This window comes from Melanerpes formicivorus, unplaced genomic scaffold, assembly GCF_026170545.1.
Source record: "Melanerpes formicivorus ecotype bairdi unplaced genomic scaffold, bMelFor1.0.p_v2 SCAF_13, whole genome shotgun sequence".
Taxonomy (NCBI): Eukaryota; Metazoa; Chordata; class Aves; order Piciformes; family Picidae; genus Melanerpes; species Melanerpes formicivorus.
In genome coordinates, this window is record NW_027142365.1 from 307,481 (window position 1) to 555,309 (window position 247,829).

At 45.7% G+C, this 247,829-nt stretch overlaps 1 protein-coding gene across 5 annotated transcripts; it reads right to left on the minus strand.

Moving 5' to 3' along the window:
- Positions 1 to 3,995: 3,995 nt before the first annotated feature.
- On the minus strand, positions 3,996 to 227,141 carry DIP2C (disco interacting protein 2 homolog C). Of its 5 annotated transcripts, none has more exons than XM_068145741.1 (39): positions 226,640 to 227,141; positions 105,175 to 105,246; positions 102,572 to 102,739; positions 93,704 to 93,814; positions 80,743 to 80,868; positions 79,709 to 79,918; positions 75,025 to 75,135; positions 73,127 to 73,246; positions 72,041 to 72,238; positions 64,136 to 64,227; positions 62,262 to 62,372; positions 55,061 to 55,184; positions 54,395 to 54,504; positions 52,988 to 53,090; positions 52,572 to 52,636; positions 50,734 to 50,827; positions 50,503 to 50,622; positions 49,650 to 49,764; positions 47,543 to 47,682; positions 45,866 to 46,002; positions 45,098 to 45,306; positions 44,155 to 44,269; positions 41,459 to 41,660; positions 40,604 to 40,713; positions 38,608 to 38,688; positions 36,203 to 36,326; positions 34,510 to 34,631; positions 33,364 to 33,475; positions 33,138 to 33,247; positions 29,470 to 29,600; positions 21,163 to 21,331; positions 20,175 to 20,345; positions 16,581 to 16,610; positions 14,891 to 14,952; positions 12,430 to 12,487; positions 11,845 to 11,919; positions 10,636 to 10,810; positions 8,686 to 8,809; positions 3,996 to 7,452 (listed from the first exon to the last, which is right to left on the minus strand). In XM_068145741.1, the coding sequence occupies exons 1-39, from the start codon at positions 226,722 to 226,724 to the stop codon at positions 7,200 to 7,202; spliced, it is 4,845 nt and encodes a 1,614-aa protein (XP_068001842.1). In that variant the 5' UTR covers positions 226,725 to 227,141; the 3' UTR covers positions 3,996 to 7,199. The 5 variants fall into 5 exon arrangements, with proteins under 5 accessions (XP_068001842.1, XP_068001841.1, XP_068001843.1 ...); XM_068145740.1 differs by having other exon boundaries at positions 75,025 to 75,156; positions 226,640 to 227,139; XM_068145742.1 differs by lacking the exon at positions 16,581 to 16,610 and having other exon boundaries at positions 75,025 to 75,156; positions 226,640 to 227,139.
- Positions 227,142 to 247,829: the final 20,688 nt, after the last annotated feature.

The window sequence follows — 247,829 nt, forward strand, 5'->3', positions numbered from 1 at the left end:
ACTTAATAAAATCATTTAATCTGGAGGGCCTGAGAAGACTCTGGCTCCAGTCTGGATGGTGGCAGCATTTTTCTTACAAACACAGCCCCTAGCAACAGTCTTCCTCACCTAGCCACAAAGTCAGGACTTGCTGCCAGCAAGGTGCTTGAGGGACCTTAAGGCCCATGCCAGTGCTGCAACCCACAGGACATGTCCCACAGCCACCTGCAAGAGAAAGGGCCATGTGGGGACTAACCATATCTGAGGTGGGTTGTCCTGGAGCCCCATTGTGACTTCAGGAGGAACACTGCAGAGATTCATTTCTCTGTGGCAATTAGCAAAGTTTCCCTGTGGGAATTCAGACATAGCAAGATCTGCTAGTCTTGGGGGGGAAATTGTAAAAATTCTACTTTAAATATTTAAAGATGCCTCAAAAGTATCTTCTGTCATCACACAAGCCAAACCCTTCTGTTCTTACATGAGTCAGAGCATTTTATCCAAGAGTGTAAATGCAATTCATCCATCTTGGTGGATTGAATACAAGTCAGGAGCACAGCTACTGCAAGTGACTCATTTCTGCTGAGACAAGCCAGCACAGCAGGATCAGGCAGAAGCAGCATCTCCCTAGACCGCCTTCTCCTTCCATGGCTGTGGGCAGCTCCCCCACACCCCAGGTGGCAGTAGGGGCGCTGGTATCAGAACCAAATGGGTTAAATGCTTTGGAAGTGCTATGACAGCTTTGGGCCCCCACTGCTTGGGTCCTCTGTGACATGCTGTGTCCCACCACACACATGACCCAGGCTGGGCTCTGTCACCACCACTCCTGCAGAGCACATCAGGATATTTGTTCTTGCACTGCCCCAGATCTGCAAATTTCCTTCCACCAGAAATCCTTGGCAGAGCAGGTGTCTCTCTGAGCTGCTGTGTCTTCACCACTGCTCACAGGACTCTAGCCTAGTGCTTTCAGAGCATCAGGAATTATTTGGCTTTCTATTGTTGGCTTTTCCTATTTTTTTTCATTATTATTGTTGTTGTTATTTAATAATTTTATCTCTATTATTTTAATAAGGAGGAACAGTGTTTTCTGCTTCCTGCTTCCTTTATGTGGAGTGAGCTGCCCAGCTCAGGGCTTGTTTGCCTTTCCAGATCATACATGACCCAAGTATGTGAACTATGTTTGGGATTTGTTACCAGTAGTTAGGGGCTACCCAGCCAATTTTAGCCTCCCGAAGTGAGTGCACATTTCTGAGCTGTGCATTTGCTTTCCAAAGACTTTCACAACTCAGAATGGGGCAGCTATCAAACCAGAAGGGCCGTGCTTGCACTGTGTCATGGTAGGGAATTTCAGTTGCAAGTGGATCAATTCGTCTGCTTGTGAGAACACAACATTTCTGCCCTTAAGCAGTGGGAGATATTTACAGCTAAGGTAAAAGGAGAAAAACAAACCACAAAACAAAACAACTACCAAAACCAAGCCAAACCAAACCACCACCACCACCAAAACCAAACGAAAACCCCCAACCAACCAACACCCCACACCTCACCACCACCAATGACTGTGGACCTTCCAAAACCCTGAGTGAGCTGCCTCATATTTTAATCTTAACAAAATTTACTTCCAGTTGTCAAAAGGCTCAGAAGTATGTTAGACTCTGTGATGCTCTTTCAAAAAAAAAAAAAGATACGCTGGGATGCTAAAAATTCAAAATTAGAGAATGAAGGGGGAAAAAGGCTGAAATTGAACACAGTCTGCTTTGGAGGTAATTTTATGCACAGAAGGGGACTAACGATTGAAGACAGAAGAAAGGCTGTGCTAGGAACCAGGCTTGTGTTTGTTGACAAAGCCACCAGCCAGTTTCTGTTAACTGCCTGGAAGTGAAAACTAAGCTGGTATAAAGCTTCAGTTGAAACAGGATTTGCCCCAGAGAGGTGCTTAAAAATAGACTTGAGTTCCACATAGAAGAGACACTGTGAAGCTGATGATCGGAAACACTTTGCTGCTGTGTGGAAAAGGACTTCAGCAGCAGAGACCAATTTTACCTACACCCTTAACGGGGAAAAGCAGCTCCTGCAGCCAGCCACTGCAGGAGGCTCAGGACCCTGCTTGCTGCCATGTGAGGTCCCTGCCTCTGCTCTGCTTGTGCACCCATGGGAAGAATGTCCATGTTGGGCTGGTGCTGAGCCACAGTTACCCTGAGCTTGGCCACAGATGAAAAATAGCTTCATTAAAAGAAAGGAGGAAATCAGTGCCCTGCACACAGCAGCTCTGAATGCCCCTGCCAGTAGAACACGGAGCCCTCCTGCTGCGGGCCACCCATACACCTCAGCTGACCAGGGCACACCCTTTACTGTCTGTGTTAGAGCCCTTTCCATGCAGGAGAGCTGCGTGGGTCTGGTGTGCTTTCAGGAGGGACCAAAATGAGGCATGGGCAGTGCAGGCAGGAAGAGCCTCTGCTGCCTGTACTGCAGCTCAGCCCTGGCCAAGGAACACTGGCTGGCACCTTCCTGAAGAAAAAGCACAGCCAGAGGCTCTGCCATGAGTGGCTTGTGCACCAGAGAGAGAATTTCCATGGCTGACACAAAACATGATGACCAAGAGGCAGTACCATTTGCTATCTTCACAACTCTGTAAAGACCACCAGTGCCAGGAAGCCTTTTCTTTTCCCCTGAAGGAACAGAAGCTGTGCAACTCAGCAGTGCTAGTTGCTCGCTGCCTTTTCTGGTGAGGCTGCAGCCAGCAGCATTTAAACTCTGGGCTCCCCAGTGCCACCACCTGCATCAGCAGCTGACCGAGCCACTGGGACCCGGCCCTGAATGCTTGGCAGGAGCTCAGGATCCTTCTCTTCCAATCAGCAGCATGGCCACTGTGCATTGAATGGGTGCAAGGCTGTGCTTGAAAAATGACAACAGACTCCAGGCTTTGGAGTTTGTATTTCACCTCTCCCCACACTGCCAATCCAGCTGTGTGCCATAGCAGCATCTGGTCCAGGGCATGCCCCACACAGAAGCTGCAGCAGGGTCTGACTGCCTGGGTTGACTGCAAAGAGCTGTGGTGGGGAAAGTCAGAAGTTGCCCCATACTGGCTCTCCTGTGGCTTTGTTCAGAAAGTGAATGATGAGAACTGATCTCTGTGCACATCCACTGCTCCCCTCCTTAGATGATAACGGCACATAAACAAATTTTTGTGTTGAAAACCACACTACGCAAGCTGCAAGGTCTTTTTTCCCAGTTCTTGGTGTCAACCAGACAATAAACAAACTCTACCATCCTCACTGTGCATTATATTCTTCCAACCCCACTTACAATCTCTTTTGGTTGAGATTCTTCAGCATTATTGCCATCATTTGCCAATATTATTTAAAATGTGCATACTTGAAATATTTTCACCTTTTAGAAGTTGTCATCATCATTAGCATAGCACATAAAAATCCTTCCTTTTCTAAAAGGCAATGATTTGCAGAACCGAGTCTGGAACTAATGCTCTTCTGCCACGCCTAACTTGCCCTCTCCCTCCCACCATTTTCAGCTTGCAGTTTTCTCTAGCTCGGAGAAGTCTGGGTCCCCTACTTGGACCCACCTCTTGTAATGAGCAACCTGGAACTTGAGCCATTGGAGATTTTACACCTTGAACTTCTCAAATGGGCTGCCAAGGACACAAGGACTCAGAATCTCACCCTCTGAAAAGACATTTGGAAAATCAGAACTAGGGCCAAAGCCCTTCTCTGTGTATGCAGGCACTCAGTGGCTGGCAGCCAGCTCTGGAATCAGGGTGCTCTTGGAACAGTGCAGTGCAAAGAGGCAAATCACATTTGCCAGGGACTTTACCTGGTCATCCAAGGCCTCTGAACTGATACAGAGCTTCTAGCCCCAGCCCTGCGACCAAGCGGCTGCCCAGGACCTTCTGCTGGCCGGGAGCTCCGGCAGAGGTGCAGCAAGTGGATCGGTGACCTCAGCGCTGATCAGCAAGATGCTGGTAGGGAGACCTTGTGACAAAAGTGATCAGTGACAAAGTGGAGGAGTTTTATAGTACTAATGCTTGTTATTGCTTCTCACAAAATGTTACCAAGCTTACAATAATCTTTACACTTTCAGCAAAAATGTGAACAGTATATTTGAATATATTAAAAAGAATTAAAAAAACATTTCACAAAAACATTTGTTGCCATAGGAAAGTCTTTCAGCAATAAATGCCCACACCGGTACCCAAACATCGTTAATAACGGTTTGTACTAATCAATTACGCAACAGGAGAGGTAAACAAAACAAAAAGACAGCCAAGTGCTCCTGCGGCTGGGCGGCCGTGGCCCACAGCAGCTCCGTTTGGGATGACCAATTAAGAAACTTCTATTTCCAGAGCAACAAAAATAAAAGCTTTTATTTGTTCATTTGAATATAAAACAGGCGTTATCACAGATGTACAAAGCGTACTGGTGGTTTAACATACAAGAAGGTCGCTGTCCTTTGCACATAAAAATTTCTGTTTGAAACTGTGATTGGCTGAGTCACATGAACTTCTCTAACCAGTCACCACACTCTATGAAATAACGCTGCTAACATTCAACTGATAAAAGGGACAGTCTCCCCTTGGGTAAAGTGTCAAGCAGGATTAAATATATATAATAAACAAGCACCATGAGGAATCTGCTCCTGTTGGATTAGTTTTGTGTTTAAATGTTCATTGTGTACCCTCTCTTTTTGTGCATGTGCATCGAGTTGATTACATGGTTTTTGTCTGACTCCAAAAGCACAAGGTCACAAGACAAACATTGTATACATTCTCATGAATGGTTTATCTACAGTACAGTTTCTAGTACAGAACAATCCTTCGTTATTGCTCAGTCTGGTGGTGCTTAAATGTTTCCTTCCTTTTGCTTGCACAACAAAACCAGAAACTCAGTTTATCCTTTCCCTTAACTGGGGATTTAACAACCACAGATGACAGGTTGCAGAAGAGAGCTGTTATTAGCTGTGCTTCACAACTGCATTGCAGTTCTTTTATTATCTACAAATACAAGGTTGACTCTGTGAAGGTTAGAGTAATGCTCTGAGCGACAGCAAGACTTGCTCTGCAGTGCTGCAAGCAGCCGTAGCAGGACTTCACAAGTTAGTTCACACACTGCAGTTATGTTTGTAATTGGTCAACATCCTGTCTGAAACCTTACAACAACTTGCCATTAAGAACCAATTTTGTTCTTTCTGGGGAGCAGAAAATGAATTTGACAGAACCTAGGACTGGTCTGCAGTCATGGGTAGGGCTATTCACAGGGCTGTGAGGGCAGGAAGGATGGTCTGAAGGAAAACGCGTCCGACACGGCGAGATGCTCTGTACTGTACATGCAGACTAGAACGTCCCTACCTCAGAGAGGGTTTAAACACCCAGCATCCAGACTCTCTGGGACATCATACAAACATGAGTACATCTGTCCTGCCACAATCTTAGTCATGCAAATCTGGTAATGAGAGCCAGCATGGGAACCTCACTGGGACAATAAGAAAAGCTTTCTTGGATTGCTGCTGGTAATCCCACTCTGGATCACAAACAGGTCAGTTCAGTTCTAACCACATGAAGGAGGGGGAGCTTTTTAAAAAAAGAAAGGGGGCACAGGGTGCAGGGAAGACAGAACTGGGGAATCAAACCTCTCTTTTATCCAAAGGTAGTAAAATGAAGGCAGCTGTGATGCATGTTCTCCTACTTTTCTCTTGTGATGGCCTCAGATCAGAGACTGTGGGACTCTGCTCCTTAAACTGGCAGCTGGGCTCCCGTGATGCTTTAATGCCTTCAGGGACTGGTGAGCCCGGCTGTGGTGACTGCACGCTCCTCTCTGGTAAGGAATAAATTAAAGACCATTGAAACAATCGTTTCCTGTAAATGTAAACTGGATGCATTGGCCACTGAGCTACGTGTGCTAGCCGAGAGGCAAACTGATAACTGTGCAAATAACCCCAAAACTTTTCCTTATAGCCATAAAAACACCAACTAAAACAATGAAAAGAATTGTGCAACAAAGTTCTGCAGCTAGACAACAGTGCTATTCCTCAACCTGCCTTCTCTAAGTCTAACGAGTGTATGCACATGCCAGCACGAATAGGTATTGTTGCCTCCACGGCAAAGAAAAGAGAATTACTGTAGTGCATTTTTAGTCTTAAATTCATTCACTGCCTTAAAGGCAGCAATAATTCCACTTGCTGGTATCTGGAGGATTCTTTTCAACAGGGATACTTAGTAATCCAGGATTGCTTTTGGTTGGTTGGTTGGTTTTGTTTTTTCCCCAAAAATTTGTGAGTAACATTTGATTATCTACAGTGGGAGACACCATGCAAGTGACAAGTACTGCATTTTAAACTTTAAAATCTTTTGTCATTAGTGAATTTATATTTCATATATATATATTTGATGTGATACTATCCACTCAAGATAATACAACACTTTGTTTTTATATTAGCAAACATTTCAAGAGTTTAATATTCTTGAATGTTTTTTCTCTTTTATACTTCTAAAGAGATCAAAATAAATTAAAGGTTTTGTACATAATTACAGAAGTAGTTAACTTATTTCCTCTTTTTAGTTCAGTACAAAGATATTTGCAAGTTCATCGCCGAAATACACCTTATTTATAAACTCCTTCCGCTCCGCGGCTAGCGGCGGAGGCGCTCGGCCTCCGGCCTCCCCGGCGGAAAGCTGCAAGGTCTCTAATCGAAAGGTGCTACTTTGGGAATTCTCCTCGTACCACTACAGAGGTTCCTAAGAGCTGGGAGCTAAAATGGCTTCAGTTAGCAACAGGCCTGTATTCATCGGCTTTCTAGGACACACTCAAAGAAAGAAAGAGAACAGTTACTTGCGTCAGTATGCAAACTGCTTTAAAAGAATCCATTGGGAGGGCAGAGTAAAAAAAAAATCTACTTCAGCTTACTTAATGTAAAATACAAAGCCACATTTACTCAAAAAGCAGAATTGTCCAATAAGCAACAAAAAAAAGGAAGTTTAAAATGGGCTTTTCCAACACACTGAAGGGCCTCACCCATAGTCCTTCTCTTCTAAAGTTTAGTGGTAAAAGAAAACATTTCACATTTGTTTCCTGCCAATCGTGACTGCTTTGAAGTCTCAATAGAAACAGTTCCATTCTGATGAGTGTCAGCATCTTATCTGCACACTTTTTTAGTGGACACCAAAAAATTTTATACATCTATAGTAAAGTCCATGGAAGCTTTAAGGTACAAGACTACATGTTGTAGGCCACATAGATGGGATCTAGCTGGTCTGCCAAAAATCCATCTCGTAGGTGCATACGCTGTTTCTCTCCACGGGAGTTGATAGGAATTACACCAATGTCCACAACCACCACCACCCCTACAATCAGGTAGTGTTCCTCCAGGACCACATTCGTGACCAAAGGAACCAGGTCCAAAGCTTCTTGCTCTGATCCATCCAGCTCAACAACAACGACCAATAAATTTGTCCAGGTAAACACCGCACTGGAACGAAAGGGGAAACAGTATTAGCGGTGGAGGTTTTTTACCCATTTTCATTCCACCTTGGTTACCTTCTGTCCCAGGGCTCTGTGGGGGTTTTAGGCTATGCATTTAAAATTTAGTTACATCTTCATTTGCTTCTAACTGGGTTGGTTTAGCAAAGTCAACGCTGGGGGGAAACTTCAAACTTCAACCCACCACAGGCTCCTTCCTTCTGTATGGCATCCACAGCAAGAGGGAACAGGTCATTAGGCAGGGACAGAACGGCCCCTTGGGCTCACACTTCACTGCTGCTGCAGTACCAAGTGTCAGGCTGAAACTCACAGAAATGTGAGTCCAGCCCTTGTCTGCCATGGACAGAGGCAGTGCCCATGCCCACACAATGGGAGGAAGCAGGAAGTCAAAACCTGCCAAGCAATTACCTGCCTTAACTTTAACAGGAATGTAAGCAAAAAGCCAGGTGTTTTGACTACGGAAACCAGGCCAGTCACTCTACTTTGTTCAGTTTACTGCTCCAGGCCACACCTTTGCAGCCAGGATTGCTCTGGCTGCTGTGACAGGCTGGTTTTGGTTGAAAGGAGAAAACTTGTATCAAAAACCAAACAACTGCCTGACGCAGTTTTCTGATGCAAGAGCAATGAAAAGCAATTTGCTTTCCTGTCAGCCCCAATAAATGATTACCTGCTGTGTGCATCTCATAATGTGATACATTGATTATAGACATCATTATTAACTCATTGATTCACTGCTTCAGTTGCCACTGTGGCCTTGATTTGATCACTGCTTGATTTATTAATAACCAATTCAAAAGTAACAGTGTGTTCACTAACAAAGTTTATCAGTGTGTTCATTTGTTTGAAAGGTTTACTTGCTTGCTGCTCCTAATAGCAACACTCCTGAAGCCTGCTGGTTTTTCCTGGGAGGAATATAAATCTCAAACTCCAAGAAAGAGCAACTGACCTACCTGAGAGCTGCTTGGTTCTCTCAAATTAAGGGTTTAATCCTTCACTTGTACTTAAATCCATACATAAGAAGAAACATATTGCATGATCTCAGCGGAAAAGTGTCCCTTCTGGTTAAAGGCTCATGAAAAGCTTCATCCTTTTCAGGTACTTACAGCCCAGTTGTAAATCCTGTGGCCATCTTGGACCAATTTCCTGGACCAATTGCAATATCCAAGAACCCCCCTCCCCCCAAAAGATGTTACAGATGTTTCAGCTTCTGGAGACTCCTTACCACTCTGTGATGCTCTTGTGTGCTCTAATGACAGAGGTCTCAATATCGATGGGATGGTAGCGCATCCCTCGTAGCTCCATGGCTTCATCCAACGCACCCACTACATAAAGAGCATCGTGGCGTTCTGATGATAAGGAAAACAAACACCAATGACTCCTCTACACTACATGAAATCACAGAAAAGTTCACATTAATAAGTTAAATAAATAGCATTTATACATTATCCTTGAATTTCTGAACCCCCAAAGTGATTCTCAAGCTCATGAGAATTTTCCATTGCTGAAGTGCCGTGCAGAGCAGAAAGCAGAAGGCAGGCAGAAACACTACTCCGTTTGAAGAGAAGGTGGAAATCTTTATCCACAGTGACACAAATTCCTGTTTTTCTCCCATGTGGATGCAGAACATTCTTTCATAGGCCCCCCTAATACACAACAGTCTCCTTGTTTCTCTCCCCTGTTTTTGAAAGAATGGATTTGAACCCGAGTGGCTTTTTGGCCAGCACTGGTGCTTAAGGTGCATCACAAAGGTGTTCATCAATAAACTAGAAATATGGATCAGATAGTCAATTGCTCATTCAGACAAATGGCAAGCTCTGGAGTGTAATGCTCTTGTAGTGCACATTTTTCCTGACTAAAGAAATAAATGAGGCTGAAATGACACTTTAAAAAAGTATTAGGCTGATAATAAACGATTGTGTACCACCCACAAAGAAATAATATTCACTAATAGACCTGAAAGCAGATAACTGGCTCTGCTCTTCTGACAGTAATTTAGATGGCTGCAGGGTGGTAATGCAACGGCAATATAACCTCTTCCAGTAATAGAGGGGAGAGCACCTTTTGAACGGGGAGCTACAACTGGGAGGAGAATGGAGCCTCAGCAGCTCTTTGCCAGAAGATGTAAGCCACCTGAGTGCTGCAGTTGCAATATCCTCTGAGAGTCCTGACTGTTCTCTAGGCTGGGCTCTCACTATGAAATTATAGTCAGCCTGTGCAACCAAAAGTAAATCTCTTCAAAAAGAAGCCAGCATAAGGACAAGGCAGCAGTCATGATCCACGGTGATTACTGAAATGCTTGCAGAACTGATGACTTTTCTCATTAGCTGGGCAGTGTCTATTCTAATTGCACTGACCCTGGGGCCCTGGCATCACTCCCAGAGGTGCTCTCAGTGCTGCTACAAACTGTACTTTGCCACTGTTCATGGCACTGTGCTCTCCAAAAGCCATGGCAAAGTCATGTTTTGCCAAGCAGCCTTGGTGTGCCTGGCAGTGCTGCTTTGCTTATACACAACCATGAGATGAAAAGTGCTATAAAAACAAACCCCTGAACTTCCCAACAGAAACCCTCAGCCCTCAGCTTCCACAGGCTAGTGCTCGTATTACATTGCAGTAAACACTCCCACAGGTGTCCCTGCATGTCCACAGGGACATTTCAGAAATGCACAGCTTCTGTAAATAAGTTTGTAACACAGGAACTATGACAGAATCCGAATGGTCTGGGTTGGAAGGGACCTCCAAAGCTCATCCAGTCCAACCCCCCTGCAGTCAGCAGGGACATCCTCCACTAGATCAGGTTGCCCTGAGCCCTGTGGAGCCTCACCTTGAATATCTCCAGGGATGGGGCCCAGGCTCACAACAAGGCTTTTCCTGTGTTCCTACAATACTACTGCAGGAGCAAATCATGGCATTTTAAGTTGCATTTCGTATTTTTTTGACATTAAAAGTGTCAAAAAATCACTGGTGGAGGGGAGGTACAGCAAGGGAAAAGTGAATGTTTTGGCAGGGACATTTTGCCCTCTGCTTTAGTTTCTGCTTATTTTGAATAGGGCTTTTTTGCAATTCTGCAGGTTTCACAGACTGAACACATCAGGTAGCATAGGCCAAGGGATGGTGTCAGCCTCAGAAGAATCCAGATTATGTGCATAGACCTAGACGATGAGAAACCTCTCACCTCCATTTGCATCCGTGAGTTCTGTTCTTCTCAGGAACCCCAGGTAGCCAGTTCGAGCCCAGATAGTCTGCGTGTCTCCAAAGCTGAGTCTTGAATTGAAGTGATCTGATTGCAAAGATTCATCTCCATAGATGGTAAAATACCCACTGGCATTGTGAGTGCTGTGAACCCATATCTAAGTTAAAAGCAATTAGACTGGCATTAATTAAAGCAGCTTTCCAGGATGAAGCATGATTGAAAATTCTTGATGTAAGTATTTTTGGTAGTATCTAGATAATGCTGAAATGCCTCCTAGCACTGCTTCTGAAGCCCAGCTGACCCCATTCATAGGCACAGAGAGCCCAATCTAACACCGCTGAAGTCAGAGTGCGGTGCTGAGCTGTGCCTGGGGGACTGGGACATTGGATGCAAGGCTGAGAGGACATTTGCCCTGCAGCCTTCTGGCCCCAGGTTAGCCAAAGAGCTGCACAGCCTCCTCCAGTGACTTAGCTAGCTCTGAGCTCTGCTTGGTTATGGCCATTTATCAGAAGAGCCTGTAGAACACAGTGCTCTCTCTAGAGCTGCCTGCTCCTGGTTCAGTGTATTTACTCCAGCTGGTCATCCTCTGTGAGCACCAGAAAGGTGATTTTAAAAGGTGAGCTCAAGGACATTCGCCTATGGAGAAGGATCCATTTGAGTTAACTCAAGGCATCAGGGACATTTTTACCATTTCACAGTAATGAATTCTTACAGATGAATCTCATCACTTAGATTGTAGCTTTAGCTATGAAAATTCTTGATTTTGTCAATTAGATCTTTAATTGGTGATAGAAAATAACATTTTCTCTCTCTAGAAACATGAAGATGAATTGAAACCCATATAGTCTTGCTCAGTTAATGACAGTACTTCAGTACATTGAAGCACAATGACTATACAGAGAATAGCACTGGAAAACCACCCAACTGAAATTAGACTAATCAACAAACTTGTTTTTTGATGTAACTGTCCATTAGAACTAATGAAACAGAAAACAGAGTTAGAAAAAACAACTATACTAACAATTTAAATAACTATACAAATATCATGGCACACAGTTTAGCTACAACAAAGATCTGTAGGATCCACAACTTCCTTAACCAGGCAGTTGATAAAATGTTGGCATACATGATGATGACTTTATCTCTGCAGCTCAATTCAGGGCATACAAGGGTGACGTTTTCGTGACGCACCTCACCAAGATGAGAATCTCCTAAGGGTCCCTTTGTTTCTGGATTAGCAATAATGATACGCACTCCTGGCAGGATCTATTGGAAGAAAAGGCCAGGCAGTCAGAAAGCAGATACTGTCTTATGCAATCATATGCTGACTCTGTCCCCAGAAGGCCTTCCTTAGAAACTGGAAGAAATCCTTGAAAAAGTTAAAGCAGACTCACAACATCAAGCATTAAAATAGTCTACAGACGTAACAGATTCTGAGATATCTGGGAAGTGCTACAAGATTTCTTCTCTTTGTGAAAGCTGCCTTTCAGTGGCACACTTGTGGGTCGTTTCAAGAGCGAGACTTAGAGCATGAAATACCTTACTTTTGCATAAAAGAAGGAAATGCTTTTTGCACAGGGGAGCAAGGTACAGCTTCTGAGAGAGCAGGAATGTATCAGTGACCACCATGGCGCTCTAACCTCAGCGCTAAAGTAAGGCCTTCAGTGTGCACAGCTGACAAAGCCTTCCTCAACACTGCACTCCCTTAAGAAGGAACGGAAGCTTACTGGCACTGTTCATCATAAAGGTAGGTTTACATTTGCTTTCAGTACTTACTTTTCCTGACTCCATCAGGGGCAAGCTGTGTGGAGATCCTCTTTCGACTAATCGCACTCTGTAAAAGACATGTAAAGATGAAATGCATAATACATGTTGTGTTCGTGAGTTGCTTAACACATGTTGTGTTCATTTGGGGTCATTAGCATTTAATTCTCAAAGCACAGGTGAGTGGTCACAGAGATTCAAGTCACTCCTGCAACAGATGAGGCTTACATCCTGCAGAACACAACCAGGTCTAATATTTAATCTTAGGAAAATAGAAAAGTTGTGTGTGAATGTTTTCTTAAGGAGCAAATTCCTCACAATTAGATGGTGCCTTTCATTTGTTTTTTGATAGACTTTTGTAAATGGAATTCCATGCACAAACTTATTCACACCAAGAGGGATCTAAAATACTGATTTCTCACAAGAACATCACAAATGCCAGGGCACAGAGACAAAAAGCTGTGAGCTGTGTGAGCAACCACATTCCACAAGAGCTAGCAGTTAAAATTGAAGCCACATCAAAGTAACTCACAACTTGGCCTCAGCTTCAAATCTGCATTTGCAATCTATTAATTATTTTCAATGGAAGGTTGTTGATAAACATTCTAATTAAAAAAAAAATAAAATTGTTGACTGAAAAATGTTATCACTGCTGAGGTCAGACCCTTCCCCAGCATGTGGCTTTCTGGCCCTGTCTCTTCTTTTCTTAGATATTGATTTGCCCAGTAAAGGATCAGCAATGGCAGCTCTCTGTCACAGGTATGATGGTCTGGAAGAAAATTCCTCATTTAACCTTAGGAAAGTACTCAGCAGGTTAGCATGAAAGAGACTTTCGAGTCCTGACAGTGGCAGTAGTGGTAGAGAGAGGGTGGTAATAGTTAGGCATTCCTGTATTCTAAAGTGGAAAATCTCAGAAGTTCTAACAGCCAATGCAAACTTTCAGCCTCCCAGTCCTGAACATTTTTTATAATCCATTTAACCAATCCAAATCAAATCTGCCACAGGAGCTCTCTTATCTCTTTTGTCCCTTCAGGTCTGCGATTAGAAAGAAAAAAACACAAGATGCCTGAAAACCAGCAGTGTAAAAGGTAAAGATGAAACGTCAGAAGAGAGGAAGACACAGCTAGGAGGGGATGAGTGGATCTGGTCAAACTGATAACAAAACTGCAGCCTGTTAGGAGCAGTCACCAGAGATCTTTTCAGACTGTTTTGAGCTCTTTTTATAGACAGAGTACTGCAGCGCTCAGCTTGGGAAAGGAGGGATGAGACACAGAGATCTCAACTAGACGTCCCTTTGGAGAAGAACAAAGGTTTGGCAAGTTCAGGCCCTAAACATGAAGAGATGGAAAAAATATAAAACAACTTTTTTTTTTTTACTATTTCTTTGCTCCAAAAGTCTTCTCTAAAAGCTTGGACTGTGGGGATCAAGGCAGGAAAATTGAACAGCATTTTATCTGCACTTATGGGAGCTGTCTCAATTTCGATGGATGGGGCAGGGCTAAGCCCAAAGGCATTGCGTATCACTGTGAACAATTCTTCCCACTAACAGCAAGAGACACAACCCAAACACCCAGCAACCTCAGGCTGCTTTTCCATGTCATTTTGAGGAAAAAAGGATGTAAAGTGCCCTACAAGGAGCTCTCTTAAACCTCTGTTGTCTTAGAGAAGAGGAGACTCAGGGGTGACCTTATCACTCTCTACAACTACCTGAAGGGAGGTTGTAGACAGGCAGATGATGGTCTCTTCTCCCAGGCAGCCAGTACCAGACCAAGAGGACACAGTCTCAGGCTGCGCCAGGGGAGGTTCAGGCTGGATGTTAGGAAGAAGTTCTATACAGAGAGAGTGATTGCGCTATGGAATGGGCTGCCCGGGGAGGTGGTGGAGTCGCCGTCATTGGAGGTGTTCAGGAGGAGACTTGATGGGGTGCTTGGTGCCATGGGTTAGCTGTTTAGGGTGGGTTGGATTGGTTGATGGGTTGGACACGATGATCTTGAAGGTCTCTTCCAACCTGGTTTGCTTTATTCTAAATAAAGGTTTATTCTAAAAGAGGGGTGCAGACATGCCTGCTTTGGCTGAGCTTCCAACCAGCTGATTTCATAGCACCACCGGCTTCATGGCAGAAGCACCAATGCTACATCCAGCTGTTCAACCAGGGACACAGATACAGGGCAGCAGAAACCCAGGCCATAGGAGCTTCTCTATAAGGTGTACACACAAGGCTAAATTAATGCTACTCCATCAAGTGTATGGCCACACAAGCCACGTGCTGCTGGTCAAACGGCAAGCCAAATCACAGATTTAAGAGTAGGCAGGACAGAAACTTCCTGTTGAAAACCTTTTGCTGTATTAAAATGTTTTTCAGGCACCTGCCTGCTAGCCTTTTACTCAGAGCATTAGAAAATGGAAATACATGTGCATGGCTACTGCCAAAATTGTTCATTGTATCAGAGAACAAGAAAAAAGTCGTTCCAACCTGTCATGCCTCAGTGCCCTCATATCAACATAGACTGTGGTGGGGTCTGGTCCAGATGTTCCCTGTAAACAACAACATCAGCTAATCAGAACCTGAAGGCTGGGAGGAGAAAAGACTTTCACACACCCCCCCACCCCCCAGCATGTTCATATCACTGCTCATTATGCTAATCAAACCACAGGTCATGTTTCAGTGATTCATCACACAAAGCTGGGCTCGACAGATCAGAAAGGGCACTGGAAGCACCACCTACCGTCAGGAACCTGCCACCCTGAGGTTCAGAGAAGCATCCAGTGGCCACACTACTTAACCAGCCACATGTTAACAGAGGTTTGGTTTGCTGCCACGGAACAAGTAATCAGCAGGTGGGGAGACAGGAAAATGTGAAAGAGTTTTGCTATATAAGGAATGCAGGATGGCTAAGGAGGCAGCTGAATGGCAGAAGCACGTGGTCAGGAATGTGGAGCATGGTTTGAAGAGAGTCTCCCACACATGCAACAGAGAATATACTTGAAGCTAAAGATTGTAAAGGTAGCATACATGACAAACTAATGTGGACTGAAGGTCTATAAGCAATCATTCTGCAGTCTTCCACTGCAAAATTTACATCCTTGCTTTATGTCACAATGTTTAGTCACTTGAGAAGCAGCTGACTGACTTCAGTTGCCTTTCATGCAGAGACCATACAGTCTGTAGCCTTTCCACCCACAGCTTTGCTGCAGCCCTGTGAGGAACCTGCTATGGACTCCCCATATCCAGAACTTCATGCTCAGTGCTCTTCTCCCTGCTGCGTGCCTCACATCACCTTGAGCAGGCAACTACGAGGAACACACAACTTCGTTTTGGAACACTGGAACTCTGGAAATTTCCTTCTCAGCAGGTAATTTCTCCTAACCTTGGTAATCCACAGGTGCAGAAACTCCTTGATCAGTTTTTTAGGTGTTTACCACTTAAAACAGCAGACTACATCAACTCCCAGTGATTTCTGTCCTGTTTGGGATATATTATAATTCTTCACATTAGCAATGTCTAGGGCTAAATTCTGATTTTGTGCAACCTCTCAGGTACTTCCACAGTGTGTTGAGCACTTAAACTGCAATGGAGTTCCACCAATAGATAAATTAGGGGGAAAGTGTTACCTCCACCAGCTGACACTTACTGTAGAGATGCTGATAATGACCACCACCAGAAGGGAAAGAGTAGTAGAGCTGCACATGCATGTTAGCCTCTTTAGCTTGTTACACACAATACAAGATACAGGATCCTCTCTAGCTACCAATGACACAGTTTTCAGCCTACTAGTAAACTCAGCAGTGTAACAGACTAGTGCTGAGTGGAGAACTTATTTGAAATACATGAAATGTTAAAATAAAAGAGAGAGAGAGAGAGAGAGAGAATAATTGGTTATCTTTAAAAATAAAACTAAACCTGAATTGATTTATAAATTAATGGAAACATTCAAGTTTGAAAGTCAAAGACAACCACCATGTTGTTGTTTTCAGTGTGAATGAAATAATTACAACAGACAGCAAACATCTGATGAAACCTGCATCCAGATAAAGCTATACTGAACTTGTTTATGATTTCATGGAAGGATCTGAAAATCCCCAAATCTCCAGGCTCAATTTCTAGTCTGTCCCACTGTTGGAAGCTGATAGGTGGGTATTGAGGGAACATGAAAATCCCCTACCTGCTCGGCCAGCTTCCCCAGCCTGTGAGGCTATAGCAGCAGGAATAGCAGGGATGAGGGAGAGAAGGAAAGAAGGAAACACAAGACAAAAATAATAACAAAAAATGGGAATGAAGGGTGGGAGGAAAAGTAAAAAAAAGAGGAGAGTGCAAAAAGCAGGGAGTAAAATAAAAAGAAAAACAATGTCAAATACAGGAATCTTACAAATTAACCATTATACCATTAAAGGTTAAAAAAAGTAAAAAATGAGGTGTCAACATTTTAGTAGAGCAACAGAAGAGACAGCTGTAGACTACTAACCTTGGACAAACAGACTTAAATGGTTTTAAGACACTACAGACAATGTTGTTAGTGGAAAACATGTGTCTAGCACACTAATAATCTCTGGTTGGTTGGATTGGGTGTAGAAGTCAGAATACATTATGGCCCTGCTGTTTTGAGGCACATCCACTGAGACAGAGATTCCGGGGCTGCCATTTCACTACTAAGAGAAGGCTGTGAGCGATGTCCTCTGGAAAGCAAACATAAGCTCTCTTCCTGGAAGAAACCAGGATTAGTGTACAGTGGCAGAAGATACTTACACCTTGTTTTACACTCTAGCCAAGCCTAGAGTGACTGACTCAGTTTGTCTGTGCCCACTTACTTGTGAGCCAGAGAGGGAGAACATCTGTAATGCTGATAACGGGAAAACACCAATGTGACCTCTGTTGGATCTGACACTTAGCAAGGGCATGCTAGGTAGTGTTCAAGGGAATAAAAAAGAGGCAAACATCATTTTCTGCCTGAAAATGGATACATCAGGAGTCACATCCCTTGGAGTAAGTAATTCCCTGCCCGTGCACAGGCTGCTGCTAGCGAACCATCCCTGGTTTGTGCAAACCTCTGCAACAGGACAGGTTATTATTCTCCTGATAAATACTGCACAGGGAACTACCCCAGCAAGTCAGCAATAGGAATCGCCATGTTCCAGCACCATGTCTCTACCTAGTTTCCACTGAGGTCCAAGGCCAAGCTGCATGCTCTTCCCTGTTCCCTCCCAAGTTAAAAAAACAGGATCAAGGCAATCAGAAGACCCAAGAACTGAAAAACAACTGCTGTTTGGGGTTCAGATTTTTTAGGTTTTTTGCTATCAAAGGATGTGGCCTCAGTGTTTATTCTGACTCTGCTTCTGCTCCAGTGATTCTCAGAAAGAGGATATTTTATTTACACTTAACAGTCTCAAGTACCAAGCACGGCAGCTGGAGCTGTGAAAAAAACTTCATGGCATGACACATAGTAAAGGTGGGAAAACACAGAACCTGAGGGAACTCAGCCAGTGTGAATCATACCTCTGAAAAACGCATGGTCCCCTGTTGGGACACATCACAGAGCTATCCCTTATTTGAATAGAGAAAAGCCTCAAAAATATCACTATCACTAAGTGAAGAGAAACACTGAGCCCTAAAGCTGCTAACAGAGCTCTCTTTGATAGGTAGTAAAAGAAGGATTCATTTCATAGAACTTAAACCTCAAAGAAGAAAGTGGGCAGTGTGAAGTAGGAAGCACCTCCTGATTTGTGACAAATGCCATCTTAATTAGAGGTGACATAAAAGAAGCAAGAGGAACCCTACTCACTCACCCTAGCTTTGGCAGATTTGGTAGTACATTTTCAGGGTTAACTAAGGAAAATGAACCAATTCTAGAAGCTTTTTCATCCAATGAAATTGAGTAGCAGATTCAGTAAAATGAAAATACTTATTTCAAGTGTTTAAATGGAAATTAACTAAAATCCTAGAGAACCATCTGAGCTGTTGTAAGAAACAGGCTACTTCTCATATTTAGTTTTCTCTCTTTCCTGAGGTTGCTAAGATGCTGTTTAATGAGGATTAAAGTATGTTGGATGCAATCCTTTAATCTCAGAAATCCCCAGACTGTTATCTGTGACTATATAGCAATAAAAGGTCAGATATTAAAAGTATAGAACTGCCTAAAGATGAAGAGAGTTATTTAATTTCAGAAGTATACCTCTAAAACTGTAGTCCAAAATGACTGCATCAAAAGAAACAGCAAATTAGCTCTGAATTTGAGAGGAAATGAATTAAAACAACAACACATTAGTCTGCCTGTGATCTTAATCCTGAAATGAATATAACTTGGCAGGCTAAGGCTGTTTTGTACGTAAGAGATTATCACAATGGTTTCCTTTCTGAAATAATCTCTAATAAAAGGCTATATGCTGCTATGCAGTTTTTATAGAGACACATATATATAAATGCATGCTCCACCCTCCTCCTCCTGGAGGGTGAAACAACAGTGAAAGTGTTTTGGAAAAGTCAGGATACCTTCCCCTGGAAACACTCAAGTCCTAAACTTGTCACAAAAACTGGAAATGAAGTGAAGGAATTACCAAAGATCACATCCAGATTGCATTAGAGGTGGCTCATAGACAAGAAACTCTGAGTAGGCTTTTTGCTGGCAAGGGTCAATATCTGAAAGTGGAGATGTGTTTGGAAAGGTGATCATAGAGAGGCTGGATCACAGTGATCCCTGTGCAAGGTGGTGTTCCAGCAGCCACACCTGGATCTCACAGATGACAGAATTTGGAAGGAAAAAGGCAAAGGCAGATGCTATCGACTCAAACATCTTTACCAAGTCTTTTTATGCAGTGTGAAGAATCCAGAAATCATGAGTCACTTCAGGAACATATTGGAAACAATGCTGATTACAGGAACCTTATCAATCAAGATTAAAATTCCTTCTGCTCCTTCAAAGGACACAGTGCTGCATCTTTATGTTCTCTATCAAAAGGGTGCTTTGTGGTGATGCTTGTAAGTAACATCCTTAGAAATTTTTCCACCTCCCCTTAAAACTTGCCAAAATTTGCCTCAACTCAACTGCTTCAAGAGCCATTCCAGTTGGCAGAGTGCTGTTACTAAGCACAGCCTGCTCTGGAATGGCTTTTCTTCATGCCAGTCATACCACCACTCTTCAGACACTCCTTATGGCTTTTAGTTTGTCCTATGGTCTGAGATGCAGCATCTTGGCAGAACCCAGTGAAACCTGTCACTTAGCTGTATGATCAGCCAGGCTTCAATCATCCCCTCCTTCAGAGAGTTAGCCACTTTTACAGTTTGATTCAATAACTCTCTCAGGGATTTCTGTAAAGAATCACCTAGGAAGCAAACTTCAGCCAAGGAGGTGACACAGTCAAAAGGCAGATGCAGGTAGCCAAGCACTAGCCCAGCCTGGCTCTGTACTGCTCAGGATTTACAGCATTTCTAAGCATATTCAGCTTTACAGCACATTTGGAGTGGACTGACCCAGAAAACAGCTAAGTACCCACAGGGTCACTCGCTCTCGCCTCTGCTAGCAGAACCAGGGAGAGCACAGGAAGAACAAAAGCAAGAAAATCCACAGACGCTATGACTGCAATGTGAGAAGGATGAAGAGCTGGCACAGTGACAGAAGTTTACTCCCTGTATGTGTAAGAACATTAAGTACCATATGCACTGTCCTCATACATCTGCAACCAAGCAGCCAAAGGAAATGTAATGAATGCTTCTGAAAACCCTTCTCTTACAAAAGTTTTGAGCTGATAGAGTGAAAAAATCTTACCTGCAAACATATTGCCAGGTTAACTCTGCAGCCCAGAGATGTGCTGACAGCCCGTGGATGCAGACCAAGGTCTTTAAACAGCTTTGAGAATGACTGAGTGAGAGCTATCCGAGGCCGCTCCTCCGCCACTACCACACAGGTGCGGACACGCGACAGGTCCAGTCCCCGTGCCTGAACAGAGGGAGAATTGTCACACAGGCCACAGGCAGGCAGGGCTCACCAGAGGCAGCCAGCAGTGCTGGAGTCTGTTACACAGTTATCACAGCTCAAGAGGAACAGTGGAGGCACAGCCAGAGCCTACGGTGCCGGCATGGTCTGCACTGCTCCTGAGGTGACAGTGGAAGAGCAGACACTTGCCTCCCATCCCCACATGTGCATGTAGGGAGAGATGGGTATGCCAGTTCTGAGGGGAGGAAATGCCATTTCCCAATGTTAATTCAGAAAGTCAGTAAATAACAGGTAACAGGAAGCAGTGTCTAGCCTTGGGAAAACTGATTAGGAAATGATTAGGTCTAATTTGTTTCAGCAGCATACTGGAAATTCCAGATGATTTCAGAATTGTAACTGGCTGCCTGGCTTCTAACTCTAGGGAAACAAAAGAAGATCAAATCACCCCATACAGTAAGGTCAATCCAGTTAAAACAACACAGCAGGTACAGTACTTTTCAGGTACATGATTTTTTAATTGCAGGGGCCAACCCCAAACTTCTATTTCATATCCCCAGGGAATTCACACAACAGAATACGCACAGTAACACCCCTGGGTCCCTTGGGCACTCACACCTCTGTTTGTCAGCACTTGCCTATCGACACAGGCAACAACACAGACCAGAAAGCTTAGATAAATAAAAGGCTCTCCTTGGTGTTTAAAAGCCTTGTGAGCTGCAAGAGAATGGCTGATATTCATAGACAGCTTCTGGCAAGGAGCTGCACTGGTTCAAGCACCACCACGTAGGTGGCAGGTTGAGCAGGACAGCACAGCACTCACCTTCAGCGACTCTGTTTGTGAGCCCAGTCCTTTAGTACAAAGCTCCATGACTGAATAGGAGCAGAAAGTGTCTCTCACTTTGTACTGACTCACGGCCAGAAGCCAGAGAGCAGGGTTGGTCTCCAGTTCTGAGGGAGGGATCAGAATGGACTGGTGTCCTGAATAAACGCTGTGGAGACACAAGGGTCATTAATACACACTGAGTGCCTGTCCCCCCATGCCTGCAGGCTGAGGGCCACTGGGTAGAGCTTATCACAGCACAGGGTGAGCCCTGCCATGCTTCACAGTGCTGGACAGGCACAGCTCTTTTACATCAGCTTTGACTCTGGCTTTTGACTCCATGAGGAAACCTGAGACAAGCAGACAGAACATGCTGCTAGAGCACCAGTTCATCCAAAATGGACCTTGCTGTTAGAACTGTACTGAAGACAGCAACACAGCTTGGTTATTAATGGTGCCAATAAACGCTATCATAATATCAACAAACTCATGTGTTGCTGACAAATAATTAAGATTGAGTAATTACCATTTTAAGATACCTTGATTAAAAGAGGATTTGATTACTAATATAGAAATAACCTCTCTCCTGCTGAGGCAAGTGAGAGCTTTGCAATTATTTTCAATGGAGTAAATTTAACAATCCTTGTATCTTTCTTCTGTGAAAATTTTATGAACTTTTAAACCCCAAATATTCAACATTTCTTGTTTATTAGATACCCAGTGAGCACAGCTATCAAGAAAAGACACCTATCAGAGTCCCTGAAGGAACTGAGTATGTCAGAGCTAATTTCTCTGGTACCGAAGATTCTCCCCAAGGGAGTAAGTATTCCCAGTTTGATGTCTGCATTTCCTATGGGTCCTACGCTGTTCACCCATCTCAGCCAGGCAGATTTCCCATCACTTTACAGTCCCCTCACACTTTATTTGTGAGTTGTAAATATTTCAGACTGGAAGGGTCTCAGGATAACCCTCCCACATCAGAAGTTCTGAGAACCAGAGATTTATGATGCACACGAGAGAAAGTAGTGTAGGACTTGAAACTCTGCCACACCAGGCTGGCAAGGTAAACCCGACCCCTTCACACCCAAGTGCCAAGGGTAAGATGTGAAATGGAACTTTCTCTTCAGGACTGTGAGCAGGCGATTAGGAATATGCATATGAGCACCCCTGTAACATTTGCCTTGGGAAGAAGATACACACCTTTGCAGTTCTTGAAGATGGGCTGCTCACAAAGCTTCTCTCCTAGGTGAGTGCCCCTACTCCCCCCAAACCCTGATGACAGCTTTCCAGTTTAGAACAAGGTGTGTGTGACCTGGATGGCTTTACTTGGTATCATGGAGCCATAAAGGCTGCACAAGTCCAGCCTTAATGGTAGTTAATAATCCAGATAGTTTAGGTCTCTGCTGGGGTTCAAAGAATTCCATTTACCATCCAATGAAACTTGCATCCTTGACCACTTGTCTACATATCTACCACCCTTGGTGACTGATGAGCAGGGACTTGCCTGGCAGCAAAGTGTTCTCAAATACAGTGACTCAATGACTACATCGCAGGGTGGTCAGATGAAGCTTTCTGCTTTCATGTTGCTTGTATGCAGTCAGTGTGAAGTGTGACTGAACCCTGAGCATGTGCTTCACAGACAAGGAAAGAGATGCTGGCAAAGTCACCCAAGCCTGAAAGGAGCATGCTCTGAGCTTAAGCAGCAGATCAAACCCAGCCAGGGAGCAGAAACAGTTTTTACTGTACATATTTATCCACTCTTTCTTTCTCAGCCAATCCCATTAAGTTTTTTCAGAGAAGACCAAAAGGTCTTAACTCTTTGCAAATTTAAAGTTAGGGCCCCACAGACAATCAAGGTGTGTGATCTGTCTGCACAGTTCTTATAAACAGGAAGCTTTAACCACCTGAGTAAGAAACAGGGATATCCTCCAATCGGTATGAAGAGAGTACACAGAGATCTGGCATCAAGCCCTTCCTTCTGTCCCTGAACTCCTCTGGTTGATGGAACCAGAATCCAGAGAGAAAAAATCCACCCAGTGATGAACAAACTACCAGGAGGTCAAATGTGGGAGAATTATTACTCAGAATCACATTGAGCCACCTTATGTACCACTTACTCAGCTGGGCAGAACATACTAAAATAAAGCCAAAATCAGAAGTGCAGACTTTATCCCTGCACTGAGAAGTGCCCACAAGAGAAAGCTGCATTGCTTGCAGCAGAAACACAGGAAATTGATTCCAAGTGCATTTTACCAGGAAATGGTCCCAAACAGTGGAATTTGGCAATACAAATTCACATCACAAAGTTTTTGGCCCTTCAGCAACACTAATGAGTGGGGGTGAACTGCCTCCCTCTCCTGATCAACTTGTGCTGGACAATAAGAAAGATACTCTTTGTGTTTGCACTTAGCCTCCCACCAACAGCCATGCAGCAAAGCCTGATGATTTGAGTGCAGAATAAGCACATTTTCTCCAGACTAAGGGAAACAAACACTCCTATGAGCAGACTCTGACTAAACCAAACACTCTGGAGAGACAGAAAGAAATTGAGATGTTGCTGGTACCTTTTCTGAGTTTCCTAACCCCTCAGGAATTACACAGCAGCAGAGCAGCAGGGTGCAGAACTGCAGAGACTATTGGATAGACCTGGACATCTGTTCATCAGACTCCACCATTTTTAGAAGATGGAGTAGGCAAAAAAGGAGAGAGACTACAGAACATCCCTACATCATCCTGTCACAATGACTTCTGAGGTACAGAGGCAGAGTGAAATGCAGTGGTAGCTAAGGTGGGAGATCACCTTTCAGAATGTGGCAGGAGTTGATCTGTTAGAGGGTAGGAGAGCTCTGCAGAGGGACCTTGCCAGGCTGGAGAGATGAGCAGAGTCCAAGGGCAGGAGACTGAACACATCCAAGTGCCAGGTTCTACACATTGGCCACAGCAACCCCATGCAGCACTACAGGCTGGGGTCAGAGTGGCTGGAGAGCAGCCAGGCAAGGAGGGACCTGGGGGCACTGGTTGACAGTAGGCTGAACACGAGCCTGCAGTGTGCCCAGGAAGCCAAGAAGGCCAATGGCATCCTTGCCTATATCAGGAACAGTGTGGCCAGCAGGAGCAGGGAGGTCATTCTGCCCTGTGCTCAGCACTGCTCAGGCCACACCTTGAGTCCTGTGTCCAGTTCTGGGCTCCTCAGTTTAGGAAACATGTTGACTTGCAGCAATGTGTCCAGAGAAGGGCAATGAGGCTGGTGAAGGGTTTGGAGCACAGCCCTGTGAGGAGAGGCTGAGGGAGCTGGGGTTGCTTAGCCTGGAGAAGAGGAGGCTCAGGGGAGACCTTATTGCTCTCTACAACTACCTGAAGGGAGGTTGTAGCCAGGTGGGGGTTGGTCTCTTCTGTCAGGCAAGCAGCACCAGAACAAGAGGACACAGTCTCAAGCTGCGCCAGGGGAGGTCTAGGCTGGCTGTTAGGAAGAAATTCTTCATAGAGAGAGTGATTGCCCATTGGAATGGGGTGGTGGAGTTGCCATCATTGGAGATGTTTAGGAGGAGAGTTGATGGGGTGCTTGGTGCCATGGTTTAGTTGATTAGATGGTGTTGGACACGATGATCTCGAAGGTCTCTTCCAACCTGGTTTATTCTATTCTATTCTAAGGCTGCCTTCCTTTAGGGGACTGTGAAGTGATGAGGAAACCCACGTATTCAGGTGGTGGATGGAGCCTTGGCTTTTGGCAGGAAGTGAAGAGCCTACACTAAGCAAGGGCTGCCCAAGGACAGGATATTCCAGTCAAAGACACCAGGATGTGTTTTGGTATGAAAGTAACATCTGATCACCTGTTCCACTGCCTGGCAGGCTGTTTTGGCAGCATATGGAGATGCCTGGAAAGAGATCTTGGCACTTAACTGTTCCACTGAACCAAACATTTACCCCATGTTCTGCTGAGGCAGATTAACAGTAAAGTCAGAGGTATCATTATGGTTCCAGAAATTTCAGCAGGGTAATAAACGCTGACAAATGACAACTGCAACCTGCAATTGCATTCTGGCAGGCTACTGCCCTGCCACTGCCCTTAATTCTGCTGTCCTTCTCAGGTGACATGAGCTGTTTCTCACTTCATAGCAGAAGGCAGGGAGGTACGGCTGAGTCTTGTACATACAAGCATTCTCATTAGGAAGCATGATGTTGACCGCTCCTGAGCACACACACATCACCTGGCAGCACCAGGAGTGGAAATCAGACACCTGGTGGAACAGCGAGTGCTCAAGGCCATTTCAACTCAAAGGCTTCTTGCCTCAATACTTAAAGTAGGTGAGTAAGCTTTAAACCTCTGGCCAGTTTCTGTGTTGGAAGTAAAAGGAGAGCTGCCCACCTTGCCCTGGACAAATAATACCCAGCCTGGGGTTACCTGGAGGGTGCAGACAGCAGTGTCACTTCTGCTGGTGGTGGCATCTGCATTAGAGGCATCCTAAGGCAGGCAAGAGGCTAAGCAGATCTGGCTCAGTTCATTAAAGCCCAGATTGTATTTGGAAGTCATTACTCAGACTTGGCACCACGCAGATGTTGCCTCAGCACCACCTCTCCTGCCCCTGACACTTCCCTATGTTGCAGGCAGGTCTGCAGAGTGAGTCTGTCCATGCACTGCAGAACTTCCACATCAAGGTGACTCAGAACTTCCAGCTGCACTTGAACCTTCTAGACTCCACGGGCCACGCAAACTGCCTCTTCCACAAATAACTGCCTCTTCCACAAACTGCCACTGGCTAAAGTTCCAGGGCAGATGGACAGAGGGCAATGTGGGCAGGCACACCTCTGCATTCCTCCTGCCCCAGTTATGCACCTTGCAACACACGAGTGATGGTTGTGTTCATATCCTTCACTTCCCAGGTCAGAATTGTCTTCTTCTGATGTGGCTTTTGGGCTTCTTTAAGAGTATGAAAGAGAAAACCAGGAAAAGAATGTATTCTTTAATTGAATTATTAGTAAAAGCCTGTTAAAATTAGGAAGCTTGGGGTCGGTGAACTCACATGATGGGGCTGATGACTCTGCCACACCCAGGATGTGCTGTTCGGTGACAAAGGGCCCAAGGAAACCCTGCTGGAGCATGCAGCCACTTCAGAGGGAACGTGGGAAATCCCACTTTTCACAAATGTATTGCTCTGCTTTGCAAGGTTTCTTGTCTTTATTATTTTATACCCTTTAGGCCATAAAATAATAAATATTTTAAAATAAAAACTTTGCAAAACTATGCAATATGTTCCACACTTACCAAAGGGCTGGCTCCATGCTCCAGCAGCTTTCCTAAGTAGCTCTGACCTGCCAGAATGGAGCATTCTGGGCAGCGCAGGGGAGCAGGCCAGCGCAAGGCCTAAGCACCTACAACGGGGATAAAAGGTTAGTTTTCTCTCATTCCTTACTCAGTGCCTCCTCTGGGCTGGTTTAGTTTAGTTTTGTCTTTTAAACTGCACCCAGCAGAGGAGGTTGCTTTCCCTTCCTGCTGGGCCCCTCCAATGCAGACTTTCTGTTCAAGTCTCCAAAGCCCCTAGCAGATCCAATGGAAGACTGCCTCACTGCCATGTGCCTTTACTCAGTGGGAGTGCTGACAGACAAGCCCAAAGGTACCCTAGGATCCTCTCAGGTAGAAATCTGGGCTGTAAAATCATAGCATCATAGAATGCTTGGGGTTGGAAGGGATTTTTAAAGGTCATCTAGCTGTGACCCTCTGCAATGAGCAGGGATATATTCAGCTAGGTCAGGTTGCACAGAGAGCCATCCAATGTCCTCTTGAATGTTTCCAGGGCTGAAGCATCCACTATAAACTGTAAAAAACTTTTTGCTTATAATCTAAATCTATGCTCTTTCAGTTTAAAACCCTATCCCTTGTCCTGTCACAACAGGTCCTTCTCTCTTAGACTGTCCCCATCCTTTTTAGAAGCCCCTTCTAAGTTTTGAAAGGCTGCAATAAGGTCTCCTGTGAGCTTTTTCTTCTCCAAGCTGAACAACCCTGACTCTCTCAGCCTTTCTTCACAGGAGAGGTGGTTCAGTTCTTTGATTATTTTTATGGCCCTCCTCTGGACCTGCTCCAATGCCCATCTTGGGCTGAGGACTCCAGAGCTGCACACAGTACCCCAGGTGAGGTCTCACCAGAGCAGAGTACAACAGCAGAATCACCTCCCTCAACCTGCTGCCCATGCTTCATTTGATGCAGCCCAGGACACCACTGGCCGCCTGCTCTGTGAGTGCAAACATGCTGGTGAGGATTTGGATATGCTAAACTACAAGAAATAGAATGTGAAGTTAAAAACTTTTAAGTTAGGAAGAGAAATGTCTAACAATCTGAGTGATGTATTTTTTCCTATCACATCAAATAGGAGTCATTGCTAAAATAGCAATGAAATGGAAATTAAGGTTGTAAGTGGAACTAATGGAGCTGTGTGTGGTGTCAGCTTTCTCTACATGACATTCACAATTCAAGGAGCCTGCAGTTTTTCTGGGTTTATAGGAAAAGGAGATCAGAGGCAAAGGAGGGATTGACACTATAGCTCAAGAGACTGGAGTGTTGCTGGTGTGATCTATTTCCTCAACACCCTGCTTTTCTTTCTCTTCCTTGAAAATGATATAAAATTGCCTATTCCTTCTATAAGCCACACAGGGGCATAACCCTTGATTGTTTTCTCCTGAAAATCTGCTGCCAGTCATAACCATTTCCTTCAAAAAGGCTGAATACTATCAGTACTGGGAAGCATCTAAGGGCAGCGAATGCGTATTTATTGCAAATATGTGGTTCTGGAAGAAACAGGAAAATTCTGTATTCTGGACACAAGCACTACAAACTTCCTGGGGTTTGGACAGGTCAACACTTCTCTGTATTTTATGGTCCTATCATGATGTTGTATTGCAGTTAATCTTGGCTGCTCCATGTCTGAACATTTGCCCACACAATAATAATACCCCCCAGAGATGAACTTTCCTATGGTGCACTGAAGTCCTTCCTTGGTCCCACTGAATGCACCCTGGCAGATTTGGCTTGGCCCCCAGCACAGCAAAGTCCTAGCAGTGTTGCCACCAGGGCATGCTGGAACATCCAAGTCTATACAAGAAATATTCAACTGACTTAAAAAAAGTTAACTGGGGTTGATTTAATTAAAATCTCAACACTACTGAAAGGTTTTCCTCAATTCTTTTGCAGTCTCAGTATTTTTATTTCTGTGTTGGGTATACTTCAGTATCAGTATCACTAAGGTTGGAAGAGACGAGACACGGAGGTAAGATTCTGCAAAACAAGAAATCTCATCTGCATGTAAAATCTGAAATAATATTAGGGTGAGTACAGTTTAAATCAAGAAAGACTAATCAAGAACGAGTAAGAGAACGCTGTTAATCTTTGCCCCATTTAGTACCAAGTATTTTTAAAGGGTAACAAACCAGGCCAATAGCCTACTTTTAAATAAACAATGCTTGCTCAGAACTAATTGCAGCAGCTGTTACCAAGTCTTGCTTCCCTCCAGAATTTAGTAAATTGGTAAAAAGTATATCCAGAGTGCTTTTATTGCTCTGTTTTTTCTTCATTTTAGTGACTAAAATCAGCAGTACTGCTAACGCCAAAGATCCTCCTATGGAGGGAGCAAAGATGTCAGTCTACTTTGACTCTAAGATGTCTTCACAAAAATATGCTCCATTAACACTCCATAGCTCTTCCCTTTGCAGCAACCCAGCTAACTTAAAAAAAAAAAAAAAAGGAAAAAAAGGAAAGGAAAAAATCAATGGCACCGCTCTTAGTGCTGAACTGTAACTTCCCTGGAGCATTCAGGCTGACAGAAGTGTTAACTTGCCAACCTTCGTATTAACTGAGAAAGCAGATGTGTATTTCCGGTGGCTTTGCTACTGCCATTAGAATTATCCTTCTGCAAGAAAACATACTTCCATGTCCCTGCAAAAATTACTGCTCTAAGTTCCACAAATGAGGAAGTCCCTGATATCTACTCATGCTTTCAGACTACAGAATGAAAAGGAGAAAACTGGTTCTGTAAGGCAGTAGTGGTAGAGTGCTGCCTTCATCACACAAAATCAGCTATACTCTGCAGAGACAGCAGGAAAAACAGCAGGAGCTCACTGAGCAGCTGTGCTGGTGCTCTGCGCTCCCAAGTTTAAAACCTTCAGCCATGCCCCACCACGCGTGTACTCTCCTAGAGCACCCTCCATGTAGTTTTCTGCTATTGCCTGTGTCAGTCCCAGAGGCACTGTCTGTTCCTCCCATGCTGTCATCGCTCATATCACCCGGGTTGCGCTGCTGCAGCACAACAGAAAGCTCACCTGCAGAGGCACCAGAGGACAAACCCAAGTCCACAGTACGGGTCCAGGCAGATAGCAACTTCTCTGGAGGGATAAAGCTCACACTGCAGCTTAATAGAACGACAAAAGGCACTAGTGGCTGCATGAGACATCTGAAAGACAAGAGCAAAGTAATTACAGTGATTAACTGCGTCCTTTGGAAGACTGGTTGCCACACTGCACCAAGTGCTTAAATCAGCTACAGGATAAAGAAAGCACATCAATGTTGACTTTGTGCTCAGTGTAAACACACATGTAATTTATATCTAAGACTGCAGAATTTCCCGTCAGGAGGGCATCCAAATAAAAAGAAAGGGGAGGGGAGACAGAATGAATAAGTTTTAACTGATTTAGGGAGAAAGCTGTAAGAGGTTAAAGATGTGCTTCAAGCTGTATCACAGCTCATGACAACAGCTAAACTTTCCAGAGGAACAACTGAATGACCGCAGCATCTGGCTGAAGTGTTTTGTCATCAGTAACATATTCCTAAGTACATCTTTCATAATACAATGAATAAATGCATCAACACACTTCTTAAACTGAGGAGGACTGTGCACACAAAAGGGTTCTAAGGACCTAATAATTCAGTGCTAAAGATCCCCAATAAAGGTAGTAAGGATTCTGTAATGTGCCATGTTACCCATCTCCTAATGGAGTCACAGGCTCTTAAAAGCTTGGTAAGAAAGCTCTCAAAGGTAATACAAGCAGAATGCAAGGACACAAAACCTGAAGGAAATTATTCTGAATTTTTTTTCTAGTGCTGAGGTGTTTCCCACACTCACAAATCCTTGTTTACAAGTTCTAACTACAGTAGGAACAGAACTGCATCTTTTCATTTTTGTCCTCTCTATTATCACCAAGATAACCGTGTTAGCAACACTGCCTAGACATGATTGCACTCATCTCACTTTTGATCTCTGCCACATTCTGAGCTAGTTGCCTTATACACTCTTACAGTCAATGGAATGAAACAGGCAGTTGGAAGGTAAAATTAAATTGGTGTTAAGGCGCATAGGGACCTCGACTGACTGGACAGATGGGCAGAGTCCAATGGGATGGCATTCAACAAGTCCAAGTGCCGAGTGCTGCACTTTGGCCACGGCAATCCCACGCAGAGCTACAGGCTGGGGTCAGAGTGGCTGGAGAGCTCTCAAACAGAGAGGGACCTGGGGGTGCTGATCGACAGCCACCTAAACATAAGCCAGCAGTGTGCCCAGGTGGCCAAGAAGGCCAATGGCATCCTGGCCTGCATTAGGAATAGTGTGGCCAGCAGGAGCAGGGAGGTCATAGTGCCCCTGTACTCTGCTTTGGTTAGGCCACACCTTGAGTACTGTGTCCAGTTCTGGGCCCCTCAGTTTAAGAAGGACATCGAAACACTTGAAGGTGTCCAGAGAAGGGCAACAAGGCTGGGGAGAGGCCTTGAACACAAGCCCTACGAGGAGAGGCTGAGGGAGCTGGGATTGTTTAGCCTGGAGAAGAGGAGGCTCAGGGGTGACCTCATTGCCCTCTACAACTACCTGAAAGGTGGTTGTAGCTGGGAAGGGGTTGGTCTCTTCTCCCAAGCAACCAGCACCAGAACAAGGGGACACAGTCTCAAGCTGCGCCAGGGGAGGTTTAGACTCGAGGTGAGGAGGAAGTTCTTCACCGAGCGAGTCATTCGGCATTGGAATGTGCTGCCCAGGGAGGTGGTGGAGTCACCGTCCCTGGAGGTGTTCAAGAGGAGATTGGACGTGGCACTTTGTGCCATGGTCTAGTCATGGGGTCTGTGTTGATAGGTTGGACTCGATGATCCTCGAGGTCTCTTCCAACCTTAGTTATACTGTGATACTGTAAATAGGGGAATAAAGTTCCAGAAGTGATTTTTTTTCCTCCGTTGCCAACGAGAGCCATAACAGGGCCTGGGCATGTTCCAAGTGATGCAAAAGAAACAGCTGAGAACAGGTCTCCACGTGGTGATCATCTGCAGTTTGCAGATACCTTGTACTCCAGCTGAATCAAGATCACTTTTTCACACAGGATTAAACTGAACTCTACATGTCCAGAACTCATGTTCTTCTGTGAAGTTTACACCGTGCTGGGTGCAAGCTATTGGAAAAGTTTAGAGTAAACCACTCCCAAAGTGATTACATAACATTTATCAGCCTTTCAGAAGCCACAAAAGGTTTTTAGTTATCTCTTTTTCATTCAGCACCACTGTGTTATAAATACAAGCCTTGGGCCTCTTATCATCCTTTTATAAGTAATTAACCACTAGTGATGATCTAGCAGATGGTAACTGTTTACATAAACCTGCTGAGTCAGTGATTTGGAGCCTTGGTGACCTAGATATCAGAAGCTAATCAAGAATTCCTTGACAGACTTCTCCAGATTTCCCTTCAGCTGCATTAGGAACAGGTCTGCTGACTTACTATGTGTTTGATTACCTTTGCAGCTTTCCAAATCCTGATTTTGCACAGCTAGCATTCATTTCCCCAAGCCTGACAAGGTGGAATCCAGACCTGATTTCATATGGATGACTGCATCTGAAAAAATCCTTAAGGTTTGCTTTAGAAGATGAGCAGCCTTACATTACACTCAGCCATTCCAAACCAGATGTTTCTGCTGAGTCAGATGAATTACTCCCTAAATGCCCTGCTTCTCTCATGATTATTGGGGAGCCCAAGGAGTGGTCTCTGTCTGCAGGCATTTAAAGTTAGTGATGGAACAAATCTTCCAGGAGTATCCAGTATGTGACTATCAGCCAGCAGAGCCATTTAACCATCAGTCAACCTTGGGCTGGCCACTACACTGCTTTGTGCTTCAACTTGTCCATCTGAAAACTGGCAAAAATGATGCTTTCTTTGTTCATTAAGCACGTCAACAGCTTCTGAAAATGGATGGGTGATGTCAAAGGAATAAAATAAAGGCGAGGAGTGATACTCCAGCAAAGTCTGCTGAAGTATCCATAATCCCTGGATATGCAGCATGGAGGAGTAAGGAAATTGCAGATAGGAATAGGAGAGGTATTTTACCTTTGTCTGTGTGTTGGTGAAACCAACACTGCAATAATGCATAAGTTAACATCTAGGTGAAAGAGTTTTGATGGATTGTGGCTGAAGGGCTGGAGAAAATAGCAGAACAGAGATTTAAAGAGCTCAAGATGCCCAAGCTTATCAAACAAATCTTTTAATGCATTTCTTGCTACTTACTCTTGCATTGTACAAGGTGAATATAACAGAGATATCAACAGTTCCCTTAACTGCATGAAGAGGAGAGTATTGAAAACCAATGGCCAGTCACAATGAGGAGGAAACTGTGAATGGGCACTGAACAAGCAGCAAGAGGATAACTGAGTCTCATTTCCTTCATAAAATGGAAAAGAGAGATGCATCAGTTGAAGAATGCTGCAGGCAGACATGCCAGTGGGCTACCCACGTGGTACTGGAAAGAAGTTTTCAGTTGGAGAAGCAGAAGAGGGAATGAACTCACCGCACAGCATCGCAGTGAGCACAGAAGAACTAATTTAATGTGAAGGGACTCAAATAACCTCTGCAAGGCAGGAAGCAATTCAGTCTTTCATACAAAAAAATGCAGAGGAGTCATAGATGAGGAGCAGTGCACCCCTGCCAGCCACGCAGGACTGCAGGAATGCCGCTGTGCCCAGCCCCTACCTTCACCCCGGCCAGCATGCCAGTTGTGGAGACGCTGAAGTCAAGGTAGGCAAGCGTGTCGGGGTTAGAAGGTTTGTAGATCTGGGCAGGCCGCTTCTTTGGCAAATCATCTGGGGAGAAGAGAGGAGGACAGCGTGGTGGGTTACTGCAAGGGCACACAGAACTCGGAGTGCCTGACAAAGGCACTGACCAACGACAACAGAGTCCCCTTAGCCTCGGTGCTTACCTGTATCCAGGACGGGAGGCCACGTTCTGATGTCCACTGCTGCTGCTGCCTCTCGTGACCGCAGCAGCTTACATATTAACTGTGTAGTCATCAAGCAGGCAGAGCGGCTCACCTGGGATTGAGAAAAAAGTAATAACACAATGGGATACTGATTGATTCTCCATGAAAACCAGCAGGACTGGGATTTATTTTATGCCACAACAGGACACAGCTTTATTAGGCTTTCCAGGCTTTATTGGGTTTTCCAGTCAGGAGGTGGAAAGATGCACAAAAATGCAGCTCACAAAGCCATGTGGGATTTGCAGATTACTTGAAAACTGCACTTGGATTAGAGTGGTGTAATGAAACCAAATGCACCTTAAGAGTGAGAAAGTGACTTTTCCAACACAATGCACCAGTTATCAACCCAGATTGCCAGTAGAGTGACCAAAGCATCTCCCCTGTGATGGTAATAGATCTTGGTTTATAAATAATGTTTCCATATTGCCCAAAACCTGAACTGACATTTATATGAATAAATTTACTATCTTAAGTCAGTTTTATGTTAGTCACACATTTCCACTTCCTGTGTCAGTAATAAACCATGGGGAGCTCTTCTGGTACTAGCAAAAGTAGCTCTGGACTAGAAATTGTACGAGCTGCACTAAGAAATGAAACGGTGAACTTACTGCTCTGCATTCCAGGTGACATACTGAAGGTAGTCTCCTTTAAAATTTCCTGGGTTTGAAATTTCATGAGTAGAAACTACAAGAATGTTTCTAACCAGTTACAAACATCAATTATTTAAGGAAATATTCTGCCAAACATAAATGTGAGCACTGTTAATCACTGAAGATAGTACAGAGGAGAAACTGACAGAACAGCATCTTTCTTCTTTTCCTGAACTTTGAGAATCTGTGCTAATATTGCTAGGAGTATCTTTTTCTTTAAAGAATCTGAAACATTTCATTGAACACTGAACTTCCAGTGTTCAGCCTAAGGAAATCAGTGACCATCTGTAGACTAAATTTTACCACTGAAGTCCTGGACCTTTGAAAGGAACACAACTCTCCACCACACTCTACCATTCACTTAAGTTCCGTTCCTGAAGATGCCTAAATCCATTGACCATGACATCTGTTTGTGCACTTTCAGGTGTCTGCTCACCTCCACAATCATCTTCACTGTAGGTAATGTGGTAGCTATGTTCTGGGGGTGTGGAGGTCGAACTGTGATTGGCACACAGCCTGCATAGAGGCATCCATAAAACGCAGCAATTAGGTCTATTCCTGCATGAAGAACAAAATGAAAATCCTCCCCTGAAAATCAAATCATTTAATCACAGACACAGATGTCAGCATAACTATTGCTTGGAACTCAACCTGGAAGGTTAAATGAGCGACTAAGCCCTTCAACAGACTTCTTTTCCAGCCTGTTGTCAGTATTTGTTCAGCTTGACTGATTCCGTTCAATGTACTGCTGTAAGCAGGAAAAACCACAGGCCACACACAAAGCTGCAGCCAGAGAACATAATTTAGGTGAACTCCACCTTCATGAGCAGGAAGTAACCTGTTAAGAAGACTGATTTCTACAGATCAGTTATCTTCCTGAACTTACATTTAGAGATAAATGAGTCTACAAGAAGAGGGGTGTCCCAGCAAAGAGATGAGGTAGGATGCTTGTACCTATCAGCTGCAGAAAGAACATCTGGAGGCTTCATTAAAAACATTCTCATGTTACTTTTAAGCTTAGATATGCAGCTTTAACATCTCTGCCTGAAATATTACAGTAAAAAAAGGAGTCAGGATTTTGAAATCCTGCTTCTAACATAAAATCAGGTGCTGTTCTATATAAATACTGACTGCAGGGGACAGATTGTGGACAGCACACTTCAGGCTAGCTAAGGAGGCTGGACAGACAGCAGCACAAAGGTCCCTTGAACACTGTTGTTTGATAGATTCCTGGTGCTGTACCCAGGCTGTGATAAGATGACACCAGGGGATGTTTTATGCTCTCAGTGGAAAAGGACCTGCAGTACTGCTAGGTTATTGTTCCTTAAATAAAATGTTTTATTCATAGGAAGGGAAATACAGACAATAAACCCTGAAGTTTGAAACAGCAGTCTTCTTTTGTGGAAGAGGTTTTCTCATATTAACTGCCAAGAAATTACTCCTATAAAGTTTTAACCAGTATCTCACAGCCCTTACAACCTATATATCACAGTACCGACCTTCAATCAGATTGATTGTTTCACCAACACACGTGAAATGCTAAGGATAAAAGAGCAGCACTAGATCAGAAATAATTCCAGGCATGGTACCAGTTAACACAAGCTTAAAAGCTTGGATGTCCAAGGAGAGCACAGAGAGCTCTCTAGGCTGAAGATCTATAGAGAAAATAGTGACAATAATTTGGTGCTTCTAAATCATCTGCATCTATTAGTCATATTTCTACTGTAAAAACCCATGGATTACTTCCTAGGTACTGCTGCTTTACCCTCATGAAATCAGCACTTCCAAGAAGGAATTCAGCAGGCGAATCTAAGAGCACTCAGCAAAGTATTTTATCAGAACTCTGCTCATAAAAAGGTAGATTTCCAGCAAATGAAAAGCTAAGCAGTAATTAAATTTGACTGCTTGTAAGAGACAGGTTTCAAAAACAAAGGTTAATCTTAATCTGAGCCCATGGAAATAATATCCCTGCACATGTGCAAAAGAGAAACTATCTTCAGTATGTGTGATTAAGTTCAACATCGTGTACCAAGGACAGACACTTTGTATTTTGCCAGTTTCATAGGTTGGTAATGCCACCAATGCAAACTTTTGGGACTACCAAGGTAGTGAACATGGCAGTTCTTTACCTGGTGGGTAAACCAAAGCCACGTGGTCTCCATCCTGTAAATGCCCCCTCTCCATCAACATGACAGCTATCTTCTCAGCTCGTTTGTGGAGCTGGACACAGGTTAGCGAGTTGGCTATTGTTCCCTGCACAGGAAGGAAGGGAAACATCACAGGAGGGAACGCAATGCACTGAAACTCCTGTTTTCCTCTGCACTTTGGGAGCTGCTGCATGAGGTGCCACCACAATATGTCATGCAATCAACTGAAATACAAAAACCTTCAGTCTTATACCAAACTGTGGTTGGAAGGAAAAAAAGGTATTTGTAAAGCAGAGGAATGTTCTCTATTCCTTTATCTGTAGCTTCTGTACTTCCCCTGCTACGCAGGCAGCATTCCTGCTGCAGCCAGAAAAGTGCCTTTAAGGTCATTGCAGCAATCTGGAGGCTCTGTGGAAAGCAATCCTGGAAATTGCACTTTGTCATCTGCATGCTGGAGCAAAGCCAAATGGCACAGCAGAAACACTTCAAAAGACAGAGGAGAAAACAATACTTTGTGACAGGGAGAAGAATTAGTCTGGAACAAAAGCTAAGCATATGCATATAAATGAAATAGAGAAGAAAGGCATTTGTTGAATTTGAGTCACTCTGGCCAGCATGGGAAAAAAAAAAGAAGGAAAGCAACAAGGGGAAAGAACAAGGTGCTATAGTTTGGCCTTTTGAAGCACTTCTAATAGCACCAACCCAACAGGATCAAAGGAGGAAAAAGCTGCACACTTAGGATATAGTATCACTATCCAGGGAGACAGCACTGCAGAGAAAGCATGGTCTACCTTTTTAAAGTATTCCCCACCCTCTGTTCTAACCAAGCAAGGAACAAGCATTGGGCCTGCTTGATGATTTTTGTCCACCATCAGCACCCAACATAGCACTGCAGTTTTTACTGAGCACAAGCCTAAGAAAGGAGAGAGCAGTTTGATGTGCCTAGCACTGGAATTAGTGGCATGTTACCAGGCATCACTTCACATTTCCTACCTTTACTGTAATCAACAAAGAGGACAAGCTAACTGAAAGTGAAAAGGACCAAGTGAGGGCTTAGCTTCAACATCTTCAGGCAATCTTAATCAGTCCTCTGAAAAACGTGGAGATAATTTAACTAAGGAAGCTTCTTCTGAAGATGTGCAGCTATACTGACACTGGACTAGAGATGAGTTCCATCTGAGTAGCCATGAATGTGGCCAGAGTGATGCAAGGTCTGGCTGTCCCTGTCACAGCAGACCTGCCAGTAGGCATGTGCTTGAACTTGGAGCTTCTTTCAAGAGAAAGAATTGCTGCAAATCCTGTAAAGATGTGCAAACTTTGTTTACATGTAAGACTTCTGGGGCATGCTGCATGTGGACCAGGGAGCAGACAGCGTTTATACAAAGTGCAGGGAAGCAGAATCCTGCTGCTGGACAAGCACCATGGGCATGCACCACGCAACTATTCCCTTGGGGTCTTTATACGAGGAGCCCCGCAACATGAAGGTGTCCTGCAGCGTGAAGGCACTGCAATCCCCCATGACAAATGCTATCCAAATTGTCAAACAGCCTGGGGTGCCAGGAACACGCTCATCTCGGTGGGTTTGTTAGTCATCCCCTGCAGGATGCCTGGCTGGTTTAGAACAACGTGTACAGACAATGTGCAAGGGAGACCAAAAGCTACAAACCTGAACTACAATTCAAGATGGGTACCAACACCTGCCACTGCTCCAGACCCCTCCTCTCCTAGAGACCCTCACACACGATGTATGTTTCCCAGTTTGGATAGATGTGCCTGATGTACTGTGGCAGAAAATCTGACTTTCCTTCTCTGCAGTGGTAAGCAATGAAACACTGTGACAGGCTGGCACCTCATGGAAGCTACACAGAGAGATTTCTTACTGATCCTCTGCAGACCTGGATGGATTCTGGGCATACCTCCTCTTCTCTTCACTTCCTTTCCCCATTCTTACACCATCTCCAGGTGGCCCAGTCTCAAAACCAATAATCATTGCTTTATTTAGGGAAAATGCTTTGACTTTGCCAAGTCTCTGCTTTTCAAATTGAAAATCAGGCTGGTGAGCAGTATCAGGTGCTCCTCTTTGCTATAGGAGTGATCGGTATTGAAGGAGATTTGCATTGTCAGCTCACCCACAATGTGTACGTGGTGGAAAAAGTAATGAGGAATGTGTAGGGCACAGAAGCAACCTGTATTTTGACAACTGGCAATGCTTATTCTCTTCTCCTTTCTGCTTCAGAGAACATTAAATATAACTGCTGAGTATTAAAGGGAAAGGAAACAGAAAAGTCCTTTTCAGCCACAGCACCCACAGGTGCAATGCCAGCTGAAATGCCAGTGTGCCATTTCCCACACCACAGCCTGGCAGAGCAATGCTCTGAGCTTCTTACCCTGCAGTTGAGTAGAGTGTAGAGTACGTGGTCAGGGGTGGTCTGAGCTCTCCACTGCAACACTTCTGAGAGGAAGAGGAACTAAAATAAAGCAGAGTGATGGTCATGACTCTAAACAACTTCTTCACTTTAAAACCCAGGTACCTATTCTGGCTAGTTTAGCTGTGTCTTTCTCATTTCTATGCTACATTTTACATCTCTATCCAGAACTAATGATAAATTAAACTTTATTAGAATAAACCAAACCAGGTTGGAAGAGACCTTCAAGATCATCGTGTCCAACCCATCAACCAATCCAACCCACCCAAACAGCTAACCCATGGCACCAAGCACCCCATCAAGTCTCCTTCTGAACACCCTCAACGACGGCGACTCCACCACCTCCCCAGGCAACCCATTCCAATGGGCAATCACTCTTTCTGTATAGAACTTCTTCCTAACATCCAATCTGAACCTCCCCTGGCACAGCCTGACACTGTGTCCTCTTGTTCTGGTACTGGGTGCCTGGGAGAAGAGACCATCATCAGTCTGTCTACAACCTCCCTTCAGGTAGTTGTAGAGAGTGATAAGGTCACCCCTGAGTCTCCTCTTCTCCAGGCTAAGCAGCCCCAGCTCCCTCAGCCTCTCCTCACAGGGCTGTGTTCCAAGCCCCTCACCAACTTTGTTGCTCTTCTCTGGACTCGTTCCAGCAAGTCAACATCCTTCCTAAACTGAGGGGCCCAGAACTGGACACAGTACTCGAGGTGTGGCCTAACCAGTGCAGTGTACAGGGGCAGAATGACCTCCCTGCTCCTGCTGGCCACACTGTTCTTGATGCAGGCCAGGATGCCATTGGCCTTCTTGGCTGCCTGGGCACACTGCAGGCTCATGTTCATCTTACCATCAACCAGCACCCCCAGGTCCCTCTCTGTCTGGCTGCTCTCCAGCCACTCTGACCCCAGCCTGTAGCACTGCATGGGGTTGTTGTGGCCAATGTGCAGAACCCGGCATTTGGATGTGTTCAGTCTCATGCCCTTGGATTCTGCCCATCTGTCCAGCCTGTCGAGGTCTCTCTGCAGAGCCTCTCTACCCTCCAGCAGATCAACTCCTGTCCCCAGCTTGGTGTCGTCAGCAAATTTACTGATGATGGACTCAATGCCCTCATCCAGATCATCAATAAAGGCACAGGGCCCAGCACTGATCCTTGGGGCACACCACTAGTGACTGGCTGCCAGCTGGATGTGGCACCATTCACCACCACTCTCTGGGCTCGGCCCTCCAGCCAGTTCCTAACCCATCGCAGTGTGCTCCCGTCCAAGCCATGGGCTGACAGCTTGGCCAGCAGTTTGCCAGCAGTTTGGCCAGCAGTTAATTATCTTGCCATCACACACACTCATAGCAAGGTGTTTTCACATCATGGCAGCATCCTCTCTGGAAGTGAAGCCACTGCTGGGACTATGATCTATTACCACCTCTACTTTCAAAGCAACAAACCAGTTGTTACTGATCTCTCTGCATTTAAGCATGCTTTTAACTCTGTAACTTCCTCACTTTTTCTTACTGAAAATATATACATGTTTACACAATTTAGAACTTACTAATGCAATGACTCACATAAGCCCCTAAAAGAACTAAATTTCAACTTAATTTATAGGGTCAAAATAATGACAATTCAGCCAGGGGCCACATGTGCAAACAACATCCCTCGGATCCACTAGAACTAGTGAAGAGCTGTCCTCCAGGGTGGTTTGGGGTCGAAGCCCTATTGAGCCTTTCCACCATGTTTGCCTTATGTCTTATGTAAATTTATTTACTTTTAAATCCATACAAACAAAATGCAATGAACTCCCCTCAAGTCTATTTTGTATTTGTCAGTAAAAGGGCTTCTGAACTATTTTAGTGTGAATAAAACAAATCCTTCAACGAGTTCTGTAGTCACAATTATACAATCAGTGCACCACCAAATGTCCTGATCTAAGCAGTTTAACACAAGCTGTAGCACAAAAGCTTAGCTTACCTTTCTGGCTTGGTCATTATCTTCTATCTGCCCCAAATCTCTACCACTGGCTTGTGCAATTCTTTTTCCAGAGACCAAGTTCCCCACCATCACAGAGGCAGGGCCAATTTCTAGAATGAAGCAGAAGTATGCTAAGTGCAATGAAAACTCTTTGTTTGTGGATGACAATTCTTTGTACTTTTCTTGCATTACATCATGTTTTCCTCATTGCTATCCACAACACCAAATCCTGAACACAGCTCTGCTGACACACAATTTGATTGATGGGTAAGAAGGAACTTGGATGACATTTAGGCCTGGCTTCATCCTCTCCAAGCAGATCTAACTGAGAAGCAGACCTAGCATGGGTTCTCTGCAGCCAGAGACACTCCTTCTCTGCCTTGGTAAGAGGATCTCTTGGATGATTCAGCTTCTAATCCAGGCATGTCCATTCAAGTACCTAAATCCAGAGATGTATCCAATTCACGCTGACCTTTTAAGTACTTGCTCCTCCAACACTGTTGGGCAGTGTCAGCAGTCCTCTTCCTCTCTATTTCTACTTTACAAACTCAGCCATCAAGTAAACTCAGATGTTATCTTTATCTGTTTCAGTCTCTATTCATCTTTTTTTCAACATAACTGAGCAGGAATTTGCAGGAAACTCCAGGAGTGGCCTCAGTGCCTTGTAGAATGATAAAAATGTGAAGGTACTGTGAAGGTACTTCTAGCTTTTGCCAAACCCAATGATGTCGTTAACAGACCTGGAATGTTTATCAGGGACAGCGAATGGAGCCAATTCTCACCTGCATTAACAGTACGTACAGTACCATGAGCATACAGCTTTAGTCATGGTCCCTTTGCCTCCACTCATCTTACCTGGTTGTTTTTGCCTTGGTTTAGGCAGGTTTGTGACACATGTGTGGGGACACATCAGCACATTACAAGGATGCAGTGATCCTTCCAAGAAGAGCTGCTTGGTTTCTGACAGGTGTATTCCTCCCAGTGGTGTCTTGGGAAGTGTGTTTGCTGGTACCAGTGCTAAGCAGTAGACTCCCACTTGATGAATGCTGTCAATAGCCTAAAAAATCAGGAAGTGGATGTTAATGAGAGGTAAATTCCTCATCATTCTAACAAGCACACAGTGCCCTGAATTACTGCATTAACTATCCCTGATCATCAACTGGCAATGGAAAGGCACTTCAGCAGTGTCAGTGACAAGAAGGCTCTTTTCAGCAGGAACAGGTGGATGGCAATGTAATACTGATGTTACTCTTCCAGAAGAAAAAAGAGCAGACAAAAAGCTGCTGATAAATACACATATCTATTAAGCACTACTCTCTAGGCAGCCCTTTTAGGCACACATTAGTTGGAGGTAGCCTGGAGATTTATTTACCAAGCTGGGCTGGCAGCCCACATGAATCTGCAGAGGGCTCAGAACTGAGGTTCAAGGATTGCTCTGGGCTAAACAGCCAGTCCATCTTGCAGAGCAAAGGCAAAGGTCAGAGGCTGCACTCTCCCACCACATGCCCACCGATGGCTGTAGCTCAGGCATTTATAACTCTTGTCTAAGGTAAGAGCAGCTCCACTGCCCGACTGCTGTGCAGAACACAGGCAGGAGTGGGAAATGACGACGTGAGAGAACACCAGCAACCCACCCGCCTGACCAAAGATCTGTTGGCTGAAAATCTGAAAACAAGAATCTTTGAATCTTGTAGTAACCATGTTAACTGTCTCACAAGTGCAGTAAAATGCCTCACTTTCTACAATTCTCTAATGCACAGCACATGCCACCAGGCAAAGGTGACTATCCCTGGACTAAAATAACCAGTTCCTTTCCTTACATTGGTGAAAAACAGCATCAGTGAGATAGAAAAGTAACTTCAGACATCCATGCAGACTGAAAACCAAATTTCAGACAGCATCTCTAATGAGTAGTTAAATGTTAACAAATATAATTTACTCAATTTGCATTTTAATGTTTAACTGTGAGAGAGGTGAATGCCTAAGCCTGTCACCTTCAAGGCAAAATCTGTCTTCTGAGAATCAAATCATCACTTACAGTTGTGTGCTTAAGTGCAGACCAACAAATTACTGATTATTTCTACAGAGATTCTAGGTAATGCTTTGCTCCTGGCTGCTGTTTGATTAATTGTTGCTGATTTGATTGCAAAATTTCCTAAGAAGGAATAACAAAGCAGTTACTTATTTTGCAGGCATTGCAGTTTTAGTGGTGGTAGGTCTCATGGTAGTGTTGGAAGACCTCACTGCTGGGCTAGGCACCTTACCTGAAGGATCAGTAGCAGTGAGACTCATGGCAGCCAGCACACACTGCCCCTTGTTTCTGACACTATCTCATCACGACAACGTCTGGAGGCTCTGCCAAGCCGTCATGAACCACGGGATCCTCACAAAACCAGCTTGAAGGGAAATGGCTGCAGGGCAGCACAGGGCAGGGCTGGCCCAGGGCAGCATGCACAGGGTCTCACAAACATCATCAGCCATGAGTAGCAATTTGGTAGAGTTTGTTATCATGAATGTCACTAAGAGTCACAACTCAAGGGTGATGTTGTTACATTGCTCATTGCTAGCAGAAGATTCAGATACAGCTGGCTGCCACAAGTAACAGATGATCAGGTATAAACAGAGCTGAGACCATTTCAGAAGGTAGCCACACACAAACCTGTCTGCATTTTCACTAAACCTATTGCTTTTGAGTGAGCACAGGCTCATGGACAGAGGAGATGGAAGGTGGCTGCTATCTACAATATCTCTTGCTTTGTGTGTGTGGACATCAGAGTTGAAAAAAATCTTAAACTGGACTGCAATATGCAAGGAGAAGATTAGGATTTTTTAGTGTTCAGTTGCTTCTGTCTTCTGGTTAAACTGCTGAACAACAAACATCACCAGGGTGGGTTTCATCACAGTACCTTGCATGACCTACCAGGCAGCTGGAATGAAATTCCTTGCAGTAAGTGTTCTCCTCTCACTGTAGAGACCTAGATACTTCCCTTCATTTCAGTGGAGACAAATCAGCATTTTTAGGCTGTTTTTCTTTCAGTTTATTTTAGCTATCAACACGGGGCACTAAAAACACATAATTATCTCCCACTGATTAAAAAAGGTAAATCTGGAGATTTAGCTCAGATATGTATAGCTACTTTTCACGAGGTCCACTCCATCACTGCCGTTAAATATTTAGGAAGAGACTTTGGTAGCTTCTGGCAGTAAGAGTATACTACAATCATTGCCCTCCTGAAGGATTGGTTGACTACACCCTTAGAAACCATATGCTACTTTCTCCTTCCTATTACTTACTTTTATCTCTGTTTTCTTACACCATCTCTGTTTTGTTACACCATTTTGATTAGGAAAAGGATCACACTACATGCAGCCCAGACAGGAGCTGTCACTCATAAGATTCTAATTTTGTGCTTATTGGGTGCAAGTACAACTGAAGGTGGACTTAGAATTACACAAAGACAAATATCAATTACCTTGGGGGGCTGAAAAATCAATAAAAATAATATAAAGCATGGGAAGAATAGCTTCTAAACATACATAAAGAACAGTACCTGGAGTACTCTACTCATCCATTGGAAGCTGTCTTCCTCTGTGGAATCTGGCCTCTGCTCAGCAACAATGACTATCCTCTCGTCGTGCAGCACGCTCACTGAAAACACTGCTATTCTGCAGAGCAGAGGGGAGAAGGGTGCTTAGTGTAGGCAGGTGGAAGAGCCTCCACCTTGATCCTTCACAGCTGTCATTTTGTTATTTGTTACTCAGACAACTGGTGCATCAATTAGTATTGCATTTGGGGGAAAGGCAACAGGAATGGTTCTGGGTAACGTCTGGAGGAGAAAGAGAGAGCTTTGTTCTGCACTCATGTAAATACAGGCACCACGTCACAGCAGGGCTGGAGAAAGGAACGTTCTTGGGATAGGGAAAGCACTAAATCCGGGTCACATGAAGGGTGTTGTTAGGCTGTTACGTATCAGCTGGCATAAACATTTTTTGGCCCAACTTATAAGTCAGTCACTGCACCATCCTTTTTGGGGAGGTCTGCCAGGTGATCAAGTGTGAGCACATGCTACAGCACTAGACTCCTCAGACATTTCAGATATTTCATGCTTAGTTTCAGCATATTGGGAAGGTCACACAAAGAACTGCTGCTCCCTTTAAGAACTGCTATGTTAGGTATATCAGAAACATTAAATTCAGGAAGGACCCTCTTGAACACCCTCAGAACCTCAAGGACCCTCAACACCTTCAGAATTAAACAGCTGTTCTACTGGAGATTTTAATAATCACAGTTTTGGACCTTGGTATCTAAAGCCTGCCTCAACACTCTCTTAGGTTTCACTTTGCTGTCTCTTGGTTCTAGCAACACGAACAGCAATAGAGGGAAACCACAGTGACAGATTAGGCAATGCCTTCTGAAAGTACTTTGTGTCACTTACACCTGGGCTAAGCAAAACAAAATATTTCTACACAGTATAAGTAAAGAAAGGATCAAACCTTCCCCTGTAGACAAATTTCATTGGTTCCACAGCCAGTGCCGTTGCTACGATGTCATCAGCATTATGTCTTCTTCCACTGACAACCATCAATCCATCCATTTTGCCAATGACAAAGACAAGTCCCCCTGGGCCTATGAAGCCTAGTAGTCCAGTCCTTATAAAAGGATATTCAGTGATAGGGCCACCAGAACTGGTCATAGGAAACACCTGTAAGACAGAGAAGCACAGCTCAACTCTAGCGCGGAGAGTATTTCAGGCATGGTTTCTCAGATGGCGTTTCTGGAATGAAGTCAGTTGGTCACCGGTGATGCTCATGGCCATAGAGGCAATGTCAGGAAACTCCCAGACTAGTCTGTGCCATTTTCAGTACCTGAGTAAGAGCCAGTTCAACCCCACTGTGCTCACCAAACACATTTTCCCTAACCATGGCTCTGTAAATTATTTAGCTAGCTTGTAGACTTGTAGAGTTATCACCTTTTTAACTCTTCCTGCTTTCCTTGTGATTGCTGCAGCCCCTGATATTCTTTCAAAATTGAAGTAAAAGCTCTTCAGAGCCACAACTAAACCCACATAAAGGTCTACTATTTCACTTAATGAAATGGCCTTCAGTGCAGATTATCTGGCTAGAGTACAGGTCCCAAGCCACAGGCACTGATTATTACTGCCACTCTATATTATTAGTAGCAATACTTTATGTCAAGTATTATCTCAAAACAGAAAAAGGTTAAAAGGCAGGACTTTATACAGCATTTTTAGGTCAACTTACCTCAAAAGTATTTTTGGTCATGCCTGAGAGTCCATAATATGATGTACCCGTTGCAATAGCACATACACAAAGTTCTCCTATTTCATCTGTTTTGCAGAGCTGAGGAATTCCATCTGGCTTCACTGAACACATTATAGCTAAAGGGAGAGTAAAGGACTTTAAAAATATTATAAAAGGAACTACAGAGTAACATAAACACTGAGAGAAAGATACCACAGTGGAGCTGACATAAATTATATGCAGACTAAAGTCTAACAACTGGATTCTTAAGTATTAAGGTGCTCAGCATTATCAGGTGTTCTGCTTCTATAAAGAATGTAAAGATCTTTGCACAAGCTCAGTCTCTACACTGATAACAAACCCTATCTTGCCATGCTCTCTGACATTTCAGGTGGTCTGTAATACTGCTGTGAAATGTGGCCGTGTTCCCTGCTTTGCACACCACAGCACAGATTTGCTGCAGTCAGTGCATAATGAAACACCAGAATGGAGTTCCTGATAATAGCTGCACTGCCAGGGAGGCAGGCAACCAGAAACACACCTCTCACAAAGCAGCAAGTACTAACAGAAAAGACCAAGATACTCCAGCAGCCTAGTGAGCTAGTTTTACTATGAATTTATCAGAGTTGAGACTACCTCTTGCTGGTCTTAGAGGACAGCAGAGCAACCAGGAGCAAAACAGGAGGGATTTGGAAGCACTGCTCTGAGGAAGGAACACTTCTTTCTGTCAACCATGTAAATAAGAATCAGGTGTGCTGCTTTAGCTAATAAACCTTGGAGTCCAGCATGTGAAGACTTTGCAGTTGCAAAGAGGGTATGATGGAGATCAGAAGGGAGATCAGAAATTAATCAGAACATCTTCTTAAGTACAAGTGTAAAGAGTCCTGAGTGACCTTTGTCTCACTCCAAGGATATGCAGCAGTGAGTACATCTATTCAGATTGTCAGAATGCAACAAGAAGTGCGAGGTGGCACATCTGTAACAACTGTTAGACAACAACCAATCTCATCTTCCCTTAAGCTGTTAAACCTGAGTTCTTTAAGATGCACCATTATGTTTGATTCTTTTGGTGCATAAGAGACATTCTCTAATGCAGAACTACAGCAATACCCCTTCCTAGCTTCTGTCACATCTCATCTCAGATCTAGGTCTTATGAAATTATTGATTTCTCCTTTAAAAGCAGTGCTTTCAGTTTGAATCAAAGCAAACTGCTCAGTGATGCCTCCTTTTTCTAGTAACTGGGTGGCAGCACAATGGAAAACCATTCTGCAAGCCATCAGACAACAATTTGGTTGATCCTTAGCACAGACTATGAAAACTTTCACTAGTAAGTCTCATCTGGGTCAGGCTTACAGATATTTATTTACAGCCTCTAGACATCAGAATCCAGCTCTCTTATTTTCTGTACCAACATCTCCCAGTTAAAGAATGGATGCTCTGCTGTGGTGACACCTCTAATGCAAGTGAAGACAGCCACTGAAGTCAACAGAGAGAAGAACCTCAGGGTTTCCAAAACATGAAGTTTTACAAGGTGATGCTTGAGGTCTAAAATGTTTTCAAGTACACATGTTCTAACCCCAAAACTTCTTGTCTGAGCAAACTTTGCCCACCTATGACTTTCTACAGCTGATTAGCTAAATTGATGAATCACAGTAAGTTTAAAGACAGTTCCTTACCTCCTGGCATCACTAAGCCAACATCCTGGACAGTCAGAACAGAAAGTTTTTCTTCAGAGTCCACTCGAATCACTCCATAAGTGAGACCATGCATGGACAGAACTCCTCTGCCTGGTGGCTGATTGCTGTCATCTGTTGGCCTGTAACCATGGGTTATAACATCAGTGCTCCAGCAGGCAGACCCCTACTGCAAGCACTCCTCTACCTGAGAGTTTCAAAGTTCACTTTCTTTTTTCCCCTGCTAGACCTGACAGAATCCTGGGTTTTGGTCATTTCTGAGTAATCACATCTGACAGCTCTCCCACTCAATAGCCATCCATATGTAGGGGACTGCAGAGGTGAAATCCAGCATCTACCCCAAACAGCTTGCCTTTAATTTTCAGATAGAACACAGTTTGGTTACCCATGTAGAGGCTTCTTGCCTTGTTTAAAAGAACACTGAAAAGCAGCAAGGATGATGTGGAGGGAAACTGCACTCTAGATGTTCAGAACCAATCAGTAAATAATGCTCTACACGTTACCTGCTTTGGGGAAACCAAACCATCTGCAAGACTAACAGCCTGACTCTACCACACTGGGATCAATGTCAAGATCAGAATGTAAGTTTGCTGTGTTTAAATCACAGATGTGAGTTCCAACTCCCAATACTTAAGTATTTAAAACTGCTGCACAGAAGATACTGGGATGTAATAGATTCCCTAAGAAGTACCTGTGGAAACCGCAAGGACTTTACCATCTCTATTTTAGTGCATGTAATTGAATTCTTCCAATCCTAATTGACCCCATGAAAATGCAAACAAATTACACCTTCATCTGTCATGGTCAAAATGCTGTGGATGCAGGGTCTTTGCAATGCCTTTGTGTGCTCAGGTTCACTGCCGCCACACCATGCAGTTCTGCAGCATCAGCACAAACTGTCTGTCAGCTTGGTTCAACACAAACCCTCCTGATTTATCAGTGGACACCACTGTACCTATGCAGAGTGTGGCTTGAACCAATGAACATTGCTGTATGGATGGTATGGAGTCAAGGGAGCATGGCAGGGCTTTCCATGTCTGGAAGGATTCTCACACTGTCCTGCATTTTAAACTGAGAGCCCAGATGCTGCCTGGAGTGTGGATAATTTCCCTGTGTGCAGCAATCACACTCCAGCTATTTTCAAGATGGATAAACCAGCCAGTATTTAGTTAATGATTCTGCACTTTTTCCTAAATAGACCATCATAACACAACTATTTTTTAATATGTTGTCCTTTTATATGACATTTCTCCTCCACTGTGCTCTGAACACCAGCCAGGCTTTAGCCAATCACACTCCTGTGAGCCTTGCAGCAACTGGCACCATCCATTTCAATTAATAGTTTGTTCAAGGCATATTTCTCAAGTGACATTGCCAACAAAGAGGGATGTGGGCACACTTGAAAATGCATTAGAGCATTACAAATGGTGCTAGTAAACAAGCAGCTGTGATAAATAATAATCCCATCATGTTAAAGGAATTTTCAGCAACATTATTCATCAACTTGCTCTCATCCTTGCTCCCAAAACACACATGTCACTGCCCAAGAGAAGAGAGGCACACATGGCTGCTCACAGCCTTCTGAGGGCAGAGCCCATCTGACTTACATTTTCTTGCATTACTCATCATGTCCAGAGACTGCTAAAAAGAAGAATGGGCACAGCCTTGAGAGACACTGGCTGTGTACAGGATGGGGGTGCCAAGGAGGGTAGCTGGAGTCACGAGGACTGCAAGGATCATGTTGGGAGACTTCTCTATAGAGCTACAATGACTTGGCCTGGGCTAACAGCTTCACCTGGGTCAGCAACAAGTGTTGTGCTTACAGTGGCATTTTTCCACTTCTTTTTGCAGAATTAACTTTGGCATTTCAGACCATTTAATTTAAAATGAGATAAAATGACAGAAATGAAAACTAACTATATTATATAGCTTTCTCTACAAATCCCCCTTGTCTCTTCTCTCTTGTTTGGACACACTCAAGATGAACCCCACAACGTCACTCAGAAGTGTGCACACTCAGAATGAGCCAATCTTCCCTTGCTGTCCAGATCACCACAGGCAGCTCAGTGCCCCTGAGCTGACACAGTACCTTCGGATGGCCACAGTGAGAGCTTCCGGAGAACTGGCGCAGGGACAAATGACCTCCTGTCTTAGACCTTTACTTTGGAAGACATTGAGAAACGCATCACAGGAAGAAATAGACCCTGGGGTTAAAAATTTAAAAGTCAGAGGAGAAAACCAATCTGATTTCTGAAGTGGTGCTATTCAAAGCACAAGCCTAGTTTTGAATAAATGGACTTTTCAGAAGTAAAAGACTCCAGCAGGACCTGTGTGCACTGGAAAGCAGTCATAGCTGCCCCAGTGATACACACATACAGTTGTGCATGCACAGAGCATTGAGCATACAGTCCTTTCACTATGCAGGGAAGCCATTACTGCCAGATATACACTATAAATTTCATTGCAGTTTTCTTTTTTAGGGTGAAGCAAATTAAAGATATACTCCAGAAACTCCAGGCAAACTACTACAAACAAGCAGAACATCTGCATGCTGCTGTCAACACAAGCAGGTTATGCTATGAATTGTTCTGAAGTGATGCAGATGTGGTTCTCTAGAGCAGCAGACATATTCCCCCCAGCCTCCTCAGTTACTTCTGCTCCTGCTGCCATCATTTACAAGAGAGGCTCTAATCTCCTCCATAGCTTAAGGTTATTTACTTCAGTTTGTCCCACTAAGTAACACTGGATTGACTGCAACTCGCATCCTATGGATTACCAGGTTTGTTTCAGCAGTAGTTGGAAAACATATTTAAAGTTCCCTCATTAATTAATTTTTCCATAAATATCATATAGTTTGCACAAGACAAACTCTGTAACTGTCTTAGCTACTGAAGGCAGCAAGCACTCCCTGTTCCCTGCTGGCCTGCAGCAGCAGAGCTTACATGGGTTTGCTCCATCAGCCACTATCAGCATACGCAGCGAGGAAAGGTTGATGTCTCTCTGATCTCGGTGTGCCACCAATGCCCAGTGCATGTCTCTGGATTTTACACAGGCAACTTTTGCTGCAAGAAGAACAGGAAGATTACTAATACACCATATAAAAGCTGTGCAGCTCTACTACCAATTTGCACCTTTGGTTTTGACTGTCAAGCACACTTTTGTATATTCCTTACCTTTGTATTGACAGACTTTTTGTATCCATGACAGTGGATTCACCTTCATTAAGGAGTATGGAATACTTATCACATGCATCATGTTCATGACACTCTGAAATCGAATGAGATAAATGGGTTTTATACAACAATTGTGGTAATTATTGAGATGATGTTATGGGCAGGTACAGCGATGCAAATCGCTCTGCACTTGTTTTATTGTCACAGCTGGCAGGAATCTTTTCCTATCTAGCTTTCCACATTAAGATGAAACAGAGTCTCATGTGCTAGTGCTTTAATTAAGGATTAAGGATTTAGACTAATCAGATCATAACTTTGAAGTGGTGCTAAATAAAAGGAAACATTTTCTTCTTATTTATACTCTAAGCAATTCACTTTAAACAGAACTAAGCGGACACTGGATGAACAATGTCTGCATGCTTGCTGTGTAGTTCAGTGTCACCCTCAGGCCTGTTAAACTTCCTAATACCTGAAGAGCCTTTACTCAAAAGGACAAGTAACAGCAACATCCTGTCTAAAGAAATCCACCTCTGTGAAGACTCAAGATCTACTAACAGTAAGTGGGGCACAATTTATTAAGAAGACAGTAGGTGGAGAAATTTGAGTCACAGAGATCAATTTATTTTAACAGAAAATAAATGAGTAAGTTTTTAGTTTTTCTCCGGGTCATGAAAAGTTGTATGAAGTATAGAAAAAACAGCTGAGTGAAACCAATGACAGATCCCAAGCTGATCTCCCAGGTAGCGTGAGGTAGTCCATTTCCCTAGTGATTTCTCAGTCTTACTGCTATACAGTCTGTAAATGACTTCTGCATGACATACATCTTCTGAGGGTAACACGACTCCACTCATAGCAGTTCAGGTTAAATACAGGTTTTGGAAAACCTAGGCTTGATAAAGGTTAAGTGTGCCACTGGATTAGTCATCTACATACTTGTAGAACTGCAGAAGAGTCCTCCTTTTAGTCTGGCACAAGCATAGGTAGAGTAAAAGCACTTACAGGCAAATAGTGAAGAAAATGAAGTTCATACCAAGATGGATAGCAAGAAACACACAACACTTCTGCTAGATGCTTGCTTTCAACTTCAGTGATAAAGTTTTCCTTACCATGAGATACTGATGGGTATTAAACCTGATAGACTGTTTCTGCTTCTGAAGTGTTACTATTGCCCTTTGATACTAAGAACAGTATAGCACTGAGTGGGAAATGCATATTGGATTCCAGGGCATCATAGGAGTGGGGTCTGTACATCCTTGGACCCCCCAAAACTGACCCTTCAAAATACTGTCAGTTCTTTAAATGATCAGTGACTAGTAAGCACTTTGTGAGTCACTGAGAGCAGCAGCCCTTAAAAATGTCCATTGCCTGACACATCAACCGAAGAAGACATCTGAAGAGCAAGCAGACAACTTCTGCAGCTCCAAGTATCAGAAATGCTTTAATGTTAGCAAACTCATCTGTTGATATGAGTTATGGCAGAAAAGCTAAACAGTGGCAACGCAGCTGTGCCATTGAACCACATCCTTGCAGAGACAAGGACTAACTGAACTTGCTCCTGACAGAAAGTCTGACCTCAGAATAACACATCAGTAAGATCAGGGTAAGATGCTAAGAATGGCCAGAGTATTTGACAGGATGCATATAAACACACTGGCATCTTTTCTGTGCTCATTATGGGTAAGTATACTAGCAGAAGACCATGGGTTTAGGTCATGTATGTTTTGCTTCCAAAGCAGAAAAATTAGAAGGAACTGTAGGACATGGCAGTTTGTGACAGCAATAAGCATATGAGGTTAGTTTATTTTCAAATACTCACACAAAATAAAAAACACACTTACTGTAAGAATCCCATGCCATAAGCCAACATCCTTCTTGAAATCCAATACATTCACAATTGTTTCAGCTGTCCAACAAAAACAGAAGAGTTTATTTTTCAGAACATGGCTTTGGCCCAAAGTAAACCCACTCAAAGGAAGGAAGCTTCAGTATAGCATGACTGATAACCTCAAAGCTTCACTTCCACAGTAAGTCTCCACTGCAGGATCTGTACTGGCTAGGACAATTATTTCTATCTCTCAGAAAGGTGTTCCAAATGGGCATATTTTCAAAAACAATTAAAACCCCAAAACTGAGTGTTTCAATCTAGGAGCCCATGACAGAGATCTAGGTAAAAGGTAAGGCAGGAGCCTGCTGAGAAGCACATCGCAATTCACACTTGATGCTGAGGAGGAAGCAAGGGATGTGTACTTCATACCTTCTGTGTACCCACATGCCTGGGTCAGAGCTTGGCAGTGTGTCAGCAGTGCAATCCTTGTCACAGTCACCCCAAGCACACTTCCATCTTTACATGTTTTGTACTAAAAAGAAATAGGCAGGGGAAGTCAGTGTGCAGTAGTTGTCCTATTTCTGCTATTTATTAGCTACGGTGTAGGTGAACGATGCACACAGCTAATGACTCTGGTTTAGGGAGGCAGCAGGACTGAGGAGTTTGGGAGGCTTTTTTTGCACTGTTTTCAGATAGCTCTTCTCTTTCTGACTGAGATTTCCCAGGCTTGGTAGCAGAAATCCACCTGCTGTTTGAGTACAGGCATTATAGAAAACTATTTCTAACAGCTGTGATCAGGTTAATGACTAAAGGACTGGCTGGATTTAGCAACTAGTAACCCAGTTGAGTCTGCTAAGGGCTCAAGTTAGATTTTGTAGTACAGCCAGCCAACCTGAGCTTCTCTCTTCTGGTACAGCATAGAAAGAGAGCTGGCCACAGCCCTTCCTGGGTGCTGTTCTAACAACCTATATGTGCACAGTCCAAAAGACACAAGCCTTTTGATCAGAAGCACATGGAAGAGTCAAGAGAGAGTGGCATAAAAAAGAGGTAAGAGATCATTGCTGATGACTGCAATAATTTTTGCAACTTTGTGCAAGAGTGGTAATTAAAGTAAATTGAACATTTATCTTTCTCCATGATGATCAAGATTGAAAATGGAGGCATCTCTGGTGCTGTAGCCCAGTGCTCTGACTGTGTGAAGATAGGAAGAAACCTTTGCTCCATTCACTCGAGCTTATTCCCTTTGAATAGTCATTTAGATTCAATACTAACATCACTGAACTTAAAGCTTTTAAGTCTACACAAAAGAGGCAAAAAAAGAAGGGGGGAGGGGGGAAGCATAAAAATTTAACTTTAGAGCATAGCTAATTTTCCCTTCCTGATGCTGGTCTTTCAAGGGGAGTATGAGTCACAGAGCAGTAGGTGACAGGCAAGCATCTGAACAAGAAGATCCTTCTCTTTCAAAAGGGTTTGAAGGTTGTGATATGAAAGCTGAAGCTTCACTGTGAACTTGCTCTCTGTTCATCTCAAGGCTAGTGGGCAAGCCTGCACTGTGAACAAGACCAAGACTGGCCAAGGCAAGTTTACTGTAAGTTTGTATCAGCCACACAGATGATGTGAAAACATTAATGCTAGAAACCCCCCAAAGGCAATTTACCATTTCATTGATTTTTCTGAAATCAAGCCCAGTATCATTTGTTAGACAATGGCACTTAGTAAAAGGCTAACCCAGGGTGCTGTTTGCCTCTGTGACTAGTGAATGAATGATGATGTTTACCTAACCCAGAAGTGCCATCTGCAATGACTTGAGGAGAAGATGCATCTTCATTAACTTACCTCAATGTAAGCTGTGTCGTTGTTTGCATCCTTGATGTGTGGGAACCAGTCACGAGGCGGCTTGGAGAGGTGTTTAGACTCTGTGACAAACCACAGCAGCTTTGGCCAGCCTGAGGTACAAAGAACAGACAGCTTTTGTGGAGCTTCTACTGGATAAGACAAAGCTCCTCTCCACCAGAGAGTCACCACTACCTAAAGATGCTTCTCTTAAGCTTCAGTACTGCATGGGAGAGATTGTCCAGAGTTGCTTTCTTAACGTGGCTGTCGTGACCTTCTCAGACAACTCCTGACTGGGCTCTAAGCTGTTATGGACCCCAATGGTTTGCTGCCACTCTCCTGTCAGAGGCTACTGCCCCTACCAGTCAGCTATGGGGCTGAACTGTACCAATACTTCTCAGCTAGTACAGTCCAAAGTCTGTTGGCTCAATCTCACTGGTGGCCACAGCTGATGTCAGCGGTGCCACAGAGCCAGCAGGGGATCAGACTAGGAGCATTCACACTGCTCAGCAGCCATGAGGTGGAAGCAACGACATCCACCAGCCAGCGGCACACGCAACAGTGGCAGCTGCATGCCACAGCTGCTCCTGTAGCAAGTGTTTCTTAATGGGCCTGATCCTCACTCACTACACCCAGAGCAGTGCAATGCCCCCTGACACCTGTGCTCACCTTTAAACTGTGGGATCTCCCCGGTGGGGCTCTTCGGCAGTCCTTTATGGCAGGCATCACTAGTCAAGGCCACAGTAACTCCACAGCTCCCAAGCAAAAAGCCTATCTGCTGGCTTCCTGCATCCTAAGAGATGACAAAATGAACATATAGCTGACGTGACTGCAAGCTGAAAATGTTTTTGTCCTTTGGTGCATTATCTTGAGAGGAAAACAGTCCCCTTCCTCTAAGCACCTTAGCTGATTAGCAAAACTTGTCTGTGCATCCCAAAGGAAATTCCACCACTGAGATACCCTCTTGTTTGCAGCCACATCCATCACACAGCCAGCCAGCGCCGCCGGATGGTGCCTGCTCTCACAGCTCTTCACAAAGGAGGAGTGGCTGGGAGGCTGGAAGGCTGTGCCATCCCAGGGGATCTGACACGGATCTCCCAGAGTTCAGCGATGGCAAGGCCATGCACCAGCATGAGCTGGGTGCTGACTGGCTGGAAAGCAGCTTTGTAGTGAAGGACCTGAGTGTCCTGGTAGACACCAAGTTCAAAATGAGCCAGCCATGTCCCTTGTACAAAAAAAGCAAATGGTATCCTGGGCTGCATCAGGCAAATATTGACAGCAGGCTGAGGGGGGTGATTATTTCCCTCTACTCAGCACTAATGAGGCACATCTCAAGTGCTGAATCCAGTTCTGGGCTTCCAGGTACAAGACATGGAGCTACTGGAGAAAGTGCAGCAAAGAGCTGCTATGATAATTAAAGGACTGGATCATCTTTCCTGTGAGGAAAGACTAGGAGTGGGGACTGCTCAGCCTCAAGTAGACAAACATCTGAAGGAAGAGTGTAAAGAAGACCAAGCCAGGCTCTTTCCAGTGGTGCCCAGGGACAGGACCAGAGGACATAGGCACAAACTGCAACAGAAGATTCCTTTTGAACATCAGGAAACAGGTTTTTTACTGTGAGGGTGACTGGCACAAGTTGCCCGCATATGTTTTTGAGTCTCTACCCTTGGATATAGTCAAAAGCCACCTAGACACACTCCTGGGCAATCTGCTCCAGGTAGTCCTGCTTGAGCAGACAACCTTCTGAGTCCTCTGCCAATCCCAGTCATTCTTGATTGTGTGCCAGCTCTAGGAGATAATGCTGGGTATAGATGCTTCCTCCTGGGGAAAGCTTTCAACCCTTAGGACATTCTGATGGGCAAACAGTGGTGACAGTGTTCCTATTTGGGCTGATCTAACCTGATCTGTCAATAACCATTTCACTGAGTAGTCACAGACACACTTCAGGAGCACTACAGAGAGCCAAGTGCCCATTAGAGAAAGCAGATTACAGTTTAGGGAAGCATCAAGGGGGTACAGGCACTGAAGCCAAGAAGCCATGTAATGATTTGCAAGACTAGGCCATCGCTGTTCTTTAAGAGATGCTGTGCTTCTACAGCATTATGCCAGCTTGATGTATGTCTTCTCATGATTCTTTCGCGACCCTTACATCTGCCCACTAGTCTCTTCAGCTGAGTAAAGCCCTGTGCTCAACAGTGAGCTGAGGATCTCACAGTATCAACACAGCAAAGCAGTCTGCTAGTCTGTGTCCATCATTCCCACTTCCAGTCTCACATCTCCTAAGCAATTATCACCACCTCCTGCCTGCTTCTCGTGGCTTCACCCTGACTTAGAAGCCAAAAGTACTGCAGAGAACAGAGATGTGAGGAAAGAGTCGACACTCCCCGCCCGACGCAGGTGTCCCTGTGATACCTGGAACCACAGAAGCAATGGTTTCTAACTACTAAGTGGTGGTGAGCTACTGGACTGACAGCCAGGAGATGGAAGACCTGAAAGCACCTCAAGCTGAGAGTTTTATACATCCCACAGACACCCTGCAACCTTCCCTGCACTCATGCACATAAGCAAGATACTCTGTGCTGTTCCTCATAACTCAGCATGACAAGCCTAGAGCAGTGAGGACCTTGGGGAAGACTTCCAAGTCTGACAAGTTCAGTTTGAGTAGAAAATGCAGTTATTTGTGTGAAGCAGACAAAGCTTCCTGGACCAGGACAAAGCCAGTAGACTTTCAAGATGTTGATTACTTCGGAGTTCAGAGATAAGCTCTTGGCTTCTGAGCAATGTAAAGAGAATGCCTGCAACGCTGAGGAATGCTTTTCTAAGTAGAGAAGAAACCAGATCATCTGCTGCCAAAACATAATTCCAAAACTGCCATCCCCTCCCCTTAGTTAAAACCCCTCTCCTGCCTGCAAAGGGAAGAGATTTCCCGGACACACTGTTTTGTCAGCAGTGTTGTTTTCTATTTTAGCAGTTTATGCTAATCTGCTACTTTGGCAAACACCCCCCCACCTGCCACAAACACTTTATTTTGTGAGGTCACAAAAACCCTCATGAAGTTGCAGGAGACCAGCTGAAACAACTCAACCAGCACAGTCCCAGCTGCATATGGGGAGAGACTCGCCACTGATGCTCATTGTCAAAGCCTTCACAATCCACAGATTGAAATGTCTTGTAATGCAGGTGGAAGGCAAAAGACAGAGCTGAGGTGTTGTGCTATGAGGTTTGAGCTCAGCTCATGACTTTGGAACTATCATTTTATGTTTCTTGAAGGCACAGCACTCACTGAGGTATGAAAAATGAGGTCTCTATAGCTTTAGACTATGGCCGCACACAGCTGGAGAGATCAATCTTTCAGATGAGTGATCTGGAAGTCCTCTCTCCTGTAGATAGCCATTCAAGGTTCTCTAAAGACTTTTATTAAAGGTTCCCTAAAGGTTTTCATCAGTACCTGGAGGCAAATTGTCTTCCTGCTGCAGAGAGTGATAATTCACTGTCAGGATAAAAAAACCCACGTGTGGTTGCATTTCAGCCTGCTGTTAACATCATTTGATAATGCTTTGTGAGAGGGTGTGTGGGAAGGAAAGCAATGACGACCCCTTCTCAGTGAGTGAGAGTGCATGTCCTTCTCTAATAAGGAAGGAAGGAGGAGGCAGCCTGTGCAGACGCTGCTCTGATGAAGGGTACTCCTGTCCACTTGCAGATCCCAGACTGCCTTCAAAGGGAGTTCTGTGGTGAAGCATCGGAGCCTGAACTGATCTCATTTTGTGTTACGATGCTGATTTGAGCTCTGCCTGCTCTTACCTTACCAAACATCTGCTGGGACAGAACAAAACTCAGGCACAGTGTCTGGAGTGGCCCAGAGCTGCTTGCTGCAAGCACACGCGGCATTAAACCCAACAGGGCAGGAAATGGCGCTTTAAGTGAGACAGAGATTGTTACAAGATTGCATCGCATCCCCTGCTACAAATACTCACTGCCTATGCTAAGAGGCCATAAAGATCTGTGAGGAATTGCTTTTCTTCACATGCTCACAGCATCTGATTGAACAGAATGTACTTGGAGGACAAAAAAGTTATTTTCAGATTACAACTGATTAGCTCCCCTGACTGTATCAGAGCAGAGTAATAATTTTCATGGCATTCATCACATGAAAAAAGCATTAACCTAAGAAACAGAAAGCAAAAGATTTGAACAACACATTTTAAAATCCTCTCGTAAGGAAAATAATAAATCACAATTTGAAACAGAACTTGACATGCTGAAAACTCCCTCTCCTCTACTTTGATGGCACAGTCTGTGATGTACAGCCTGCAGTTCACATCATCTCACACAATTTGTGATGCTCCAACTTCTGACAAGATGACCAGAAGTGGCAGCTCTGAAGAAGAGCTGCTGCATACAGCACACTGCGTGCTAGTGGCTGGGAAACACAAAACACGTGGAGAGAGTGACACTGTGCTGAAAAACAAAGTCCCTGATACAGGCATTGCGGTGCCATTACTGCAGGGGAAGAAGAAGAAGAAACAAAAGATGCTGTTTGCTCTGTCACTGCAGTGACTGTGGAGCCCCTGACTGCTGCTTCTGGAATAAAGAGCCTGAGATAGCAGGTTTTAATTTTAGAGCTGATTTCCCAAGTCTAAACAGCCAAAGACATGCTGAGACCAATGCCAGGGCCCAGGGTTTTGCTGACCCCCAGGAAGCACTCTGGGAATAAAACTGAAGCGGAGAATGCTGCATGGCTGCTGGGTACCTACCCAGTCCACCCAGACGCCATCAGACTGGTCTCCTGAAGGTCATGGAGGAAGGACAACTCCTTCTAGGGATTCTGTCGGTGCAAAGGCAAAAAGCAAGGGGAGATGGATCCTCATTTAATCATGATCTAGAAAAAGGCCCTGCCAAAGTCTTTACAAAATAACAGTCATGCTACAAAGGGAAGAGAACACACAGAAAACCCAGGGGCCTTGATTTCCATGTGGCCATAGATGCTGCAGAGCGATACACAAGCCAAAAGACTATCTGGCTGCAAACATTACTGCTCAGTTTTAAACTGCCAGGCACAAAAAACAATTGCAGAGAGCCTGGAAAAAACTCTTCTTTATGAAAAATTAGAGCAGTATTAATGCTGCTAATCCAAAACTTTAATATAACTTCCTGAAATAGCTCTTCCTGTATCACCTCATTATTCTGTTAAGTCTGTAGGAGCTTGAATATAATTTTTGGCCTATTTTTAAATTCACATCTCTGTCTTCCAAAAATTAAACTAAAAAATGGCCACTGCCAGAATGCACTGAAGCCTGTAGAAAGGGGAACAAATAATGGGAAAGCATAAAAGAACAGTTTAGGCCATTGTGTGGTGACACGAATGACATCTTCCCACGGATGCCAGAAGCAATCTGCTGCCATTTGACCAGGCAGAGGTATTCCTTCTGGGACTACTCAGAATACGATTTTCATCTCATTCTTTCCACTCCAGTTCCCATTCCATATAAATAAATGCAAAAGTATTTGCAACAGTATATGCTGTGAGACTGCCTAGCTTTATTTATAGATCAGAGATCATGTTGCCTTTCTAACTAGACCACAGACATCTCTGTTATTGTTTTATTAATTCGATACTTAAACATTATGGAACGACCTTGGCAATTGTTCAGCTGTCCAGGACTGCAGCTATCTGTCAGCTTCGTGCATGGGTAAGCCTACATTGATACATCAACATATACCCACTCATTTTAACATTAAATAAGAAAACCCACCACCCAAGAGGTTCAGGCAAGTTAAGGTAAGAATACTTAGTGGGACAGCTGGATTTTACAGTTTGCTGGATGGATGTGGTACCAGATGTTCAAAAATTAATCAAATTTACACCTCTCCATGTACTTTAAAATGCCATCAAACTGGGAGGCATACTATTGTATTTTTTATCCCTCAAAGCCAGGCTGCCTCTGTGTTGAATAATGAAAGCAGACTCACCCCTGTGAGCACTCTCTCTGACATTTAACACACACACACACACGAGTGTGCTCCTGGATTTTCTTGCCACATGTGAGCTCTCTGGTTCATGCTGAAATCATGCACCCAGGTTAGGCAACTGCCTTAGACTGTCTTAGGGCACTGCACTCATGTGTGAAAGCCAGGTGACAGCCTGACACAGACCCACTGCGTTTGTACTGAAATCATTATCTCTGTTCCTCAGCCGTGTCCACCTTTCAGTGCTCTCAAACACAGTATCTCACAAATGAAGTAACATCACTCTGTTCCCCAAAGCAGGCAGACTTGTTGAGGTCCCATTCTTTCTAGTTTCTTTCTTTCTAGTTCACTTGTACTTTTCCTTTAGTCTTAACCAGTTAAACTGGGGCACTTCTCTCCTCTTTGCCTCAGCTGCCACTGTCCCTCCACCTGCTTAGTGACCCTCCTGTCTGCTCAGCTGGATTGTGCCCTTTTGTTATCTGACCCACTCCCTGTCCTCCATCTCTCTCTACTACTTCACCAGTTCAGCAGACTGCCCTTTCCTCTACCTACCAGCCCTCCTCTCCCCTGCCAGCATCTGGTTTCACCATGGCAAGGGCCCACCACGGATGTTGGCAAGGACGTGTGTGAGCATAAAGGAGAAATGGTATCAGCTCAGCTTATCAGAGATGAAGAAGGTTGAAACACACTCAGTTAGGAAGAAATCTCCAGGTATTTTCAGCTGATAAATTGCTGTGTGAGATGTGAAAACCTTCAAGCCTTTATGAGGGCTTACAAACTTGTATCTACAGCTATTCATTTGAAAGGCAGGGTACCTGTCCAGGAAACAAAGACTTGAGCTGCTGCTCCAGGGTGCTGTGACACCAGAACATTCCCAAGAAAAGGACCCTAAGAACTGAAAATGTGAGCAGAGCAACACATTTTTCCAGCCCTTTGCCTGGAAACAGCTCATGGTTTCCTTGACATTCTCCTAAAGATTTAACAAAGAAAGCTTGTAAAGATTAAAGAAAACATTTTGAGTGCACAACTCCAGACCAAGTAGTTAAAAGAAGGCATTATTAGTGCTAGCTAAAAAAAAGGGGGTTATATAAAAGAGTATTTGGGAAAACCTTACAACAGGCACTGTGGCCAGCCATAGTGAACTGAAAGGGCTATGACAAAAAGGCCTTGTAATGAATAAATACATTTTGCTGTGGCTACAGCCTTCAGGGCATGCATCCTGAGATAAAAAAAAGCAAGGTCAGCAGCATCAGTGCAAGCTTCCCAGCTGTGGCTCACCTACAGCACTAAGCCCTTTCCATCACCACTTCCAGGCACTTGTTCTGCCTGGAACTGCTAAAACAACCCTGGATCTATCAGCTGTTGGTTAGCAGCAGTCAGGTTTCTCGAGGAACAAATCTTCTGTGGCAAGAATTCCCAGATGTAATTCGTTCAAGTGCCACCCTTGGCAGAGATGATCGTGGTGACAAGAGGCTTCAGGACACATATGCACATACAGACATGGGAGGAGGCACTTCCACAAGTGCTTTGAAGTAGCACATCCAGCACCAGTGGCATCATAAGACAGCTTGGATTGCAGGGACAGGTGGAAATAAACAGTTGTTGCCAATGATTCTTTGTCAGTGGCCAACACCAGAACGCTTTGAGGGACAATCCATCTAGGACCAGCAGAGTTGTTCTGGGAAGCTTTCTTCTCTTCTTCCAATTGGACTTGCACTTGCTGAATTTGCAGGCACATCTTCAGATTTTCCACAGCAAAGAAGCAACTATTTATACCTCTCCACACAGCACTCAGGTTCAGAGCTAGTTAACCACAAAAGTGTACTCACAAGCTATGCTCAGCTGGGCTTTGTTCTGCCATAAGTTTTTAAATGCTGTATAGAGAATAAATTCATTTCCCTACCTTTCTTGTAAGCGGCACTTCGATAGGGACGGGGACAACTTCCGCAAGCAGGCAGCCGTAGAACGCTACCATGAAAGCAGCAGGGTCGTTGTTGGGAAACACAAGTGTCACCTGAAACAAGAGCAGGGTGAAACATGGCTTACCCTGGGCTTCAGACACCAGGAATTGGAGTTTCCATGCCGGAGAGAGACATTTCTCTGCTAACTATTCAAACCCTTCATGAAAGGCAAATGAGGAATGAACAGGAATCTACTCTGATTGCTGCTGCCTTTGTCAACCCTTTCGCTCGGGACGTACTTGAGTATTTTCATGCTGCATTGTTTCCCACACTGACAACACCTTTCATCTAGTTCTCAATTTCCTGATTGCTTTACAGATGTTAAATAACCAAGTAAATGGAATTAATAGAATTTTACATTCTAATTAAATAGTTTGCTTGATGTTACCTAACCCAAAGTGCATCTGTGACCAATTCAGATTACTCAGACTTATGCTGTCATGTTGATCACCAACACAATCTGCTTTCCCAGGGTCAGGAGATGCCTGCTGCAGTAAATGAATACAAAGATGGGAAGTTAGCACACAACAGATAGGGAAAGGTGCACATTGCCCCGTGTGAACTTTACTCCTTTTTGGAGCTTCCTGGGTGGATTGCCTGGCTATGTACACTTGAACAATTGCTGCTTCCACTGTTGCTCAGAGCCATACTTGTAAGTCAAGCAAATGATTCTTCGGATCCTACTCCTGGCTGAATGCCATTGAAGGAAGCAATTTAGATGAAGGATCTAGAGATATGTTAGCTAAATTCTTTAAGATTTATTTTACAAAAGAAACATAGGAAGGACTATTAGGTTTCATTCTTCATTAATTTTTTTTCTTCTGGGAAACATTACTGCATGCTTCCATTTCTGGAGCCCTACGAAATGTGTACCACAGACATATTTCTCACATGTGGCACAAGGGGACCAAGTGAAGCAACGGTTTTAGAATTGGTATCAGTCCCGGGGGGAGGAATCCCAAACTCACAGCTCTAAGCACTAAGGCAGACCTAAAACCTGTATTTCTGAAAAGCTAGTTCTGGAATATACATTCCTCAGCTAAAGACAACCTGGGATGGGACCCGTGCAAAATTCTATAGAGGCTCCGGCAGAGAAAAGGGGCAGCAGGCTCAGCCAGCCTTGAAAGATGGAGGGGTAGGTTTGTAAGAACCTCACTATCAAAACACAGGATGTTCTGGACTTCATTTAACGGCTTCAGGTGTTATCTCTGTAACCCTCTCTGTGGATTTAACCTACAGACCCACTCACCTGGATTCAGCCTCTAGCAGTAGCTGCATCCAATTCAGGAGGCAGGAACAGAAACATACTCCGTGCTGCCAGTCATTGTAATCTCTTTGTTTAACTGGCTACAAAATGTGCTTACTGTACTTGTCTTTGTCTCCCACAATGCTTCTCTCATTTCTACCGCCTCAAGAACTACCAAGTGATTAGTGAGTAAGGTTTTTCTGCCCACATGACACCTCCAGGCTCCATAAGCAAGCTTTTGCTAAACTGACTGCTGTTCTATATCCAAAAATCTCTTGAATTTTGGACACCTTTAAGAATCTTCTGATCAGGGGGCTGGGCCATCTTGTCTACAGGCTGGACCAGATGACATTCAAGGTCCTTTCCAACCTGGTATTCTATGATTCCATGATTTATTATGCAATTCAAATCATCTGTTCAAACAATCAGTCTATTTCTGAGTACAAGGCAGATTTCACCCTTCCAACATTTCACTTCCTTATTTTTTTCTGAGAACCCCAAATATTTCATTCTGTCTCTGTCAATGGGGGCTATGAATGAATAGTAAGCAAAAACCATGGAGATACTTACCCTGTCTCCAGGTCGTACCATTGGCTCTTGTTTTGTGCCTAATTTATGCAGTATATTGTATGCAACTTTCATACTTCTGGTCCAAAGTTTGCCTATTAACATAAAATATTTGAAATTAGAATTCCTCTTTTGTTTTACAAGATTATTAAAGAGAAAGAATACCTGAGCACTGAAAAAAGAGTAGAGCAATTGTATTAGCTTTCCAACTGAACATGACACCACTACTCTGACTGGTGGAAATATTCAAATACTGATCAGAAGCTTTCTGTGAACTTGTTTTTATTTCTTCAAGTAAGAATAGTTTTCTTTATGCTAGAAGTTCCTTACTTTGGAGAGAACTGGATCTGGAACATCAAGTCCAGAATCATCCTAACACCCTTAGCTGCAGCAAGCTGGAGAAGTTGCCCTTCTGCCAGCCTGATGTCTGAGGGTAGTACTCAGACTTCCTGGTGTCACTTTGTCACTTCTCTCACCCCCAGCTACCCAGAGAAAAAGGAAAAGAGCCCCGAAAAGCAGAGGCAGAGACAAAAATGCCAACAAACAGACACCCCCTCTCCCCCGCTTTCAGAGGGGCACACTGAAGCAGCAGGGACCCTCTGACATCCATAGGGCTGTGCTTCATGTATAACTCCAGGCCTTCTTCCATTTAATCTGTCTTTTTCTCCTCACCTGCTCCCACACTCCCCATTCTCTCTGTTTCATTTCACTTGCCCCAGCTTCCCTTCCTTTTTTCTGTCCCTTTTCTCCCCTGCCTCATCCCTCCAGCTCTGCATTTAGCTAATCCTTAGCAAGACCTCCTCCCAGTATTCTTTAGAGGAAGATTACCTCATCAAGAGCCTGCTGGCCAGGACACATGCCTTTCAGCAACCCCTCCAGTGATCAGCAGCTTCCAACTACCCCAGCTCTTGCAAACGGTCTTTATTCAGAGACCTTGTGCCTTCCATTTGAACACCATGGAGCACAACAGCCCTTGTTCTGGGCCGGCCCCCAGGTGCTGGCTTTAAGCAGTGCTCAGTCTGACAGTAACAAATCTTCAGTTCATGCCTGCTGATAACTGAAGGGGTAACAGGTTCTGACAGCAGACCACCTGTGGACTCAGAAGGTCAGGCTCTTAAGCCTGCAGCATGGCTATTTATAACCAAGACAAGAAGTTATCACCAGTTCCTCCACATCCTGGTTATAAAATGCAACACCACTGGATGATTTCAAGTGCCAATCTGATGTAAATAGAACTTGTGATGGGAAGGTGAGATCTTCCTTCCTCCCCTTCAGGAAAACTGCAAGGGTCACTGCTGCTTCTTACCAAGTAAGCACTACACACAATTACTTCTTAAGAAAACTTCTTAGCATCAAACTATGTTTTCCAAAGTCTTTAACTGATTTAAAATTACTCCAGTACTTGCAAGCTGAGCTGGTTGATGCTAAGAAATAAACATATTCCAATGCTGTGCTGCTGGAAACTCAGCACAGGTACAGGACTACATCAGCAGGATTAATCTTCCCACCACTATGGCAGAGCTACCTGCATTTGATGGAAAGATGCTGCTACAGTCAACACTTGACAAGTGAGTAGGATAAACAGAAGGATCCCTTCAGAAAGCAAATGCTCTCCTTAAAGGTTTCCAACATTAAAGTTTCAGTGGCAACAAACTTAGAAGAGCAATTAGCAATGATACAGAAGGCTGGAGAATGGAAATCAAAAGCCTGGCAAAGGTTCTAAACTGCAAGAAAGAACCATCTTTACACCAAACACTTTCAACTCAAAATAAACACTGAATTTTTAATTACTTTTCAGAGAGGCACAAAGGGCTGCTGCAAAAAAGTTCTGTCTGAACTACAGAGATTAAATCTGTTACAAGTCTTAAGTTTGCATTTGTGACACATCCACGCTGGTTTTTCATCTATTAAGTGCACCATCTTTCAGTATTTTCTTTACAACCTAGGGTACATTCACATTAAACACTTTTAAAAGTACCAAGGTGTGCACACAGCCATTCCTCCCGAGTGATGTCAGCAAACGCAGAAGCCAAGTGCCCTCGGAGACTAAGAACATCTAAAAGGGTAATTTCTAGTGAAGTTTTACACAATGAGGCCTTCAAATACAATTTTTCATTATGCTCTTTTATTATCCAGATTTTTTTTCAGCTTCACAAAAAGTATAGACGGTTGCCCCTCTGTGTGACCTCCACATGGTGACACATGTGCGCAGTGGGAGAGGGAAGCCTTGGTGAAGAGCCCAGCTGTGCTTCATCCACGGCTTAGAGCTGCTGGGACAATCCTTGTGTGGGGTAAAGCCTCTTCACTACAGGGGCTCCAGGTCAATGTGGCCGTTTGGAGCTGCTGCAGATATGTCCTGTTGCCCTCAGCCAGGGTGCAATGAAGCACTGGGACAGAGATAAACACACTGCCCCTGGCACTCTGCTAAGGTGGCTCGAAGACAGGAGGGCAGATGCAGGAAACTCAAGCAATAGTCTTATGGCATAGTGAGCAGAGCAGCCCATGGCTCAGCTCAGTGTCCTCAGCCCTGCCTGCACTCTGAGCAGACTGGGAAGTGCTGATTTTGTAAAACAAAAGTCCAACAACATCCAGCTGACACACCTTGCCACTGCCACAAATGATAACCTTGTCCCCACCAATCATCAAACAGCTTTCAGGCTGCTTTCCAAGATTTTGTATGATTCCACAAGATAGTAAGAAATGGAGCTTTTCTCTGCATCTGTTCTTGTTTAACTTATTTCCTGCAATACATCATCTTTTTCTAGAGATGATCACCTCTTCCTGAGCCATTTCTGTTGCTTGCACCAAGCACTGCTGCCAGATTTCCACACCCTAGCACCAGGTTTATGCAGGAAGGCCTTTAAAGCTCTTCACATACTTGGAAAGCAAGCTGAGCATTCCCCCTGCCCAGCAAGCACCAGCAAGTGTGGCTGTCCTCTGAGTCGGAGCTAGATCTGGCAGCCGTCGTGCATGTGGATATTCTGGGCAGGATTCGATGAGAAGCAGCTGTGCCAAACACTGCTAACACCTGTGTGGGGCAAGGCCCTCTTCTTGTGCTGCATACTTCACCAACTAAAATTTAGCAAGCCAGAGTAAGTTAATAGCCAGATCTACCTGGTATGGGTAAAGGAAACCACCAGGCCTTACAAACCACACTAGAAGGCTAAGGCAAGAAAAATGAGATGCTTTCCACACAGCACTGAAGTAAATCCCCTTCCTGTTCCTTTGCAAATCTGTAAGACTACATCCCTGTGTTGAATGTAAAGAAGGTTACAGGAGAAAAGCAGTATCAGGAAGAAAAGAGAGAGAAAACAAACCACAGTTTCCTGATCCTCAGGATGCCTTTCAGCACCACACAGCACTAACTCAGCACAGCCAAACCAGTGGTTGCTTACCAATCTCCATGCACAGCACGACAGCCAAAGTTGAACTGTAAATGATTTTGTCAAATATTAATTTTCCCAGTATTATGACATTTCTTATATTACAGAAACAAAACTGGTGTAAATGGCAAGCTTCCTAATGCTTGGTAACAGGATGCTTTTTCCACTTTGTACAGTAAGAGTTGCTGCTCTGCTAACCCTTTATTCATAAACTCCTTACAAATGAAGTTCTTCTCTTTTGGAAGGAAAAGGATAGTCCAAGGAAAAGTTCTGCAGAGAGTGAAAGACTCCAGACATACTCAGAAGGGAGGTGACCTTGCTCTTGCAGTGCGTGATCAGAGATTTTTTAAGTAATTTTCTGTCTTTTTACTAAAGAAATAAAGGCTTAAAGTATAGAACAATCATAGCATTGACACTCATCTAGAGACTTGAGCCATGACCATCTATACCTCTGCAAGCACTGAGTTGTCTCAGAGATAAAGACAGTCTGCTTATGCAGCTACTTGTTGGGAAGAGTCTTGATTCCACCTCCCTCCTCCTAATAATTGTGAAAATCCTGGCACGTGGGGGCCAGGTTGTATGCCAGGTACGTCACAGCTTGCATGCCAGGTACGTCACAGCTTGCTTGGCTATTTCTGGTCTGTTGTGAAGTTTCAGCCATCTCTCCAGTATAAGCTACATCACCTTTGCTGAGGTGGCATGACTTGGGCTTCAAAATGCTTACAGTTGCATTGAGTAGTTTTTTGCTAGGGGGCAATTCATTTGGAATAATAATAATAGAAAAGGCTACAATTAGAAAGATCAAAACTTGCTCATTCTCAAATTATTTTCAGCTTTGTACTTTTTCTTCTGCCTTTCTGATTCTTAGCATTTTCAGTAAGAAAAGTAACTGTGATAGAATAAATGCTACATGGGATTTAATTGTTCTCTATGCACATTTCTCCTCTAAGGAACCACTAAAAGCTCCATTACTCACACCAGCAGTAGCAAAAGCAGAAGTCTGACTACTCTGATTAACACCGAGTCAGAAATTGTCCTCGTTTCCTCAAAGCACATATTAGTCTTCTAGTCAGAGTTCAGACTTACACAAAACCTGATAGAGACATCTTTGCTTCCCATATCTCAGACATTTCAATTTATGCATATTCAATGATTTGATTTATAAGGGGATTGTGAATAACTTCACTAAGTTGTTCTCCACTTAACTGAGTTCCCAGAGGAACAAAATGTTTGAGAAATAAGTAATATTCAGAGTGTTTCATTCACTAGAAAGGCTTTAAGAATGTCAAGCAAATTAAATAAGGATTACAGCTGGGGCACTGAGAACAACTTCAAGAACTTCAAGGATGTCCAAGGGCTCAGGTCCAGCCAACATGCATGTAGGAGGGGCAGGTCCTGCCTCTCCAACCTGATCTCCTTCTATGATCAGGTGACCCATCTGGTGGATGTGGGGAGGCTGTGGATGTGGTCTACCTGGACTTCAGCAAGGCCTTTGACACCGTCCCCCACAGCAAACTGCTGGCTAAGCTGTCAGCTCGTGGCTTGGACCACTACACTCTGTGCTGGGTTAGGAATTGGCTGGAGGGCCGGGCCCAGAGAGTGGTAGTGAACGGTGCCACATCCAGCTGGAGGCCAGTCACCAGTGGCGTCCCCCAGGGATCAGTGCTGGGCCCTGTCCTCTTCAACATCTTCACTGATGATCTGGATGAGGGGGTCGAGTCAGTCATCAGCAAGTTTGCAGATGACACAAAGTTAGGGGCAGATGTTAGTCAGTTAGAGGGCAGAAAGGCTCTGCAGAGGGACCTCGACCGACTGGACAGATGGGCAGAGTCCAATGGGATGGCATTCAACAAGTCCAAGTGCCGAGTGCTGCACTTTGGCTACGGCAATCCCACGCAGAGCTATAGGCTGGGGTCGGAGTGGCTGAGAGCTGCCAAACAGAGAGGGACCTGGGGGTGCTGATCGACAGCTGCCTGAATATGAGCCAGCAGTGTGCCCAGGTGGCCAAGAAGGCCAATGGCATCCTGGCCTGCATTAGGAATAGTGTGGCCAGCAGGAGCAGGGAGGTCATAGTGCCCCTGTACTCTGCTCTGGTTAGGCTGCACCTTGAGTACTGTGTCCAGTTCTGGGCCCCTCAGTTTAAGAAGGACATCGAGACACTTGAAGGTGTCCACAGAAGGGCAACAAGGCTGGGGTGAGGCCTTGAACACAGCCCTATGAGGAGAGGCTGAGGGAGCTGGGATTGTTTAGCCTGGAGAAGAGGAGGCTCAGGGGTGACCTCATTGCCCTCTACAACTACCTGAGGGGTGGTTGTGGCCAGGAGGGGGTTGGTCTCTTCTCCCAGGCAACCAGCACCAGAACAAGGGCACACAGTCTCAAGCTGCGCCAGGGGAGGTTTAGACTCAAGGTGAGGAGGAAGTTCTTCACCGAGCGAGTCATTCGTCATTGGAACCGGTTGCCCAGGGAGGTGGTTGAGTCATCGACCCTGGAGGCGTTCAAGGGGAGATTGGACGTGGCACTTGGTGCCATGGTCTAGGCATGGGGTGTGTGCTGATAGGTTGGACTCGATGATCCTCGAGGTCTCTTCCAACCTTAGTTATACTGTGATACTGTGAACTAAGGCAAACTGCTTCAAAAACTTGCTTGGAAATAAAAACTCTCTAAGGTCCAACTCTTCATTTCTTCTCTCCACAGCAGTGTGAGAATAACCTGCAAGATCTGGACTCAGAACAGCTGCACAAAACTAATGAAATGGATGGGTCATGTATGACTCCCAAGTTAGAGCCTGAGCGATGGGTAGGAAGACAATACTCTCCACAATGATCCAGAAAAGAGGAGCTGAAGATGCTTTGTGTTAAGGGTGTACTAAGATGGGCTATGATGACCTCGCTGGCAACTACTGAGACATCCCTGGCATACCAGTTTGGAAAGATGGAAAGAAGATTCATCCATGCACAAACAAGAGACTGGAGATCAAGATGCTGTGTGTGAAAACAGTAGGGATCAAGAGAGATCATGTGGGATCCTCCTCTTAACTGTAAAGTAAGAAGATGAATGAAGAAGATTCCCATGAAGAGACACAAGAGGCTGTGAGAAGAAACCAAAGAAAAAACAGTCAACCAATGCAAAATAGTCAAGAAGAGATGCACAGTGCCCACACTGGTAACCAAAGACTGAAACTGCTGAGTATTTGTCAAAATGGTAATGATATGGAAAAATCCTAGTACCAAGGTTTCCTTCAGTTGGCAGACAACCTGAAGATAGCTAGGATACAAACTCAGAGGCTACTGAAAATCCTTGATGGTGGTATTGTGAGGTCTCAGTCACGCAGAACAGGAGATGGAAGGACATGTTGGTCCCGTGTGGTGGGACTGTGAGTCAACTAACCTCACACAAGTTTTTTACCACAGGGGCCAGTGGCTATACTATGAACAGGGCCAAAAAATGATGAATACAAGTGTCTGTGCTGAGTTCAAGGTTTATTGCCTATTAATGTTCAGCTTGAAAAAATGCCATGATCACAATGGCTGGAAAATATTCTAGACAGAAAACGTGGATTAACTACAGCAAAATCATTCACAAAGTCTCCAGTGACATGGCAGGTGGCTGCAATGTTAATGGGCATTTCAAAAAGAGGTGTCCTTAAGTCACGAAAACTGCTGTGGCCCAGGGAGTGGGTATTTCCCACGGAGAAAAACATCAGCACAAAATCCAGCTAGCAGAGAAGAACTCACCAAATCTCTTATGGTTTGTGATTTCTTTTAGCTACAAAAGGAAGCAGGAAAAAAAAGGAAATAAACCCCCTGGTATTTTCCCAACCTCAGGAAACTACTGAAAGGCAATAGCAAATACCATACCCAAATTAATGCATCAAAACCATGAGTTTCAGTCCCATTTTTCTCATGATTTCAGCAGTTCAGAAGAGGTGTTTGGAAAGGTTAGCTGAGAACAGAGAAGCGGGTCAGGTGGCTCTGCAAGTCATGTGGATGAGTTCCTCAGGTTGATCTGCTCAGCCTACAGCCCTTCAGGCAAAGCAGGACATACCATCAGACTCTCCGGACACAGTCCCATGTTCAAAATACGGTCTGATTCCCACTACCGTCTTCATTTCCTTTCCTGTCCAATTCATTTAGGGCATTCAGTAGATGACACAAATGTTCTGCAAACACGGAATTGCTATCTTTGAACTCTTCTGCTTTTGCAGAACAAAGCCTGGGGAATATCCAGGGGGATGGATTTAGATGTTAATCTTCAGGAAAATCGGTCCTGGGATGTGTTTCTATTTCTAAAAGGTGGTTTTAATTTATAATCTGTGAGCCCATGGGTGTATCTACTCAGCTCTTTTCCTCTTAGTGAAATAAATCATACCTCAGCAATTCATGCTCAGTCACCAAGAGCTTCAGAACTGTCTTTACTGAGACATGCAACAGATGCATCAGAGGGCCTTCTTCACTGTATATTTATGCATTCACCACACACACTGTATGCAACATATAAATGCAGAAGAAGACTGGAGAGTGCTCACCATAAGTGAGGATGTAGAGTGGTTTCCCATTGGTGTCCATAGTGGTGAGGCAGGGAGCTTTGGGTGAGATGGTTCCCCAGCGCTGCAGAGCTGCTTCCAGAGACGGCGGCCAGTTTGTAACCACACCTAACTGCTCCCCACGCATAGCCAACATCTGAGCTCCTTCTGGCTTTGGCTGGTTTGGGTCTGGCTGTTGAACTTGTGATTATGAAAAGATACACAGTTACCATGTAAATTCTATACCTTGTGTACACTGTGTAACCAAGAGAATGAATGACTTTGCAAGATATCCTGAAACAGCAACCTGTTAGAAGGTATTGAGAAGCAGCAGAGAATTCCAACAGAGTAGTTAACTTTGAACTCTTAACAGAGATGAAGCAGCTGAAGCACCTCAGGAATGCACGTGCTTATCCTTACCCTAGCTCTACACACAGGCAAAGGAAACACTGAGGCAGCATGCACATATTCATCTCTGAAATAAACAACTTTTTTTTTACTCCTAAAGAGAGATGAAGAACACATTTTCCTGGCACAAAAGTGGTAATGAGAGAAACTGGAGAACAAATAAAGTATATTTTTTCAGTCAGCCATCAGTAACAGACTGATCCAAGCCATGTTCTCTTACACTGCTTTCTTACAAACAACCATGAAGACTACTAGGTTCTCCACTTCGTGGCAAGTCTTGACTCTCCAAGCACTGGCCTCCTTATGAAGTCCATTTACAGACTTTATCCTTGTCTCTACACAAAGGATGTATAAAACCTTTAACATGCTCCCTCGCTCAGTTTTTCTCGTATTGGTGCTCAGAAGCAATGGCTGTAACCCACAGCTGACTCTTGCAAAGCAAAGCTTCCCTCCACTCTCTTCTGTCGTTTCTTTGCAAGCAGAACCAGGAGCTGAGCACACAAAAGAGACTTTTGATTCTCTGGCTCTACGTCCAAGCTCACCATGAGCAGATGCCACTGAATGCTGATGTTTTTTAGTACTTTAGGGCTTACTTAGCTTTCTAGGAAGTCAATACCTGAGACAAACATTTTACAGCAATTTAACAAGAGATCCCCAAACCTTTTGGAAAAGTCCTTTTACCTTCTAACAACTCCTCAAAGTCATCTACAAAGAACTCTCTCAGCGGTGGTCGTTTGGGCCGTTTTAGCGTGTTGACCAGCTGCTGGATCTTTGCTGACACTCTGCTGCTCACCGGTACTCCTGCAGGACAGGGATCAGTGCAGACATCAGTGCTGTGCTGAACACCACCAGATGTTAAGTGGGGTAAAAGAAAGTCCAGCACTTCAAGGCCACCACAACTACAGTTTCATGCCATTCTGTGACTCAAGTATTCAGCATTAAGAATATTTCAGCAAAAAGGAACAATAGTGCCTAGTGCAAACAAAAGCAGTACAACAATGTCACAGGGACTTTGCATGGCTGGCCAGAGAGGAACAGGGAAACACCTGCCCTAGAGCAAACATCAGCAACCTTAGGGAACTCTCCCAGGCTGCACTGGCAATGCTCAGTGAGAAAACAGGCACCGGCACTCCCCATGGTCACTGGGCAGACCAACACTGTCTAACTAGTCTGCAGCTCAGCAAAAGGAGTGCGGGTCACAGGCTCTGCCTTATCACTTATTACACTGTTCTAGACATCTGCCCACATGTGGTGGTTTTAGGCTATGCCTTTAAAATTTAGTTACAGATTTCAGGCAGAAAAGCAGAAAAAATATAAATAAATCACTCTTGGGTGTGAAAAGGATAAGAAAAGATTATTCTAAACAAATTCATTGGGTAAATATCTAGAATAAGCTGAGCTGTACCATAACAATTCTTCCCTTTTCTCTTCTCTTCTGATCTCTGGAGGTTTTTCCTTCACTTGGGAGAGATAACCTATGTGCTTTTGGCTGGCCTGGCCTAAATCTAACTTCTCTACACCTTTCTCTTGTCCCTTTTGTACAGGGGGGTAAGGGGGAGGCAGGGAGGGAGAAGCTAGTAGCTTTCCCTGGTCCTTGGCCAGGGAGGTTTTGTGCTGTTTATTAATTGTAAACAGCTGTAAATATTGTAAATCCTGTATGTTTTGTACACATTCCTTGCATGCCATTGCAGAGTGTAGATTCTGCTTGTAAATACAGCTCCATTTGCTTCTAGCTGAGTTGTTCTGGCACGTTTGATGTTTGGGGGGGGGAACTTCAAGCCACCACACCACATCTTTGTATTACTTCAGCATTACCCTGTGCTCTCTGAACAGCCAAGTGGCTCCCCACAGCCAATCCCACCAGCTAGCACTCTCCAAAGGGAGTGTGTGCTTGCCCGTACAGCACTGTGAGAAACATCATCCTGAACAGCAGTGTAGGGCAAGTGGCACTTTTATAAGCCAAACAATCACCTCCTCCTTCCTCTTCCCTAGTGAAGTGCAAAGTCCTGTTCCTGAACTAACAGCTTTCTGCCACTGCATTGCACTGCATTGCATTTCAACTTCCTACCCTTCCATAAGGTTGACTCCAATGCTCTGTTGAAACATTTATTTAGAGCCAAAGCTGGTAAGTTTAGATGTGGTACACTTGGTCACAATTCTGCACCTTGCTGAAATACTGTTCAATGAGTTTCAGGGAAGAGGAGCAATAAGTAAGAAAGGGTTTGCAAATAATGGGTTTTTTTAAGAAGAAACCCCCTCAGAAAATAAAACTTCAGGCATGTCATTTTTCAAGCCATCCTAGCACATTGCTCTGCTATTTAATGAAACAGATGAACTGTAAGCAGGCAGCATGAGAAAAGCAGATCTGATGAGATATGTTGATTGCTTTTGCCAAACAAGTTCTCCAGGGAATCAGCTCTGCTTAATTCAGAAATATTTCTCTCCATTTATACCTCTCAGGACTGTAAAGATGCTGCAGCCTGGGCCACGTTCTAAGTGCCCAGAAGCAGATGCATGCAGTAACCACTAAAGCAAAGTGACAGCAGTTGAAAAGAGCCCAGTTTTGCTTTGTGACATACCATCACCAGTCTCCATAAGCTCAGCATTTCCATACTTTGGTGCCACCCGTGCCGTTGATCCTTGTGGTCTTTCTACTTGTATTGAGTGTTCTGAGGTGTAAGTGGTAACATCTGGAGGGGCAGAATGATTTTCTGTGAAAAACAAGTATAAAAGTTTAACCATGTACCTCTGGTGCTGATGGGCAGAAAAGCAAAGGGGAAAAGCACCAACATCTGGACAAGTATAAAAGCCAGTTCATGAAATGAATGCATGCAGCTAAAATGTGCAGCATGATTTTAACAAATAAAGTTTCCCCTGATTAACACAGGCCTTGCATGCCTGCAATTACACAAACAGGCTAAAAATTATACAGTTAGGTTGTTCTCCACTTGACATTTCATTTTATACGGTAAGAGCTCTTGAACAGCCCCAGACAAATACACTTCTGATAGATTATTGCATTGATTGTTCTCCAAAGAAAGAATACAACAGCTATCAATCACTTGCTCATATCAATCACTTATACTCATTTTAGTTAAGGAAGGAATTTGTTTGCCTGTTGGCAAAAAAAATAAACCATAGAATACATAGAATAAACCAGGTTGGAAGAGACCTTCAAGATCATCACATCCAACACATCAACCAATCCAACCCACCTAAACAACTAACCCACGGCACCAAGCACCCCATCAAGTCTCCTCCTGAACACCTCCAATGACGGTGACTCCACCACCTCCCCGAGCAGCCCATTCCAATGGGCAATCACTCTCACAGCAGGGTTGGAATCCAGGGAAAAGAAATAAAATGCAAAGAAACATGAACTTTGCATTCTGCATGGACACTTGCCTGTCTGCTCTGTTTAGCCAGAGCTATTTCCAATCTTATGCATCATAAGGACTTGCCTTCCAGAAGGCAAACACAACAAGGTGGTCTGACTCATGCCAGCACTGCTAGACAACTTCCCAGAACTAATGGCTGTCTTTCACAGCCTGGTAACTCAGCATGCTACCACCGCTTCTTTTCCCGTGCCTCCACTCCGAGGCTGTATGACCTATGTAGTTGCACTGTTTTCAGGGGTCACCTCATAACTCTTCTGAAGTTTGGAGCTGTTGGAGAGACAAATACCACGAGAAAACAACTTCTTCCTCCATTGACAGAAATGACCCCAAGCAGACTGTGAGTTACAAAAGAAGGCAGTCTTCACTCTGTTACTGCTGCAGTAAGAGGAATTCACTCCCTTTTACATTGGGGTAAGTGTCTTAAAAAACTGCACAAAGTCTGCAAAAGCTTCATCTTGTTCTGATGCTATTTCCAAGATGCATTCTGGTGCTGTAACCTTGTTATAACATCAACTTCTACAGAAAATTTTACCTCAAATATAATTGTAAAATATTTTAATGAGTCCTGAACTTTGGATCACTGTAATTCTTGTGCATTCATTCCCAAATTTGTGCCCCATCAAAACAGCCAGCTAATGTTTATGGTTACACTTGCAGGAACACGATGCTACATCAGGTGCCTGGTTTGCATATTCCTCATTTGAAGGACAATTGTCATGAAAAATGAAGAGGCTCTCACTGCCTATAGTTGCTATGGAATGTTCATAATTGTGAGCAACACAAGGAACTCAAAACTCTTGGCACTCAAAACTCTATACCTAGTTGAGGTGGCTTTTATTGTGCAACACTAAACCATCTTGCATCCTCCACATACCCAGCTGAGCCTTTCGGGTCTGATCACATCCATTGTGATCTTACTGAAACAAAGACCTCACACTGGGCTGTAAACTGATGCCTGAATAATGTCTTCACTTTAGAGGATTTGTCATTGTCAGCTATTTTGGACTTGGCACAGTTTTTGCCCTTTCTTGCTAAGTGGCATGTGCTTTTTATAGACCATGATTGCATTACCCAGTAACCAAGTCAATTAAAAATGCTGATGATTGTCTTTTGCTTTCGTTAGTGATAATGCAGTTTTGCCATGCACACAGGAAAGCAGATCATGACTAAGAAAATAACTGCACTTTGGCAGCTATTAGTAACATGAGCAAGTATTTTTAAAGCTAGCTGTAATAGTTTACTTCTTTCCAGTGAAGTATTTCCAGCTGTCAGGCTGTCCAAGGCAAACTGAGTTGGAGTTCATGTATCTGCTTTCAAGATTTAGCACAGATTCATTTTCTTTAATGTGTGGGGAAGGAGAAATGTGAGCACAAGCGACACAGAGCAGGGATGCTTCCCCCTCAGACCTACACACAGGAAACCAAATACTTCTTTGTAACACATGGTGCCAGCTAGAGACAAATGACATCAGAAGCTTCTTGCGCTTCTCTACAAGGGTTTCTTTTTGAACTGGCACCTGAAATTAACTAAAAGAAACTCTTCCCAAGGTGATCACCACTGGCTGGCCAAAGATTGGGGTTTTAGCACCCAGGCTGTCCATCTGTCTTTTACATTTCCATTAAGAAAAATCCTCATCTAGCAGGACACTAAGGTTTATCTTGCCCTGCTCCTTCACAGTATCTGCTTAGCAGATGTCTTATCGTGGCAGTATCTACAGCTGTTAAGTTTCATCCATTAGATTTACAAATCCTCAGTTGGTTCACTTCTCAGAGTCAGGCTTGGAGAAATGAAAGTCATACAGAAAAATCTGGTCTGAATGACTTCTAAAAAAAAGATAATTGTTATGTTAGTGAAATGGGCCCTTTTTTGTATAGAATGGCCAACACAGGCTCAGGCTATGGCTACAGTCTGTGTAGAGCTGCTTGGTCTTATGTCAGGTAACTTTAAGCTCTGGCTCAGGTTGAGTTAAGAATAATGATTCTCACACATTATTGCCTAAAACATAGAAATTGTGACAGCTGACGTGACTTCAAAGCATTGCATCCATCAAACATACACATTTGAGCCACCTCCTCTTCCCATCTCTTCCAATATTCCTGCATTAGAAGATCACAGACAGAACAGCTGTTTCTAGTTAAGGCTCTCCTCATTTCTACCACTGCAGTGATAATTCACCTCACTCCATGAAAACCAGAAAGAACCAACAATGCAGAGCCTAGTTGTAGAGTGTGTGCTCTGACAGTGCCATGTCTGAGGGGAAGTAAAGAGCTGGGAGGTTGGAAGCACACATAAAACAATGTGTATTTGAGAAGTGTCTGGGAAGTCCAAAAGCATCCCTGCAATACTACAAAAAATGAAGCTTTTGCTCTCAAGCAAGACGGCTCTTCTGGTTGTCAGAGAAAGCAAACCCAGAGGCTTTTCCCACCAGCTGGTCTCTCCTGTACTGATGACAGAGTCTTTTACACTGGTCCCCTGTATTTTAAGTTAACATTCCCCTTCAGACAGTGTAAGAATTCTAGGGTTATTGCAGAACTATCATTCATGCCTCAGGCTTTATATTTACTTTATCAAAAATCTATGTAGCCCCAGTTTGGATAGACACCTTTGATTTTCAAATGGGAATATATCTGAAGCATGTAAAAGAAACAAATGCAGATATAGGATAAAAACTTTGAGATCTTTAACTCCTCACAGAAAACTAGAGTCAGATAAGCAGTGTGTGCTCTGGAGCTGGATTACTCTTCTCTCCTACCAGAGAGGATTATTCATCTACGATCACTGGCACACCGCCTCTGAAAGAGCAAGGCTATATGTGGGAATGCTTCAAATCTATCACCTCTTAGCATGCATTTAAATGCAAAATCCACCTCCTCGGATTGAAAAGAAACAAAAGAGACATTTAATTGCAAATTCTTACAGAAAGCAGCTCATCCATGAAGAAACACATAGTTACCATCTTTGCAGCTTCTCTTACATTTCCAGTGCTCTTGGCAACCATGACTGATGGTACCCTTAAGATCAGTCTCGATGTGCTGGTTATCACTTGTGTTTTGTACCCAAATGACCTTTACAGTTGCTGCCTTACCACTATTGTCCGACTGGAGACGCAATTTAAGGTATCTCCTTATCAGAACAAATAAAAATATGTATACACTGAGGTAACTTAACTGCTTCCTTCAAAGGAGAGATCTTTCCAGCCAGTAACAACAAGGCAAAATAAAGCAAGTAAAAGCAGCAGCGTTCTTCCCCTTCTGCCGAACACTGTCGTTTGCATTTAGCTCTATAAATGTTGTATTATTTACCACAAACTCAGTGAGTATAAAAGAAGACTTACTGTGCCAGATTTAAAATTACTGAAATGTCACATTATAAAGGAGCTATTTTTAAAGACGCATTAAGATTTGGTGCGTGAGTAATGCAACCTTCTAGAGTCTGGATAAATTTAATTCTCGATGCTATAATTTCCTCTAGCATTTCAAGATGAAGTCAGAGAAAATAACCAAATGCAATGATTAATGTGATCAGAAGTGTATATGTTTCTAAAACAAGCCTCTAAGCTATTAATTTAGTACGAATTTAAGAATACAATAGAAATTCTTCCCCTGACTGCAATTCAGCAATTCCAGACCATGGTGAGAGGATTACTTCTCTGAAAATACAGGTACCACATCAAGCTATGCTCAGAGCAAAAAAGAAGGGATGCAGAATACTGTTCCAGAACCATCTCTCCACATAATCTATGCAACAGAGAAAAGGAAGTTTAAAAAAGCACAGGGAAGACTTTTATAAGATTTCATACAGCAGCATCAGCTGAACGTGAAGGACAAAATCAATGTTCAACCGTCCACAACGTCTGCGTACTAACCTATGTGTGTTTGAGCCATAACGTCAGCTAGTCTGTGTGCAGCACCACTGCCTCCACTTTGTGTTGAGGAGGAAGAAGTGGTTGACGTGGTAGAGCCATGGATCGCTTGACTGATCCAGTGTTCCATGTTTATGCTCCCCTGACTTGAGGTGGGAGTTCCTTGGGAGTCACCTTGTACGGAGCCTTCATCTTCTGAACCAGAAGAAGTATCTAGTAATTAAAAACAGCCTGTTAACATGCAGTGCTCTGGGATTTTCTTAACAGAAGTAAGGTACATTCATATTACAGACCTGAAGAGAACTGCTATGAAGAAAAGCTCATGAAGGTAAGCAAACAGAATTTTTAAAGTCTGTAATACTGAAAGCCCTGAAACAAAGTCAGCTGCTAACTGTACACTGAGAGAGCTTTCTGTCTCCAAGCCCATGGCTTATGGATTACTGTACAAAAATCAGGATAATTAAACAGTCTGCCTTTATAATGTGGTTTGAGAACCTTCTCAAGATCTCCAGCCATGTTTAACAATACTGAAGACCCAAAATACTTTCCCAGGCTCATCCACACAGCCTGTGAAAAACTCTTCCAGTTGCAGTAATCCCCTCCTCAGTGAGTGCCAGCTGGATTCAGCACCGGTGAGCATGCAGGAGGTGCTTTTCACAGTTTGGTAGGTAAAAGAGCAGATACCTTTTAAGAGGAATGGCACAACTAATTATAAAGACAACATTCCATCAGAGTGCTAGGGAATAAACCAGACATTTTGAGCCTCAGAAACTATGAAAAGCTGGCCATAGTTAGGTCCTCATTAGACCAAAAGGCCCAAGGCAAGCTGAGGTACCCCCAAGGGCAAAGCAACCATGTGAATTGCCCCAGCTGGCTTCCCAACCACTCAGTTCACCTTCTCCTCAAACAGACCTTGAGGTTATGCTCAGTCTGCTTAAAATGCTGTTTCCATTACCATCTCTGCAGGTGGATTGCTAATTCATAGCAGCACAAAGAAATGTGTGATCAGTTCTCATAAAACACACAAAGATGCTCACCTGGAGGTGTGTAGGCATCCATTGATGTTTGGACCACCAATGAACGTCGTTTTGAGGGCATGGGGACTGCCATTTTCCTTTCTTTATGTTTAGCAAGGGCTGCCTGAACTGCTTCTGTGTGGACATCTGGAAGGAGAGAGAGGTTTCAAGCTGGCATTCAGACAGGAGCAAGCCAGGCCTTCGATGCAGGCTGGTCTGCAGGGCAGCCAGGGCCACAGTGCTCATCCAGTGCTGCAAGGCCAGGAATGCACCAGGACACAGAGGGACTGCAGCAGCACTCCTCACTGTGGAGACATCAGCCTCAGCAGAACATGCCCCAGAAACAAACGAGCCCTTTGAGCCGTGCAGTGCGCCCTGAGTAGTGCTGCAGTATGGGAAAAGCAGCAGCTCTGCTTCCCAAGAGCAAGGCTCTGTTTAACCAAGAGCTGTTACTTCAGCAACCTGCCTGTTCCCCGCACAGGCATGGGGAAAGTCAGTGAGGTTTCCAATTTACACAGAAGGCACACAGACTGAACAGGAGCATTCCCTTGAAGGTAAGAGGGATGTGAAATGTCATAATAGAAATGGCAGCAGGTCCCGCATTCCCAAACCCTCCTCCTGCTTCCTTCACTTGGCTTTATTCACAGAAAAGCAGCACAGGTCTGGTGCTTTGCAGGTGTGTGCCTCACACAGCTCACACCAGCCTGCTGCAAAGCATCCAGGCAGATCCCCAGAGAAGGGGCACATCCCCAGAGAAGAGCTTCTCTGCCTTTCCCCTGCATATGCAGTTGTCTACCTCCCAAGTCTGCAAACAGTCATTTATCGTGTCTAAAAGACATCAGTGACATGTTCTGGCTAATTACTTTGGTTTGTGCAAGTCTTGTAATTACTACCAGAACTATATTCTATTCTATACATAGAAGTTTGCTACCTTCTCTTCTATGGGTCTGGGACAAGATGCACCTGAGAAAACTAAATGCAAAACACATGGTAGCCAAGAAAAGTCACTTCTGGTGAAAGAAGCTGCCACACACTGACCATCTGGAACATAACTGGAAGCACATCAGTCAGATACAGACAATGCGGCAGGTTGTGCATGCTATTTATCTGTTCTCTTTTGTCAAGTGGGAGCACAGTGAAGCAGGCTCAATCCAGAATGATTCCACATCTGCTGCTGAATCTGTTTGAAGACCATCCTTGTAGGCTGGTCTGGCAGCACACAGCCTGTTTCCTGATCCTGTGCTGATGTGGTGGCAGCTCGGAACAGGCAACACTCCGCAAGAAATGCAACAGAAGAGTATGAAAACCTTTACATCAAGAGCTGTGGGTTGGATCACATCAGAAGGAGGAACTTGTTTTAAACAACAACTGGGAAGGACGACTATGAGCATTAGATGACACACTCTGCTGCTAAGTCACAAAGTCTCATTTTTAATAGGGCTATCTTCTGCCAGGGTTCAAGCGCCTCTCAGTGGGAGACTGCAAAGAAGGGCAAATAAGAAAAAGAATGTTATCAGCTGTTTCTGTGAGTTGTTCCTTGCTTTTGTTTTAAACCATGAAGGGGCTGAGCATGTCAGCAAAAGCAAAGCTGGAAAAGTGGACTGAAAAGATAAAGGAGCCACGTGCCTGACGGACCAAAACGGAGGCAGACTGCAGAGCTAACACTGAACTAAAAGACAATGTCTCTCCTGTCAAGACATTATTTTGAAGCAGAGGGTTTAAGGTCTGTCTTGTAACTGAAACCTGATGAAAAGTTTATGTGAAGCCTACCAGGCTAAGAAAATTCACTGTAAGTCTTTACCCAACAGCATGCCCCCAAGAAAAATTCCTGCCTGCTCACTTCACACCAATGCTGATAAGGCATACAGGAGTGAACGTGCTCACTGGCGCTGTGTGCTCCTTATCAAAGGACAGCAATTATCAAGCAGGAAAAAAAGGAGATTTCTCTTTACATAAAAATCTAAACTACAGCAATTTTTGGAAAAGAACAAATTTTTCTGATCATGACAGGAAGAATTATTTGTAGACCACTGTATTTACCTTTTTTTTTTACAGTCTTAAATTGTGAACATAAGAGGAAGGAGATGAGCTACAACTCAGATTCTTCAGCAGTCCTTCTAAAGGAGGACAGCTAACAAAATCATTACAATGATTAGTTACAGCCAGACACTGAACCAGTACTTTCAAATTGTTTGATTTCTTTTCTAGATGTAAGAAGGTAAACTCATCAGCTTAATTATAAAACACTGCAGTGTTTTGATTTTCAAATGACTCCATGGGAGTCCAGGAAATCAACTGTTTTCTTAGCAAAGCACAGGGCTGATATGTTTATTTGTAATGGGTTACTGTGGAATAAAGCGGACTACAGATTACCAAAGAAAAACCAAAAGCGAACCAAAACTCCACAGGAACGCAAAAACAATGGAAAAGATAAGAAACTTTACAAACAAGAGGGAAGCTGACTTGGGGAGAAGGAACATGCACACTTGCTCCCAGTCCAGCCTGCAAGGCCAACTATTCCGCAGGCATTACTCAGTACAGAGCCTACCAAAGAAAACATGATGTGTCTAGCAAAGGCTGAGGAAAAGCAGTCCAGAGATGGCCCAGGGACTATCAGCAAAAGGTTACAGGCTTCCAAGGGAGAGGGGAAAAACAGCCAGAAGAAAGGGTCAAGCTTGGATGGAAAGTATTTTCAGAACCTCCTCTCTCAGGCATAAAGCTCTTGGTTACATGAAGAATCTCTAAGCATATCAAAGCTGGCGGAGGATCAGGTAAAGCATCAGTCACAGCCTAGGTGGCTTGAGTGGTCTTCTTTTTGAATGAAAGCCTATCTGAAGGTGCCCTTCAACCCATTTTGACAGTCCTGTACAGAGTTGGACTTTTTAAGAACTTCATGGATTCTGCCCTTGACAAGTGACTGTCATCTCTTCAACACAATCAGGAAGCTAATGAACAGCATTCAAGTTCTTCATACCTAGAGAGTAAGTTTCCAAGAACTGAGAAATCAGAAAGGTGAGGGAGTCAGACTGAAACTTATCAATCAGGCCTGAGAACCACATGTGGGTTACACCTGTTCTGTAACTGCAGCAAGACAGAAACAGCAAATAGATTTTCTTCCACCAAAGGGCACCTTAAGATATGCACTTCCCATAGAGATGCTCTTCTCTTCTCTAGCATTCAGCTTTGCTTTTCTGATCTACAAACCAACTCTGCTGATGTTAACAAGGAATGCTAACCAACACACGACTAATAATCTCTTCTCATTCCTCACCATGGAGTGATGGTGATTAGCTTCTCATGAACTTGAGTAAGAGTGTAGTAGCTTTGTGCTATTTTGTTTGTGAAAGATGGGCTATGATATCTACTATAGGGCACTGGTGACCCATTCTCTCCTACTGCTTGCCCACAGCCTGTCCCTAGCAGCTATCAAAAAATAGAGACTTGTCCCAGGAACTGATACAACAGCAGCTGGAAGCTCCTTGTTCACTACAGAAAGGAAACTACACTTCTGATATACACCGGGGCAAAACATAACAAAGGAAGAAGACACATCCAAGTTCCCACAGGACAGGCAATTGCTTATCCCCCACAACCCCATCAGTACAAAGCTGTTTGTATTCTCCACACCTTGCACAGAGCATCAGAAGAAAACAGCACATCAGAATGTCAAACTGGCAGTGTGATGCCCCTTGTATCGCAAGCCTGACAAAAACGTCTGAACTGTCTTCTCAATCTACCCTGCCACACTCAAGCCAACTGAATTTATCACACTGGGACTGCGCTGCTCTAAACCAAACATTTCTTGTTACATTTTCCTGAAATAGTTTGCATAGGAAGACGTCCAGAAACGCCACACAGTTAGGAGCTCACATCAGAAAACCCAGAAAACCCTGCCTCTCCTCTCCTTTCTCCTCGTATGGCAATGCTACAGTGTCTCACCTACTATAACCTTCCAGCAGAGTGTCACACACACACACCCTGACGCAGCTGCACTCAAGCCTTCTGAAAAAGTCATGTCTCTAAGTGGAAAGAAAATGCTTTTAGACAAAATGTTCTTTGATGTAGAGGTCTGTGACATTCTAAATATGCCTTTACAGCTCATAAAGTGACTCCAGCTTCTGACCCTTCAAAGCACTCCTATAGGCAACAAAATCTTCTTACCCCTTCCATCCACTTTCTCCACAAGAAACACTCAAGTCACATGTTTCTCTACAGCTGCTAGGACACTCTTCTGAAGAGAGCACCCTTGTTTAGCATGGAGCATCCTCCTGAATCGCCTCTACCCTTACAGGGATGCCCCACTCCCTACTTGGGCCAGACACAGCATCCTTGAAAGCTCTGAACTCTGAGGCATTTGAAATGTGCTGCATATTCCTACTCCTCCAACAGATTTTTGCAACTTTCAGCAGAAGAAAGTTTGCTGCCTTTTGTTCAGCTCTTTTTTTAAAGCCCAAAACCCTCTGCAACAAATTCCACTTGCATTCTTCCTCCATGTGGAGAGGTTCTAAATTGGTTTTGGTACGTGAGCTTAACATTCCCCAACAGCTTCCTTAATTCAGTACTAGCTACATTTGCTCCACAGGCATGGCAAACACTCAGCATACTGCAAGCAAAGTGACACCTCCTCGTGGATCAGGGAATGGGCTGCTCCTCTCATGGTAAGCATTAGCTACATTAAAAAATTCCACATTATAAAACTGTTTCTCAGCATATAGGAGAAAAACTTCTGTAGCGAAATCAGGTCTTGCAGTTATGCATCAAGTAGGTCTCTTGCAATTAATATCAGGCAGCCAAGTTTATTTTTAAGTCAAGAAATTAGACTTGCTGCAGGAGCTGTGCACTGATAGAACCAAGACAGCAGAGGCATGCCTCTACCTGTGTTTCAGGAAAAAATATTACTTCTGTTGTTTTTGCTAGAATCTTCAGTTCCCCAGCCACTTGCAAAGCCTCGATGCCCAATCCTCAGCTGTTTAAGATACACAAATATGGAAAACCAAGCTGTTGCCTAATTTTTGATGTACAGATGTAGAATCATCTCGCAGTCCCTATCACCATCTGCAGCCTGGTTTTCCAGTCCTCAAGTTCTTCCATCTCTCCTTTCAGGGGACTTATCCCTGAAATAATAAAACTGCTGGGAGACACATCCAGATGTGATCCAAATTAACCTCTTTCATCTGTTTGTTGATTTTGTTTCATGTAATTCCTCTCCCCTGAGCTATTTTTGTCTTTTTTAAGCCCTTGGAAATAATCTTTCTTCCTTGCTTTAGCAGCCAGTTTCTGGTAACATGATGATACAACTGCTCCAAGGACTCTGAAAAGGTTTAGCATCCTTGCTGTTTGGTGGGTAGTCCACAGTAGATTCTTGAGTTCAAGAAGGTTAATGCTCTGCACTAATGAGTTTAGAAGGCCAAAGGATTTTTAAGAAGAGGTTATTTATGTGTATATAACACATATTTATGTCTTACTTATACTGCAGTAGAGGATCAGCCCTGAAGTCAAACATTTAACAAACAAGTGAAAGCACAAACAGAAGACAGGTAAGACAGCATCTGGGGTGGTATCAAGGACAGCAGCTGGGAGAACAGGCAGGGAGAGGCAGGAGACAATTGCAGCGAGTGCAGTTATTGCTGCATCAACATAAAGGGCAAGCGGAGAGTCCCAACAGCTTCTGAGTTATTACAGGGAAATTGACACTGTGGGAGAAGAGCTGCCTGAAGCCCTCCAGAACTCTCAAAGGTAAATTTTGGCTGAAAATTCTAGATAAGGCAATGCTAAGTATAGCAATAGTAAGGGCTGCAGTTACACAGAGCAAAGGTTAACAGTTGCTGCCTTACAGGAAACTAGCAGCTGAAAGCATGAAAGTTGCTTATGAGTTTAGTCAGACCTTTGCTGCAGCTACCATGGAAACGAAGGATACACTGAGAATTCATTTCCTAACGTGTGGTCTAAATACTCTGAGTAGAGATAATTTGGTAGGTACCTCTATAGGAAATGCAATCAGGACATACTAAACAGGCTGAGACACAGTAAACATGATATCAGCAGAACAGATTAAAGGTAGGGGTTGTCTTTTGCTTGTCCTGGGCTGACAGCACTGAGTTGTTTTCAGGAGATAAAGGGCAAGTGATTTACACAATGCTGTGCTCATCTAACATGGATCAGTTCCTGGCAAATCACCTCACCCCGGGAATGTGAAAGTAAAGGAGTCCCTGTAGCACCGACTCTGCGCAGTGGGTGATGCTGTAACGAAGCAGCTCTAAGAATCCTTTCCCCATCTCTCTGGGTATGAAGACAGAAAACACAGAGCCCAGCCAGCGTGACACCTAACTGCTCTGCAGCTGCAAGTGGGAGTGCTGTTTGGACACACATGGCAAAGGCCTCACTGAACATGAGCACACCTGCTCCGAGGGCTGCCAACAGAAATGAACACTGCACACAACAATTCACATGGCAGGTTGGGCTTTTGGGATGGTCAAACCATACACACTGGGCCTCTGGTTTCACTAGGGAGTTAGGGGCTGTTAAGGATGCATGGATATGTAGCGGGAAGTTCTACTGTCTTCATGAAACCAGGGCCAAATTTTGCTAACCTGCCAGACTCTGAGAATGAAAGTCAGCTGTTCAGAACAGAGCTGCGTGCTGCCCAGTGTGCTCCTGAACAGGTCTGGCTTTCCTAGGGTGCTGCAGCCAACAAACTCCAGGGTGCAGAAAAACAGTCCATGTGCTCTGCAGAGGGCTGTGCTGCTGTGCCATTGCTCAGCTTCTGATGAGTACCTCCTGGGCATCTTCTGTCCACCTCTTGGTGCACACATGAAGAAGCTAACAGCCTGTATCATTTTGTGCTCAGAAAGCTGAGCTCAAGGAAGGAAAGCATGGCTGCCACCACCTTCTTCGGATGGCAGCAGCAATACTCCGCATTTCTGTGTTGAAGAAAGGTAGAAACAAACACAGAGGACACAAACACAGAAGAATGAACTCCTTATGACTCCACTGCTAGTTTTGCTGAAAGGCTTAATTGTGGCATTACCTTGGATGCTTCAGGTACTACACTAACACCTGAAATGGTTTTTCCCTATATTAATTCTACTCATAAGTGAAATAAAAAAGCAACATGCAGGCCTCTAACAAATAATCTCCATCCTTCCATTTATTTATTATCTCATCTGTAATGCAATCTTGCAGCCAGCTTCACACAGTGACTTCATCTCAGGCCCCTTTATTATGCGATCTGAAGTAAATCAACCTTCTATTTGCTTCTCTCTGGAGATCCTTGAGCAATTTTCCTTGAGAGTTCTGCAATTATCCTTGCAAACCTTTCTGTTGGGTCAAAAGCAAAGATATGGTCATGTAAATTACACCTTTGCCTAAGTTTTTCTTCAATATCTTTTTGCCCTGGTTGAATTGCAGCTTGAAATTGAATTTGAAAGTAAAATAAATCAAGTAGGAGATCAATTAATTGGTGTGTCTACAGCCACATTAACTAATTCAGCTTAACTCTTCCAAGGAGCTCTGAAGATGAGCCAGCTTAACACCTATATGCAGTCTCCTCTTGCTGCATAGCACATTCATCACGTTTTTCTTTCTCCTTATTCTTTGGAGGAATATTAGATGACAAGGATTCAATAAAAATGATTCCTCGGATCTTCCCGTTCCAGCCTTTCCTCTGGTGCATACTACAACTCTTACATTCTCATTGAATATTTTTTGTCAGTTCTGGTAAGATGCAGAACGAGATCTTGAATCACCTTTCCAAGCTCCAGAGCAGAGCAGCTCAGCTACCCAGGGGCTGGTGCCAGCTCCTCTAGGATTTTGGTCTACAGAGGATGTTCTTTCATTGCTAGCTCTCTTATTCCAAAAGCTCCTCAAGCCTAGGCTAGGATGATTTGTTTTGAAGCTCAATGATTTCGTGCTCAGTATAAACTGTTCAGTCTTTTCCCTGCTTGAACCACAGTGTGGGAAAGGTAACAAAGAATCTGAGCCAGGCGAGCCATCATCAAGGTTTGTTTTGGAAGCATCTCCAAAACTCTCCTATATTAAGACACCTTTTCAAAGCAAGGCTGCATGCTCTTGGAAAAGGAGCTGTGCTCTGCAGTGGTGGGATCTCTGGGGCAGGGGCTGGCAGCCCTCCAAGAATGGTGTACCAGGCTGATGTTTTCTTTCTCATCTGTGGAAGTTAAACATCCTCACAGAGATGCTCCCTGACAAGAACCACCTTACCACCAGTAGCCTTCTCCATGCTACCAGCTGGGAGATGCTGACTCCACATATGGCATTTTTCAAAACACTCCATTTCTCAGCTCCCAGCTCTACCCTCCTCCACCACTGTGCCTTTTAAAATCTGTCCATATAATTCTTATAGCACATCTGCTCTCATTTGCTGCTCTTCCCTTTAGGAACCCTGAGACACAGGCAGTGCAATTTCATTTATGCTGCTACTTCCTACATAATTTCTGACATCTGGAAAATTCAGGGCTTAGACCTCACTGGTCCCATTTTACCAGGGTGTTACACTTGGTCCAGGCAGTGTGGCCTCAAGGCCTCTTGGAGACCTCCCAAGAAACCCATCTCGTCTCACTGGAGGAGAACTCTACAGCAGAAACGACAGAGGCAAGAGCCTCACTCCTAACACACACATGGGCATTTGACCAGATAACATCTCCCTCCTTACCATTTAGTGTTGCATTAATTTTTGATGGTGCATACCTGGCACATGAGAAGTTTTCAGCATTGGGGTGGAGAACTGAAGCTTTTTTGTGTTGGTGTACTTTAAAGGCCACAGAGGTGGAAGCTGCTACAGATGCGGTGTCTCATTTCTCCACGGGCTGAAGGCTCAACTGAGGGATGGAAACATTCTCTGGAGAGCAGTTAGAAGAGCTGCTAAAGGTCTCTGAAGGGGAATTGCTCTCTGTACCCTGGAAGCCACAACTGCTTGAGAGATCCAGATGTGGGGGATATCCGTGGGAGGCCCTGCCTGGCTTGCCCAGGGGATATTTAGCTAGACAGTGCTACAGCAACACTCAATGCTGTACTGTGCCACAGCCTTTATGTGGCACTACGTGGCACTAGAGCCCAGCTCTGCTTCTGGCCTGGCACTAGAGCCCAGCTCTGCTTCTGGCCACCACAACAGCCACAGGCAAGGGGCCAAGCTCTAGCAGCAGCACCACTGCAGAGCTACAGCCTGGAGGGGTTACAGAGCATGTTTAAGCACCAGATCAGCACACTGTTCTTCCAAAAGCAGGGCAGCCCATAGGAAGATTATTTTAAATAATGGTGGCAGTAGCTTCAGGTCCTGCTAGAAGGGATTTCAATGTCAGCAGGAGCAGAATGTGGCTAATAGGAAGCAAACATGCCCTGTGACTTTATGGAAGACTAGAGGTCCCTGCTCATTGTAGGCTGCTGGACCAGATGGCCCAAATCATTCCATGATTCTATGATAGGACTGTGAAGGCTAAGCCATTCAGGCTACCTACTGGTTTATTCCACCATGTAACTCCTTATCTAAATGAACCATACCAAAGCCATGGATTTGCAGCTTCCAAAAGTACCTGAGAAGCCCAGTTTCTGAACTGCACTAAGGAAACAAAGACGTGTGTCCAACTGCAGGTCCATCTACACAACCATTACCATTACATGCTCCGGTCTGTGCCTGATTTTGCAGTCACATCACTTGACCCAGATCTTTCACATACAGAGGCTGAACTGAAGTGCAAGCCAGTTCTCATGTGACTGGGTTTTCTTGCCTGAAAAGCCACTGGTCAAAAGGCTTCAAGTCAAAAGTTACTGATCTGGCCTTCAGCAACATCTGGCTTCGGCCTCATCTTCAGTCCCCAGATAATGCTATTAGTACAGGGCACCAGCTAAGGAATGGCAGCTGCTAAGAGGAAAACATTGCTGTGATCTGCATGTGACAAACCTTTCCAAACACAGCTTCTTAGGGAGTAAATGCTAACAGAATGTTTGCGTTCAGTAGTAAACAAATAAACCATGGTTTTTAATTAACATCAGCTAATGCAGCTGCCACAATCCTATAGAGCAAGTGATACATCTTAACCATGCACTGATCCAGTTGCTGCACTCAGAGCCTCACCTGTTCCTTTAGACATCTGAAAAATGATCAAGGCAGCTGACATTTTGGAACAGGATGATTTCAGGATCATGTCCTGCAGGATCATGTCCTGCAGACTGAGTTCTAAAATCAAATTACCCTAAACCACAAAATGTACCAGGAATATACATGGAGAAAAAGAAAGGTTCCATAAACTCAGAGTCCATTTTACTTAGAGCAAAAATGGCATGGAAACTAGATTTTCAACATCACAGTGCTGAAGAATTCTGTTACAACATTAATAATAATAAAAAATACTGAAGTGGGAAAATAGGTAGGGATTTAAAATGTCACAGTCTGACATTTCCCATAATGTAAGAGCATGAGTTGAAGGTGATATTAGTGGCAGCAACGATTTTGAGTCCCCAAAGAGAGTTCATTAAACAATCCTGGCTGACATCTGAATTTATGCAAAAAGCAAAGGCATGGAAAGAGAGCTGGATGACTTTCAGGATGCTAGACTTCCAGTTAGGAAAACCATAGCTAGGAGAGACAGAAAAGGACTTTGCTCAGAGCAGAGGATTTGTTTGCAGATGTTAATTGAAATAAATTGTGCAAAAAAGCTAAGGAAGGGAAATGTTTTCTTAGAAGTGATTTACATCGCAGTTAAAGACTCCACATTCATTTCGTCTTGGGCCAGTTCCAAGAGGATGTGCCAAATACAATAAGCAGCACTGAAAGTGGGTAACAGCTAGGATCCAACAATCACAACACGATCAAAGCAGAGGTGCTGAAGCACTAAGCATTGCAAAAGAACAAGGGAAACAAAGGCTTCTACCTGAAGCCAATCTGAAGAGAAGACAAGATAACCAGAAAGAAGTATGACTGCCAAAGAGTTGTGAGACCAAAAAAGAGACTCCTGATCCCACAGGGGCAATGCGTAGAAGGGGAGAACATCATTCAGGATAGGAACACTGTCTTAGCAAAGCTCCTCTCAAACTACATTTGAAGATGATCTGACAAATCTTCAAAATTTAAGCTGAAGTTTACATTTCCCTTCACTGACATTTGCTATTTTCTTCTGAGCAAGTGAAGATGCAGTCAGCAGCTGTTCAAGCCAACTTGCTGTCACCTGCTGAGGAGTCAAGGGAGGAATTCAAAGCCCTGCCAAAAGCCCCCACAATACTGTCAGCTTTCCAGTTTTAACACCAAGGACATTTTCAGAGCATCATAGTCCTGACTCTCCTAGGAAGAGAATCCTGCACTCCAAGTTTCTTGGCAGTGTGGGTTAATGGTAGGGCTCAATGATCTTAAAGGTCTTCTCCAACTCAAATGATTCTGTGATTCTTATGCTTCTCCCCATTCCTAAGGCAAGACCTTAAGAAACATTTCAGCGAACAAACACCTTCCTCTTAAGGCAGCTGGCGAGAGGCAGCGACCCAAGCTCAGAGCACTCCTGAGGTATCAGGAGAGGCACACAGAGAAGATGTGCATGATGTCTGCTCCCACCCCCCCCATGATGGCTCCACATCTTGGTTTACAAACAGCAAGCAGGGCTCCAGCAGATGACACACAGTCAAATGCATGCTGTTAGCAGAACAGCCCAGCAGAGGCACAGACTGGAGGTTTTAGGACCAGGGGGTTACTAAACAATTCCAGGAAGAATATTTTCACCTGTTTAAAAACACTGTGTAGAAATCAGATGATTTTTAGGGTAATGTGGGAAAAGCTTCTAGGAGTTTAAATATCAGGGCATTATCACACAGCTCACAACCATTAATCAAAAACAGAGTGACAGCATCCACAGCATGAACCCAAGAGGAGTTTTCACACCCATCAGAACAGTCTGGACTTAGAGGGACTTGTTCTGCCAACACTTAGCACTTCCTTTTTCCTTTCAATGGGACTGGCAAGCTCTTTAACTAACTGGAATGAACCAGAGATATGTTACAATAGGTTTAACACAGAGTTCTGCATCCTTTTCCAGCTGCATCAGCACAGTGAGTCTGACTGCATCCTGTGTTTCTTCAGCACAATCCACAACTTGCACAGCCAGTTCCTCCGCAGAGAGGTAGCAGCAGAAAACCAGCCCTGTTGCCTGGGAAGGTGCCTTACAATGCAGCAGTCCCTGAAGAAGTTGCAGCAACAGCTGAGCACACCTGCCCTTCATCCAGTGAAGGTGCAGCACATGCAGCATGACCTCACAAACCTAACTAGGGAAGTTTATAAACCCATGATGACTACCCGAACCACTTCATATATGCAAGAACTGCTTCCAGGGTTATTTGATACACCACCTTCTCAGAGGCCAAAGTGAGGCTGACTGGCCTCTAAGTTTCCTACTTCTTGCCATTGCTGAAGACAGGAAGGAATCTTGCTTTCTTCCAGTCCTCAGGAACTTTCTCTGACTGCCACAACCTTTCAAAGAACTGAGTCACCTCACAAAGATGCTGGCATCCCACCATGTCCCACGGATCTGTCGAGGTTCAGTTTGTTCAAATGTTCCCTCTCCTGATGCTCCTTATCAAAGGTAAGTTTTCATTGTTCAAGACTTTCCCACATGCCTCAGGGGCCTTGGATTCCTGAATACAAGTCTCACCAGCAGAGAACAAGGCAAAGAAGACATTAAGTATCTTGGCCTTTCCCATGCCCTTTGTCACTTGTTCCTGTGGCCTTTTCAGCTATAGGTCCACATCTTCCCACTCTTCCTTTTGCTGCTGATGTGCTTGCAGAAGCCCTTCTTGCCCTGCACACTAATTGCCAGAGGCAACTTCAGACAGATTCTAGCTTTGTACCTGCACCTCTATGTGCCAGGCCAGCGTCTCTACTCGCACCGCAATCATTCCCATGCATAGCTTCTACAGGAGCTTATGACAACATTCCTCTCAAAAAGCCAAGAAGAGAAGCAGCCACTGCAAGGTCTCCAGCTGTACTCACCCGACCTGTAGCGCTCATCCCGTGACCCTGAGGACCTGCGGCGGTGGTATCGAGAGGAAGAGGAGGGAGTGACAGGTGTTCGGCGCTCCTGTGGCAGTGCCTGGTCCACCCCTGCAGCAAGACAACAAAACAAGGAGCTCATGCTGGTTGAGTTCCACAAGTTACCAGCCACACTTGGCACAGACAAACACTCAGTGGCCAAACTATGTCCCACCACTGGTTACACAGCACTGGCCTCTGGACAGATTTTCTGCTGTGGTTATTTCCCTGGTGCTTTGAAGACAACCTTTGTTCCAGGACCACAGACTACATGAGAGAAGCAAACAGACAGTAAGCTTAGTGGTGGGTTTCTGCCTCAAACCTTTTATAAAGCAGTAGCCAGGAAATATTTTAACATGCTAATAGAAGGCAGACACTATTGCAATGGACCTTGATGCTTCCCTGCAGACTGGTTAGAAACAGCTCCCAAGAAGAATTACATCAGTGATTATCATCTAAAACCTTCTGTGGCTGGCTGATGTTTGCTGGTGGCAACACAATACTGACCTATGGAAACCAAGGACCCTGTGGGAAGGGAAATACATTAATATCTACATCATTTTCAGCCTCCAGGGACCAGAAAGCAAAGAGCAACTGCTCAAAACCAGGCTGAAAATAATAATCTTTTCCATCAAAACAACAAAAATAACTCAGCCTTACAACAGATACCAGCAGCATCTAAGTATGCCAGGCCTAACCACCCAGTATTTAAGATTCCAACCCTTAATAAATAGGTCTTTTCTTGCAGGCTCCTTCAATGACAGTGGTAGCATAACAACAGCACTGTCTATAAACGCCCTAGAAACCAATGCTGCCTGACAACTTCCAGAGAAGAGTGAAGTGGCTTCTGCAGGAAAACTTCACCAGGCAATAGGAAAAGAAAGCAAACCTACAGCTGCAAGGGTGCCAGAAAACGCTGCCCTGCCCTCTTCCAGAGGAGAACCTGAGCAGGCAAGGGCAGTTCAGCCTAGAGCTAAAGAGCTAATGAAGCAGAGAGCTTCAGGCACTGCCGTGCACAGGGCCAAAACGCCAGGAGTACCCAGAGGAATTATTTCTTTTTCCTATTGTCCTTTGTCTTTATAAAGTATTTAAACACTATACATAACTGTGAGGACAGAAGAAAAACCAGCCTCTTGCATGCAGCAGTAGGAAAGACCTGTTGAAATTACTTACTCAGATTATTAAGAATTGAAAGGGATGACTAAAAAGTTAAATTTGGAGTCGCAAAAACAATGCTCAGCAGTAAGTGTTTTGGGTTTTTTCAGTTAGAAGACCTCTCCACCACTGCATGTGAACCGTTCAGTGCTTGCTGATTGAGAGGCCTAAGGTTACATTTGTGGAAACAAGAATTTTCATCTAGAATACAAAGCAACTGGAAGAGCTGGGTTGGCTTCCACCACCCTCAGCTGTTTCAGTGGGCCCTGGGAAAGGCATCTTTCACAGCAAGCTGGCGCTGCACACTCACTGCTTTAGGAAAAACCTGATCTCCAAGCGCAGCGCTCAATCTGGGGAACACCAGCAGCACCAAGCCTGCTCTGATTTTGTGGCAAAGAGGCTTGTTGCCAAAAAACATACCTGGAGTAAAATCTCAGCTCCATAAAAGGCAGAGTGAATCCACAAATTTCCTTCTACTCAGATTGTGATTAATAATTCATACTCTCAAATAAAACAGAATGTCTTCATTTAACTGCTCTGCCTCCACACTACAGAGCTGTGTAATTTCACTTGCCCTCAAGTCTTCATATTCTTTAAGGCAGGTGAACCTGACTCCTGAACCACTGAAATAATTAGAAGAAACAGTTTATCCTCATTTGTGTATTTAGTTTTACCTTCTGTGCTGGTCACGCTGAGAACTGGCAACATAAAGTTAACACTAAGTCATTTCAGTCGAATGCTGAAGTGTTTTAAATGCATGAGATGAAAACCAGCAGTACTCATCTCCACCCTAAGCATATTGTCAGCAACTAAATATTTTCTGGAAATCACAAAAATCCTCAAAAAGCTGTGCAGACTGCTGCTGTGGGGCAGAGGCTTTGTGAAGAAAGAGTGCCACCAGTGCCACTTCCCATGGCAAACGGGAAACAGCCTGCAGGAGAACAAACAAAACTAATGGAGGTGTTGCTACTGAAGCACAGCACCAGGATTATACAGCAAAGGGGGATGAGATGCACCCTTCCAACAACAAAATCACATGTAATAGTCTTCAGAAACACTGAGATGAAGTTGTGAAGAAAAGTACTAGTTACAAAGAAGTGCATAGCTGCTTGAGGAGGGAGACCTTTCAAGGAGACCTGAAAAGCAATACACAAAACACATTTGAGTCATCCACGTTTCCTTCTCCTGAGCATGTGGCTATGAGACGCCTCAAGTGTCTCAGTCCCCTCTGCAGGTGTGGGCAGTCCACAAAGCTCTCTTCCAAGGGTTAAAACACAGCACACATGAGGTGACCACAAACACTGACTGCTCTTTCAGAAGGCAGCAGGATGCCCACCCGGCTGGGCAGCACTGCCACCCATCCTCTCATATTGCCAAGGGCTCTTTCCTCCACTGGAGGCTCACTGTGGAGATAACTCCTGCTACTTGTCCTCACTACAGACACATAAATCTAATCTTAAAACTGAGACCTTCTGACTAGCTCATCTCCCTCCTACTTTGCTCAGGTGTCTGTTCCTTTCAGCAAATCTCTTCGGACACAACAGCTAATGAGAGCTTCTCTGTACAGTCAGGAAATGTCCCACACTGGTGCTCAATTAAGGCTGTAACAAATTAAATGAGACCAATAAATACCACCAGGCATGTAGCAGGGGCTATGAGCTGGGAGCACCTGGTCACAGGAGGAAGCGAATTCTGAGCTAAAATACAGAGCAGCAGCTCTCCATCGGCCATCTGTGGGGAGACCTCAACACAAAGTTCTTTTAACACATGAAGACACAAAGCAGCCTCCCAGTTCTGAGAGACTGTAAGAAACTGAAGTGCTGGAGCAGGAATTAGCTGGCATCACCCAGACTCACACCCTCACCTCCTGTGCGCCCGCTCCCTCGCACAGCACCAGCAACGGCGTGAGACAAAGTACACACTGGTGAGCCCCCCCACAACACTGGTGAGCCCCCACACGAAGGTCTGCATACCTCGTCCAGGGCTGTTACCAGCAGAGTTGCTCACCAACACGAAGCATCTAGCAACAGAACACAGTAACAAGCATCTTCTTTTTGTTCACTTCTACTTCTGAACATAACTCAAGCCCCAGAAGGCGCAGCTTTCTGAGAAGCACACAAGGCTGTGAGCTAAGTGCCAGTGCTGTCCAAATGCAGCTTCAGCCAGGTGAAGCTGTGAATGGCTGGGAGCAGCGGTGTACAGCCTCGGAAAGGTCCTGCTTGGATGCAGTCCCACGTTCAAACACGCAGTATAACAACAAATGGCTTTCATCACGGCAAGGACAGTGCCACTCTGGTGCCCTGTGCATGGACACAATCACAGGCACTGTCAGCTAGCATTATTCTTTCTTCCTAATGCCACTGCCTGCCCCAACCCGGCAGCTAAAGTGGGCCTTTGAAAGGCAGACATGATTTTAGCACCGATGATTGACTCCTCATGAGCTCTAAGGAATTTCAGCAGAATATACACGCCCAGAACACAGAGATTTTATATGAAGGCTGAGAGATGAGTGCCCTCTGCTCACCACATTATACATAAGCATTATCAGCTGCCCTGGAGCAAACAGCCTCATTCCCAATACAAGCATTAGCTCATTCATCTAATGCTGCTGAAGTGGAATTCAGCTTGCAGGCTCAGAAACTGGGATTTAGCTGTGTGAAAAATTGTTTTTAATATTTGGCTTTCGCAAGGGGAATTACTGGGGACCTGGGGTTCGATCGTTGGGTTCGATCGTTGGGCTGATTGGCTGGTTATGGTCTGTATTGTGTGGGGTATTGGGAGAGAAAGGTGAGGCGCCAACATGTCTAAAGACTGGCCAGGTCAAAAGTGCAGGTTTTGTCTGTCCTGATGGAGAGGGGTGGGAGTGTGTTGGAGACTATATGAGTATGTACGTTTTAATATATGAATATGTATCTTTGCCGTCTATATCAGCTCACCTCGCGTTGTTGGGGGGCGCCTCTAGCAAGCTCGCTCTGCGCCCGGCGCTGCGTTGCCTTCATTTTATAATAAACTGGTTATAAATTTCAGCACTGAGTTCGTTTCTCACAGTTGTCTACACCAAACTCTCTGTGTGAAAAAGACCTAGGTCAGGACTCAGGAGTCTGACCACACGTCCAATGGGTCTTTTCCAACCTAAATCTGAACGATTCTGACACATGGCTTGACAAGAATGGTTCATAGCCCTTCTAAGCCCCGTTTTCTATGTGTTGGCTCTGTGCAGATGCCTCTAATTCTGCAGGAAATCCTGAACCACGTTAGACACCAACCTGTAGGAAACTCCGTGAGCCCAGTGAAGCCTTGAGAGCTATGCAGGTGGTCAGTGGAGGTATCTCCTTTAGAATAAGCTGAAAAGCTCTCTGGGTTCCATCACCTGAATTAACTGTGTCTCCTCACATAAGAATGGGAGCTTAAATACCAGGTTCACAGGCAGACAATGCAGATCTATCAATCTACAAATCCTAATCTGCAATCTGAACCCTGCCTAGACTGTATGTAGCTAAAAATGCAAGAGCCTCAGTAAAGCTATTTAAACAACCCCACTGCAAGCTGAATAGTTTTATTTTTAAGTGCATGGAAGGCACAAAACTGCCAGCTGGAAGGAGGCTTCACCTCTTCTTTTTGTTTCTTTTAATCTCCTCCTTCCTTTCTTTGTTCTTCCCTTCTTCATTACTTCTTTTTGTAGCTACATTACAGTACTATGTGCTGATAACGTGGCAATAGCTGCATTGCCCTCTCCTACAGCTGACAAGTTGCTTTCATGTAACTCTTATCCCTATGTCTGTGTCAAATTTTTGAATCTAAAGAAGATGCAGTGTCTACCTGACAAGAAATAGAAGGCAAAAGCTCGGTAGGCATAAGCTACACTTATTGTTCTAAAACTAACTTACAGTGTGTGTCCCATGAGGAGAGCGGTGATGAACCCAACACCTCCTGCTGCTGCACTTGGTTCTGATGTCGAACAATGCACTTGCCTCAGACTGATCCTCTGTCCTTATTACAATCTCCATCTTGCCTTCAACATTCCCTTGAAAGCTTTAGCTTTCAGTTCAAGCTTAGCATGGCAGCTGGGGGCTTCTTTTTCCTCTCCAGTGATGTTGGACACCACAATACAGCTCCAATCCTCATGTGATATTTGATTTCCACTGTACACAGTCCCACAGTGACACAGTGCCATTTGAAGATTCTTTTAGGAGCTTATGTAAAAATCCACACAGCAAACACATTCACCAATGTGCTGGTCACACCACACTGCAGACAGACTCGGGCAGCATTGTGAATTCCAGCAGTTTCTCATCTTACAGGGTACCTGGCTCTTCCCATGCCTCCAGTGGCTCCAGCACAGGAGCTTTGTTCCACAGCCCTCAGTGGTGTATGTCCTTCCCATCCTCCATGGCTCACATCTGACTCAGACATTTCTCACCAATTTGTCCGATTTTTACACCAACATCTTCATGACTCCTCCTATCTTCTTATATTTCATAGATGGTTTCCACGAACTTCAACACCCCAACTCTAATGTGTACTAAAAATATCCTCCCCCATCATGCTGAGTGCTGGAACTGCTGCTCACATTACTAATTCCACGCTCTCATTTCTTCCCTTGCACCCATGCTTGGCCTGAGGGTGAAAAGTCGTTGAAGGGAGGGTGTATTTTGAACAAGGTTTACTGTTAAGAGCTGATACTGCAGGGTAGGAAACTGAGGTGCCATCATCAGTCCAAGGATGTGTGGAACAGTAACTGGGCTCCTGGGCAGCATGGCAAAAGCGAAGCAGTAGCCATCATGCTTTAAGTGATGGCACCAAGAGGTGGTTCTCGGATGCTTTCAGAACTTTTCTTTTTAGCCAAAGCAAGCTTTGCAAGGCAGCCATCCATTCAAACCAAAACTTTTTAAACCCCAGGACTAACTAAGCATTCATCTATGTGCAGATCTCTCATCTGTGCAACATCTGCCACTCTGCTCTCAGAACCACCTCTGTGCAGCGCAGGCACCCTCCAGCCAGGCCTGTGCTCTCAATCCATGCTGCAGCATGGCTATCCCTGGGTAAGGTCTTTAAGGATTAGGAAGGCAGGTGTGACAGGAATTCTCGCTGTTAACAATGTGAATACACAAGGAGGGTTTTTTTGTCCAGTACCAGATCTACCTTTGTTTTAACATTTTCTTGCAACCCAAGTAATTAAGCAATCTAAGTCATGTCTGTGAAAGAGAAAATGAAATTGCAATTGTCAAGTTTACTTTGAGTGCCCAAAGGGCTACCAAGAGGTGAAAGCAAATGTATGCACACGCAGACATAGGAAAGCCTGCTAATGAATGCACAGATTACAGATATGTCTGTCCATGTCATGTTAATAACAGAGGCTACAGAAAACAGGGGCTGTAATTCCACAGAAAATTGTTTCTTCCTAGGGCAAGGAGATCTCCTGTGCTAATGCATTGTCTCTTCTGCACTGCATGGCTTCAAACCTCCCCCTGCTGCTGGGGCTCTGGCAACAGGCGGTGGAGTGCTCTGTCTCTGGGCCTGTGAAAGGAGCAGCAGGTGCCTTTTAAACCCTGCATCTCACAGGTTTATTAGCCATAATAGATAAAGCACCGGTGACTGGTCTGACAGTTATGCTACAAATAGAGCTGTGCTGGTAGTACCAGTGATGGGAAATTACAGAAAGTAACCCAGTGAAGACACAGCACTTGATTAAGAGAGAATGAACCACCCATGTCTAAGTTGTTAGAAGCAAAGCTTAATTGATAATGTCATCTCTGTTCTGTGAACAAATAATCAAATTTCCTGGCAAAAGACTGCAAGCAAATTGGGAAGCCCACAGCTTACGGGGGAGGCCTTTCCTTTGGCAGTGCGTGTGCAGCTCTCCACTTGTTACCTTACCAGAACTGACTGAGCTAATCAAGATAATCTTCAAGAAGACGAGGTCTGCAATGAGTGGTTACTCTGGCTGTCACAGCTCCTGCACAGAGGCAGTAAGAGAAAGGTCACTTCACAAGAGACCGGGATCCACGGGCAGCCACTGAGGTCCGGACCCACTGTGATTTTTACATGTCTGACATACAGGCAGGCAAAGAGAAAAACTGCTCTGCACAGAGCACCTCCTGCCACAAGCTGACACCCTGAGGATGAGGAAATAAAGCTGTACTTCTGCCTGCCTAAGCGGAAGAGGTGGGGATTGAATGGAATAGAACAAGGGGGTTCCTCCTGCCCCTCCTCCCACTCCCACTGCGGAACGCAGCACGTCCACTCCACACTCCTGGATGTTTGACATCCTCTCTGGAACAGCACAAATGTCCTTTGCATATGAGCAATCTCTGCAGCATCTGGATGTGTCAGACCTGCGGTACATGCAACCTGCAGACACGCAGCATGTCCAGCAGGTCCCCCGTGTGCCAGACTTGCCGCATGTTTGCTGTGCAGCACGTGTGGCAAGATACTCTCTGGGCTTGTCCTGTCAAAATTAAGAGTGGATTCCCACATCACCTCGCAGTGCATCGCCCACATGGCTGCCCAGCTTCACCTTTCAAGAGCCCCACTCCTGAAAAATAACAGCTCTTCCCTCCTAAAATGACAGCACCCCGATGCATATGGATGTGTGCTCCCACATGGAGGTGGCCAAGCCTTCTGCCTACATTTCACACTGAGGTGATTTTATATCATTAATTCTCTTAAACCTGAAGCTGCAATTTAAATTTAATCATTCCTATTTTGAAAAACTTTTGAGCAGAGGAAGCTACTCATGGCAGACTGAGGGAACTGTCAGAGAAGCCCCATGTAAGAGAAGTACAAAGTAGAGTCAGGATCCAGGATGAATCTCCTCCATGGTATTACAGTGAATTGGTTTGAAAATGAGCAGGGAAAGGTTTCTCAAAGGGGTCATTCTTTTACAGGCCCCTCTTGTCCTGGTGGAACTGCAGATTTTATCTTGCCTCTAGCCACCTCTTACCTCATGTCTGGACTGCCTTGTGGGAGTGGGGACAAGCACATAAGCTGTATGATGTCCTCCATGCACTCACATGGTTGTAAAGACAGAATCCGCTGTCTTGAGGGACTGTGAATCCGCTGTAGCATTGCTACAAACCCAGAAAGTAGGAGCAGGGTGCCTGCCACCAGCCGCAGGTCACCTCCAGAAGGCAGAATGGGTATCTGCTGAAGGGCCTTGCTGGTCCACACTGCAGACACATAGCCCTTCAGGAAGTTCTTCCTCCACTCTGCTCTATCAGCCTTATCCTGTTCCTGCACAGTCTGAGTGTGAGCAGAGCTCAGGCAGAGATCTCTGCTCGAGAACCGCACAGAATTAGGGGTGCTTACACTTTTATACCTTCCTCCAAGTTCTGGTGGGCTCAGACCTACCCAGAGCTCTGTAAAAAGGCAATGCCAACGCTCTCCTGTGTTTCACCAGCTTGTAGCATAAAGCCTCTTCTGAAGTATGCACACCATGGAAGCCAGAGAGAGCCTACCACGCTCTCAGGTTCCTGAGGACTATTCCTTCTCCCTTCCCATCACATCAGCCTTAGACAGGTCAGTCAGTAATGGCCCACAGATGCTCTTTGGCTGTCCTGCCCGGTCACTCTCGGCTCCTAGTCTACCGCATCGATGTGGGCATCTACCAGGGGCTTCCAGATGAGGCAGTTACAGACAGATAGGGACTGGAAAAGAGACATTCATTGTGCTCACCAAAACGAAAATAAAATAGAGGCCGAGTTCCTGCCGTGCTGGCTGCTCTCTCTCTAGCGGCCGCTTCCCGGATGTCACAGACACCAATGTTGGCAGTGCGGAGCATTCTTCTGGCAGCTCCTTCACTGTGCTGCAGTCTGCACCGCACCGCCGCAGCTCCATTCGCTGCTGTAACAAGTTGAAAAAAACTAATTAATTCAGGTCTAGTTTTGTTTCATCTGTTACAGCAAGGAATGGAGCTGCAGCCCCCATGCAGTAGAGCACACACGCACACACGCACAGACATCACGGGACGCTGGCAGGCCCAGGCGTGTTCCAGGCTGCCAACACGGGCCTCAGCTGCCAGCGAGGTGCAGCCAGGGCACTGCCGTCCCAGTGCAGGGCACTGCCTTCACACCTCCTTGATGCTCCTGAATGCCGGCACAGAACGCAAAGCTCTGCCCTACCCCACTGCCTCCAGTTCCAATGAGAGCCACGTCCGTTTCCAGGCTGGGCCTTAAGTGTCTCTGAAATACCTGTTGCCTTTTAAAAGTAAGATCCAAACCAACAAAGCTCATAAAGTCCTGCGGTCCTCCATCAAGCCAGATTACAACAAAGAAGCAAAAGACTAATTGGTCATGTATGGGATTGTTGAGATATTCATAGAGGCTTTCAAAAGGCCTTCTTGGAAAGGATTCATCTCTCCCTTCCTAGTGAGCAGGGACCTCAAGTCGCTCAGATGAGTAAAGTCTTAGAAGAATATCAAATTGCACTGTTTCAAGCCCTGTGCAGAAGGTAACACAACAAAACAAACAAAAAGTACATAGACAACAAAGACTCAAGCACAAAGAATAACTTTCTGGAGGCAAACCCTTTCCACAGTAGGAGTAGTATCTTCCACTATTACAAAATAATTTGTTAAGCCATCAGCTAAATGACTGAGCCTGGTGTGTGGACAAGAATACAGTGGACAATACTTCAGTGCTTTTCCTCTTCATCCTATTATCATCTTCCTCCACTCATCCATACCCCAGATCCCCAGTGCAGGACAGTCTGCAAAGTGGTAGAGTAGGAACCACTCATTCCATTTCCTCCCATCTTTAAAACATCATTAAATCAGCTTTATCCTGAGACACAGCCTCTTCAAATTACTGGATGGACCTCACTACAGGACTGGCTCAAAGCAATCCTCTGCTTCCTGTTACACTGCAAAACTTTTTCAGCGACACAACAGAGACCTTGAAAGACAAAACTCAGAAGCTTCTCCACCCTCTGTCTTTCATCATTACGTGCATGATGGATCCTCAGCAGTTTCAGCCAAGCATACAGTTTGACCAGGAGACTATGAGCTCTCTGGAGAAAAAGTTGCTATTTTCTTGTATGAAGGAGAAAAAGCTACAACTAACTACAAACAAAATCCAGCACCAACCACACCACTGCCTTGAGAATCATTGTGAGGTAAAAGCTTCTCCATAACTCAGTAAGCCTAAGTCTCATGGGAACATGCTATGGAGACTGTTGAATGCCTGACAGGCTGGTCAGACATTTAACAACTGCACCCCAGCTACTGTAGTTGAGTCGATTTGTTTCATTCTCTAATGGTCTCCAATGGTTGGAAAATGTCATGGACACCCTCAATGCAGGCTGTATTACTTCAGAAAACATAGGTGTCTGCAAGACTGATCTCTTTTGTGGAGTTCCCACCAGTGGCGCACAGCTAGGGCAGCAAATAGCTGCAGAGCTAGCTAATAGAGAGCTGAAGAAAAGAAACCAGAGCAGTGCCTCCTCATGTGAGCAGTTCAAATAGAAAACCATCAGCTCCTCCAGCAAGGCAAGATTTTGCAAGGAAGGAGAAAGATAGTTCCAGGCCCTCAATAAAAGCAGAGCCCAGAGGACGCCAAGCCCACAAGGAACTGCCAAAGGGAGAGTGAAATGCCATGAGTGTGTGGGCACACTCCTGTGAGGCTGGCACAAACTGGAGGCTCACAGCAATCCACACAACTATGTGTTGGACTTCACAACTCAGTGCCTCAGAAGAATTCATATATAACGTAATTTCAAGGAAACAGTATGTTATTAAATTGAGATTGAGGGGGTTTTGCACCTTCTGGGCAAGTTCATGTAACCCATCCCCCTCTACACCGAGCCCAGGCACGCATCAGTCGCTTGTGTTCTAGGACAAGCTGAGCTCTAGGGATGCTGCTGACCTCTCCAGCATCTTCAGAAGGGAGTTTTGGACAGAAAACCTGGAAATGGAAGAAGGTACAAACCCCAAGGTTCTCTTCCACTCTTGTGTATAGTTGTGATCAGAAAGCTTTCCTTGGCTGAGGTCTCCAGGAGTTAGGACATGAGAACTTCATCACACCTAACAAATGCCTCTCTACTGAGTTTAGGCTGACTTGGTTTTCCACCAGTGACTCCCAAACCCACAGCAGCATGTGCAAAAAATGTACACACACATCAAAGCAGACATATATAAAAATAGACAGGAAAGAGATGGGATAAACTGTTTCTGCATAACAATAGCTCTGCTTCTGCCACGGGTACTTCAGAGAGGTGGCTGTTTACTGCGCAGCTATCAGTACACTGACATCTTCATACAACACGAGCACAGGTACACGTACCAGGAGGTTGTGGCAGGTAGGCCCCAATTAATTTTGATCTCTTCTTTTCATATCCCTTCTGTGTGATGTCACCTGACAAAAGAAGAAAGGGAAAATCAGTAAGACGTGGATAAAGACAGCTCCTGGCTGCTTAATGGCAGCACCATCAGCCCAGCCACAGTTTGCTTGTCTTGACAGTTACAATGAACAAATGAAAAGCACAGGATGATGATTCCACCCAGAAAAGACTCATTTGTGCCAGAGCCATTCTGACAAGCAAATACCCAGCCCTGGTTTATTCCAGAACCCAAGTCCAGTGGCACAGAGCTTTAAAACCCTTTTGAGATGCTGTCACATGAGCTCTCAAAAGCTACAACGACCTTCATTAGGTTAATAAACAATGGATTGTACAGAATGTGTGGGCCTGTGATGGCTGGCAAAACACATCACTGATTAGCATTTGCTATCATTAATGGGATTTTCCTAATCAAGCATGGAAGGCACAAAAGACTTGAAACTGCTGCTGCATCATTTCTGCAATATAAATATTTTAGCTGATTTCCAAGCAGTACTGAGAGGAACAAAATCATACCAAAACAAATCCACCACCGAAATCCACTAGAACACAACAGCACAAAGACTTTCTCTGACTTTCCAATTAAATATAAAAAAAAAAAAAAAAAAAAAAAAAAGGTGGGGAGAAGAATGCTTCAATCTCTTCAGTTCATGTGACTCCTCCTGGTGTCTGCAGTTTCCTCTGGAAACTTTGGGAATTTTTCCTTCAAGGTACGGTTTTAAAAACACACTGTAAAAGTTTCCTAACAGCAAGTGCTGGATCAGCAGGTATGTGGAACACAGCAGACTGTTAGTCTGGTCAGGGAATAGAATTAGAATTAGAATTAGAATTAGAATTAGAATTAGAATTAGAATTAGAATTAGAATTAGAATTAGAATTAGAATTAGAATTAGAATTAGAATTAGAATTAGAATTGACCTGACCAGACCGGACCAGGTTGGAAGAGGCCTTTGAGATCATCGAGTCCAACCTATCACCCAACACCATCTGACCAACTAAACCATGGCACCAAGTGCCTCACCCAGTCTCCTCCTAAACACCTCCAGTGATAGTGACTCCACCACCTCCCTGGGCAGTACATCCCAATGGCCAATTACTCTTTCTGTGAAGAATTTCTTCCTAACATCCAGCCTAAACCTCCCATGGCACAGCTTGAGACTGTGTCTTCTTGTTCTGGTGCTGTTGCCTGGGAGAAGAGACCAACCCCCACCTGGCTACAACCTCCCTGCAGGGAGTTGGAGAGAGCAAGAAGGTCTCCCCTGAGCCTCCTCTTCTCCACGCTAAACAACCCCAGCTCCCTCAGCCTCTCCTCACAGGACTGTGCTCCAGCACAAGTTTAGGACAGCTTTGGCACTGAAGCTGTGATTCAGTTCTGGCTCTGGAGCTCTGGATCTACCTTTAATGGTTAAGAAACTTATTTAAATATAACTCAGACATCCAGATTCTTCTTTCCCACAGTGTGAGCAGGGATACAGACACATCTCTGCATGTATTACATTAGGCTACTCTGAATGATACCCAGGGTCTCCAGTTACAGGAGTTTTGAACTAGGAGCACACTACCTGCCCTTCAGTAAGGACCTCTGCTGCTGTGGGACTCATCATACAGGGCAACTTCAGTCACAAGACTGGATTTGTATGCTTGTGAAAGGTGGAGGGTCTAGGAGGGCAAAAGCCACAAAAAGAAGCAGAGCTATGGCACTAATGTCCAGGTAGATACAGCAACCCATGCCTGTTCACACCCTTCCATCCCCATGTTCAACCTTCACCTTATAAGACCATTTGCCAAGAGAACCACATCCACATTTCAACCCTACCCACCCTGGTAAATGGATGCTAGATCAGCATCAGCCTATAGACAGAGCTTCAGAGCTTCCTGTGGGCTGCTCCAAAATCAGTAACTACACAAAAACACCTTCAAACATTCCTTTTCTTGGGGATGGTTCCAACAAGTGTTAAGGAGGCAAAATTCTCCAAGACTCTCTGCCAGTGTCCTGAGCCAACCTCTTGCTCCCGACTAAAACCAGGGCTTAAAATAACACCTGCCCTCTTCAGCAGCACCTCTCCAAGTGCTTCACAAAGGATCCAGCTAAAGTAGCTGTACTTTTAAATGAGGGCAGGCAGCGTGAAGCACTTCAAATGATAACCACCCCCTATCTACCCAGGGAAGAAGTGGCAGACTTGGCAAGAGGGCCTAAGCCTTTAAATTTCAAACCCACTGACTCTTCAAGCACATTCCTTCCACTCTGTCCTGCTCCATTACTCCTCAGCTTCATCCCACAGAATGTCCCCAGGCCATCCTCCTTCTCACTTCCTTTCCTCTAGACTGCATTCACTTCACTGCAGCCAGGGATTGCAGCCTCCAGTTTGCATCAGCATTCTGAGGCTTCTTCCCTCTGGACGTGTTGCTCTTTTCCTCCTCACCTCCACTGGTGATCTGGCAGTTTTCCACCATCAGGGGAACTTAGATGTGTACCCTGGAGAGTCAGCAGGGGAGCACAAAGCACAAGCATGAGAGATCTGAGCTCAGCAAACAGTGAGCAAATCTCACCCTTATTTTCTTTCCTGTCCTTGTTTAAAATTGACTGTCTAGGGCTGCTGACCAGCAGACACACAGTACACTGATCACCTTGCCACAAAAACAGTTCAGCTCTTGTTTCTAGTCTTCCAGAGCCCCTTCAGGCACAAGAGGGTAAATGCCTCTTCTGCAATGCAATGGGCAACACCCATTGCAGACCACCCAATTCCCCAAAAAAGAAGGCTGTCTGCCCAAGCTGAGTCCAGGACCAGGGCTCTGGCACTCTGCAATCCTACTCCCATCTCTTTGTTTGTGTTTTGTGCCCAAGCTGCAGATGGCAACGCTCTCCTACATCAGTGCCCACAGACAAGAAGCATTTTGTGCCTATATTTAGCAAAGCCACACTGTAGCATAAGCTCAGTCGACTGTGCTCACCACAACTGCTACTGTTTGCAGGAAAGCCTCCAGTTCCTTGGAACATTTGCTCTGGCTTTGTCTTTCCTTCAGCACTGCTGGGTTTCTTTAGAAAGGTGATGCAAAGCTGGGGGAGGCAGGTCAGAGCACACACAGCACACACACTCCTCACAAACACGGGAGGAACTCCAGGTAATGAGAGCTCCTTGGGATACTCCACACTGAGTAAGGCATTTTGAGGAGTAAAAAACTGCCTGCAAATGCTGAAATGGTTGCCATTGTCCTGTCCCCTTTCCTGGTCCCTCTGTGAGTCAGCTCCACCCATTTGTACATCACACTGTAGGCCGACCACAGAATTTCATCTTAAAATGTAAATAATAACAAGGCACATTTTATGTAACCAGCAAAATATTAACCTTTCAGCTTTTTGGTGGTGGAAGGCTTCAAGTCATTGAAGTATAAAAGTTATTTTTCAACTGCAGTATGAATTAGCTGATCTATCATCCCCCCCCTGACGACATGTCCTGATGGACATCTCCACAGTATATGCAGTAAATGTATTCAAGAAAAACTCAATTAGATTACACAGGGCAAAGAAACACCAAATCAAACCAAATTTATGGAAACATTTTCCTAAATCCTTCTTTTTTTTTTTTTTGGTGGAAGAGGCCAGCACCTCTCACTGATGTCTTAAGACACAGCACAGGTGAAAAGCTAATGACAGTACCAGGGCCTACAAACACCTTCTCCAGTCCAGAGAAAGCTCAGTTCCGTGTTCAGCAGCCTGGCACCCTGACTGATGCTGCTGGTTTTTAATACCCATGGATGTTTGGAAATGGAATTTCAGAGTGGGATCTTGAATTAGTTCAGGACACTTATGGAAAAACCCACCCTGGGAAACAATGCAATCAATAACTCTTCTGAAACACTGGCTACCAGCAAGCTCCCAGTGAGTGCCTTTGCCCAGATTTTCTGCCCTCTGAAGATCCAATTTTCTGTATGAGTTGTTTATTGGTGATGACTCAAATTCGGTGTCAGCATCTTGGCAAGAGGGATTTGAATGAAACAAAGCTCCTCATGAAGAGAGCTGTGACTCATTTGCTTCTCCCACTCATGATGCAGACAGTCTCCCTGTCTGGTCCCCAAAATACGCCAAGAGACAAAGGATTTCGTTTGGGATGATGCACATGCAGAGCTATCAAAGCTGCACAAATATCTCATGCAACACGAACACAAAATATGCATCAGGAGACTTTTTCCTTTGCAAGGCCTTTTCAAAAAGATGTTTGACCTTGCAAGCATCTTAGAAACCTACTCAGAATTATGACAGAGAAACCAATGCAAACCATGGCACTGGGTAGAAAATCCATGGGATCCCACACCTTCACTGCACAGAGTACCATCAACTGCAGCACTGCCCAAGAGCCTTTCAGGGGAGCACGCTGCAGCCTAAAGCATTCAATGATCATTTTACCCACAGATACTGAATTATCTTCTTTCCCCAGGGATACATTTTGTTCCTGTATGTTGCAAGCGAAGCAGAAAATGGCTGAATTTCAATGATAGATAAGGAAGAGTGCTCCATGTGTACTTTACAGCTTATAATGTTTTCTAAAGAGGCTTTTAATACAGGAAAAAAAAACCACATTTCAATAGATGATGCTATTAACAGATAAGGTAAACTGTATCATCACTGCTAAACACCAGGCACAAGGGCTTTTGAATTTGGAAAGTTTTCTTGTGCAAAATGAATACTTTCTGCCCATTTTTCTTGATAGAGAAATTAAATACCTAATTAAATATCTGAGTGCAAGTTCCTAGTCTGAATTGAAATCCTACAGTTTTGAACACGTGAGCAGAAGATCATTTCACACAGAAGACATCTCTCAGTATCTCCCCCTCAAATCCCCCTTAACGAGTTTCCCCACTTACTTTCAGGTCCCAAAGTCTTCAGCACATTCTTTCAACACCCAAAATACTCCTGGGCTTCTAATGGGAAAAAAAAAAAGCAAGCAGACTCCCCTGAGGAGCCCCCTGAACACCTAACTGAAGCCAGGGGAAGCGCTGCTGGGGACTTTCTGGCTCGGACGTCGCACCAGTGGTGGCTGCCAGCAGCCTGGCTGCAGGCCAGGCCCCGGCGTGCAGAGTGCCCACGGAACGGTGTGGTCCTGGGGCACCCCCAACTCCCCCAGAGCCCAGCATCTGCACACCACTGCTTTTATGGCCTGGATTATGCTAAAGTAAACAGAGACTGGCTGAAGAGGGAAGGTTTCCATGCCCAGTGTCAGGAGTTTAGTTCATTATTTAAAGCTTTAACGAACGCTTTACATGATGAAAGCAGTCCTTGCCATTTTTGGAATTTCATGTCTGTTAGGACCCTTCCTAACGTTGTTTTCCTTCCTTTATGGCTTTATAAGGCTTATAGGGCACCCTGGAAGTGTACATCCTTTCTGCAGCAGCTGGAAGCTCATCTTTCATCTCTCCACTTGCTTTCCTGTTGCCTATGTGGCATTTGCCTGTTGGAGTTCTCCCTCTCCCTGACACAAAGCGTGCAGTCAGATCTTGCTCAAGATAAAAATAAAACACAGTTCTGAAAAGTCTGCCTAAGGAAACATGCCTGATAAATGTTATTTAATAGACAGCCTTTATATCTCGAGTCAGAAATGTTCCCTAAAGAAAAATAATTACAGCAGTAATTCCACTTATTGCTTAGAATGTGCAGTTCAGAGCAAAGCAGACATTTCCATAAGCACTGTGTACTGCAAATTTGTGTCCCTATTTTTTCCCAGCCCTGAATATGTCTTGGGAAAAAAACCAAAAACCAAAACCCACATAAGCAAGAGAAGAAGGAATCCTAAAGGAGGAACATATAATATATGTATGAAACAAAATCTGGAAGACTTAACCTGAATCAGCCTGTAAGCATGTTTGGTCCTCTGGGCAGAAGAACACATGCAGGCTTTCCAATAGCAAAAACCTGCAATATCTGAAATGGAGACATTGGCTAAGAAGATTTCTTGTTTTGCCATTGTTCTAGGAACCAGGCTACGAAAATAGCTCCCCTGCTTGTGATCCTGGAGTTTAGCTATTTGGGGTTTTTCCCATTACTTTGGTGCTTACTAAGTCTAACCAAAAAAGTCCAAATGCATTAATCTGCTTGGCAGAAAATGCAAACCTTCTAAATCCACCATCCATAAATTTGCTTCCATTGTTTTCATGCACCACACTGTAACTGGAGAGCTCTTCCTAGCTTCCAGCTCAGAACAGAAATCTGGAACTCCTGTTCTCTTATGATAGGGAAAAGGAAAAAAAACCAGGTTGTGTTTAAGATTATTTATACTAGTCAGTGATAGAAGTGTTTTAGTACTGCCTAAAATCATTTTATTTGACCCTAATGTGAGTTGAAGACATGATGTTGATTTTTAAAGTAGCTATTTAGAGCAGAGGGACTATAGGATTAGGATGCCAAAATGGCCCAGTCTCTTCCCACGGTTTTTGTAAAAATAGGATTTCTTCCGGGCAAAAAACCCTTCATGCAAATGCAAATCTCCACACACTCTGACAGCTGGATGCAAAAGGCAGAACAGCCCACACTGCTTACCTACCGCGGGGAAGCCAGAGCAGGAATCCTCCTTTTCAAACAATTAGAAGACTGCTAATGGCTGTGGGGGAACACCGGGAGCTGTAGGCCCTGTGAAGAGGGACTTGCACTACCATAATGACTGTGCCGAGTGGCCAGAAAGGCTTTAAAAATCCATCAGTGGGGCGGTCTCTGAGCTCAGAAGGCTGCTCCAGCATTTCAGCACCGCAAGGTTTGTTACCTGACACATTTGATTTGGAGGAATTTAAAAAACAAGGTAAGGAAGGGAATGTGTCTTTCCTCCACGCCAATATCCACATTCTTCTCTTGACGTGGCAGTGCTCAATTCACCGATCCAGACAAGAAGTTACTTCTGGATACTTTGAGCTCAGAGCCCTCAACCACAGCTCAGCCACCTGCATTCGAAAATCACAGAGCCATGCATTTGTATTTCCAGCTGCTGAGAGGCAGTGCTGCCTTAAGCTTCGAGGGCTCAAGCCTCGTTAAGGTCAACCACGTTATGGGATGCTCAAGGAAGCCTCGGGATGCCGACAGATTCTTATAAGCAATTCTCCCAACAACTTAACCCACACCCTTGCTGCCACCTCTGTTCCGGTTCCCAGGAACTCTGATCTTTTGTCGAGGTCCCAAACAACAGCAGACCCACTTGAGCTTTTCCAGTAGAATGTATAAAAACTAATTACTTTTAACAGCATACAGAAAGGAATGGCCTCTTCAGGCAGCCAGCAGAACACCCTGCTATGCAAGCACAGCAGATCAAAGTGAACCACCTCCCTCTGAGTGATGAGCACTCCAGCAACATTAAGCAGTTGCTTACAGCTTCTCTGTCTCAGCAGATTTTTAACTCTTCCCTGCAAAACTGAGCCATTGAGAGGTCCCTTCTTAAAATGCTCTCTGAAGGATGGTTATTGATAGGTTTACATAAGCAGTGAAATGTTGCTTCAAATCTCCCCTGGAGGAGAAAGGGAGTTTTAAGTGCCCTAATGTGTGTTAAATGAAGGCATCTTCTCCAGCTGTATTTTGCAATCCAGGCTGGCAATGGTCTAAAGCAGACAGTAACTCACCTACACCTCCAAAATTAAGTGTTTCCTCTCCGCTTTCAGTTATGTTCTTGCTAAGGTGGCGGTGATGGGCTTAATGTTATTTTACCTGGGAATACAAACCTCACTAGGCACAACAGCACCTAACAACTTAGACTGGCAGACCTCCCACATGAAGAAAGGCTGGGAGTGCTGCATTTGTTCAGCCTTGAGAAGAAAAGGGAAGACCTTATTACCATGGAGCAGTGCACAAAGGGTGGCTGCCAAGAGGATGGAGTGTTTATGAAGCACTGCAGGTATGTATCCCTTTACTCAAGGCTGACTCAGATTCTACTCTCCAGTGCCTATAAAATAACTCAGAAGGAAAAACAGTTGCACACTTTCAACTACCTCCAGACACAATCAATGTCCCTGTTCTCCACAGCTTTCACAATATCTGACAATTCCATTTTTCCCCTGCTCTAGCGCTTCTGAAGGCTCCTAAAGGTCCAGGACATTATTACAGACCTAATGTGACAGATGACAGTGATGTTAGCACACAGCAGCTGTTCTCATAGGAGGGATTGGCCTGCAGTGCCTGTGAAACACAGCAGGCAGAAACCAGCAAGTTCCAGCTAGGTTCAAGGCACTTGCTTCTGTGGAGCTGGAAAATCACATCTCCATACTCTCGTCCTTCTTACTCCTCTCCATTTCCAATTTACAACTAGTCTTGATCAAGACACAGAAATCTGCCACGGTAAGCCAGATGTGCAAACATTTTCTAGTCTTCCTCAGTTCTGATTCATGATTTATTGCATATAGTGATGAGTTTATTCTGCAGTTTCTGTAGCCTTTTCCCTCAGATTTCAAATCTAGTACTTCAAAGCACAAAGAAGCCACTGCTTTCACATCCCCACATTACTTAATTTCTCTTTAAAAAAGGAAGCTGGAATTAAATTAGAGGTATCCCTAACAGAAGGAAGCAAACTTTTTCTGAGCAGTCTTCATTTTCACCTCCACTAGAAGCCAAAACTAGTGATACCTTTCTAGCAGGCAGGTGCTAGCAAAGGTCACTGCCCATGATGATAAAGCTCAGCACTTGAGTTTGGCTTTCAGGAAGGAGCCAGTGGCTTGGAAGCAGCAGTTTTGCAGACAGCCCACGAGTGCTTGTTTGCGCCAGTAAGTCCAAGCAGATACTGTTCTGCTCTTGTTCTTCCCTTGCCATGAGTCGACACAAAGCTAATTATTATTGCAAATGTTTCTTAATTCACTGTTTTGCAGGAATTCCCATTGTGTCTTGCTTCATTTTGTGAACAGTAGGGGAATTAGCAAATGTGCCAGCCTGAGGACCAGAGAGCACCAATGACAGCCCTGACAAAAGCCATCAGTCCACTTGCTTTTACAGTTACAACACAGCTCTGCTTCAGAAGTGACCATACAGATTACTCAATGCGCAGCAGAGCCACAAGAGACTTCATGTAATACATTCAGTAAGTCCTAGCTGGGACACAGGGCCAGCAGAGCCTGGAGAGCTAGCCATTTTCAAAGGCAGGATTTATAGCCTCCTGTCAGTGCTTTGTGCATATTCACCCTTCAGCACAAGGCAGACTGCACACAGCCTGGTTCAGACAGAAATGCATATGACCAACACACATGCAGCAGCTCTCAGCCTTCAAACCCGCACACTGAAATCCAAGATCCTCTGTCCTTCACCTCTGCTGGTGGCCCACATAAGGCTTGCCAAGTACTCAGTAATCCTGAAACACCAAGCACAAGACATGCTTCTATTTTCTTGTGCTTATTTCTTATCCAGAATTGGTATTTCCCTCATTCCTCTCCTCCTTCCAGGGGACCCTGTAAGGCTGTGTCATCTTCATTTCTATAGTCCAGACATTGAGAGGACAAGTAGAGTCAGATGCTGCCTTTGTGCCTTACAGAAGATGAGCATTGCCCTTTGCCATTTCTCTAATGAGGCCAAGCTTTGGGAGTCTGAAGTGGGAGATATTAATTCGTACGGGTTTCATGAATTCTTATGAAGAGTGTGAGGAACTCAGGAATGGTCACACTGGATCCTGCCCAGCATCAGAAACACAGGAAGGGTCACAATGGCTCACATTGGAAACGCTCTTTCATGTTTTCAGCATTTACAGCTACTTAAAGGACAGAGTAAGGTAAAAAGTTTGAATCCGAAAATGTAAGTAATCTCTCCTCCTCCTCCCAGTGTCACTCGACCAAAAGCTGTTAGGGACTCACCTAAACCTTCTGGGATTTGTTGCTACAGCTCAGAGCACCTGCTGCTGCCCAAATAAAACTGGAATTTCATTTTGAATCTTGCTGGAAGTCTTGGCCTTGATAACTTTCAATGAAGAATTAATTCCACAATGTAATTAACTTGGTGTGAATTTGCCAACTTTTAAGTTAATTAAACATCCCTCTGCCACAAAAAGTTCATGACATACCTTCTCTGCAGCATTCATTATGTGACACACTTTTGCCAGCTCTTCCACATTTGGCTTCTTGCAAATTAATTAATTTCAGACTTTCAGCAGACTTCAGACAGATTTTTTCCCAGGCTGTTCATCATCCTCACCCCACCATCAAGCAGGCCAGTTCCACACGGGTAAGGTGAGGCAGTGGATACTGCCTGATGCTCCAGCCTGGGGGTTCCTGGGACACAGCTCCCAGCCACGAGCAGCACTGTCCCCTTATCCTGAGTAGCAACATGTGTCCACACCTCTCTCCTTCACACCTCTCTTCTGACCTGTGTCCAGCTAAAAAGCTCTAATAACCCTTGTGCTCCAAAGCAGAGAATAGCTACATTTAACTGAGAAAACTTGACAGAGCTGATTTCATAGCGAGGGATGGAGCTAGAGAGAGCAGGGTAGCTATCCAAAACTGGCCAACACCACCTCTTCTCCCTGGTAACTAGCAATTTATTTCTTATTTAAGAAGTTGGAAGAAACCGTCCCAGAACAGTTTCCATTTAAATCCAAAAAGCAATGCAGCCAAGCCTCTACACACAAGATATGTGCTGGTTTCTTTAGACACTGCTGCTCCTGCACAGGGGCTCTGTAGGGATCTTTACCCTAAGTGAAGGGGCACAAACAGCAAGGACACAGGGGCTAAACTTTTGAAAGTCATACACTGAGCACAGTGGGTTTAGCAGGCAAAGCTCTTGCCTGCCAGAAGAGCTTCTGGAAAGGAAACAGCTCCTGGGAACAAAGAGATATGTCTTTTTGTTGAATTGTGTTGACTTACAAAACTGAGACTGACTGTTTCAGAACAAGTGTTTAGTGCTGACCTGTTCTGTAGTTTCAGGGGCACTGTCAGAGCCCTATCAGGTCACTCCGAGCCTAGAAGAGCACTTTTCTCTGCAGCTTCTAAGTACCACTGTCACATAAATAATGCGCAACAGCAAACGGCACACTTGTACTCTCAGTATGAAAAAACACTTGCTCTGAGTTCTAGAGCTCAGGCTGTGTAACCATTTTTGTTCTTTAACCCCTGCCAGCTGTGTCACACATTTTTGCAAAGTCAGGCAAAGCATAATGGTTCACTTCAGAGGCACACTCTACATACACATGCATGAAGACAAAAAGCAGCTCAGCTAATCTGTGTTTTGGTCACCTAATCCAAAAGGTGACTCTCTTTAGGACCACACCAGAGTGCACCCACAGCCTTACTGAGGCCTCTCTTCTTGACCTACAAGAATGGCACTGATGTCTTTTATCTCTACATTTGCCAAGCCACTGCTGCAGCCACCCCTGGGTCACAGCAATGTACTAGGGGTTACACAGGAGCTGGACTTCCACATGCAAACCTGCAGGCAAGGCGCTGCTTTCAACCCTGACCTTTCCACATGAAGCTGAACCTGTGATCTGACAGCCTTGTGTGACTCCTCCTCCCCTTCATCTGTGCTCCCACAGCAGAAACACCAGCAGTTCTTTCTCCCCACACAGTGATGGATTCATTCACCTGGTATTGCTCCCATGCAGTGTGTTTGCACAGGGTCCTGCATATCTAACTGTTAAACCCTAGAAAGAGCCTTGGGTTAGCAGGCTGCCCCTGGCTACCCCTCCAATGCAGGACAAACAGAATCTGGTCACACTTTTGCTGCAGCCTCCTGCAAAGCTATGGGCAGCACTGGGTAGTTAATGAGAGCAGAGAACAACCTAACAGTGGGAAATACACGTGTGTGTGTGTGTGTGTGTGTGTGCACCATTATATACTTGTTTTATAGTAAAGTAGGTACATAAATAAACAACACATTAATATTATTTCTAATAAATGGAAAGAAGTCCAGGGATGGAGAGTCTCTGTTACAGTTGTCAGGCAGCAAGGAAGTCTAAAATATAGAGCCACAGTAAACAATAATAGAACAAAACTACCTTATGGTCTAGAACTGGAAAGGAAGGGGCAACATGAGGACCTTAGATGGAACCCAAATGGCATTAAACCACCTACAGTTCCTCCTTTTAACCTCAACCACAGGCAGATACCTTCAGTCCCCTCCTGCTGTACTCAGGCACTGCTGAGTGGGACGATCAGAAAGACATAAAGAGAGAACTCTGCTGCTGTTCCCTTCTTGGACTTCAAAGCGAGACACAGGATGAAGTCTTTGGTTCTGGCTGAGAAAAATGAGCTGCAGGGGTAGAGAGTTCAGGAGAGCAAAGGAGATGGATTGCAGATCTGTGAACCTCAGCAAACAAGACTTTTCCTCTTTTGCTCATGAAAATGCAAGAGGTTGTAAAGCTTCCATAACAATGTTCCACTGGACACCAGGGAGGCTGTGTTCTCAGTTGCACAAATTTAATTTAACCCTACAGGCCCCCATTCCTTGCAAGCAGCAATCCCAGTACAGATTCAAGGCGGGGGGGGGGGGGAGGGGGGGGAAGCCTCTGACAGCTCAGCTTTTTCTGCACTGCTGTGTAGTTACTTGCATCTGTAATTTGACCTCACAGAAATAAGTGCTAATGTGCTTGAAAAATGTGACTGAATCCCATGATGCAAGTGAGCTCCCCTATGGAAGTCTTTTCTTCCCAACAACTGAAAACCACTCCTGCAGTCTAGCTCCAGCTCTAGAGAGGATGCTGAGATTTACCCTCCAGATGTTGCCACAGAGTAACACAGAGAATTGCTCTAACCCCACCCCCACCCCCGATGTGACTAAGTACAGAAGCCTTTTGTCCACGTTCCCCTCAGCATTCCAGATGGATGCAGAGATGGATGAATTTACTAACCACGAAACCAAGAAAATTAAACCCTAGAGAGCGAAAAGACATTTCTGCATGCTTCACAAACCTGCTGAGAAACTCTCGGTGACAGGAGCAGAAGGTGTTGAGCTGTTACTCCTCCCAATGTTACCTCATGAGAAGAAAAACAAATATTCTTTATCTGGTATCCAGCCACAGGCAAACTGCTGGCAGATCACCATTCTACACCCATCTCCCTCCAGAGAAGAGGGAAACCCAGGAGAGAAAAAAATAACCCCATTCCTTAAAGGCAGAACTCCACTGTCATTAATGACTGATACCTACTCCTTTCAGGAAGCAATACTGCAGCAGGACCACTCTGCAGAGCACGAGCTGAGACTTTTGCCTTCCTAAAGCAGAGCTATTTCACCTGTTTTGGCTTTGCAGGCACACCCAGGTCTCGCCAAGCGGCACAGGGGTGGGCTTTGCATTACATTTGGTTCAGCCTGCAAAAGCAATGGAAATGCCACGCTCTACTCATCCATCTACCCATGCCTCATTCAGATGAGGTGTTTGATATGCAGCAGCCCTTGTCTGCTTCAGTCTGAGGCCAGAGGGCAGGATCATTTTCCTTGTTTTCAGTCTATGACAGGGGAAACATCCCATTTCACATGTTCCATGTAAAGCAGGGAGGGATTATCAATGACATCACAGCATCATATCCCCTTGTTAGAATCATCCCAGTACTTGTGACTTGCCTAAAGTCATGTAGGCAGTCCCTGTCAGTGAGGAGAAATGAATGTAGTCTCCAGCTTATGTGTTATCCATATCATTAAATTATCCTTTAAAAGCAGTGGAAGATTCCTAACAGGAATCCTTCCTTTCTGGTGATTTAAAAGGATGCTGTGCTCCCTTCCTTCTTGTTTTCATAGGCCACCAGCTATGCAAACAGATTGTTCCATATGAGCAAGAGACATCTTAGAAAACTCCTGCTGCATTTTGCTGGGCTGAGACTGGACAGCTCTTATGTATAGAGGCTGCCAACTGCTCGGGGCTCACTGATTTTCCTTCTGACCTGCATGTTCTTCTGCAGCCCTGGCAAGGCTGGCTGCATATAATTACTAGAGCTCACTCCTGAGTTTGCTGGGGAAAACTGGTAAGATTAAGAGAAAATCCGTTGATGGTAGAGACTCACATCTTCTCTGAAGAAAGGAAGAAAAGGCCTCCGCTAAAAGGTTGCATTCAGATGTCTCCTCCAGGAAGAGTAACATTAAATACTGAGCTGTGGTAAAGATCACACTCTGGCAAAAGAACATTAAAACAACACAAAAAGTAATTTCTGCTCATCTCTTTTAGCCAATAATCTACCTCCTGCAGTCCAAGAGGAGAAAAATATGTCCAACATTAAGAGTAAGCCTACCAAACAGAATTAGATGTAACCAGAAGCCAAAAGCAAATAGGCAATAGGAATCATCAGAGGAGAATGGGGACCCTCATACCTGCAGCATCATCTAAAGAGGTGGTGAGCCCCATCCTGCAGTGCTCCTAGAGGCAGGCACCTCACCTGACTCAGGATGTATCAGGGACATATCAGTGAGGGTGGTAAGAACTGCGGCAACCTTGCTGTATATTTAAAGCGCAGTTCCACCCAGCAGACAGGATAGATTGCAGAAAGGACTCTGGAGAAACCATCAATCAGCAGATTTAGAAGAAGAAAAAAGTTCTTTGGTATGGGAGCAGAGAGCTGCCCTGTTGAACTGAGTGCCTCTGTATGCTGTGAAGGACAGCAGCAAGTTAACTGCAAAACAGGGAGCTGCAGAAAAAGGAGGTCCAGACATCTGTTGGATCAGACATAAAATGACTTCTGCTCTGTAACTTCCTGAAGCCAGGAGGCTCTGTGAGGGGCACAGTCACATCCTACTTGACTTGTGCTCCATTTCCCCCCCAGTGGAGTGATGGGGATGGAGCAGAGTGGCTGCTGATGAGATGAATGATTTCAGTGACACAGCACAGCTGTTGTGATTGAGTTCTCAGCTCTCTTGGCTCCTCTTCTTTACTGAACTTGCTTTCAGCCATGGGCACAGCACAGAAGCTGCTGCTCATACTGGCTCATCTGCTCCGGATGATAAGGGTCAATTGCCTTCGACCAGGAAGTCTCATTAAGAAGTCTGCAGCCCCTAGCAGATATGAGCTGGATCACTGCTAAGTGGATCTCAGGTACTGAGCTTTCTCCATCATCTCTCCTTATCAGTGTGTGTGAGGTCAGTGGTGAAAAGAAATGATCCACATGGCTGTGTGGACCTTGATGTCAAACTGCCAGGACTGCTCAGGAAGGCACAGGAGCAAACAGCAGTATGTGCTGTCCATGAGGAATAATTTCTCCCCTTCCCTTAGAGATGACATAATTCCAGCTTTCAGTCTTCCAAACAGTGGAGAGCTGGAGGGACATGTCATTTTGCTCCTGTCATTTTGGGTACAACTGTTTCTTTAAGCAAAACAACAAAGCACGGGACTTCAGCAGAGGAGTGTCTTCCACGTCTGTGTGATCTGCAGTTATGCATCTAAAGCACCATCAGGGGTACTTCTGGGCAATGAAAGAGAATCTAAAGCCAAGTATATGCTAACCCCACATTAGACCTGCAATCTAAACCAAAGGGTTTGTTCACTGGGTATAGAACACATCCTTGAAGCTGTAGCACCCCAATTCAAAAGACAAGCATTTCAAAGCTTCCTTGGTTGACACTGCAGGTAATGAGGTGATTTTTCTTTCCTGACATCTTGTGTTTCATCTTACCTCATAACTAAATAATTTAGTGTATTTTTAAATTTCTACATAAGCACTCTAAACAGCCAGCTCTGTACGACCTACTTACTGAGAGTGTGCCATGTAAAAACAGATATCCCAGGGAAAAAAGTATTTCCTACACAATTGTGAACAGAAGGAAGGTGATTTAATGCATGAAACAAAGACTGGTGAAGGTGAGACACACGCACCAGCAATCATGAGAAATCTTTTGAACTGCAGAACTAACTCTGAGGAGTGAATTTGCAGTTAAAAAGCACTTCCCATGTGACCCTAGCAGCTGCTAAAGCACGGGACAGCTCCAGCTGACAGCAGCGTGGCAGCTGCCCGGGCACCCTGCAGAGGGTAGTGAGTGTGCAACTCATACCCAACAGGCTTAACTGTTGGTATATTTGCACAGATCTAAAGCAAAAACTTCTCCAGCATGACATGGAGGTGGTTGCATTCTCCATGAGGAGCAAAGCCATGAGGACACACAAAAGACTTCAATGTAAAAGTGTCTCTCTTTCACAGCTTCTGTGCAACGCACAAATAGACTGATGGACAGTAATGGGAACTGGATCATCTGCAGGGTTTAGCACTGCTGCACAGTTACCCTGTCCATGGCCTTCTTCCCTTCCTAGAAAACAGAAAAAAAATCTAAGGGTTTCAAGGCTGCTGGAAAACAGTCCAAGTGCCTGAATTTCAAGAGGCCCTTTGAAGTCTGCAGAGGAAGTCTCTGGCAGCGCCACTGAAGACAAGTCTGCAGGACAGGGAGTGTGACCATTCTGTGAGCAACACCACCCAAGGAACTTGTCAGAAGGTTGGAAGAAAAAGAGGAAGAAAAGGAAGTGATTAAATACAATGAGCAGCCAGTCTGGAAGTCCCCATCTTGCTCACTGCTGAGCTACAGGACAGCTCAGGGCAAGTCCCACACTACCTCTGAAAGGCTCACCTACAGGATCACTGGTGTAGGTAGTCCCATGTCTGAGGAAGGCATCCCATCAGCAAACCTCCTTGTTGCTTCAAAACACAAGAGATCTAGGAAAGCCTTTTTCTGCTGTACAGCTTCCACTCAAACCAAAACAATGTAGGAAACCACCAAGAAGAGCAGGCAACACTGCGGAAAGCGTCCTTGTCTCAACAGGCATATGGAGCCTTCTGTAAGAGCAGGGCTGGTCCTTTCTGCAGAGCCTACCTTTAATTGAGAGCAAGCAGGAGTGCAAAGCTCCCTCCATCACACAGGGCTAGAGAAACAACAGCTTCTGCTCACTAACAATGCTGCTTTCACCGCCCCCAAACTGAGGGCTGTGTGACTCACTGCAGGTTTCTGCCTCCCTGTCACATGAGACAGACCCGCAGTGTGCCCCTCGCCAGCACGACCTTTGCTAAACAGAAGCTCAGTCAGCTTGCAGAGTGTCTGGGTCAGCTGGTCCTGCTGAGGGCATGGGGGAAAGAAGGAAAACAAGGGAAACAACAGCTCCCAGGCCTGCTGGGACTTGGCAAGTGGCAGTCCCCTCCAGCTGCAGCCTTGGGGATTGGCACCATGGAATAAAAGCACACACAGGAGCACAGAGGGGTCGCATACTGAAGCGAACAAGGACTGGAGCTGCTTCCCTGAGGAGCTGTTCTGAGCCTGGGCAAAGAGATGAGTAAGAAAAACCTTCAACATCTTCCCTTCCAAAATCCTCCTCAGGAAAAAATCCATCCCAAACAGTCACAAATGTACAACGGGAAATGAGATGATGGAGAATGATGTGAGCACTTACAGCCAGTAGCCCAAAGCCCAGCAGCACCAGGCTGTGTCAAAAGGGTCCCACCTCTCCATGGGCTGAGAGAGGAACTGGGCAATCATTGCTCAATTTCTCCAGTGACTCTCCTGCCCTTTCACTTCTCCCTATGCTTTTCACTAACTAGGACGCTCCAAGACTGGCATCTGCATACCAAATACATTTCTCTATCTTATGTTTGATTTCTTTTTTTTTCCTCCTGGGTGCATTGCCTTTGTTTTCCCCATCTGACAGATAGCAGAGACTGGGAAAGCTCAGTGACCGAAGCGGCAAGTCCATCAAAGAAGGTGAGGGGCAACCAAGCAATGACAGGAGATTGCCCTAACTCAGCTCCCTTGTACAGCAGGTATTAATGCAGCAGAATTAAACTCACAGGAATCCTCATCAAAAGCATCCAGAACTTCTCTTACATCAGCTGCATTAATACTGATGAACTGAGGAGAGGCTAACCCACAATCCTTTGCTGACAAACTTGAGCCTGATTTATTCGAGCTGTGCTACATCTGGATACTGTACTGAAGTCATACAAAAGCTGCAAATCTGGGGAAATGTCAATTTGTGTTCATTCATTTCTAGAGCACAGAGTAGAGGAGCATGCAGTGGAACTGGTTCATTTCTAGTCGTCCCATAAAGGCTGCTCACCCCTCCAGCTGGCTCTGCTCAGAAGCCTTCAGGAACTGTCAGGACAGAAGTCCTGATATGCATCAGCCTGCATCAGTCACAATCTCCCTCAAACAGCATCTCCAGCTCCTCCCAGATGGAAGGCTCCTTCAGCACAGCTCTCATCCACCAAGCACAGCGACAGGACACAAATCAGCTTGCAGGAAGCAAATCTTGAGAGCAGGAACATAGGGAGTGTTTGTCACAGCCAGGTGGCAGTGCCAGCAGGGCCACTGAGTGCTGACCTTCACCTCTGCTCTGGGCTGGCATCTGACAACCTCCACAGAGGTCAGTCATTCAAAGGCAAAACGTTCGGTGGCCCTGCTCTCCAGCTGTTGCTTTGCTTGCTGGCAAACAGCACACCTTCAACCCCATCCCAGGAAACACCTCTGCTCCTTTAGCATGTGAGAGGACAGCAGTGGTGGCTTCCCCTGGGCTACCTATCTTTGCAACTTTAAAACTGTATTTGTGTAAGCCTGATTAAATTAAACATTGTTTTAGAAGCTACAGCTCAATATTTCTGCTTTGGGCTTTAAATGGCAGCACTCTGATTTGCTGGGCATTGCTACAGATCACTTACAACAGTTATTTATCATGCTGCTACTTATTCTTTCTCTGTGTGGTACTTGAACTATTTTAATGACTTCAATGTAAGATACATTCAAATGGCCAGGGAGAAGCCAAGCCCCCATAAGACTTGTGGCAAAGCCAACAACTTCTGACCTTAAGTCAGAAATCTGCTTAGTCTTCATCATTTCCTGCAATGCTCATTTAAGTGCAGGATTCTTGCATCGACTTTCAGCTGGGTTGGTTGGTTGGTTGGGTTAGAAGAGAATAGAATCATCTGCTAAAAGGCCTTTGTAGGTGCCAAATAAGGCTAATGACATTCAGGGCCATCATGCCTGCATCTGCTAGCTGGGAAGCCTCTGTCGTCTTGTTTTCCCAGATCCAGAATTAGGCTAAAAGGGCAAGAGGACAGATCAGAAGGATAATCCTTCAGAGCCAGTGAAGTGGCCACACTCTCACTGCCCACAGCTGCTTTTTGGAACAAATGCAGTAGGCCCCAACAGGGGGCTTCTGTGATGAAAGAACAAGAGGACACAGTCTCAAGCTGCACCAGGGAAGGTTTAGGCTGGATGTTAGGAAGAAATTCTTCATAGAGAGAGTGATTTCCCATTGGAATGGGCTGCCTGGGGAGGTGGTGGAGTCGCCATCACTGGAGGTGTTTAGGAGGAGAATTGATGGGGTGCTTGATTGCATGGTTTAGTTGATTAGGTGGGTTGGATGATGGGTTGGACACGCTGATCTTGAAGGTCTCTTCCAACCTGGTCTATTCTGTTCTGTTCTATTCTATTAGAATAGAATTAACCAGATTGGAAAAGACCTTTGAGATCATCAAGTCCAACCTATCACCCAGCACCATCTGATGAACTAAACCATCCAGTCTCTTCCAGCCTCATCCAGTCTCTTCTTCCAGTGATGGTGACTCCACCACCTCCCTGGGCAGCACATCGTTGGTTCCTTCAGGTGAAAAGGAGCTGTCACCAAATTCAATACTGGCTGAAAAGACAGGGAATTAATCTCTCTCGCACCTAAAAGGTCAGACAACATTCACACTTTGTGCATTTGTCCTATTTTTCACATTAGCATGTCTGTGGCTTTTATCAGTTTTTCTATTGTGCTCAATTTGCAAACATTCTCCCCTTAGCAGTTTGTCAACAGAGGTAATTAGTTAACAACAAACATGACTGAGGTCAAACGTGTATGAGTTATTTTCAAGACGGGGGCCCACATTCGTTAAGCTTAATTCAGGTCATTGTTAATACATTTTTAAAACCCTGCTATATTTATGGATGTCTTTGAAATAAAGTCTTTTACTTCTCTTTGATCTTCTTTGTTCCCTTCACCCCAGTGCTTTACTGGTGACACTCAAAAGCAGAAGTTTGCAGGGCTGTTGTTAGGCAGCAATGCTGTAAAATTTACCCACAGCTTTCTCTGCTGAAAAATAAAATCCTTCAAATGGTGGCACAGAGCTTCCTGCCCCCCTGCACTGCGTTAAAAAGCCTTTCCTTAGAGGAACAATATAAAAGCAATACCAACCTTTGTTTCACCCAGCTGGCAGCTGCACACAGGGCTTTAGGCTGGTTAAGAAAGAAGGCTCTTGGGAAGTGGCAGCAACACATTGCTTCCCTCTGCGTGACAGTGCTTCAATAGAGCAGGACAATGCTGCTGTGTTTGCACACTCAGCACTTCTCTCCAATTCCTGCACCTTTCCAGACCACTTTTCAGAGTGAATGTTTATTGCACTTATGTTGAGTGTTGCACAGAGTTGCTCAATTTGTGTCTGCCCAGGTCTGGACATACATCAAGCAACTACATTATTAAAAGCCATATTTACAGCAACATGAACACTGGATTTATTCTTCCAGCTACCAAGCACAGCTTGTGCAATGCAATGTAGCCACTAAGACATTTGTGCTCCAAATCTTCTGTCCATTTGAAAACAAACGAGTGGTAAGAAATCACAGCTTAGTTGCTGTATGAAGTGTTCCATTTCATTAGAAAAGAAAAAACACAAGCACAGCAGGGCTGAAAGAGCAGCAGAGGCAGCCTTGTGCAGTACTCCACAGCATCCATGCAACAGATGTTAACAAGAAGAGTCTACCAAAGGCTTCCTCCACTCTCTCTCTCCTTTACACTTTTTAACTTTCTTGGGCCTGTTTGGAAATGTTCTCTCAAACTTAATTCCAAGACATCTTACAGGAGCTTCAGTGCTGGGGCACACCAAGTCAAAGCAGCTATTTCCCCCATTACCTCTGTGACGTTCCCCTGTTTTCTCTCATAGCTCACACATGTCAGGCAAAGAAATCATGCTTGCTGCAGCATTTAGTGGGAATGTCCTCTTAGGAATAAAGCCAGACGGCCTCATGGATCAAGGGATTCCTCAGAACCATTTCCCTGTGCTGTCCTAGCACCTGTGCCCATGTTTGCCCTTCCTTTTCCACAACAGCACTGCCAGAGCACAGTACCTGTTTTCCATCACAAAAGAGATGACAGAGCTCACACAAATCCAAGCAAACACAGCCCTTAAGCTATTAAAAAGGAAATGTTATTACTAAATGCATCAGAGTGAATATGAAAACAAGAGTGGGCGTAATTAAAAGGGTGCCCCTCATTCATGAGGTTTGAAAGCAAGAAGAAACACCTTCCTGAGGCCAGCAAACGTTGCACGGAGCAGACAGATGAACTGTGCAGAGAAGCACCACGTGGTGCCAGCTGAGAGCTGGTAGTGATAACAGAGCGCAGAGCCAGACACTCCAACGGCTCTCCACAGCCAAAGCAAACTCTAGCAGGCTGAGCATTCCTGATATGGTCTATACACAGGTCATGCTTACAGCCTCCTGGCCTGCTCTCCCCGAGTCATTCCCACTTCAAAATACACGAGGCTTGGTTCAAAGCTCTCGGCTTATTTGCAAAAACACAGACTTGCTATGCATCAAAGACTGCTTCCATCAGCCAGTTTCCAACCAAATCTGAAAGCAAAATAAATGTTCACGTAGCTCCAGACTGGTGCATTGATATTTAAAATCATAGCCTCTCATGTTCTATATAGCTGTAAAAGTACCAAACTCACTCAGGAAACTCTTTCAATACAGTATAGGTGTCACTGAAGAAAACTTTTGATGTTCCCTTGGGCTTCAAAGTCACCCCAAGCAGTGCTTCCCAACCAGCCACTCTTGTTTGGGTCCAGTGTGGCAAGACTGATGTTACTCCATCTAATGTAAATGGTGCAGCTGGTCAGAGAGAGCTCTGCCAGCTGGGGAAAACAAAAACAAACCCCTTTAGTTTTAGTTGAAAACAGAAAGCCTAAGAAATGTATTTGGCAAACCCTTCCCCCCCCCCAACTTTTTCTTCTCTTTTTTTCCAATCTTCTCCAGCCTGCCATTTCAGCAGGAATGTTCTGCCCTACACAAGGGCATGGGACGGCCGCAAGAAGGCAAATCAAGCTGGTCCCCAGTCACTCAGTGCTGCTCCAGGGTAGTGTGAGTTATGCAGTGACAGGTCTGGGCAGCTCTGAAGAAGAGATCTCCACATTTAAAAGCAGAAGAGAGCCATCAGGCAGCCTTCCCTCCTAGGCTGTGATAGGAAGGGATGCCTGCAGAGGAGTTCAGCCTGAGATCTGTTCTCCCTCAGCCTTTGACTGTTGCTTCGGCTGCGACTAGGGGCCAGACCTTCTGCAAGGGGAAGGTCCACCTGGCCAGTGGACTTGACCTCCCAGGTTAGGGAGTGGCCTGGGGAGTGGGGCTGGTCCCTGCTGCTGCAGGAGGAGAAGGCAGAGTCAGTGGAAGTATTACCCCTGCTGCTCAAAGACACCACCCTGAAACCACCAGCCTGGACATAAAGCTTGGCACCCAGATTCAAGCTCACTTTTCTCCCCAGCACACATTTTGGACAAGCACAAATCTTTTCCACATTTAGCTTTTCCCTGCTGCACACCAGCAGGCCAGAGGAGCCCAGAGACTGGCATGTGTGAGGGGAGGGGGAGCCAACACTTTGCCCTTCCCAAGCACTCCCCAGTTTTGCCAGCACCACACTGGGGTGTCAAAGCCACCGGTATCTGTGCAGCAGGACAGGCTCTGCAGGGGGCTCAGTCCTGCATGCAGCACTCAGCACTTTGTGAAAGGAAATCGATAGGAGCTCTCCCTCGGCTCACTGCGCCTCCCTCTCCAGTGTCTATGCTCAGGCAGAAAGCAGAGCCCTCTGTACCATCATCCCCCAGCACAGCCACCACTGCATCTGACCAGCAAAGGTGACATCGATAACTAAAGCTACAGAGAGAGAGTTCACAGCTCAGTGAGAGAAATGCAGGCAAAGAAATGGATCAGCTAAGCCTCATCCCATCATTCCCAATGCAGAATGGTACCTGCACCCTCCCCATCATACAACCTGGGGTCATTTCTGCATTGCCACACCGCCAGATTACCAGACACGCATGTCTGAAACAGAAAATAACATTCCCAGTGGCACAAGCCCAGCAGCCAGGGCCCCTGCCAGACTGTAGCCTTTAGATAGTAGGCTCTGAAATGCCAGCACCCCTCCCTCTTACTCTTCCCATTGCCCTTTCCCGTGGCGTGGCTGTATCTGCTGGGGCAGCTTGCTGTTTTTTCCCCAAGAAGCCCTAATATTGTTTACTCTGTCACTTCTCTTTATCCTTTGGAAAACAATCTCTTTCCATTCTACACTTTGTGCTGAGATTATTCTCCATTACAGCCAGCACAGAGGCAGTAACAGGGCTGTTCTTAGTCTTTTATATAGTCCTGTCCCGTTTAGGTTTCCCACATCCATTTAACCCGTCCCCATTTTTCAGTTAGTTCTGGCACTGGTATCTCTGCATATTCCTAGTAACACATCTGGTGCAAATGACACAATTCCAAGCAAAACTTGTTCAAAACCATACTCCTGTTGAACTTTGCTTTGTCTGTGTGTAACTAGAAAGCAAGAAGAATTAGGAGTCGCTGTGGCTGGAATGACCTGATGAGACAAAGCCAACTGCAGCTGCTGCAGGGCAGTCCCAGATGCAGCAGGGGACAAGCAGCCTGTACGTCCCAGTATCTTTATCTGGGACATTCAAATAAGACTCCTCTTTCCAGTCAGTTTCTTTCTCCAAGTGACAGTAAGAGAACAGAACAAAGCACATGGAGGAATCAGCCTGGGCTCCAGCCCCACTGGACCGTGTGGACTGCATGCTGAAGTATCAGTGAGCATCAGTTTAAAAGGAAGTGCAGCCAGATGTGAAGATGGAATGGATCCTTTGATTTCTAGCGGGGCTGTGATCACTGAGGTGGGATCCAGCTGTGCTTGTGTGCACACCCAGCAGCCAGAAATCATCTCCAGGTGTGCACGTACTTTAACATTTAATCTATACCCACAGGCAATAAAAAACCCACCACAGCAAGGTGGGCAACATGTGACAAGAGTGAGCAAGCTGCTCTCACTACAACTGCAACAGAAGATGCTGACATTGTCTTGAAATACAGCTTAAGCATTTAATTAATTGTGCACATTGTCCTGGCTACAGATTCAGGACCAGACATGAAAGATCACTTGCCTCCAAGAAGACCAATTGTTTGGTCCTGGTGAGGAGCCTTAAGCCCCAGGAGTAATTGCAATGTCCTTACAAGACTGACGGGTGACAAGAACCAGTCTTGGAGAGTTTCTTTGCCATGTTTGGTAACTGGAGGCCTCTCTGACTCCTATCTGGGTAGATAGGATTTTACAGATTTCACTTTTCAGGTAACTCTAATTACACACACCACCACCACCCCCTGCCCCTCCCCTCTGCGCTTCAGAAATGAAGATGTGGAGTTCTTCCAATCTGCTGCTGAGATGGGATTCATGACACTTAATTTTAGCCATACATAAGCCTGACATTTGCTCTGCAGCACTGACTGATGCTTCCTCCAGAATCAGCAGCAAGAGACAGGCACTTTCAGCTGGTGATTCACTGGATCCTAAAATAGCTTTATAAAACAGGAGTCTCCAGGGATGACTCAATCCACATCCACTGACTAGGACTCAACTTCATAGCTAAAGTTATATGAAATAAATTCCATTTGAACTGAAATAAATTCCAATTGGAGCTGGAGAATATCTGCCAACCAGAGAGTAAGAGATAACGCTAAGGACAGGAGGTTTACAGGCCTCATTTCTAGGCATGCTTCGTCTGCTAATACTAAGGGGTTTTGAGTCCAGTAGCTACTTTCCATGTAGAACAGATAGGAGATTTCTTTTCATTCTGATAATCTCTCCAGGTCTCTAGTTTTATTTCTCCCAAAGCAACCTAAAGAAGGTTCCTAAAGAAGGTGTCATATCATGTACTACTTCTTCCCCTGGATTCTTCCCAAATCCAGTCTGCTCTGCCAGCTGTGTGTGGTGTTCCTGATCTTGGAAGAAACTACACTGTCAGCAGATCCTCTTTTCCTTGGGAAACCTTACAAAACCCTCACCCAGCCTGATGTCTCCCAACACACAAAGGGAAGGATTTCTGCTTAAGTTCATGAGTTCAACCTCTGACAAGTTACAGTGGCAGAATAAATACACCTCTAAAGGATTTACCAAAAAATTAACCTCTACTACTACAATAGACTATATTTAACCACAGATACCCAACTGAATAGTGAAATGACTCTTACATTTGATGTATCAGGGTAGAAGATTTCATGATGGTTTATTATGTACAACTACTATTCATTTCCTCTCGAAAAACTAAGTCTTTTATCAGACAGCTTCTGTAAAAGGCCATAGGAAAGCTAAGAAAATCAGTACCAATCTCTGCTAACACAACACCTATTTTAAATTTCTAGGCACACAGAACTACAAACAGAGCCAAAAGGCTGGTACCAGGCCATAACTTCACCCTGTGCCACTTCAGGAACTGTACTGAGGCCTCTAACAGATCACCTCGTTTCAGGGAGCTGCTTCTCTACAGATGTCCATGCCAAGGCCACGCACAGCCACACAAAACCTACCCTCAGGCTTTGAAGGTCACTTTGGTTTGTGCATCTGCTTGTTTTAAAAACAAACAAACATCTCTGCATACACCAAACTCAAGTGGTTTGTTCTGAAACGTAAGGGAAATGATTAAGGATAATGATAAAGGGAATCATTGAGTGTCATGAGAAAGAGCAGCAGCAGTCAACAACAATATTGTGAAGTGAGAAACTGTTCCACTCAGTGCTGGCAATGGCAAACATCCACCAGCAGTGCACCAACTCTGGGACCTACCAACACTGTGCTGATGGAAAAGCCAACAGGCCTGGCACAGTCCCCTTGGCTGCAAGGGCTGAGCACCACAGTGAAGGATCTGTGTCCCACAAACAAGACACACCATGCAAACTGAACAATCTCATTGTACAATCTCTGGCAGACAGGACCTTCACGGGGTTTCATTTTTTAATATGCACAAAATGCTTTCCAGAATATCCTGCAGGCACATTTCTTCTCAATGCCATCAGAAATTGTGCTGAAGCCTCGCCAAACAAACGTAAGGAATGGAAAACAGCCTCTGAGAAAAAGATGACAAGGCAGTAAACTGTGCAAACGAAGTAAAGTGAAGCCAGGGACAGCTCTGAGGCACAGCTGAACCCTGCAGCAGAAGCACCCACCCTCCTGAGTCCCCTAGGAGCACCCCCAGTCAGAGCAGCCTGGCATAGGGACCTAGACAAAGGTGCCCAGCAGCATCGTTCAAATGCAGTGAGATGTGGCCGGGTGGCTGAAAGGCACGTCTAGGATCCAGCAATTCTGCTGCAGCTACAAAACATCCTCTTCTGAGAGGTGCCCAACGATCTCAGCAGATCCAGTGAGAAGTGACCTTCCTGGAGTGTTACAGAGCAGGCACTTCCCGCCCCCCGCCTCGCTGCCCTGCAATCCCCGGTGTGTTTCCCCCCACTCTGGAAAGCACGCCCTGTCCAGGGAAGTGCCACAGCAGCTGAGATATTAAGATAATAGTTTTTGACATAGCCATGCTAAATGTCATTCCTCATTCTTCCATGTCACTACCAGTAAATCAATACCAGAAACTAATTTATGGCTGGCAGAAAAGCCCTCCTGTCTTTTGACTGACATAAATTAACGAGCTAAATAACATCAAATCATCTGAAGTCAGCCACTATTTGCATTAGTCCTGCAGAGGTCAGGAAGCAGATGGTTTGCATACCTGGCAAAGTCCCACACCAATGGCAGAGCTGAGTTTAGATGTAAAATATAAAGGAGGCTATTTTTGTTAGCAGGAGTTTTACATTCCTCCTCTGCTTCCACCGGCTGGTCATGCTCTCGCTTCACCACGGCTGCACTAACAACACCACAGGCACCGGCGCGGTGTGTAACATCCAAACCACGCCAGGAATAAAGGCACAAGATGCACAGCTAAGGGCTGAACCCGGGCGTGGGGAGGAAGTGACAGCGCTGCAGACGGCTGGCAGCAGCCTGATGCATTACAGCTGCAGCTCGTACTTGCAGCTTGGCTGCCCATAAGAAGCAGAGCAGCCGCGCCGGGAGGAGGCTCGCTCAGACAGCAACCGCTCCCTGCCCAGGCTGCAGCGATCAAATCCTTCTGCCATCGCCAACCGGCCTGGGCTCCTCCTGCCCTCACGCGGCTTTGCAGACCACCACCACGGACCTCCCGGCCGGCTCTCAAGTCTAATCCTTCCCATTGGGTTAATAAAGGCCACAGCCCCCCAGAGCCTTCCGTACCCATTTTTATTTCAAAGCAGAGATGTTGGCTCGCCGGTGAGGAGCTGATTTGTTCAGAGGACAGTATGACAGTCTTGAAGTTACAAAGGTGCCTGCACACCATCATCTGTCCCTAAGGAAGGGAGAAATGGGTCCTCCAGCGACACAAGAACTCCCGCAGTATGCAGAAGACAGCAAGCTTGGATGAAAGGGAAGCCAGCAGAGCTCTGTCTTCTTACTGGCACCACAGGAGAGCCATTAGGAGGCAGAGATGACCACAAGCAGACTTTATGTGCAAAAGGCTTGGGGGTCTAGAAACTTCGGGGTTCCTCACAAGTAGTGACTTCAACCTCCCAGATATCTGCTGGGAACTTAATTCAGCAGGGAGGAGGCAGTCCAGAAGATTCCTGGAGATTCCCCCACAGCAAACTGCTGACTAAGCTGTCAGCCCGTGGCTTGGACCATTACACTCTGTGCTGGGTTAGGAACTGGCTGGAGGGCCGGGCCCAGAGAGTGGTAGTGAACGGTGCCACATCCAGCTGGAGGCCAGTCACCAGTGGCGTCCCCCAGGGATCAGTGCTGGGCCCTGTCCTCTTCAACATCTTCATCGATGATCTGGATGAGGGGGTCGAGTCAGTCATCAGCAAGTTTGCAGATGACACAAAGTTAGGGGCAGATGTTAGTCAGTTAGAGGGCAGAAAGGCTCTGCAGAGGGACCTCGACCAACTGGAGAGATGGGCAGAGTCCAATGGGATGGCTTTCAACAAGTCCAAGTGCCGAGTGCTGCACTTTGGCTACGGCAATCCCATGCAGAGCTATAGGCTGGGGTCGGAGTGGCTGGAGAGCTCCCAAACAGAGAGGGACCTGGGGGTGCTGATCGACAGCCACCTGAATATGAGCCAGCAGTGTGCCCAGATGGCCAAGAGGGCCAATGGCATCCTGGCCTGCATTAGGAATAGTGTGGCCAGCAGGAGCAGGGAGGTCATAGTGCCCCTGTACTCTGCTCTGGTTAGGCCGCACCTTGAGTCCTGTCCTGTTGTGTCCAGTTCTGGGCCCCTCAGTTTAAGAAGGACATCGAAACACTTGAAGGTGTCCAGAGAAGGGCAACAAGGATGGGGAGAGGCCTTGAACACAAGCCCTATGAGGAGAGGCTGAGGGAGCTGGGATTGTTTAGCCTGGAGAAGAGGAGGCTCAGGGGTGACCTCATTGCCCTCTACAACTACCTGAAGGGTGGTTGTAGCCAGGAGGGGGTTGGTCTCTTCTCCCAGGCAACCAGCACCAGAACAAGGGGACACAGTCTCAAGCTGCGCCAGGGGAGGTTCAGACTCGAGGTGAGGAGGAAGTTCTTCACCGAACGAGTCATTCGGCATTGGAACCGGTTGCCCAGGGAGGTGGTGGAGTCATCGACCCTGGAGGCGTTCAAGGGGAGATTGGACGTGGCACTTGGTGCCATGGTCTAGTCATGGGGTCTGCGTTGATAGGTTGGACTCGATGATCCCCGAGGTCCTTTCCAACCTAAGTGATACTGTGAAGTATTTTGGTTTAGTACAAGCTGTTACATCACCCCAAATAACATGTCCCACACTCCCTTTTTTGTCTCTGGAAGTTTAAAACAGCTGCATGGGATGCAGCATTCATCACTCCCAACGAAACTACAGCCACGGCTTCTGCAGCAGAGAGCAGAGCACAGCCTGTCGTTCGCTCTTCCTGCTAGATGAATAATCTACACAACTAAACGTTTGCAGTTATCAGGTGTTTATTATTGTTACAGCATATTTCTGTAACTGCTAGGGTAGTGTAAAAATCCTGAACACTGTCTGGGGGTTCATTCCAGGGATTTATCCACAGTCCGTGGAGCCTTACGGCAAGCACCACACGTCTGCAGGAGAGAAGCCACAGAGATTTGATTACTGAGCAAGGTTCTAATCGACCCTTTCTGTTTCTATTTCTATCACCATAACAAAAGAGACGTTTCGGCACCGGGCCAGGAAAATAGCTGCACATTTACATGTTCTTTGCTTCCCAAGAAAAGAGGTTAAAAATTCATTCTTAGCTCCATGCAGTAATTATTTAAAATCTCTGACACTACCTATTGAGATGTTAAACGTATTTCAAATTTAAATATCAGACAAGAGGACAAAAGTGGCTAATTTGACAAAAGATCCTTTCTCTTCCCCACAGGCCCTCGTGGATCACTACCGTTTGTGATATCATGTAGAGCAATCCCTGAAGGGCAGTCGAAAAGGAAGGGAAAGAGTTGCTAGCATCAGAGTAACCTGAGTGTACACAGCTCTGGACAATCACTGTGCACACATCCATCAGAAAGGTCTTAAATAACTCAAATTGAAATTGCATTACTCCAAAAGCAGCACTCCTCAAGATGGCCACACTAGGCCTGGGAACACAGCTTAGAGCTGTGAGCTGGGTTCTGAAAGAGGACCAGCCCAAGCAGCATCTCAGCAATGACTTTCACTGCACTACCAGCTCCCAGAAACCTCCAGCACTCACACCCTCTGCATGCCAGTGAGGCATCGCCACCCTCACAGCTGATTTGCAAGAGTGCATGGGGAGAGGCTCATTTTCATCACTGACTTTTCCTCCCCCACCATGCTCTAACAGATGTCATACATTTCCATGTAGGAAAACGTCCAGTCCTTAGAAGGGCAGCACATGGCAGTAAGTCCCTGAGCTGGGCATCCCTAATGGGGTCGGCTCAGGAGCACAACTGCCAGTGCAGTGCTGCATGGAGCCAGCACACAGCCTGCCAGCCCAGGAGATAGATGCTTTCTGAAGAGCAGCTTCCAGCTTCCACTCTGAACTCTCCTGCTCACCGCTTTGCGGAAACATCCTGACTTGACTGTTCCCATGACCTACTTACTCAGCAGTACAGCTTTTCCTTCTGGAGGCAACTCAGTCTAACATCTGCAGCAAAACAGCACATGTCTACACTCAGCTCACCAGAAACTGGCTGCAGTTTGTTTTAAAACAACAAAACTAGGAAAATACTGAGAGATGAAGAAACAGAAGGCCACAGGAAAAGAGTTAAATCTGCAGTTCTTTGAAAAAGCAAACATCAGCTGCAAGATAGCCAACCTGACAGAGGCCATAATGCTGCAGGACAGCGCGCCTGCTCCACCACTGGCACCAGCAAAGGTGGTTAAGCTCATGCCCTTCAAGGCTTCAGCTGACCCTAGCAGCTCTAGCTTATCAGTCTGCCAGTCTGCTGTTCCAGCTCAGCTGACAACAGCCACCTACAAGCACAGCACTCACATGCTTAAAATTAGTCGTGCTCAAGTGCTTCAAGGTATTGGTTCCACATCCCACCTCGGGCTTTAATTAAACCACCACACTGCCTGGGCTGTGGGGATTCCTGAGCACAAAGGAAGGTCTACATCACTGCCACAATTCATTCTCCTGTTCCTAAAAATAGAGCAGGAAAATGCTTCCAAATGTCCAAATGTTATGAAGTATTTTGATGCATTCACCACTTTGCACTATTTCAGCTGGCTGCTGTCAACTTGGTCAGAGTGCCTCTGCCACCCAAAGTGCCAGCAGATATCCCAGCCCCATGGCAAACACTGCTGCAAGCTGCTATGGATGGTATGCACTGCCTGGCTCTGTTACAGCTCACGTGCTTAGATAGGACAAGGCAGTACATGTAAAGGTGTCAGAAGCTAATGTGTTTGTCAGTGGCACATGGGGGTCTCTGGCTGGCTGAGCTGCTGCAAAGCCATCCTGCCTAAAAGGGGCTGGGGTTACAGCTCTGCTTTTTCACCTTGGCACAGTCTGAACTCCTACAAGTCACTTTTCGTGCCTGTGTAAACTCATTCCTGCAAGTTCAGAAGACATGGATGCCTGCTGAAGGGGGAGCTAAGTGTAGTCAAAATTAGAGCTCATGGTGGCTGCTCTCACTGGGTCAGGAATGAAATGCCATCCACCACCAAACCTGTGTGCAGCAAGCTTGACCTCCAGCAGCACCCAGTCCCTTCCTTCCTGAAGGGCCAACGAACCAAAGGGTTTCATCCAAACACACTGAAACTTAGCAACAGGATTTAGAGGTGCTGGCAATAGTTCATAGCTACTGGAACAGGAGTGAAATTGGATCAGTGTACCAGTGAGCTGCTTGTGTCTGGGCTGGGCACACCCATGCTCAGCACATCTACTGTGCTTTCTAAACCCCACCAGAAGATTTGCCTCCTGGTTTTCCAAGGTGAAGCACATTAAGAGAAGTTTATAATGAGATTTTGCAATTCAGGAGAAAGTAGAATTGTCAAGTGCGTGCTCAATTAGTAAGAAACTGGGTTTGGTTTTGTCACTACACGTTTTAATTTTATAAGTTAATGTTTTTTATGCCAAATCCTGAGTGAAAATTTGTATTAAGAAATGTTTACCGACACTGCCTTTTGCTGTAATACCACCAACTGCCACACTACTAAAATCTGCTCATGCTTTGTCCTAGCACACCTTGAACCTAAGTGTCCAAAGCAATCCTTGCAGAGGTTTCTGTTACGCTCCATGATTGCTTTGTGCCTGGATTGAGTAAGAAAACGGCTTAAGAGCTCAGAGTTGCAAATGCTTAGTGCAGTTCTAGTGAGACCTTCAGAAGATGAAGGCTGGTTGAGTCTGCTGCTCTGCCCTGGCCAGAGGTCAGGCAGCCCTACATTACCGCTAGGCATCAGAGCACTCCTCCAGCTGGCCAGCAGGCAGCGCCTACAGTCAGCAGAGTCTGGTCCCGCACCCCCAACACACCTCTGAAGCAGTTCTCAACTAAAACCTATTACTAATAGTTATTTGCACTCTTTAGCTTATGCCTCCTGCTCAAAAATGAAACCCAAATTTCTCCCCTTCCATTGCTAAGCAAAGCTTTAGCAAAGCAAACCCAGCAGTGCAGCCATACAGGGAGCAGGCAAACTGGCCACAAACATTTGTTCTTACTTGGTGATCACCTCAAAGATCAATGGGACATCAATTATTTGTGCATCTAGCTATTTCTGTAAACACTCCTGAATGTTACATCCCAGGCAAAGCAAAACACTCCCATGGCAAACAGTACAAAAACAATCTCCCCTAACCTACTTCAGTCACTGACTTCTTAGCTGCTCCTTCTAATGGAAATAAAAACGTTTCTCTGTGTGTCACTCTGAAAGTGCTGCTGCTGATTGAAACTCCTCACTCCGTATGACTCAAGCTTAGCTCCAGAGTGCCCTGGTACCCCCTGCATAGGCTGCAACCTGCAGGCACACCAGGCTGTATGAGAAGGGGAAGTGTGCTTGCTTTTATTACAGCCTCACTTCAGTTTGTGTTGTACATTACTTGTAACTTTGTACTGCTGAGTGCTGCTCATGGACACATCCACAGCCACACAACTCTGCAGCGCAGACTCCAAGGAGAAGCTTTCAAAATGTAAAGCAGAGAGTCAGGCATGAGGCTAATGTTTATAAAATAACACTAACATTATGGAAAACAATCAAAACGGGGGGGGGGGGGGGTAATGTGTGCTGTGTATAACAGGCCTGCCATGGCAGAAAGAAGCCCTGCCCTTCCTCTTCTGCCTGCTCAGAACCTCAGGGCTAGAGGCATTTCCAAAGATGAATAGAAAGCTGGGTTTGTACAGCCTGGAGGAACCTCCCTCCACAGGGCGCATGGGGCCTAGTCCAGGGCTCCCAAATGTTAAACAAGGACTGGGCCAGCCTCTGCTGTGGCAGAGGGCAAGACACATGGAGAATTTCACCGGTCCCTTTACAGGCCTTTTTGGTGCTACAGTAACCTTGGCAGTAAGAGCACGCTGAGAACTGAAATGAAAACCAAGCCAATGACCCTGGGAAAGTACAGAGGCTCAGCACTGGCTACAGTAAAATCTTTTCTGTGCAAGTGCTGAATGCACAAATGTTGGTTGCTGTTTATCCACTTCAGACACAACAGGATTAGCTCACAGTGGTTTTCTCTTCTCAGATGATCAGTAAGAGACAGTTATGTTCAATTTGCCCACTGCTGGATGGGAAGCAAAGCACATTTGTTTTAGTTAGATTATTGCCCTTTGCAAAACTTGTAAACCAGTTCTGAATCCCTTCTGGCTGCTGAATGCCTCAAGGCCCTCCATAATTAGGGCACTGCTGGTGTGCTGAGGGGCAAAAAGAAAACTGCTGATTTAGAGCAGCCATAGCCAAAGCCCCACGTGGTGGCAGGAGACAGAAAATCCACCACCTCCCTGGCTGGCCACGTTTCATCTGAAGAATACTTTCAAGAATGTCTGGAAGAGTCCAACCATTCATTAGCTTGGAAAAGACACAAAGCTAGTCCTGCTGTGCTACGCCTTAGGTGCACCTGGCCGTCCCCTCGGTGTCCCCAGCAGCTGTGGTAGCTGCCTGTACCTCTCCAATCAACGTGTTAAAGCTCTGGCTGCTGCCATCCAGCAAAACTCCCTAAGTCTACATTTCACACACCACCACCATTCTTCATTATTTAGGGCACATTCTGTAAGCACACAACTCACCACTGCTAGCAGTATGATTTCCTAGGCCTAAATAAAGGTTAGTTTCCCTGAGATGTCTCTGAAGTCATTGCACAGCTCACCTCTGTACCAAGCTCAGTATGTCAGAGTTTGGGATGAGCTGTTAGTGGTGCTTCCTGTACTACCTGATTACAGATATTTTCCCTTCATCCTCCTTGGAAGTTTAACAAGAACAGGGAAGTTGGAGCTAAGCTTCATCCCTTACCCCCAGCACGCTCACCAGCACAGAGCACAGCCCAGTGCTGCTTCCACATCTTCTGTGCTATGTTTGAGTTCACATTTAGGTATTCTGTTTACACTACACTTATTAAGAACTTCACACCAGCATTAAACAATAAACATCACTTGTACGTGTGGGCACTCCTGCTTTGGTGATGTCCACGCACTCCTGAGCATGCACAGCTGCCTGAGCAACGTTCCCAGCTCCAGTATCAGCCCCTACACCAGGACTGGGCTGTCAGGAACACTGCAGTGCAGAGCTCAGAACTCTGTCTGCCAAACTGCTGTTACTATGGCAACAGAACTAACGTGCGGTGGCCAGGCTCCGACTGCCTGACTTAAGACCATCTGGTTAAAGCAAATACTTTTGTGGCACAGGATTTGTTCTTAGTTGTGCCCTGATGAGGCTTCCCTTTCAAAATATCTCTCAGCATATTGCATTTTTTATATGTTGGGGTTCCTTGTTACTGTACTGTTCGAGTTCCTGCAGTGCTGTGTATGTTTAACCTGCTTAGGAATAAACCCCTAAGTCTCTAGGTTGACCACAGCTGGATGAAGGGAAATGGTCTGATGTTCCCTGTTTCCTTGCACCCTGTTTCAGACAAGCTGTCTTTCTGCATTCCTGCACCATAGCACCACTGAAGAAACACTGACCCCATTTCTTCTCACTGGAAACACAACCATGGCAAAAGGAGAAGCCTAGCAGTGTACAGTACAGCTCTGAGCCACCCAGGTCCAACTCCTTGGTTGCTCTGAAGGTGAAACACAGCTTGTGAGTCAACTGGCAGCTCCTCCAGCAGCTCCTTCCTAGAAAGAGGCAAAGGGCTTCCAAATTATTTTCTTGCTTTGAAGCATTTTTCAGACTAATAACTGACTCCCTGTCTGCAGCCTGGAGACTGAGACACGTCACCACAGCTCGAATTCTGACGGGGAATCAAATGCTTTTGGGGCTAAGTGCAGATGGACCAGACTGCCAGCAACAGCAGCACAGAGAGGTGAGGACCACCTGTCCTGTCTGCTTTGAAAATCAGAAATGTATTTCACTCCAGGGGAAGCAGTAAATTAACCAACAGCTGAACTATAAACAAGTGGAGCTACTTCTTATCTCAGCGATTCTACAGAGTAGCAATATTCAGTTTCTACTTAATGGACACTCAACTTGGGAAATTAACTTACCTATAATCAGGTCAGAGGAGGATAATGAGAACTAAAACCAAACCTTGAAGCACCTTCATCCCACTCTTCCCTCTTCCAGAGCTCAACTTCCCCCTCCCCCCACCCCCCACATCCCTCCCTCTCCTTGCCCTGGGCAGCACAGGACAGTGGTCAGTTCACCACAGAGATTTCTGTCACTCCTTCCACCCCAGGGAGAGGATTCCTCACACTGTTCCCCTGCCCCCAGCTTTCAGAGGTCCCTCCCACAGAAGACAGTCCTCCACAAACTTCTCCAATGGGAGTCCTGCCCACAGGCTTCGTCCTCCGTGAACTATTCGAGCAAGGGTTCCTTCCACAGGTCGCAGTCCTTCAGGAGCAGACTGCTCCAGTGTGGGTCCCCCACAAGGTCACAGGTCCTGCCAGCCAACCTACCTCAGCATGGCCTCCTCTCTCCACAGGTCTACAGGTCTTGCCAGGAGCCTGCTCCAGCATGAGCTTCCCATGGGGTCACAGCCTCCACTGGGCATGCACCTGCTCTGCATGGGGTCCTCCATAGGTTGCAGGTGGATACCTGCTCCACTGTTAAGCTGTTAAGCTGCAGACAGGAAAGGGAGGAGGCTTTACCCAGGCAAAGCAGCGAGCCAGCACTTCCCTTCTGTCAGCAGGAGCTGGTGCTGCTGGGGAGCACTTGGGACAAGAGCTGTGGTAACCAGAGAGCAGCTGTAAGGAGCTGTGGATGGTATTTTAGAGAAAACCCAGAGCAATTCACCTACTGCTGTACTGTCTGTGTGTTCCCTACACATTTGATCCAGACATACCGCTATGGTATGCGAGAACTCCAAAGGTCTGCAGTCATATATACTGATCCTGACACCTACAGCAGAGCTAGGAACCCAGCTAGAGTCTCCAGCATTTTATGAAATATGACTCTGAGACAAAGCTTAAGGTCCTAAATTATGTGCTTCTGAATGCCACACTGGAGCCAGAAGAAAGGCAGCTCTCAGTACAGAGCTCCTCTAGATGCCCCAGGACAATGCTTCTTGGAACAGCCTTTCCTCAATCCTGCCACTGTTCCAGGATTTTTCCCATTGAGAAGGGGACTGGGAGAAGAATATTTCTGCAGAGCTCACAACTGCATAATCTTGCTAGCTCATAACTACAACTGAGTATCAGCTTGCCAACCACGTAGCAGCCAAGCATTTCTCATCATTAAGAAATCACTAATTGCAGCAGGAGATGACTGAAGGAAATCAGCCAAGGTCTCTAATAAAAACTCTCTGTTATCAGATGGATATAGGAAAGCGAACATCAGACTTTGGCTGGGGGCTGTAGGCAACAGCAGGAGCCAAATGCAATGTAATTAAGAGGTGATTACAGAAGACCTTTACCTCCAGCACGGCGCACAAAGTGCCGTACCTCCCCATGCCACACATAGATCATCCCTCTGCTAGGAGCTCCTCACTGGCTGCCAGGAAGGCATCCTCACAGGGGACTTCTCCAAAGGGATCTGCTAGTGAGGCAGGAGCCAAGGAACCACCAGCCTCCCTCATGCAGCCGAAAGCTGTGCAAGCAGGCAGCCCTGTGCAGGGAGCTGCCTCTACTCCTCCAGGCAGCCACTGCCGCCTGTGGAGCTTCTTACTCCCTTCCTCTTGGGTGAGCTTCAAAGAAGACATCAAAGTAAGCTTGCTCCTCCATCACTGATAATTCTTGGTGGAGTTGCTGCCACCTGATGGCTTAGCAAAGAGACAGGAAACAGGAGAGGAACTACTCAAACTGACAGTGTTAAAAGCTGGTTTATGTTTGGCTGACAGAACAAAACAAAGCAAACTAAGTTCAGTGGGACAGGGGATCCAAGGGTAGATCACCAAGAGAGCCTCAGGTCAGAGGGTGAGAAAAGTCCAGCAGTTCTTACAGTCTTTGCAGGGCTACAGAAATATGCAGAACACTTCACAGATCCTGTTATGCTTGACTCTGTTTCCATTAGTGACCCACATGTGACAATGGTGACTTCACTGCAAGTCACCTCTCAGTATGAGCTTCCCAGAACCCCAGCAGCATCTTTTCCACAACTCACCCAATCCCAGTGCTAGCAGAGGCCTCCTCCCAGGCTCTGTCTCAAGGAGGAACGTGGAGAGTAGCTGGCATCTGGGCTCTGCAGGGGTTGGAACATCATCCCAGGGGGGTGGATGCCTCTGGGATACAGCATCAAGATGTTCAATGTAGCAAAGGGAGAAGGGCAGGGGAAAACCAAACACAGGGGGTCTCTGCATCCTCCCCCTGCCCACAGAGGACAGAGTCACAGCAGAGTAGATGCCTTCAAATTTGATTTGTGGGATCAAGCTCCTTCTGACTTGGACTATCCTACACCGCCCTCAAGTCCATTAAACATTAGGCTGCTGTTAGCACACTGGGCCATGAATGGGAGCTTAGTTATGTTCCATTTGGGTATGAGGCCTAGTACGGGATGGCAAAGCAGATCAGCTCTGAGCTCTCCTCCTGACACTGCTCTGATGTGATGAGCATCCCTGGCAGAAGGTCTCGTATTCCACTCAACCCAGTGTTTCAGGTGGTTTCCCTTGTTCTGTGGGGAGAGCAGAAGGTAAAGCAACAGTCCCACCTGGCCTGCCTGGGCCTCCAGTTTCTGCTATAAAAAGTAGTCACAGGGCACTGCCCACTCCCTGGCCTTCCAGACAGCTCTGCAACTGGCCTCTCCTGTAGGGAGCTTCCACTTCCCTGGAGACAACAGAGACAACCCTGCCCAGCCTTTGGCCATCTGCTCTACCACTTCTGACCCTCAGACCTTGCACCTTCCCCTTCCCTTCCTCTGGCTCTACATCTCATTACAAACTCCCTGAATTTAAGGGAAAACATTTGAAAGCATCATGACTGCAGCCTATCATCAGAGCCCACATCTGTTATGCCCCATGGAGGTGTGAGCACACACTCCCAGGGAGGAAGGCTTTTCACACACCTTTCTTCCTCTTTGCATGCTCTTCATGGACATGTGCCAGCCAACAGCCTCAGTAATTCCATCTCTGGCCACATGCTCTTTGTGAGGGATAAGGACAAGCAGCGCAGGGAAAGTAAAGGAGGATCTGCCCTCAAAAAGTGCTTTACAAGATTAACATTATTGGATTTCTACTCTCAGGGTTTCAGACACTACCATGTTACAGCTGCAACATTCTCCTGCAAAATAAAATGTATTTTCACCCAATAGCAGAGCCTCAGCCTCTGCATGGACTGCAATTCAGCTCACTCCCCATCACCTCACGTCAAAGAAGTCATCCCTGCACAGCAAGCCTATCCCTGCAGTTGTACTGGGTCATACACGCAGCTCTAGGGGCCTTTAATAGGATTACTGTGGTATTCCTGGGGTTTAGAGAGAAGAGTCATGCATGCACTGCTGAGGACTCAAGACTGCTTGCAGATAAACAGAGAAAAAGGCAGAATGCCCTAAGTAGCTCACAAAGAGGTGGACTTCCGAAAGCACAGACACAGGCCGGACTATCTCACTCCTTATTTTCACTGTGTAGGTATATGCAAATATCTGCAGATTCCTAACTCTGAAAATGAGTCACAATCTCACAGATCAGTATGTGCAGATTTTCCTCATTTAAATAATAAAATGGAAACACAGAGTTTCCAGCAACTTCTAATATCTGTAGGCAAATATACTAAGTACAGTAAGCAGAGAGTTCTGGATACCCTAACTCAAAAGCCTGCCCTCAGACCACCCATGATTTAATAACATGCCTTTGGCATGCACTGCTGATTCTTGTTAAGAATACTTTCGTTAAAATAGCAAAGGATTAACAGAAAGTTCAATCTGCAGTGCTCAGCTCCTGAAGATCACCAAGGAAACTAATTATTTGACTCCAAGAGAGCAGGACTTAGATTTAAGGACAAAGCACGCACAGGGTTCTCTAGGAGCTTTGTTTTGTTTCAGCTGAAATGCACAATGTCCAAAGCCACCCCAACTTCTAACCTGTTTAATGACACATTCATCATAGCTCTGCCCTTTAATACATATAGTGATGATCCACACCTGCAGCAATCAAACCTACTTGGAACAGTCACCATGAGCACAGCTTCTTTCTCCCCAGATCCTGTGTTTGGGGCACCCCTGGTGTAATGCCACTGGGAACATCCACCTCAACAACCTGCACCAGGCTCCATCCGAGAGACAAGCAGCCACGCTGCTACTTTACACCCTGCTCCAGATTTGTCTGTGTTCCACTGCATTCAAATACGTTGTCTTTAAAAATACACTTCCCCCACACACACTGCTCCCCTTAGCCTACCCACCTTTAATTTTCCTGCAAAATCCTGGCTGTTAGGTTCACAATCCAACTGTCTTTTTCAAAGCATGTGCCCTGTTTCAAGGCTTACATTTTGTACACTGCACTTTACATCAAAAAATGACAGTATCAGCTGTCTCTCCTCGAAACGTTCAGCGGCCTCCCGAAGCAGCATGCCCCGGGACCGGCGCTCGCGAAGCACGAAGCACAGCTTGGGTAATTACAGGCATCTCCGAGAGTCCAGAGCTATCTATTTCTGACTGTTAACATTCCAGAGAGCCTTTGCTCTATTCCAAACTTGAGCTCTGCCACACAGTTACCGAGTTACCATAGTAAGCAAAAACTATTTCATGTCCCGAACTGCAACAGCATTTTCCTTGCGCTACAGCTGACTGAAATGGCTCCAGCCAGGCCATTGTGCTCCAGCCAAAGTCTTCATGTCATCTTCAATCAGGTTTTGAGAGGACTGTGAACAAGAAATGTAGATACCTGTCCCCGGACTATCTCCATGGTTCAAATACTTGAACAGTGAACAGCTGCAACCCTTTCACTCATACAGAACAGTCTATTTCCAACCTCTGTTCCTAACAGCAGTACAACCTGATGGCAGAAGAGATGGAAAGAATGATGGAAAGAAAGTGGAGAAAGGGAGTCCAAGTGATCTGTAGGAATAAAATGGAAGCAGATAAAGACCATTATGAGCAAACATTTTTAAACAGAGTGAAAGAAAATATTCACATCATTGTTTTCTCCTAAGCTCTTCTCAGTCAGAATTTCTTGCTCAGTTTGTAATTCACATATTCCTCCAACATACAGCGTTCAGCATGCCCATGTGGTTGTGGGGTTCAAAGCTTCCCCCCCACCCTGTCCTGAGCAATCACACCTGCCTTTAGACACAATCCTGCCCATTCATTTCAGCAAAGGAGATTAGCGATGAGCCTCAGCCCTGGGAACAGCTGCTAAAGAGCAGCCCTGTCCCTGTAATCAACAGGGAGAACACGAAGTGCTCATGAAAGCGACCAATGTGACAGTTAAATACAGCAGCAGCCTTCATCAGTGAAGATCCTCCAATACCTATCTAGTGCTCACACATGTAGTCAATCCTGCTAACCACTGCTCTGCAGTAGCTGTGCAAAGGCAGTGAGCATCACTACATAATACTCAGGAAGAGGAAATAGTGCATCTTTGGTCCTGCTTCCTTACCCAGCGTCCTCACATCCCTCCAGAGCCTCACCCACGCTCTGTGAAAGTTACAGGGACAGCCAAGAACTGGCTCCTCACAGAGGATGCATTCCTGAAACCCCAGTGCCATGCTGGAAGACAGACTGCTAGTTCAAGTGATCTAGAGACAAACCATTTATTACTATGGGGTACCCCAGTGCCAGCAGTGTAGTGCAGGCACAATGATCTTGTGCCAGATGAGAAGAGAGCAAACATGGAGCACAAAAGCATTTTGACATCTGAAATGCAGCAATGATGGACCACAGCCCTTCAACTTAGAATAATTTGCCAGCAGCATTAATAAAATGCAAGTAAATCACTTCCAGCACAAAGGGAAACACTTATTCAGTCATAAAGGGCTGGAAACAAAACTGAGGTGTGCATCAGGTTGGGCTAGGGAAACGTAATGCAGAAGTTCTGAGCAGGGAGACAAAAATATTGGTGACAGGACAGAAACTAGAGGGACTACTGCAGGGTTGCCTTGGTTCATCAATATCTCCATCTTTGTATCCTTCATTGGCATACAGCTCCAAGTGATGTGTCTCATGCTGTGGTATTTAGTGATTCTAAGGTGAGAGAACTCCTGGTTTCAGCATCCCACCACATAAAACAGCGATGCCCTAAAACCAAAGCCTACTCCTGGTGTTTGCAAGCATGGCCATAAGTGTGTGTTTATTTCCCTGGCTTCAAGCATCGCAGAACAATTGCTGCAATTTTCCCAGTGAAGAAGCTGAACACCAAGAATTAGTATCAAACGTTGGGAGATCAATTTTCACAGGCCTCATCGCTCAGTAATTTAAATGCTAAGTGCTGCAGCCAATTAGTCCAGACTGAGGTAGCTGACAGGGGCAAAATTTAGGTTAACAAATACTGCATAATATTATCTGAATAACACGGAGCAGATTTCCTACCAGGAGGGATCTTGAGTCTGCCCATTATTCCAAAGAGGTGCAAAGAGTGCGTGGGAGAGGTGAATTCATCCCTTCCCCACATGGCAGCACGACATAAAACTGGGAGATGAAATTTGGGGGTGTCTCACAGGGCAGTTTTTAATTATATACCTAGCAGCATCTTTGCATATAATCATCACCTCAGCCTCCTCCTTTGTGCCACGATCAAAGAACAAAGGTCAAATCCTTCTGAAACTCTGTTCAAGCAGGGAAAATTGCAAACAGCTATTTGGAGGCTTTGGGCTTCTCTGTGGGCTTGAGCTGTCTGCATTATCTGCTTAACAATTCAGGTTGCTTATTAAATCATGCACCCATAGCGTGACACTTGGACAACTGCAGAACACAGGTGAGCCACGCAGAGGTTTCAGGAAGACACTTGGGAGTCACCATCACTGAAGGTGTTTAGGAAGAGACTTGATGGGGTGCTTGATGCCATGGTTTAGTTGATTAGGTGGTGTTGGATGATGGGTTGGACTCAATGATCTCAAAGGTCTCTTCCAACCTGATTAATTCTACTCTATTCTATTCAATGGTACCTCTCATGGAAGAGCAAGAAACAAAAGGAGGTCTCCACAGCTGGGACAGCCTTGGTGACAGTGAGGAGTGTTGATGCAGTGTATCAGGATTATCATCAATAGCTGTTTCCCATTATGTGCACATAAAACACTGCATAGTGGGTGAATTGACTGGAAAAATTGGTTTCAACTACTAACAGGCTCTGGATGGATTCATTCAGTTCAGCCTATGTCAGATTTGCTGTGGATAAAGCCAAGTGGCACTGGGATACACTGTTCAGCTTCTGCCTCTTCTGCAGTCTTCCTTTACAAGAGTTGAGAGAGCAGGAACAAGCAGCAGAAGGAAGCCCAGTGGGATATAAAACACCAGGTGAGGCTCTGTCTCCCAATGCTCAGTATTAATAACTCTTGGAAAGAAAGAATTTGAACAACATCCTATTGCTGTCATGCTCTGCCAAGGTACTATTTTGGATGGGAATGCTGGAGCATTTCTTCTTACTGCACCTACTCGGTCCTTCTTGCAAGAGATTTTTTCCACCATATTGTAGAAGTAGTCACAAAATCACAGAAGTAGCCATCTGGATATTCAGTCAGCTGCTGTTTCCAGCCATGATGACATCTCCAGGCACACAGGAAAAAGGCAGTAAAAATAGGGTTTCACCTGCAAGTCCAGAGGTGGTCTGGCATCCTGGGCACTCCAGAAGCGTGGCTGAACCTAGGCTAAGATCTTCAGCTATACAAAATGTCAGTTCCCAGAGTATACAAACCAGGAGGTAAAAGAACACTCAGCTGCTGCATTTCACTCTGCCCATCTAAATACTAAAGGTCTGCTTTTTGCAGCTGGTGTCCACACAGAGACACAACCCTCCACCTGAAGGTGGGTTGCAGATGCTCAGTGACTTTTCAGTGGTTTAGGATTCCTAAGCAGCACCTGTCTGAAGTTCCCTGCATCGCTCCTGCTTCCTCCAGCGCTCACCTCCTACCCAGCGTCCTCACATCCCTCCAGAGCCTCAGTGGAAAAAGCAGCTCAGCTACAGTGCACTGCAGCACACAGACTTCATACAACTAATTAATCTGTTCTACAGGGAATAATTAAACATAGACACATCCAAAAAAATGGAGGGAATATAGCTAAAGGAGCCAACATTCTAGGAAGGCAGAAGTTCAGAAAATAGTCTCATTTAAGTACAAATTAAACCCCTTCCTAAAGAACAAATAACAATCACAGTCACACAAGGCAGTGTAACCCAAGCCAAATGCTGTGGACACCAAGAGATTAGTGATGAAGAGGATGCCTCGTGGCTGCCTCACTATCCTGTGCAGAGAGAAGGACTTTTCCTGGTCATAATGGAAAAACTTTATTCCGATGATCTTTAATCAGTTCAGAAGAAAAAACAAGAGCCCCAAAAATTGCACAGCAAGAGGAAACTGATTTGAGCTTGTACCTCTGCAGAGAGCAGAACTAGACCTCTTACTTAAAGGTATCTCTAAAAGGCAGCTTTTCTTACCATTGTCACTGCAGATGAGATTAGTATTTTCAGTGTCTGAATGGAAATGAATCCCCTTTAGATGAGTGTGATGGCCCAGGCTGGTCCCCTCTGCCAGCTGCAGCAATGGCTACGGCTGCAGCACACTCCCTGGTTCCATCCCGAGTCACACGCTCACAGGAGCGCTGCAAAGTGCAGAGCAAGGTTAAATAGCAAGGATGTCTCAGCAGGGAGAAGGCTGTGTGACCTTGCAGCTCTGACAGGCTCTAACTGAAGAGCATGCAGGATGTTTGCAATCAGGTTTCACTGATGCTCTTAATGGGAAATACTTCTTATTTAGATACAAAGCATTTCGCATGCAAGAGGCCAAGCACAAAAGTCAAGAGATAGTATCCAAAGGTGTGCTGCTTCTAAGAGTCCCCACACTAAATGTTAGAGAACAGATACTCTACCCCCCGATTCCTTGCTTGTGCTTATCTGATATGAAAAGCTTTCCTGCACTGAAGCCCCAATGCAGGCAGTTTTAGAAAGGGCTCAGCACGACCACTTTCACTGCAGGTATGCAGTTGCTTTGCCCTATTTCTCTGCAACACAGAGCTGTTCTCTTGAATGACTTCCCAATGGAAGCTGATTAATATTCCAGCTAACAGGACTGGCCCACACTTTGCCTGGCGTTTCCTCCCTCTCACAGTTACACTGGAAATGCATTTTCACAACCTAGGCACGAAGGTGACTCCTGCCAAGCAGAGGGAGGGAGACCGGAGCGTGACATGGTGCCGGCTCCCCTTGGCTCCATTCAGGGGCCAGAAAAGCAGCTCCGGGAGGCTGCATCTTAAAAAGCTAAAGGAAAGAGGCCAGGACACTTCATACTGAGATTTTTCCCAGGTTCAACTCCCTGTATTCATCCATAACTCCCCATGCATCAAGGTAAAATCAAGACTGCCTGACATGGCTGCGAAGCTGGTGGCAGGCACAGGCTTGTGTTCTGTCCAAGTCTTTTAACCCAAGTAGATTCCATCTGTCCTTCCCACCCCCATCGCCCACCTCATCAGAACAGTCCCAATATTTGCTCTGAGCTGCCTGCACACTCCCTGCCAGAAAGCTACCTTTGTAGAAACTCCAACACTTGTCGATCATCAGGGAATGCTGTCACAGGAAAAGAGAAAGGAAAAGGTTAAGAGCATGTTGGAGGTTACTGTTATATCAAAGAGTAACAGTTTGAATGGACACAAACTCACTCCTCCTTGCTCTTTATTTCAGAACTAGCTTGAACAGTTTTGGAAGCTGCTACCAATGGAAATTTTGGAGTAGCTAAAATTAAAAGAAGCTGTGCTACAGCTTCCAGTGTATTTCCATTACTTTTATTACCCCTATCCCTACCTAACACAACACCCTTAACGCTGTTAACAAAACTCAAATGGCTCTAGTTTTCCTGCTGTGTCTAAGGAAGCACATGATGTTAATGAAAGACAGTTTCTTTGCTCCAAATGACACTTTAGACATCTCACTATAATTTGGCAATCACTTTGCTTCCATACCCACACTCTCAAGGCTTCTTACCACACAGGACTCAACACAGCTGAGGATGACCCATGTTCACATTTTCTAGCCCTAATCCCCTCTGCTTTCTTTAGCTGTTAGAAATGAGAGCTCATTGTGGTGGCTTTAAGCTATGCCTTTAAAAATTAATGTTGGGGGAGAAATTTCAACCCACCACACTCCTAAAGACCCAAACCCCAAAGTTAATACTTGTTTGTAAATGTTGTCAGAGGAAGACAAGCCTCAGCAGTTGTCAAGAGATGAGTTTTGCTAACCAGAGCCTCACTCAACTTCACCAGGAAAAAACCCCAGAGTTTACAAACCTCCACCTGCAGAAAATTCACAGGAGGACTGCAGGGACATGCATTTCAAAACCGGCATGAGATCTGCTCCCAGAACTTCAGGGGATATCTTTGGTCTTCTGCCTTTTAGTAACTCCTGTCATCTAGCCACGTAGCAAGAACAATACACACCCAACATCCTGAGCAGGAACGTTCGGCACTGAATACAGAAATAAAATGGAAAAGCTGACAAATAACTTCATAACCTTGGGGGTAGGCAGGGAGTCTCTCTCACTGCCTGGTCTTGGTGATGCCTGGCAGTCAGAGAGGAGACAGAGGTACCCACGACGGCACAGCTCTGCACAGGCTTCCCTTGGTAGACTGAGCAATTGCTGCTTTTCCCTTGGATTTGTCACATTTGTCTTTTCACTTCCCTTCCAAGCAGTGAGCCCAGCCTCATGAGCAGAGCCTGGGGTGAAAGCAGGAAAAGGTTTGGGGCAGGTGGATAGATGCTTGTAAGCTAATGGGGTTTGATAGCTGGAGCGCCACGTGTCTGCTGTTGGGATGTGCTGTTATTTCTATTAGAGAGGAAAGAGAGCCAAGCCAGTTACACATCAATCCATGGCTGTGGGGAACAGTGTCCCCAGGCAGCTGGGGATGATTGTCCTGCCCCATGCAGCTTCTGGGTCTGAGCTGAGATGCTTGCTCAGAAGCAGATGAGCCTTGGTTCCCTCCTCAACACACAGCCCATTTCTTCCCAGAAATAGTGTTTGAGAATGAATATTGGTTGCCAAAAACGTGATGAATCCAAACAGACAGGCTCTCCTAATTACCAGAGAAATCTAAACACAAAGGAGGAAAATGAACTATGCTCCCAAAAAAAAGAAAAAAACCCAAACAACACAGATGAAAAGACAACAAAGGAAGCTGCTGTTGTGGAAATGAGAACTGCCAGTTCACAAAATAGTTGACTTGCTCACTTCCCTGAGGCTTTAGGACTGTAACAGAATCCCCTTTTCTGTAAAAATAAAGTAATTCTGTATTTCTTCTGTCCTCCTGGGAGAGAGAAAAATAAAACCCAAACAAACCAGCCTCTCCTCCAAGCAGCACACACCACTCTGAAGGTCTGCCTCTCAGCAAAGCCCTGCGTTCAGAGAAACCCCACAGTTACTGCAGACCTACCAAGCAAGGGAGCTGTCCTGCTGCACAGCACCTAGACATCAGCACTGCAAATAGTGCCCAAGCCCCTGCTGCACCCTGCTGCCTTAGCATCCATACCCAGCACTTCAGCTTGCAGGCACACAGCAGGAGGTCAGCCTGAAAGGCCACATCCAGACTCCAGCTGTCATGGAGGAGTCACCTTTAAACAGCATTGAAAGAGAGTCAACAGGAATTTTTTTATCAAATTCCTTATCCCTCCCTCTGTTGAGGGCTTTGCAGCCTGCTCCAGCATCCCCTGGCAATCCTTCTCCCCAGACATGAAGGAAGCTGCACCCCATTCCCTGCGGCTGGACAGACCCTTCCATCATCCTGATCACACTCATGGTCTCCCACACTCTGCATTTGCCTTTGCCTCTCCACAGAAAGCTGATTGGAGAAAAATGACTTTTTCACTTCTTGGTTCCTTCCACTGTAACTCATTAACAAGAACTTGTTTATTTTCTGGGCTCATCCAACATCACATCTGTTTAAAAAAACAATTCCTTCCTTTTGTTTAAATTACACCTCGAAATAACTGAGTCTAAGAGCTGCAATTCAGCCCCTCTGTGAACAGCAGAGAATAATTACACTGCCATTTTTCTCTAGTGAAGCTTTCTGCTGTATTTCAGGCTCAGTCAGGACGTTCAAGAGAACCTCACTCTACTCCATCTACGCAGGGAGAGGTCTCTCAGTCAGTTCTGTTAATGTACCTAACACACCACTGCAAAATGAAGCCTGCGTGCCAAAGCCGCAGCACTACTGGAACTCTGAAACGATTTCATACTGCATTCATGAGAGAAACTGGACCACAGACAGCATTTTTGCTGTTACCTGTGAAAGTCATTACTGGGAGGCCTAATGAGTGCATGAAAGCCGCATCACACACCAACGGAAAACCTCTGGAACACAACCAGCCAGCCTGTGCCAGCACGCACCGCAGGTTAACCCAACAATTTCCTTCTCTTGACGGAATCTTCTCCACAGAAATCTGCTCCACACTAGTGCCTAACACTGAGCTTTAATCTGCAAACGAGATATAAACACAATGAGTTTATCTGCCCAGAAAAAAAACAAACGAAACCCGTTTCAAGGCCAATTGAACAGTTTCAACATGCATCAGAAGAGAGCTGATCCTGCAAACACAATTCCTTTCACTCTTCAGGGCAATGCTCTCTGCTGATATTTCCATCTTGCATGCTTGCTTTGGTGTCCAACTCACTTCAAACCTGGACACTCAATCCTAGAAAAAGACCCTGGTCAGAATCCATGATGGTGCAGTGTCCACAGACAGGTGTGCGTGTGTTTGTGTGCTCCTCAGAAACATTTGCCCATTAATTGGCAAGGTCTGCACAATTTGGAAATCTTCTGACACACAATGCACCAGAACAGAAACTCTTCACACTGCTGACATCAGATGCTGCTCAGCCCCTGCGACGTGTCACCACAACGGCAAACGTCACAAGCTGGTAAGAATTACTTCTAAGCTTCACGCCTGTAGACCCAGCAACCCCAGTGCGTGTTCTCAGGCCAATGGGGTGTGCTCTGGGTACACTCACACAAAAGCTGACTTCACTTTGCAATATTGGAAGGGTAAGTTAATTATTAAGTTGTGTAGTTAAAATCTTTTGGCACACACCTGGCAGAAATGCATCAACATTTCCTGTGAAACACTGCTGGCACACTGCTCTCTCCATCATACAACATACAAGGATCTGAAATCTTGTTTCCTACCCCAGTTAAAACCAAAATTAAACCAAGAAATCCAGTTTACATTGCCAACTTTATCATGTTGTTTGGATGTGTTACCAGACCCACAGGCACATACTATACACCTCTAGGAAACAGAGCAAAGAAGTAGTACAGGAAATCCACAGCTGCAGACTGCAAGGGAAGTATCCTCCAAGGCAGGAAACTGAACTTCCAGGGCTGGGCTGGTCCTGATGGTTTTCAGTTCCACAGAATTTTCCATTCTTCTGTTCTCACATCTAGGCTTTGGAAAATGATGTGGGAGGTATTATCTGTGTGGTGGAAAGCCAGGAGAGGGGAAATAACCCCAAGAATCTGCCAGGTAAATAGCCTCAGAAGATGTGATTTACAGAAGAAACCTGCCCATCACCAACTAAACCACACTGTATTTATTCTGAAACAGAATTCAAGTGGCTAGCGTCAGTAACTGCATCTGCTCAGGAGGGAGGCAGCCCCTAGAGAATGCTCCCTGCTGCTGCTGGAGCCTCCCTCTTGCCCACATCGCATGGCGGAGTTTGTGTGACAGGAAACACACCGACTGTGGTCTCTTGTTTCAGACAGCTGAAGGCAGATATCAAAGAAAGAAATGTACTAAAAAGGATCCACTACAAGGACTAAACCTTAGATATAAATGTATGCACTCAATGAAGAGAGATATGAAGAGGAATGAAAGCAGTCAACAAATACTCAGATGCACAGATGAGAAAAGGCTCAGCACTTCTCAGCCCAGCAACAAAGGATTACTCCTACTCTGTTACGCTGCTGGGACTGCCAAGCAAATCCATAGAGCCTGCTGAAATGATGCCATTCTTTAGACTGACAACACAGACTGAATGGAACACAGCAACAGCTAAACTCCTCCTCAGCTGGGATCCAAGACTAGTAAGTCTGTTCCCCACCCCAAGTTTGCACTTAAGCCACTCCGGCCATGTGTCTAAAAGCAAACAGAGCAGGCTACCGAACTTACTGTTCAAAACTGACACTGTGAATCCCAGGTAAAGCAAAAGGAATACAAATCAGCTCCCAAGCTGCTGGGCAGAGAAGGAGGGTACAGCTTGTCTGTCTCCTACAGTTAGTCAGGAATCACAGGAACAGGCCTTCAGGTTTTTGCATTTTCAGACTTGTGCACAATGAACTCCAGCGCTGGAGAAACCTGGAGGCATCTGCAACAGGCTGGGTCCTGCCCCTACCTTATGTCTGTGTGTGGGATAATGAAGTAAAACCAAATAAAAACAAGAGAATTTTTGACAGAAAAGGAACAATTATTTTTCAATTAACATCTGAATTTTGGTTGAACAAGAAATAAATATGAAGAGACAGAAGGACAAAGTGCATTTCTTCCCAGACCACAGGGAACCAAACAAAGTGCTGAACATCTGCTTCAGAAGCAGCAGAACAGTAACTGTGTGCCCCAGCCAAGGAATGACCAGTGCAGACTTTCCCCTGGTGTTACTCAGCAATGGCTTGCTCAGAAAGCCTGTCAGCAGGCACAGGGTTAAGTTCCTCTTCTCATCTTCCTCCTCTCTTCAAGCTCCCACACAAGACTGAATCTACTTCATAAATGAGAGCTGTCCTCCTACATAAGACTTATATTAATAAAATCACTCTTAAGGATCACAAACTCCATCTATCCCAGAACATTAAGCAGTGCCAGGGAATGTTCCTGGGGAGAAGGAATCTTATCAGCTACACTCTCACAGCTGGGGATGGCCCCTGGCAGCACCTAGCTCTGAACCATGCAGCGCTCTCCCAAGCCAACCTATGTCCCAGCTACAGCGTGAGACCTGCCTCCCTATCAGCTGGGATGTGGCAAACCTGGTTTGAGTGTAACAGGTTCAGTGGTGCTGGCCCAGGCTCCTCTGTGTCAGGTGGCCTCACTGCCAGAACCACCACAGCATCTTGGGCACCAGCAAACCCCAACAGCAGATCACCAGCACCACACTGCGGGTGCCAGCCTTAAATCCCCAACTGCTTCTCACTGAGGTGTCTCTGGCAGCCCAGGGTACAGTCCTTCCAGGGCAGAGTCAGCTCAGCAGCCCATGGTCCTCACAAGAGAGCTTCTCCCCTCACTGCAGACACAGGTCACTGCCAGCATGTCCGGCAGATGATGCAGTGTAAGGGTGGTGAGTGATCTCCTGTGGCCCAGGAAGAAGGCCTGTGATCAACCTGGGAGTGGAAAGCCCCTGGAGAATTTAACTCCGGGAAACAAATTCCAGTTCTGTTCATCAGTTATGAGTCTGAGGGACAGAAAAGCAAACCATGACCAGCCTGTGTTGCTTCTGGGTCTCTCACCCATCTCCTGTGGCCAGAGCTGTCTACAGAAGCTAATTACTGGAAAAGCTTTCAGTAAGTCTGTTTTTAATCACAGTTTCTGATATATTTTCCTGAGCACCTGGAGTGAAGGACAGATGCACAAGGACCTCAGGTACAACAGATGAAGGTGCATAACCCAGGTTCAGCCTGTGCTCCCCTCCCTCCCTCTGGAGCCGGCACAGCAGTGGTGCCACAGTCTGCCAGGGAAGGACCAGCATCTCAGCTGCCTACCTAGAGTACTGCTAGTGGGGTAACTGCAGACCCAGGACACAGGACAAGCGCTGGGAGATTCCAGGCTATGACAGAGGAGGCCCAAAGTTGAAAGTGTTCCTGCCAGGTCTTACCATCGTTCCCCAAAGCCTTTCTTTAGCCCTTCTGCTGGAGGTGGCGTGCACCCAGGGCACCAGTATCTCAGACTGTCCCTGTGACATTCAGCAGAGCTCAGCTGCCAGCAGCAGAGCACCCAACCCCAGCTTCCTTGTTGCTGGGCTGCAGTGCTGGCAGCTCTGGATGCTTTCTCCCACCAAACCCCACCCTCTCTCATTAGTCAGTGATGAAAATGCAGCTCTCAGGACAGAGAGCTTAAATCATTACCAGAATCTACTTTGCTGGTTTTAAGCATCACACCAAGCATGTATTGCCACCTTTGCTTAAACACTACCCCACGTGAAAGGCAGCTCTGTGTTAGGCACTCTGGGATCAGAAAGCCCATTCCATATGAGTACATCAATAACAGCAAAGATGATCTGAAAAGCATGATCTGAACCTCAAACCCGGAGTGAAATGGGGTTTTCATCTCCCAGCTGATGGGTATGACACCAACAGACTTGACTCATCTGACAAGACAGATTACAGCTGGCCCCTTATCTCCTGGCCTGCTTAGCAACATGAAAGGAAAAGAAAAACAATGCATTAATTGATGGTGAAGAATGTTTCCCTTCCTAATGGTTTCCAGTCAGAATTTTTGAGTTTGAGCCATTTCCAAATAATGGCTAGCATTCGTGTACACATTACTTACTTTCATGTGACAAGGAAATGTATTTTTCCTTTGAAAACATACTCATTAAGGAAGCAAACCCCATCCCCCCCCCCCCCCCCCCCAGAAGCCTTTGCACCCCATTCATAAGTGTGACACAGTATAATCACTTGGAAAGTCTGGAGGAACCACAGGGCCTTTGAAAGCTCCCACAGCAGAGAGGCAGCCTTGTTGCCTACCCTCTGATGCCCTCTATTACATCAAGTCTGCCCAGCACTGTAAGGCTATTTGCAAAGCAGCAGAGACCTCAGTCAGGTTGAGAGTTATTCCACAAAACACACAGGAAAAGAATCTAAATGAATTAACCATTGTCCCAAACAACTGAAAGAAGCAAGCATCATCACTACAGTCATAACATCACATAGGTTGATTCCACGCTTAGAAGCCCCTTGGAAGCATTTGTTTTCTCTGATGGGAGCTTTTCAGCTCAGTTTCACAGAGCTCTTTCAAGAAAAGGAAATGCACAAAGGGAGTGACAAACGACTCAGTGCTCGGGGAGATGCCAGTTGCAGGGATGCCAAGGGGTGAAATGCAGTGTGGGGAGGTGAGCAGCAGCGCACACTGGCTCAGGCACCTGGAACTCTCCTGTTTGCTACTAATGTGCAGATCCCCAGGAGACAAACTCAGCTGCAAAAGGGCTCAGTGAAGCCTCTGCACGTGTGGTGGGTTAGGCTATGCCTTTTAAATCTAGTTACAGTTAATGCTGGGGGGGAAACTTCAACCCACCACAGCATGCTGTACCTATTAGGAAAAGCAAACAGAGACACCTAGACAAAAGACAAAGCCAAGGTATGTGTTCTGCAGGCTTGTGCCCCACGGTGATGCCTTGGCTTAAACCAATGTGTCTGCCTGAAACTCATTTTTCTTATCCTCAGTTGAGATAATGCCTCAGACCACAGAGGTCCAGCAGAGAGCCTGCTATCTACCTGACACCAAGGCCTGAGCTGTTGCCAGAACAAAGACTGTTTATCATAAGATCAAACATTTTGATTTAGTTTGTTGTTACAGCAGAAACTGCTGGATCTACCTGCTTGGGCTGCACCCCAGCAAAGGCTTGGTTAAAGCAAAAGGCCACTGCAATAGAGTTCCCTGCAGGAGCAGAAAGCCAAGAGTTCAGTTTTACAGTTACCAGATACATTATGAATGTGCAGGCACACAGCCTTAATTTAAACCCACCCTGGAACCAGGGAGCTGCGAGATGCTCCAGCACGCGACGGGCACTGCCCACCTGACCAGGCAGCACGGGACCCTGAGTGCCACCTCTGAAAGCAAACGCAGGATGCTGCAAGTCCTCTGGTTTTTGTTTCTAACCCCAGCACCCAGACATGCAGTAAGCCTGCATGGCAACACTTTCTTACTCCTTCTCTCACTGAGGTATCAGTGGGAAGCTGTTGCTTGCAGATTTCAATGATCATCAATAACAGTCACATTTAGGGCTGGAGGCAACCCATGAGGACAAGGAGCCAAGCAGCCACCAACTCTTCCATCATGTTATGATCAAAAACTGGGGCTCCAAAACAATCCAGTCCTCTGCTGTGGTGGACCCCACAGGACACTGTAAATTGGGAAGGTGTCAGACAGTGCCACATTTCCCAGGTGATCTAAGGAGGTATCTAAGAAGCAATCTTATTCCTGTCAGCAACTCTCTGAAATATCTAAAAGTTCATTTTCAGGAGTAATAAATATCTTTCATAACCATCCCAAGGGAGTGTTTCCTCTTCACTGAAGCTACTGTACTTGGCAAGGAAGCAATGTGACATTCTTTCCCCAAAGGCTTTGGAGTGATAAATGATAGCTAAAATGAAATTTTCTGTTAGTCTTAAAGCCTCTGCTAAGCAAGCTTTAGGTTTGCATTAAAAAGCCCAGAAGGTAAAAATCCTGAACTAGAAATGATCATTTTCTAAACAGAGCCACAACTGTCTCACAGAGAATAAACAGTTTTAAAGCCAACTCCCAGGTGACTTTGGCATGAAAGAACTCAGGGCTCAGAGACATCCTTTCACACAATAAACCTCCCTCTGCAGAGGCATCACAATGAAACAAAGATAATCTTATTACAATATTAAGCTATTTAATTGATACTGAGTTGCATCCAGATATTGAAAGAGCCACATTCAAACACCCTTCAGCCCAGCCCAGACACACATCTGTTCTGCTAGGAACTCACTTGAGGAGCACCCAGGGAAAGCAACAGTGAAGTCAGCATTGTGAGGATCTGCTAACCCTCCAAGTCCTAAGTTTAGGTCAGCAAATGATGCAGGTTTAAAAGAACAAAATTAATTAAAAATCCAGCAGGATTCCTTCTGCTGTTTTTGAGCTGTCAGCCACACACCTGAGTCACCTCTTCAGACTGAATGTAAAAATCCTTCTGCTTCCATCTTGATGGAAATAGACCCAGGACCCAATCTCACCATTCAGCACTGACCAGGTGTTGAGTTCAGGGCTAAGTCTCCTGCACAGCTTGGTGTGCAAATCAACTGTGCTCCAAAACTGCACTGACTCCTGCACACCTTATGTACATCTCCCGAGTTCCTGTGCAGGGAGCCTGACCTGCTCCTGCTCTGAGCCACACCAAGGGCACTGCTGGCTCCAGAGCCTCTCCTTCTCTGACAGAGGGAAGCCCCGGCAGCACACTGCAGATGCCAGTGAGCTGCTCCAAAGGGTGGCAGCAGCTAGCGACAGCACCTGGTGAGATTTACCTCCAGGTCTGGAGGATCTGGGCTGCAGAAAAACATGGGAATCAATCTTTTCTGGCTGCTCTGAGTGAAATTACACTGCTTGGTTACACTGGAAAAATGCATTTGCAGAAACTTCCTATGTTCATTTTTATGCCTACACAACAAACTTAAAAAAGCAGAATCTTCAGCTTTGACTACTGCACCAATATCCTGAGCTGAAAATAGAGAATCGAACAACTGGCAAAAGGAAATTGCATTGGGAAAAAAAACCCCAGCCAGATAGAGCATTGCAGCATCACACAGAGTAACAAGTGCAGACACTTCCTTTGCTTCCCACTTGAGCAATGTTAGAATAAAAAGTCAGTGTCCCTAATATCCATTTGGACTCATTTCAGGGGCATCCCTTCCGCTCCCAGCAAAATCACTGAAGTCAAATATTCTCTGTTTTCTAACCTGTAAACATCTGCCACACTGAAAGACATTTTCCCAGGAAACTGAATGAGGCAGGGCAGAGTTAGCCAGACACAGAGCACGCCACCACTCGGTCCCTGGCTCCAGCTCAGATCCACAGCGACAGTGCATGGGTTTGTTGTTGTTTCTGAAGAAAAACCACCCCAAAAGCCCAAAGTCTCCAGCAGCTGTTCAGTTGTATTTATTACACTCCCTGGTAACAAGCACCTCTTTGTTCAATTCCCCTGTACAAAATGCAGCATTAAAAGTTCACTCAAAATTGCTAACATTTCAGTCCAGACCAAGTTACTCACATGCTCCAAGCCTCCTGTCCTAAGACCAACGCCCAAGTCATGTGTGCCTTCCCAGACGGCCATGCCTTTATTCTGCAAGACACTGCACATAGCAACACCCAGCCTGTGGCTCTGGGCTGCAGCCTCCTACACTGCCAATCTGCACCTTCACATGATGCACACCAGGAACTCTGTGCCCAGCCAACAACAGGCTGCATTCATCTGCAGTCGGACTCACCGTGGCTCTGCTCAGCAGCAAATCCTCACAAACTGGCACTGAGTGCAAGGCTGCCACTGACCTGGCTCTCTCCAGAGGCTCCTTCGACTGACCCAGTCCCTGGCTGCCCTCCCCAGTACACAGATCATGGGTCCCAGCAGCTCCATTCAGAGCCCAGCTAAGAATAAACGTTCCTAAGCCCTGGCTCACCTTACACGAAGCACAGAACGGCAACTACCCTGTAATCACCTTTTGGTATTTCTTAGAGCTCCAGCAGCACCTGAACACACCCAGGGCAGCTGGAGTAGAGCCCAGAGAGCTTCTTCAGGGCTGTGCTTGGATGCAAATGCAGGAGAGGTCTTACTCTGGGGCAGGGCTCCCACTGCCCTCAGAAGCAGACTGAGGAACTATGTACAAAAGCCAGCTGGTAGAGGCCATGGAATTCCTGCAGCACCTGCACAGCAGATGCAAGTCCAGGAACTTCAGAAGCTGTGCTTGAGGGCTGGTACCCTGCAGCGCTCCCTTGCAGCATACGTGGGACACCCCTGGCAGCAGCAGCCACATGAACTGCCCCAGCACCACCTGCAGCTGGATTGGCGTCTGCTTGCTTGTCTGTTTGTTTCCAGGGCAGCTCAGGATGACTAACTCAGCAGTCCCTGTTTGCAGTCTTGTAACAGGGCTTGGAAGTGAACTGCACATTTAAGCCATTATTTGTTTTTGCCTGGGATTTCAAGGTAACATTTACATGTCCTAAATACGAATTCCTTAAAGCACAATTAGGTGATCAAGCCATGTGTTTCAGCCAAGCAGCCATTAACCACTGGGAGCAGCAGCATGAGCAGTTGGGAGTTTATTTTAGGGAACAATGCTAAAACCTTTCTCCTGCTCCACAAACAATCCTATTGCAGAGTGCACACAAAACAAGAGAGAAATTAATATTAAATTTAAAAAATCACAAAGAGATAACAAAGATCTGCCATAAAAAGCAGAGAGAGAAGGGGGGGAAACAAGGCAAAGTGAGAGAGAAGAAAGCAAGAAAGAAGGAAGCAGAAAGATTATCCAGAATTCTTTGAACAGGACCAGAGGCATTTTGAATAGTTACATTTTAATGAAGCTAGAAATAATTGGATGAAATTCCATGACCTGTGTGATACAAGAGGATGTGAGGTTGCTTTCCAGCTTTAATATACCAAAAGAACCCCTATGAACAGAAAAGGAAATAAGCTGGGGGGGCAGCAAAGGAGAGAGCTACACTGAATCTGTTATTTGAGGCAGACAAAAGTTAGTGCTAAAGCCAGCAGAAGATGTCTGACGTAGGCACAGCCATGCTCTGCTCCCCAAGACCCACATCAGTACCTACCTCAGGTAGTATTTGGCAGAGGGAAAAAAATAACATAAAAGGACAGATTGGGTGCAAGGGAACAGCTTCACAAGTGCCAACAAACTGACACCATGTGGGTCAGGACAATCCTCAGCCACATGTGGGTCTTCATCCCTGTCCAGAGGGGAAACAGCGAGGCCATGGCTCACCAGTCCCTTCAACTTGTGGAGGCATCTTCCTCAGCAGCCTCAGCCTTGCCCCACCATGCACTGGGCATTCAAGAGCTGGGCACCACCAAGGAAAGGGATGGCCCAAGACCAAGTTCTTCCAGCTACTCACAGCTGCTGGATAGTCCCTTGGGATCCAGGGACAGCTGGCAGAGGTTTAGCAGCCAGTGCTCCTCAATGAACAAAGGATAATGTAAGGGACACCATGAAAAGCATGAACTGCTGAGTACCTTCAGCCCAGTTTGACCAGACATTATGTGCAACTTCATCTCAAGATCAAAAGAAATCCTGCCTGGAAAGCAACACTCAGCAAGCTGTTCTGCTGCTGGGTTTAGTGACAACCACAGCAGACATATTGGTGTAACAAAGGATCAGGCTTTGGGGAGCGTGCTCCAACCCCCCAAGAGACACTGGATGCTCCTGTAGGCCCAAGGCTGGAGATGACCCAACTGTATCGCAGGGGCTGTGCCCAAGCAGAACACCTCAGTGCAACTACAGTCATCTGAGAACTGTTTTCACCATGGAGCTCCAATGCTCTCTCCCAGGAACTGACCTCATGAACCAGTCTCTGGCAGCAAGTCTCAAGGCTCCAGCTGACTTCCTACACCACCTACCACAGCACAAATCTCCGTTTGCAAGGTTTGCCACAGCCTGTCTTAAAAGAAGTAATAAATTTGACCAACATACACAATAAAATCCTCACATCATCCCATTAAATGAAATCCTTCAGCTGCAGCTGGTTGTAAGCAGTTAAAGCAAGCACCACAGAAGCCATTGGCTGTGCTGTGCCTACACAGAGCAGTATCTGCAGAAGCCTGAGACTCCTGAAGGTAGTCACAGGGAAAAGGAAAACCAGGAACCAAACTCCCACAGATTTGCATTTTTTCAGCTAATCTTGCCAATAATAGCTCAATTGTTTCCTTACAGAGAACTGCAGGGAGAGTTCATTACCAAAGTGGAACTTAACTTTTAAAGCTGGAGGGGAGGGAAAAAAAAGATGTAAAAATCAGCTGCTTTTATTTCCCTGCCTTTAGCACAAGGACTGTACTTAGAAACAGTGATTTCAAACTAAACCTTTGGTCTCAGTGGAGGTTTCAAAGCCATCACTCTCCTTTTCCCTTCTTACCCGGTCACCCACCATCACCACAACACACCAGTGCCCAAGAAAGGGCAGCATTAATTTCTGAGCCACTGATGTGACACTTTTTACAGTAAGAGGGAGTCATTAAAACCAAGAAAGAAGCCTGCAGTGTCTCTACTGAAATGAAAGTGCCACTCACAGGCAACTGGCCTTACACCTGGAAGGCAGGAGTCTGCTAACTCTAGCAGCTCCTGAGCAGTCTTGCATTCAGGTCATTTGAGCGCTTCAGATGACGGAACAAGGACCACAACTTCAGTTTCCCACTTGAACTGTCATGGTCAAAGTTGCAGGGCAGCACAATGAGCTGGTAGAGGACTGTCAGTCTGTAATAACGGCACAAAAGCCCAGATCACACCAGACAAGCCTGAAATCAGAGGAGAAAATAGGAGAGGCTTTCCCCTTTGGTTCTAGAAAGACTTAAAACCACTAAGCCACAAAAGCTGTAGAGCTGGGAAGCTAACTCACAATCACACACTGGCAAGTCCAGGAACGCAGATGAGGCTCCAAGGCTGAGCTCTGTGCACTTTCTGCCCACGTGTCACTGGTTCTGGTGTGATCCAGCACACTGAGTGGCTTTTAGAAGGGCAGCCAATCTCTGCTTGCTTTCCTGTGTCTCTGACACCCCTTCTGTGGAAATGCACAAATAACCAGTAAAATAATCATAGCTACCAGTGGTAGTCTTAACATGAATCATTAATTTATGATTAATAAAACATGATGGGGAGCTGTCATGAAAAACAAACAACCAAACAAAAACCAGAGAGAGATCCAATCTCCTACATCACATGAGGGCAGCTCCTGCTCGTGTCACTAACAGTAAACTGCCCTCCACAAAACCCAGTGAATCTACTGGGGCCTGAGTGCCTCTGCCATACAAGTGAAGAATTACTGACAGTTACACATTTCACATCAAAATGAAGGAGGGGAAAAGGAGAGAAGAATGAGTAACAGCAGAAAAGATGAGGCATGTTCAGAGAATTATACTCTACTTTTTTAAGTTTTCATGGAGAACAGAAACGATTCACAGTCCTGACCCCACAGAGCAGCTGGCTGTCTGCTGAAAAACAGAGCTACTCTGAGAGAGGCCTTAACTAATCTGCTTTCAGCAACCAAGAAATGTAATTGCCATAAGGGGTTGCAGAGCCCTGTGTAGTGTCCAGGTAAAGGCCTTACAAATCACACAAAAGATGTATCAGCAGCTAATTACATCCAAGAGAAAGGAATAGATTGGAAAATCTCTCTGTGTCAATCCAAACCCTATTTCCTAAGAGCATTATCAGCAAGGTCCCTTTCTGCAATCCCAAGTGAAGTGGTTTTGACCTAGTGACTCTAAACCTCAATAAACCAAACTTTTCCTTATTGCTACAATCAATTCAACATCCACTGCACTGCACCTGCTAGGGATCTCAGCAGCAGAGCTGCACACCAAGCAGCTGCTGAAGCCAGCTTCTCAAAATAAGGAATTGCCACATCCTCCAGCTGAGAAATTTCTGCGTGAGCTGAACCACCGATCTGCAAGGACACACAGCCAGTACCCAGTAACACTGCAGGAAACTGTAAGGAGTGGTGCCTGCTGGCCTCTCAACAGCTCTTGACAAGCAGTTCCATCTAAGAACATAGAAGTGGTATTTTAATGTAGTCAGGGGGGAAAGAACTCCGTCACAAATTCCCAGTTAGCAAAGTCCCACTGCTTGTGAGGGCTTGGTCCTAGGCACGGGAGAGCCAGTCTGATGGTCTGCAGAGTGAACTGATGGTCAGAAACCCACTCTTGCTTAACAGACGTGCTCTGCACCCGACAGTCACGCTAGCTCTGGGTGCTTTAGGGACTGAGAGCACTTTCCTACTCCTTTAGAGCTCCGAGCAGTGCACAACACAATACCAGCTGAAAGCTGGCACTGGACTGCTCCTGGCTCATGCATCAGCAGACCTGCTGCAGAGTAGCTATTCCTGTTTGGAATGTGTGAGCCATGAACCACATGGCCTGACAGTCACTTTATAGGGCTGGCAACTGGGTGTCTGCAGACAGGGGGAAATTGTTCAGAGATGATGTGTACTTCAGCGACAAGTTATCAAATGGCCTGGAAGGAGGGAATGCCCCCCCACTGGTGCTAGTTTCCATCCTTTTTGACCTCCCCAAGAGAATAACCAGGTAACTTTGCTCCGTGCTCCAGCTATCTGACACTGTCAGACTGACCAAAAGGAACAAATAACAGAAGCTCTGACGAGGAAGAAAGAACACAGGAACTGACTTCAGCTGGGGTCTCTGCATTCTGCAGAACTGAAGGAAGGCTACAATATAGGAAATGGCTTGAGAGGAAAGCACAATGAGGCAGGATCTGGCAGACAAATGTGACACACGTGTGGAGGCAGCTTGTCCTCCATCTCCCCAGATGGAAAGACCTCTCTGTCATTCTGCTGGGGAAGGCTCTGGATGTCCAGCCTGCAGAGCGTGCAAGATGAAGTTAGTGCACATCTAATAAAAATAGTTACATCTGGAAAATCCAAAGAGAAGCAGGGACCAGCCCTGAACACAGGGAGGTTCCTGGTTGTCAGGGTAACATCACCCCAGACAACAGAGACGTCAGCAGGAATCCGCAGCACACGCTGGGTACCAAGCATGCCAGGCTCCCTGCTTCCTCCTTCTCATTAAGCCACAGGAGGATGCAGGTAACTGTTGCTAAGGTGTGGCTCAGGATTTCAGTGTATGTCAGTAGTCCAACACCCCCCCATCCCCCAAATCTGGCTGATGCCTAGAAAACTGACTTACTGGTGACACTCATGCAGCTTTCTGACCTAAAGAATCATCAGACAGCAGAAGAACACAGAACTATGAGAAAGCCTGCCTCTTATTGAACGTAGCAGTGCCCAGCAGGGGTGGTCAGACCCAAGGGCACACAGCAGTATTGATTTGTCTGTTCAGAGCAGCACTCACCTGGCTTTGCACTCATTGCATCAGATGCCCACTGTGGATGTTCTCATGAGAAGTTTTCCAAGCTTTGAAGATGTCCAAAGCCTGCAGCCTGACCTCTGGAGCGGTGCATTGCTTCCTCAAACCAATCACCACTCGCTTGTAAACACACAAACATTGCACTGTGCAGTAGAATAAAGGAGCAGATGAACAGCTTTGGCTTGTGTGCCTTGCAGTGATCCCAGAACACAAAGTCATCTGGCTGCCTACAGCAATAATGTGCCATTCTGGAGGGGCTTTTACTAATGAAAGTGGTTACATTTTTAACAGTCAATGACCCCACAGCACAACCAATGTGCATCTAGAGAGCTCTCTTCTATTGCAGCCTACTCACTTGGTGTTTTAGATAGGTATTTTCAGACAGGTAGCCAGCTGAAAAGAATTCCCAGAGAGCAGAAAACATCACACATCCTGAATTTGGAATATCAAAGGTGACAAGAACAGCTTTGTGGCCTTTCAATCTTATTGTGTCAATGCTGACATTTCCTTTAAAGAATATCCTCCTAAAAACAAACAAACCAACAACAACAAAAACCCGGGGCAGTGACAGTGAGCTGCTCCTGCTAACCTGAAATTGAGTTGGTGTTGCTAGCAGAACCATTCACTTTAAATCCATGAACACACAAATGCCTTCCGCACACACTCCCTCCGTGACCATTATGCAGTTCCCTCCCTCCTGCTACCCATCCTCAAATAGAGAGGTTGTTCAGCTTTCAACTCGAGAAGTCTGTCAGCAGATATTGGAAACATCAGCTGGCACTGAAGCTCCCTAGCAAACAGCCATAGCCTCAGATGATATCCTGCTTCGCATGATGGGAAGGGCGCTTCCCCCATTGCAGCAGACACCACCCCTTGCTCCCCGGGTGCTGTGCACATCCCCCCCACATCAGCTCAGTGAGTCGCTGAGGAAGGAAGCCCCTGGGTTTCATTAGCACTGCTGCAGAATTAAGCAGAGCAGACTCCCAGTAGCCACCACAGCTCGAGTGAACACAGCTGTCAGGTACACACACAAGAGCCAAAGTCTAATGAAGCTAATTCCTTAATGGGGAGTTTTGGTGAGCTTTACCTGAAGCTGCTTCTTTTTCCTTTATTTCCCACAGCACAACAGCATCTGAGGAAGCTGAAGTTTATCTGTAGGCTGCATACATGTAGGCAGCTAGCTCAGAAAACTTTATAGGTGATCTCAATATTCACCTTTGAGAAAAGCCAGGTGTGACTTTCAACTCATCCTGAATCCTTTGGTGCTTGGAGAATTCCCAAATAAGAACAGCACAGGCTGTAACAGAAATGTATTGACATGTAGGAACTGGAAAGTAGAGCTACTGGAAGGAGTCAGATGGTTATGAAGCTTACACAGAGTCAATGATAAAATGATTTTTGTGACTTATCATAAAACTCCCCGGCTTCAGCCAAAGGATTTCTCTTACACAGCCCACTGCAGAAGGGCAGAAGGAGTTATTTGTAACTCAGAAGAACAGAGCACGTTCAGTAAACCTGCACAAGCACGGCTCAGGCCAGGACTAGGCTAAATACATCTAATAGTGGTTTAAAAAATATCTGCCATCAGATTTTGATCTGCATAAGCCTTCGCTAACTGGCTGACACAAATTCAGATTCCTCTGCACATTGTAAGTAAATGTCCTTAACCACTGCATCTATTTTGCTTCCCATTAAAAAAAGAATCCCAGCACCAGGACAGTGGTTTGGGGTTGTCATTTCATTCCACGGGCAATCCCTCCTCCTTCCACCCACCAGCTCTGCCTTTCTCCCTCCCTTCACTACAGGCTTCACACCTTCCTGGTTTTGCTGATTCTTGACTGCTCAATGCTCCTCCTTTTCATAGGAAAACCTCAAGTCAGTTCTCAGCCATTTGCATCCGTGGCATTGTGTGTTTTATGTATGCATTCAAGGATGTCTTCATGACTTTCCAGGATCAAGGATGATTTCTTGCCTCCCCCTTTCAAGCACAAAAATAATCGATGCAAACACTTTTATAGTAATGCCATAGCCATTCATCACTCCTCATCTTGAAGAACCAAGACCTCTGCTTTGAAGTAAGGATTGATTAAATGACAGCACCACCCCCCTCAGTAATTAGATCCCTTTTATGGCAAGTTTTCTGGTATACAACAGCTGGTTTTATTATTATTAATGCTGCACACTGCCTACAGAAAACCTGACCTGAATGGGATAAAACCAAACCAGCTGTTTCATCTCCTTTCATCTATCCACATCTCAAAGGGAGCTTTGTGCACCGCCAGTTTCCACCCAAGAGCTGCAAAATCACATCACAACAGGGACCAGCGTATGTGGGTCACACCACGCAGCTACCCAGCGCCCTGCCGCCGCAAAGCTCTGCCCAGCCGATTCTCCCGCGCTTAATCTCACCAGGCAGAACTGGCGTGGAGGAAAATAGCCAGCCCTGCTCCACTGAATTCCTCCAGGGAACAAGTAAAGACACAGGACAGCCAGCACCTGCAGGGGCCGAGCCTGCCCCGAGAGGCAAGACACGTGTGTGACCAGGCCTACCTGTCTGAGCCCCCAGAGATCAGAAAAACAAACCCCAGAAGCTAATCCAGGTCTGTCAGGCTGCCTCTGCTCACAGCACAGCTGTCCCTCTTTTTCGACCCAAGACTCGCCAACAGCCACTTCAGGCACCCTGGGTTTGCAGACCATACTTCTGCCCGCCTCAAGCTGACGAAAGCTCTGAACCAGGAACTTTTTAACTACAGATCTCTTTTAATTTCACTTGCAAAGAATAATCAGAGAGCAGAAACAGGCCACACATAAACCAAAACCAATCCCCAGCCACTCCACGGACTTCACCGAAGGTTCACTGATAGATCCCATTTCATGCTCCCTGACATGCCTGCTGGTAAAGCCTGGAAGCAGAACAATCTTACAGAAACACCTTAAGTAAGACAGGTAACTCACTAAGAGGCTGCAGTGGTTAATGGGTGCAATTTGACTTGAGATTACATTGCTAGCACCAGAAAACTACACAAGGAAAGAATGTTTGAAGGTATTATTTAACCATGGCTCTGGTGTGGCCAACTCTTCTCAAGCATCAGTAATTACATTTTAACAAAAAAAGCCATTCAAAACACCATGTGTTGTAGCCTGGGGGTGGAGGGGGGGACACTGATCATTCAGACAGATGTTTATTTTGCACAGCAATACCTATGGAGACAGGGTGCAAAGCAGGCACATGAGCAGTCATACACACGCATCCCAGGCCTCCTGTGCTTGAAGCTGTCCTCTCAGCATCCCCAACCTGGTGCCCCACATGTGCCTTAAGGAACCAGCTGACTTTACAAGGAAGCACAGCTGCTAATGGAACATGATCTGTGCACCAGTAGCTGCACACTGCACAGAGGGCAACTCTGACCTGAGAATCCAACAGCCCACCTGAGCCTGGGGATGCCCAGGACACCTCAACATACTGGGCAAGCCCAGAGCACAGTGTCACTGGGTGGCTCTCCACTCCCACACCTGCTCACCGGCATCAGAGAGGTTTCAGTAGCCTTTCACCAGTGGGGAGCCTCTGGCACATGGGTTTATTTCACATGCTGTGCATAAAGCACCAGATACATGAGGCCCTCTTCTGAAAGCAGTACCATTTCAGAGTTCAATTTTCATCACTCTAATGCAGTCTTACAGGGGTATAGAACCCAACTGGCTACGTGCAGGCACATTTCCCTCTCTAATCTTCTCATATGCAAGCTACAGCCATAGGAAATGGGGACTGAAGATCAAGGCAGGCTCCAGTTTCTACTGCAAACAGGTGTACAGAGGAGTGAATCTCAGGCTCCAAAGGTGGCCTCTGACAGTGTGATCACTCAGGTTTTTCTGCAATCTCCAATGCAAACGGAAAGAGCATGGAGAAACAGGAGCCTGGCCATGCCTGCAAGGTCAGAGCTGTACATCCCACTGCAACTGGGTCAGCTGTAGAGGAGCCAGGTGCCAGTGACACCCCATGCCCCACAGTAGACACTGAGGCAAAGGTGAGTCACCCTTGGCAGGCACCTGCTTTCCTCCAGTGACTATAAATAGAGCCAGAAGAACGAGTTCAGATGGAGGCATCTCAAGGCTAGGCACCTGAACGAAGGCAGATGGAGCCTACTCATCACCTCTGAGTCACGGTTCCCCTCCAGTTTTTCACCTGAAGCTGCACCACTGTGTAACACCCACAGGCAGGACTTCAAACTCCTGGCTGGCCAAGAGCAATCTGCAAAAGTGAGGATACAGCACTGCCAGCCTCACCACACACAGCTCTCAGGCCTGCTACAAAGGAGCCATGCAGCAGAGCCGACCCCTGCCAGATGCCCCTGTGCGTGAATGGGGAGCGCAGACTTCCCCAGAAACTAACCTTTACATGCTGTGGCAGAAACATGTTCCTGGGTCCCCACTGATAAGAACAAAGCTCTCTTTCCATCTGACTGCCAGGGCTCAACCCTCCCTCAGAGCAGGGAAGCTGCAGGCCCCCTGCTTCACCCAGCACTGTCAGCCCCGCTGCAAACCCTGCGTCAGCTCTGCAATCCTGGGGGAAGTAGAAGTCATGCTAAAAATTGTTTGGTGACCAAAATAACCAGATGAGACTTGAAACTGCAGAAAGCATTTCTCTTGTAACAATTTTATGCTCTCATTTTACCAGACTATGAATAGATGTAAAAATATTTACTGAAGGCCAGATTCAGCAGCAAAGCTTCCACAAGGCACAGGATCCAAGACCCCATCCCAGGAGCTCCGGAGGTTTTGCCGCCTCTCTAACTGTCTCCTCCAAAAATCTCATCTAAATCTCAACAGTGTTGTTAGAACACCACCATTTGCTTGTCTACAAGAGAGGACTTCCACACTGCTCTCCATGACCCACCCTAAGTGGTGACAAGTGAGCCCAAACCTGTCTGGTTTCTGCCTTCTGGTGGGAAGCATTTGGCTGCAGGGGGCTGAACGTCCCTCCGCCGCTCGGCGTCGGCAGCTCTCGGCGCAGTGCTGAAGCGCTGGGCACTGCCTCGAGCAGGGGAGCATTCAGCGTGGGGCAGGGGCTTCAGCTACAGGACACCAAGGTCAGATGAAGCCAGGCAATTCAATAAAAATTAGAAAGTATTTTTAAATCTCTGCTGCACACAACAGCCTACTGAGAGGGGATGCAAAGTCTGACTCACTGTAATCTTCATACATTGAATGGATTTTTCCACACTGCAGTTGGGCTCCACACCAACAGGAAGAAGGTTATTTTCCTCAGTGAGGATCATTAAGAATTCATATGCAGCAGTTTCTACCATATGTGGCTCATCAGCTGACTGCCTTGATCTGTTAACCAGTTTGTTGGGGGGGGGCTCTTCTGTTTTAAATGAGGAGCACATTACTTTATACTTTTGATATTATTACAGAGAATGACACCAAAGTCATTTGCTGTGAAGGAAAGTTCTCTTATTCAGAAACATGGTTGTTACCTAAATGTGGAGCTCACTTTCTTCCTTTCTCCTATGGACCTGGTGGGGAACAAAGAGCTGTGGGAGGATGCCTGCACGGCTCAAAACCCTTCAGAAGTTTCCAACTGGTACCATGCACTTTTGATAAACCCTTGTTTCAATTGGCTAGGCAACAAGAGAGAATAAGGGGGAAATTCATAGCAAAGAACAGTTTTCTCACTTCCTTTCAATCATTGCTTAGTTCATCAAGAAAAGAGTAAAAAAGTCTCTTTCAATCAACAGAGAAAAGGCTGAGTTTTAATCAAATACTTTAGAAAACTCACAGATTTCAAAGCATTTTTCTACAAATCTCAGCACTATCTCTACTGCACTTCCTCCCTGAACTGAATCAACATTTTCTAAGTATCCAATTTTTAGTTAAGTATGAGCAATTAGAGGAAACACAGCAAAAGAGAAAAATCATGATTCCCCATCAGCCTTATGCAAAGTTAGTTACTGAAATCAAGGAAATCATCGCTGTGTGGAAGAAGAGAAAGATGTGTGCTCCATTTCCCCAAGCTGCTTCCCAAGGTACTCTCACAGGTACACAAGGCTCTGGTCAAAGCAAAGCTGTACAGTCCTAGAGGTTCCCCTACCCCCACTGCTGCACTCTGTCCCTTTCCTGCACACAGCACCGACTTCATCTGCTCCCGCAGCACCTGCACATTAGAGTCATTTAGGCAATGAGCTCTGTTTTACATCTGTTCATCTCAGGAGTCCCAGAGCAGCCTACATGCACCACAGAGGCACAACTGACTTTGTCAATGAAACAAAAGCCGCTGCAAAAGCAAGCACCAAGTGCAAGCAATGAGTCCACGCAGTCAGCCAGCCTGGTGTTTGTAGTGCAATGCTGCTCCAGAGAAGTTTAACATTTGAGGACTTTACGAAGATTCTTCTTACCATGTTCAAGGGACTGGCCCAGAGATTAGTATGAACTCTTTTCTGTGCCTTAGATAGCCAGAGAGTGCACACTCATCTAAGTGTGACAGTGCTGTAATGCTTCACTGCCATAGGCAGCCGAACGAACAGCCTGCATCTTCCAGGTGCTGCTCTTAGCTGGCCCAAGCAACCACTTCGCTGCACCCCCCAAAGTCCACCTTTAAAATAACAGAACAATAAAATCTGACAATCCTGGAACGTGGAATATTACTACATCAAGATTTCAGAAGTTTGGTTTATGGCACAGTAATAATACAGCATATTGCTAGCAGGATGAAATCAGCTCAGGGGTCGCAGGAACAGAGGTGAAACTATTAGAATAGAATAAACCTTTATTAGAATAAACCAAACCAGGTTGGAAGAGACCTTCAAGATCATCGTGTCCAACCCATCAACCAATCCAACCCACCCAAACAGCTAACCCATGGCACCAAGCACCCCATCAAGTCTCCTTCTGAACACCTCCAGTGATGGCGACTCCACCACCTCCCTGGGCAGCCCATTCCATAGCGCAATCACTCTTTCTGTATAGAACTTCTTCCTAACAGCCAACCTGAACCTCCCCTGGCGCAGCCTGAGACTGTGTCCTCTTGTTCTGGTACTGGGTGCCTGGGAGAAGAGACCATCATCAGCCTGTCTACAACCTCCCTTCAGGTAGTTGTAGAGAGTGATAAGGTCACCCCTGAGTCTCCTCTTCTCCAGGCTGAGCAACCCCAGCTCCCTCAGCCTCTCCTCACAGGGCTGTGTTCCAAACCCCTCACCAACTTTGTTGCTCTTCTCTGGACTCGTTCCAGCAAGTCAACCTCCTTCCTAAACTGAGGGGCCCAGAACTGGACACAGTACTCGAGGTGTGGCCTAACCAGTGCAGTGTACAGGGGCAAACTAAGCAAGATCCTTCTTCTGAAAGGAAAAGATAACTTGACAAAGACAGCAATCAGGAGTTATTTTGCAGATGGATTGGCTGATGTTTCCAAAGGCATCAAAAGGGCTCACATTATTGTAGAGAAGAGATTCTAGGAAATAAAAATGAAACCATTTAATTTACATCTCTTTTCAATTTCATTTGTAATTAATACACAGACATAAATAAGCCTCTCCTGACCCTGTGGAGATTTTAAACCTCTTCCTAACAAAAAGTAATTTTTCTGTTCCACTGCAACAGCACTGGTCTGTAAGGGTAGGACTTTTTGTTGTTTCTTTTTCTCTTAGCAATGAGATTTCTTTTCAGCTTGACTGAATAGTCAGGAAGCATCAAAGGAATTATTTCAGTGGGACTGAAGGAAGGAAGTGAGCCAAGAACTTGGGGGCAACTTCTGCCATGGTTTCACAGATTTGAGACTCCCTTTCTGATGGATTGATGCTGATGCACTATGAATCCATCTGGATTTAAGCCTTCTTTTGCCCCTACACAGCTGAGTAGCTTCAGCTATACTAGCCCTCGATTCTTTGATTGGAACCAGTAGCAGGGAATGCAGAAGACTCTCTTGATCATGCAGACAAAAGCACAAACAAGATACAACCAGTACTGAAAAAGCAGAAGAGTGTGAGCTAAAACAGGTAATAATTTTACAGACAGCCAACCTGCAGAAGGGAAATACCATCCCGAGGTCTCATGTTAGACAATGTATCTGATAACAACACAGTGCTTCAGAGCTGCCTCAAATGACAAAGCGCCCAAGGCTCCCTGCGATGCTGTTGCAGTATCTGCAAGATCTGATTCACTGGTTCCAAGTGCAGCCCCTTCTGCTTCAGCTCACCAGCTGACAACACATCCCCATGACAACCCAGAGCCACGGAGGAGAGCACAACACCCAGCCCACCGGGAAGCAATGCAGCAGCAATGTGCCAGCACACGAGAACTGCTGTGGGGCCCATAGGTGTGTGTCACCTGGGATTAGAACATGAACGTGAGAATGGCATTAGGTGCATGCCAACAACCTAACACCCAGCTAACCTGAGGTCCCACAGCCACCATACCATTTCTGCAATCTAATATACTGCTTTTGTGTGAGCTGGCTGAGGAGATAGGTTATTTAGCAGCCCAGATGTCTACCTCCTGATGAACAGTATCAATGACCACCCTAAACTTGCAGGCTGAATCCATCAGCTCTTATACCGGGGAAACGGTTTTTCTCCCCAGCAATATGCAAAAGAAGTCTGCTGATGGTAAGGTTTGAGTAGAACAAAACATTATTCCTACCTCTGCATTTGTCCAGATCAACACTGCAGAGAGAGTATATTAATTTCACCACTGAAAGCAAGTAAGTGGCTACATTTGTCACAAACAACAAGCAGCACTGTCTGTCTCAGCAGCTGGGCTGCTGGTTCAGTTACTCTGCCTCTGTTACATAAGCTCCATTTTGCAGCTCCAGGTGATGCAGGGGAAACCCAAATCCCTGCCACTTTGGAAGTCTGTGTCATAGCACAGAGACAAAGATGCTGGGAAAAATCAGATCATCTGCTCTGTTATTTTGCAGTACTTCCACTTCAGACATTTCATAACAGAGTCTCACCAGCCACTCTGGGCGAGGAATGAACAGGTTTGTCCATCATTTACTCAGGGAAAGGAGCCCTGGCTAAAACAAAATATGACTGTCACAAGCTCAAGGCAGTTGGTGCTTGTGGGTGCTATTTCACCCTCACCAACCATGCAACCTCAGCTAGCAGAAACCAAGGCTCATTACCTCGGGGCCACTTTGACCTTTAACTCTCCTAAAAAGATGTGGCAAGTCCTGGTAGAAGAGAGCCCCTTCAGTCCAAACTCATGATGAACACATACTGCTTGCTCCATTTTCTTCCTCACTATTGTTTCCAAAAATTGGTTCTGGAGAACAAATCCTGCCAACAGGGGCTGGATTCAGGGGCTGGCAGGCTCATAATGCAGCTCTTCCCAGAGAGCATAATATCACACTCAACACTGTTCAGCTGGCATTTGATGTCAGCTATGCAGAGACAGAGCTCTTGTTTAAGTATTGCACAGATATTGCTGCTTAGCTCTTAAAAAGATTGCTAGTGTTTAAAGCTAAAACACAAGACTGAAACATGGCATTTTGGAATCATCTGCTCTGGCAACTTGCTCTGGTTTGTGTGCATCATACTTCCCATTATTTCATGATTTGGGAATCTGTTGCTGAATCAGCTCACAGCATTCATAAAGTCACACCAACTGCACAGTGTACTCGATGGCAACACAGCTCTTAGCTCTTCAGCATACTCCATGTGCCTTATCCTTTCCTTGTCCATATCCACATTGACCACCTGTCGAGGGAGCCAAGCAAGAAAGGAGGATGCTTGGTGGGTCAAAATCTCTTGTGAGAACAGGCTGCCAAAGTGGGTAACTGCAGTTCAGAGTGTCATTGCTGTACATGCGCTCTTCAGAGGCCTTGGAGGACACACCAGCTTAAAAACTGATTGGCACCTCGAGGCAGCTCCCGGGAAGCAGCACGAGAACAGCATCCACAGCGTAAGGGCCACTTTCTGGGAGCTTCCCCAGCTCCAGGCCATCATCACAACCTGGTGCACACACTCAGGAAGAGCCCATGAGCTCCCTGTGCCCAGCAGCCGGCAAATCCTATCCGTCTCTGACAAGCATTTTCACATTCTTTCTAGGAAGGGCTTCAGGATGCCTGCCAAAACACACTTCCTTCATTGTTCCTGCCTCCTACCGTCACCACAAGGACACACGGGATGGCTGGAGATGAGGACCTACCACAGAGCAGATAACCTGGGATTTCCCAGTGGATATGGAGCCAATGCTGCTTGCCAGGGCAGTTCACGCAGGTACCAGGCCAGGGAGCCAGCTCCACACAACCATGCAGGCTTGGAGCCACCATCCTGTGCCCTGCCTTGATCCCACCCTGCCAAGCGCTGCAGCCTGCCTGCGATGTTCAGAGCAGTGCACTGAGTGCATTCTGGGGTGAAAGTCCAATTTTTCAAGGCAGATTAGACACACAAAGACCTACATTAATTACAGGTTCTGGGCACTAATCCATCCTAGCAGGTGCAGAAGCCACAAGTTCCCTGCTGCTTCGAGAGTTTGGTGAGCTCACGCCAGAATCCCTGTACCACAAAGCCCTCTGGGTCTGAAGGGAAAGGCAAAGCAGCACAAACCAGCTCAGTGTGGGTGCTGCTCAGAGCCAGCCGGGAGAAACACTGCTGCCCCTGCCACAAACCCCTCTTCTGGCTTTCTTCATACTCTGTGTTTACTTCATACATTATTTTTTCCCAGAAATAAGAGGTGAGCTTGACCACCGGAACAACCCCTCCAGATACAAGCTGGTTTAGAGAGAGTTGCCGTTAGCTCTTTGTAAAGAGACAGAAGAAGCCAAACCATCATCCCTCCTGAGTTGTGCTGGTGGGCTGCAATCAAAGTACCTTCTAACATCAACCACAACAAAATCTCTTCACGAGCGGGCAGCTTACACTCTGCCATTGCCATCATCTGCCCCTGCACTGGGGGGAATGGGGAAAAGATGAGACTTTCTGCAGGCTTTCCTGCTTCTACTGAGACCAACAGACCTAATTGTATGGCCATTCTTCTGGCTGAGTAAGCACAGCTCCCTCTGGAGCCAAGCAATCTAATTTGGATCATTAGGCAGAGGCACTGCTACTGAAGAAAGTAAGATGTTTCTCTCCTCCAGCAGCTGAGCTCAATGCCGTGTTCCCAGCCTGTGCCAACTCCAAAAATTCCACCAGTGTCAGGTCAGAAACTGACTACCAAGACAGACACACCACACAGCCATGACTGAAGGTCCCACAGTGTCTATCTGTTGCTGCTGCTGAAACACATCCTAGGTGGAAGCCAACAGGTAACGCCAAGGACATCTATGCAGCTAGGACTGAATAATGCTCACACTGTGCCAAACCAATGCCAAAGTCACCAATGTATCTCCCTGAAAAATCTCCTTCTTCCTCCCTAGTAACACCTTCATCAATTCTAGATACACACAGCCTAGAATCCTATCTTGCAACCCAATGGGAACCAACTCTTCACCACCAAAACTTCAGAGGTGCTATTAACCAATCATTAAACACTTCAACAAAGTCCCACAGGTATCTAAAGCCAAAAGCAGTTCCTAGTGGGAGAATATATCTCACAAATCCCTTTCCTGCTGACACACAGGCAAGACCTTGGAAGTATCTCCCAAACAAAACAGTATCAGCACAAAACCTACAATTAATTCCTTTGACCACCAAGAGCCACAGGCTGGCACATTTTAGCCTCCCATACATGCTTCCCCCCAGCAGCTCCCTAACATGTTTCAAATTATGTAACTACTGTACATAATTAAGTTACATTTAGCAGGCCTATTTCAGCTGACCAGAATTAGCATTAACTGGAGAATTTCTGCTGTTGTGATGATTTCATTTCTGTGCTCTTAATTAAGGCAACCCCCTAAGCCTCCCTGCTTTCAGTGGCTTAGTTTGATTCATCTAGCACAAATCTAGGGCAAACTTCAGTGTAATCTGGAACCCAAAAGGCATTCTGAACCCAGCATTGTTGCTGGTACTTTAACAGCCTGATTGGGAAGTGCAAACATGCAAAACAAACAGAAGCTGGAGCCCAAAAAGTCTGAACTACATACACCCAGCCCAGCTCAGGCATAAACAATGCACTGGGCTGCAGCAGCTCGGATCCCAGCCCTTGCTCTGCAGAAACTGCAGAAGGTTTCTCCAGCCAGATGTATTCTGTATTCCTCCTGCACCTGAACACACCCAGTGCACTGCAGCTAGAGTTTACACAGGCCTCACAAGTGCCCACGAGGTATCAATTAAAACATGGTCTTTTGTTTGCCCCTGTTCCAGCCCTTCCCATCTCATTCTCCAGGTGGCCCAGAGGCTCTCGAAAAGGACCTAGCTGCTTGACAACAAACTGATGGCCTTCAGAGATTTCTTGTGTTCAAAGGATGTCAGCTCAGAGAGCTGGGAATAGCTGACAGACCAACTTAAAAGATCTTGATAAACAAATGCACCAGCAACCCTCCACTTCTTTTGTTTGCCACAAGCAAATGCTTTGAGCTCCCCAGAGTCCAACTGCCCAAGTGCTCTTTGCGATCTGCAGGCACGAAACCAAGATGCCACCCCAGTTAAAGCAGCACACTCCAGGCAGCCAAAGGACAAATGGACCCAGGCATCTGCATGGAAACTGCAGAGCACGTTAAACCCAGCTGCTTATAAGCCAAACACTCTGTGCCTCAGTGAAACAAACTCAAAGCAGTGCAATACCTCAGTAATAACATGACAGTAACTCAGCTCTATGTTAGCTCAGAGCTGTTCTCCATCCAGGGAAAAACAGTTTTTCTTTAAATACCACACCAGAATGGAAATGAAGCAGTGGGCTGGTGCTTGCCATGTCACTCAGATGAAGAGAGCCAAGGCAGATTTGGATTTGAATGCCAAGAAGTCAGGATGCTTTTTGCAGACTTGAGAAAATGCAATCACCAAGTCCCAGTATGACATAGCCAGGGAGGAACTGCTGCACCAGTAAGCAGTGCTCAGGACCACCCTGACAAGCACCTATCCAAAGCTATTCCTTTTCTTGCAATGGCAACAGGAGAAACAAGACCTTACATGTTTTCTGGGTCTCATCTCCCCCAAAAAGGGTATGGAGGGTGAGTGCCTGTGAGCCCCCCCTCAGCTCCACACCACACACTGCAGACAGCAGTGCCATTTGCCAGCTCTTAGAATAAAGAGGATCAGAGAGAAGCACAGCTACTGCAAGGCAAGGAGCCATCCGTTCCCCTGCTAGTCCCCATCAGCGTGCACCCGTGGCTTGAAAGCGGCTGCCATGTGGCCAGGAGCTCTGCCAGCACTGCAGGGCATGCACCTTGCAGTGCCTGCTCACCAGGAGGCTCTCTGACACTGGGGCTACAAGGCTTTGCTTCTTTCCATACATTTGTGTAAGGAGTGGCAGTAGCTAGGCCTGGTGCTGACTATATAAGAAATAAATAGCAGCACTTCACCTTTACGTGGCTCCTTCAGGAGAGATTAATTATAACAATTCATATTATGACAAGACCTCTAAATGCCTCCTCCTGTCTCACCTCAAATGTCACCAAGGTGACTCAAACCAGAGCTATTGTTTTAGTTATTACCCTACCTGCTCACACCTGGCAGGGGTAATGCTGCACCTCACGTACCAGCTTTGGCTGCTCCTCGCTATTCATCCTGGAAAGCCTTGTGACAGCTACTGCCTCATACTTTCCACCACACCAACAGCAGTGGTTTGAACTATAGGCTACTGTAATTAAGAGTCTACACCATTTCTTCTCTCTAGACCAGAAAAATGCCCCAGATGGCTCAGTAGGACTAGATGCCTTGCACACCTACTGTAGCATACTGCAACAGGGTAAAACAGCCTAGATAAAAACACAGCAGATGCACCAAAAAGGCTGGGGGGGAAAGAAAGAAGATGACAATGAGTAGCCAGTCAACCTGAAAGTCCCCTAAGGGAAACTACTGACACTGGTGGTCACAAATATCACTCTGTTCCAAAAGGCCTGACAGAGGTTAAAGGAAGCCAGTGCTTATTTATTCATTATTGTACAAATTCTGAGATTGCACATAACACTTCAGGCAACTGCAAGAGTCCTGCTGTTGGCTAGGAGCACATCCACACCACACACGAGGACTTGACAGCACCCAAACAAGGTGTTGTGCACTGCTTTGTGAACACAGTACAGAAGTAACAGCTCCACTTAATGGAGTGTTGGAATACCCCTGGCAAAACACTAATCTATGCAGTGAAAGCCAAGCAAGAAGAAAAACGTGTCTTACCACATAGTAAATAAATGTCAGGTGTTTAGTAAACCTTCACAAACAACAGGGTTTGAATGCCAAGACAAAGCCCTAACACTGAATCAGGAAGCACATCCCAGTGTGGGGCACAAGGGCTGGACACCAGCTGCACAGCTTTCACCCTGGTCCTCAGGGCAGCCAGGGCTGATAACCGAGATGCAGAAACAGCACTTGAGGAACTGAGCCTCCTCTGCTGTTGCAGACCCTCAGCCTGATGTTAAGACAAGCAGATGGAGCTGAGGCGACCTTCTCCTGCCTGGGTATAAAGTCCTGAAGCCAGCTGCCATGGGTAGGGGAAGGAATGTCAGACAAGGCAAGTTTGTAGTGGGTCCAAAGGAACAAAGAAGAGGCTGAGTCACCTGCATCAAGGCCTACTGCTCAGCCACCTTTATACTGGCAAGGACACAGTCAGACAAGCCAGCTAAAGCATAAGAGACCCCTGCAGATATGGACACCACACAGGTGGCCAAAATGTCACAGTTCACTGTACACAGCTGTAAAATCAAGGGTTTAAGTGCAAAGAGGTAAAATCACCCTTCACAAAATGAGTTTCAGGTTACATTTGCTGAATTCAGGCAGCTCCTATCTGTGAAAATCTGTAATGCATCAGTCACTAATGCCACAGAGACCAGAGCTGCTTAACTGCAGAGTCTGGGCCAAGACTCTTCCCTTAGTGCCAATATGCAACCCAACTGTCCCAGCACCAAAGCTAATAAAAGCTAAATGGTAAGGGACCAATAAAGGGAATTTGAAGTGTGTACATGAGTACACTGGCACGCTAGGCACTCCTGCCCCCACAGGCACCCTGGCAGCATCAGGCCTTCGAGATGCTTTCTGTGTGGTGAGAATGTCTGAAAACACACACGGAGACCTCAGCAGTCATCTGTCTTACAGCAAAAGGAGGTTGTTTGGGCTCCTCAAATACAGTTCAGAAGAACACATAATGACAATTCCTGAGTGTACTGCAATGAAATACAACTCAAGCAAACTGCACATTGAAGACTCTGTGAAAAGCTTTCCCCACCATTTATGGTATTGTTTTCTCATCTCACAATACAACGTCTGTGAGGAAAGAGAAAGACCTAACTGGGTCCTACTGCTAAAATTATCTATCAAGATAAAGCAGCTCTGATCTCAGGGCATATTTTCTGGCTTGTTCTTCATCTGAATGCTTTCTGACTTGCCTTTAGCTGAAATATTCTTTGCCAAGCTATGGAAACTTGACCTAAAACTGGATGTGAAGTTGTGAGATGTGCTGCCTCATCTGCTCCCTTCAGACATTAATCAGGACAAGGAGCAGCCATCCCAGCCACGTTTTCATCTGGTTTGACTCAGCTGCTGTAACACAGACTTTCATGCCTCTGCCTGAGGACCTCTGACCATTCTGGTCTTTCGGAATAGCCACCTATTTCCCAGGTCACTAATTACGTTTTACAACACTCAGTTCTTCGAAAAACCCTTGCCAAGATCATTAACTTTGTGTGTCTCCTGCTTCTTTCATATGTGATCTTTACTCAGAGTGTTCCAAGCTTTCTTCTGAAACTGTTTCCCTGAGAATGCATCAAAATGTTTGAATTCTTCCTAGTTTAACAAAACACAATGATCAAATCCTCTTTCTTTAGATACTGTGAAATTTAGGGAAGACCAGTATACCTCCTGACACAGTCCAACACATTTCATCCATGCCCAGCATGAAGTGTAGGGTGGGAGATTGATGTATGCCCACTTCTAAATGAAATAAACCTGCACAGCCAGAAACTCCATCAACATTTGCAAGAAAGGACTCTAAATAATCATCAAATGATTCCCCACGCAAAAAATGCAGCATTTAACCTGATGTGTGCAATGGTTTGTGGCACAAATTGTCCCAAGCAGCTGAATCAGGTACAGTGTTACCTGATCAAGATGGTTTACGTTCCTGCTACAATTAAATACAGTGCTGTTGTGAGTGCACTGCTGACAGTTTTGAGAGACCATGCTCTTAAGCAGTAAATGCAGGAGGGCATTTCCCATTGTGCTCCAGTGCCTGCATGCCCTGTCAGCATGGGCAGCCTCCTTTCAGCCAAGGGGAACACTCACACTTTCAAAGGTAAGCAGGCTCTCAGCTTAGCTGCTCACAAGCAATAGTCAGAACAGAAATCAGCTCACACCAGACAATTCCTGTGAAATGTGTCCCTTCTGCCAGACCTGGCTATCACTGCAGCCTGCTGCCCACAGCCTTGCACTTAATCCACGCCAGATACCATTACTTTTAGCCCCAAGATTTGTTTCAGGTGCATCAAATGATTCCAACGTGCTGCATGAAAAACAAGGCAATGTTTGCCTCCCAAACACTGCTACTTACAACTCTGTGATGGACATAGTCTTAAGGGCTTCTTACACAGACCCACTCTGTTAACAACTGTAATTACAGAGAGAAAACAGAAGTGACAAGCTGCTAGCCAAGGAGTTTAAAAAGTGTTTAAAAACTGGCATAGGAATCACAGCGTGTAATGAACCAGCCCCCTGGGAACACACCAGCACTGCTGACTGAAGGGACACAGCTACCACAGCATTGATCAACAGCAGACACACAGCACATGCAAGGAAAGGCTGTTTCAAACCCTGGTCCAGTACCATGCTTTATAGAAAAAAGCCCAAACCAACAACCTGAGCCTTTAAGGAGCACCTCAGAGCCTCCTGCTCTGCAGAAGCACCTGTGCTGGGGAAAGCAGAACCATAACCCTCCCCAGCAAGCACTGACTGAGCAGGAGTTATAAGGGCAAACACCCTTCTCCTTCAGTCCTGGACCTGTGAACACACCTGGCCATCCCACTCTAGAGGTAACATGTGTGAAACAAAAATGCTAGAAGCATCTGAATCAAACTTGTGACTTTCTTACCACAGGTGTTCTTGTTCTGCTTTCCAAGAAAGCCTTCAGTGCGTACTTACACAGAAATCCTTAAAGCCCAGAGAAGATTTAGAGCTGGAATATATTATCACTCACTAAGAACTACACTAATCACCTTAATTAAGACTCTACTTAAACAATTATTTTGGTATTAAAACTATTTTCCACAGCCCTAGTTTCAATGCTGTTAATCCACCATGAAGTTCTTTTTACTGAGCAAGAACAAAAGTTCTGTTGAGAAACTTCTTAGCCACACAGCAAACGTTTTAGTTCTAATGCTGACATTTAAATTCCTAACAAGAAAATCTTTTTCACTTACTTTGGATAACACAGAGATTTTGGACATCTACACCACACTCCACCAATTATTCTGCTTTACAAAGCAAAGAATTCAATTCTCATTACAGGCAGCTACACTTGAAGCAAACATGAGGTCCTGCACATACAGAAATCAGAAAGAACAGCCACATTCTGCCTTCTCCACAGAAAAACCTCTGGGACTCTGCTCTGCCCACAGCAACGCATCATGCCCAAGACAGGGCAAAAAACACGAGGCCAAGTTTGCCCACCAGTCTGCCACAGCATTGCCGTGCCTGAGGAGCAGCATGGGAGGTCTGTTTAAGACCATCAGCCTCTCTCTGTCCTTGTTTTCCTGTCACTTGTATGAATTAAAACTGAAAATGTAACTGACCCCATAAGGGAGGCAGCAACCAGAAAGCATTTCACTGCCTGAGTTACTCTTCCTTTCCAGCCCAGACTCATTCTTCCAACCTACAAAGAGCATTAAAGAACATATTCCTTAAATGCTGATGGGTTCTGGCTGTAGTTACATTCTTATTGAAAGATTACTGCAATAAGCTTTTTCACATTGACTTTACCTTCACTGATGGAAAATTAATTAGTCACCCACCAAACAGCATCCAGAGGTTATGAAGATGTGAACGCTGTGTAAAAACCTCTACTGCTGAAGTCTTCTGCTTAACTAACAACTTCTTTTGCAGCGCATGCCACATGCTTTGGACAATTTCAGCCACACTCAGTAAATCTTTCCTTTCCAATGAGCAGTAATAAGCAGTATTCAAAAGACCAAGGTTCCCTGCTTGCATACATTATAACCTTAACATGCAAGAGCTACTCTGTCTTGTTGCCTCTGGTTGCACTTCAGATTCCTGTCCTGTGACCTGTGTTGTAACACAGCACTACTGTTCATATAGCATACATGGACAATTGGCCTACTGAAAGGGTCCTTACTGACTGTCAAACGCCATTCAGAAAGAATCAGAACCAAATTTTCTAGTGGGAACACAGAAATCAGGATCTGTTGTGTTACAGCTGCCATTGCCATCAACATCTAGGTGCAGCTGCAACCTACTTCAGCGTGTGTTGTGAGTGAACTAACCCAAGGGATCCTGTCACAGTCAGGCTTACAGAGGGGAAAGCAGAGGGCTCAAAGACTTTTAGACATTAACTGAGCTTGACAGACACTCAGCACTGCAACAAATCCAAGATGGAAAAGAAGAGAAATTCCACCTTTGGGAATGCTGCACAGAACTTGCTTGCATGTACAAACCACATTCCTAACACTGGGGAAAGATGGGAAGAATTGAACTATAGTGACCCAGTGCTAGTTTAAAATGGGAAGTTAGTGCAATGTAAAAAGTAGTTACCAACATCTCTGATGATAGCTATAGAGGATACAGAATGGAATAGTTGAGTTGGTAAGGGCCTACAACGATCATCTGGGCCAGCTGCAACACAGCAGTTTCCCTAGCAGACCTTGAAACTGAAGGTGTTGGGTAGATGATTCATCAATCATTAAACCTTGCACACCACAGAAGAGACAGCACTGCTTTCCCTTAATAAAACCCCTTTTGCATCATGAGTAATTTTAGGCTTCAGCAGCTTGCATCCTCACTTTCAACACCCCCAGAGCTATGTCCAGCTGTACTTCCAGAGAGCAGCACAGTATGATGAGCCTCCACAGAAGAGTGATCTGGAACAGAAATCTTTAGCTGCACTGGGGCCATTACCACTTCAATAAAGGAGAGGTCCCTGCAGAGAGAATCACAGCAGGGGCTGGTGTTCTCCCACTGCACAGGAGCCTAGAACAGCAACCCCAGGATTCAGCCTGACAATACTTAATTGCTACAGTTCTAGCCGCACTAATGAAAGCTGTTAATGAGGAGGGAAAGAGAGCAAATGGTGAGAAAACACGTCAGGTGCTACTGAGTGGGAAAGCAAGCCCAAGTATGGCATCTGAAGCCATGGGAGGAACAACAACAAAACTGTTACTCCTATATTCAGATGTTTACAATGATACCAGACCCCAAATCTGTAAATCCCAAAATAGAAAGAATCATGAATCTGCCGAGTTCTGCTCTGCCAGTGCAGGCAATGACATCAGTGTGACTCAGAGAGCACAAGCTGAAGAGGCAGCCAGACAGCTCAGGAAGGGAGAGAGGAGTGGGAGAGAGCAGCCATTCAGTAATCCTCCTGCTCCACATCACAGAAATCATTTACACATTTCTGTTCCTGTGCTCTCATTTTCACTTGCAGAGGACATGCTATATTTAGCTCAGATCTTTCTTGTGACACGTTTTCAAGCCTTGGTGACAGAGCTGGATGGAAAAGCAGTGCAATTAGAAGGTGGAACTCTAACTATTAAAGGGTCTGTAAAAACACACAAGCCTGAAATTGCATGTTATGGATAAATAAATCTGGATCAGAAAGCCCAGTCAGCTCATGCTGACCTTGTGAACTGATCCTATACAGAATTCATCTTGCTGCTCAGTCCCATGCTCCAAAACAATCTTGGAAACACAGCAGTCCATTCTCCAGGCACTGTACTTCCATCCTACCTGGACACGGTAACTCCTTTTTGCATGAACCTCCTCCTAAGTGGCATTTCCTAATCTCCTACTCCAACTCTGTTCATTCTCCTTTAGCCACTCTGGAGTTGTAATGGAAATTACCAAGAGTACTTCTCTCCATTTTTTAACCTTTGAGGTGTTTTGTAGCTGCATTAATTGCTTGCTTCTACTCTTCACATCTCAAAGTCACCATAGAAAGCTAAAGACAGACACCATACCTGGAGAAATGGGAACATTTTTACTCTCTCGTTTCCCAGTTTCTCTACATACAGATCTCTCCTGGCTAGGTGCTGATTCTTCCACTCTCTTAGAACCTGTTGCCTACTGTGCAAACCCCCCCAGGAATATGAGCACATCTCAGAGGGGTAGGAAGTCGGCGCTGAGCCTGAGACTGCCCGGCTGCCTGCAGTATCGCTGTCCTCAAGGACCACTTCTGGGACTTGACAGGAACTTCACCTAATCATCTACAGGAATGACTTAGCTGTCACATTGGATGAAGCCCAAGTTCCATCTGACTGAGAGCATTTTCTCTAGCAGTTTCATATTTTACCTAGTTTTTTGAATGATTATCCCCTCTCTTGTGAACACAGACGACTTGTGGGGACTCACAGGAACCATCTTGCAGCAGGTTTTATAACCAAAATCAGTAAATAAACTTAAAAACCAAACTAAAACAAGAGAATGGAGTTTTCCACACAAACAAAGTCATTAAATTGTGAAACTCTGTGCTGCAGGGGCCAAAAGCATGAATGGGTTTATGGACAATATTGAGGGGAACTAAGTTCATCACTGACTATTGAACAAGAGGAGCAAAGCCAAGAGTCCTGTTTGGAAAGCCCCGGACTGGCCAGCTGCAGGAGACTCACCAGGGAAAGAGCTGCCCTGTACTTACCCCTTCCTCACACTCCTTTACTGGCCTTGTCAGGTCCAATCTAGCAGTTCCTGCAGCTGAAAACAGCAACAAGCAGTCTGTACCTCCTGTTTCATTTGATACAGTCCTGGGCCATGACTGCTTCCTCCACGTTCCTGACAGCCTGACAGTGTGTGGTAAGGTGAGCAGCCAAAGGGGCTAGAAAGGCTTGGTTGGCTTTCACAGGGCTCTTCATTCCACCCATTGATTTAAATGCAAAACCACCTCATGGACGTGTATTCAAAAATCTTTCTCTGGGTGCAGCATCTTCCTAATGTTCAGCAGTGAAAGACATTTCACATCTTGAAACACAGGAAAGAATTTCCTCTACACAGACTCAGAAGATATTTAAAACTCCAGAAGATCTATTAAGGTAAAAAAACAAACACCAGCAACAACTTTTAACATGCCCAGAAGACAGACTATTCAGCAGAGAAAGACAGAATTACTGCTCTGTGATATTTTCCTCCTCCCATAAACTATTTATAGTGCAGTCCTACAACACCACACCACACAAAAACACACCAGCCCTTCCACAAAACAATTAAATAAACAAATACAAACCAGTTCAGCACCCTCCAGGCACTCACAACAGAAGAGCCAGGCCTTCCATCACAGCCCTTTATCAAAGCACACCCACACCACCAGCAGCGCACCAAGCTCTTGAGCTTTGGGAGACTTCTTGGAGCAGCCACCTGCCTCTCACATGGACACTCAACCGAGTCCTGCTTCTGTCCCAGTGCTTCCCTGCACATTTGTTTGCTTTAATTCTAATGATGAAAGGCAACCAGTAGTGAAGCAGATTTGTCACTGTCTGAAGCTGGACTGGGAAGGCTGTTTTCCAGCTGTTTCAGTGCAGGTGATTCTATCAAACTGAGTTCCCTCAGCCAACCAGCTCAGCAGTCAAACCCCTGCTGTGTACCAAAGTGCAGCAGCATCTCAGAGGTACAGAAGGTGGCTGAAAGAAGGCAAAAGGTGAAAAAGCTATTCCAAAGCCTAAATTCCACCCATCTTCACCAGTTCTAGCCAAGTATCTGTATTTTCAAAACCAGGATCTTCCCAGGACTACTAAAGGATACATCTGAATGCTGATCTGTGGGCAGAAACACTCTAGTGATAAATAGGAATGAACAGAATCTGCCACACCTCTGTAGCTAGGATGAAGTAAAATGCCAGTGTGGTGGAGGCTCCAGGGCCCTCCCCTGCCTTTAGACAGTCTGTAAACTGTCAGGACTTCTGAGACATGAGGTACACTGGCATGAGCTTTGTTCTTCACAAACAGCCTTCCATCAGGAAACTTCCAGCCCATCAAATTCTCTTTTGCTGTTTCTTGTTTGCAGGATATCAACTATAAACTGGACAAACTACATGAGAAAGAAAGGTATTTTCTGCCAGAGCCCCAACTCTCTGCATTCTACTCCATGTAACTCTTGAGGGCATTCCCAGATCCCTGTCTTCCCCTGCAGGCTGAGTCTCTGCTGCCCCGGAGGGAAGTGTGGGAGGGAAGAAGGTGCTCGGCTTGGCTACTCCCAGCCTCAGAGGAGCTCCCACAGGCAAAGTGTTCGTCACTCAGTGACTGATTAGAGCAGAAAAGGAGGGGAATGGCACATTCCTGCAAGAACTGGCGACAAGAGAGCTTATCTAGAAACTGGCATAAGCACAGCTACTGCCCTTTAGGACAAGGTCAAACTACAGCTCCCTTTGCCTCCAGGCAGGCTTCCACCAGGCCCATACCTGCCCTGGCATTCCCAGGCGAGAGGGATACAGAAGCAGAGGATTAGTTCTCAGATCCCCTTGACCCTCTCCTTTAGAGCAAACGAAGACTCTGTATAGTGCAGTGCAAGAGGTAAGAGGTAGATGGGACAAAGGAGGGCCACTGGCCAAATAGTTTTAACCCCTTACAAAGGGTTTTAAGGCAATGTTTTAATAACCATACACTTTCAAACAGTGGTCTGGCCATCAGCAAGGGGACTGTGAATGGAAGGTGTGGAAGCAGCTGAGGTAACACGAGTTGCCAAGAAATCTGTCTTGGACAGGATTCAAGGCACCTCAAATTGCTCTCACTTTATGTTCTTGGCAGCAGAAACTTGATTAAGATAAACCATTTTCACTAGCTACTGTTTTTAATAAATAGCCTACTACTTGTAGCCTACAGAAACTGCTACAGTGACGAAGAGTGGGTGAAGCAGAAGAGAGTGGATGACTTGCTAGCAAGTTATTATTAGCTATCTGATGTCAGAGCAGTGACAGATACCTCTGTAGTGTTTGGGAGCAGTGTTTGCACAAGGTTCTTTGGAAAGTTCACCTCTCAGTCACTCCTGGAAGCAACAAGTGCAGATGGAGACATCATCAGCCCATTCTGCTGTCCCCTGGGCAACTATAATCCACTCTTCCTGTTTCAAAACAAGATTCCAGTAATAGATGGCATTGTGCCCTCTGTGGTACCTACAAAACCCTAATGTAGAATGAGCTGCCCAAAAACACTGCAACTGTCCCCTCTGACACGGCCATGAGTGAGATCCAAAGCACCGCTGCAGGGTAGCCAGCAAATATCTTCATGTTTGCAGAAGAAAATCATCTTTGACAAGGGAGGGAATGCATCTCCTCACACGTGACACCATCTGCTGGCACTTTCCAAAGGAGGAGAAAAAAGGCTGCAGAGAGGGAAGCATTTCTGGTCTAGGAGGTCTAAGAAGAAGTGCAAACATTTGGAAAGTTTACTGCAAATCCAAGAGCAGCAGGATGGGAAGTTTGTTAGACAACCACTGTGGTGATGTAGCCCACCTGAACTTCAAGGACAGCACGTGGAGGCTGTCAGACACGAGAAACCTTTCCGGAATGGAACCCAGACTGATCACAACACATCAGCTTTCTTCCTCAACTATCACCTCTACACTGAATCTTCCTTTCTCAAGGGGTTTTATTGAAGGCAACAGTACCCCAGGCTGCAGTCAGAAGGATGCCCACCTCCCAAGCACCTCAGCCCTGATCTGGCCCAGCTTGTGGTGCCCACATTGCCCAGAACCACCTGGCTGCACAACTCCCAACAGCTTCCCTCCCCCACGCCCCCGAGGGATGCACAGGGTCTGCCTGTCAGCACCCACTGAATGAAGCAGTCATAGTATCATAGTATCATTCAGGGTTGGAAGGGACCACAAGGATCATCTAGTTCCAACCCCCCTGCCATGGGCAGGGACACCCCACACTAGATCAGCCTGGCCAGAGCCTTATCCAGCCTGCTCTTAAACACCCCCAGGGACGGGGCCCAAACCACCTCCCTGGACAACCCATTGCAGGGCTTCACCACTCTCATGGTGAAGAACCTCCTCCTCACATCTAGCCTGAATCTCCCCACCTCCAGCTTCATTCCATTCCCCCTTGTCCTATCACTACCTGAGATCCTGAGCAGTCCCTCCCCAGCCTTCCTGTAGGCCCCCTTCAGATACTGGAAGGCCACAATGAGGTCACCTCGGAGCCTTCTCTTCTGCAGACTGAACAGCCCCAACTCCTTCAGTCTGTCCTCACAGGAGAGGTGCTCCAGCCCTCTGATCATCCTCCTGGCCCTTCTCTGGACACGTTCCAGCATCTCCACATCCCTCTTGTAATAGGGGCTCCAGAGTCAGCCTGCTGTCAGCTCTTGCACACACAATCATGCATTTGTCTTCAGCTGGAGACATGGGGTGAAGTCGAAGTCAGGAGACTGATCTCCACCATCAAGTAATCTAGATAATTTTAGCCCACAAACTAAGGCTCAGCTCCACTCCAGCCAACTTCAGAGCATCTGGAAGCTTTTGCATCACTCAGAGGGCTGGGCAATAGTCATGTCCCCATTTCTCACTGGGATGCCACTGCCAGACCAAGTAGCTGGGACTCAGCATGTCCCACCAACAGCATGCCCTCTACACCAGGTACATGTCCCTTGGCACTTTCAGCAACTAGGTCCCTGGCTTACAAGTTACCTGGCCCTTCATCAGCTTGAATTCTGCTAATCTGCCAGAGGCATTTTTGGCAAGGAGCAGAAACAGTGAATCATCATCATCCATTATCCCGGGGAGACTTCATAAATAACCCCCCTGCTCTGAGGAGAATGGGCTGAAGGCTTTTCACACCAAGGAAACTATTCTGGGCCTGTAAATAAGTACCAGTGATTCAGCCCAATAAATGAGCTGTTTCTTTCCTCAAGCTGATCTCTACTAGAAAATGACAGAGCTGCTGTACACCTCCAGATTTCATCCACTTCCCTCCAGCAACCCACCAAAAGAGAGACAAAAATTGACATGAACTCTTTTCTTCCACAGGTTTTCAACCAATCCCATGCAGCCCTCATTTTTGTTTCAAAAGCCTCCCAAAGCAGAGGTGACTCAGCAGTCATTACCTCAGATTTCAACACAAAATTAGAGACGTTGTAACAATTATGTCAATTAAATTAGCCAGACGTCTTCAGCAATTCTGATTATAACCAGATATTCAATTTCAGACTAATTTGCATTGCAATCACAGCCCATATTTACATCTTAGATAAATGCCAGATAGAAATGTCAATTAATTTGTATATATTGTTTGAAAGATGAATTAGGATCGTCAGGCACAGTACTAGACAGCATCTCTACAAGCAGTAAACAATGTGACTTCTTCTCACAGGAGAGGTTTGCCAATTTCCCTCTTTCGGATGCAGTTTGAGATTTTCCTGCTTGTTCCTTTCAGAGAGGATAAAAAGGAAAACAAACCTATTTCAATAAAAGGCCCTGGCTTTGTTAAGAATGCTAAGGAAGCCCTCAGATCCAGTAAGACCATCATGTGCATGGCTGGTGGCATACTGACTCTAATAACGAGGCTTTGTCAGCCAAACAAGCTGTGCAGATTCTGCCCAAGCACAAAAGTCATTCACCGAGGAGCAAGGGTGCAGTATGCCGTGCAGAGAATCTCCACTCTGCTCAGCCAGCGGTGCAGACCCTCTCCCATCTGTGAGAGGATCTCACAGTCATCAGTGGGGCTTTCTCTCCAGCATGATCCTTTCCTAATTCACTGTCAGGATCTTATGATGCAGTTCTTCTGTTCTGGAACTGAAACAACTTCAAGTCTCTCTCAGCAAAAATAAAGCACTAATAACTCAGTCTCACCCACGTGTGTGTTTTGTAAACCCTGCATAGTTTTCTTTCCAGGGGATGACATCAACAAACACTTTCACTTTGCCTTCTAATGTCCTTAGATACTTACGGCAGTAAAGACTGGCTCCCAAATTGCAGCTGACATACAAACACCACGCTGGAAGATCTCCTGCTCACTGGGAGCTTGTGGAGACCTAAACAGTCTGTCAAGCCATTTAGCAGCAAATTGGGTATCTTACTGTTCTGAACAGGACCTGCATTGCTGTATGGAATCAGGAGTGACAACATGCATTACTCAGTTTAGAAAGGAAGAAAAACAGCTAACTGGACCTGAAACAACAAAAGGGGGGCTTACCTGAAAAGCCCTCCATGAGCAAAGAGGTATTTCTGCCCTACAAATATATCTTTTCATACACACAGGCAGGTTTCTTAATACAAATAAGGTAAGGCCAACATCACAGCTTGGTTATTTCTGGAGGGAATTCATAGTTGGAGAAGAATTGGAAATATTCTCTCGTTGGTCAGGACCTGCTGGCACAAAAGCCTGCTCCTGCAAACCCACAGCACACCACACCACTGATCTCTCCAGCGTGCACAGCACTGGGTCACTGATGGGAGAGTCAAGGATCTACACACAGGGTCACAGCTCAGCACCAAAGGGGAGGCAGGGGGGCAACCAACCTTCTACCTGCACACTCCAAACCACCAGCAGCAACAGACACTACAGAAGTTTTCTATGTTTTATGGAATAATGGTTAAGTAAAAAACACAACACCCTAAAATGCCACTAATTCTAAATGTAACCAACTCATTCCTGCCTCTGTCCCTAGCATTACACAGATGGCCACTGCTCAGAGTGCAATGTCACCTCACAGGGTGGCAGCCCCGACCAACTGGCAAAGCAGGTGACCACAGCTAAGCAGTGCCTCGCATGCAGATCTCACTGTGCAAACCGACCCATTCCTCGTGGTTTCTACGCAAGTTCAGTTAGATTTATCAATGCCTATAGTTCCGAATGAACATGGGTTTGGATACTGAAAATGTTGCTCTGTTAGGTGCAGCTTTAAAGGGAAAGGAATCTCTTTTGACAGGGGGCCTAGAGAGCAGTATTTTTAGAAGTCACATATGCCACAGTATCTCAGCTAAAACAGAAAAGCAGCAAACTATTTCTCATCTGAACTATCAGTGTATTTGTGCTCCATGCTCGTGACTCACTGACATCTCAAACTGTTCAACCTCAATCTTCCACACAGTTAAGCAAGGCTTTTCTTGCTTTATGCATTTGCTTATCTGCCATGAAAATGCTCCATTCCATGTTCTTCCTGTGTGAGCCCTAAATAACTTTTGCATTAAAAGCAATTCTCTGCTATCACCATTCACATTGCAGTACTTTTGTTCAAAATATATCTGAAGTATCAGATCAGACCAGTGAGCTATTTGGTTCAATATCCTGTCCCCGACAGCAGGGACTCATAAATGCCATACTGAAGGTCCAGGAAACCACTACACAATCATCTGCTCTTCTGGAAACGACTCCACGCTACTCATTCATTTACAGCCAGTCTCAGCCCCTGAGCACAGGAGTCCTTAATCTGTCACTAACTTCACTTGCTCTAACTGAAGCCTCTTTTTGCTGCCTGCACCTGAGTGGTATTTATGCTGTCTGGAAATGACTTCCCAGAGCCCGTGTTCCATGCATTCTCTGCTGCCTATATGTCGAGGCCTGAACAGCTCGGTGCTCGCTGTGTGCTGCTCCGTTGATCACAGCTCTCACCTGAGTGTGCTCGCAGGACTTGGCCGCTCAAATCTGAGATGCCTTCAAAGGAAGGTCTGGCAGGAACCACGACTGTATGCAAGCAGATGGCACACTTGCCACCAGGCTTATGCAAGGGCTGAACGGTGTAATGCTAATGAGGTCTTGTCACAGATGAGCGGCAGAACTGCCCATCAGCCTGTGCTGGATTAGCTGCTGACCTAGCCACGGAACACCCCTGCTGCTTACACCGTTCCAGACACAACTGTAAGAAATTCAATGACTGCTAACTCTTGGCCCTTCCCAAAATCATTTTAAATGCTCAACTGTCCAGCCGTGTATAAAATGGCCTGGAGGCTGTGAGAGAATTGATGCCTTGTAAGTCATACGAGGGCACAGCATCGAGCGCGGGCCCGCAGCAGCACAGGCTCTGCCGCCACACTCTTCAGTCCAGGTGGAAGTGTGCCCACAGTCTGGCAATGTCCAGCACACAGCTTCTAACTTGGACCCAGAGGAAGCAGCACACTCGAAAAGATTTGAACACAGGAGCTGTGAAAGTCAGATATGTTTGAGCTTTAAACAAGGTAACCAGAAAAATGAGGAGAGTATCACTCTGCTTACTTATGGATCTTCAGAGACAACTGAAAATAAAGCAGGGTAATACCCAAAATTGCAATAATATCTTTTACAAACTATTAAAAATGTCAGCTTGTGATCCAGAAAGTATCCAAAGCAGCTGGGGGAAAAGCCTCTCCGGTGCTCTGAAACGGAACAGCTTCATTTGGGCCCTGATGACAAAGCCCTTGAGGCAGTGACCTATCAGGTTACTTTTTGCTTAACAAAGTTACAAATCAAGCAGAAATGGATTACAGAAACATTCACTGGAATTGCCAACCACTCTAACAGATTCCTTTTACAAAACTGCTGCAGCAGATACCACTGCCCACACATGGCCAGGACTAAGGACACCGCATCAGGCACTGCACCAGTGGGCACCCAGCGTGAGGCACTGGATGCTAAGACTCCACAGCAGACCAACCAACTTTCTCACTCTGGCACTCTTAACTCTTCAGTACAAGCAGACAGTATCTGCCGTCTCTGCACTGCGGTTCATCCCTTCTGAGGCACGCCCACCTCATCCCCGCTTTCCTACTAAACACACACAAAATTTTGCAAGTCTGTATCTAACTTGTTTGGCTATTTCCAAAGGTAAAGCCTCCCTATCACACCTGCTACCGAAAGCAGGCAGGCAGCTTCTGCTTGGCAAAGCCTAGGAGGGACACTGGAATACCTGCATCATCCATGCCTTCATAATTCAATTTTCCTTCCACTTTACCTTTCCTGCTTAAAAAACAAACACACAAACAAACAAACAAACAAACAAAATGCCAACCAAACACCACCACGACCAAAAAACAAAAATCAGAAGGCTGGAGTGTGTCAATGAGGGAAGACATAAAAGCCTTACTCCTTCATTTGATGACACTCAACAGGATTCCCTCTTTACAATCTTGATGGTGACACCCAGAATAAAAAAAAAAAGCCTGATCATTATCATCATTATGTGGGAAAACAAGAGGGGGAAAGCAGTATTCCTTCAGTCTTCCTGGACAGAGAAAATTAACCCACTTTGAGCCCAGGCTCAATTCAACTCTGTCAAAGAGGCACTTTCTGAAAACACAGCTCCTGACAGAACAGGCAAGGAAAAACAAAGGAAAAACTTACTCTGCTTTAGGGGGTTTTGAAATCACAGTCCAGCATTTTAGCTTGCAGGCTCAGGTTTAAACCTGGATATCCAAACAGAAGTAAGGCCCTAAAATGGGAGAGACTCTTGTGCAGCTGGACACTGGCTGGATGTGAAGAAAGGACGAGACTCCAGCTCCAAGCCTGTGTCTCTGAAAACAAATCCTTTATTATTTCCCTGCAAACTAACCTCCAGTTGGATTCTGGCTGCACTTTTTAAGTAGCATACCCTGCATCTGCCAGCTCCAGTCAAACTAACACAGAGCCCCATGACAGTGACTAAGAGTAAGCATGGAAACTGGCCTGAATACAGAGCGGCTCCCAGCTCTAACAGAGAGGGATAATGGGGAATTTGTAGGAGTTGGTTGTCAACTTATATATTTAATTTTGGGGGGTATGCAAGCTAATAATAGGCTTAAGCCTGTAACTTGCACTTGGAATAATGATTAAAGTAGCAAGCTTCAGCAGTTTTTGTCTGCAGAACTCTCTCAGTTGAACTTCTATAGTCACAGCAAACCCTAGGAGATCTCTCAGGAGTGGCTAGTATGAATCACTGCTTTTTTAAGCAAGAAGGACAATGCAGACTGGCAACTCTTTTTTTGTTGTTGTTAAAAAGCTAAAGCCTGCCATGACATAAAATCACTGCTGACCCACAGGGAGTCACTGGCACAGCCACTGACTACGAATCTCATAAAACACATTCAGTGACATTACACCCTTAACTCTGAATGACTTGTCACCATTTCAATTATCATCTGCACTGCATCCCCTTGACTTGCACAAATAATATTTGAATGTCTGAAAACATAAAGGCTGATTAATAGTGCTCAACACCCCTGCACTACACAGGAGACAAGGCAGTCCATTCAGCAAACAAGTCGAACCAGACCTATTTGTGAGTCTCAAGTGGTGCCTCGCCTGGATGCATCTAACATGGAAAGTATATTAAGGTGTGAAACAGCAAGCTGAAGACTGGCCAGGTAGTAAAAATTAACACCCTCGAGGAAAACAATAAGTCATTTTCACTTTCATAGAGCCTTGATTGATAAAGCACAGTCTGAACATTTAAACTATGTGGTGAAAGGGGCAAAAACCTCATCATGATCCTAATTTGAGCCTTGTCCACACATGAAGTTTGCACCATGGTAATAGGATTGGCTTAGGAAAAGCAACCCACAGTGAGTACAGTGAAATCATTTTGAACAATTGTTACAGCAAATGACCTCACACTGTACTCCTGCAGAAACTCTGTGGCCATGCAAGGGCTTTGTTGCCTGTTTTAAAGATACTGGAGATTAGAATTGTTTACAAGCAAGGCTCATGTTCTGCTGAGGCTGTCTAGAACCACAGTACTCTGCCCTGGGGCTGCCCAGCAGCCTCCATCTGCCCTTCACTTGCTTTTGGTATGCTGGACAGACACAGGGACCAGATGATTTTTTTCAACAGTTTCTCCACAGACACAGTGCTTGAAGCACAGGAGAAGAGGAAGCTGAAGAGAAACGACCACTGTGGATAACAGGAGTTTTATCTCAAAATAATCCTCTTCCAGAGGCAATAACCCAGTTTGGAGCAAATGTTATCACCAGGTAAAGTTTTGGTTAATTTGCATAAACAAATCTATTCATCACCCAGTGTCAAGGCCATAATACTTTGCGTGAGAAACGGAGGGACTCTTAGAGCCGACCTGAGACTCTCTCCTTCCATTCAGTACCACACCTGCTGCCTCTAGGAACTGCCGAAGGGGGGAAAGGAGTCGGAAACAATGACACAATTTCTGTAGTTCTCATTTCGCTGCTGTTAAGCACAAATATTTTCAGCTTGCAACCAAAGGGATAATTTATGTCAAAGGAAAAGAAAACAGTAACAAGAAACCCAAGGTAGGCCTCTGTTCTTTACAGAATGTCATCATTTTGATATTTAATTGTTATATAAAATAAACACCTTTTAGACCACTGCAGCCATATCCCTGCTGAAGTGACTCATTTGAGCTAAGTAAAAAGGGTAATTATAGGGCTTGGATCATTATGCAAAATGGAGAAAAAAGAGTACAAAATCCCCTCATGAGTCTTTAGATTACATCTTTACTGCAGACTGAGATCTAAGCCTTGCTGTTTGTACCTTCCAAACAGGTGTGGGTTTATTTTAGGAGCCTGTGCCCAAAAGCAGCTCACGATTGAAGCGGCAAGGAACCACTCTTGGCTATATTCTACTTTACTCACACCAGAAAGAAAAAATCAGTGCAAATAAACTGCAGCCTCCAAGCACAGAGGTTACTTCAAGGGCATTAAGCAGAAGAGAAGTGCCTGTTTTCATCATAAATGTGCACAGTAAAACAGATTCACTCTGTCACATGCAGAACCAATCTTGGGATTGCTGGACACCATTAGGAATCAAGCAGCTGCCTTACTCCTGCCTGCAACCATTTCCATCTCAAACTGAAAAACAGAAGCAAGCAAACTGGGTAGGAAGATCAAACCTTGATACAAAATGGGTATTTTTCTTTACCTACTCATGAGCTCACTTTTGTTTACCTGGCCATGCATATCTTTCGTCCCAAAGAGACAGGCCCAAATGTCCCAAACACCTCTTGTCCTGCCACACTGATTGCAGTGGGATTTCTTCCAATTCCCTGAAGCCCAGGGCTCAGAAACCACAGGGTCAGAGAAAAGCAGCTCAGGACTCAAAAAAAGGCAACCTGGTTTAAGTCCTATGGCTCAGAAATACTGCCTGGCCACTTGCTACAGTGGATGGTCAGCTGAAGGACATCCACAAGACATTCCCATCTCTGAGTCTGAAATCTCAGTAATGCAACTGGCTACAAGTGGCCTAGGGAGGAAGATGGGAGGAAGGAGGAAAGGAAGCAGGGTGAGTAAGCGCTGGTCTCACCCTTTGTCACCTGGCCACAACAGTGCCATGTGCAGCCCTGAGTCCTCAGCAAGGATCATGGCAGCTAAAAAACACGAAGCCCTCCAAGCTGCAGTGTGTTTGGTAGAGCAAGCCCACAGCTGGCATCCTGCACACAACTTCCCACTGTCTCTAATCTCACTTCAACATATTTCTGATGGTGCTTTTCTATTCCTTTCCATTTCACATGGGATTTGCATTTCTGAAACTAGCTTCTCTGGGCTCACACACTTCCAGGGAGTCACACACTAAAACCTGGCCTTCCGTTCCCTTGCAGTAAGGCCCAAGGAGAACCACAAATGGAAGTGCACCACAACAGAAAGAGTCCCTTTGCACACAGCCATAAAAGTACAAACACAAATGAGTCAAAGAGAGTGACTTTTCTCCCAAGTCCCAGCTCTCATTTTGCTGCACAGGACTGCCTGGAAACTACAATAAAAGAACCTCTCTGAACACAATACCTAGAAAAAAGACTGCAGCATGGAACAGGTAATTTGCATTCTATATTTAGGGTGCATGTTAGTGCTGACATGAAGAGCTATTAGAAATGTCTGAAAGTGTATCCACCTGAGCTGCTACAAGTACATTTTTCATGATGAAATCTTCAGCACTTGAAGTTTATGTTTTGGAGGACTTAATCTCAGTCTGTTCACCACAGCTTACCACTGGTTTTATCTTAGCTCGTGGATGGAACAGTCTTGAAGCTGTCAGCTTTAGAGAAATTCTTCAGTAACTGTTTGGGTTTAAAGAACAAATGGAGATATATTCTTACATGGTGGATTAAAGCTACAAGATTAGAACTTGTCTTCCTTTCCTCCCTCTAGAGTGGAAAGCACGTCATGACTTGCTACAGGACAGATACCTCAGTCACTTTTAAGAGGAAGCCCCAAGCTCAAGGGAAGGTAAGGAAGAAGCCAAAACTATGTCCTAAGACCACCCTAGCACACACCTGAGATGAAAGGGGACCAGATTTCCACATCCTTGGGAAGCTGCTTGCTTGCTGTGGCAGGAGGAGCCCTGCCACACTTCTCCTTGCCACACTCAGATGAAGAGGGGAGAAGGCCAGCCTGTAGCCCCTGTGCCGGACTTCTCAAGAACTCATGCTGAAGACATGGAGGTGAGTAGGCAATATCCTGGCAGCAGCAGTCTGTCATGCCCCAAGAGACTCATAGCTGGGGTGAAACTGCCTCAGAGGTGTTAGGGTGAAACATGCCAAAATAGCAGAGCCTCTTCCCACAGGAAAAACATCTTGTGTTGTAGTAATAATCACCTTCAAACCAGCCCTGAAAGAGCAGCTGAGAGAACTGCCAAGACCTGAGCCTATACAATTATCATCAGATTAATTCCTTCAGCTGTGTTTCAGGCATTCAGGAGAAAGCAGAGAAGCCACACAGCACCATATGGAGAGCAGAACCCTGCAGAGCAAGCTGCCCAGGCTGCAGCCTGGTCCCCTGCCATGCCTTGGAGGGCACAAACCACAGCATCTCCTCATCAGCAAAACACCAAGGAAGTCCCCAGCCACAGTGATCCTCCCTGCAGAGACAGAACAAGGCAGCCATGCCGGGGAGGTGCTACAGACACCCTACCAACAGGGAAGGTTTCCAGAAGAAAACCATTTTACGAGCTCAATCCCCACAGCAAGTGAACCTGGCCTGTCTTTATAAGCTATTCAGAAAGCCAAACCTAACATGGTGTCAGGTACAGAAAGAAAACTATAAATAGAGAAGGAAAAACAAAAGCTCCAACACTTTTCCTCCAATCCCTCAAGCTACAATCATCCAAAATACTGCATAGAACAGACATGCTGTAAGCTGAATTTAGGTAGACACTGCTGAGATGTAGGATGATGCTGTTCCTTCAGTAGACCTTTCAACAGAAGCCTTCTGAGGCCTTTTTCATGTTAGGTAACCAATCTGCAGCGCTGTTCACTAGCCACACGGTTCAGAGAGCTTCACCTTTCCAATTCACCTGTCCTGCCAAAACGTTTTGAAGTGTAGGTGCAAGGAGACAAAATACAGTGTTTTATACAAAAAAAAAATTAAAAAGAAATTAAGTCGTGTTTGCCCTGCTTCCACTGTGGAAGATAATGAATGAGGTTCATGACAAAGTGACAAAATACAATCCGACCAGCTCCCCACAGAAATCACTTTTCCTTTATAAAAGAATCACAACTGGATTCCCATTTGCCTTCAGATTTGCTATCAGCTCTGGCTCCCAAAACTAATGAAATTAGGAGAAATTAGGAAATTAACTGCCTTTTGTGGAAGCAGCAACACACAGCAAAGACTGTGCTCTCAGACCCCAGAGGAGCTGCCACTCCTTTAGCAGTCTGGCTGGAGCATGCCCCTCACACTCCAACAGGAGTGCACACAGTGACTGCAGTGACCCTTCCAGCCTGTCCTCATGTGCTTAGAGTCTCTGAAAGCTAGGCAAGCTCCCCCAGAACCTCATTAAACCCTCTGCCACAGTTTTCCTGGGAAAAGTGCACAAATGATACATCCTAAAACTCTTTCTTTGTAGTAAGTGCATTACAGAAATAGTTTCTTCATATGAACTATTGGCAGGGCAGCTCTGAGAGAACTGGCTGCCAAACACAGTGCTTAGCATCTGCCACCTTAATATCTGGCTCTACTTCTCCTCAATTTGATAGAGTTGTAAAATGCTAATAAACCTTGTGACCAGCATCCATCTCTCACTTCAGACTTCATTTATCTCATTTCAGATCCTTGTTTACTGTAGTTCTGCAGAAATGGTAGCTTTTGTTTTCAAAAATCAAGAGCATTTGACCTGGAGAAAAGTAAGATACACCCCCCCCAGCTTCCAGACAAGATAATAAGCACCTCCATTCACAACCATAACTGACTGTTCCTACGCTGCAGGACACTTCCAGAGCTCACCACTCACACTCTCTTCTTAAATAAGGCAGCAGCTGGTCTCCAAAAGGATCTAAATTGAGGCAGGAATGCAATACAAAGTGCACGTGCATGAACTCAGATCTCTCCACACCCCCTGAAATGCATCTCCAGAGGAACAAAAGGAGAGTACAGCAAGGGACAGAGGCATCAGCACTCGAGCTACGTGACACTAATCTGGCAAAGCAACTGCCAAATGTGTTCCAGGAGTTAACCAGTCTGACTCAACAACTCTTCATCATCTTTGGGCAGCAACCTGGGGTAGCAAATGATCCATGCTCTATTACAGCTTGTGTTCCTTCGGAGGGGAATACGTGGTGACAAAAATGCACCAGAGTAAGAGCTGGAGATCACAAATTGTGCTGATAAACAGATTTCTTAAACAAAGAAATAAAGATAAATAAAAGAAAGGCAAGAAAATAAAATAGTCTCTTAAAAGTCCATGGTCTCTAAGAGAAGTGGAGACCTGCTCAGAAATTGACAGGTTTACCTTAGAGCATCTTTGCCTGCTGGAAGTTAAAGACAGATCAAACCATGTGTACTCCACTGAAGGCCAAACCCAGCAACCAACATCCAGAGTTTTCCTACAACTTCTGTGCTCTGTTTTTCACTTTTTCATCTCAGGATTAAAACAAAGCCTCCTGAAAGCGAACTGCAAAGGCTTTGCACCTCCTGTGGGGACTTTCAGACACACAATAGATGTCTCTGTGTTTCTCACACTTCATTCCAACCAGACAGAGCACAGAGAGGTACAGGATGGAAAGCCAAGTATTTCCCTAGCCACTTACCAGCTGCCCATTTACCACACAGCCTAAGCCTATGATTTCATTTACCTCCCTTTCCCTTTTCTCCTGACTGGGATGCTGCCACATGTGGTCAGATTCGGGCAGAGTTCAGAGCCCCTTTTGTGAGATGAGGTGCCATGACCCAAACTAAAACTTCCCTGGTTACAGCCACATCCTCAGTGCAAAGCTGCTACAGATCACTGCTGTGCCACAACACAGGGAAGGGGACCAAGCAGAAAGCAGTGAGGAGCATTTGACCTTGCTTTTGTTGAAGTGTGATTTCTGCAATCCTCACTTGGAACTGCTAAAACAGGAAGGGTGCTGCCATCTAATTAGAAGCACTTTGGCACACAACATCAAACCACTCAGAAAGATTCGTACCTCCCACCATGCAACCCTAACTCTGCATTCAAAGCTTGCTTCCACAACAGCTGAGCCAATCTTATGTCTCCCAAAAGTCAGTGATGACTGGCAGCCTTGTCCCAAAACTCGACAGGAAAGCTTGTCCCCAGGTCACTAAAAAACACATAAAAATCCTACCCATACTCTACATCAACTAATGAATTAGAACCAAATTTATTCTATGGGCTAAACTGCCACATTTAATATGGGTAATGTAGTTGCACTCTCACTTGAAGAAGTCTAAACATCACAGTGGAAGGTACTATCCTAGCTACATATTGTGCTGTTAAAATTATCTCATCCTCCTCCAGTAGTATCACCCAGAGACCTCAGCTGACATGTTGCATTCTGTACCTTCTGCAGCAAAGCCAAGGCAGAATGGAAAACAACAGAACATGAAAATGTGTAGCTGGGATAAGACATCTTGGAAAGAAAGGCAGAGCACTTCGAGAGTGTGCCACTCTGTGTGCTCTGACACACTGAAGCACCTCACTGGCTCCCACTCTTCACCTTCTCCCTTCGGTGGATCAATTTTTGGGGGGGTTTCTTTACAGTTTAAATTTGAGAGGTGTAACCAAACACTGCCTTAGATTTTCATCTACACCACTCAGTAAGGAGGATGGGAGAGCATGGATCTAATCTGGGCAGATTTGCTCTGCTAGAATCTTGTATATCCCTAAATGCCACATCATTTATTGCCTTGTATCAGATGCACCTTTCCTCCCTCCTGTAAGTTTCCAAAGCCCCAAGGACACTCTGAGGAACAAATGGAAATGAAAATGCAGTTGCTCCAGAGCCTCGAGGGGCTCTTCTGGTGACGTCTCTGGAGCTAAGGTGGTAACCTAAATATCTAATTCAAAGACAAACTTTTCAAGAGAAAGAATTTTTCAGCAAGCCTTCAGACACAGCCTATGGTTTTCTTGCTTCTATAAAAAAATGCATTAAAGGTTAAAAATCCTTCCAGTCTTTCAAAGGTCACATTTTCTCTGCACACCTGGAATTACAGTATCAGAAGGTTCTAGCCAGGCAGGCAGCGCTTGCTAGCTACAATGAGGATACAAAAAAGGCACAGAGCCCCTTTGTAGGAGGACCTCTGGCTCCGACGCCACACCTGCCTCACACAGTATCTGCAGGACCCGTTTTGGAAGCCACCAAACAAGTTCCATGACCTCTGCTGTCCACCCACCCGGCCTGCAGTCCTTCAGAGCAGGAGTTACCTACTTGGGCAACCTTTGCACAACAGCACCCTGAGCGTAGCTCCCCTCCAGGTGTTACTGTAGCAATGCTGAATCAGTCTCTGTCAAGTTCCTTGGGGATAATGAAGCCAAGAGAAGAGAGTGGGAATGCTGTGATGTCAGAACCACACCATTTGTTAAGCAGTAGTTGCAAGGCCCTTGTTACATGCAAGGATTTAGAGCGTTTCTTAACTTCTTTGTTCAAAGCTGTTTCCTGGATGTGAAAAACTGACAAATAAGAAAGGCCATAAATAACTGATCAAGATATTAACCCTTTCCTTCCTTGTTGTTTTTAAAAGCAGTGCAAGCTATACACTATGCTATAAAGATATCTTGAGCTTCCTATGACACCTCAGTGTCAAGTCAAGCCTTGCACAGTCAGACAGTATTTAGTTTCCCACTCCCATTCCCACTCTGGTTTAACCTCAAAGTTTTCTCCTTTATCAGAGCTCTGCTCCTATTATCAATATGGCTCACTTTAAACTACCTCCATTTATACTGTGCAATGTTGTTGTGTTGTTCACATACTTCTGTGGCACACTGTGTGTTGAGTACTGCTCCAGGTAGCACAGCATCTCCATTTGCTTTTGCAGTCACAGGCAGGGAGTACCCTCAAGCTCCAGCACTATGCTGAAGCAGGGCACTTCTTGCACAGGCTGCAACAGAAGTTTATGGCACATTAATTACAATTTCACTTTTCACTTTACACTTTCCTTCTCCTTACAGAAGGCTGCACTCATAAATAACTGACCATAGGCATTTGTGCAGCTTCAAGGATTGCTGCTCAAACCCCGGGGGATTAAAGTAAGTAGTCACATTTAACGTAAAAAGGAAGAGCTCTGTATGACTTAACAAACAGTAAGACCAAAACCCTCCATCTGGCCAACAAGCATGACACAACAAAAAGTAACAGCTGGAGCTTCATCTGTGGAGCTCTTTTGCTTCTTTCCCAAAAATTGCTTCCTCAAATCATCTTGGCAAGATCTTTAACATCCCTTTGATACATCAGCAGCTCTGTCAAAGGCAGACTGCTTAACTACTTTTGTTGCATGCTTCAGGTGCTTTTGCTGTGCCTTTCAGAGTATTCATTCACATCAGGCAATCTGCCTACTAACAGATACTTGCTAGGAGTCGTTAAGCTACTTATCAGCAAAGGCACAAGTCACCCTCTGATACAGCTGTAACAGAGAGGGCCACACCAGCAACAGGCTCCACAGATGGGCAGATTTCTATAGATCTAGTGATTTTAAGTTAAAAAAACAAAACAAAACCAGACTTGCAAACCCTGGTCTTCAACCAGACTAGTGTACTGTAACTGCTGTTTGGAGATTGAGATCTACAAAATGCTCCTCATTATACTTCCTTAGGCCTCCCCTTCAGTCCAAGCCCTGGAGTGCAAACACAGAATAAGCAACCAGAGACAGACATACCAATGGTGTTAATGTATTCATCTTCAAACTAAATGCATTCTAATTCTGGCCATGTGATAAGGCAGCAAGAAGAACCTCTCTGGATACTAATCTGCTGAATGACAGTCTCACATAGATGGGCTTCTCTGATCTTGACTCTTTTTGGGTTGATGAAAAAACTACAGGAAACCAAGAAACAATTTGGTCTGAGCACCCAAGTGTCAGACAGCTGTGACACTTTGTTAGATGAACATTCACTTTTCTAGAGTGCTCAGCTGAGACTCAGTAGTGTTCATACTCCAGCATAAGAAAGTGCTTTTGCATTTGAACCACACTTCTGCGGTGCACATTACGATGCATGGCTCCCAGGCCGCTACTGAGATGCACAAGACCATCATCTTTCACTAACAAAGATTCAAAAAGAAACCTAACCCTAAATCAAGAATCACTCCTTTAAAACTGGTGGTTAAAACAGGAGGGAGCATGTGCAGCAGGTACCAAAACTCTCAGTCCAGTTCTGGAGCTGCAGGCAGAATGCTCTCAGCAGTATCTTTGATACTTCTCTGCCTCAAAACACCACCAGTTAGAAGGCACACATTGAATCCTGGGGCTGTCAGCAGAGCCAGGACACAGCTCAATTTACTTTGTGTATATGCCCTAAGCTGTAACCTATCTATACAGGAAGGAAAAGCAGTAACAGAGAAGGCACAAGGGGTATATATAACACCATGAGGCTTTTGAAGAGGCACTGAAATAGTAAGGAGGTGATAGGAAATCTTCCTATAGCAAAGCCAATGGAAGGTAATGCTGCCCAGGACAAGGGTGGAAACCATGAATGCTGGTAAGAATTTTTTCCATCTCTATTTCTGGCCTGATCTGTATGGCACTGCTTTCTGCAACACAATGCACCATTTCATACTCAGAAAGACTGTCCACTGAAAATTAGCATGTGGCAGGCACATTCCTCTGCAAGACAGAAGTGGTTTAACAACAAGATGCAGGATTGTGGCAGCTGACCATATTGTTTCTGTGGACTCTGAGGCCAGTTAACTAATTTGCAGGTCCAGCATCACACCAGGCCTACAATTTTTATTCCAGGTTGATATGCACACATGGATGTGCTAAGAAGTAATGAGAAACAGTAATCAAATAGGAGGGGACGCACTGCTGTCAAGGGTATTTTGTAACGCTGCATTGTTTTTGTACACTTGGAATACATTTTTGCCACTTGATGCCAACAGATGTGGTCCAGGAAGCCGCCAGACATGGTGTGATACCACCAAAGCACGAGAGAGCCCACCTAGGGCTGGCTACATTAACAGAAGATTCAAGGACACATTTATGGGCTGCTTAGTTTGTCACTCAACCAAACAACACAAATAAAGCACAAGAGTTCCAGGCAGCACATGGTTAATTGCCAACTTTCACTTTACAAAGCAAACTGTAACAATTCATAAAAACAAACATGCAGAATATCCCAAACCACACATTAGTAACAACAAACCCCCAAAAGTGCAGATCACAGAACGAGACTCCATGAGGCACAGTGTTGCAGTAAGTGCCACCCCTTCAGAGGAGGAAGGAGAGCCAAAACCAGTCTGGTATGCAGAGATCCGACAGGAGCCAACGGAGCTAGACAGATGCAGCAAACTCAGAATCCCAGATGAGCATGGGGAGCAGGCATGCTTTTGCCTTGTTTTCTCTTTCCTTTTGCAAAGACAAACAGAAAAGATGTACAGCACAAGTGAGCTGCACTGCTGAACAGCGCTGTGCTGTTACTCCTGCTCCTCACAGATGCCAGCCCCCAACAGACACTGCCCTGTGCTGGATGGAGTCCGGCCGGCGCTGGGCACGGCAGAAACGCTGTGGTTAAGAAGAGGCACCAGTGTACAGGACAACTAGCAAACAGGCCTCAACACTGCCCTCAGCATGCTGAAAGCAAGCTCCTCACAGAGCACTTCCTTGAATCACATCACCACTGATGTTTAATGTCTTCACCTGGCTTCCAAGGCTGCCTTTGACACTTCCCTCGCAGTGAAAGCAGTGACAATGAAAATGCCAGCTCCAGAGTGCTTCCAGGTAGTACAGATTCTCTTTGCCACCAACAGCTGGGGTCCAGTTATTCTGAAGCAAAGTGGCAGTCAACCTCACTTGTAACTTACAACAGGACATAAACTAAGACAAGAGATGTGTTTGAAATCTCTGCAGTTGTTAACATTATTACTTCCTACATTAAAAGACTACTAAGTAACTTGCAAACATGAAACTCCTGCACCTATGACAGCCATCGCTGTAATTTCCTGATAACTCTGGTCAGGATCAGCTAAAGCAGCTGTCAACAGGAATTTACACCTACTGGGTGGCAATCTCATATTTCTGAATCAACCCCCTACCCTCTGAGCACAACTGCACCCTCTTAGTGCAGTATCAGCAGCCTGATCCCAGACGAGGCGCCTGGAGAGAAGCCTCATAAAATAGATTTTAAAACAACAACAAATTAGTTAAAATATCTTCAACACAGCAAACAAAGCCTCACCACATGACAGAAACAGCATCTCCCTCAGAGAGGTGCCTCAGCAGCTTAAGGTGGAAGCATTATGCCTCAGGATCAAGACTGTCCCTCGCTAGAAGAGCACTTTAAGAATTTCCTAAATTACATCCTTGTGCTCTGCTCCTTTGCCTGCTCGAGAAAAGCCTAAAACAGAAGTGCTGACCTCAAAACCCTGAGACGCTACAGCAGAGCTTCTGTTGCCGCTCTGAAATTAGCACAACAATGAGATGGGTGCACAAGCCAGCAAGTAAACATAGCACCCGGGCCTCTGCTCCAGATGCAGCTTGCTTGCTTCCCAAATGAAGCCCAGGAATCTGCAGCTAGAATCGCTGCTTCTCCCCCAGATCCAAGCATGTATTCAGCTGTGCCTTGTCTCATTATTTCCTGCTATACTAATCCCCAGTTTGCTTTCTGCCTTGCAAACAGTAACACAACAGCTGAACTTTCCTCGTGTTCTAATAACATCTTCTAAATTGTAATCAGACTGAAAATTACACCAACAGCATCCAAGAACGTGGCCTGAAAGGGCTTGTTTTGTGCATTTTCAGAGACGTGACAAGGGAGGGAAATGAAAACTACAGATCGAGAATCAATACTTTTCCATACCCCACTCTTCCCCTCCGTATTCCCAGGTCTTTGGTAACACTCACACCAAACACAGGCATAAAACTGTGGTTTGGGAAGAAGCACTCACTGAAGTCACAGCCTGACCCAGAGTGCTTCTGGTTCTACAGTTCACACTGCTTCAAACCGACAGGACTTGGTTAAAATGTGTCACCTCCTTACTGTGGTAAGAAACACATTCTGAAAGGTTTTTACACTATAGTGCAATCTAAAGCAACAGTTCTGAAACTGCATGGCAGATCCAGTGATGACATCAGCTCACGGAAAACAAAAAGGGGGAAAAAAGAGGGAAATTTTACAAGAAAACAAAATCTTGACCAAAATACAGGATGTCAAAACGTAGCAAAAGTCTCAGCAGCCCTGATTAAAAGCAAATGCTTTCCACTTGGAAGCTATTTTTCTGTCAGTTCTATTTCCCTCTTCTATGACCTCTCCTTGTAAGGAAGCCAAGCAGCCCCCTTCGTGCCAAGTCACCAACCATGGGCTCACGGACTCGAGTGGCATCACACAGCACTCAGCAGAGACTGCAGCAACCCTTTCTGGGATGTCCCCTCTTTTTCCTTCAGCAAGAGGTGTGAATGCCACACCTGAAACTGCCACATCTGGAGAAAGGTCACTTTATCACTGTGTAGCCCTCCTGTCGAACAGCCTTTCTCCAGGAAGTGAGAGTGCATAACTCGCCTCTTGGGAAAGGCCCCAGGCAGATGTGATGCTAAGGCCTCTCCTGTGGCTGCTGTGGGACAGCCAGAAGGCTGGCTTGCCTTCTTCCACTCACTCTCTTTCCTGTAGGAAGAGCTTCAGTTTTAAGACTGTTGTCGTGTTATCTTCTTAAGAACAAAGGATTTAATTCATGGCTGAGACACCCAGGAAACAGAACTGAGCCAGGGCAGAGGGTCAAGCACAGACCCCCACCCATCTGGTAGAGCTCTCACTGGCACAGCTCTGGCTGATGTCAGTCAGCACTGTTCCAGATAATGCCCAGATGCAGCTCAGGGGATGGCATCTATCACAGACTGCCCACAGCAGGCAGCTGGGCTATGACTATATGCTATGAAAAGGCTTAGACACCTACATGTGAGCCAGGCTGAGCCACTCAGTCAGTCACAGGACCAGAAAACCATCCTTGGCTCTGGGTGATTTTCAGTGCCAGTACTAACAGATGAAATCCTAGGGTTTCAGGTGCTACTCTTACAACACACACCAGAGGTAAAAATAGTGTACTGAGGAAAGACAACTAACTGATTGAACTCCTGCTTTACATATCAAACCTTAACTATGAGAAACTGGGAAAAGCAATCTGAGGAATAACTCAGGTATATATTGCACTTGGGAAGCTGATGCAAACCTGAGCTCTGGAACATAAATCAGATGCTGTTTGGGTAAGCTGCTGCCTGGTTTTCAGATACTAACCTTTAACAGCTAAATGATGTGGTCATCTCATTTTAAAATAGACAACAGGGCACTCTGAGATTCCACCTCCAGAGGTGTGGATGACCCTTCATCCTCCTCCTCAGCATGTTCCAGTCTCGCATGTGAGGGTTTTTATTAACAGAAGACCAAAAGCAATAGAAGACTAAACACTTCTGAGCCATGACAAAAGCTTGTAACAGATTTTCCAGACTTAATCAAGATAGTTTGTACATGGGTTTTTTTCTGTATTACACACAGCATGAAAAATAGCCTTCCAAATTATTCTTAGGGGTGAGCTTTAAAATCCCTTAAGAACAGAGTGGGAGAGTCAAATATGTCTCTTGGAACACCAACCTAAACATTTCCAATCCTGGTGCACAAAGCTAACTGCAGAGACCTGCACTCATTCTTGCTGGGATTCTGCTGCCACCATGTCACTCTGAATGCAGCCACACGTGCCAAGCAAATACGGCAGAAATGAGTGTCTGCCACCATGTCCTCCAGGTCACAGTCCCATACACTAATGGTGATATTAGTGAATGTGCAGAACTAAGCAGACATCCTCAGCTGCCCCAGCTTCACTCACAGGCAAAGGGGGGGTGCAGACAGCCAGGGGCCCTGCCACTCTGAGGGATTCACACCTGAAATGATAACATCTGAAGGTACACTAAGCCATGGTGTTGCAGAGCAGACACTTGGTGCTTCACTGATCAAATGTCACAACACTATTTCTCACGTTGCCCACTGCACACTATTGCTGTTTTCCCTTCACTGCCTGTGCCATATATAAAAAAGGGCAAGAGGGAATAGGAAGAATGAGATGTTTCCAAGACTGCAGTTCCTGCCTATTAAAAAAACATTTGAAGTCACAGCTATATCCAGGACACTGTTCATCCAGCTTTAAAAGGGTGAGCAATCAGTTCAGTAAAAGAAAAGTGGATCTTAAGGCTCCTTTAGGACTTGTCCTGCAGTGTACAGTATTGCAGCACTACAACCAAACACTGTTAAAAAATATGAATAAAAACATTACAGAGGTGAAAGTCTTTGAGGCTGAAGAACTCAGTACCACATCAATACTTCTATCCAAAGACGTTCTGTATGTCTGTGTCCTTGTCTACCAAATTGATCCTCCCACTCTCATTATTTTCCCAGGTCCCAATTTGCTCCAGTTTTAAGTTTGGTTCAGTAGGAGGCAGAGCCCTTTGTAACAAAATCAGGTTGGACTCGATGATCTTTGAGGTCTCTTCCAACCTTAGTGATACTGTAAAATGCCCCTTCAGAGCTCAGCAGATACTGCAACTAGAGAGGTACAATGTGTTAAAATAAGCCTCAAGATACAGACAAAAGGGTTTTACTTTCTTTCACTGTGTATTTTGAGGCAGCAAGGTTCATCATGGTGCATTATCCTGAGCCAGAAGACGTTGCAAATTCAGTAACAGCAGCGTGTAATTCATTTCATGTGAGCAAGCAGAAACACACATCACAAAACTAACTGTAATAAAGATATCTGCTAAGTCCATTTAACAACAAAAGAGTTGGTGACTCATTAGCAAGGGTGTGAGTCACTTGAAAAGCCAAAACACTACTAAGAAGCAGGATTAAAATTATCTTCTTGTACCAGACAGTTGAGAGTGAGCATCAAGCAAGCACATATCCCCTGGCGTGTTTTAGAAGGCCTCCTAGTGACAGTGATCTATCCCTCGTCCTCCTTGACCTCAGCTGTTATTTAAGGAACTGGAAGCATGGTGGGGAAGGGGCTTGCACATCTGAGACACTAAGCTGACTTAAAATCCATGACCCAGAATGGAGGTAACTTGAACATGCCTAAGGGAGCTGCTGCTCCCCATAACATACCCTTTAGTGGGAAGATCTGTTCATGTGAGGAGTCAGTGAGCAAGGTTTTTCCTTCCTCATTTTCTCTGCATCTACATTCCTGCACATCTTGAAACATGCCCCCCCAGTATGTAAAAATACTGATGTCTGTGCACTGATTCTACAATTACAGCTACTTCTTCACATATCACCAAAAATAAATCATTGCCTCGGGAGATGTTTCCACAGCTAAATTCTTCGGTTCTCTAATCTGCCACATTTAGCCCTTAATTGAATACATAGTCCCTGTCCCAGTATGGGTTTATGCCTACATTTCAGTTACTCCATCACAGAGTAACTTCTTGCCCCACAGCAGGGGGTACAAACAGGAACTCTGTATAGGCTTTGCAGGCCTCTCCTGTCACTGCACAGTCAAAAGTTTCATTACTCAGATCTTATGGAACACACTGCCAGAGAACTAAACCACCCTAAATGCAGGGTATTACAGAAGGGCCAAGCCTCTCACAGCCAATACCCTGTACACAGCCCCATGAATCCAAGCAAACTCAGTGGGAAAACAGTGACCCTTCACTCCCAACTCAGCAGATCCCACTGAGGGAAACACCGCAACACACACTACTGTGAAAGGAAGAGGAAAATCACAGAAGCCCTGATCGTGTCCCATGGTCCTGAACAGAAGGATTCCTCTCCTGTCCAGAGGACAGCAATGCACTGCTACAAGATTCCCAAAACTGACACCAAGGATCTAGATCTAGAGCTACAAATCCAATGAAGCCCAGAGAAAGCACACAAAACAAGAACCAGGTATGGGCAGTTCCATTGCTCTTCCTCCAGTGACCTGACAATGTCTGTGACAGCAGAGCACCGTTTGAAAAACCAGATGCTTTTAGGATCCCTAATCTTTCCCACAGTGAGCCAGGTTGATTCCATGAGTCACACTGACTCTCTTCTCTAAGCAAACAATGAAGATGCCAAAAAAGTGGGGTTTCCATGCAGGAGCCAGATATGCTCACTCCATGTGTGACAATGTGGTTTAAGCTGAACTGTCAGTATCAGTAGGACTGAAGGACATGCTTCAAATGCTTTGCTGAACTGGGATCATACTCTGCATAACTCTCTTGCAAAAGCTATCTCCAGCTGCTCAGGAGACGACGTGGAGATGGAAGTTTTTCCATATCTAAAAGCTGTGTTCACAGGCAATAAAATGCAGCCTAGTGGCTGGGAAACAGTGGTGAGGCCAGGGATCTAGCTGAGGACTGCAGCCACTAAACCCTTTCCTGAGATCTGGCTGTTGGTGGCTCCACAATGCCCAGGTGCTGCTGACTGCGCTGCTGGCACACAGCTTTGAACCACAACACTGAAGTGCATGACTGCAGCTCTCTGCAACTCTCCAAGCAGGTTCCAATAAAAATAATAAAAGGCCTCATCACCATTCAAGATACTTTTACACCTAAAATCGGTGTCAATATGTAATCAAACTGACTTCAAAGAACATCAGTTCTGCTCATCTCCCTGCTGCTGCCAGAACAAAAGGCATTACTTTTCCACAGATACTGCTACCATACAAACACCAGGAACTGTTTAGCTGGCAGTCGTGTACCTGAGTGATGATCTTAATGACAGCACTAAAATAATCACAAGCAACCTTCCCCACACTTGAATTCCAGAGCATTTACATATGATGTCAATTCACTGCCATTATCAGCTCTGCACACAGAGCCCAGCACCACTGCTCTCAGTGAAATGGTTTCAGAATCGATGTCTCCTGACTGCAGTGTGCTCCACCACCAGGCAGCCTATTTTTGTTGACTATCACTAACATGCATGGGGGATAATCACCTCCTGTGTTTAAAAGCTTGGTGTTACAGAAGACCTCAGCTGAGGATCCACTGCAAGCATGCATGATGTATGGCCACACTGCAAGAGGGGCCGAGCACATCCTCCCAAGGACCACACTCCATGAAGTCCAGGAGAAAGCACTGGGAACAGCACAATTACGTCTCTGTGACAGGTTGAACATTCAAGGGGGTATCACAGAATGGCTGAGGCTATCCAACCCCACTTCTCAAGCAAAGCCACCTAGAACAGGTTGTCCAGAACCATGTCCAGACAGTTTTTGAGTATCTTCAAGAATAAGGAGTCCACAGTCTCCCTGGACAGCCGGTGCTGATGCCTCACAGTAAAGAATTTTTCTCCTTATATATTCAGAGTACAGTTATATAAAATATTCCTCCAGCAGCAAGACCAGACAAAGATGTTTTTACACAGTGCATCTATCTTCTCCTCCATGCACGCTGCTCAGATCCCCGTTCTCAGTATGGTGCAGCCACGTACAGAGCTGCACCACGTAGCAGATTGCTGAACCAATCCGACTTTACAAAGCTACAAAAAGAAATTTCCTCAGAGGGAAAAAGCAAACAACCAACCAGAAGAACAAAACCCACATTTTAAAATGTTTTCTTGTTGGCTTTTTTCTGCAAACCCAGGCATCACTGGGATCATGATCCACCTGCCAGCAGCAGCATGGCATCAGGAACACTGGATTCTAAAGCCAGCTTCATTCCACATTGTGCAGAACCCTCAGGACTGTTGTTGCAAGCTGAGCTCCCCAGGCAGTTGTATTTTGTGGGTACTTAATTTAGCACCAAAGCCTAAACTGGGCATAACACTTGAACTGAGCAGAGAAGCAATGCAGGATATAGCAACCGTGCAACCCCCCAGCTCTGTCCCTGAATATAGGCTGTGCTTGGAAACGTGCAGGCAACACGAGCCTGCAGCTGGTGCCGAACCCAGCAGAGCTGGGAAGCCTATGTAAGCCAAGAAGGCGGCCTTTGTTCCTTCTTTTCCATATACAAGTGTGAAAGGAGACACACTTCAGTATTTCAGGGATGTTTTATAGCTGGGCTGCATGCTGCACATTGTGCTAAATGACAGTTCTGGGGAGGGGCTGGGTGGGACCAGGAATCTTTATATAGAACTGAGAGCTGGAATTCAGCCACTGCCAGTCCCACGAATACAGCCCAGCTGAAGACAAACAGAATCTTCCTCTGCTATTAGGCAGATAAGACTTCACTCTGGATTCAAAAGAATTGAACTGACAAATGATCTTGTTTTCCTTCACCCTGCTCACCGTGGCACAAGGCAGGAGGAATCTCAGCACTTCCCTCTGCTTATATAACAGGTGTACTCATAAATATGCAGCAATGAGTTGAAGATACAGTTCCTCATCCATGCTTTATGCCCTGAACAATTTCAATGGCTTTCATCCTGTAGACAGCATTGCTGGCTCTTTGCAAGTGGTTCCTTCACAATTTTAAACTGCATAACTGTGGGTTTGTTTGGTGCAGGTTTGACATGAATTAAAATAAAAGCACTGGCTGGAGGTATTATAAAGAGAAATGCATTTTTAGACAGAAAATAAATGTCATGAGTTATCTCCACATCATATTTCCAGAAATGTAACATGCAGCTTTCTCCACAAATGCCTCACTGCATGGAGAATATCCTAATCTAGCTCTAAGCAAACACCCCACAGCAGAAGTAAATATCAGGTCTGAGTAGCAGAACACACACCCCTCAGCCACTGGCTCTGCAGTGTTTGAGATTCAGGAGCTATCAGTTTGTTACTTGAAGACAATAATACCTTTTAAATGAACTTCAGAATCAGAGATTCCAGTTTGCAGCACATTGGTCCTGACATGTCCCACCACCCTCTTTCACACAGGAAGGAAAGAATCTCTTGCAAAAGGAGCCACCAGGTGAGTTACCTACATTGTGACCCTGCACAGAGTCTGCTGTTTAGGAGGACTGGTGTAAGGACACAGATGACCGAGGAACAGAAATACACAGGGCAAGATGATGGACTGACCCTGACCTGCCATACCAGTGCCAGATGCCTTTGGAGCGATGCCCCAGTCATGGCAACAGCCATACAATACTTTCAACAGGAGCCTGGAGAAAAACAGATGCCACAGCATTTCAGAAGGATATGGTTACTCAGATGCTGTATTCTCTCTCTCTTAACCCTAGCATAGCCACATGAGCCGGGGTTTATGAAGAATCACACATCACATCCTTGATGATTGCTTATGGAAGACATTTAGGAAGCATCTACCCACTACCACTTTCAAATTGTTACTTTTCACAAGGCCTTTACTAGGAAAAGATGCTCACATTTAGAAAGCCAACCCTAAAGAAGAGCTGGCTTCTCCCCAGTTTCAGTCTAACGTAGTCCTAGGTACCAGGTTTGCTTCATCCTACAGTGGAAGAAGCTGGTGGATAAGGCCTGGAGTTATTTCAAGTATATCCTGAAGCAGAATGGTTCAAAAGGAAGTAAAATCTGAAACTGCATCTATTATTTACCAGAAGTAACCAATTATGATAATGAACAGGCAAAGTGCATCTGCAGCAACACACATATGGAAAGATGTGCAAAGAACCTAACACTGCAGGTGATATTTTCCTATCAAAATACAGAGAAAAGCATTTTGCAGGTCAGCCAAAGCCAGACCACCACCTAGGAATGGCAAGCAGCATTCTGTAAGACTGAAAGTCCCTAAGCATCACAGATGTTGTGGTCTCTGCATCATCCTTGGGACAGAAAAGAGCCCATCCTATTTCTTCAGCAGCACGAAGAGCTGGCGCAGAAACCAGCCTAGATTCCTCTCAGAACAGAGTGCACACTGAGAAGAAAGAGCCCAGGCTTCCTATACCTGTATTAACAGTACCCTGTGGAGGGAATCAGGTAACTAGGAGTAACCAAATGGCTGTAAAAGGCATGGCAGTCAAAGATGAAAATTAGCAGCACTGTGCCTACTTCACAATATCACCAAGGTTGGAAGAGACCTCAAAGATCATCAAGTCCAACCTGTCACCACAGACCCCATGACTAGACCATGGCACCAAGTGCCACATCCATTCCCCTCTTGAACACCTCCAGGGATGGTGACTCCACCACCTCCCTGGGCAGCACATTCCAATGGCTAACAACCCTCCCTGTGAAGAACTTTCTCCTCACCTCCAGCCTAAGCTTCCCCTGGCACAGCTTGAGACTCTGTCCTCTTGTTCTGGCGCTGGTTGCTTGAGAGAAGAGACCATCTGCCTCCTGGCTACAACCACCCTTCAGGTAGTTGTAGAGAGCAATGAGGTCTCCCCTGAGCCTCCTCCTCTCCGGGCTAAGGAACCCCAGCTCCCTCAGCCTCTCCTCGTAGGGCTTGTGCTCAAGGCCTCTCCCCAGCCTCATTGCATTTCTGGCTCAAGGCATCACAGCTTCTTCACCTTTCCACAGCGTGACCCAAGCCACCTCACTTGGCTGCACAGCATCCTTTGTGGAACAAAAAACAGGTAGGAGTTTGACTTCAAAGTTGAAGAAGAAATAACAGGAGCCCTCTTCTTCCTTAGAAGTACCATCAGCAGACAATACTGTGCTGAAGAATAAAACCAGTGTTTGGGATAAGCAAAAGGAAGTAGGCAGAGGAATATGTTCTCTGCATTGCACTGTGCTTCAGGAGTGGTTAGCTGTGAGGTCAGAGACACCCGCTTTATGAGCTTCCCAACAAACAAAACTGTTTTCACTGACCTTCTGCTGCAGCACAAAGGCACCGAGGCATTGCCAGTTCCTATGCCCTTCGCCTATCACCACAACACTGAGAGCAAATCCAAGGTACCACAACTGAGCAAGGAGACCAAAGCAAAAGCATCAGAGCAAAGAGCAGCCATCCTGACAAAATCTTCCAGCCAGAACTGGGTTTGCCTTCAAAGTAGGAAGGGGGTCCTCATTAGCTGCAGCTCAGTATGCTGGAGAAGCATGGATTCAAGGTGCATTAACATCACGTCAGGAACGACAAATAAGAACACACTCAATAAACACTAGAGGACAGAAACAACAAACACAGATCAGTTAACTAAAGATTTACACAATGTATATCCACTGCATGAGAGCTGAAAGGAAATCTGCAACTAAAGCAGGAAAATAATAAATCAGCTATCTCACTGAGACTCGCTGCCTTGCTGAGCGCAGTCCTCACCTCACTAAGGCACCAGGGAACAGGACAGAGGAAGGATTCATCTTCAGAGGAAGTCAGGGCTTTGTTATTCTTTATAAACGAACAAAAAGGACACTCTCTTTAGGTAAAAGCTAACAATCAAGCTACACTTAATAAGTCTCAACTGACTTTTTAAAGATGTTATTGTTCTGCCACTCCACGTTTACACAGAAGTCCCCTGAGCTATGGGTAAACAGATGAGTAGTCACTACTGAAGCAAGAATCAGAGCAGCTGCCTTTGACAGCCTCCCAAACTGCACTGTACGCACATCCTTATGGTGTTCAATATTGATTTAAAACAAATTACTACTGCAGGCAAATGTCAAGTCACCACTAGCAACCTCCTGAAAACACACCACACCTGAAATTCTCAACTGCTGCAGCAGGGTTCGAAGTTAACTGGAGAATACGTATCACCACCCTGGACTGGAGTAGGTAAAGCACTACAAAATCATCACTCTCAAACTGGTATCCTTCTGGCCACCTGTGGGCTTCAGTGATTTAGTATCTCTACATACACAAATCCTATTTTTAAGACTGAAAAATACAGCAACTGAAATTGGGCTCTTGCAGCCCATTCAGCAGAGGGGTTTGTCACTGTCACCATCCAGGAAAGAACAGAGGCGTCTCTGCATTCTGCTGTTCCACTGCAGAACTGCTGCTTGTCCAATAATAATACAATACAATTAACCAGGTTGGAAAAGACCTTCAAGATCATCAAGTTCAACCTATCATCCAACACCATCTAATCAACTAAACCATGGCACCAAGTGTTCATCCTCAGTGCATCCTCAGGCATCTGTCAAAGAAGTCCAGCACTTGAACACAATCCCTTTTAGGATTCTTTACCAAAGCTGAACAGTTTACATCACCACAACACCACCATTTCATTTGTTCTGGCATTCAGCAAAAACATTATCCCATTATTTGAATAACATCTCTTTCTACAAGGACAGAATTCTAGACTTGTTCTTTCTCCTTGCAATTATAAGAATGAGAAACACAAATTAATATGACCAAGGGCATCCCCCCCAAGAGGGGAAAGGAAAAAAAAAGTTTCATCATTTGCTATGACCTTGAGGCCAGTGCTGCTTAACACCATCTGCAGGGCCCACCCAGAAGGGATACTCCAGGCCTGCTCTCTGTGAAGGGAGTGTTGCTAGAGTCTCTACTTTGCTAAGCTGTTTGTGGAGACATGGACATGCACACTCTACAGAAAAGCATGTCAGCACACTTCCTTTGGGCCTCCAAGCCAAGGAGAAGTCTCTCATTTTTTGCTAGTCTGGGCAGACTTTCAACCAGCAGCTTAAGAGTGCAAAAGCAGCTCCATGGCTTTACACTTCAGCATTTGTCATAGAGCTTGTCAAGAGATGTCTTCCAGGCTCCTACCAGAACAGACTTACAAGATCTACTTTTGCTGTCTTCATCTTAGATACAGATCAAGCCAAGATTCAAATGAGGACACTGCAGGTGTTAGTGTGGAAGTGTGCTTCCTGGATCCAGGGAGAAACACAATTAAACATAGGTCCTAACATCCTTTTTCACTTCCATAGAAGCACACAACATGAAGAATCCCTTCACATAAAAACAATCAAGCATCCAAAGAAGATAGCACTGACTGCTCAGGTCAGCCTCTGCATATCAAACAGCCCCTTCAAAAGTCTTAGGGAACACCTTCCCTCCCGAGTTACCACCAGACTTTGGAAGAATTCTGTCTTCCTCTAGCCACCCAACCATTTAACACAATATTCTTCAAAGAGATGGTGGAGACCAGACAGGACAGGCTTTTCACTGCTACCCTCTGCTGCTAAACAAGGTGACAATTACCCACACCTGAAGGCTTCTCAGACCACTGCAGGCTACCAGGTCAATAGGCTCTCTCATCCAACCACCAAGGACCAACAACTTAACTCTGTTGTCAGAGAAGGGACTACAAGAAGCACCACAGCATGCCTTCAGCCATCCCCTGAGAACCATGCACAGGCTGCTCTAGTAGGGACTCCACAAAGTTTTAGGGCAGAAGCCTCCTCTTCTGCAGTCAGAGGCTCCAGGCCATGGTCTTCTTCTCACCTGTCTCAAGTTCAGTTGCTTTGAGTACTCTTGTTCCTATACTTGCTTTTTTCCTGCACAAGAACATGATGTCCCCACTATGCTTCACACACATTTTAAAGTGATACTTCATCCTAGCTGGCAACTACAAGCCCTAGCTAAGAGTACTGAGAAACTCCTGACTGATTTACACAGGCTTAAAATGAGCAATTCCCTGCTGCATTCCACCCAGTGGAATCCCCTGAAGTCCATTCCCATTTTGCAGTGTATGTCACCCCAGTAACGCAAGGAAAGGTCAGAAACAACCCTGCGGAGAGGAACCACGCTTGGAGAATGACCCCCACACCGCCCCAGCCAAAGAAGGAACCTGGAGCTGCTGCTGAGGATCAGAAAAGTCTCTTGCCAAACCAGGAAAAGATAGCTGGAACTACTGATTGCAAAGAGGTTCTCCAGAAGACGGGGGTGGGGGAAAAAAGGCAGAATGGGATCATCAGGAGTTTGGCAAAAATGAAGGTAGGGGAATATACATGTATAATTTTACATGGATTAGGAGGTTGTGTCAAATCTGTGATGTGCTGTGGTGAATTCTCATGCTGCAGTGAGTCATCTTGTCTGACAGTTGCTGGGGAATTAAAGCAGTTATTTTTAAAAACCCTGTCCTGCTTGACGCGTTGCACAAACAGCCTCTTCAGAAAGCAAAGCACAGGCAGTGCATTTTTAAGTGTAGATGAGCTACGGTGCATTTAGGATTCCCTGTGCCACACCACAAACAGCCATTCTGAGCTAGGAAAACCTGAAGAAGCCTATCGATGTCCCTTCAGAGAAACATCAATCTTTCCGCTGCTCCCAATCCAAAGCCTGCATCAAAAATGAGTTTATTATATCTGCCTTTTATACAACAGGAAAATATTTTTCCCTGAGAAAAATTAAAGCACAAAGGAAAGAGGTGTGCTAAATCTGAAATCCTTCAATACCAAATGATGTTTGGATTGCTAGAATGAAGACTATTCCAATCAAAATAACAGCACTCCCCTCATCCAGGAGTAAGCAAGACAGGTCAATACCAGAGAAAAGCAGCAGGCTGATTCACAACCATAGCTCCACAGCGCGCTGTTCGCTTGGCAAAGGGAAGCAGAGCTGGGGGGCACCCAGCTGCACCCCGCAGCTTCAAAGGGCAGCTCCGTACAAAGCCTGCTCTCCTTGCAAACGCACCGCTAGCTGCCTGCCTTGCCGAAAACACTGACACCCCGCTGGCAATTTTCACACACGCTTGGGAGAAGTTTGTCGAGTTTGTCTGTTGTGTAACACAGTAAAGATCATCCGAGCGATCTGTTAAGTGTAACCTTTGGGCACTGATGCTGCTCAACAGGAGCTGGCAATAAAGGTGCATTTACAGCATGCCTTCGGGACAGCTTTTCTGCGAACATCCTGGAGATTTGCATACTCTGTTTTACAAGGCATTACAAAGTACTTCAGCTGAATGAGTGACGGAGAATCCTTTCGACACCACTCCACCCATTAAAAGCCCTTTAGTCTAAACAGCACAGTGAAGTAGGTAGGTAATAAAAACCTTCAAAGTCCAGGGCCTTAAAATGCAAATTGTTAGCAACTCATGAGTGAATTTAACAGGCTTGTTACCTAATCGCCTTACTGCCCTTCCCACGTTCGAGCACCACCCAAGAAACAAAACAGCCGATTCGGATCTTGAGCTTACAAAGAAGTTTCTGTTGCCAGCACTCTTGATTTTATCACAATTCCCGTGGATTTGGTGTATCTTCTTAAAGGTCTTGCAGGTAAGTTACATACAAATTTCAGCTCTATGTATTCTGAGTAAATTAGTCCATGGCCAGAAAAAGAACGGAAAACGTGAGCTAACTGCACCCTAACAGCTCAGAAACTAAGAGGCAAGTGAGCATTGAATTTCTTAGCTCATTTCTCACCTGAACTCAGAAAGTATTAACACTCTGTCACTGCACAGGTGATACCCACTTGCTAAGCAGAGCACTAGCAGTGAATTCAAGGATGACTTCGTGTCCCAAATCACGGAGGTGTGCTAGTTACTGAAACTTCCACGCTTTGAAACCTCTCCATGGCTGAAGAATAAGCTGGCAAATGTTAGAGAAATAATAACTAGGCACCTAACTAAAGTTCTCAGGTCCCAACCTAGTGACTACATGCAGATGACAAAGGATAGAACTTATACCTAATACAATAATAAAACTGGCCAAAATCAACCCAAACAGCATTACCAAATATAACGATGCCAGTCAACACAACAAAAGCAGAGAACCAAATTAATTAGCTGAGTGCACATCCAGTGCCTTTGGGAGGCAGGAACCACTCACTGAGGAGCTGCTGACACTTTTCCCAAAACCCTCTTTGAAGAAAAGCTCAGACTTCAAAAAAAAACAACCACCCAAACCCTGCTGTGCCTCTTCTGTTCAAAATGGAAGAGGCCAGGAGGTATACTTTGGAATATAGGTAGAATAGTTTCTGTATAGGATGGGCTTCACATTTTCCATGTGGCCTCTGTGGGTTTTTAAGTGTTTCTGCTCTGCCACCTGACAATTGGATAAAATACTGGAAGAGCTACCCAACATCTTTTCCCAATTAATTTTGGTTCAGGAAGCATTTGGAAGGGCAACAAAACCTTGTATATCCTTACACTGAGGGGCAAATGAGACAGTTATTTGGAGGAGGGTTTGGGGTTTTTTACACTCTTAAGTGTTTTTAAGAATGGAGGGGTTGTAGAAATATGTATTTTTTTTAATCAAGCAGCACATTTCAGGACTCCTGGTTGTATTAAATCACTTCTTCAGTTAACAGCCCCCAAGCTATTCTGAAAAACAAGATGATTCATCTATTTCCACCAGTACAATTTTATACATCGTTAGAAAACTAAAGCCTCATAAAATTCTAAGCAGCCCTAAAGAACCAACCACTGCAGAGTGGCATGTTGATTGCATCAGCCCAGAAGGGCTCTGGTTCTGAGCAACATCAGCGTTAGTACATGCAGTGGAAACCACTAGTGTGTCAAAGAACACGTCTGTAACATGCCAGCCTCAGGCACATCCACTCACACAGCAAAGCAAGCGTCATCTGGTGGGACCAGGGTGATTCCACAACTTTCAACATCTGTGAAACTTAAACTGCTCCTGTGCCCTTGTGTTCTGAGAAATGCAGTATTTCCTCCTCCCCAAATAAAGTGAAAACACTGTCAAGAAGTGTGCCACTGCTGCCTTCAGCTGGGCAGAACTTTCCATGCCAACACGCCAATGTGAAAGCCATTCCCAGCACTCTGATAGCAGAGTGCCAGGCTACCTCCAGCACTCACTCCTTCAGACTACCAGCACCCAGGCAAGAGCACTGCCAAGCTTTCTGATCCCAACTGATCTTCACTTTCTAAATTATAGTAATGAAGCGAACAACATCTAAAATAGTTATTCTAATCCGCATCCTTTTCAATCTCTATGTCTAAAACAAACAAACAAAAGCCCATTCAGACCACAACAAAGGGTAGGTAGCAGGCATGTGGCTTGTCCACAATAACCAACGGGCTAGGATTGCCACAGAGATGATCTTAGTAGAACACCAAGTAAACACCTTCTTGATGAGCTGCTCCTCCCTTTCAACTAACAAGCAGGGCAGAACTGCCCAAATACTACCCAAAACCAGGCCCTTTGTCCTGTCTTCTAAAAAGCACATGCTAGCTGTCCTGCAGCCACTTCCTGAGCTTTGCCTGCCAGCAGGCATCCCTGCCACACATGAGCTTATGCACAGCACACAGCTTAACAAGGAACTCAGAATTTGGCTACAAGGGAGCAGGGGGAAATATCATGGCCAAATTTAAATGTATGATGACTGCCAGTGAAGACTGTAATTACAACATCTGCTCTGTGCCTGCTGTGCTACTGACACAGTAACTAGTGGTCTGGTCACACAGACACCAGATCTTTTACCTTGGGTTTTAGAGATGCACTATGTGGGCAGGATCCACACAATCGCACAAGACACCTCCAGGAGCTAGGAAGCAGACAGCTTTAGCTCACAGGCAAGACATGATCTTGCAATAACCCTGCTGCTGCTTCCCTCTATCTCCACAAAGCAGCAGCTTTGTCTCAGAAGACATTCCTAAAGTTGCACCGTCCATCACAGGGTTTGGCACCAGAGTATGTGGGTTGCTTGGGTACAAACAACAGCTGTGAGACACACAGCGTTCAGCAGCAGCAGGACTGAAAAGCTTCTGCTCACAAACAATACAATAAACCAATTCAGCCATCAAGAACTTGGAAAAACTTTTCTTAGTCAGTCTGAGGAAAGCACTTTTTAAAAGGGCAGAATTTACATCAGGCAGTCAGCTCCCATTGTTATTGATGAGCCCCAGAGACATGTTTAAGTAGACAGCTGCCTGTCTACTGCCTTCAGCAACTTCCTGCTTCATAAAGGCAGCAGAGATACCTTCACATGTCATGAGCACGACAAGTGCCAAACCTCAGCCTCCTGACGTTTTATGCACACACATGCACAGGTGTACCCCAGTGAAAGCATTCCGCTGAAGCCAGTGGAGGGGCTCACTGCACTCAAGTTAAGCACATACATAAGGTTCAGGGCATGAAGATGCACCAACTGGCCTCAAAAACCACGTAACTAGGAGTCAGCATGACCAGAGCATGGCTAATCTTCCACAGCACAAAACAGCTGCACGTATTTCTGACCCCACTACCTGCAGGTATTAGTTCTGGGAACAGGCCAGGAGTTGCAAAGCAGGTGCCTACAGGCAGAAGCTTTAAGCAATTAATGATTTCATTGTTTCAGGCACTGATCACTGTCAGCCACTTGACTAAGATTACATCAATTCAGCCATTGGGGGAAGACTCTGAAATAAGGATACTGACCCTTTCTCCAACCACCTCCCAGTTTTAACTGATCTTGCTTAAGCTGTAACAGTCAGGAAACACAAGCCATGCTGTCTGCTGGGTGTAACATCAGTGAAACAGAAGATATTGTCAGTGGTTTAAATTCATTCCAGCTCTAACTGCAGGGAAGTTACAGCAGTGCAGATAGAGATGTCCAATTGCAAGCCACGTTCTGCTTCCTTAGAGCCTTCTTGGATTATGCTTACAGCAACAGAAACTGCACCATGAAACTATATTACAACTTTAGTATATGGAATTAGCATTTTTCTGATTAAAGGCCTATGCCAGTTTTATTTTGGTCTTCTACAAGCATTTACTAACAACCGTCTTAATCAGCATCTTGTTGGTGTGCAGACAACAATGTGGTACATACACATCAAGAAGCATCTTCTGCACAAAGCAAAAAGGGTAAGCATGCCATGATATATATGGTGCTTCCTCCCACCCTCACCACCACAGACAAGGGACAATCCACGGGGTGTGCATCACAGAAAGCTTAGATTGTATTTAACTCCTCTTATTTTAGGTTTCCAGGGCACCCTCCTGGAGGAGGAGGCATAAAAATGAGAGCCACAAGCAATTTCAATCACTCATTCTCCTCTTCACCCTCAAAGTGTTAAAAGGAAAATACAATGTCAACATCGGCTCCGCCCTGCTGAGCACATTTTACTTTCTGGCTTAGAGCCCTTACAAACCGTTACAAAAAAGACTGAAAGACAGACAGACAGCTCAATATATCGACCACTTCCAATACCTAATCTGGGACACGCTGGGCCATTTGCCCCTTCTCTTAAGCTCTGTAACCTCTCGGTGGTGAATGAGCCTTGATATTTGGGGGGGGGGGGGGGGGGGGGAAGAGTTATTAACAAGAATGGGGGGCAGCTACTAGCAGATACGCATTTGAGGAAGGAGCCAATCCCGGCATCAGTGTGTATAAATACTCCCTACTCTCTTCCTCTGGGAGGAACAGATTACGTCTGATACACTAAAATCGCCTCCAAGACTGATGGCACTCTGGGCGCTCAATCCCCATCAGCCAAGGATCCTGACAAACACTAATCGCTCCCTGCCTCCCGTTCCTTAACCGGGGCTGACAGGCATGGAAACGCGGAGCTGGAGCCAGGCTGAGAGGAGGGCGGGCCGGGGCTCCTGCTCATCCTGCCAGCCACGGCAGCAGCAAGATGCGGGCTGCATGAGAGCCTTCCCAGCCCGGCAACCAGCAGCGCATCAGAATCAATCGCGCCAAGACAATCACTGCACGCCTCCAATTATCCATCTATGTGCACATATATACACAAATAAATCCCGCAATTGGAAAAAAAAAAAATCGTTTCCTCTACCGACCTAGGCAGGATTGTCCAAAACGACCTTAGCAAGGGGTATTTCGTTGCAGTCGACACACACTGCGCGCACGCCGCAGCGAGCCCCTCGGCACGGTGAAACCGGGGCCTCTCCACGCAGGCACACGGCAGATTTCCGCGAAGCTGCATTTCCTTGGCAGGACGGGAACCCCTCTGAGATAACCCCACGGATTTTTCCACCTCCCGCACTACAGCCTGCGAGGCTGGGCGACCAGCCCTGCTGCCGGAGCCCCTCTGCCGCCCCCGCCAGCGCCGCGGCAGAGAGCGGAGAGGGAATTCACAGGTAGAACAAAACATCCGCGCCGGTACCCTCCGCCAGCCCGCCGGTGGGCGCCGGGGATGCACCGCCAGGAAGCCCCCGTGCAGCACGGGGGCCGGGGCTCGCCCCGCAGCACCCAGCGGGCCGCAGGGCGGAGGGTGCGCCAGGGGGGAGAGGGCCGGGGGCTGCCGTTCCGCTGCCGCGCGCCCGCGCCGCCCGCCGCCCGCGCGAGAACCGGGCCCGCCCCAACGCCCCTTTACCTTCGGAGAGCTCCAGCTCCAGCTCGGCCAGCCGGGCCCTCACCTCCAGCGGCAGGGACACGCTCTCCAGGCTGCGGTCCGCCATGCTCGCGCGGCGGGGACGCACTCTCCCCTCCTCCGGCTGCCCGCTCTCCCCCTTTGTCCGCAGCTCAACGGGGAGAGGGAAGGCGGCGGGGCCGCGGCGGGTGGCTGAGTCCTCCCCGCGGTCTCAGCCGGGCATGCGGGGGGGAGGGGGGCTGGAGGCGGGCGGGCGGTCCGGGCGGGGGGGACGGGGCGCGGAGGGAGGGAATGCGGAGGTTTTTCCTCTCCTCCCCTCTCCTCCTCCTCCTTCACCGCCTCCTTCAGCGGGGCCCCGCCATGGCCGCTCCCGCCGCCCGCCCGCGATCGCTCCGCATCGGCTCCCCGCCGCGCCCGGCCCGACCCACCCCCCAACCCCCGCTGCCCGGCACGACGGCGGCGGCGGCTCCCGCCTCGCCTCGCTGTGCCCCGGCCCGCTCCTCCGAGCCCGGCTCGGGCTGGCGGCGGCGCCTGGCGCTGCGGTGCCGCTGCCGCGACTGCCGCTGGCCAGGCACAGCGCCGCTGTCACATCCACGTGACCGCGCCGCCGGCCCACAGGGGGCGCCCCAGCGCCAGCGGCACGCAGCGGGAGCGCCCCGCCCGTCCCGGGTCCTCCGGCGGAGGGGCTCCAAGGCGAGGCAGCGCCCCGGGATGCCCGCGGGGGCAGCACCCCAGGGTAGCGGTGGGTGCCCCGGGATGGGCGGGGGTGCAGTGGGTTCCTCCGGCTTCCCTACCGCGGTCGGAGCCACCTTGTTTCAGCGCTTTGCACGGCTACAGAGGCTGCAAGGTGAGGCCGATGAAGTGCCTTAGCATGGATTCCTCCCAACAGCGCTCCCTGGAAGAACGTCTTCGAGTCCCCCTTTTACCTAAGGCAGGGAGAAGTTCAGCAGCAAAAAGACAAAGAGTACGACCCCATTTTCCTTCCCTTCCCTGCTGAACAACTTTCAGCATACCCCAATTTTCACCCACGTTCTCTGCACTCTGCCATCTTGACAGTATTTGGTTACAGTTGGACTCAGTGACCTTAAGGGTCATCTCCAACCCAAATCATTATATTTTCAGTAGCAGTAGCAATTGTGGCACATATATCACTGGGTGCATGTTTCATTAAAAAGTAAGATCTGACGCTGTGGTGTGTTCATGCTCAGCACCAGTGTGTACCAACACTGTGCCTGCATCTGGAGATCATGGTAAAATAAACTGAGCCACCAGTACTCTGCATTACCCTGCTCCAGCATCAGAAGGACCTGTTCTGAAAACATTCAATAAAATTCCCTCTCAGATCAACAAATACATTTCCCAAGGCACATCCTCTGTCTTTTTCTCCCTGCATGTGTTGTCTTCCTTTTTTAATTTGGGTTGGCTTGGTTCAGGGTTTGGTGTTGGGAGTTTTTTATGAATCTCTCAGGAGAAGGAAGGAGCAGCACACCACGTGTCAAAAATGCTTGGGAGTCCCAATGGCAGAACAAGTCTTAGTGGGACACAACATTAGCAGGAATTAAAAGGCATCCTTATCCCCAGGCCAGCCCTGGCTGACAGTGGAAGCAAAGCAAGGATGTAGGAGTTATTTTCAAAAGATAAAGCTTAGGCTGCAACTATACTAAAGAATGAAATTTTTTAACACATTGTGGAACAAACCCAAATTACATCACATTCCCAGCTGTGCTAACTGGCTTCAGCAGCAGAGCAATTCCTGCGGTGTGTGGGGCTGGTGGTTCCTCCTGTTTGGACTGGTGACCAGCCCAGATTCGGGAGAGCTGCTTACACCCAGATCCTGGGCAATGCCAGCATCACTGCAGCCAGCCCAGTGGCAGAACTGGTTGGGATGCTTTAACCAGGCTGCATTCTATACACAAGGCTTAAACACACTAAGTGCCTTAATTTTACAGTGCTGCTGTTTGGTTTATTGTCATATATGTTGAGTTCTGGTAACCTCTCCTGGGCTACTCTCTGATGCTCACCTCTGGCTCACCTCTTCTTAGCAGGGCCATTGCTTTTAGCAGTGTGGTGACACACCTGCCTTTGAGGCTATACAAACATCTCTCCCCCAGTGCTGTGCTACACAGGGAGAAGATTTTTACCTCTTGCTAAGTGCTGCATATTTCAAATATAGACATTCAAAATATTATCCAAGTCTTTCTTGTGCCTTATGTCAAGACCTAAACAATGAAAACCAGGGTTGCTACTGGAGAACCCCAGCGTTGTTTGTTTGTTGTGTTTTGCAGGATGAAATAGAGTGAAAGCATCAGCCTTCTGCAGAGCAGCTTTTCAAGTGTGGTGGAGGCAAGGAAAGGCTTTGTGGTGATCCAGCTTCCTCCACTGATCAGGTGCATCAAGTTAATGCCTGATCTCCTTCTGCACATAGTTTGGCATATTAGCTCACAAGCTGATGAAATTGGGTCTGAGCTAAGATGCTCTCTTGGCTAGAAGTGAGGTACTGCACAGCAAAAGGAAGCCTTAGAAAATAAAATTTCCCCTGATATATAACATCTCTCTCCCTCCTTTGCATTCCCATTGTTCTTAGAGGAACAGTTGGTCATTATCAATGTGAAGGTTTTTTTTTTACAACGATATTTTGTGCACTTTAGTAACTTTCATGCATCTTTCTTTTTTTTTAATAATAATAAAACCCCAACATATATTAAAAAGCCTTTACTCACACAGTTTAACTTGATTTGATTTCCATGAGAAGTGTCTGCTGGGCTCTTGCAGTCTGCCAAAGCAAAAAAAGAGTGATCCCTCTCCATCGTTTGAGCTGGGGATTGACAACAACCCTCACAAGCTCAGAGCACCCGAGAAACTGGCACCTGAAGACAGGAGCTACCCCAGCACGCTGCTGCAAGCTCCCAGCGCATACACAGCACCGTGCATCTCACAGCAAGAGCAGCTGTCTGCCCAGGAACTCACCATGTTTAATAGCTTGCCCCCAGTTATTGCACCACATCATGGGTTTTGGCCACACCATGTTGCCAAGAGTCAGGCCCTTGCTTTAAGATATCATACAAAGCTGTTAGTGCATTGTAAAAGCAGTTTAAGTAGTATGCTGTCACTTAAGATGCCTCCCTCTGATGCCCATCTTCACCTTTCCTAAAGAGCATTAAAATCACAACAGGTTACTGCTCAACTAATGTGCAAAAATAACCTTTAACACCTGGAAAACATCTTAAGAGTCTTTCTGCTGTAACTGGGATAAACACCCCCTTGGAATCTCTTCATGGTTTCATGGCAGAAAACATGAAATGTCCTTTACAAATGTGAAATTATTAGGGAAATGAGGAAGAATTACTAACATTTTGTATTACAAAGAGAAAAATATTTTAAGCATTGAGAACTTTTCCCCATTTGAACTATCTGAAGTAGGTTAATCCCATTTCAGGTGACTAGTGTCACCCAAAACTAGGATTAAGATTACCATCTGAAGTGATGATGCATTGTGAGAATTCAAAATGCTCCACATCTGAATGTTTGGGATGGTCGAGGTAGTCCTAGCAGAGTTCCACAGCTCCTTGAAGATGATCAAGGAGAAGGAATGTCAGTCTGCTACTGCAGAATAGCAGATACATATCCCAGACCCTCGCTTGGCTGTGACTGGGAGCATCAGCAATTACAGAAGAAACACACTCTCCTCAAGCTCCCCTGAACTATTTGCCCAGCAGAGAAGGGAGACAGTTTACCACCAGTGAAACCGGGAGCATTTATGTCACCAAGGTGCGACTCTTGGAAGCAAGAATAGTTCCTTGCTGCCACATCCCAATGACCCATCTGTACAGCAGTGGAGATATTCTGAGCCTCTGTCACGAGGCCTATGGAACCACCTTCACTTTTTTCTTACGCAGCAACCAAAACATAAAATAAAAAACCTTGAATCTTGTTCTGAGGTCAATTACAGATCTCACTAATTAACTGCATAAAGTAATTGATTCTCTCCTTCTGGAAGCTAGAAAGCCCTTCATTTTCTTAAGCAGTAATTTGCCTTTTGAGAGAACAGTGCTGTGCCATCACTTCAGCATCACAATCCATGTAGGAATGGAAATTGACTAAGTACGAACAGGTAAGAATTGATTCCGTCTTAGGTCTTAGCTCTTCTTATTCTGGGCACCTTGGTGTTGGCTCAACAGGATCTAAAGACTTCTTCCAAAAGGCCAGTGTACATTTTGGATAGCCTTCAGCAAACATAGTGTAAACTCAGGGCTGCCCTCTGGGAAGCCAACATTCAGGATGCACCTCCTGGCTGTCCCAAGATCCTTGCCTCATTCTGAACAGGCTCTTCACCTCTGAACTCTTTTTGTAGGGAAAGTTCTTTGAGAAAATCTAATCTGAAACTTCCATCCTTGTTTTTATCTCAGGAGTCATTTCATCTGTCCAGTCTCTCTGTGATGCTCTGAAGGATGTCCTCCAGCATTTCTCTCTGTTCAGTTTGCAATGCCAGCTTCTCTGTGGCCAGAAGTCTTCTAGGAATTGCTAAATCCAGGAAAAAACTGCAGAGACCTGTACTAAAATTTCTCTGGAGAAATACTTTTCCTGAATGAGCTGGCTTGCTGCTGTGTTAAAACTTAACCCTGCAAAAGCTATTCTCACCACCCGTTGCAAAAGTATCCTACCAGGGCTTACGTGGCAAGCGCTTGCTGAAAGGACCCCAAAGGCCTCTTCCCTGCATGCCGTTTCCTTACCTGGCTCCTGAATGCAAACCCTGGGCCCTATATGCCACGGCCTGTCAGGCAAAGACTCCAGCCTGAAGCCACATCCCCAGTTCGGATTTCAGGTGTGCGACTTAGTGCTACCTCTGCCTCTGGCAGCACACGAGAGGAGCTTCCTATTTGCGGCTTTGTCTGGGTTTTGTTGTTGTCATTAACTAATTCAGCGCTGGAAACAAACCGCCCAGCAGGAGCTGTTGAGCTTCGACGTGCTTTCTGCAAATCCTTACGTCACTGATTCGGTCCTCACCAGGCAGAGAATTGATGAACTAAAGTGTACCCTTCAAACACAGAAACAGTGCTCAGTGCCCATGACAAAAGTGGGCAAATGAGTGCCACTATGAGCAGCCACATCTGGCAGTGGAGGGGCACCACATGGCTGAGCAGCCCCATCGAGCTGCAGAGGGTGGCTCCCTGTATTACTGCTTTGCATTGTGTGTGGATGTTTTCCTTTCCTTTCTACGCTAAAAAGGTTAATGTTTGACTATTTATTCGTCTGAGCCTCCTTAGAGGCATGAGATCAGTGGACCATTTTAATAACAGTAGACAGTGCTTCCTACCCCCCCTTCTCTCTGGCCCTGGGAGCTATTCTTACCAGAAAAGACTGAAACTCCACAAACACAACATCACTGGCCTGCAACCCCATGCCACCGACTCAGATTAATCATCCCTGTACTGTTTAACTTCCAGTGACAAGCTTTTACATTTGGGTTTTAAGTAGTTCAGGAAATTCAGGTCAGGATTGACAGCTGGGAACTTCAGCTCCAAGTTTAAAATTACTTCTTTCTTCATTTTTTTAATGCTTCTAAGTACAGACATCTAAGTTCTGTTGGCTTCCAGGGGCATTGGAGCTGACAGGGAAATCACGTAATGTCTCTGGGTCATCATCATCCAGAGAATGGAGTCACATCTAGCCATGTAGAAAGAGAACAACATTTACTTACCTTCCTCAGGTTCTGTGAGGAGCAGTCCTTCAGCAGTGCTTGTGGGTCCCCCTTGGACGTGCCATGAGTGCCACAGGTACTGTGTTTATCTGGAGCGCACCAGTTCTTCAGCAATCTAAGAAAGCAGAAGTACTTAATAACTTCAGACAAGTCAATGCATTAGAATGCCTCCAGTATCTCCTTCTCCTTTCACCACAAATAAGGACAGCATTTCCCTTTCTGGGATTTTAACACTGCCTCATGGCTTGGCTTTTCCAAGCAGGGCAAGACTGTGCCCCAAGAACACCACGGTAATCTTTCGGTCACGTGTTCTGATCTTGCTTTGTTCTCTTTTCTTGCTCTACTGCTCCTTAGTCTGATTTTTAACTGTTCTATTTACTGACCATTGAAAAGCTCCCTTGCATCACTTCAGGAGGACTCTTGCAGCCTTATCAGAGGTAGGTAGTGCTGAACCACTGAGAGCAGCTGTGCAAAGGAGCACAGGTTTGTCTGGGTGATAATAAGGAGGGAACTAATTGGATGGGATGAAATTCAAGCCTTTGGAGATCTGTGGTACAAATCTGTATATGAAGGCCTTTATTTTGAAATGAGGTCTCCAGATCACATGGGAGTACCTCACAGGCTGATTCCAAGCAGTTTCAGTTCAAACTTATCTAAAACACTTTCATTTCAAATTAAACTGGGATTATGTCAGTTAGTTTGCATCACTTGGGAGCAAATCAAAGCTAAGATGAAGTAAAAGTACTTCACCCAAACTGAGGATGGTTCCACCAGTTTAATTGGTGTAACTGTCTGCGATAGAGAAGACTTCATGTCATGCACTCTTGAAATAATTTGGTTAGATAAAGTCTGCCCAGGGGAAGGTTTCAAGGATTTTTTCCATTTCCCCAAACTTTTTTGCACAGAGAGTTCATTAAATGTCACTTTTTGGTAAAAAATATTTAACAATATGTTTCCATCAGAATTAAATTGTGCCCTTTGCCTTCTTATGTGTATATGAAAAAGGAAACAAACACACAGATGAGTCTGTACTGCAGGGGAGAGTTTGATTCGGAGGTTCCCAGGTTTCACCTCTCTCTGAGCTGTGATTCTGGACTCAGCACAGGTGAGGTAGCTCCAGGGTTTTTTTATAGTGCTTTCTGTGAGTCCATCTGAAAAAACTCCTGCTGTGACAGCTCCACAGGTGTGTGGGAGCAGGACATTAGCATCTCTTCAGCTGGAGCAGTCGGTCGCTGGCTTGTCTGAGTGCCTTTGCGGGATGGAGACACAGATGGTAGCAAGCTGGTGTATTCTTCCACGTAGCAAAGACCTCGTTCTCTGGGCACACCAGAGACAACCTCCCTTCAGTTTGGTTTCTGGGAAGTTGCCTCTTTCATCCATCACACTGTGTCCACTCTGGACAAGCGTTTCTGGGTTTATGTTTTTTGGGGGAAAATACTTCCAAGATGGTGCTGCTCAGGGAAGGAAGTAGTGGCTGGGTGCTAGCTATGACAGATACATTCATGGAAAGGCATAAATCAGGGGGAAAATGACCTGTGCAGTGCAGTGACAGCTCATGAAGGGCAAATCACCGCTGGGAACGAAGTGGCATTTACAAATTCCTGAATTGCTCGGCTATCAGTTCTGTGATCAACTCAGAGGTTCCTGTGCTTCCAGGATTATGTCTTGTTGTGTGGAATCTGTGTCATGGAAATGACATCCAGACCATTTAGCCTTTTCACAAATCTGGATGGTGATTGTTATTAGGAGTGACATTCCCCAACCTTTTTCATCTTACAGACCTAAATGATACAAATAAGCCAAGGTCCTTAGTTCACTGGCATGCCAATAAACCATTACAATAATCCATAGATAATTCTGACTGTAATTGGTGGTACATTAAGGGCCTGAGTTTTTCTTAGGGAGCCAGTAAGCAGCCACTGCTTCCAGCTAGGGTTTTGTCTATTGTGGGAGGATGAACTAGGTGCAGGGTCAGGAAACAGAGAACAGATAACAGTCAAAATGAGAACATGGAATGGAGCTCACCACAAACCTTCGTACAGAGTTTAATATGCTGATATTTGGCTATGTCTCTTACAAAAGTGGGTTATTTGATATGAGTTTTTTCATACAAAAATCAATCCATGCTCAGTAACATCCAAAAGGTCAGGGAAGAAGCCCTGAAACCTGAATGCTTCTCAGGGTTGTTGGTGCTCCGGGTATTTCCAAATCCTTAGGAGCATTCAGTTATCAAGTTACACATCTCCCTTTGGAGAACAAAAATCGTTGTGCTGCCCAGTGACAAGGTAACAGCTCAGTGGAGATAGCCTCTGCTGCCTTTGTAAACCAGCAGCAGTTATATCAGCATACCCTGTTTGCCCTGCTCACTTTGTGTAAAGACTGCTCTAGTGCAGACAGGAGGAGAATGGCTTTTGGAATGTTGTCTGCCATTCCTGACACTGAGATGCTGACCTGACATCCTGAGTAATTGGTAGAAGGAAAAAAACATTTCCTGTATCTAATGTCAGTAGATTCAAGACTCCTTCCAGAAGAGCTGAGGTTTTCTGGGTCCCATTAAACCCACAGTAAGATGTGGCATTCAGCACCCCTACAGCTCAGAGTAACCTGTAAAGACCTCTGGAGATCTATGTCTCAAACACACAACTGAGCTACCAGCACAGGGGCTGGCAGCCTTGAAGCAAACAGTGCCAAGCACTCCCTTCTTTCCCAGGACAGGAGCTTGAGGGTGCTGAAGCAGCTTATTTTCACTGAGCCCAAAACACAGCAGTGGTAGGAGTCCATTCTGCAAAGAATGTGACTTCTGGTTGGACAGACTGCTGAACATCAGCTGGACCACTCTCATGGAGCACATGCTGACTCCTGCCAGCTGGTTAATCAGTTCTGCACAGTTTCACTTCACACCTGCCACAGGTGAAGGGCACCTACATGCCTAGCTGCAGGGGCTCAGCCAGTCTGCAGCGACTCGGTAAGCTGTGTCGTAACCTGTGCTCTCTCCCCTTCTGGTGGACACATCTTGGGCTGTCTTTATGAAGCCTGGGCTGTAATTCATGCTCTCGGTGCACTGAAATAACCACTTCTGAACATGGTTTGACACACGCGTAGCAGGGTATAGCTTAGTGAACATGTGAAACAATTTGCCATCTCTCTTGCAGCAAGCAAGCTGTATTTGCAGCAGCACCATCTTGCACTAATCCTACCCACACAGCAAGAGGTTTCTGAGTACTATCAGCAAGACTGAACGTGCAAAAACCAGTCCAAAAAAATTAACATGCAAACCCCAGTCCAGCCTGCAGCATGTGGCCAGGGCCAGGGGAAACAGCTCAGAAACTGCCATTGGATTGGGGTTTGTTCGAGCACTTCAAGCGATTGGTTCTGAGGACACTTCAGCTATCTTCTGACAACAAGCATCTTTCCTTCTTGCTTCTAGTTACATGATTCACTTTTAAAATGGGATTCTTGAAGATTCCAGATGATCAGCAGCTTTTCCAGAGTGGTGTGTCTCTGTCAGACATCCTGAGAGGTGTGTGAGGACAGCATACCCTTGGTTTTCCTTGTCATCCTCAACAGAGCCAACAGCCATGAGAAAGCAAGCACTGGAAGGCCGTGAGCCTGCTCTGGTGGGGAGACTGGACCAGATGGTCTCCAGAGGTCCCTTCCAATTCCTATCATTCTGTGATTGTGATGATCTTTGCAGTTATAATTTCAAGCTATCACAGGTGGAGAAAATAAATACCAAGCCAGGAAAGGGGGTAAAACAACAACTGTGGGAAACTTGCAGGAGCGAGTTTGTGACTTTGCTTCATCACAAGGTTGCAGAAAACATCATAATGGAACTCTTTGTTTACTTAAGCTTGCCTCCTAGCACTCACTTGCCCAAGGCTTGGTACCTGTCTGCTTCTGGCCCCATATGAAACATTGCATCAATGGTCCCAAGTGCTCAGTCTCAGTGGTCAAGCCACACAAATTGTGTTTCAAGCCTAATCTGGAGTTCTCATGCAAGGATAGAAAATGTACTACTGACATACTTTTGAATTCAGGCTAAGGGACACAATGGACAGCAGGCTCCAGCAGATGCCAGCTTTACACAGCAGCTCTGCTTAAGCTGCTCACCGCTGAAGCAGGTCTGTACGGATCACAAGGAGCTCACCTCGGGGCTGGAGCTCAGGCACTGTGCTGTGTGAGGGAAAGGTCTGGAAGGGCGCTCTCTGGTGGCGACTTGGTGCTCCAAGCAGTGCAGTGCGCGGCCAGGGACCCACCGCTGATGTTCCTGCAGCCTGACAAAAGATAGTTGGGTAGTGGTCAGAGACACCAAGCATGCCTGGTCTGTTATACTCCTGCTGGACACCAAGCATGCCTGGCCTGTTGTACTCCTGCTGCACCTTCCTGATGGTGAGAGAGGCAGAGCAAAGCTAACAGCTAAAGCAAATCATTATCCTCAGCTGGACTGGCAATAGGCCCAGCAAGAGATAAGGACTTGACATAACATACAGCCGGGCTATAGAATGGCCCAGTTCAGCTCCCTTTCCTCCTCTGCCTTTGCTTTCCTCCCTCATTGTGGACACTCTTCCACAGCCAGACTGTTTCCATCTCTGCCTCTTCTCATATCACTGCCTCTGGCCACATTTCAGCTACCTCTTCTGGAAAGGGACTCAGTACCATCAGCAGTGGAAAATTTCAAGGTGATATTTCAGAAGGGAGCAACTGACCGAGTATACAACCCATTAATATCAATTATGGGTGTCAGATCAATACCCACAGCAGTGATGGTGTTTAGAAACTGGAATTAGCACCATTATGCTGCCTGCCCTGCAATGGGCATTTCCAGAGACGATTTGCTGCTATTTGCATTTTATGCTAATGGATCTTTTCTGAAAGTTCCTGTCATGCTGAGGCCATCAGGGAAACTGTTGGTGGCATAGGGCAGCCATTGGTATGGGTGATGCACAGCACTGGCCTGACAGGAGCACCCTGCAGCTGCACCGCTGGGACAAGGAATGTCCTCAGGGTAGGCTTCTCTCTGCCAGCTCCTTCTGCTCCCTGCCAGGCTTACCAGGTGCCTTTGTGCTCTAGCCTCCTCCTGGTTTTCCTTACTGGCTTCTGTTGTGAGGCAGTGTCAAGCACCAGGGCAGGGAAAAGGAAACAGAAGAACATTTGGGCTGTAAATAAATATATATAAAACAAACCCAAGTGTTTAAGAAATAAGAGGTAGCTCTCCTTGTTTCCCTTTTGCTTTCCAGACTGTGTGTGGGCTGAGCTGTTGGGGACCTCAGCCTCACCACTTCTGTTTCAGCTGTCCAAAGGGTTGCCACCCCATCAGCTGCCTGCCCAGAAGCATATTTTAAATAATCTGAGTAATTCTCATCAGTTTCTTACTCTCAAACCTGCCAGAATAAGGAAAGAAAGACTCAGGAGGCTTTTCCCAATGAAAGTGTGAAAATACTATTGTCACAATGCACTGGAACCAGTCCCTACTGGAACCAGTCCCTACTGGAACCAGCCTGTACAGTGCTAGTGGGACGGGAGAAGTAGGAGCCAGCTTCAAGGAGCCTTGCAGGGCTTCACTTTAGTTTGGTCTGGCAAATGAGGCTGAGAGGGGCACAATTGCTGTTAAATGCTTTGGGGGTTAGCATCAAGAAAGGAGAAGAGCTATTTACACTGAAGAGTGATACTGGCACGTGGTCAAATGGGCTCAAACTGACCCTGAATGCATTTGGCCTTGGTTGCAGAAGGTGGCATCCACTAACCTGGAGCACTGAAGCCTGTAATCAGAACGTGGATGAAAAAAGAACTATTATGTATTTATGGGGAGAGTTGTGTTTCAGTGCTGCCATGGCAGGAGGGTCAGGTCAGTGCCCCAGAAGGGTCACTCAGCCCTGTTTCTGTATTCCTCACAGCCTTTCTCAGAAACACTGACTCTAAAATCACCCTTCAGAGACAATCTTCAGCATACTGAGATGAAAGGTGGGAGATGGGGAGGGACTTCATGGCACATGCTGCTGTTGCCTTACTGTCTCAGCACAGACCAGAGGATAACTGCAGTTTGCACTCACTTCACAGAACCACAGAAACAGTCAGGATGGAAAAGACCCCCAGGATCACCAAGTCCAACCCCAGAAGCTCATCCCATTGACACTGGCCATGGATCCAATCTATCCAAGTCCCTCTGTAGAGCCTCCCTACCCCGATGCAGATCAACACTCACACCTAACTTGGTGTCACCTGCACACTCAGTGCGGACACACTCTGTGTCTTCATCAAGGTCATCAATTAAGATGTTAAACAAAAGTGTTCCCAACACTGAGCCCTGAGGAACACCACTTGTGACTGGCTGCCAGCTGGATTTAACTCCAGTGACCACCACTTCCCACTTTCAAGGTTTGGTGTCTTCTTTAAACACAGAGACCAGAAATGCATTCGTTTAAAAATCAAAGCTCAGATTCTGCAGATGTTGAGGAATCTTTGATGGGAGCATGGGAGGGTCTCCTGATTCATCACTGATTCAACTGAAGTGCATTAGAGCAGCAAATCATTCTGCCCTTACAGCAGCTAATAGGAAGCAGGAACACCAGCAGCAGCTTTTCTGCATGTCACAGTGCTCAGAAAGCAGCGATGTGTGCCACTGAAATCTTGGATTTCTCAAGTAGTGCCAGCAGCTTTGTGGAAACTCTTGTGAACCACTCTTGAGGAGGACTGGATATATGGTTTTAGAGAGCCAGTCTAAGAGATTCTAAGTCTAGGAGTGCATCACTCTCCATACAATTTCCAGCTAGGGAACTGAGAAGGTTGTTTTCCTGGCAGCCCAAGTTGTCCTTTCCTCCTCCCGTTTTGTCCCTAAACTCTTTCATGTTTAAGAATCACTTTACAATAATAGATTCTTTTCCTTTTTGTTTTCTGCTTCCCTGCTACTTCTAGGCAGTCTGTAATTGAGTATTAAAGGGAACATGTTCTCTCAGACCAGACCCTGAGGTTGCCATGCAGAAATGCTGAGGCCTTGCATGGAAAGTTCCCCACCAAACTGTTCTTTTGAATACAGCATCCCATGAGTCACACTTTTGCATAACCCCACTTACCAGTGGCTGTGGAGTATTTACCCAGTAAGGAGTGTAGTAAATGCTCTCATCCCAGGTATGACTTGTGTAGAGACTACATGGCTGAACTAAAGGTATCTGTTGCACTTGTGTCTTTCCATGCTAATTATTTCTTTTCCTGTTTGTACATACAGAAGAAATAATTTTTGTTGTGTTGTAATTCAAGGCAGATGATTGTGAATTAGCTCATACCAGAAAGGCTGATTTTTCACTGAAGAAAACAAGTATTGTTTGCTCATCACCTCTTTTGTTGTTGTTTTGGGGGTTTTGAGACGTTAATTATTAAACTGTGTCAGCCATATTCACAAGAGGACATCTGAGTCTTCCCTCAGACAGTTAAAATTATGTGTTAGAAATACCAACTTGCCTCCTGTCTCATCTGGATGAGCACTGGTGACAGTGCTGGCTAATTAGATGCACCAGGCAATCAACTGAGTTCTGGCAACACCAAAGCTTCTTATCCAGACAAATCCTGAGCATCCCTGTTGGCCTGCTGCTTCACACCACCAGCAGAAGACTTTTTTCCTCCAAGGGACTTCAAACTCTTTACACAGGTGCAATATTTGTGGAAGTGAGGAACCTATAAGCAGCAGTAATGCTGTGCCCTTTGCTGGAACCACTCTGCAATGGGGTGTGTGGGATGTGAATCTGGCCCACTGCACACTCAGACATGAATGCCAATGCATGCACCTTCCACTGCCTTTGTTGCTGCTCTGGAGAAAAGCCTTCCATGTCCACCTCTCAGAAGGGACCCCCTCAACTTTGCACCTACAGCTTTCCCCTTGCATACTCATTAGGGCAAGGCACTTGATGTTCAGCAGGTAGATGCCCATCCTATCTTCTGAGCCTGCAGCAGAGCCTGCCAAGCTCCACTCCCAGGCTGCAGCAGCTCATAGGGATGTGCACGTCTGCAATGCAATCAATAACACATCAGCCACAGGCCCTGGTGTCCCTCTCTGCAGGCAGCTGCCATGGGAATTCCTCTCTCCTCTCTCTGCTGCTGCTCACTGGCCACCTACTCTTGCCTGTACTGGGGCAAGATGCAGAAAAACAAACCTCGGGGACCGACACTGTGCTGTGGCACCACTTGCAGGCCCATATCTACAAAGCTTTGTGCAGAGCGACAGACAAGAGTGAAAGATGGCTTATTTAGTTACAAAAGGGAAGATGAAGCAAGACATTCTTTACATTAATCCTGGCAGGATTGATGTTTGGATCTACCACTGTTTCCCAGCACCAGGGCAATGGCAAAGACACCACTGATACTTCAGAGAACACAAGACATGAGGCAAAGTCTGCATGGGAAGAAGAAAGCAAAGCCAGCACACATGGGCAGTTTGCAAGGAGCACACTAAGTTTCATCTCCTGGCACATTTGCTGCATCCAAGAAGAGCCAAGAATATTTGTGAAGTTAGTGGGACAGCTCCACAGTCAGAGAAAGGAATTGACTCTGTCACCTACATCCTGTTTCATTCACACGGTGTGAATGACTGCTCCACACATTGCATTGCTGGCTATAACGAGAGCTGCCTTCTCTCTGGGAAGAGAAAAGCATGTGGAACAATCTTACTTTTTACAGTGCTTAGTCCCCACTGTTCCCTGGAGGGGACTCTGGACTAGAAGACAATTATCTAAGGAAAGTGCACAAAAAATCTGAATGCCACTTTTATCTCACCTCCTGTTGCAGGCACCCAGGTGTTACCCAGCCTCTACCGGCAGGAAGGAAACATCTTCAGTCAGTGAATTGTCTAGAAGCCAGACACCACCACACTCAGTGTGCTCACATCTTTTCCAGATACAAACCTCAGACACTACTGTGGGGACTGTCACAGGAAGGCTAAGGAGGAATATTTTTGTATCTAACCATCTTTTTCTTTAGAGCAGGGTGTTAAGCTTGCAGTACACAGCACCCAGGACCCTTCTTGCAATAAGGAATCGTAACATACCTGCATGCTGTGTGAGCAAGCTCCTCAGGAGGTCATCAGGGCACATCCATCAGCTGTTCCAGGTGATAGGAAAGTCTCCTGGTATCTGATGGGGTGTGAAGTGCTGCAGCAGGTCTGTGCAGATGCCATTGCCACACAGATCACAGGGGCAGGTTTGGTTCCCTGCTGGAGGGAAAAAGGTCTTCAATGGACTTTGCAATATTCATGACAAGCAATTATGTCCAGGTCCATGGCATTAAATGCACAGATGTGGCAGCACAGATCTTGGAGGCTGTCGCAAACCAACACTAAACAAATTGCTGAGGAATCTGCCTTGGCCCAGCAGTTGCTTCCTTTGAAAAGCAAAGGGAGTCTTTGCCCTGCAGACTGGATTGGAAGGGCAATGCAATTACTTCCCATTATGGGGATTAATTGGCATACTCTGTTTCTTTGAGGCAGGGAAAGTTAACCAGGAACATCAAATCTGAGCATTGCTCAGTTATTTAGAGCCTAACCAAGGACTCTGCTTTTATCACATCTCCTTCACTGCATCACCCTGCTGCCAAAATCTAACAACGTGAATATGTGCTGCATATGCAAACTGTGGTAAAATAAAGTTGCTCAAACACAGAACAGAGAGGGAGTGTCAGACCCAAGAGATTAACTGCATTAAGGCTGCAGCTTGCCCAGCTTCTAGCTCAGTTGCTAGAACATGCCTCACTCATAAACGTGAATGGGACACACGCATGGCTGTGGGAGGAAGCACCATCCTCTTCATCACTCAACCAACTCTTAAGGAAGCTTTTCCTTTAGCTTCTTGTGACCTTACAATCAAAACAAGAAGTTCACTATGCTCCTCTTGAAAATGATCTGAGGTCAGAAACTAAGATCTGTTATTAAATACAGAGTGTCTCTGACTTGTTCCTCTGTAGCCAAGCCCCTAGACTTCCTGAGCTATTGCTTTGCTGTGTGTAATCTCACAGTCACAGCTACTGGTTGCCTGGCTATGCAGGGGCATGTTCTAGAGCCCACTTGAAGTGGCTGGGCAGGTCTGCTTGGGCTATTGAGTTCAGCTGAGTTCCTGCTGTTATGGCTAACCTACCACACCTCTGAAACTAATCAAGGACCATTCTATATCTTCAGACTTTTTTTTCTACTCCAAAAGGTTGCTTCTTACATCTTTAAATGTCCAGAGTCATCTTGAATGACTTAGAGCCACAGAGTCCATTGTAAGCAATGTCTCTTCAAATGCTCAAAATCCACTGTGTTTCTAGCAAAATAGCTGCCAAGTTAGGCCAGCTTCTCAATGATGCAGCTACTGCTGTCCCAGCCAGGGCAACCTGCAACACCTGAAGAGGAGATGGGACTGAAGCAGGTGGAATCAATATCTTAGATAAGTAGGCATGTCTAGGAGATAGAAATGCATGTGAATGCAAGATGCTGGAAGAATAGCTGATAGAAAAATCTGATTTAAACCAAGGCCAGAGCAACATTTGCAGACATGGTGAGACACTGACACTGGGAATTAGTCTTTCCTGGAGCACATAGGCTACTTAGACCTCCTGTGGAACTGTGAGACTGCAAGTCAGCTATAATTGCTTTGCCCCCTGTTTTCAACCTTAGAGTTATTCTAAGCTTCCTTAGGCTTTGAGAAAGTCCTAAGAGAAGATTATGTCCTCTCTTTAAGTTAGAGTCAAGCAGCATATATTGTGCTCTGCATGGCCCTCAGAAGTGGTCAGTGGTTATGGTTAAATCTTTCCCATAGCTGACGGGAAGAGCAGATTTGCCCCAACCGCCTACCACCCCCCCTTTCTCTTTGTGTCTGTGTGCCTCCAGGATCATACAAGAGGTTTACACCTGTGTGCTGAGCTCCTTGCCTGTGTTCCTACCTGCCTTTAGCCTGCCTCAGGAATAATCACTGCAGATATGACTTTCTGGAAGTCTTGGGAGAATACGGAGCAGATAAAACCCAGATTTGAGCCAGAACTGTCTGCTAACAGCACGAAGGAGAGGCCATGCTCTTTTATTCAGTGGGCACAGAAGCACACCCATGACTTACAGAAGCTTATTCCCATGAGTAAATGCTCCTGTCTCTGAATAAGGCTTTCCAAATCTTGTCTGACACTTTAATGTGCAATGAATTGATGATTTAGCAAGGAAACACTGGGCAGAGTGAGGCCACCTTCATCTCATGGTTGAGGTGGATGTACGAGGGCACGCCCAACCATCAGTGCTGCGAGCCAGTCATGAGCACAGGCTGTAAATGAGGAGATATTTCATGCCAGTGAGAAAACAAAGCAGTAAACATGCCTGGGATAACTGCAGGTCTGGTGGTTGAGTCTGATTTAGATTACATGGAAATGTCACCACATCCAGCCCTTGAAGCCAGTCCCAAGAGACAGACAACGAGCCCAAGCTGTGCTCCAAGCAGCCATTTCATGCATGCAAAACACAGAGGGCCCACCCAGTTTTACTTGCTTCTCTTTTACCCAACAGTGCTGAGCAGAGTCTGCAGATTTCTGCAGTTACTCATCTGTGCATGTAAAGGAAAGAGCTGCATCCCCCAGGAGGAGGCTGAGGAAGAGAGGAGTGCCCTGGGCAGAGGGGAAAGGGTTTTTTTTCTGCAAGAGGGGCTGCAAAGCAGCTCACGGTTCCCAAGGTGGTTGTGTGGGACAGCATCTGCAAAGGGATCTCAAGTCATCAAGCAGCATTTCCCTTTCATTTCTGGCTGTGCAACAAATCCCTTGTAGTAAATAAAGGCTTTTGTGTGTAGCAGATGTGCCGGTGGCAGAGCTGAGGCGTGCAGAAAATCAAAGCCCTGGTTAAGCAATGCTCCCTGAGCATCGAGATGGTTTAATTCAGAGTTCAGACTAAGGGGCAGATGATCTCGGACCTAAAGCATTCTGAGAGAGTCAGTCAAGCCCTGGCTCTTTCGCAGGGAGCTGCAGGGATGCATTTGTGATCTGGTGGGAGGCAGAGCTGAAGGCCATATATGTAGATAAAGAGAGGCTGAAGAAATGTTTGATTTATCCCTGCTGATTCAGGCGCACATCTTAACCCTTCTCGCATCAGCCCGCCTGAGTGCAGCACAGTGGCACTGCCCAGGCACCAGGAACCTCCACGGCTGCCATCAGCTGCCTGGCTGTGTGCACAGGTACAAAACCTCTGCAGACAGAGGCTGCCTAACGGTGAGAAAGGCTGATGCTCTATAAAGATGCAGGCACTACAGATAAGTCACTGACAAAAATCATCTCAATTTAGGCAGTGGTCACATGGCAATATTCCGCTGTGGGTCACCTTCCTGTGGTCACAAACTCTCCTGGGAAGCTAGGCTGAGTTCCCTCTTCATTGCCAGTTTGTGTGTGTGAATCTGAACAGGTTCATTACTTGCTCCACACCTCAGTTCCCATTCCTACACAATTGTAGTCCCTTCCCTACAGAGGTTTTTTGTTTCATGTTTTGCTTTGACTTAAAAATTACGTTCAAGAAGAGCTACCCAGGATGCAAAGCTGTGTGCTGCAAGGTTGGGGAATTAATGTTGCATTGCAATTGTCTTGATTCTGCCTCTTGGACTTCCAGTTTGGACTCTGCCTGAGGCACAACTGATTTGGCAATTAAACTCTGAAAGACAATGCAGATAGGGGAGAGAACTGAGGCCGCATACTAATCCCTCCCTCCCTTCACCACCAGTGCTTGACTTTGAAGCCTAAAGAGAATCCTTTTAAAATATTGCTAAAAGTCACTTTCTGTGTCATTTGAAACACAGGAGCAAAAACTCCATCATGTTATGTCTGTTATGCCCTTTTTGGGTAGGTTTTTGTTGTTCAGCATTATTACAGGGGCACACTGACCATTTCCACCACCCCTATCCCCTCTGCTGGGTGTCTGGTCCCACCAGGCAGTGCTTATACAGAGCTGCCATGTAGGGTACTGCTGACAGGATGAGGGTGGCTCACCAGGAGATGGGAGGAAAGAAGAAGGGAGAGGACTGAAGAAGCCCAGTTCTCTTTCTTTCCATTTTCACAACATCTGATCCAGCCAGAGCTGGTCATCAGACCTGTAAGGGCCTCACATGGCAGCTAAGGCCACTCCAGCCCCTTCCTGCTCTGCTACCTTGGAGGCTCTTGCAGTATTTTCAGCGGAGGAGCATGCTGGCGGTGGGGCTGGAGATGGTTCTCCCAGCAATCCCAGCCCTGCTGTGTAGACATCACTGTACTTTGGTACACAAGAACAGTCATGATCAATTAGTTTGAAAATCCACCACTAACTTTTCTAGGGGAAACATGAAAGCAAGAAGAGAAATTGTCATTTTCAAAGTTCATAATGCAGCAAAATCTAAATGATTTTTATGGAATAAGGAAATGCATTTCCATAGCTCCAGGGATTCCTTCTGCAGCATTTCAAAGGCTGGCTGCAAACACCAGTAGTGCAGAACCTCTCAGTAAGAGACAGTAGGCAATGATCAAAACAGGTGGGTTGGCACTGACAGGAGTGGCAATAATGCAGCCATCTGGTGATGAGAGCACCACAACCTGCCTGTCCTGACCAGGACATCACAGGAGTCACTTGGTGCCATGGCCTAGTAGGCATGAGGTCTTGGGTGACAGGGTGGACTCAATGATCTTTGAGGTCTTTTCCAACCTTATTGATTCTATGATTCTATACAGTGGCCAAACTCCCAGCAAACAGATCAGACCTGCTCCTCTCACCAAGAGGGCCTACGGTCTGAGACTGAATTGACTGGTGCAGCTGGGACAATTACCAGGGCAGCAACAACCATTTCTAAAGAGCTGATCAGAGAGAGGAAAACAAGTAAAGAACTAAAGAAAATGAGCAGGCTGGGCCATTGAGCCTGATCCTGATCTCAGGTTCTGGAAGTGTAGAACAAGTGCTTTCTGTATTACACAGTCAGTTCAAACAGACCCAAGCACCAAGCCTGCTTCCCTAGATACAAAGGCTCCTTATTTTCAGATGTTTTATGAAGACATTTAGAATTAAGTCCTCTCAAAACAATTTTGTTTTCTGGTAGCCATTTCATGTGAAAACATAGCCCTCCACGTTTCACCTGGTCAGCAAACACCAAAGTCAGGTTTAACCCTCAGACAGAGAGAGCAAAGTGATGACTTTTGGCTCTGACCTCAACCACTCACAGACCTCATCTTGTAAGAAACAAAGAAGGAGAAAAAAAGAGGGGATCAGACCTTTTAATCTGGCAGCCCATTTAGCCAGAGACATCTCTCCTCAGTAGCACTGCTGAGCCCTGTCTCAGCCTGGTGTGTGATGAGAGAGGAGCTCATGGTGTCTGCTGCTGACATCACGCTGGCCTCCCTCAGAGCAGGGCTCCAAACTGCTGTCAAAGAAGTCTGTAAAAGCTGCAGAACAAAGCCATGGGAGTGGGAGCAAGCTGCCCTCCATGCCCCCATCCGAAGAGAGTGGGAGCGGTGGAGAGAAATGGCCGATGAAACTTCTGCCACTAGGACCCAGATCCACTCAACTTCTTTCCTACTCCTGGAAGGTAAGCACAAGCCCATGCAGGTGGGTGAGCACTCTGCACCCAGGGGCGTGTTGCCCATGGCCATAGCAGAGGATGTAGTAAACTCAGATATTGGATTATGTGCAAATTGCAGCAGCGAAACAAATCCAACCTCTCAGCAGCTCTTTTAAGTGATATTATTATTAGCCCTTGTTCAGAGGATGTCAGGCAGGCAGCCAGGAAAGCACTTAGAGTTTACCATCATCCATCTGCTCCTCTATAGAACTGAAAAGTGTAGAAATCTTCCTTTTTAGGACTTACTTGGAATATGATTAGTGGGCCGCTTGCCACACTGCTGTAGAAGTCTGTCTGTGTGCTTTGGGCAGAGGTATGTGGCAGGTATTTTATCAATGAGGGACTCCTGACTCAACAACATTTCCATTCATGCCTCTGCTTGTTTATTTGGGTAGCAAAACGACTCCTGCTGTTCTCCAAACGTGGATCAGGACAACAAACATTTTGCACTGCAGTAAGAGGCTTATACAGCATAAACATGTAACCTGCCAGCTCCCAAGGAAATTAAGGCTAAAGTTAGAGGGCTTTGTTTTTAAATATCTGAATAATGTGGGTTTCTTCTAACTCTGATGGGGGCAATTGCAAGAATAGCTCCTAGAGCAGTGTCTGGGTTCCTAGCTAGATGATTGGTACCAGGGATTGGTATCACGGCACTGAGAGGCACTGAGACCCAGGGAAAACGCAGCCCCCCTCCCCAGCCCTGTGCAGTCACAGCAGTTGTTCTATGCTTCTTTTCCTGGGAATTTTCAGAATACATCCAGGCCAGCACTGGCCTGCAGAGCTCCTTGCAGAGCTGACATGAACAGGGCTGGCAGCTGAGAAAGCTGATTTACAATGGACCTTAGTTTATGGGAGAGTTTATACAAAGCCAGCGCTTCCTTGCATTCCTTCAGGGGTCCACACTCACTATTTCATAAATATGGACAAGGCCAAA

Excerpts from the sequence above, each read along its gene's own strand:
- DIP2C (XM_068145740.1), bottom strand. The coding sequence starts at position 226,724 with ATGGCGGACCGCAGCCTGGAGAGCGTGTCCCTGCCGCTGGAGGTGAGG. Across the intron at positions 41,661-44,154 it reads GGATGAGTAGAGTACTCCAG|GCTATTGACAGCATTCATCA; the intron begins GTACTGTTCTTT and ends CTGATTTTTTAG. Across the intron at positions 36,327-38,607 it reads ACACTCTACTCAACTGCAGG|GGAACAATAGCCAACTCGCT; the intron begins GTAAGAAGCTCA and ends CTTCCTGTGCAG.